Source organism: Megascapheus bottae, chromosome 22 (genome assembly GCF_031878675.1).
Source record: "Megascapheus bottae isolate mThoBot1 chromosome 22, mThoBot2.hap1, whole genome shotgun sequence".
NCBI lineage: Eukaryota > Metazoa > Chordata > Mammalia > Rodentia > Geomyidae > Megascapheus > Megascapheus bottae.
Window position 1 is genome coordinate 6,972,002 of NC_143530.1, and position 239,480 is coordinate 7,211,481.

General features: G+C 50.2%; 10 protein-coding genes, 1 long non-coding RNA gene and 1 pseudogene across 19 annotated transcripts; 5 read left to right on the forward strand and 7 right to left on the reverse strand.

The window, feature by feature from the left end:
• Positions 1-896: 896 nt before the first annotated feature.
• Lrrc73 (leucine rich repeat containing 73) lies at positions 897-4,457 on the forward strand. Its single transcript, XM_090355599.1, has 6 exons — positions 897-1,708; positions 2,036-2,196; positions 2,477-2,599; positions 2,993-3,093; positions 3,233-3,455; positions 3,587-4,457. The coding sequence occupies exons 1-6, from the start codon at positions 1,437-1,439 to the stop codon at positions 3,655-3,657; spliced, it is 951 nt and encodes a 316-aa protein (XP_090211725.1). The 5' UTR covers positions 897-1,436; the 3' UTR covers positions 3,658-4,457.
• Tjap1 (tight junction associated protein 1) lies at positions 4,446-10,406 on the reverse strand. 2 transcript variants are annotated; one of them, XM_090355597.1, is made up of 8 exons: positions 10,300-10,406; positions 8,694-8,722; positions 7,946-8,107; positions 7,722-7,788; positions 7,482-7,511; positions 6,722-6,829; positions 6,537-6,620; positions 4,446-5,978 (listed from the first exon to the last, which is right to left on the reverse strand). In XM_090355597.1, the coding sequence occupies exons 1-8, from the start codon at positions 10,393-10,395 to the stop codon at positions 4,893-4,895; spliced, it is 1,662 nt and encodes a 553-aa protein (XP_090211723.1). In that variant the 5' UTR covers positions 10,396-10,406; the 3' UTR covers positions 4,446-4,892. The 2 variants fall into 2 exon arrangements, with proteins under 2 accessions (XP_090211723.1, XP_090211724.1); XM_090355598.1 differs by lacking the exon at positions 7,482-7,511.
• A 1,225-nt stretch (positions 10,407-11,631) lies between these two features.
• LOC150047651 (uncharacterized) lies at positions 11,632-31,117 on the reverse strand. Of its 2 annotated transcripts, XR_016539282.1 has the most exons (5): positions 31,040-31,117; positions 30,491-30,585; positions 19,318-19,447; positions 11,940-12,020; positions 11,636-11,718 (listed from the first exon to the last, which is right to left on the reverse strand). It is a non-coding gene; the product is annotated as an uncharacterized LOC150047651 (long non-coding RNA). The 2 variants fall into 2 exon arrangements; XR_016539281.1 differs by lacking the exons at positions 11,940-12,020; positions 19,318-19,447 and having other exon boundaries at positions 11,632-11,718.
• Positions 31,118-41,318: 10,201 nt separating this feature from the next.
• Dlk2 (delta like non-canonical Notch ligand 2) lies at positions 41,319-45,766 on the forward strand. Its single transcript, XM_090355602.1, has 6 exons — positions 41,319-41,378; positions 41,745-41,882; positions 42,132-42,195; positions 43,499-43,629; positions 44,332-44,476; positions 44,878-45,766. The coding sequence occupies exons 2-6, from the start codon at positions 41,804-41,806 to the stop codon at positions 45,611-45,613; spliced, it is 1,155 nt and encodes a 384-aa protein (XP_090211728.1). The 5' UTR covers positions 41,319-41,378; positions 41,745-41,803; the 3' UTR covers positions 45,614-45,766.
• Positions 45,694-65,563, reverse strand: Abcc10 (ATP binding cassette subfamily C member 10). 2 transcript variants are annotated; one of them, XM_090355600.1, is made up of 22 exons: positions 65,485-65,563; positions 65,155-65,326; positions 62,001-63,222; positions 61,660-61,887; positions 60,128-60,284; positions 59,833-59,942; positions 57,535-57,614; positions 56,537-56,708; positions 55,634-55,732; positions 55,135-55,324; positions 54,364-54,441; positions 53,707-53,898; positions 52,954-53,107; positions 52,601-52,790; positions 49,711-50,054; positions 49,260-49,429; positions 48,723-48,883; positions 48,288-48,541; positions 46,864-47,009; positions 46,689-46,786; positions 46,406-46,518; positions 45,694-46,160 (listed from the first exon to the last, which is right to left on the reverse strand). In XM_090355600.1, exons 2-22 carry the CDS (start codon positions 65,313-65,315, stop codon positions 46,001-46,003), a joined length of 4,479 nt encoding a protein of 1,492 aa, XP_090211726.1. In that variant the 5' UTR covers positions 65,316-65,326; positions 65,485-65,563; the 3' UTR covers positions 45,694-46,000. The 2 variants fall into 2 exon arrangements, with proteins under 2 accessions (XP_090211726.1, XP_090211727.1); XM_090355601.1 differs by lacking the exons at positions 45,694-46,160; positions 46,406-46,518; positions 46,689-46,786; positions 46,864-47,009; positions 48,288-48,541 and adding an exon at positions 48,550-48,646.
• Positions 65,564-83,172: 17,609 nt separating this feature from the next.
• Positions 83,173-136,647, forward strand: Znf318 (zinc finger protein 318). Of its 3 annotated transcripts, XM_090355603.1 has the most exons (10): positions 83,173-83,750; positions 88,805-88,956; positions 97,780-98,419; positions 100,969-102,411; positions 110,453-110,552; positions 113,794-114,092; positions 120,323-120,526; positions 120,980-121,079; positions 122,046-122,164; positions 122,483-126,657. In XM_090355603.1, the coding sequence occupies exons 1-10, from the start codon at positions 83,298-83,300 to the stop codon at positions 125,693-125,695; spliced, it is 6,723 nt and encodes a 2,240-aa protein (XP_090211729.1). In that variant the 5' UTR covers positions 83,173-83,297; the 3' UTR covers positions 125,696-126,657. The 3 variants fall into 3 exon arrangements, with proteins under 3 accessions (XP_090211729.1, XP_090211732.1, XP_090211730.1); XM_090355606.1 differs by lacking the exons at positions 120,980-121,079; positions 122,046-122,164; positions 122,483-126,657 and adding exons at positions 131,355-131,507; positions 136,558-136,647; XM_090355604.1 differs by lacking the exons at positions 120,980-121,079; positions 122,046-122,164; positions 122,483-126,657 and adding an exon at positions 131,355-131,717.
• Positions 133,899-134,205, reverse strand: LOC150047655 (10 kDa heat shock protein, mitochondrial pseudogene; annotated as a pseudogene).
• A 10-nt stretch (positions 136,648-136,657) lies between the features above and the next one.
• Positions 136,658-139,526, forward strand: Crip3 (cysteine rich protein 3). Its single transcript, XM_090355607.1, has 8 exons — positions 136,658-136,740; positions 136,994-137,088; positions 137,479-137,536; positions 137,642-137,767; positions 138,509-138,580; positions 138,741-138,835; positions 138,931-138,988; positions 139,164-139,526. The coding sequence occupies exons 1-8, from the start codon at positions 136,698-136,700 to the stop codon at positions 139,223-139,225; spliced, it is 609 nt and encodes a 202-aa protein (XP_090211733.1). The 5' UTR covers positions 136,658-136,697; the 3' UTR covers positions 139,226-139,526.
• Slc22a7 (solute carrier family 22 member 7) lies at positions 139,498-145,625 on the reverse strand. Its single transcript, XM_090355608.1, is given in 11 exon segments — positions 139,498-140,220; positions 140,744-140,951; positions 141,366-141,436; positions 141,438-141,459; positions 141,831-142,045; positions 142,144-142,253; positions 142,577-142,700; positions 143,954-144,122; positions 144,249-144,403; positions 144,537-144,640; positions 145,206-145,625. Coding segments are annotated over 11 exon segments (1,644 nt in total). The 5' UTR covers positions 145,596-145,625; the 3' UTR covers positions 139,498-140,144.
• Positions 145,626-153,870: 8,245 nt separating this feature from the next.
• Positions 153,871-189,893, reverse strand: Ttbk1 (tau tubulin kinase 1). Of its 4 annotated transcripts, none has more exons than XM_090355610.1 (15): positions 189,864-189,893; positions 186,262-186,423; positions 182,840-182,987; positions 181,762-181,835; positions 181,413-181,553; positions 179,131-179,235; positions 178,701-178,766; positions 178,018-178,110; positions 177,819-177,944; positions 176,418-176,572; positions 175,058-175,289; positions 174,742-174,920; positions 173,033-173,594; positions 154,696-156,035; positions 153,871-154,396 (listed from the first exon to the last, which is right to left on the reverse strand). In XM_090355610.1, exons 2-15 carry the CDS (start codon positions 186,367-186,369, stop codon positions 154,060-154,062), a joined length of 3,666 nt encoding a protein of 1,221 aa, XP_090211736.1. In that variant the 5' UTR covers positions 186,370-186,423; positions 189,864-189,893; the 3' UTR covers positions 153,871-154,059. The 4 variants fall into 4 exon arrangements, with proteins under 4 accessions (XP_090211736.1, XP_090211735.1, XP_090211738.1 ...); XM_090355609.1 differs by lacking the exon at positions 189,864-189,893 and adding an exon at positions 189,341-189,417; XM_090355612.1 differs by lacking the exons at positions 186,262-186,423; positions 189,864-189,893 and adding an exon at positions 185,513-185,542.
• Positions 189,894-195,265: 5,372 nt separating this feature from the next.
• Positions 195,266-198,146, forward strand: Dnph1 (2'-deoxynucleoside 5'-phosphate N-hydrolase 1). Its single transcript, XM_090355613.1, has 4 exons — positions 195,266-195,468; positions 197,448-197,516; positions 197,641-197,751; positions 197,884-198,146. The coding sequence occupies exons 1-4, from the start codon at positions 195,276-195,278 to the stop codon at positions 198,045-198,047; spliced, it is 537 nt and encodes a 178-aa protein (XP_090211739.1). The 5' UTR covers positions 195,266-195,275; the 3' UTR covers positions 198,048-198,146.
• Positions 198,147-199,248: 1,102 nt separating this feature from the next.
• Cul9 (cullin 9) lies at positions 199,249-237,823 on the reverse strand. The gene is given in 41 exon segments (XM_090355614.1): positions 199,249-199,504; positions 199,585-199,658; positions 200,230-200,363; positions 200,598-200,715; positions 200,806-200,916; positions 201,032-201,106; positions 201,553-201,646; positions 202,194-202,357; positions 202,546-202,710; positions 202,816-202,956; positions 206,148-206,493; positions 207,668-207,918; positions 208,242-208,441; positions 208,599-208,728; positions 208,862-209,007; positions 213,393-213,669; positions 214,228-214,447; positions 214,671-214,831; positions 214,937-215,119; positions 215,905-216,014; positions 216,144-216,323; positions 216,696-216,829; positions 217,077-217,252; positions 217,436-217,531; positions 217,795-217,900; positions 221,090-221,261; positions 221,385-221,475; positions 221,975-222,202; positions 222,639-222,744; positions 222,819-223,065; positions 225,344-225,561; positions 226,239-226,435; positions 228,753-228,960; positions 230,548-230,740; positions 231,089-231,491; positions 231,724-231,947; positions 232,063-232,198; positions 232,739-233,239; positions 233,823-233,977; positions 235,400-236,003; positions 237,738-237,823. Coding segments are annotated over 40 exon segments (7,677 nt in total). The 5' UTR covers positions 235,995-236,003; positions 237,738-237,823; the 3' UTR covers positions 199,249-199,293.
• Positions 237,824-239,480: the final 1,657 nt, after the last annotated feature.

Sequence of the window (239,480 nt, forward strand, 5' to 3'; positions counted from 1 at the left end):
ATTGCAAGGCAAGGGCTCTGGCACTTAGGCCACACCTGCAGCACTTTTGCTTTTTAGGTTCATTGAAATAGGATGTCACTTTTCCACCGGGGCCAGCTGACAGCCCATAGTTGCACCTGTAATCCCACCACTGCCCCAGCTTTCTTGTTAAGATCTTGCTCTTTGCCATGGCTGTCCTGGAACCGCAGTCCTACAGATCTCCACCTTGTAAGGCACCTGCCTAGCTTTTTTATTTTGACAAGGTCTCGGTCGGTAGCTCAGGCTGGCCTTGAATGGGTGATCTGCCTGGGCCTCCTGGATAGTGAGGTAGATCACACGGTGCTGGGCCTCAGGAGACAGGATTCTAACCACCATGTAGTGAGCCACAGATGGCTCGGGTCCCCGGGTCTTAGAGCCCCCCTCACAATCCTAGTCTCAGCCCCGGAGGTGGCGTCCAGGCCTCAGCCGTGCCTACGCCGGCATATCTGTAGGTGGCACCAGGACCTGGGTGTACGAGGGGTTCAGCTGTCCCGGCCTGGGGTCCTGCGGGGCTCTGGGCCCGGCCGGCGCGCCTGCAGCCACGGGTGCGCCACCTGGGCGGGGAAGCCCGGGCGGACGGAATCCCCACGCACGCCGCCAGCGCGTCACAGGCCTGGGGCGGGGCGGGGCGAAGCGGGATTGAAGGGCCCGGCATGGAGGGTCCACGCCCGCTCCTCCGCCCGCTCCTCCGCTCCCCGGCCCTCTACCTGCTGTCCACGGCCGCCCGGCGCGCACCGGGGCGGGCATCTCCAGGATCCGCGGGCCGCGCAGCCGGGCCGGCGGGGCCCGGACTCGCCGGGGGCGGGGCGGGGCGGGGCGGGCGCCGTGACGCCGCCGTTGCCATGGGAACCCGCCGCCCGCTCCGCGCAGGAGCCGAAGCCTGAGCGGCCGCCCGCTTCGGCTCTCCCAGCGAGGCCGCCGCCTCCGTCGCCGCAGCCGCCGCCGCCGCTGGGCCGGGGCGGCCGGGGAGCCGGACCGGGAGAGAAGAAGGGGGCGGGGGCCGCCCGAGCGCGGGCCGGGCCCTAAGCCGACGCCCGCAAGGACGAGGACCCGCGGCGGGCAGCGACGCCCAGCCTCCGGATCGCGCGCCCCCGCCCGCCGCGCAGACACGGACCGCACGGTCCGCCCCCGCCCCAGCGCCGCTCGCTCCCAGCCCGGCCCGCGACCTCCGCGCCTCCGCCGCCGCCGGGGCGGGCCCCGCTCCCGGCCCCGGCCCCGGCCCCGGTCCCGGCGGTCCTCGCCGCCGCCGCCGCCGCCGCCGCTTCCGCCGCCGCCTCCGGCTCCGCCGCAGCCTCTGCCTCTGCCTCCCCCTCCGCTCCGGCCCCGACCCCAGCCCGGGCCCCGACCTCAGCCGCGCCCGCCGCCCCGGCCCGGGCTCCGCCCGCGGCCCCGGCCCCGGCCGCCCAGCCGCGGGCACGATGCTCCCCAGCTCCATTCAGATTTCGGGGGAGCCGCTGTCCGGCGCCGAGGTGCGGGACATCTGCCGCGGCCTGCGCGACAACGCCGTGCGCCTGCTCTCCCTGCGCGGCTGCCGCCTCTGCGACCGCGACTTCGGCCGCATCTGCCGGGCCCTGGCCGGGGCCACGTCCCTGGCCCAGCTCAACCTTAACCTCGGCGTGGTGTCCAGCCCCGGCCGCATCAAGCAGCTGGCGGAGGCGCTGCGGACCAACCGCTCCATCCAGTCCCTGTTGTGAGTGCGCCCGCGCCGTCCTGCCTTTGCGCCCCTCAGCCCCCCAGCGTGTGCTTTCTACCCCTCTCTCCACAGGCAGCCCCAGGCCCCTGGTCGCTGAGCCCACGGGGTACAAGAAATAGAGCAGAGCTCTGGCCCCTTCGACCGTGCCCGCGAGCCGAGCCACCATGCCCCTCTCACTAGTGTCCCAGACCCCCGTTCCTGCTCCGGAAAGACACCACATTCCCCGCCCATCTTTATTCTTTGACACCTAGAAGGTTCATTCTGACTTTCCCGACTAGATTACGCTGATGACCCCCTCCCCCGCTCTCTCCTCTCACCCCTCAGCCTGCATGGAAGCCCGCTGACCGATGCGGGGCTGGCCTTGTTGAACCCAGCCCTTGCTCTCCACCCTGCCCTGGTAGCTCTGGACTTGGGGGACTGCATGCTGGGTGACGAAGCCATCAACCTCATCTGTGGCCTCCTTCCCCCGGATGGGGCCAAGTCTGGTGAGCATGGCCCTGCCAGGGCATGGCTGGTGTGGCCTTGATCGAAGCTGAATGGGGAGGGAAGGGGGGGCGTGGCCCAGGGAGAAGAAGTCTGAGGCGGGGTGAGGGGTGAGCCTGTCTTCTCACCCTTCTTGGGAAGGAGGACTGACTGGGGACTGAGTGGGGCAGAGTTTCCAGGATGGCTCTGGAGCTCTGGCCGGGAGTCAGTAGGGATACCCCAGAAGAGGGCTGAGGAGGGCCTAACCCTTCCTCTCCTGGCTTCTCACACGCCGCTGCCCAGGATTAAAGGAGCTGACGCTGAGCGCCAACCCTGGCATCACCCCTAAGGGCTGGAGCCGCCTTGCCATTGCCGTGGCCCACAGCTCCCAGGTCCGCGTCCTCAATCTGGATTACAACCCCTTGGGTGAGCTTGAGACAATCTCCTTAGCTTTTCACTGCCCCCATCCCCCATTTGAGAACCTCTGGCCATCGAGTGCCATGGTGACCCCCACCCCCAGAGAGGGCATGGCAAGAAGGTTCACACAAGAGCCCCTAGGGCCCAAAGGTGGCAGAAAAGCCACCCTGGCGTGGCCAGCAGGGAGTTGAGAGCATTGAGCAGCACCCCTGGGCCTCAGTGGCTACATCCCTCCACTCACCCATCCCAGTCTCCCCTCTTGGACACCACCAGGAGTCAGGGGTCAGGGGTCAAAGGTCAGGGGCTCCTGGCCAGACTCTTAGGGCATCGGGGAGCTGCCAAGCAAGCCTTATGCATGAACATAGGTGAATGTGTGAGAGTGTGTGTGTGCTGTCCCCACAGGTGACCATGTGGCAGGGATGCTGGCTGTAGCTGTGGCCTCGAGCCGCACCCTAGAGGTCCTAGACTTGGAGGGCACAGGGCTCACCAACCAGTCAGCTCAGGTGAGAAGCCATGGTGGTTTGGAGACAAGCCAGGTGATGGGGTGGAAGTTAGTCAGTGTGTCCAGTGGTCACAGATTGGGTCAGAGAAATCACTAAGGCATGTTCATCCTTTTCTGCACTTCTCATCCCTGCTACCCAGACCCTTCTGGACATGGTAGAGAACTATCCAACAGCTTTACGGAGCCTGGTGTTGGCCGAGAACAGCATTAGTCCAGAGCTGCAGCAGCAGATCTGTGACCTCCTCTCTGAGGGGGAGGAGGAGGAGGAGGTGGCAGGAGGAGCTGGTGACACCCAGGAGTGGGAGAGAGGGCAGGAGCCAGCTGGCCACCAGAGGGGCAACAGCTCCTGGATGTGCCCCAGTGGTAAGAACCCAAGGATGAATGAAAACCAGGTCTGGAAGATTCCAGGCAAGGGAGAGTGGGTGTGGAAAACCTAGGCTGCTTCTCACCTCCTGTTGAGAGTGGAGTCCTCAACAGCCACTTCCTTTCCGCAGGCTCCAACTCTCAGATGGTGCTAATGACTTCAGGACTAGGGGACAGTCTGTTGGCAGAGACTGAGATGTGACCTCCCCTGGGCTTCCGTGCACCCTCACACGTGTCCATGCGTGACACCCAGCACCCTCCTTCAGATGACAGGGAAAGACACTGGGCTTGGGGGGTGGGGGAAGAGGGGAGTGCCCGGGGCTCTGGCAGCTCCTGGCTCTGGGAAGCTCTGGAAGTTGAGAGTAAGCAACTGACTTGGGGGCAGTTGAATCCAGGGCTTGGCCTCTGGACTTGTTGGCAGCTGTGTCTGCAACCCGCTGGCTCGGAAGAGATTTTATGAACTGCACAACCTGGCGTGTAGCTGTGGTCACTGGGGGCTGTCCAAGGGGAGGAACTGGAACTACCACTAAACACCACCAGGGGGCAGCATCACCCCGCCACCTCAGCTCCAGGAGCACACACCCCAATCTCCCCACTAGACCCAACCCAGCTCTAACCTAGGGTTCTGGAATATTACAGCCATGCAGAAATGGCAACTACAGGGGCCAGGAGTTTGGCCTAGTGGTAGAGTGCTTGCCTAGCATGCACAAAGACCCAGGTTCGATTCCTAGGCGGCACCTCATAGAAAAAAGCTGGAAATGGTGCTGAGGCTCAAGTGGTAGAGCTCTAGACTTGAGAAAGTCCAAGGACAGTGCTCAGGCCCTGGTGAAAAAAGAAAAACAGAAAAAAGTGCTGGGCTAAACTGGGAGACTGGAGGTGGCCTGAGGTGGCCTGCATCAGTGGCAAAGACTAGGACAACAGAGGTGCCCAGGAATACTCAACAGGGTGGAAGTGGGAGAGGGATGGCAAAGTAGGTCATATCAGTAAAATAGTTTTATTTGATTTTTCAAGGTCATTATTGTGAAAATTTCCCAAAGCTGGGAGTAACAGTCTAGAGCCAAGGTTAATAAGGAGACCTGGCCTCCCCGAGGGGGGGGGAGGGGTGAAAGAGCTGAGGGGAGCCCTGAGTCTAGTCAGTCACCCATCTTCCCTGAGGCCAGCTGTGCATACAGAGAAAACTCGCAGGTGAAGTTACTACCCACGAGAGCTTCCCAGCAGGCAAAGCTGGGGAGCAAGGGGAGGGCGGGGTGAACACTAAGTAGCCCATTGGCTCCAGCCTGGGTGCCTGCAAGTCACCTTTGGAGGTGAAATGCTCCAGGAGCAAAGGGAGACCTCCCCGATGGGTAGGCACACTCGGAACAGCAGCGTGGGACTGGGGAGGCGGCCACGGCCTGGACATGTGCAGGTCAGGGTGCAGGGACAGGAAGGCAAGGAGGCCTAGCCAAGCAGGGTGCCCTGCTCCTGGGCCTGGGTCAGGCTGTCCTTGCGGTGTAGGTGGTGCACTCCCATCCTCTTGGGGCTGTGCTGGGGGCGACTGGAAGTGGGGAGAGGCCAGGCCCTGGCCTCAGTGTGGGAAGCAGGGGGCCCCTCCTCTGTGGCTCTGTCGCCAGGCAGTAGGCTCTGGCGCTCCTCCTCGGGGTTGATGGGGAGATTCAGCTCCAGCTCCTCCTCCTCCTCTTCCCTGGGAAACCCAGAGTCAGGTTCTGTGGGCAGGAAAAGTCCATGCTTCCCAAGTGGAGAAGGCACTAGGACCACCTCATCTCTGTCTGTGGGGCTGAGGGCAAAATGGCGCTGCAGCTCAGGGAGTGTGTCCCGTCCAAAGGCTGTACGCTGGACCACAGCAGAAGGAGGAGGGGTGCGGTCCACAAAAGCACGCTGCCAGCTGGCCAGCAGGTCTTCTTCAGAGCTGGCAGAGCTGGCTGGGGTACTGAGGGCCTGAGGGCCTGGGCTGGGCTGGTGGTGGGGTGAAGCCTGGGCTGAGGCAGGTCTGCTAGGCACCGGGCTGGGCCGGGCCCGCTCGCTGCCCTCCTCCACCAGGCTCAGGGAGATGGCCTGGCGGGTGGCGTACGTACAGTTGGGCAAGGGGCTGTTACGAGGGATCCGGACCTTATCTTCAGAGAACTCGATGACTCTGCGGCCAGGATACGGAGGTTGTGGTGGAGAGGGAGTAGGGTAGGGACTCAGCTTCTCAAAGGCTGGCAGGGGCAGCTCCTCCTCTGGAGAGCCCCCGGCAGTACCCAGAGCTCGGCACTCCCCGTTGGGCTGGGGAGAGGGGCTGCCTGGGGCTGGCGGACTGGCTGGGTCACCTGGATCCCCACCACTCATGTCCACGTGCACAAACACATCCTCAGCCAAGGGGCGCCCAGCACTGCCTGACTGGGCTGAATTAAGCAGGAGAGACTCTGGCTTCTCCAACACCCGGGCAATGACTGAGGTGGGCACCACAGCCCCGGGAGCCGGGCTGGCAGCCTCTGGACCACTGTGCAGATGTTTTCGAACCATATCCTGGAGCTCACAGGGCAGCTGGGATAAAAGGAGAAAGAAACACAGGAATGATCGCAAAAACACCAGCACCACTATGTGCTCTGCACGTAGTGCTTTCTCCTGAATGACCTCGGGTCACCAACAGGCTCAGTACGGGTAAAATGACAAAGAGTTGGACTACCACTGCTGAGACTGGTTCCCGTCTGTGCTGTTGAGCTCCCAAGCTCTTGCTAACCACAGCACTGGCTTCTGCCCAAACTAGACTTCATTTGGGGAACCTGTACTAACCATTAGTCTAGGAAATGCATCCACTTCTATTCAACCGGAGGCTGTAGGGTCCAGTCTACCCTTTGGGGTGATGGGGTCAGGTGGGCCCGACCCTCCTCCAATTCTCTTAGCCAACAATTCTGGCCACCCAGTCCCTCCTGCACAGATTCCTCCAACTGAGCCCCATTTCTAGTGATGGGCTCCAGATAGCAGGGAACACTAGCAGGGCTGGCCAGCCTGAGGGGTGACAGGGAAGTCAGAGGAAAGCCTTGGAAAGGGGGAGTTGAAGGCAGGAGAACGGCAAAGGCTAGCATGGCGTGCTCCACTCACGTCGGCGAGCTTATGGTTCCGGAAGTGGGACTTGTTGCACTTGAGGAGCTGCACAGCCAGGTTGCAGTCCAGCCGGTATCGCTCCTACATACAAAGCTGTTTCAGAGCCTTGCCCAAGAGAGCAGGACTAGTGAGACGAGGCCAGCCACGGCAGGGGAGGCCGCCAGCCGGGGGCGTGCACGTACATTGAGCTCCTCCAGCCTGTTGATGGTGTTGTTGGCATCTAGCAGCTTGCTGGTCAGCTCCACGATTTCCCAGTCCAGGGTCTTCTTGTCCATCTCAGCCTTCTTAATCTGAGGCACAGACCTGTGGTCAGCCCAGACTCCAGCTGGCCCTTCCTCCCTCCACCTCCTCCTCCCAGCCAGGAGACATGAAGTCACAGGCGCCAGGGCAGCCAAGGCAGACAGAGCAGACAAATGACGGACAGACAGGAGACTGGGCACCTCTCCTCTCCTGGGGCTGCCTGTGAGTGGGGCTTTCTAAACATAACTAGTGTCAGATGGGCCCAAGACAAGGCGGACTAAGAGCTGTCCATCCTTGAGTGAGTATGCAGGGCTTGCGGCACCAGGCCACGCAGCTGGCGCCTCAGAGGGAGGAACTGGAAGCAGGAGCTGAAACCCGTGTGTGCAGCAGTACCCAAGGTCAGGTCAGGATGCCGGGGGACTTGGATCGTCCAGCAGGGAAGGGGCTGATTGTCAGCTCATGGACTGGCGTGAAGCCGGGCTTTCTGCCACTGCAGCCAAGAAGCTGAGACAATGAGCAGTGCCTGCACCAGAGCCAAAAGCAGGAGCCCGAGCAGCCCTCTCCTGCAGACACCCTGGCCTCAAAGGGAGAAGAGGAGGTGTGCTCCAGGGGCAGAGGGAGACAGCCAGGGCCCCACAACTGGGATCTGGGCTGGCCGCGGAGGCCAGGGAAAAGGAGAAATCACACAAACTCAGACGCAACTGCAAAAATCCAGCTGTGGCTAAGAGAGGCCTGAGAGGAGAGTACAGCAGCAACGGTGGCAGCATGAGGGAGATGAGGAGAGAAGAGAAACAGTGTGAGCATCAAGACAGTCCTCACTTGCACAGCACACTGCAGGTCTCCTCCCGCCCTGCCCGCCCCGGCCCCAAGACCAAAGGCTTCCCCTGCAAGTCCTGGCCAGCTGTGCTGTAAGCACAGCCACACTTCGGTCCTACACGTTACCAGTGTGTGCAGCTTGTCCTCCAGCTCCTGGTTGGTCCTCTGGGAAGCAGTGTAGCTGTTCTGCAGCCTACAGAGGGACAGGCAGAGTCCTGCTGGCCCTTCTCCAGGGGGACCTGGCCAAGTCCCTCTCCTCCCAGAACCAGGTGGGATCTGAGGCCCTCCAGCTGCCCGCCTGTGAAGGGGGAGAAGCCGGTGCGTGTGCGTCTGTCCCCTGGCTCCCATACCTGCGGAACTTGTCCTTAAACTTGTCCAGCTCCTCGCGGCTCTGGCCTAGCTCCAGCTCTAGGCAGTCTTGCCCGATCTCCAGCTCCCGCTCCAGGGCCTCAGTGCGTCTGGTGGCTGAGGCCAGGCGCCGTCGAAGCTCTTCATTCTCCTGCTGCAAGAGCCTGGAGGGAGGGGCAGGGGGAAGAGGACAGGACAGAGGGCACCAGAGAAGGGGTCAACTATGAAGTTCCAGGCAGGGCTGGGGAAGGAGGGGGGTGACATGAGGACAGGCAATTGGGGGCAGAGGATTCCTGGCATTTCAACCTGAGCCTAGGATGGCACATGCCACAGGCTGCTGGCCTTCAGCGGAAGCAGGGGACAGTCCCCCTTCTCCCCAACACTGGAGAATAACGAGATGGAATTGGAGCCAGCAGAGCCACAAACCAGTCTCTGGTTACCACCCTAGCTTTCCAGCCACCGAGCTCAGCTCCCGTTTCCCACTCCACAATCAGACTTCTCCATTACCAACAGCCACCACTCGGAAGCTGCGCGTCCCTGATGCCCCGGATGATCACTGCCCCCCCTGGAGCCACGAACAGGACTGCAGCCCTTGGAACAATGAAAAGTCTTCCCCAGAGAGTATCCACACCATGAAGCCATACCTCAGAATCCCTAAAACACCCAGCATGACCTTTCCCTCTACCTAAACCAACGAAAAGCCCCAACCAGGAGCTGAGAGAACACAGCCAAGGTGGAGCCCATACTCACGTCATCCTCTCTGCATCCGTCAGGGGCTCCTGTGCAAAAGAGAACGGGAACTTGAGGCTCGAGCTCCATCCCCCTGGCCGCCTGGCTGACCCACCTCCAAACAGGCCTGTTCTGGCAGCAGGTCCCTCGTAAAGATGGGTGAAATTCTGTAATATCTGGACAAGCCAACCAGGCTCTAGAACCCCTTTCAGCCTTCACCTTTAACCATAAAGCCATTGTCAAATGGGTCCTGATACCCATGCCACCTCTCTCTGGAAACAGACTGCCTCTCAGCTGTCCACTGAGCTCTTCATGGGACCTGTTTCCATACGAGCATGGCACAGACCTTCAGAGAAGTGAAGATGCTAAGCCATGAGCTGCGAGCTTTTTTTTTTTTTTTTTTTTTTTGCCAGTCCTGGGCTTGAGCTCAGGGCCTGAGCACTGTCCTTGCACTTTCTCAAGGCTAGAGCTCTACCACTTGAGCCTCACCACCACTTCCAGCTTTTTTCTATGTATGTGGTACCGAGGAATCGAACCTGGATCTTTGTGCATGCTAGGCAAGTACTTTAACCACTAGGCCAAACTCTGGGCCCTAGCTGTGAGCTTTGACAAAGCCCTCTCACACCCCTGGAAGCAAGCAGATTTAGGGCCCTGGGAGCCAAGGACAAACAAATACATGGCGGAGTCCAGCCTTTGGATCTAATCTAACAGGAGCAAAATGTCCTATCTCCCTTTAAACCTCCTGCTCCATACTCTCCAAACCCCCGTGAGACATGACCAAAGCCAGTGCACAGGTAAGCACGCAGCAGAGCAGGCACCTGCTATGGCAGGAGGAAAATGGAGCTGAATGCGTGAAACCTGCAGGCTTTGTGGAGAATGAGGTCAGTGGCCCAGACCATGGCCTCCAAAGCCAGCGACAATGAGATAGGACCCTACTCTACCACACACTGCTTCTCTCACCTAGAAAACCGGGGGAATGCCCACTGGGTGGCTGGTAGCCAATGGTTCCTGAAGTGAAATGCAAGTTCTGGCATTTCTTCCCTGAATCCGCACACTGGATGGCCAGCATCTGCTTCTGTGTTTCCAGGTCTTTATGTGCTTGGAGCACTTGGCAGGGGAGAGGCATGGAATCAAGGTGGACACCCCCTCTCCTCCTGATGGCTCCATCAGGAGGGAGCACTGAGTGGAGCAGGGCCTGGACCTGACACACTTCCTGGCGGGGCATGTGTAGTCACACCTTGGCCAGACTTCCTAATGAAGAGAAGCTGTTCTGACGGGAGGCCGGTGCAGCATAGCCTCCTTATAGTTCGAAGGGGCTACAGACCGGAGGCCATTCCTCCACCATGAGAACCGCATCCCGGCCTCCCGCGGTATGAGGGCGTCCTCGCTGAGCCGGGAGGACCTGGAGCTCCCGGACATGTGGACATAAACTACAGACGGCTCCACAGGGGCCTTGGCTGCCTCCACTGCAGCTCGGCCACAGCCAGAGACCCCAGACCTATGGCAGCGATCCCACACTCTCAGTCCCGACTTAAAGAGACAGCAGCCCAGGTGGGAGGCGTCGGCTGGACAGCCAGCCTCAGAGGACACGCTCTTCAAGCCAGGGCGAAGGACCAGTTTTGCTGACCTGCTCATGCTGAGACGCAGGAGTTTCCAGCCGCAGCTCCCGATGCTCTGGCGGTGCCTTACGATAGGGTTTCTTAGCAGGGGCTGCAGTGGTCATTCTGGGAGGGTGGCGGGTCCTCCACCTGAAGAAGGAAGTCAGGAATAAGCCCAAAGACATGAGTACGACATCTGCTGACTGAGAAGTAAGAAAGGATGATGACGCCAGGCGCAGCGGCTCACTCCTGTCATCCTAGCTGCTCAGGAGGCTGAGACCTGAGGGTTTCGGTTCAAAGCCAGCCCAGGCACTAAAATCAGTGAGACTTTTATCTCTAATTAACCACCAGATAAACCAGAAGTGGCACTGTGCCTCAAGGGGTAGGGTGGTGGCCTTGAGCTGAAGAGCTCAGGGACAGCACCCAGGCCCAGAATTCAAGTCCCACAACCGACACACACACACACACACACACACACACACACACAAAAGAAGGATGAGGAAAGGGGACAGAGAGAGGAGCCACTATATAGGCACAGAGGCCTAGACCATGGCTGGGACACGAGAAGGACTAGACTTTTATGTGTCTCAGAGGTACTGGAGGATATAGACAGGTGAGAACACCAGGGCACAGGGCACAGCCCTCCCCTAGGAACCCTGCTCCTCAAAAGCAGCCACCACTCTCCACTATGGGGCTAGAGGGCCACAGAAGGAAACATGCGCTGAGCATCCTCAGCTCTTTCTGAGGATGCGGGGCTGCTGGGAAGGTGGCGTGCGGCACGAAGAACAGGGCCCAAGCCAGTAACCCAACACGCAGAGGCTGACGCTAGAAGTTGAAGGCCAACCTGGGCTACACAGCCCATCAAAAAAAAAAAAAAAAAGAAAAAGAACAGGCGCCCAGCACTTAGAAAACGCTCAACCATGTTTCAAAAAAGGATAACCAGGCCTGCACTGGTGGCTCACGCCCTTAATCCCAGCTACTCGGGAGGCTGAAATCTGAGGATCTTGGTTCACAACCAACCTGAGATCCAGTCAATCACCAAAAAGCCAAAAGTAGAGCTATGACTCAAATGGTCGAGCACCAGTTTACATGAAAAAGCAAAGGGACAGTGACCAGGCTCTGAGTTCAAGCCCCAGTAGACACTCAAAAAAGTAACTAAATCTTAAGACTTGAGTCTATATACCAACCCAGGCCCTGGTTCAAGGGTCTCCAAGCTCGGGAGGCTCTCTGGCCACGTCCACGGAAGCCTGCTCTCTCTAGTGCACAGCACACAGACCATCTGCCTGCCCTCAAGACTGCCAGTCTCCTGAAAGAGACGCAAGTGTGTGTGGGGGGATCTCAGGAACATACCGTCTGTTTGTCAGCACCTCTGCCTGGTCCGCTGTCCAGGAGTCAGCGTGAGGCTCTTCGCATCCCACAGCCCCTCCACCTCCTCCAGCCAACAGATCCTGAAACCAGAGAAGGGAAGAAAGAGGAAACCAGGTGTCACCAGCTGTCTATCAGCATCGCAGGCCAGCTGGCCTGTCCAGGACCTGGAAGGCCCCTGGGGGAAAGGCAGGGAGGGAGGTGATGGGACAGGGGTTCTACCGGGCAAAGTGAAGGCAGGCAATAACTCAGGTGATGGGTTCCTGTCTTTCTCCACTCACCACATGCTGCTCCCTGTCCCTACCCCAAATCCTGTCCTGCTCAGCTCCCAGCCTCAGAGTCCTGAACCAGCAAGCATAGGTTGAAAATGACAACAGGAAAAAGCCTAGGAGAGATGCAAGACAGGCAGAGAAGAGGCTGGAAGGTGCTCCTGCAAGAGCTCCACAAGGAGCTCAAAGACCATTTCTATGGACAGAGCAGACAACAGATTTGGCAAGAGGAAAGGAAAGTCCATGAAAGAAAACCAAAGGTGGCAATTTAGAGCAAGGGTTCTCATTTTGCCCTCTTTCCCCTTCTGACAAATGTCTGGAGATTTTTTTTCCCACAGTCATGGGGCTTGAACTCTGGGCCTGGGTGCTGTTACCTGAGCTCCTCAGCTCAACTGTTCTACCACATGAACCACAGCACCGCTCCTCTGGAGGTCTTTTTACCTGACAAAACTTGAGACTGGGGGCCGGTGCCAGTGCCTGGCTACTCAGGAGGCTGAGATTTGAGGATCAAGGTTCAAAGCCAGTTGGGCAATACAAAGCCTAGAGACGCTTACCTCCAGTTAACCTCTAGAAAACAGGAAGTGGGGCTTGGCTCCAGGGTGGGGAGGTAAACTTGAGCTGAAGAGCTCAGGGACAGTGCCCAGGCCCTGAGTTTAAGCCCTAGGACTGGCAAAAAAAACCCAAAAAACAAAAAACCTGAGGGTGGAGGTGAGGAAGGTGGGAGGGAGCTACTGGCATCTATTAATAGAAAGGGATTATGATGATCAGAACAAAGAAGGATCCATGCAAAATGTTAGTAGTGCCAGCCTGGTGTGTCCGTTGTCCCGTGGCTCACACCTGTAATCTGTAATCCTAGGTACTCAGGAGGATCACAGTTCAATGCCAGCGCATGTAGAAAAGTCTAAAGATTCTTACTTCCAAATAACTATCAAAAGAGCAGGAAGCAGAGCTGAGGTTCACGTGTAGAATGCTAGCTTTGTGCATATAAGCTCAGGGACTGTGCCCAGATCCTGAGTTCAAGCCCCAGAAACAGCAACAAAAGTAAGCAGCATCAAGGTTGAGAAACATTGGTTTGGAAAATCCAGACCCCTAGCCCCAGGCTCTGCCACACCGGAACACCTACTTACACACACTCCTGCACAAGCCTGCTCTGCACCCACACAAATGTGGCAGGCAAGTAACCTGAGGTCACTCGAAATTTGTGGGGCTCTGCCACCCCTCTGGGCACCTCCTGCAATAAGCCGGGCAGCAGGACGGGGGCAGCATCACCCTGGCAATAGGGGAAGGAGCAGCCGCAGGCAGCCTTCTGGGCACACCAAACATCCTCCACCCCCAGCAACCCAAACAGAGCTGGGCAGGGAAGCCTGGCAGGCTGGTGCGTGTGCTCCACTGTCAGGACACGCCCAGGCCAGGACTCCTGTCACATTCCAACACGGCCTAGGGCAGGAGTGGGGTGGGAGAAGTAGGAGTGGCCTCCCTCCTCTGGCTGGTCCCTGGCTGTGTGTTTGGGGTGGCTGGGGTGAGCAGCAGGCAGGAGCCCCTAGCCTCCGCCCACTTAAAGAACGTGTCCCCACAGGGCACAGGCAGCATGCTGCTGCTGGGCTGTTCCCTGCACAGGAATTTGGGCAGGCCTGGAAGACCAGCACATTCCTGGCGTGTGGGGGAGCCAACAAGACTCTGGTCCCCAGGGCTGTACCTCCAGGGGGCCCTGGACTGGAGACTCCCACGGCCTAAGGGAGAAACTCAGAGGCGCCCCAAACCAGCCTGACACTTAGGCTCTGGCACTCTGGGAATGGGTGCAGGATGCAGGTGTGACTGCAGGAGCCCCAAAGTGGGACAGCCCAGGGTGGGGAGGGGTCTCTGCTTTCTTCCCCCACGACAGAGAAACCAGGTCCCTGCCACAGCCCCCACTTCCTCCCCGGCACCTGAGTGAGCTCGTGCTCAAGGGCTATCCTCAACCTCCTCCTCCTCCCCACTCCTAAGCCTCGCATGCCCTAGGTCCAGGTGCTTGGGTGAGAGGACAGTGACATGCACAGATAGCTGGCATTCCTGCCTGTGAGTGGAGCTCACCCCACAGTTCGCCGGGCCTTACTCTGAACATGCGCCCTCTCCCGGGCCTCCCCTGACCCCCACAGGGGGTGGCAGAGCCGACTGGGGCCGGGGTGGAGATGACCAGCATGTGAGGCACAGGGAGGGCAGCAGGAGGCCATGTCCACAGGGCAGTAGCTACGGCCAAGTCCACCCAGATCTGTGCTGCTCCTGACCCATGACCAGGAACAGCAGGCATGGCAGGAGGCCCAGGACCTGGCTCCAGCTCCCAAATCCACTAAGTGGCCCACATGCAGCTTGTGAGGGCTCGCAAGTCCCGCAATGACCAGAAACACAGGGGCCTGGCAGCACATCTCCTGACTCGAGAGCCAACCCAGAGGAGAGGGGAAGCACAGAGCACAGGGGCCCCACGCTGAGACACGAGGGGTGCACTGCAGACAGCGCAGCCATGCCAAGAAGACTCAGCTAGCAGGTGTGGCCTCCACTGACCCCATGTTTCACCCAACAGTCGCCCAGCTTGTTCTGTGTTGCGGCCCAAAGCACTCGCAAGCCTGTGCTAAGAAGAGGTGGTTCCCAGAACAGCTCAGAATAGCCCATGGGCCATGCTGAGCGTGCAGCAGCCAAGCCAACCAGCGGGGCCTTCTGGCCTGTGGCTGCTAAGGGCACTCTGGGCACCACTAAGATGGTCTGGACAAAGGCTGGCAATAAATAGGGACAAGCCCACCCCCATCCTCACCCCAACTATTCAAGTCTCAAGGGTCAAAACAGGACTATCGAGGCATGTGCTGGTCTTCACCACAAGACAGTTGTGCCTTGGGAAAAGGGCTGAGACTCCAGAGGAAATCCTGGCTGACCCAGCATGCCTTGTGGCTCCTTGGGCTCTTGCCAGCCCTGTGCCAGGCACCCAGAGTAGCTGCCACCCTTCCCCATTCCTAGAAGGGTGGTGAAAAGGCAGAGACCCATCTCACCCCTGCTGCCCTGCCCCCGCTCTTCCTGTGCTGCATAGCATTCATTCTTGTCTTACTCCAAGTCAGTTTTGAAAACTATCTCCTATCTGCTGTGTGTGTGTGTGTGTGTGCACACGCGTGCTTCCTGACTGCCATGTTGCAATCTGCCCATCCATGTAGGCCGCCTGTTGCCGCCTGCCCTGTATTAAATACCTTCTCCCTGATTACAGCCCATGGGGCATGATTAACTGCCTTTAGAGAACAAAGTCGACTTTCATTAGAATGGGACTCGGCATGCACAGAGAACTCGCACTGTGAACCCACTGAACAGCGGAACAGAACACAGACGGAGATAAGACACAAGGGCCTGGCTCAGCCCTTCCTTGGCTCAAAGGGCAAGCACCACCCTGGCCAGGAGACAGGGCTCACACTTGCCCCCTTCAGTGGGTATGTGAAAGTGGCCAGGGGCTTCCACCATAATCAAGATGTCTGTCACTGGAGATGGAGGGAGAGGAACAAAGAAAGCTCTTACTCCTGAATCCCTACTTCAACTCCCAGCACTCACAGGAGACAACAGCAAGAGTCAAGCGCAAGAGGCCTGGCTGGATGCCCTCCTGCTTCCCTCTGCAGTCCAGCCAGGGTCTGTCCCAAAGTCAAAGATGCAGGAGAGGGAACTGAACGGAATGAAAACTGCATTATTCTTTGGCTTTTCCCACGTTAGCATTCCTCCTCACCCACCTCCCTGACTTCTGCACCAGCCGCCACCGCATGAACCCTCTGACCGGGATCAGCAGCCTGCCCGACACCGACCACCTCTCTACTCTCCACAGAACCAATGCAGCCTGTAATCCTAGCTACTCAGGAGGGCTTAGTGGCCTACACTTACGACCCAGAACACTGGAGGCTAAAGCAACAGGCCTGGGATTTCCAGGCTAGCCTGGGCTGCATATAATTTCCAGGCTAACCTGAGCTATAAAACCAGGCTCCTGTCAAGAAAATAAAAAGAAAGGGAAGGGGAAAAGGGACGGGGAGCGGGGAGGAACTGTTCCAACACTCTGTCAGGGCGTTTGAGCTCGATCATTCCCAAGCCTCCTGATGAAGCCTTTCTGCTCCTATCAAGGACGAAGCGAGGGACTTTGAGGGAATCAGTGAACTCAGAGGGGCCTCCACACCACCAGAAAGCCATTAAAGCTCTTCTTTGTAATGCACCCAAGCAAAGTCCAACCAAAGTTAGTCATCACTGCTGCTTTTAAAATGATAAGAAAACCTGAGCAGCCTATGTCAGAACACACCAGCTGTGCTGTGGGCTACCTTAATTCTCCAGGAACCCAGCAGGATGCAAATAAATAATAAAAACAAATAGCAGAAAGCCCCTCACTGAAACTGAAGTCTGATCACTCAGGGAATGAGGCCTCCTCACTGGGAACTGTCTCGAGCCTCATGCCTTGCATGGAGAATTTCTGATTTCTGCATCTGGCCAGGTACCACCTGGCAAGCCTCAAAAATCCAACTTCTTAGATTCCATGTTCAATGGAGGTTGATAAACAGCATCCCATCCCCTCAAAGGCCACCCCTGGACCGGGTGGCCCAGCAATGGCCCTGGGGATTGCTCAGGAATTTCTCCACCTCCCTACACCACTTCACAACCCTCTCCATGCTGCCTATGAACCTTGGCACTGTCCCACAGCAGAACACACTGATCCTACCCAAGCTTCCTCCAGCCTCCCCCACCATTCCCTCTGGTGCCCCCCCCACCTGCCACCAGCCCCCAGTTTCCGGCATGCAGCTGTTCCTGAGGTACATGAGCAAAGCCCTCAGCAATCCTGGGCGCGTGGCAGGCAGGCAGCCAACAGCTCACAGGGTGGGGCCTGGACACAGGTTCTGCTCTGAGCTGATGACTAGGCTGGAAGATGCCCAGACCAGCCCTGCCCTGCCCCCCTGGGCAGGGCTCTCAGTGCCTGGGCAGGCACCCTCTTAGTATAAGCTGCGGGCAGTCCTGACCTGGGCCAGTCTACTCCAAACAGAACAGGGCTTTGGCAGCCAAGAAGAGCAGGAGTCATCTGCCTACATACAGTGACCCTGGGGACCAGAACTAGTGCTGGAGACTGCAAGAGCTCACCTGACTCCCCACCGGAGCAAACACCATGAATCCACCTGGTCTAACCCAAATACCTGACGAGAACAAAGGAGCTGAAGACTCCTGATAAGAGATCCAAGCACAGGCTCGAGGCTTGGGTCTGTTGGTAGAGAGCCAGCCAAAGAGCAAAAGCAGTCAGGTACTAGAATCCCAATTTTGGACCCCCCCCCCAAAAAAAAAAAACCAAGACAACAACAACAACAACAAAAAGAGATCCAAGCAAACCAACCCCCTCTAATAAAGGAAGGGCCCCAGGGCCAGGAGTTCGGCCTAGTGGTAGAGTGCTTGTCTAGCAGGCACAAAGACCGGGGTTGGATTCCTCGATACCACATACATAGAAAAAGGTGGAAGTGATGCGGTGGCTCAAGTGGTAGAGCTCTAGCCTTGAGAAAGCCCAAGAACAGTGCTCAGGCCCCGAGTTCAAGCCCCAGAACTGACAAAAAAAAAAAGGACCCCAAAATCCTCAAGCTTGCAGCCAATCCTTGACTTAAACCCCATACCCTCTCCTAAGGAGGGGCAAAATGAAAGAGAGGCCTCAACTCTAGACCCCTTTTGCCTAGTTCAGAACTAAGCCCAAACTCCTCCAGCTGCCCAACTCCCTCTCCAGGAGTCTGGAGATCATACAGCACCTACACCCTGTCAAATTCACAAAGACCCATCCTATGCTACTGGTCAGTCAGTTGTCTTCTCCCTCCAAGCCCAGAAGTGCACTAGCTCCACAGCTTGGACAGAGTGGGGGACGCACGACCAGTGTGGACCTCCAGGAAGCACAAGACAAGTTCTCTTCTTCCCATCTGTCTCCAGACTTCCTTTTCTCCCTTCCAAACCTAAAAGAAGAGATCCTCCATGCCAGAAAGCACTCACCAGCGCCCCACTGGGACCAGACGTTCTCTGGGCCTGATGAGTCTAAAACCAGGTCTGGTCCAAGGCATTCTCTCCAGCTCTTCCTGACTAAAGTCCACCAGCTGCACAGGCATGGAGGTGCGTAGAGCCAAACTCCACCCGCCCCACCTCCCAGGGCAATGGTCACCAGTGAGAGCTAAGTGTCAGATAGTCCCCGGCTTGCCTTCTAGTTTACTTCTCTCTTCTGCCCAGTGCCAGGGCTCGGCCAAAGTGTGCCTGAGCTTCCCCATCCCAAAAAGAACGCGGTAGCTGATCCTAAGCTCCTATCCTGGAGGAAAGCAATGGGGGCCCTGTAACGTTTCCCTGGTGACAGGAAGAAAGGATCCGGTCTAAAGTTCCTTCCCAATCAAGCCCCATCAGTATTTGAGGAACGAGAAACAGAAGAGGTAACCAAAAGAAACCTTTTTCCTCTTCCTCTTCTTCTTTGGTGCCTGTCCCAGGGCTTGAACTCAGGACCTGGGAGCTGTGCCTGAGCTTTGAACTCAGAGCCTGAGCACTGTCCTTGGACTTTCTCAAGGCTAGAGCTCTACCACTTCATCCTCTGCACCACTTCCAGCTTTTTTTTTTTTTTTTTTTTTTTTGCCAGTCCTGGGCTTAAGCTCAGGGCCTGAGCACTGTCCTTGGATTTTTCTCAAGGCTAGAGCTCTACCACTTGAGCCTCAGCACCACGTCCGGCTTTTTCTAAGTATGTGGTACCAAGGTATCAAACCCGGGTCTTTGTGCATGCTAGGCAAGCACTCTACCACTAGGCCAAACTCCCGGCCCCTTCCAGCTTTTTTCTATGTATGTGGTACCAAGGAATTGAACCCTGGTCCTCATGCATGCTGGCAAGCATTCTACCATTAGGCCAAACTCCTGACCCTGTGCCTGAGCTTTTTAGTTCAAGCCTAGTATTCGACCACTTGAGCCACAGCTTCACTCTGGCTCTCTGGTGGTTAAGTCTCATGGACTTTTCTGCCCAGGCTTGGCTTTGAACTGTGGCCCTCAGATCTCACTTCCTGAATAGCTATGGATATAGGCATGGGCATCTGGCTGAGATTCCTAAGTTCTGTGATGCTGAAGCACACACTGAGTGGAAAGCCACCAATGCTGTTTTGAGGGCGACTGAGCAGCCATGCTGAGGAGGATGGGTGAGGAACGGTGGAGACCAGCAGTAGCAGCTGGTGGCTGGGCAGCTGAGAGCAGGCCACCTTCCTCTCCTGGCCATGAAGGGGCACATCCCCACCACCCAGTCACAGAGGGAGATCAGGGAAGAAAGGGAGGGCAGTAATGAGGCCAGAGATAAGCTGAGGGGTGGAGGCAGCCAGGCTGGGGAGGAGTGGAGTTCAGAGATGCTGGTGGCATCGGGGCACATTAGCTGATCAGGGTCAGACTCACAGAGTTAGTGACTTCTCCCCAACCAGCCAGCTCTTCTGGTTAGTGTGGTTAGCGACAGACTCGTAGTAGACACCTTCCAGGCACTCCATATAAACACACAGCTCGGTGTGTGAGCAGCCCAGCTCTGGAGCTGCAAAGAGAGAGCAGAAGGCCAAGCTGTAGGCGCCGCTGGCTGCCCACAGTACACACTGCACTCTTCTGCTGGGAAAGCAATGCCACCTCACCATCAGTCCCTCAGGAGCTCCCTGCCACCCAGCTCACACACAGGCAAGGTGGAGTGTTCTGTCTGCCCACCGATGGGCCCAGTTCACTGACCCAAGCAAACGAAGCTCTCTAGTCGGTCAAGAGGAAGAGGGCAGCTATTGTAGCTAGCTGTGGGGGCACAGTTCCCATCTCCCCCAACACTGTTGCGAGGCTGTACTAGGTCTCTGAATGTCTGGCTCTAAAGACAGAGGCCTCATAGCTGTGTTACTATCCGTGCCTACACCAGCAGATCTCATCCCGCCACCTCCCAGAGGCTGCAGGGGGGGCTGTGAGAGACCAGCTGGGGCTCAGAGGCAGTCACAGAGCTGCATCAGAAATCCCAATACAATGAGCCAGTGTGTGACCCAGCCCAGAGCTGGGCTAACCATGGGAAGGGGTGGCACAAAGCCACCTCTGGAGGGATGGCATTTCCCACAAAGCCAGCCCCAGGAGGATGGGGCTCTGTGCAGCTCTCAAGGATGAAGACTTCCTCCACTGTCTCACAGTGAACAATGCCCAGGAAGGCTGGGCGTCCCATCAAAACAAGCCACAGAGCAGCAGCAACTCCTCCCAGAAACCTCGAGAAGCATCTGGGAGAAGTGGCACATGCCAGCTTAGACATGGCACAGCAAAAGCAGCAGGAGAAGTCCACAGGCAGTCCTTTCAGATACAGGTCAGGAAACGCAAAGCACACACATTTGAGGGACAGAAGAACTGAAGGTCTCTCTCTCGAATTCTAGGGAGTTTTTGAAAACTCGGTGATGAGTCACAGGGAGGAAAAGTCACCACTCTGGCAACACCATGTAGGCCAGAGCTTCTCTCAAGCCAAGGGTCAAGATTCACGTACACAGGAAGCCCACTGCCCACACACTGGGCTCCCAGTATTTTTCTATGTCCCAGAGCTCAAAAAGGTCAAGGCCTGGCTGGGAATGTGACCTAGTGGTACAGTGCTTGCCTAGCATGCATTGAAGCCCTGGGTTCGATTCCTCAGTATCACAACAGAAAAAGCCAGAAGTGGTGCTGTGGCTCAAGTGGTAGAGTGTTAACCTGGAGCAAAAGCTCAGGAACAGTGCTCGGGCCCTGAGTTCAAACCCCAGGACTAGCAAAAATAAAGTCAAGGCCTGATGGTGAGGAGAAACCATGGTCCACTAGAGAGAGGACTCTTCATACCAATGGATCTCTAGGGAGAAAACCTGGACAATGACAGAACTCACAAACCAACACTGGGTCTGCTTTGTTTTCAGCACAGTGCCAGGTGATGTGGCATACACTGTGACCCAGCACTTCAGCAGGCTGAGGGAAGAGGATGGAGAGTTCAAAGACAGCTGGATTCTGACTCAGTAAAACAAACACCCCCTTCCTCCCCCCCAAAAAGGCTTCTCCACATTTCCCAGGGGGCAACTCCAACCAAGTTCACCAAAGGCTCTTCAAAGCCCAGAGGGCTGCTGGGAAACGTGTGAAGACAAGAAGTGCATGCACTAGTGTGCAGACACTAGATCTGAACCGTGAAGTTTGTGGAGGAACATCTAAAGTATGCAAAGAAGATCAGCAGGACACATAAGAAATGGGTGGAGTCAGGAGCTAGGAGCAGTGGGAACTGAAAGAAAGTATTTTTTAACTGTATTTTCCTATATAGTTAGCCCACCTTCCTTCCTTCCTTCCTTCCTTCCTTCCTTCCTTCCTTCCTTCCTTCTTTCCTTCCTTCCTTTCCTTCTTTCTTTCTTGTTAGTCATGGGACTTGAACTCTGGGGCCTGGGCACTATTCCTGAGCTCTTCAGCTCAAACTATCACCCTACCCCTTGAGGCACAGCACCACCTCTGGTTTTCTAGTGGTGAATTGAAAAGTCTCATAGACTTTAATGTCCAAGCTGGCTTTGAACCCTGAACCTCCAGATCTCAGCCTCCCGAGTAGCTAGGATTACAGGCTTGAGACAGCATGCCCGGCTTAGTTAGTACTTCTATAGAAGAGACCTTATCTCATCATTCCCTCCACTCTAATCTCCATGCTATCTCCTCCAATCCTCACCATGAGTGAGGCAGAAATACCAAGCAGCACGCTCCATTCTAAGGCTCCAGAGGACACGTAACTGGCCTGTGATGGAGTAGAGTGGCGTGCGGAGCTCACCATCCCATCCTACTGGCTAGCAGAGTGAAAACTTGAAGGTTGGGGGCCCAAATTTCCCAGGAAGCAGACCCCCTCTCCTCAGGCAGTGATGGCAAGTTCCCTGCCATAGTTCACTTGGTGGCAGAGCAGCTCCTCACAGAAGGGGCTGTGTCCTCAATAGACTCGACATGACATCTAGTCACAAAGCTGGTCCTTATAAGACAGCAATGAAGAATGAGGCCCCGTCCTTCTACCCATAGCCAGACTAGGGTCTTCTGAGCCAAAAGAGCACAACACAATCCCACCCAACTGGCTCGTCCAAGCTCATCTATGGTCTGTTTAACATGACTCATCAGCAAGGATATGACATGTATAATGTCCACCTCACACTGAGGGGCCCGGGAGTGACCCCTGGGAAAACCACTGCACTCCAGATTCAGCTACTGGTTGCATCCTTTTGATTCATCTGGGCATCAGTACAGTTGGGAGTTAGCCCTGGCTGACGGCACGGAGCACCCCAGCTGAGACTATCTATAGTACCAGAAAAGCAAGCAAGTGACAGATGGCACGGAAAAGTCTTAAATAACAGAGGATGCCAGCAGCCAAGACTTCTCAGGAGATGCTAATTGAGTAAGAAAAACTCTAAATGTGCTTACTTACCTCCTCTTTTAATCCCTCACTGCTGGCTTAGGGATGTGCTATTAGAACCAAAAAAAGCTACAAACAAGGCCAAGTGGAATGGTAGCTCTTGCCTGTATCCAAGCTACTCAGGAAGCTGAGATCTGTGCATCAGTTTGAAGCCACTCCAGGCAGGAAAACCCATGAGACTCTTACCTCCACTAAACTACAAAAACAGAAGCTGAAATGACTGTGGCTCATATGGCAGAGTGCTAGCTTTAAGCACAAAAGGACAGGGACAGGGCACAGGCAAAGAGTTCAAGCCCCAGGACCAGCCCCCCACCCCTAAAAAAAAAAGGCTCCAAGTAGAGAAACCCAGCACCTGAAAGTCCATTTAAGCACACAAATTCATTGGTGGAAATACGCAATGCTATAGTTAACACCATCATCTCTTGTATATGTAGAACCCTCCTCCCTGAGGGCCGGAAGGCTTCACTGGGAGAGATCTCCACCACTTTAATCTCAGGAAGGACAGGTGGGGTCACACAGTAAGTAGGGTTGCTCAGCAAACACTCACAGGACTTAAATGCTTAGCTTCAGTAAAGACCTTGCCCCTAAGAAGCCAGAGACAGATCTTCCTGGAGCCAAGGGGGGAGGGGAAGAAGGAGAGGGGCGAACAGCAGCTTACACTGAAGTGTGGCCAGGGCTTCAGGAGAAGAGCAGTGCATTCTGGGTTGGAGCACCACATAAGAAGCCCATCCTTGGCTGGACATGTGTCTCAAATGCTAGAGTACCCAGCAAGCATGAAGCTCTAAGCCCTAAATCCTAGTAACACACACCACACACACACACACACACACACACACACACACACACACACACACACACACACACACACACACACACACACACACACACACACACACACACACACACAAACTGCCTTTCAGAAAACTCGGACACATCTTCCTCAATGACTACAAGCTTATATTGGAATGCCACAATTTAAGGGACAACACATGGTATTTCTACGGGCAAAAGGTTTTTGTTGTTCCTGGTTTTTTCTTTTCTTATTTTTTATTTTTTTGTGGGTCATGGGGCTTGAACTGGACGAGCTGTCCCCGAGCTCTTCAGCTCAAGGCTACCACCCTACCCCTGGGCCTGGGCATTGTCCCTGTACCCTTCAGCTCCAAGCTACCACGTTACCCATGAGCTAAGCTCCACTTCTCATTTTCTAGAGGTTAATTGGAGATAAGAGTCTCAGGTCCTTTTGTGCCCAGGCTCGCTTTGAACCTTGATCCTCAGATCTCAGCCTCCTGAATAGCTAGGATTACAGGCATGAGCCACCACGCCTGGCTTACTGTTTTGTTTTTTAAACCAGGGTCTCACTATATAGCTCTGGCTGGCCTTTAACTCTCAATTTTTCTGCCTCAGACTCCTGAGCATTGAGATTATCAGCATATACCATCAAGAGGTCAAAAATTTTAATAGAAAAATAATGTTTGCGGGCTGGGAGTTTGGCCTAGTGGTAGAGTGCTTGCCTAACATGCATGAAGAGCCAGGTTCAATTCCTCAGTACCTCATACATAGGAAAAAAACAGGAGTGGTGCTGTGGCTCTAGCTCTAGCCTTGAGAAAGTCCAAGGACAGTGCTCAGGCTCTGAACCCAAGTCCAGGACTGGCAAAGAAAAAGAAAAATAATTTTTGCAACAGAATGGTGGATAGATCAGAGGGGCAGAGAATGGCCAGCACTTTATTTATTCTACATGCATCACAGCTTTATATCACACATATGAAGGGCCCTGTGCTATTCTGAACACTAGAAATATACTAATAAATGAGACAGTGTGTTTTCAGGGTACTTACAGTCTTAAGAAAGTCAAATAAGGGCTACAATGCAGCACTGGAAGTCAGCAAAGAAGGGTACAAGGGCAACAGGGACTTAAAGCAAAGAATGAACACACACACACACACACACACACACACACTGGGATTTGATCTCAGTCAGGGCCTTGCATTTGCCAAGCAATAGCTATGAGCTATGTCACCAGCCGGAAGGAACATTTAAACTGAGAAGGAAAGGACAAAATGGAAGGAAAAGGGAGAGGGGGTGAGGTCAGGAAATGCACACATAGCAAGCACACGGATATGTAAAGGCCAAGAAGCCAGTAAGAATGACCTAATTCCTGGATCCAAGTGAGAAATGAAGGCTCAGTTTACCCTAAGAGAAAACTGGAAACAAAGCACTGAATCAAATACAATGGCAAGAAGGCAGGGAAGAGACCAGAGAAAAAGACATAGCATGGAGAAAGGGATTCATACAACAAAAAGAACAGTAAAGGGAAGACCTGGCTGAAAACCTACTGGCCTTCACCATATGGTCAGTTATCTGCTAAAATGTGACCATGGCACAAAGGCGTACTCTATGAAGATAACATGCTAAAGCAGGCCGACACAAGTGGAAAGTCAAGCTCAAGTTCTACTATCCTGGGATTCCTAGCTTCTAAGATATTGGTAGAGGGGAGAAAACAGATGTTACCTACTTCTCAAAAATCACAGATGCATGGGGTTGGTAGAGTGCTCACCTAGCATGCAAGAAGCCCTGGGTTCGATTCCTTGAGACTACATACTGAGAAAAGGCCAGCAGTGGAGCTGTGGCTCAAGTGGCAGGGCACTAGCCTTGAGCAAAAAGTGTTCAAGGGCAGTGCCCAGGCCCTGAGTTCAGTCCCCAGGACTGGTAAAAAAAAAAAAAAAGAAAGAAAAAGAAAAAGAAAAAAATCACAGATGCCACAAAGAACAGAGTTTGTCACAGAGCTGAGCCAATGCTCCAGGAGTAGCTCACATTCCTGGGCCCCAGTCTCTCTATAATCTGGTTAGACTTTGGCGCAGGCCTGTTCCAAAGGCTGGCTGGAAGAGAATCTACTACAAAAGAAAAATGCATGCCCTCAGGGTGTGTTAAATAGACAGGACATGACTCAGAAGAGGAGTCTTAAATACAGGGCAAAAGGAAAGCCAGTCAATCAAACCCAGAACACACCTCTGGCCCTGAGCTGCACACAGCCTCCTTCCAACTGAAGGAGGAAGAACTTTACAGGACTGCCAGGACTTCCCAGAAGACATGCCAGCAGAAGCTCATCTATGCTTCATTTTTTTTTGCCAGTCCTGAGACTTGAACTCAGGGTTTTGGCACTGTCCTTGGACACTTTTGCTCAAGGTTAGTGCTCTGCCATTTGAGCGACAGCACCACTTCCAGCCTTTTCTGTGTATGTTGTACGGAGGAATCAAACCCAGGACTTCATGCATGCTAGGTCAGCACTCTACCACTAGGCTATGCTCCCGGCCCTGTGCTACACTTTTACCTGCAACTGAGTACAGAGAGCAATTTAAAATGTCACTGATTTCTTTTTCCTCCCTGTGTATACATTACTTGCCACTTTTAAAAAAGCCTACACCAGGGCTGGGAGTTTGGCCTAGTGGTAGAATGCTTGCCTACCATGCATGAAGACCCAGGTTCAATTCCCCAATATCGCATACATAGAAAAGACAGGAGTGTTGCTGTGTCTCGAATGGTAGAGCTCCAGCCTTGAGGAAAAAGACCATGGACAGTGCTCAGGCCCTGTTTCAAGCCCCAGGACTGGCAAAAAAGAAAAAAAAGCCTACAGCAGGGGGAGGGAAATGGGGAAAAAAACATGAGAAGGGGTATCAATGTGTGAGAAGGAATGCACCTACTATCTGGCAAATGTAACTGTAACCCCTCTATACCTACAATAAAAAAATTAAAAAAAAAAAAGCCTACATCAGACTATCTCACATTTAACACTGTGGCTACTTCAACTGCTCATGTCAGTGATCAAAGTAAGAACTGAGCCTTCTATTTACATCTATATTAGTTCACAGGCACACACATGCCTCTTTTAAGATTAGAGCCTAGTGTCAGCCTGCTCACCCCACCCAACCCCAAGGTTTTACAAAATACAAGTCACCAAGCTGAGTCATGAAGACACAGCCCAGGTCTAGCAACCCAGCAGAACAAGCCTTCTCCACCACCATTCCTACATCATTTAGTACTTCTGGAAGGATGGACAGACTCCAATGAAGAGCTAAAAACAATTTCAAACAACCAAAAAACTTCTCACTGCAATATAGTTATACATCCAGACATCAGGATAAAAAAGGATGGACCAGGATAGTCAAACCAACAAGAGATACAAACAATCAGTAAGCATCTCTAAATATTAACACCACCAGGTGGTATGTCTATAATGCCAAGTTTGGGAAGAAGCAAGAGGTCCCAAGAGTTGGCGACCAGGCTTAGCAATATAGCAAGAGTTCACCCTGTGGAAGGAAAAATAAAGTAAAAACTAACGTCAGGCACTGTAATCCTAACTATTCAGGAGACAGGATATTGGAAAGATCACTATCTGTCCAAAGTCAGCCCAGTCAAGGAAGCTGTGTAAAAGTAGGACACCAGCTGGACTCGGTGGCTCACTCCTGTAATCCTAGCTACTTAGGAGGCTGAGATCTGAGGATGTGGCTCAAAGCCAGCCCTGACTTAATCACATGAAAACAGGAAGTGGTGCTGTGGCTCAGGAATAAGGTGATAGCCTTGAGCTGAAGAGCTCAGGGACAGTGCCCAGGTCCAGAGTTCAAGCCCCACAATCGACGGACCAACCGACCGAAGGAAAAAAAAAAAAAAAGAGTAAGACACCAGTCTCTCACACCTGTAATTCTACCTATTCAGGAGGCTGAGATCGGATGATCTTGGTTCAAAACCAGCGTGGACAAATCTATGAGACTCTTTATCTCCAACTAACCAGCTAAAAGCCCAAAGTGGAAGTGTGGCTCAAGTGGTAGAGACCAGCTTTAGATGAAAAAGCTAAGCAAAAGCATGAGACTCTGAGTTCAAACCCTGATACTATTTAAATACATAAATGACAAAAAAATCCATATCAATCCAAAAAGAAAAAGTTCCACAGCCTCACAATTTCAAATAGGAAGCCACTGGGATTTTGACATCACTTTAAATAGCTACACAAAAACTCTATACTGGGGCTAGGAGTTTGGCCTGGAGGTAGAGTGCTTGCCTAGCACGCACGAAGACCCGGGTTCGATTCCTTGGTGCCACAAACATAGAAAAAAGCCAGAAGTGGTGCTGAGGCTCAAATGGTAGAGCTCTAGCCTTGAGAAAGCCCAAAGACAGTGCTCAGGCCCTGAGCTCAAGCCCAGAACTGGCAAAAAAAACAAAAACAAAAACAAAAACTCTATACTATGTTCTAACTTTGCCTTGTCTCAGCCTAGCAGCGCAAGCTATTAGAGACGCTCATAAAGCAGAAGATAGTGCTAGCATTTCACAAGTTAATACTATATTATCTTATTTAACATTCATTACCCCTACTCCCATTGATCAATAGAAATCTGAGGGCTTGGCCAGGAGTTTGGCCTAGTGGTTAAAGTGCTTGCCAAGCATGCATGAAGACCCGGGTTCGATTCCTCCGTACCACATACATAGAAAAAAGCCGGAAGTGGTGCTGAGGCTCAAGTGGTAGAGCTCTAGCTTTGAGAAAGTCCAAGGACAGTGCTCAGGCCCTGAGCTCAAGCCCAGGACTGGAAAAAAAAAAAAAAAGAAAGAAAGAAAGAAAGAAAGAAAGAAAGAAAGAAAGAAAGAAAAAGAAAGAAAGAAATCTGAGGGCTAGAACTACGCAATTAATGAAGATCACAGGACTACAAATGGCAGTCAGGATTCAATCTTGGCACTCAGGCTCCAGTCAGTTCTCTCAGCTCTCAGCTCCTCACTGCGATTCTACAGGGGCATAATTTTTTTTTTTTTTTTTTTTTTTTTTTGCCAGTCCTGGGCTTGAGCTCAGGGCCTGAGCACTGTCCTTGGACTTTCTCAAGGCTAGAGCTCTACCACTTGAGCCTCAGCACCACTTCTGGCTTTTTTCTATGTATGTGGTACTGAGGAATTGAACCCAGGTCTTTGTGCATGCTAGGCAAGCACTTTACCACTAGACCAAACTCTTGGCAGGGGCATAATTTTTAAATTTTCATCAGAAAAAGAAGGTTTTCAATTTTCTAGAAATCAAGTTACAGCTAAATATGTTCAGTTCTTCACTTTTTTTTTTTTTTTTTTTTTGCCCATCCCAGGCTTGTACTCAGGGCCTGAGCGCTGTCCTTGGGCTTTCTCAAGGCTAGAGCTCTACCACTTGAGCCTCAGCACCACTTCTGGCTTTTTTCTATGTACATGGGGTACCGAGGAATTGAACCCAGGTCTTTGTGTATGCTAGGCAAGCACTCTACCACTAGGCCAAACTCCCTGCCCCAGTTCTTCACTTATTGAAAGCACTAAAGCTAGCCTGATAACAATGACTTGGGGAGGGACTAGAGAAGTAGAAGTATAAGAGAGAATCAGGGAGGAGTTCTAGACAAACAAGACCTTCCAAACCAATCACAAAGTAGATGCAGGTCCTAAACTGGCTTCAGTCTAAGAGCTGGCTGGAGACATGGTTCAATGAGTCATCACTTGCTTAGCAGAAAAAGAGAGAGAGAGGGAGAGAGAGGGAGAGAGAGGGAGAGAGAGGGAGAGAGAGGGAGAGAGAGGGAGAGAGAGGGAGAGAGAGGGAGGGAGGGAGGGAGGGAGGGAGGGAGGGAGGGAGGGAGGGAGAGAGAGAGAGAGAGAGAGAGAGAGAGAGAGAGAGAGAGAGAGAGAGAGAGAGTGTGTATGAGAGAGCGCATGTGAACGTGCAAGCAGACCTTTAAGGAACTGGCTCATATCAACTATCTTGGGCATAAACATTGAGCAACCACGGAGGTGAGGACTCCATTCTGCACTCACTGCACTCTAGCTCTAGTCCCTTTCCCACCCTCCTTCAGATCTGCCAGCTGTCAGGCCACGATTCGTTTAACTTTTTTATTTCTTTTCTTTTTTTAAAATGTTTGTTCCAGTATTGAGGCTTAAACTCAGGGCCTTGTACTCATGCCTTACTCAATTCTGGTGCTCTACCACTTCGAGCCACATCTCTACTCCCAGCTTTTTCCTGGTTATTTGGAGAAAAAAAAAACAACTCTCAGATTTCTCTGCCTGAGCTAACTGAATCAGGATTCTCAGATTTCAACTTCCTCAGTAGCTAGGATTACAGGTATAAGCCACTGATGCCAGGCCTGATTTTTTTTTTTTTTTAATGTGGTTTGGAGAAAATACAAAGAAACTTACCAAAAAGGGTAAGTTTCCGGATGGGAGTTTGGCCTTGTGGTAGAGTGCTTGTCTAACATGCATGAAGACCCAGGTTCAGATTCCTCAGTACCACATATACAAGCAAAAGCTGGAAGTGGTGCTGTGGCTGGAGTCGTAGAGTGTTAACCTTGAGAAAGCCCAAGGACAGTGATCGTGCTCTGAGTTCAAGCACCAGGACTGACAAAAAAGGCCAAGTTTCATAATTTTTTTTCCTTTCATTGCCTCACTGGCCCAACTGTAAAACAACACTTAAAAATTAGGGATCTTGGTGGCTTAGTGGTAGCGTGCTTGCTTAGCATGCATGAAGCCCTGGGTTTGATTCCTCAGTATCACAGAGAAAGCTGGAAATGGTGATGTGGCTAACCTTGAGCAAAAGAAGCTCAAGGACAGTGCCCAGCCCCTGAGTCCAAGCCCCAGGACTGGCAAAACAAACAAACAAAAAATCAGGTACCTCAAGGGGTGACAATGTCCAAATACCACACACCCCAATTCACCCCTGGAGTACACTAACAAACCCCTCTTGCCAAAGGAAAACTGCAAGAGCAGGCATACAGCAAGAATAAATTTAAGAGTTAGTGTCAGAAAGTACATAAGATTTAGTGAAACCATCAGAAATTTGTTTTCTGATGATTCTCCACCATTTGCCACTACACTTCCAGGCAGAAGGTTGAAGAAATTGATGGGCAGATGGAAGAGATAATGGTGTACAGGTAGGAAATGCTTGTAGCCTGATTCCTAGAGTGCTTTCAGCCTGATCTTTAGGTCTTTGCCCAGGGGAAGGTACACAGATTCAGTTTACACCAACTCTCAAAAGGCAGCCAGCACTCGAAGCCAAACACCAACTGAGGGACCCTAGAGAAGTCAATCTCCAGAAGAGCACCGGTTTCCGTTCAAAGGACTCTCAGAATGACTCCAGGGCTACGGCTCCTCTCCCAGGGAGCACGGCAGTGAGAAGCCTGTCACTGGAGGCCACCTTACCCGCTCTGGGGTTGAGCTGGGGCAAGTCTGCTATCCCTTCTTCTTTCCAAGCAGACACTGATTTCTTCCAGTCCCTGGGGCCCTCGAATCTTCGGCTGAAATTGGGGCGGATGATGCTCAGGAGCTGTGGGCAGGCTGATCTAAGCCTGGAAGAGGGTCACTCCTCCCTGGCTTCAACTCACCCCACGCACACCTCCCCCACTCCTCCGCCCCTTCCCCGCTGGTTCTTTTACTTCACAAAAGTCCCTTTTCCTTCCCCTCTCCCGAGGACAGTCAGGCTCTGTGTCCCCGACTTCTCCCCTCTCAGCTCAGAAAGCCTTAGCCAATTTTAACTCCGTCCCAACCACACCTCGCTCGGCTCCCCGCCCCAGGCCCCTCCCCTAGGGCCGCCTCGGGGCTCCGGGCCCCCCTCCGCCTCCACCTCCTCCATCCACCTCCTTCGCTCCATCCCAGAGCCAGCGGCTCCTCTGAGCCCACTCCTCGCCACCATCGCGTGATTCTCCTCAACTCCAACCTCCCCCGCCCGACTACTCCAAGACCACAACAAACTTTCCGCCGCTGCCTGCTGCATTCACGCCGCCATCTTGCCGCGGGGCAGGCCGGGTAGTGGGCTAGGGCCGCGGGAATCCCCACGCACCGGGCGCCACGCGTCATCGGGGGCGGGGACGGGGCGGGGCCTCGGGGGCGGGGGCGGGGCCTCGGGAGGGGGCCGGGGGCGGGGCCTCAGCTTGAGGCTCACCCTGGGATGCTAGGAGGCCGGAAAAGAAATTCAGGAACAGGAAAAAAAAAAAAAGGCAGGAGGTCCGGAGATAGCGGAGGGAAAGAAAACTGGTACTGAAAATAATAATAATAATAATAAGCTTATGAAGCCGAGCGCGGTGGCTCAGGCCTGCAATCCTAGCTACTCAGGGGGCTGAGATCTGAGGATCAAGGTTCGAAGCCAGCCTGGGCACTAAAGTCTGTGAGACTCATCTCCAATTAGCCACCAGAAAACCTGAAGTGATGCTGTGGCTCCAGGGGTGGGGCGGTAGTCTTGAGCTGAAGAGCTCAGCCCCATGATTGACACACACACACATAAAAAGATGAGGCATTACAGTTACATAAGCCAGGTAATGAGGACATTTCTTTTTTTTTTTTTTAAAGAATTTACTAATGTTGATTTTTACATCATATTTTAAATGACAAGTTTAACATACAAGTGTTCAAGGAGGGAATCTCTATTTACAATCACTGGGACTAAGTATTTAGAACTTAATCACAATTAGGCTAAGTGTTTGTATGTCATAGAAACATATTAATTTATGAAATATAACATTATGTCTATAGAGTAATAGGTGTTTTGTTTTGTTTTTTGGCCCGTCCTGGGCTTGAGCTCAGGGCCTGAGCACTGTCCTTGGACTTTCTCAAGGCTAGAGCTCTACCACTTGAGCCTCAGCACCACTTCTGGCTTTTTTTTTTTTCTATGTATGTGGTACCGAGGAATCAAACCCGGGTCCTCGTGCATGCTAGGCAAGCACTTTAACCACTAGGCCAAACTCCCAGCCCCAGAGTCATAGGTTTTTATGTCTATATAGTTATGTTTATATTTCCATTACCATGTCCATAGCTTTGGGTATGCAGTTATTGAGTCCTCACTCTTGTACTCTTTGGATTTAATAGCCACATATTAAGGATACCATGCGCCTTTTGTTCCTTAGGTCTTGACTTGTCTCACTCAACATGATTCGCTCTATATTCATCCACTTCCCTGCGAATGCCATTATTTTATCTTGTCTGTTGGCTATGTAGAATTCCATTGTGTATACCACATTTTCTGTATCCATTCATCTGCAGTAATGAGGACATTTCTTTTTGGACAGGGTCACCCAATCCCTCACTCAGGACTTCAGTGTTCTAAAGAGTCCTGTGTTTTTCAGGTCATCGAGCCTTCAGGTGGGTAACTCTTCCCTCTGCTCAAATGGCATCTATTCCAGAACATTCTCTATGGTTTGCCTATTCTCCCCATCCTACTGGGAAGCTCTAACAATTGCACATAACTTTCTCATGGATAGCAAATGCCATAATTATTAATTTATACATAATGACCTTTTCTCCAGCTGCATCTTGAGAATTCACAATAGTGAATTAAGTCTCACCTTTTCCCCATGCCAGTAGCATATTTACATAGTTGTGTCTCAGAGGTATTTTCTCCCACTTGAGACTGTGCTCAAATATCACCACCTCAAAGAAGTCTTCCCAGACCACTCAATCAAGTTACCATCCCTTGTGCTGCTTTAATGTTTACTTTCTTAGCAATTTGTGTGTGTGTGTGTGTGTGTGTGTGTGTGTGTGTACATATGTGTGCTTGCACCAGCAAGCACTTCAGGACCTCTTACTATCCCCCGGCTTTCTCCCCTCAAGGGTGACATTCCCTCACTTGAGCCACACCTTCATTTCTAGCTTTTTGGTAGAGATTAGTGTTTCTCTGGTCTGCCCAGGCTGGCTTCAGACCATGATTCTCAGATCTCAGCCTCCAGAGTAATTAAGATTACAGGTGTGACCCGCCAGCACCCGCTCATAGCAATTGTCATTATCTGATAGCATATTAAACATTTCTTTGTTTATTGACCCTAAGTCTCACTCCAGTATAAACTCCAGGTATCTAGGGCATTTTCCCATTCTTAACTATATCCTTAGTATTTAAAGCAACACATGGTATATTAGGTACTTATTTTTGGGGGGAGAGGAGGAGGTCATAGGGCTTGAACTCTGGGCCTGGGTACTGTACCTGAGCTTTTCAGCTCAAGGCTACCCTTGAGCCACAGGCCCACTTCCCACTACAGATTAATTGGGCATAAGAGTGTCACAGCTTTGTAGTGCCCGGGCTGGCTTTGAACCTAGATCCTCAAATCTCAAGCTTTCTGAGTAGTTAGGATTATAGGCATGAGCCACTGGGCCTGGCTTCTTTTCTCTTTTTCTTTTTTTTGCCTGTCCTTAGGCTTGAACTCTGGGCTGTCCCTGAGCCTCTCTGTGCTCAGGGCTAGCACTCTACCACTTGAGCCATAGCCCGACTTATAGCTTTTTTGAGTAGTTTGTTGGAGGTAAGAGTCTTATGGACTTTCCTGCCTGGACTGGCTCCAAACTACAATCCACAGTTCTCAGCATTCTGAGTAGCTAGAATTACACTGCTACACAGCTAGTAAATAATTTTGAGTTAGTAAATAAATGACATGGAGATGAAGAATTGAAAGATTTTAGAATCTGGGAAGGAGAAATTGAAAATACTAGAAAATACTATGGAGTAGGAAAAAGCATAGAGAGAAGAGCTAACCCCCCCACACACACACACCACGCACCCACATACACAATGTAGTCCTTGATTACAACAAAAAATGGTAACAAAGACAGGGCCCAAAGTCAAGTGAGATGAAAGTCAGATAGGATTCTGGGTTTGAGTCCTCATGAAGCAGACCCTTTCTGGAAAAGTACCAGAACAGCAAGCAACCAGGGTAGAGGCAATAGAGAAAGCTGATAGCTGAGAAGAAAGTTTTCTGAGACCTAAAGACAACATTCACCCCAAGGCCAGGCCTCTCTTGGCCAGATGGTTCCGGAGATGGCTTAGCATCTGTCCCTCTATAAATTAGCTAGTGCTCCCTCCTGTCTGTCCTCTCTGGTGACAGCCGGAACAATTGTCCAGGAATTCCATCTGTGCCTCCTGTCCCTTTGCCCTCTACAGCTCATCAACATTTTATTACAACAAGCTATCTCATTTCCCTGGGCCTAGGAATGGGAGCAGGGTCTGTCCCTTGGTGGAGCCAGTTTCAAATACCAGTCCCCTGTCAACACACACGAACAAAACCTCAATGGAGGATGCCAGCTCTCCAGAGAAGAGTCCCTCATCTTTACTGCCTAGCCATACAGGCATTGCTGTACCATACATCTTTTGTGTGTGGCGGCGGGGGTGGGGGGTGTTACTCAGGGCTCTGAACTCTTGCTTGGCTATTTTGCTCAAGGCTGCTACTCTACCATATGGTCAAACTTCTACTTCAATATTTTTTTTTTTTTTTTTGCCAGTCCTGGGGATTGAACTCAGGGCCTATGCACTGTCTTTGGGCTTTCTCACGGCTAGAGTTCTGCCATACTACTACCAGCTTTTTTCCCCCTATGTATGTGGTACCAAAGAATCAAACAGGTCTTCATGCATGCTAGGCAAGCACTCTACCATTAGGCCTAACTCCCGGCCCCATTTCAGGCTTTTTAATTGGAGATGAATCTCTCAAAATTTTCTGCTCCAACTTGCCTTGTATCAAGATCCTGAGATCTCAGCCTCCTGAGGAGCTACAGTTACAGACGTGAGCCCCTAGTGAGTGGCTAAGCTTTGATTCATGAAAGGTTCAAAGAGAAGTGCCCTGTGATGAGAGGGAAAGACAGACAAAAACATGAGAAGGGACATCGGTGTGTGAGAAGTAATGCTCCTACCACCTGACAAATGTAACTGTGACCCCTCTATACATTATCCCGACAATTCAAGAGAGAGAGAAGGTCTAGTTCTAGAAGTGTCAAGTAAAGCTCCAGCAATGACCTCTGAGCAGCTACTAAAGGGGCCAGGGCCTGACCACTGCGAGTTTGATGCCTGGGTCACCCCTTCCTCAGCCCTGGGCACTTGAGGGAGAGGCTTCCAGAGGGTGGGAATCCTTACCAGGACAATGGTTAATTCTCATGGTTAACCCTCCAGATCTATGTGTATGTGTCTGTGCATGCACACAGATCCAGCTGGATCTGCTTCCTCTCTTGACATTTCAGAAACTATGTCAGTGTCAGATACCAGTGGCTCACTCTTGTAATCCTAGTAACTCAGGAGGCTGAAGTTGAAGGATTGTGATTCAAAGCCAGCCTGGGCAGGAAAGTCTGGGACACTGTTATCTCCAATTAACCAGGAAAGAAAAGAAGAGGAAAGCGGGTGGGGTGGCTCATGCCTACAATCCTAGCTACTCTGGAGGCCGAGATCTGAGGATCAAGGTCGAATGGCAGCCAGGGCACAAAAGGACCTGAGACTCTTATCTCCAATTAACCTCTAGAAAAATGGGAAGGGGGACTTAGCTCAAGGGTAGCAATAGCCTGGAGCTGAAGAGCTCAGGGACAGAGCCCAGGCCAAGTTCTAGCCCCAAGACCCGCCAAAAAAAAAAAGCAAAGAAGGAAGGAAGAAAGAACCTGTGTCAGTGCAGACTCTCAGGGGGTGTGGCCTGCTCCTCCATCACCTCTAAACTCGAGTCTACTCCTACCCCCCCTCACCCCAACACTCACAGCCTTGTCCAGCTCACTTTCTTTCCCTGAGTAGGTATTACCATGCATCCTAACGTGGCATCCAGGACCTAAGATTGTGTATAATAGCCCCTGAGGCACAAAATAAGCTTTGCTAACACACACACACACACACACACACACATCCAAGAGGTAGGGAACAATGGCTGGACTTGGATTTCAGCTCCTGAGCAGCTGACTAATTCCTGCTGTGAGGTAGGATGGGGGTGGAGGACAGGAAGAGGACATTTGTTTCAGGACCCAGAGGCCCCTTTGCTGGCAGAAAGCTCCCTGAAGGGTGGACTCTGGATATTCCTGACTTCCTCCCAGTGCCATCTCAGCTGCCCCCTGGGGCCTCCACTTGGGCTGGCCAAACCTGGCATGGAGAAGTATTGGCAGCACTGAGAGATGCCAGCTTTCCACTAATGAGGACAAGAGCCAGGGCTGCATGTTCCCAGGTCTCCCGAGACCCACAACCCCCAGATGCAGCTGGTCTCCAGTTTACAAACTGTAAAATGCTAGAGATAGAGATCCCACACATTTTTTTTTAATTTGTGTTGATTTATTTGCTCCTTAAACTCGTTTGTGGGGTGGGTGCAGTTGTGCTATTACTGGGGACTGACCTCAACACGGCCCACTCCCTTAGATTTTTTTTTTTTTGCTCAAGACTGACTCTCTACCTACCCCTGGAGCCACGTCTTGACTTCCTTGCTCACAAATGCTACAGTTCCTCTTCAACATGGCCCTCTACCACTGGGGCCACAGCACCACTGCTGGTTTTTTCTGTTTATGTGCTACTAGGGAATCAAACCCAGGGCTTCATGCACGCTAGGCAGGCACTCTACCACTAAGCCACATTCCCAGCCCCTGGACAACTCTTTTTATTCAGGTTCTCAGGTTGTGTCCAGGCAGCCTCTCCACTGGAGGTAGTTCGGATTTCTTTGTAGAATGGTCACCTTGGGGAGAGTAGACTGACTAGATCTCCAAATACCCCAAGAGAATCAGATAAAACAATCATCAGCTTTTGTTATCTAACCAAAGAATTGGCATAAAGAGGTAGCATTGTTTCTACTACACTGAACAGGCAGGAAGAGAAGGAACTCAGGTTCTATTTCTCCATGGGAGGAGTCCCATTATCAGAAGGCCTTGTGAGAAGGAGATCTGATGGCAGCCATCTTTGGGAAATACCATCTTCTATGCCCTTCCATAATTACCTCCACTGGAGAACAAGATACAGGAGAAAGACAAATGCGGACTTGAATCCAGCATTATCATTGCCTAGCTCTGGGACCTAACATCTAATCCCTGACATCCTCGCCTTCTTTGTCTACAAAGCTGGAAGAAGAATAATGCTTGTCTTGTAAGGTTATGGTGAGGAATAAATAGAAGGATCTGGACCTAAGAAACATAGTTTTTCCCCCTTCCCATTTTTAAGAAAGCAATAAATGAGGGGGAGGAGCACCAAAATGGAGGGACAGAAGGTAAACCACTGCAGCAGTGATACTTACTAGACTAGGTGGAAGATGAACTATACAACTTATGAGCAAGGATAGAGAAAAACAGGGAGAGAGCAAGGGAAGGGGACATTGTCAAAAAGAAATGTACTTTTTACCTGGCTTATGTAACTGTAACCCTTTTGTATATTACTTTAAAATTTTTGTTTAGCCGGGAGCGGTGGCTCAAACCTGTAATCCTAGCTACTCAGGAGGCTGAGATCTGGGGATCAAGGTTCAAAGCCAGGAACCTGAGACTCTTGTCGCCAATTAACCCCTAGAAAATGGGAAGTGAGGTTTGGCTCAAGGGTAGAGTAGTAGCCTTGAGCTGAAGAGCTCAGGGACAATGCCCAAGCCCAGGGATAGGCTGGCAGCCTTGAGCTGAAGAGCTCAGGGACAGCTCCCAGGCCTAGTTCAAGCCCCATGACCCACAAAAAATTCAAGGGGTGAAATTGGCAAGGCCCTGCATTTCCATGGTGAAAAGGGATGGGGACTGATGCCCAGACGGGAGTGTTCTACTCTGTAAGAACACAGGCAGTCCATCTATAGTAACAGGGATGACAGAGTATATAGAGACAGATGCCTGTGGGCAGTCAAAGCGGGTGGAAATGCTCCTCTATCTGCTTCTATTTTCTCTGTGAAGCTGGAAATAAGATCAACAACAAAGTGACCATAAGGGAGGGGAGGCTGGAGGCAGGATGCTGGAGGACAGAGGGGCATAAAATAGTTGGGGTGAATGGAAAAGACTACAGAGCTAAGGAAAAGCAAGGAAGGTCATGAATTCAAGAAAGAATGGACAGCTTTAGGATGCATTATTTCCCATCATGCTCAGTTGTTTAAATGAAGGCTGGAAAGTCACAGTGCTGAGGTTTTGCTAGATGAATACAACTGAAGGAAAGAGTAGCTAGGGGCTGAGGATATATGCAAAGGACTGTAATGACAGAAAATGGAAGATAAGGGATAAGAAAAGCAAAGTAGGATCAATGGATCAGAGCCCTCTTATACATAAGTTGTTTTTTTTTTAATTTTCTCAAAGCTTGAGCTGTACCACTTGAGCTACAGCACCACATATGGCTTTTATCTATGCATGTGGTACCAAGAATCGAACCTGCATCTTGGTGCATGCTGGGCAAGCACTCTACCACTAGGTCAAACTCCCAGCCCCTTAGTCACAGTTTGCCAAGTTCATAACATCTTTTTTTTTCAGTCATAGGGCTTGAACTCTGGGCCTGGGCACAGCCACAGCCCCACTTCCCATTTTTTAGTGGTTATTGAGATAAGTCTCACAGTCTTTAGTGCCCAGGCTGGCTTTGAACTGAGATCTTCAGATCTCTCAGCCTCTTGAGTAGCTAGGATTACAAGCATGAGCCACTGCACCTGGCTTAGCCACGGTTTTTAAGTACAGCCTACAACGTTCTTAGAGGCTTACAAAAAACATTTTTTTTTGTCAGTCCTGGGGCTTGAACTCAGGATCTGGGCACTGTCTTTGAGCACTTTTGCTCAAGGCTAGAGCTCTGCCACTTGAGCCACAGCACCACTTCTGACTTTTTCTGTGTATGTGGTACTGAGGAATCCAACCCAGGGCTTCATGCATGCTAGGCAAGCACTCTACCACTAGGCCACACTCTAGGCCCCAAAATGTTATCATTTACTTATTTATGCACTGTTTTTTGGTTTTGTTTTGTTTTTTTGCCAGTCCTAGGGCATGAACTTGGGGCCTGAGTACTACCCTGAGCTGCTTTTGTTCAAGTCTAGTACTTTAGCATTTGAGTTATAGCACCACTTCTGGTTTTTTGCTGGTCAATTAAATGTGGGCTTTTCTGCCCAGGCTGGCTTTGAACTGCAATCCTTAAGTAGCCAGGACTGCAGGTACGGGTGACTAGCACCCAGCATTTATAGTAACTTTTTTTGTTGTTTGTTATAAAGGTCATGTACAGGGCTGGGGATGTGGCTTAGTGGTGGAGTACTTGCCTAGCATGCGTGAAGCCCTGGGTTTGGTTCCTCAGTACATAAACAGAAAAAGCCAGAAGTGGCACTCTGGCTCAAGTGGTAGAGTAATAGCCTTGAGTACAAAAGCCCAGGGACAGTGCTCAGGCCCTGAGTTCAGACCCCCTTACAGATAAAACATAAAATAAAAAAAAAAATTTAGAACAAAATAAAGGAGGGTTGTCAGGGAGTGTGGCCTAGTGGTAGAGTGCCTTCTAGCATGCACAAAGCACTGGGTTAGATTCCTCAGTACCACATACACAGAAAAAGCCAGAAGTGGCACTATAGCTCATGTGGCAGAATAGTAGCCTTGAGCAAAAAGTGTCCAAGGACAGTGCCTCGGCTCTGAGTTCAAGCCCCAGAACTGGCAAAAACAAAAAGTTGGGCTCAAGCCTGTAATCCTAGCTACTCAGCACACTGAGATCTGAGGATCATAGTTAAAAGCCAGCCCGGGCACTAAAGAACATGAGACTCTTATCTCCAGTTAATCACTAGAAAACAGAAAGTTGGGCTGTGGCTTAGGGGTAGGGCTGACGAGTTCAGAGACAAGGTCCAGACCCAGAGTTCAAGCCCCATCACACACACACACACACACACACACACACACACACACACACACACACACACACACACAAAGAAAAGGAGGACGGCATGTCATTATTTACACGAAATCTCTTTACAGAAAGTGGGACCAGAGTCACAAAAAAAGTCCACTGGTGAGCTGGGTATGATATCCACCACAGATTGTTCTGGATAAAGGTAGCCAGGGGTAGGGGCCGGGAGTTTGGCCTAGTGGTTAAAGTGCTTAGCTAGCATGCACGAGGACCCAGGTTCGATTCCTTGGTACCACATATATAGAAAAAATCCAGGAGTGGTGCTAAGGCTCAAGTGGAAGAGCTCTAGCCTTGAGAAAGTCCAAGGACAGTGCTCAGGCCCTGAGCTCAAGCCCAGGACTGGCAAAAAAAAAAAAAAAAAAGGTAGCCAGGGGCTCTGGCCTAGCAAGGATGTGTGCAAGAAGCGGCTCTGCACTGCCAGGAATTCCTTCTTCTAATATTTTGAACCTAAAGATGGCAAATTAGGGCTCAGTCCAGGACTTGAACTTGGTACCTGATGCTTTTTTTTTCCTCCTCATTTTGCTGCCACTCCACCAACGGAGCCAGAGAGCCAGGATGGCAACATTTTTACCTGATGGTCTAGAGATGGGAGGTAGCCTTCCTGGCCTCTGGATCATCTCCTTGTCCCCATTTCCCTGGGTCGGGACGGTGTATGGTGGCGGAGGCCCGGAGCGGCTGTGGGGGGGTCAGAGGCACTGGGGTTGTCCCTGGCGGTCGGATGTAGTTGGGGGAGGCGTCCCAGAGGTGGTCATGGAGAGGCAGGAGCTGACAAGGGATTGAGCACGGACAGAAGAAAGGCGGGAGGGGTGGGGGACTGGCTGGAGGGCTCTCCGCGGAGGTGAGGAGGGATTGCAGCAGCGGTGGCTCTCAGTGTTGGGGGTGGGGCGTGGGCTGGTGACAGGAGAGGGGAGTGAGCAGATGTGCCGTGTCTGTGGTGTGTATGTATCCATGCACACCCGCACACGCGCGCGTGGACACGAGAGTCGGGATGGGCAGCCGGCCGTAGAGTGGAGGGGGCGTGGGTGTGGGGAACCAGAGAAGCGGGGTGCGAGATGGGAGCCTGGCAGGGCGCACAGCCTAGACTCCCCTGATCTCCCCCTGGCGTGGAAGGAAGCCGCGTTAGGAGGACTCGGCGGCCGCGGCGGAGCCGGGGACGCAGGGCCGGGAGGGGAGCGGCGAGGCGCGGGGTGCGCGGCGGCAGGGCGGGGGTGGGGCGGGTGGGCTCGGCGCGCGGGCGCGGGGCGGGCCGGGCGGCGGGGAGGGGGGAGGCGGGTTCCGCCGCCACACGCCGCCCCTGGCACGGGGCCGAGAGCGAGCGAGGAGTCGCCGCTGCCACCGCCGCTCGGGGTCGCCCGGAGCCCCGGATTCCCGAGCGCGCGGCTGGCATGGCAGCCGCCTCTGCGCCCAGCGCCGGGGCCAGCTAGGGGCCGCCCCGCGCTCTCGCCCGGTCCCCCGGCGGAGCCCGTCGGACCGGCCTGGCCCTGCGGCCCGAGGCGCATCGCTTTCCAGCGGGAGGTGAGGAGCAGGGCAGGGGCGCGGGGCTCGGCGCGCCCGGCGGCGGGGGGACGTGGGAGCCCGGAGCCGTCCTCCCGCGGCCCCGCGCCGCTCCGGGCTGGAGGCCGCCCCTCAGCGCTGGCTCCATCCCCGCGGACCCCGGGCTCCGGCCGCGGTCCCGGCTCTGGCCATTCCCGTGCCGTGTCCACGCGCGGCGCTGCCCATCCCCGGCCTCCTCCCCGGAGATCGGGCCCCGCGCCGGCCCGGCCCGGCCCCGCCCCCCGGTGCCGGCGCCCCTCTGGGCGGCTTGGCTCTCGTCCCTCGGAACCCACATCCCCCGCCGCTCCCGAGCCGTCCGGCCGCCTCCCAGCTCGTGCTGTCCCACAGGTGTCTCCACGTCCGGCTGCCTGTCCATCCGCCCGTCCCTCCCGGGGCCGGAACTGACCATGCCCAGCGGCTGCCGCCGCCGCCTGCACGTCGTGTGCCTGCTGTGCCTCCTGGGGGCCGCACGCCCGCCGGCCCGAGGTGAGCGCGCCCCCGGCTCCGGCCCGGCCCCGGCCGGCCCTCCGGGTCCTCGCTGGCACGGTGACCTCTACCGGCCAGAGGCGGCCCTGCAGCCGCTCCGACCCGCGGGGCCGCAGGACCCCAGCCGTCCTTTCCGCGTGGGGCAGCGCCCCGGCCCACCCAGGCGCAGGAACCCGGAGATCCTTCCCGACTCCTGCATCCCCGGGACCCTCGACCCCGACTCACCGTCTCCACGTCCATCTTTTGCAGCCGATGACTGCAGCCTCCACTGTGACCTGGGCCACGGCTGCTGTGCCCCTGACGGCTCCTGCAGGTACCTGTCCTCAGCACTGTGCTTCCCATTTCCCAGACCTCTACACCTACGACCAGGTCACACCCCAGCCTGAGTGTCCAGAACATCCTGCGCCCTCCTCCCCTACTCTCTTCGGCTTGTCTCCTCTCTTTCTTCTAACGTACACCGCCCAGTGGTTTCCTTCAGTTTGATCTAGGGCTACTCAAGACACCTGGAGAGAAACCTGAAGGTTGAGAGACCACAGACGGAGAGCCAGAAAGAAGATTAAGGCCGCAGGCAGGGAGGCCCTTTCTTGATGAATCTGAGCCAGTGGGGTGGAGGTGGGGGTATATTCTCTGCCTGAAAGAGCTTGGGGACATAAGGAACAAGCAGACAGGGAAGGAAGTATGTTTCACAGCCCGGGAGTTTGAGACTCGGTATTGGAGAGCGTTCTAAAAGTTAGTTCAAGGGTTAGGGGTGTGAATTAAGTGATAGAAAAGTGCCTGCCCAGCAGGCAGCAGAACCTGACTTCAAACCCCAGTATGGCTTAAAAAACAAAACAAAAAACGCCAGGTGTTTTCCTGGAATCAGATGGGAAGACAGTCCTGGTGACCTTTCAAGTTCAGCCTTTTGGTAAGGTGAGAGTATCAGATTTAGTAGGAGTGGTACCAGAGGCATTTTGTGTGGAGAGATAGATAGATAGATAGATAACTGGGACTTGAACCCAGGGCTTAGGCACTGTTCCTTAGCTTTTTCTGCTTAAAGCTCACAATTCTACCACTTGACTCAGAGTTCCACTACCAACTCTTTAGTGGTTAATTGGAGAGGAGTCTCTCAGACTTTCCTACCCAAGCTGGTTTTGAACTTCCATCCTCAGATCTTACTCTCTGGCAGGCATAAGCCACCTGTTACTGGAGGTATTTATAGGCATTCTATTTCCAACAAAACCCTGAAGAAAAATCAAGGGGTCGGTGTAGCCTGGTGGTAGCATTGCTTGCCTAGCATGCAGGAAGCCCTAAGTTTGATTCCTCGGTACCACATACACAGAAAAAGCTAGAAGTGGTGCTATGGCTCATATGGCAGAGTGCTAGCCTTGAGCAAAATGTATGCAAGGACAGTGCCCAGGTTCTGAGTTCATGCCCCAGGAAAAATCAGGGCTCAGAAAGGTTAGCTATAAGACAGATCCAGGACTTGAATGCTGGTATCTGTTTCCTCATTCCATCCTGTTTGCCTGCTTTCCCTTAGAAGCTGTCATATGTCCTTCTGCTCTCTAGAAGCTCTGGCTATTTCTATTTCCTCACCCCCCCCACACAGAGCCTTGACCCTGTGCTTGTATCTTTGTCAGGTGTGACCCAGGCTGGGAGGGGCTGCACTGCGAGCGCTGTGTGAAGATGCCTGGTTGCCAGCACGGAACCTGCCATCAGCCTTGGCAGTGCATCTGTCAGAGTGGCTGGGCAGGCAAGTTCTGTGACAAAGGTAGGGGGCAAGGAGGGGAGTGTGTGTGTCTCAGAATATCCATCTGTATTTATTCAGAACACATACTGTTCTCAGTTTTGTTTTGTTTTGCTAGTCCTGGTCTTGGGCTCAGGGCCTGAGCACTGTCCTTAGGTTTGCTCAAGGCTGGAGCTCTACCACTGGAGCCACAACACCACATCTGGCTTTGTATATATGTGGTACCAAGGAATCGAACTCAGGTCTTCATGCATGCTAGGCAAGTACTCTCCACTAGGCCAGACTCCTGGTCCCCGCAAAGTCAGTTTGAGATACACTTCCTGAGCCAGGGCGAGGCACCTCCGGACTCCAGCTTCAGTGTGCTTTCCCCCAGTATCCTGCCTGGTTGGGACAAGGATGGTAGATGCTCAACACGCCCTGAGCCCTGGCCTGGAAGTCTTGGCCACATGGGACCTGGAAAGATCTGAGGGCCAGGTCTGAGGCACAATCCCAGAGCCTTGTCTCCTTTTGTTATTTTTGTATTTATTTTGCCAGTCATGGGGCTTGAACTCAGGGCCTGGGCAGTGTTCCTGAGCTTCTTTTGCTCAAGGCTAGCACTCTACCACTTGAACCATTATCACCACTTCTGTGTATGTGGTGCTGAGGAATTGAACCTAGAGCTTCATGCATGCTAGGCAAGCACTCTACCGCTAAGCCAACTTCCCAACCCCCTTGACTCCTTTCTAGATGAGCACATCTGTACCTCACAGTCCCCCTGCCAGAATGGGGGCCAGTGTGTGTATGATGGGGGCGGCGAGTACCACTGTGAGTGCCTGCCAGGCTTCCACGGGCATGACTGCGAACGCAAGGCCGGACCCTGTGAGCAGGCAGGGTGAGTGAGGTCCCCATACAGAGGTCAGACTAGAACCTGGCGACAGTGAGGAAAGGGCAGGTAGAGAGGGTGGAGGGCTGAGGACAGCTCTACACAAGGGTACTTCAGTATAAAATCCAGCATACCAGTGTGCCTTTTGAATCATTTAACAACTACAGAGGCCAGAGGTATGACAAGACAGCACGTTGGGGAGGCTTTGTGTGGGGAGGTTCAGGAATGGAGGACCCCTCCTGCTCCCATAAAAGCCCACCTCAGGCTGGACTGTGCGGGTGGTGAAGCGGTTCTGCTTCAGGCCTTAATCCTCATAAGGATAATAGCACACAGGTCTGAGCCCTGACTGGGCAGGACTCTGAGCTGTGTCAGCACGTCTATACCAGTGTCCTTTCTCACCCTCACCACAGCTCCCCATGCCAGAATGGAGGGCAGTGCCAGGACAACCAAGGCTTTGCACTCAACTTCACGTGCCGCTGCTTGGCAGGCTTTGTGGGTGCCCGCTGTGAGGTGAACGTGGATGACTGCCTGATGCGGCCTTGTGCTAATGGTGCCACTTGCCTGGACGGCATAAACCGCTTCTCCTGCCTCTGCCCTGAGGGCTTTGCTGGACGCTTCTGCACCATCAACTTGGATGACTGTGCCAGCCAGCCATGCCAGAGAGGGGCTCGCTGTCGGGACCGCGTCCATGACTTTGACTGCCTCTGCCCCAGTGGCTACGGTGGCAAGACTTGTGAGCTTATCCTACCTGCCCCAGATCCTCCCACCGTGATGGACGCTCCGCCAGGGCCCACATCAGCTCCGGTGGTACCCGCTACGGGGCCAGCCCAGCACAGCGCAGGGGCAGGTCTGCTGCGGATCTCAGTGAAGGAGGTCGTGCGGAGACAAGAGGCTGGGCTGGGCGAGTCTAGCCTGGTAGCCTTGGTGGTGTTTGGGGCCCTCACAGCGGCCCTGGTCCTGGCTACTGTGTTGCTGACCCTAAGGGCCTGGCACCGGGGCATTTGTCCCCTTGAACCCTGTTGCTACCCTGCCCCACACTATGCCCCAGCTCGGCAGGACCAGGAGTGCCAGGTCAGCATGATGCCAGCAGGGTTCGCGCTGCCACCTGACCTGGCCCCCGAACCTGGAAAGACCACCGCACTGTGACGGGGCTGGGGTCTTTCTGGCCCCCTTCCTCACCACCTCCACCTCTCAGCTCGACCTACTGAGGGGACTTCAGCCTCATACCAGAAATATTATTTTTTTAATCCACAGAATGTAAGATAAGAATTTTATCAAATAAAACTATGAAAATGCAAATGGGGCCCAGGCCAAAAAAAAAACTGGCTCAGAATCCTGGGTGAAGAGGACCAGGGCAAGGCTTGGCCTGGGGAAGCCTTGGCCCTCTGCCCACTAATAAACCTAAGGTGTCCTTTCCCCAGAGGGGAAGAAGAGGTAGAGCCACAGGGGAGAATGTAAACACACCACCAGCACGTTGATGCCCCAGCAGGGTCTGGGCAGATGGAGGGGATCTCAGTACCGGGCGGGCTTGGCTCAGCACCCTCCAGCAGAGTGGGATCCCTCCTGGCTGCTCTGTAGAAGCTTCTGGAACAGTGAGTGGGGCTGGCTGAGCAGGGCAGTGGGGGAATCCAGCTCCATGACCCGCCCTGCTTGCAGCACCAGGACCCGATCTGAGTTCAGGATTGTGTTGAGCCTGTGTGGTAGAAGGTGTGGTCAGCATAGATACAGGGACAATGCCATGAAGGAGAAGGCTGCTGCCCGCCCGCCCCCTCCAGACTGCACAGCTCTCTCCCCATAGGCTCCCTGCTGAGGGAGGATCAGAAGAGTCTCCTCATGCAGTATGCAGTAAGGGGCCCAGGGCTGTGCCTGGAGACACAGGAGCTGAGAGCTCCAGGCCCTGGCCCCTGGGCTCGTGATCCACACTCTGGCATTGCACACCTGTGTGCAATGGTGAGCACTGTCTTATGGGCAAAGCGTCTGCGGATGGTCTGCTGGAGTAGCTGCTCTGTCTTCTGGTCCACACTTGCTGTGGCCTCATCGATACACAGGATCTGGAATACATGGAGCGGGAGGAGAAGGGATGGCGGAGCAAAGTTACAGCCCAGCCTACCTTCAACTCCCTTCCACCAGTGCTTTCCTGAAATCTCTTCTAAGCCATCTCCCACCCTGACACAATCCACCTCCTTCCTGGTCCTCTCCACTAGCTCTTCCTCTTGTTTACCTTGGCATCTGTGAGAAGAGCCCTGGCCAGACACAGCAGCTGCCTCTGTCCCAGGGACAAACTCCGCCCCCCTTCGCCCAGCTCCCCATCCAGGCCACCTGAAAGGCAGAGTGTGTTCACTGCAGGCAGCTGCTCCTGCTCCTTCCTGTTCTCCAGATCAGGTCTCCCCACTCACCTATGCAGGCGATCACCTCACTCAGGTGGCACTGTTCCAGGGCCAGCCACAAGGCCCGGTCCTCATATAGGCCCCGGGGGTCCAGGTTGTCCCGAACAGTCCCACTGAACAAAAAAGGCTCCTGGGGGATGATGGCCAGCTGGGATCTAGGAGATAGGGACATGGGGGCCAGGCTGCAGATGTCATCCTACTCGCCACACAGGTTTTAGCTGTGAGCCAAAGATTTGCAGGAAATTCTGCAGATGAGATCCAAATACAGCCCTTCCTGCTTCCTGCCCATCTCCACCAAATCACCAGTTCATCAGCAGGTACCTACATCGTACCAGTACCATGAGCTCCATGGGAGCAGCTGGAGGGGACAGGGACAGGGGATAACCTGAGGGATAAAGTTGACTCATTCTTCCTTCTGCCCCTCCAAAGAGTAACACCAAAGACTCTAGCTTTAAGAAGTTTGAAGCCAGGCATGGTGACTCACGTCTGTAATCCTGGCTACTCAGGAGGCTGAGATCTGAGGATCAGGGTTCAAAGCCAGCCCGGGCACTAAAGAACATGAGACTCTCTAATTAATCTCTAGAAAATAGGAAGTGGGGCTGTGGCTCAGGGGTAAGTCAGTAGCCTTGAGCTGAAGAGCTCAGGGATAGCACCCAGGCCCAGAGTTCAAGCATCATGACCAACCAAAAAACAAAAACAAAAACAACAACAACAGAAAAAAGAAGTTTGAATTCCAAGTTACAGAAAACAGAAAACAGCCAGGCGCCAGTGGCGTGTAACCCTAACTACTCAGGAGGCTGAGATCTGAGGGTCAGTGTGAAGCTAGGCCAGGCAGAAAGGGTACAAGACTCATGTTTCGGGGTCAGGAGTGGGGCCTAGTGGTAGAGTTCTTGCCCAGCATGCACAAAGACCCAGGTTTGATTCCTTGGTACCACATACATAGAAAAAAGCCGGAAGTGGTGCTGAGGCCCAAGTGACAGAGCTCTACCCTTGAGAAAGTCCAAGGACAGTGCTCAGGCCCTGAGCTCAAGCCCAGGACTGGCAAAAAAAAAAAAAAAAAAAATTCTTATCTCCAACAAACCACCAAAGAAACCGAAGTGGAGCTGTGGCTCGAGTGGCAGAGCACCACTCTTGCGCATCAAAGCTAAGGTGCCAGGCCTTGAGTTCAAGTATCCATACTGGCATCTCCCACCCCACCCCCCCAAAAATGAAGCTGGGTCTGGGATTATGTCTCAACTGGTAGAGGGTCTAGGTTCAACCCTCAGTCCTGCAAAAATAAGAAAGGAGGGAAGCAGGGAGAATGGAGAACGAGGCTATGGGGAGCAGGGGTCAGAGTGAGGCCAGCAGCTGTGGTCCTGGCAGTCCTGGCTGGGCCTCCTCCAGGGCTAGCAAGTTCTGTCATCTTCCCTCCTCGTGGCCCTCCCCTCCCAGACCTGAGCTCTGCCAGCTGGAGCTGGCTGGTGTCCACGCCGTCCAGCAGCACGTGTCCTGCGCTGGGCTCCAACAGCCTGAAGAGCACCAGAAACAGGGAGGACTTGCCGGAGCCTGTGCGGCCCACAATGCCCAGTTTCTCTCCAGGCTGCACACAGAAGGTCACCCCGTCCAGGGCATTGGGCAGCCCTGGTCGATACACCAATACCACGTCTTGGAACGCCACACTCCCTTGGGTGAGCCAGCCGACGTCCTGCTGTGGAGCCCATGATACAGGTTGAGGATGCAGTAAGCAATGGTGGCAGTCAAATGGAGAGGCTAAGGGAGCTGAGAAAGGTCATGAGGGGCAAACGGGAAGGAGCTGGGGAGACCGAGCCTTTCAGAAGGGCCCCTCAGGGACCCTGGAGCTCAGGCCTAGGGTGGGGGTGTAGGCCTACCTGCAGCGGCTGCCCTTGGGGCTCCTGGGGAAGGTCACAGGAGTACTCCTCCAGCCGCTCCACACTCACCAGCATGGTCTCTGTCTGCGTGAAGCTGCTTACCAGGCCCGAGAGCAGGCCGGTTAGGGACAGGGCGTAAGACAAGGACAGGCCCACCAGTCCTGGAGAGAGGAAGACCCACTGCTAGGGGGGGGTGTGGGGGAGGTGAGTGGGGAGTAGAACAGCAGAATCCAGACTGTGGATTATGGGGCTCTAGAGGAAGATGGCAGATGACAGAGGTTGGAGTGGGACAGGAGGAAGCCTGAGGTAGACTGGGGACAGAGTGCACGGACCAGGGGCAGAAGTGTGGAAGGGATGAAGATGAGAAGATATGTTCAAGTCCCAGATCCCCTCCTGCACACAAGTCACTCCTCCAAGCTAAGATGACAGGGATGGGATATCCCCACAGGTCCCCTAGAGGGGAGGTGACAATGTGGAGGGCAGTTCAGGGAGAGATTTGAGGCAAAGCCTAAAGGTGAAAGGGCCCAAGGGTAGCACCTGGGTTGGCGAGGCCCTGCTGGTGCTGTACCAGGGCGATGCCTGCAATGGCAGTGACCACCGATGCCCCCATGAGTTGCAACCGAATGTCCAGCCACTGCATCGTGGCATAGGAAGCAAACTGGCACCTCTGGTTTAGCTCCAGGAGTCTCTGGTTCTCCTCCTCAAACCTGGGGGAGGCCAGACAGAGGGGAAACAAAGGCCACACTTGTTGAGGCAGGGGTACACCCAGGTTCCTTCCCCACAGCCCACCTCTCTCTCACCCACAGACCTCACTGGAGGGGATCGGCCTGCCTTGTCTTACTCTCCCTTCTGTCTTTCCCATTCTAGAGTGCCCTGATCTCCCTTCCGAGAAGCCTAAACAATCCCTCCCCAAGGGCTTCTCTCTCTGGAGTCCCTCTTCTTCCCCAGCACCTCACTCCCTGGCTCTGAGTAGAAGAGGCATACACACCTGTAGGTGGCGCCAGCGGACCGGATCACCGGGAGCCCGGCCAAGGTGTCGGCCAGGTGGGTGTAGAGCGGGGACAGGGTGAGGCTGGCCAGTCTCCGCAGCTCCCGGGAGGAGGCCCGGTAGTGGCGCTGGATGCGGTAGTAGATGAGACTGAGGGGCGGCAGGAGCAGCAGAAGCCAGGGCAGGCCATAGGCCAGCACAGCCAGGAGCCCCAGCAGACCCGCCATATTGGCCAGCAGGATGTTGAGGAGGAAGGGCAGACTGTCATCTGCACAGGCCACATCGGAGGAGAAGCGGTTTAGGACCCGGCCCGTGGGCGTGGAGTCGAAGAAAGTCACCGGTGCCTGGAAAAGGGAAGGTGGTTGGCCAAAGCAGAGTCTAGAGCAAAGGGGCTGGCAGGTGCCCTGGGCTAGGGAGGATGGGATGGGTCCGAGGGCATCTTCTCTTCAGAAGAGAATAGGAAGAGCAAAGCAGCCCCAGCGTTTGGAAACAGAGGAGCTGAGTGGGCTTAGAGGACGAATATCCATAGTGGGGTACATTGCAATGCTTTGGGCCAGCAGCATCTCTGCCAGGCTGTCCCAGCCAGTCCTCGATGGGCTAGTCATGCCTCCCACTCTTTTGAGTGAAGGTAGAGAGCTAACATTCCCGGAGGAAGGGTGCTTCTGGTCAGCAAGATTTAGTGAAAAGTCAAGAGCAACATCTTGATTGCTTGACACAGGCTGAGTATAGTCAGGCAAAGCTTAGGCTCTGGAGACAGATTGCAACTCAAATTCCAGCTTGGCCACTGAGGAATGTAAGACCCCAGGCAAAGGACATATTCATCTCTCCACGGCTCCTGTTCCTCATCTTACAAGTGGGGGCATTAATGAAACTACATCTCACAGGGCTGTTAGGATCCAAGTCCTTAACATAGTCTGCCTGACAGATTAAGTATCAGTAAATGGATGTATAGTATTGGATGGACTATTGGTTGTGGGGCTTGAACTCAGGACCTGGGTACTGTCCCTGAGATCTTTTTTGCTCAAGGCTCAAATTCTGCCACTTTGAGCCACAGCTCCACTTCTGGTTTTGTGATTGTTAATTGGAGGTAAGAGTCTCACAGACTTTCCTGCCCAGGCTGGCTTTGAACTATGATCCTCAGAACTCAGTCTCCTGAATAGCTAGGATTACAGGGTGAGCCAACAGTTCTAGGGAGGCATTGTCCTTCCTTGCTTTCCTGTCCCCTGTATTTCTGCGTTTGCTTTTGGAATAGGCTTATTGTAGGGCAGAGCACCAGGTCAGATAATTTTCTGGAGGACTTCCTAAGGCTGAGTTACGAGCAATTCATACCTTCAGTAATGTGTCAGGGAATGAGAGCTGGTGTGTCCTCCTTGGCTCCCAGAGGGGAGACAGAACAGTGGGCAATTGCTCCCCTACAGGCAAGTCACAGTTCACAGACTGGCTCTCCACAGAACTAGCCATTGTCTATGTTGTTGGAATGGTGTGCATCAGTTTCCTCATCTACAAAAGGGGCCATGAGCACCAGCTCACAGGTGCTATGAGACACTAACAACAGATAACAGGAGCTCTGGTAACTGCTGAGTGAACAATTAGAGGGTGAAAGATGTTATCCTAAGCCCTTCCCATGTGCTAATTAATTTAATCCTCATAATAGGTATATGGAGAAAGCAAAAGACTAGATAAATACCCTGCAACAAGGAAGGAACCTAGAAGCAGCCAGAAATAAAAGTTGTAAGAAAGAGAATGTGAGCTCTAACAGTATCATCTACACAAACTAAAAATACATGCACACTAAACAAGCGTTCTGTAAAAAAGATACTCAAAGGATACAAATTAAACCACACTTAGGATGGCAGCTTGTCAGAGAAGGGAGGAGAGATCCAAACAGGGGATGAGAATAAAAGGAGATAAAGAATAAGAAACAATGCCTGGTGCCTGTGGCTCACCCCTATAATCCTAAGTACTTAGGGAGCTGAGAGCTGAGGATCATGGTTCAAAACTAGCCTGCACAGGAACGTCTATGATACTCTTGTCTCTAATTACCTACCAAAAAAGCCAGAAGGGCACCTGTGGCTCAAATGGTAGAGCACTATTGTTGACAAACAAAAAGCTCAGGGATAGCACCTAGTCTCTTGAGTTCAAGTCCTAGGATGGGCACAAAAAAAGAAAAAAAGGGAATAAGAAACAGAGAAGGTCTGGGTGTTAGTGTCTCATGCCTATAAACCTAGCTACTCAGGAGGCTGAGATCTGAGGACCACAGTTCAAAGCCAGCCTGGGCATGAAAGTCCATGAGACTCTTATCTCCAATTAACCACCAGAAAACCAGAAGTGGCACTGTGGCTCAAAGTGGTAATGTGCTATCCTTGAGATGAAGAGCTCAAGGACAGTGCAAAGGCCCAGAATTCAAGTCCCACAACAGAAAAAAAAAAAAAAAAGGAAAAGAAAAAGAAATAGAGAAAGGTACTTTTAGTTCAAAACTGACAGAACTCTGAGAAGGGTTCTCCTATCTGTCTGTTTTATAGATGAGAAAAAGTACACATTTAAATCACTATATTCAGGCTGGGAGTTTGACCTAGTGGTAGAGTGCTTGCCTAGCATGCACAAAGACCTGGATTCGATTCCTTGGTACCCTATAACACAGAAAATGCTGGAAGTGGTGCTGTGGCTCAAGTGGTAGAGCTCTAGCCTTGAGAAAGCCTGAGGACAGTGCTCAGGCCCTGCGTTCAAAGACTGGCAAAAAAAAAAAAAAAAGTTACTACCTTCAAAGGATCAGTGTTCTCTGGGCTTCAAAGCCCATCACACGCTGACGCATCTGTAATGGGCTATGTAATCCGGAGGACTGGGGCCTGTACTGGGAAGGCACAGGATGAAGGATGTCCCTGCCCCTCACCAGAAGGACTTGATGCAGCAGGCGGCGGTGCAGGGTGGCGGCTGCTCGGAGAGTACCTGCTGCAAAAAGCACTGCCCGGAGAAGGGTGCAGATAGAGTTGACGCCAGCAATGGTCGCGTACACGGCGAGGTAGAAACGGGTGTCCGAGGAGCCACTGGGGGCAGCTTTGGGCAGTGGGAACACCGGGGTGCTGGGTGGTAGGGAGGAGGCTGTGGGTAATCAAAAGAAGGGCCACTCAGGGGTCCCTTCCCTCCCCTAGACTACCCACCCCTGGAGACACAGTCCCCAACCCTTCCTCCTTTCCCCAAGGCTGCTCAGAGCACACTGGGCCTGTTCCCAGCCAGGTCACTCACTAGAGGCTTCCAGGTGAGAAGAGAAGCAGCTGTGCTGACAGGAGACTGGTGGAGCTGCGGCTGGCGGAGCCTGGCACTTCCTGGGAGTTATTTCTGGCTCCCTTTAGCTGAGAGATCCAGTGGGAAAGCCACCAGTCAGCAGCGTTGCGCGTGGCTGGGGACAGGAAGGAGGAAGTTGTGAGATGGAGACAAACTTCACCCCTGCCCTTGGCTCTGCTTCCTCCCCTTCTGTATGCCCTGAGCCTTCCCACCCCACCTCATCCCACATCCTCCCTAGTGTGAGATTCTTTCCAAAGCCTATTGCCCTTCACTCTGCAGACAGCATGATTTCAAATGTGCACTAAGGCCCCTCTGGCCACTGGAATGCTCTCAGAACAAAAGGGCAAGCCTAGCTGGGTGCCAAAAGCTTGGCTTGTAATCCTAACTACTCAGGAGGCTGAGATCTGAGGATTGCAGTTCAAAACCAGTCTGGGCACAAAAAGTCCGTGAGACTCTTATCTCCAAATAACCATCAGAAAATCAGAAGTGATGCTTGGCTCAAGTGGCAGAGCGCTAGCTTGATCTGAAGAGCTCAGGGACGGTGCCCAGGCCCAGAGTTCAAACCCCATGACCAACTGGGAAAAAAAAAAAAAAAGGCATGCCTCTTGTCCCAACTGTGGCCCATGCTTGATGAGGCTCTGGGCTGCGTGGGTGATGGACACCTGGATGGCATTGCTGTGGAGGACAGTAAGGGACTCTTGGGGACATGCTCACCTTGCATGAGGAAGAGGGAGAAGAGGATGGCGAGGGCCATGCTCTGGCCCACTGCCCTCCAGTATGCTCGGTACACATGCAAGGCCACGGCCCCCTCCTTCTTGCTCTCGTCCAGCAGCAGGCGGCCTGATGTGCTCTGCTCCACCTCCAGCCCCTCCATTTTCTCTGGGTTCTGTACTGACTGGGCCTTAGCTACGAGAATTGAAAGGTCATGGAGGAACGTAAGCTTGCACAATGGTTGCTAAAACTCAGTGTCTCAGATGACCAGGAGAGATTTTTGTTTATTTCCAATATCTTTGGTGGGCTGGGAATGTGGACTAATGCTAGAGTACTTGCCTAGCATGCACAAAGTCCTGGGTTCAGTTCCTTGGCACCACATACACAGAAAATGCCAGAAGTGGTGCTGTGAAACAAGACCCTAGGGCTAGGGATGAGCTCAATGGTAGATCACATTCCTAGCATAAGAAAGGCTCTGTGTTCAATAACAACACAAGGAAACTTTAGCCAGGTGTAATAGCACACACCTATAATTCCAATGCTTAGCAGGCTGAGGCAGAAGGATTGCGAATGCTAGGCCAGCACACATAATGAATTCAAGGAGAGTCACATTGTCTCTCCCCATTCCCCAAAGCCCTTCCTCCCACTTCTGGGCCACACCTGAGTCAGGTCCTGGTCCATTCTCAGCCCAGGCTTTGGGGGCAGCTTGTACCAATGGCAGAATCTCAGAGGGAGGCCCTGGAAGGTAGAAAGGGAGGTGAGGGAGGGCTGTTGTGGGTCTGTACCAAGCCTTTGTAGATGTGTGTGTGCAATTCCATCTCCTCTTCCTAGGCCTTCCTCCCTAACCTGGGTTTTGCTGAGGCTCCCCCTCACCCAGACTCTAAGCAGGGCCTATCAAGTTCATTCCTCTGCACCTGGAATCAGCAGACAAAGGAGATCCGCGGCCGGGGAGCACCTACCTAGAGCTGCCTCTCACACTGACCCAGAGCTTTGCTCAGTCACTTCCGCCTGCTCCTGGTAATCTGATTGAGCCCATTTCTTCCTGCTTCCCAGAGGATTTGCAGGTGGTCACTTCCTTTCGGGATAATAATCCTAATCCTGAAGGGGTTTTTGTTTTCTTTATAAAAAGGCAACTCTACACCTGACCGTTCTCTCTTCTCTGAGGCCATCAGTTTGTTCTCTGAAATGCTCAATTGTTTCAGTTCTTAAGTGCACCAGTCATAAAGCCCCCAAGTCCCACACCTGGTGGGACTCCTATTCTGTTTCCTCAAACCAGTTATGTGCAGGCGGGAGGAGGTGAGGCCTGGGCCCGCCACACATGGGAGGGGTGGCAGGCTCTGCACCTGACAACCCATCCACCCAGCTTTCTTTCTTGTTACACCCAGGAAGATGGCTCCTCCCTCTTCCAACTGAGCTCCAGGGCCACATTACCAGCACGGACAAGGTGTCCTGCCTCCATGAACAGCACCACATCAGCCCTCTCCAGATATTCGATTCGGTGGGTACAGAGCAGTCGTGTGGTGTGGCCCAGAATTCCCAGAATACACCTGTGTAGCAGGTGCTTGGCCACATCCGCATCCACAGCAGCCAGAGGGTCATCAAGCAGATAAAGTGACTTCTCCTGGGGAGAGAGGAGACATGAAAGTTCCAGGCCCAAGCTTTCTGGCTGGCCTCAGAGTCTTTCTGAGACTCTAATCTAAGGCAGTCAGAGAAGACAAGCAAAAACATCTCTAAAGCAGTAGGCAAGGACGTGAGAGATGAGGATGGACTCGCTTATTTTGTAAGGCCAGAGCCCAAGGCCTAGTGCTCTGCTGGGTCCCAGGCCTTTAATTCTACCTAGAATCTACAAAAGGGGATTCGAAGGAAAGAGCCCCATCTCCTACTTAGGCTCCCAAGACTTCGGACTGCCCCCTCCCCTCCTTTAACGTACTTGGTAGACGGCTCTAGCAAGGGCAATTCGGGCCCGCTGTCCCCCGCTGAGAGTCACACCCTTCTCCCCCACCTCAGTCTGGTCTCCAGCAGGCAGAATCTGATAGAACAGAGACCCCAATGGTCAGAGAGCTCCCCAGCACCTCCTACCCTATTTGCTACTCCTTTGTAGGAAAGAGACGATAAAGTCAAGAGAGCGTGCAAGCTTGAGGCTGGGTTTAAATTTGGGGCAAGTCAGAGAAGATAAGCCATAACTCAACAAGATCTAGCATTTACTATGAACACTTACTGTATGTTTAGCATACTACTGGCATTATCTCATGTGAACCCCACAAAGGCCTTATGAAGTTAGTATTCTTTCTTCCTCACAGAGGAGACTAAAGCTCAGGCAGATTCACTACCTTGCCTGCAGGATGTGGAAACAAATGACAAATGGACACAGGATACCCCATGGCCAAAGCCCAGGGCTTCCTTCCTAGCAGGCTCCCAATTTATCTGGGAGGTGGTGACTAGGGGTCATGGAAGTTAGGAAAAAATCTGAGATTCTCTCTTATGAATTTAGTTCTTGGATTGCCAGGTGCTAATGGACTTGGCACGTGTCCCAAGGAGACTTGGACTCTTTCAAACCTTTCCTGTGGGAACTGGAGCCAGACCCGAGTATTACCGAGCCTCACTGAGAACCCCTGCCTGGCCCTAGGGCTCTTGCAACTGCTGTGGAACATGCAGTCACCGTCACCTCCCATAGGAACCTACAGAGACGGGGAACCAAGCATCTGGACAGCCTGGGAGGACCTGATGGCCAGTCCTAGATAAATGATGCCCCGTCAGTGAGGTAGGGCTCTGGCATGAGGTGCTGGGAACACACAGGAAGCAGCAGCAGAGGGCTTCAGGGCTCCATACTCACACTCAGGTCATCACTGAGGGCACAGGCTTCCAGCACCTCCTTGTACAGCTGAGCATCAAATGTCTTCCCAAAAAGGATGTTGTCTTGGATGGTGGCAAACTGGATCCAGGGTTCCTGGCTAGCCAGGCCAAAGCCCTTGGACAGTTCCCACACTGCCACCTGTCCATGCAGCCTGCAAAAAAGTCAGGCCAGCTGCATGCAGACTGGCTTCTCACTGGGTCTCTCCATGGCCAGCCCTTGCCTCCTGGAAACCTCAGGCAGAGGAGGTCTACATAGGGCTCAGTTCTCATGTCACATGACTGAACTGACAGCCCCTGAGGCCAAGGCTCCAGATGCAGCTGGAGGCTCAATCTGGATGGGGACAGGAACTACTTTCAGTTACAGCCAAGCTCTATGTGCAAACACATACATGTTCTTGTGTGTGTGCTCTAGAGCCCAGGGGTGGCGCCACACTGCTCTTCCTCACTTGAAAACCAGGCCTGCCTCCCTCAAACTTTCACTCCTCTCCACACCCCTTCCTCACATAGCTGGGGCTCTGTGACTTTTTTTCCTCCATTTGTGTGTGTGTGTGTATGCATGCAGTTCTGGGGACTGAATTCAAGACCTGGGCATTGTCCCTAAGCTTCTTTTTGCTCAAAGCTGGGATTCTACCATTTGAATCACTGCTCCAACTCTAACTTTTTGGGTAGTTTAGTGGAGATAGGAGTCTCACAAACTTTCCTGACCAGGCTGGCTTTGAACTGCAATCCTCAGATTCCAGCCCCCGGAGTAGCTAGGGTTACAGGCACGAGCCATTACCAGCTCCATTCCTCTTCTTACTCCATTGCAGAACTATGATATTTGCAGGTGACGATGACTCAACTTTCTTGACCTGTCTTCTCTAAACTGAAAATTCGCCCAAGAAAGCATAATTTCTCCTGGTTATACTTGGATCCCCCAAAAGATGTCCTCTGCTTGGGTTTACTCAAGGGCAGAACTGGGGATGGGTGGTTCATTACCTGTGGAGCTCTCCGGTGATGGCGGCTAACAAAGAACTCTTCCCACTGCCAACCTTCCCCACGATTCCCACCAGCATACCCTGAAAGAAGCCGGAGAGTATGCACTCATTGTATGTAGGGGAAGGCAGGGCAGGCAGTGATCACCCTCCGAGATTCTGGACTGAGGCTTCACTCTGGGACCTAGCTAGTCTACCAGGGAGGTCACCTCCCAGGCAATGGGGCCTCAGTGAGTGACTCCATGTCTGGTGCTCAAGGATGCAATTATTTCCACTGTGTCAAGGTCCTGGGGCTTAGCCTGGTGAGCAGGTTGTCAAGAGAAAAGCAAAAGAAACTGCCTAGGAACTTCCAAAGTATGCTCTGAGGTAGGCAGCTAGAAGAGAGAAGCCGGGAAAGAGGGTTCCAGGCTTTGGGGACCTCCTGTTACTGTAAGCTAGAAAGCAAAGTATAGGTGTTCATTTCTGTGATTTGCAATTTAAAATGCCCTGTTCTCCCTTAATTCATGAAGCCATTTGCATGTTCTAAAAGAAAAGTCTTTAACTCCTGTTTCCTGTATAGGGAGCAGGAAATGTTCTCTCTCCACTTTAATGGTATACTTTCCTCCCTCCTTTGGCTCTTTTTTTTGGGGGGGGCGGGGGCCCAATTGGAACTCAAACTCAGTACCTGACATTTTTGCTCCTTGGCTAGCACTCTATCAACTGAGCCATGTTTCCATGGCTGTTCCTTCTTGAACCCTGTTACACTGGCTCCTTGCTAAAACTTAAACAACAACAAAAATTCTAGAAATGAGCTGGAGATTCAGAAATTTTATGTGTGTGCTGCCCTTGTCTCGCCTGCCAGGGTTGACCCATGTGTGAGTGGGCACCAACGGATCTGTGACTCTCCCTGGTCATGTGGGATCAGGTCCCACAGGCAGTGTTTCTCTTTTTGTTGGCTGCAACCTGCCAGTGGGAGGGTTCTCGGAAGTTCTCAGTGGAGTGTGTAGGTCCAGAATGAATGAGGTAACTGTGCAGGAGAAAACACAGAGAAGAGCGCTCTGCAAGTTGAGGCCTGGTTCTGTCCTGTTTCTAAGATCTGGCTGAATTCTTGACTTTGGGTTCAGTAATTCAGCTCTGCATCCTTATTACAAATTCTTGTTTGCTTAAGCTAGCTCCAGTGGGTTTCTATGACATATCAAAATAAACCCCAACACATTAGTAAATTCCTTTGAGAAATTCCAGCCTTGTCTTGCCTCAACTAAGAGGAAAAAACAATGCAGAGCTTAAACCAGGAACGTGAGCCAAAGGTTGGTAGAGGCAAATCAGTTCCCTTTGGAGAACTCTGGGTTGAGCTCTGGGGTAAGGGGTTGGAAAAAGGTCAGGAGAGGCTGAACGCTGTACAGGCTCATCCTGTAACACTAGCTACTTGGGAAGCTGAGATCTGAGGATCAAGGTTCAAAGCCAGCCAGGGCAAAAAAAGTCCATGAAGGGGCTGGGAGTTTGGCCTAGTGGTTAAAGTACTTGCCTAGCATGCACAAAGACCGGGTTCGATTCCTTGGTACCACATACATACAAAAAAGCCGGAAGTGGTGCTGAGGCTCAAGTGGTAGAGCTCTAGCCTTGATAAAGTCCAAGGACAGTGCTCAGGCCCTGAGCTCAAGCCCAGGACTGGCAAAAAAAAAAAAAAAAAAGTCCATGAAATTCTTATCTCCAATGAAACTGGAAGTGGGGCTGTAGCTCAAGAGTTAGAGTGGTGACCTTGAGCAAAAGAGCTCAGATATAGCACTCAGGCCCTACAGGTGACGAAAAACAAGTCAGGAGAGTAGAAACTGGGGTGAAGAGGAGATGCCTTCCTTTTGTCATTCTCTGTGTATGCCACATCCTGACTCACAAGGAGATTGCTTTGTATCAGGCTGAACAGAGTTTCATTAGCACTATTTACACAATCTCTTGGAAGCGGTGGCCAGGCCTCTCCCCCAAGTACTCAGGTGGGGTGTGTGTGTGAGGGGTTCTGGATAATCTGGATAATAGTCTGTTCTGAACTCTGTAGCCAGTTTGGGACACTGGAAAAAGAGATGGGGATCTTCTGTTGGTCGGGCCTGGATTCAGATGGGAGCTGCCTTAAAGACCAGAGAGAAGTGGGATTATTCTGAAAAAGTAGGAAGAAGGAAGGAGATTCAGAGATAAGGTGTGATCTCCTCTCAAACTAGAACCTATTCTCCAAACCCTTCCTCTCCTTCCAAATATGCTTGCTACAGCCCTGGTTTATCTGCCATGGGACCCCATCTCCCTTGCTATTGGGGGATCCTCCTGGCGTGGGAACCTTTTTCACTTCAAGGTGACCGATGAATGTCTTCTGGCTGGTTCCTACAGGGTCCCAGGAAAACAGGGCTTCCTGCAGCTCCAATACTATGGATGGATCTGTGGGGGGATCTAAGCAGAGAAAACAAAACAAAACACGATCACTTAGGGCTCCTAATTTACCAAGAATCTGCTGTCATTCATTCACCTGCCCTTCTCTAACTGATCAGAACCAGTTGGGCCCTGCTCCCCAGGCATCATCTATACACAGTGCCCAGGGAACCACATCCCCTCCCGAACCTGGGCTAGGCTCTTACCTGAGCTATAATAAGCCTGAGGGTTGTAGTTTGGAAGGTCAAGGAAATGCTGGATCCGGTCCAAGGACACTCTGGCCTCCAAGAGACTGTTAATCACCCAGGGGAAATTGTTGAGGGGAAGAATGAGCATGTGCACCAGTGCTAGCGCTGTGAAAACCTAAGCAGAGGGGACAGGTGGGTGAGGTGCCACTCAAAGCCCAGGGGCTACCTGAGGACTCATGATGCTATGGATGGTGCTGTGGACCGGACCGAGGAGGAGATACTGTTGGGCCAGCAGCAGGCCTGAGGGATTAATTGGACAATCCTAGGTTAGACAGGGCAAAGGTGGCCACTCCAGAAATCCTAGAAATTCCAGATGGTTCACCAAATTACTATTTTTTAAAATTATTTATTGTATTTTTATTTTACTATTTAATTCTTTTTACGATGGTCTTGGGTCTTGAACTCTGGGTGCTGTTCCTGAGCGTTTGTGCTCAAGGCTAGCATTCTACCATTTGAGCCACAGCTCCACTTTGGGGGCTTTTTTGGTAGGTAATTGGAAATAAGAATCTTGTGGGCTTTACTACCCAGATTGGCTTCAAACCACAGTCCTCAGATCTCAGTCTCCCAAGTAGTAAGGATTATGGGTGTGAGCCACTGGTGCCTGGCTCTATTTTTTTCTTTTTTGTTTAGTTTTTGGTGATAAGGATGGAATCTAGAGATTCAAATGTGCTAAGCACTCTTTCTACCAAGAAACTACACCTCAGCTCCCTGACTGCAATCGCACAATCCTAGCTCACTTTGAGATTCTGTGTGTGTGTGTGTGTGTGTGTGTGTGTGTGTGTGTGTCCCATTACTGGGACTTGAACTCAGGTCCTCAAGCACTTTCTTGGCTATTTTGCTCTGATGCTCCACCACTTGAACCATGCCTTCAGGTTTGGCTTCTAACTGACTAATTGGAGAAAAGAGTTTTGCAAATTTGTCTGTCCAGGCTGGCTTCAAACTGTGATCCTTAGATCTCAGCCTTCCGAGCAGCTAGGATTATAGGCAGAAGCCATCAGCACCCAGCTCCACACCAGTTCTGCGTGGCGATATCACCTGGCCCCAGATGTTGTGCTAGATCATGCACTTTCCCCCCAAGGCCATTAGAATGAGGGGACCAAACATTAGTTCAAGGCTAGCTTGGGCTATATCACAAAGCTCTATCTCAAAAAAAAAAAACAACAAAAAAAGGGTGGTGGTGGTGGTGAAGGAATCTACCCACAAATCTGGGTCTACTGATGGGAAGCTAGAGTGGAAGGCAGAGGAAGAAAACTAGTCGCTGCACAGAGCAGAGGGTTATATTTAACTAAGGCCCCCCAAAAAGGTCCTTTCAGAATATTTTTCCCCTTGGCTGGGAGAGAGTGAGGCAGCCGGGGTCCTCCCGCCCTCCCTCCTCCAGCACTGAGGGCCTGAGCCCTGCCCTTCCCTTCCCTCCCCTCCGCGGCAGTCTCCTTGCTGCTGCCTCCCTCCCACAATGTCTGAGCGCTCTTCTCTCCCTTCCCAGTGCTCACCTTGGTGGCAGTCAGCTGGTGGCCCATGAGGACATAGGTGATGAAGATGACTATGGAGATGACGACTGGCAGGGCAGCCCACAGGTACACACAGGCTGCATCCAAGTACTTGATGACACGGAGTCGTCTCAATTCCCGAGCCCGGTGGGCCTCTACTTGGGCCTCCAGCGCCGGCTCCCATCCAAAGAACTTGATGACTCGAATGCCACTCAGCAGCTCTGTCATGAGCTGGACACAGGAGAGAAGGGAGACTGTGAAGTGCAGCCGCTGCTCAGGCATCTCCTCTGCCTGGATGCTGGGTGGGATCTTCAGCTGGCTGCGGGACCCCAGTCGCCCCTCACCTTCACCCGGGCATCCTTGTGCTGGAGCATCTCCTGATTGCTGGCCATGATGCGGGTGGCGATCACTTTGTTGACAGGTACCAGCAGCAGTGCTAAGACCAGACCAGACACAAAGGCCAAGCCCACCTGCTGATACAGCAGGAAGAGGGTGACGGCCAGCTGCAGGGGCAGGCCCCAGGCCTCGTGGAAGCTGCTGGCAAAGTTAAGCAACCGCTCTGAGTCTGTGCCAAGTCGGTTCAAGGCCTCGCCAACAAGAGGGCGTTTTGGCCCCAGCTGCAAGGCCTTGCGGTACAGAGTGTTCAGCACGGCGCCCCGTGCCTGAAGTGTCACCTTCCGTACCTCATACCCATACTGATTCTGTACAACAGCGCTCAGCACAGCTCCACTGGTGAGGCCCAAGGCATAGAGCAGGCCATGGCTTAGGGGTTGGTGCCCTTCCTCCAGGAAGTCCACCAACAGGGAGAGCAGCAGAGGCCCTGAGAAGGCCAGCATGGTCCCTACCAGCTTCAGCAGTCCAAGGGCCAGGTAGCGCTGTCCAAAGGCCCCATACAGGGCTCTCCACAGCCGCACCCCCTCCTGCCAGTGGGCCTGGAAGGCACGGGCCAGGTAGGCAGGATGCAGCTTTCGGGGAAGACGGCAAGTGTCCTGGGGCCGCCGGAGTTCCCCTCGGGCCCCACGGGCAAGCAAGGGTGCCAGCCAAGCATAGGAAAAGCGTGACAGCCAACTCTCCCCATCTTCAGCCACCTCTGATTCTTGACCCTCAGAGGACAGGAAGGGTTCCTGACTCCAGGGTTCCCGTGACCCCCCAGGGGCTGCCCAGCCCAATCCATAGGCCAAGACTGCTGCCAGCTGCAAAATGAGAAGACACAGGCGGGCCAGGGACCCTGGGAGAAGTGGCAGCAGAAACTTATCTTGCTGGCAATGCCACAGCAAAGTCAGCACGAGGGCTGGAGTTGGCAGGACAGCTGCCAGAGCTAGAGCCAAGGGCCCCCGGAAACGGCTGTGTGGGGAATGAGCCAACACCCACAGGGCCAGGCTGTGAGTGATCCAGGCCACAGTTGCCACACAGTCTGCCAGCACCTCTAGCCATAGGGGCCCTGGGTCTGCCCCTGGTGGCAGAGCAACTGGAAGGAGGTCCAGCAGGGGGAAGATGGAGAGCAGGAAGGAAGCTGTGAGTCTGAGGCGCCAGCCAGAACTGCAAGGTACCACGTAATCTGGAGACCTGCGAACCAAAGGGAAGAGGCACACCCTGGGGGATGGAGACTCAGACACAGCCCTCCAACAATGTGCTTAGCCACACTACGTACTCTCTCTCCTGTCTCATCCCTTATATCCCAACTCTCTTTCCCTTGAGACTTCAGGCTTTTCTTTCTGAAAAGCCCAACAGACCTTCTCAAGATTGTCCAATCCACCTTCTCATCTACCCATTCCTTTCTGATTTCACCACGGGCATTAACAATTTGAAATCTAGGCTGTGCCTATCATGAAAAATTCTTAGAAAATAAGAAGTTGAGCCAGGCACGGTGGCTCACGCCTGTAATTCTAGCTATTCTGGAGGCTGAGACCTGAGGATCAAGGTTCAAAGCCAGCTTGGCACAAAAGGACCCAAAACTCTTAACTCCAATTAACCTCTAGAAAATGGGGAAGTGGGGCTTGGCTCAAGGGTAGGATGGCAGCCTTGAGCTGAAGAGCTCAGGGACAGCACCCAGGCCAAGTACAAGCCCCATGACCCCCCCCCCCCCACACACACACACAAAAAAAAAAAAAAAAGAAAAGAAAAGAAAGAAAGAAAAAGAAAATAAGAAGTTGGCTAGTGGTAGTGCTTGCCTAGTATGCATGAAGGCCCAGGTTTGATTCCTCAGTACCACATACATAGAAAAAAAAAAAGCTGGAAACGGTGCTATGGCTCAAGTGGTAGAGCTCTAGCCTTGAAAAAGTCCAAGGACAGTACGTAGGCCCTGAGTTCAAGCCCAGGACTATCAAAAAAAGAAAAGAAAAGAAAAGAAGTCATCTAGCACAACATGATGGAATATGCATGTAATTCCACTACATAGGTAACTAAGGCAGAGGGAGATGGTGGGATGCAAGCCTAGGCCACACTGTGGGATCTAGTTGAGTCTGAGCTACATAGTGAGGCCTTGCTTGAAGAAGGAAGAGGAGGAGAATCTGAGTCCAATACCAAAAGATAGCTTTTGGTCTCATTTTTTGTAGCAGTCAGAATTCCACCAAGACCAAGCAAGTCTGTTGCTTATCCCATTCAAGGAAAGATTAATGAACTCCATAATTCCCCAGCCCCCTAAGCCAGCGATCAGATTGGCCTCTTACCACCTCAGCAGCGAGACTATGGCCATCTATAGCCATCCAAGAATGAACTACACAAGGTGAATATGGTACCTACATTTTACAGTCATAAACCCAGCAGGTCTTAAGGTTTTTTGTTTTTTGTGGGTCATGGGGCTTGGACTGGGCTTAGATGTTGTCCCTGAGCTCTTCAGCTCAAGGCTACTGCCCTACCCTTGAGCCGAGCCCCACTTTCTATTTTCTAGAGGTTAACTGGAGATGAGTCTCAGGTCCTTTTGTGCCCAGGCTGGCTTTGAACCACAATCCTCAGTCTCCTGAGTAAGTAGTATTAAAGGCAAGAGCCACCACGCGCAGTAGACCTTAAGATTTTGATTCTGCTAGTCTTCCACCTTCTGCTTTAAACTCTGGCTCTACAGCATGAGTTGTGTGTGTGTGTGTGTGGCTTGAACTCGGGGTCTGGGCATTATCTTTAGCTTTTTTGCTCAATAGAGCCCCAGCTCGATGTCTGTTTTGGTCGTTGTTTTTTGCATAGTGGAGCTAAGAATCTAATGGCCTTTCCTGCCTGGGCTGGCTTCCACACTCCGCTTCCCGAGTAGCTAGGAGGTCAGGCTTGAGCCATCAAGGCTGCCACTACTTCGTGGCGGCTGAGGATCTGAGGATCTACAATAGTGATGACGCACTTCTCCCACGCACTGGGCTGTGAAACTCAACATGTCCACCCCACGCTCATTCTGCTCTGTCCTCCAGGGGCCAGGCGACTGTGGCGACACGAGGGGGTGGCAGAGGAGCTCCGCAGGCGCGGCGCGGGCAGAGGCCGCGCGGCCGTCGCTACCCACCTCGGGGTGCTACCCACCTCGGGGTGCCCAGGTGGCAGGCGCTGAGCACGGCGAGGAGCGCGTGGGGCAGGGCGCTGAGCCCCAGCTGGGTGAAGCAGTGGCCCGGGGCGCCCCCCTCCCACGGCGGGAGCGGCCGCGCGGCGTCGGTGCCACACAGCTGGGCCAGGATCCGCTCCATGGACGCCGCGCCTGAGCGGAAGCCGGGGGAGGAGTGGGAAGAGGCGGTGGGGGAGGGCGCGGCCGCCAGCGCGGCCCGGGCGGGTCTCCGCCCCGCCCCTCCCCCTCCCCGGCGCCCCCCTCCCCCGATCCCGCCCCCCCCCCGGACACCCCGCCCAATCTCGCGGTACCTCGGAGACGAGGACTGGATGAGGGTCCCTAGAGCACCTGCCTGGCCGCCTCTCTGTCCTCTCTCCTGGCTTCCCGTTCCTGGAGATCCGGAAGCGCAAGAGGCGGACTTGCGCCCAACTTCGGTATCCCAGGTACCTGTGGGTATTAAAAAAAAACCCACAAAAAACAGAAATCGCGAGGCCAGATCCCGCGCCGGGCCGACTCCTCGGCGCCCCCTCGAGGCGGGAGGACCCGCCGGACGCCGCGCGCGTGCGCACTCGTCTCCGTTCCGGATGCCTCCGCGCGCAGGCGCGCAGGGGTCTGGCGGCTGTTCGGGCACCGAGGTGTCGTCTGGCTGCTCCGTGCTCCCGCCTGTCCTCATGCGGGTTGTGGTTGTTGTTTTTTCAACGCTGTCTTTCGTGGTGCCCTCGTCTGTTCACTAGTTACTAGCTCTGGCACAAGCACTGCACTCTTGGAGGCACTGAAGAAGTCAGATGGGCCCTTTCACACGGAGGAGGAATAAAGCCACTGGAGGGTCCTGGCAAACCGTTTCCTAACCACAAGGTTTTCCACTTTGGGGAAGTGCTCTAATTTCTTTGTACCTGTTCATCCGTACTGCTGAGAGTCCTGTAAGCCACGTAGACTGCTCTCACTTCAAATGCCAAGCCAAAGGACAGGGCTTCAAGGGTGGTCTTCTGCCTACAAGAGGCCTGGCCACGAAACTGAGGATTCGCAAGATTCCCCATCCCTGCTGTTCGGTTCTGTCACTCACTAGAAGACCCACAGCAATAACTGTTTTGACTTCACTATTATGGGTTTAGTAGAGAGGAATAGTTAAAGGGAAGAGACGCTGAGGGCCAGCTATGCAGGAGGGTGGAACCAAGAGCCTTGACGGGTTTATCAGTCTGGAAACTCATCAAAGGCCCTGGTTTAAAAGGTTGATGTGTGAGGCTAAAAGTTCCAACACTAATCACATATTGAGTCTCTCTGGATGTAACTCTATGTTTAGACCTAATTGCAACTGCTAAAACTATTTTCTAAAGTGCAGCACCATTTTATAATCCCACCAGCAGTGTGTAAAAGCTTCTAATTATGCCCCCATTTTGGCCAATACTTGTTACTGTCTTTTTAAAAAATTTTAGCCATTGCCAGTCACCAGTGGCTCATGCCTGTAATCCTAGTTACTCAAGATGCTGAGATTGGAGAATCATGGTTTGAGGCCAGCCCTGGCAGGAAAGTCTATGAGAGTCTTATCTCTAAATAATCAGCCAAGAGCTGCAAATGGAGCTGTGGCTCAAGTAATAGAACATCAGCCTGAAGCATAAAAGCTCAGGGGCAGCACCCAGGCTGTGAAAGCCCTAGTACTCGGATGCCATAATCTTTTTCCATATAGCATAGTATTTTGGTTTGTATTAGTTGCACCAAGGGATTTCAATATAGTATTTCGGATATGTATATCTCATGTTTTGCTCAAAATAACCTCTTTTGAGTTCTCTTCTCCACTCTCCTCACATCTCTACTCATCAGCAACCTTCGCTGAAGTTCTGTATACCATTTTCGTACATAGTTGCAGTATATTTTAAAATTATTCACCCTCCATGTTTTTTTCCCTCTCCCATTATCTTCCTTTCTCTCATACACCCATATCTCTCTCTTTGTTCCAGTCCTAGGCTTTGAACTCAGGGCATGAGCACTGTCCTTCAGGATTTTTGCTCAAGGCCAGTGCTCTGCCACTTGAGCCACACTCCACTTAACAGCTTTTTGGTAGTCAGTTAGAGATAAGAGTCTCTGGGACTTTTCTTCCCAGGCTGGCTTTGAACCACCATCCTCAAATTTCAGCCTACTGGGGAGCTAGGATTATAGGTATGAACCACTGGTGCCCATTTCTTCCTTTTTTTGTTAGTCCTGGGCTTTGAGCTCAGGGCCTAAGCACTAGCCTTGGGCTTTTTCAAGGCTAGAGCTCTACCACTTGAGCCACAGCATTATTTCTGGATTTTTTTCTATGTGTGTGGTACTGAAGAATCGAACCTGGGTCTTCGTGCATGCTAGCAAGTACTCTACCACTAGGCAAAACTCCTGGTCCATCTTCCTTTTCTTTTTTTTTTTAATGATCACTTACTGATTTAGTCTTCTAATAAATGTAGGTTAATGAGAAATTCTATATTCCTAAGCTCCTAACTGCAGTTTTTTAATTTTCACAATGAGATTTAGTATAGTCTCATTTCATACCACAGAATGGGAATAACTGTGATGAAGCTCCCCCCAGAGGTAAGAAAGTATAATAATAATTTAGATTTATAATAGTATGGTTACAAAATTATATAATCATAAGTGCCAAGAAAATGTTTTGTTTTTGTTTTTTATAATTGATGGATCTTCTGCCCAACCCCAACCCCACACTTGGGTGGTAACTTAAAATTGCCAACTAGTAGAATCTCCATTATGTTGGTTTAAACAGACTGTTCTTGGCAAAACAATTCCTTCAGGCATGTTCTCCAGTCACTAGTTGGTCTCCACTACCTCTTGCTCCTATATAATTTGTCTTGTGGGAATGTGCAATGGTTATGTAACCTCCTGGTTCATGGAAGCAAGATCCTCACACCTGCTCCCTCAAGTTCTCTAGTCCCTCTTGTTTCTTTTCCTTTTTTTTTTTTTTTTTGTGGTTTTGAATTCAAGGCCTCCCACTTGGTAAGCAGATACTCTTACCCTTGAATCACACCTTCAACCCCAGTCCTGGGGCTTGAACTTAGGGCCTGGGTACTATCCCTGAGCTTCTTTTGCTCAAGGCTAGCATTCTACCACTTGAACCACAAGCCACTTTTGCCTTTTTCTGTTTATGTGGTACTGAGGTATCAAACCTAGGGCTTCATGCATGCTAGGCAAGGACTCTACCACTAAGCCACTTTCCTAACCCAAGACAGCATTTTTTTTTTTTTTTGTGGGTCACGGGGCTTGAACTGGGCCTGGGCACTGTCCCTGAACTATTCAGCTCAAAGCTACTGCCCTACACCTGGGCCTGGGTGGTGTCCCTGAGCTCTTCAGCTCAAGGCTCCCATCTTACCCTGGAGCCAAATCCCACTTCCCACTTTCTAGAGAATAATTGGAGATAAGAGTCTCAAGTTCTTTTGTGCCCGGCTGGCTGTGAACCATGATCCTCAGATCTCAGCCTCCTGAGTAGCTAAGATTACAGGCATGAGCCACTGCCTGGCCAAAATAGCCATTTTTAAGTACAAAAGTTGATCGATACATCAAAAAATACCATTAAGGGCTGAAGATATAGCTTAAGTGCTTGGGTGCTTACTTAGTAAGCTTATGGTATTGGATTCAATCCCCAGTATCAAGAAAAAAGAGCCTGGCACAAATGCTAGCTCACACCTGTAATCTAATTACTCACAAGACTGAGATCTGGGGATCCAGTTTAAAACCAGCCTGTGCAGAAAAGTCTATAAGACTCTTAACTCTAATTAACCAACAAAAACCCAGAAGCAGAGGTGTGGCTCAAGTGGTAGAGTATCACTCTAGAGAGAAAAAGCCAAATGAGGGCTGGGAGCGTGGCCTAGTAGTAGCATGCTTGTGTAGCATGCACGAAGCCCTGGGTTCAATTCCCCAGAACCACAGAAAAAGCCAGAAGTGATGCTGTGGCTCAAGTGGCAGAGTGCTAGCCTTGAGCAAAAAGTGTCCAAGGACAGTGCCATAACCCTGAGTTCAAGCCCCAGGACTGTCAAAAAGAAAAAGACAAATGAGAGTGGAAGGCCCTGAGTTCAAGCCATAGTACTAGCACAAAAAGAAAAGGGAAGAAGGAAGGAAGGAAGAGAGGGAAGGTGGGAAGGAGTAAGGGAGGAAGGAAGAAAAGAAGAAAGGACTTCTCAAAATCAGTGAGAAAAAGAACAATACAAATTAGGTGAAACAGCCAATAAAAAAAAAATAAGATAGTAGGAAGTGGTGCTGTGGTTCAAGGGGTAGGGTGGTAGCCTTGAGCTAAAGAACTCAGGGATAGCACGCAGGCCCAGAGTTCAAGCTCTATGACAAAAAAAAAAAAATCTGATAATAAAATGATCAATGCATCAAGCTCATTTGTCTTTCAGGACATGAGAATTAAACCACAGTAAGATAAGTGGTATTATCCTCATGGGGTTTGAATTTATAGATATGACTGAGTGATGACACAAAGGAATACCATTTTATTTTATTTATTTTTTATTGTAATGTATAGAGGGGTTACAGTTCGCCAGATAGAGGTGCATTACTTCTCACACATGGATACCCCTTTTCATGTTTTTGTCCTCATTTCCCTCCCCCCACCCTCTCCCAATCATCTTGTTTTCCCATCTCCATTTTATTTTATTTATTGCCAGTCCTATGGCTTGAAGTCAGGGTTTGAGCATTGTCCCTGAGCTACTTAAGCCATAGCACCACTTCTGGCTTTTTCTGTTTATGTGATACTGAGGAAACAAACCCACAGCTTCATGCATGCTAGGCAAGCACTCTACCATTAAGCCACATACCCAGACCCTAATTCCATTTTTATTGTTGTTGTTTTTTAACTATATATTTTTTTGTCTTTTCTTTTTTGGTACTGGGGATTGAACCCAGGATGTTGCACTTGCTTGGCAAGTGCTTTGCCAGTGAGCTACATCCTAGCCCATAATTCCATTTTTAAAAAGAATGTTTTTACTTAAAGTTTCCAAGTGGGCAAACTACAGCTACACAGAGAAGCACTAAATCTAATGAGAATTAACAGGAAAGCATGGGCCACAGCCTTTTGGGGTTCCTACAGGAAAGACAAGGCAGCTCAGTAAATAGCTAAGGATGGGCTTATTTGAATAATGTTGAGGGATTCCAACTGTAAGGGTGTCCTCTAGTCTAGGTATATATGTTTAGATTAGGAGGTGCTTGGTGGTTGGAGATTTTTTTTTCCCAGTTGTGGGGCTTCAATGTAGGGCCTGGGTGCTGTCCCTGAGCTATTTTGCTCAATCCTAGGCTCTATCAATTGGAGCCATAGCACCACGTCTGTTGTCTTTGGTTTTGGGTCTTTAATTCAGGGCTTGGGCTCTGTCCCTGAGTGTCTTTATTCTCAAGGCTAGCACTCTACCACTTGAGTCACAGTACCACTTCTGCCTTTTTCTGAATAGTTTATTGGAGGTAAGAGTCTCATGGCTTTCCTGCCCAGCCTGGCTTCAAGCAGCAATTCTCAGATCTCAGCCTCATGAATAGCACAGGTACTCCTGTGCCTGGCTTGGTTGGAGAATTTATAGTATGATTTTTTTTTTTTTGCCAGTCCTGGGCTTGAGCTCAGGGCCTGAGCACTGTCCTTGGTCTTTCTCAAGGCTAGAGCTCTACCACTTGAGCCTCAGCACCACTTCCAGAGTTTTCTATGTATGTGGTACCAAGGAATTGAACCCGGGTCTTCATGCATGCTAGGCAAGCACTCTACCACTAGGCCAAACTCCCGGCCTTATAGTATGATTTTTGCAAAGCTGGATCCAAGGAAGATGTAATCAGTTTGCCTCTGTGATTAAATTATGCAAATAGATAAACAGAGAGCCTAAGACAACCTAGAACAATATTACATCTATGAGAAAGACTTAAGGTTAGAGAGAAAAGGTGACAGGGCGGGTGCAGTGGCTCACGCCTGTAATCCTAGCTACTCAGAAGGCTGAGATCTGAGGATCAAGGTTCAAAGCCAGCCCGGGCACAAAAGAACCTGAGACTCTGATCTCCAATTAATCTCTAGAAAGTGGGAAGTGGGGCTTGGCTTAAGGGTAGGGCAGTAGCCTTGAGCTGAAGAGCTCAGGGACAGTGCCCAGGTCAAGTTCAAGCACCATGACCCACAGAGAGAGAGAGAGGGAGAAGGTGACAAAAGAAATACATGGCCAGGATATGGAGCAACTATAATGCTTAGACACTGTTGTTATGTGAAGTTCAGGAGTAGGGCAATGGACTGGGAGGGGGATTAGCTCAGTGGAGTCTATAGCATATTCAAGGCCTAGGGTTTTTTTCTCAGTACTGCAAAAAATAAAAATAAAAACACTAGCTGAGCATTGGTAGCTTTTGCCCACAACCCTAACTTCTCAGTAGGCTGAGATCTGAGTATTGTGGTTTGAACGTAGCCCTGTCAGGAAAGTCTGAGACTCCTATCTTCATAAATTACCCCCCAAAAGCCAGAATTAGAGCTGTGGCTCAAGTGGAAGAGCCCTAGCCTTGAAGAAGCTCAGTCTTCAGGCCCTGAGTTCAAGCCCCAGGACCAGTACAAAGCATGTGTGAGCACGCACGGGCGCTCGAGAGGCGCGCGCGCGCACATACACACACACGCCCCACAAAAAGTAATGAAAGGATATTAGAAGTCAAAATAGTGATTATATTCATGTTGTGTTATAGAAAAGAAAGAGGAGCAAAGACAGAGTCTTTTCTTTAGTCAACAGAAAATAGTGTAGGTAATTATGTACATTTATGATTCTGTCTCAAGGTTACATGAATTTTCTGATTCTACTACAATTTAACACATAATAGTTTTTCACTGTTTACTGTACTGCTTGCTGGTCCAGTGAACTGATAGGACACATGGAAGTATAAAACATCATGTCCCCTGCATGCTTCAGAAAACACACGTACCAGAGAGTGCAGGGACTTAAGTACAAAGTCCTTTTCCTTTCTTTTCTGTTTCTTGGTGTTCCGTGACCTTGCCTAGCAGTGCCTCCTCCAAGATGGACAAGTTGTTTTACTTGTGTTGTCTTCCCTTGCGTGAAGAAGTCACACTGCACTGAATGAGAAGCAGTGTTTTCTATGTTAGATTTACTGTTCCAACCTATTTTTCTTGTCATCTGAAATATAGCTGCCTTGAGTGAGATTCATACAAAAGAAGGTTTTCCAGGTGGTCCAGTCTGCAGGGCAGCTTAGTCTTTTTTCTTTTGGTCCTGGGACTGGGACTTGAACCCAGAATCTTGCACTCTCCCATGGTGGTTTCCCTCCAGGCTGGTTTTTACCAATTGAGCCATACTTCTACTTTCAGCTTTTTGCTAGTTAATTGGAGATAAGAGTCTCATGGACTTTTCTGTCCAGGCTAGCTTCAAGCTAGGATCTTCAGATCTCAGCCTTCTGAGTAGCCAGGATTACAGGCACGAGTCACTAGGGGTTCAAAGTGTCTGTGACAGATTGTGGTGCTACATGGAACCAGAGGCCACTCCTAAAGAGATAGTCATAGTAGATTGTGCTCCTTTTCTTATTCCTCTTCCTCATTCTTCTCCTCCTCTTCTTTCTCCTTCTCTCCCCCCCCCCCTTTTTTTGTGAGACAGAATCTTGCTATGTAGCTGAGGCAGGCCTTGAACTTGTGATCTTCGTACCTCAACCTCCTGAGTGCTGGGGTCACAGGTAAGTACTTGGGTAGTAGAAGTACTTGGACTATGACTTTTGGCAAATAAATATTTTCCTATTTGAGACTCAATTCTCAATTTGCTGCAAGGTCTTTAACACAGTAGCATAGACCTCTGGACTGGGAGGTATCTCGGTGGCAGTCATTTGGTATTCACATGTATGCCTCCATCGGTAAGCAGCAAAGTGTGGCTGGAGCAGATGGTAAAGACACAGCTAGCTCTCAGTCTCACATTGCCACTTCTGCTGAGTGTCTGTCTTTTCTATTGCTGAGAGCTAATGAGATACACTCCGTTACAGATTGACTGGGAGTGGGAGAAAGACAAGATTATTTTGTTTGTTTTTGTTGGTCATGGGGCTTGAACTCAGGGTCTGGGCACTGTCTTTGAGTTCTTTTGCTCATAGCTAGCGTTCTACCATTTAGAACCACAGAGCCACTTGTAGCCTTTTCTGTTTATGTGGTAATGAGAAATCAAACCCCAGGACTTCATGAATAGTAGGCAAGCAATCTACCACTAAGCCACTTTCCCAGCCCAAGACAAATTATTTTACACTTTATACTATGTGTTCAACAGAGAGAGATTTCTGGAGGACAGGACTTCTTGAAATACACTCTTATAGTTTTCTTAGAGAGAGAAAGGGCTCCTAAGCGAGAATCCACACTGACTTTTTTTTTTTTTTTTTTTTTTTGCCAGTTGAGGGCTTGAACTTTGGGCTTAGGTGCTATCCCTGAACTTCTTTTGCTCAAGCCTTGCGAGTAGCTCAGGCTCCTGAGTAGCTGGGATTACAGGCAGAGCCACTGGTACCAGGCTCTACACTGACTTTTTCTTTTCTTTTTCCATTCCTGTGACTTGAACTCAGGGCCTGGTCTCTGTTCCTGACCTGGCCTGTCTGTGCTCAAGGTCAGTGCCCCACTACTCGAGCAACAGTGTCACTTTCAGCTTTTTCTGTTTACATAGTACTGAGGAATTGAACCCAAGGATTCATGAATACTAGGCAAGTACTCTACCATTAAGTCACATTCCCAGCCTATCCACACTGACCTTTTTGTTTTTGCCGGTGGTAGGGCTTGAACTCTGGGCCTGGCTGCTGTCCCTGAGCTCCTCAGCTCAAGGCTACCACCCTACCCCTTGAGCCACAGTGCCTCTTCTGGTTTCCTGGTGGCTAACTGGAGATTAAAGTTTCAAGGACTTTCGTGCCTGGGCTGGCTTTGAACCATGATCCTCAGATCTCAGCCTCCTGAGTAGCTAGGATTACAGGCGTGAGCCACTAGTGCCCAGCCACACTGACTTTTAATCAGAGATGAATGTGTGGTAGATGATTAGGGAGTTAGAAGTAATATCAAAACCACATTTGGGGGGCTGGGAGTTTGGCCTACTGGTAGAGTGCTTGCCTAGCATGCATGAAGATCTGGGTTCAATTCCTCAGTACCACATACACAGAAAAAAGCCAGAAGTGGTGCTGAGGCTCAAGTGGTAGAGCTCTAGCCATGAGAAAGTCCAAGGACAGTGCTCAGGCCCTGAGCTCAAGCCCAGGATTGGCAAAAAAAAAAAAAAAAAAAAAAAAACCCACATTTGGAAGAGCACATACCATGAACGCACTTCTTTTTTTATGGTTAGTCATGGGACTTGAATTTGGGGTCCATGTGTTAACTTTGAGCTCTTTTGCTCAAAGCCAGTGCTCTATCAATTTGAACCACAAAGCTACTTCCTCTTTTTTGGTGGTTAATTTGAGATGTGAATCTCATAGGCTTTTCTACCAATGCTGGCTTTGAACTATGATCCTCAGCACTCAGCTGCTTGAGTAGCTGGGATTACGGGTGTCAACCACCAGTGCCAGGCCACACTGCTTGTAATGGATCCCAAATATGACAATACCTGTCATAATTCACCTTCCAGCCACAGATACATCTATCTAAGAGCAAAGTTCATTATTGCCAGGGATTAGGTAATTTGTACAATATTTGGGAAGGCCAGAGGAGTAAGATTATGCTTGTAGGTAGGAGCTCCCTCTGCCCACAGAATTTCAGATTCTTTAGTGGTTGGTCAGCTGTAACTGTCACCACAGGAAAAAAGCAAACCAGCAACCACAAAACCATATTACCTCATGAACTACAGCGATCTGAGAACTTCACACCATGCAAACCCTCCACACTTTACCCGATTCGTTCAGTTGCCTATGCATTCTCACGTAAATGTCCCTGAGCAGCAAAATCTTTACTTTGTTTTCTGTTTTTTTTCTCCTTCCATGATTTTTTATTATTTTATTTTAAAATTGTTACTATAAACATGTGCAGAGGGGTTAGTTATATGTCAGGTAATGAACACATTTCTTTTTGAAATGTTACCCCTTCCCTCCCTCTCCCTGGTTTTCCCTCCTGCTCCCACTCACAAGTTGTATGGTTCATTTTCAACATTGTGTCTAGGGAATACCCCTACTGCCTTTGTTTATCCTTTGAGCCTCCATTTCTGTGGCTTCCTTGCCCTCTCAAAGACAGAAATGAACAAATAAGACAATAAAAGAAAACAAAATCAACAAACCTGTTTGTTTCCACTTCCTAGAGTTTAGTTGATGTGTTACTTTGTATGCTCAGAGGCACGTAGGCATTGTGCCTCTGTGTTCCTCACCTAAGAGTAGTCTTCTTTGGCCTCACGTGTGTGAATGCTTAGAGTACTGTATAATTGATATCTCAGTGATGCTTTTTTGTGGTGCTGGGGATTGAGCCCAGCGTCTCAAAGCTATGGCCTTGTACATAGTACAAGCACTCTATCACGGAGCTACATTCCTTAGCTCCTTTTTGGCCAAAATCTTAATCCCCTCTGGAATTCCAGTTGCAAAAGGACCTGAGAGGTATAGTTTTTAACTTACTCCACTCTGAGTATAGAAGGACATGCTAGAAGGTGTTCCCAATATGTATTGAGCACATTAGTGTGTTATAGTGAGAATACTGATGCCCCAGGAATAGAAGACTCAGCAAGCAGCTGTGCTCTGCAGTGTGTGAGGCCTCCACACTCTAGCATTTGCTGTAGGAACTTGTGAATGAGGATGGAGCAGGGCAAGGCTCAATGAGGTGGACTTTCTCATTCTAAGACTGACCTTCGTGACGGCTGCCAACTTGGACTCCTATTATGGAGCCGGCAGCGATTTGTCCTCACTGTAGAAGAAGCTGGTTTTCCTTTTCTATGTTCCCTGTTCACCATATTTTTACCAGCACCACAATCTAGAGACATTAAATGCCTTGTAAGACATTCCAGGTTATATCCTTTACTACATTACTTTTGATCAAGGGATTTTTTTGGAGGGCAAGGGGGATGGAGGTGGTATTAAGGTTTGAATTCATGGCTGTGTGCTTGCTAGGACAGGAACTTTACCACTTGAGCCACACCCCTAGCCTTTTTTTTAGACTTTAGTTATTTTTCTCCTCCTCTCCTTCTTCTTCTTGTTATTTTTCTAACAGGCTCTCACATTTACAGTTGGATGATCTGGTTTCCTCTTTATGCTTCCTGTGTCACAGGAATGACATGCTCAATACTGCATCTGGCTTCATCTTTTTATGTGTGTTCTGTCCTTGGGCCTTGAACTTAGGACCTGGCATTGTCCCTGAGCCTCTTTTTGCTCAAAGCTAGCACTCTACCACTTCAGCCACAGCTCCATTTCCAGCTTTTTAAAGTAGTTTATTGGAGATAAATCTTAGGGACTTTCCTGCCCAGACTGGCTTCCAATCTTGATTTTCAGATTCCAATCATGAGCTTCAGCCTCCTGAGCAGCTAGGATTACATGTGTGAGTCACCAGTGTCCAGTATTTTAATTGAGATGAGGTCTCAATGACTTTTACCTGAGTTTTCCTTGAACTATAATCCAATGCCATCTTTTTGCACTGAAAAAAGCAAGGTAATTGGTATATACAATTCAACACTTACTGGATTCTTCAGTCTTCTGTACATTCCAACTCATATTATGGAGTAGGGCTATTGGGGTTTTAGTTGTTTTACTACCAGAGATACTGTCTGGTAAGATTATAGTACTCTCTGTCTTACAAGGTATGACATGTGCTCTGAGCCAATGACTGACCATATGGAGCTATTCTTTCATTTCCAGTACACTTGCCTGATGGCCTAAGAGGGAGGTCTTATTAATTTTTTGCCCTAACTGGTTCAAACTCCAATACTCCCAATCTCTGCTTCTCGAGGAGCTGGCATTACAGGCATGAGCTCCTTCAATATGCTTCCTGACCTCCTAAATAATTTGACAAAGCGGGCCAGGAGTATGGCCAGGTAGCATGCTCGCTTAGCATGCATGAAGCCCTGGGTTCCATTCCTGAGTACCACATACACAGGAAACACAGGAAGTGGTGCTGTGGCTCAAGTGGCAGAATGCTAGCCTTGAGCAAAAAGTGTCCAAGAACAGTGCCCAGGTCCTGAGTTTAAGCCCCAGGATTGGCAAAAAAAATTTTTGATGAAACTGAGCATCAATGGCTCATGCTGAAATCCTAGCTACTCAAGAGGCTGAGATCTGAGGATCCTGGTTTGAAGCCAGCTCAGGCAGAAAAGTCTGTGAAACTCTTATCTCCAATAAATGACTCAGAAAAAGTTGAAAGTGGTGCTGTGGCTCAAGGCTGGTAGCCTTGAGTGCAAAGCTCAATGACAGCATCTAGTCCCTGAGTTCAAGCCTTACTACTGACAAAAAAAACAAAAAAACAAAAAGCCAGTGCTGGTGGCATATGCCTGTAATCTTAGCTATTCAAAAGGCTGAAATCTGAGGATCATGGTTCCAAGCCAATTCAGGCAGGTAAGTCCATGAGACATCCAATTATGTACCAAAACCAGCTAGAAATGGTGTTGTGGCTCATGTCATTGAGTGCTAGCCTTGAGTAAAAATGCTGAAAGACAATGCCCATGCCCTGAGTTCAAGCCCCAGGATTGGCACACACAAAAATAATTAACAAATTAATTATGCAATCTGTGTCTAGAATAGTGTTGTGAGCTAGCTTAGGTCTTTCATTGGAAAGTATAGGAAGTGAATTTCTTGTGTCAACTTGGCTGGTCAAAATGTCCAGATATTTGGCCAGACATTATTTTAGATATTTCTACAAAGATGGCTTTTTTTTCTTTTTGCTAGTCTTGGGGCTTAAACTCAGGGCCTGGGCACTTTTCTTGGACTTTCTCAAGGCTACTGCTCAACCACTTAAGCCACAGTACCACTTCTGGCTTTTTCTGTGTATGAGGTACCAAGGAATTGAACCCAGGGCTTCATGCATGTTAGGCAAGCACTCTGCCACTAGGCCATATTCAGGACCCAAAGGTGGGTTTTTTTTTTGATGATATTAGCATTTAATTTGTTTCATAATAGAGCAAATACTGACCTCTTCCAAATACGAAAGAATTTTTCAGTAGACTGTCTCTAGGCTGGAATAGTGCAGATATGAGCCAATTCCTTAAAAGTCTTCTTGCGTGCGCTCTGTGCGCTTGCGCGCGCGCTCTCTCTCTCTCTCTCTCTCTCTCTCTCTCTCTCTCTCTCTCTCTCTCTCTCTCTCTTTCTTTCTCTCTCTCTGTAGACCTTAAAACATGAACCTTCTGGGAACATTTCAACATCCAGACTATAACATAAGAACTGCCTATGGTCAATTCTCCACAGTTTTTACTGGCAGAGATTTTATCTTTGTACTCACTTGGCACATGACTTCCCATGCAACTATAGCTCCAAGCAGCTTGGCAACTGCTTTGTTCAGATTACATATGGAGGCAGGGGTGCCCTTCGCATTCTGAAAATCTAGCCCAAATCCCTTTCCTGGGAGACACTTTACCCGATACCTCACAGGAACCAAGTCTCTGTTTTCTAGACTCATTTTAAAGCCCAGGAGATCTGTGGCCCCAGGATATTAATTGGAGAGATACAGAAGAATCTAGTTCTGGAGTATATCATTCAGCTAAAGTTATGTATTAGTCACAACTTTTGTTGCTGTAACAAAATACTTGACATAAACAACTTATTGGAAGCATGGCACTGGTGGCTCACACCTGTAATTCTAGCTACTCAGGAGACTAAGATCTGAGGATTGTGGCTTAAAGCCAGCATAGACAGGAATGTTTATGAAACTTACCTCCAATTAGTCACCAAAAATCCAGAGGCAGAACCATGGCTCAAGTGGTAGAGTGCTACTGAGCAAAAAAAAGTTCAGGGACAATGACCAGGCCCCTGGTTCAAGCCCCAGAACTGGCATGTGTGCATGTATACGCACACATACACACACACTACCAACAACCCCCAAAACAGCTGCGCTGGTGGCTCATACCTGTAATCCTAGCTATGCAGGAGCCTGAGATCTGAGGACTGTGGTTTGAAGCCAGTCCTTGCAGGAAAGTCTGTGAGATTCTTTCTTGTTAAAACTACTCAGAAAAAGCTGGAAGTAGTACTGTGGCTCAAGTACTAGAGAGCTAGACTTGAGAAAAAGCAGCTCAGAAATACAATGTCCAGGCCCCAGAGTTCAGGCCCCAGAACCTGCACAAAAACAAAAAACAAACTTAATGGAGGATTGGTTTATTTGGCTTCTTCTAGTTTCAGAGATTTCAATCCAGGGTCCTTGTCACCATTGATTCTGGGCCCACAGTGAATCAGAGCATCATTGAAGCAGAAAGAGGTGGCAGAGGCTGTTTACCTCATGGCAGACAGGAAATAGACCAAGAGGAAGGGACTAGAAAGCAGGTAGAACCTTCAAAGGCACATTCCCAGTGACTTACTTCCTTCAGTGAGGACTTTAGCTTCTACAGTTTTCACCATCTCCAAAAATAGCCATCAACAGCTGGGGACCAAGCTTTCAGTATATCAGCTTATGTTTTGAATTCCAGAGTCAAACCATAATATTCTACCACCCAAAGCTCATGGTCATCTCCTAATGAAAACTGCAGTTAGTCCATCTGCAAAAGTCCTCAAACCCTTAACAGTTCCAATATTGTTGAAAAAAATCCATGCTCAAAGTCTCCTCTGAGACACAAGGCAAGCTCTTAGCTATGAGCTGCAATAAAATAAAGACATTTTCATACTTCCAAACACATTGAGTCAGAGTAAATATTCCTGTTTCAAAAGGGAAGAATAAGAGAAGAACAAGGAAGGACTCAACCAAAGTGAGATTGAAACCCAGTTGGACAAATGTTAAATCCTATAGGTCTGTCCAACATCCAGGCAGGTGGTCTCAGGACATGATTCCCAAGGACCTGAGCTCACCGCAGTGGCCTTGACATTTTTAGACTCCATGGCTTGCCTTAAGATTATACCACTTGCTGCCTGCTTTCTACATTTATCCTGGGGGGTCTCCATTGCAGCTGAGACTTCATCCATTGCCCTGGGAAGAGCTGTCTTCAGGCACTGAAGAAGCAATACACAACAGTCTAGTTATTTCTGTTGCATATGGCATTTTAGGATAATCATTTTGATCCTCAACATTATATGGATACCATTATGTTCTTGTTACAATTAGCAACACATGGATGCAAGGCTACAAATGGTTTTATTTATTTAGTGTGTGTGTGTGTGTGTGTGTGTTTCTATTTTGTTTTTGTGCTGAGCCTGAGGCTTGAATTCAGAGCCTGGGCACTGTCCCTGAGCTCTATTTTGCTCAAGGCTAGTGGTCTACTACTTTAACCACAGCTTCACTTCCAGCTTTTTGGTGGTGAAGTGGAGCTAACTGTCTCATGGACTTTCTTGTCCAGGCTAGCTTTGAACTGTATTCTCAGATCTCAGCTTCCCGGGTAGCCAGGATTACAGATGTGAACCACTGATGCCTGGCAGCATATATATTTTTAGCTCTGCAAATCCTTATACAACGTTTAAATAAAGTTCAGGCATACAGCTCTATATACTTCTAGTTACCAACATATAGAATGTTGTGTTAGAATTACTTAAACCACAATTACTATAATTGTAGTGTGTTTAACCACCGCAGTCATAAGGTAGTCATTGAAAAGACTTTTATGAATAGATACTTAAATGAACTGGCAAAGCTATAGAAATGAAGTTGACAATGACTTTGACAGATTTTTTTTAACTCTAGTTGGTTTCCCACTGAGATTCTCAGATCTCAGGTTCCTAAGTAACTAGGACTACAAGTATGAGCACTGGTACTTGGCAGAAATGTGATTCTTCATTAGTCTCAGATTTTGTATGTCTAGTTGATATATGAAAAGTATTAAACTGTTGTTATGGTCAACATTTTCCCATGTTTTAACTGTTGTAATTTATATGTTGTCTTTTTTTTTTTTTTTTGCCAGTCCTGGGCTTGAGCTCAGGGCCTGAGCACTGTCCTCGGACTTTCTCAAGGCTAGAGCTCTACCACTTAGGCCTTAGCACCACTTCTGGCTTTTTCTTGGAATTGAACCGCGGTCTTTGTGCTTGCTAAGCAGGCACTCTATTACTAGGCCAAACTCCCAGCCCCCATATGTTGTTTTTTTACAACTTGTGTGTATGCTCACACATATACATGCACCTGTTTTCAATTTTTGTTTTTAGGGTACAGGATGGCATCTAGGAAGTTCTAGTTATGGAATTAGGGGCATGGGTGGAGGTGTCTGATCCACAAAAGGTTTTGAGTCTCCTCTTGTCTTTCATAACGTGGATCTCCTGTAGCCTCCATTATGACCACAGTGTTTGGTCAACCTGTACCATGTACTTCATGTGTTTGCTGAAAAGCACTTATTTCCTGCGTGGCCCACAAATTAACTAAAAGGAGGATAAAAGCCAAGCATCTCAGCCCCCTCTGTTTGGTGGTTGTGTCTTTTGCGCTGAGCCACTTTGCTCGAGTCACTTTAGAACCATTTGGGAAGGCAAGACGGAGGGGAAACTGTACCACCTGCTACGTGTCAAAGATGCTTATTACAATACGACCCACCTGACCAATCCCGAGGTAATGGACTCGACACACCTGCGGCTGGTTTGTTTCTATTTTCTCTTCCTGCCCCAGCTCGTAAGAATGCTAATTCTTGCCTGTACCCTGAAGATGGCTGAAGATGAAATAGCATTGCCTTTTGCCTCTGTCTTGTATGCTCTCAAGAAGCGACATGAACCCAAGGATGCAAGCCTGCAAAATGTTGTTTTTGTTGTTTGATTTTGATTTTGTGCTGGGCCTAGGGCTCACGCCTACAATCCTAGCTACTCAGGAGGCTGAGATCTGAGGATTGGGGTTCAAAGCCAGCCTCCGCACCAAAGTCCGAGAGACTCTTATCTCCAATTAACCTCTAGAAAACCGGAAGTGGTGCGGTGGCTCAAGTGGTAGCATGCTAGCTATGAGCTGAGGAGCCCAGGCCCAGAGTTCAAGCCCCACTACTGACCAAAAAAATAAAAGTGAGATGATGGCTACGCAATAAAGACTCAAACATCAGATGCCTTTCAGCAATGTATGGAAACAATTCAAATGAACATTCCAACAAGCAGCAACCACTCACACACACTAACAGCAGAGGGAACTAGAGCCATGGGATTGGCCCACCAGTGCCAGAGGGAGGCTGGCAGGAAAGGTTCCTGCAGGCTAGAGGAGCTCAAAGCTTGGGTCCAGGAGAAACCAGACCCTGGTTTTGAGCATCCTCAGCTGGAATTTTTAAGGGCCGTTTTTCCAGGGTCTTGGTCATCCCAGGCAGGGTTAGTTTACTAGCCACCTTTTCACCTGTTTAAGGTGGGGTGCGGGAGGAGGTTGCTGGACGCGCCCCCCGTTTTCTGGCCCTCGGGTGCGCAGGCCGTCGGACCTGGGTGCTCGGGCGCTTGCCTGGCTTGCACTCCCGACGCGCACGACCACCGGCTCCCTGGCTGTGCGCAACACAGCTTCCTTTCTCCGTGCTTCGAGCCGTGTCTGTTTCTGTGGCACGAAGACCTAACCTGGGGAGGCCGGGAACTGGGGCCTGAAAAAGGGATGGGATCCCGCACTTCTCCAGCGGGTTCTCGCCCCTTTCCCCACCCTCAAATTAAACCTCTGCCGATGAGGACCAGCGGGTGAACTCGGGCGCACAGCCCGCTGGCGGTGCCTACCCTCAGGTGGTGCTCGGGATCCCCGTCCATCCGCAGGGTTGGGGGGGCAGCGCCCTCCCACAGCGCCACCAGACGCGCGCACGGCTCCGGGCACCCCTCGGTCCCCCGCCAGCCCGGCGTCACGTGGTCTGGGGGCGGGGCGGGGCGGGGCGCGGGTGGTTTGGCGGCCGCCATCTTGGGGGCGGGGCGTGCGGGGCGCCGGGCGCGCGCTTCAGCTTCGCTCTGAGAGGCTGGAGAGCCTGGGCGCGCGGGCGCGTCCCCGCGCGGCGCCTCCTCGGGAGCGCGCTTGGCCGGGCCTCGGAGCTGGCGCGCGGCGGAGGGGAGGAGAAGGGGCTGTTCCCGCGGCGGGGGCGGCGCGCGACGGCCGTGGTGGCGACGGCCGTGGCGCGCTCGGGGCCCGAGTCTGGGGCGTCCCCGGGTCGGAGCTGCCGCTGTGGCGGCCGCTGCCACGGCCATGTACCGCAGCGGCGCCCACTCTTCGGTCTCGTCACACCGGCCTAAAGACGGCGGCGGAGGCGGTCCGCGCTCCGGCCGCAGCTCCGGCGCCTCCTCAGGCCCGGCGCGCCGCCCCTCGCCGCCGCCGCCGCCGCCGCCGCCCTCCAGCTCCTCTTCGTCGCGGCCCCCGACTCGCCGGCCCCGCTCGCCCTCGGGGCACCGCAGCCGCCGGGCCTCGCCTTCGCCGCCACCGTCGCGGGGTCGCCGCGGGTCCCCGTCCCCGTCCCGCAGCCGCCGGGCCTCTCCGTCCCCGCCGCGGGGTCGTCGCGTCTCCCCTTCCCCGCCGCCACCGCGGGGCCGACGACTCTTCCCGCCTGGCCCGGCCAGCTTCCGAGGGAGCGGCCGAGGCGAGTCGCGCTCCGACTTCGCCCGGGACGGCCGCGGAGACCATCCAGGCGACAGCGGCAGCCGGGTAATGGCACCCCTCGCCCGGGACGCCCTCCCTTACCTCCGTCCCCTCGCCCCCGCCGGAGTTCCCGCCTCCAGGAACGCGGGCGGGCGCCCCGCAGCCTGCGGCCGGCCCGAGTCCCCGAGCGGAGACCTCCCAGCTCCCGGGGGCCCCGGGGCGGGGGGCGCGTCCTGCACGCGGTAACGGCCTGGGGACCCTCGGGCGCCGGGTCCCCGCCCGGGTCCGGGTCCGGGTCGGGAGGGAGCCCTGGGGATAGGGCCGATCGTTGCTGGAGAGGACGTGTCTGGCTCCCTGCTGGGAGACGTGGGGAAGTTGGCCAGGGCCAGGGGAATTTCTCCCAGTCCTTGTGCCGCCTGGGACTTGGCGAGTTGACGTTTCCTCGGGTTTCCTTCCCTCCCACCCCAGCCCAGAAAAACAGCTTGAAAAAGCTGTCTTTGTGGCGGCCTCTGTCTCACGCCGGGACGCCTAAGCTGATAGCAGATCCAACTGGGGCACATAGCAGGTCTGATGGGTGGATTGCTGCCACCTGGACCCGGGCTGAGCCCTTCCCTCGCCACCTCATCGGGGTCTTCCCAGCTCCCTGAGGTGGAGCAGACGATGTTGCCAAGTATAAGTAACCTGGTCGTGGTGACTCTGTTTAATGGACTGTAATTCAACTCACATCTCTCTGGTTCCCACTGCCGAGATTTTAAAGCGGTATGTTTTCCTGATAGAAGAACTGCAGTAACCAAGAAGTTTAATGTATGGTTGAGGACTTGTTTAATGTGAAAAAACCCTGGGTTCCATTCCTAGCATCGCATTTAAAAAAAAAAAAATAGTCGCTAGTTGCTCAACCCTGTATAATCCACTCAACAGATTGGGATCCGTGGATCTCAATTCAAAACCCGCTAGGGCAGGGAAGTCTATGTGACTGTGATCTCCAATTAACCACCCAAAAGCTGAAAGTGGAGCTGTGGCTTAATTGGTAGAGCGCTAGCCTTGAACAGAAAAGCTCAGGGACAGCACCCAGGCCTGGAGTTAAAGCCTCAGGATCACATGCATACACACATACACATATGTACATTGACTTCTTTACCCCACTCTCAGAACTCCTACACAGAGTCTGTTTTGGGGATTTGTTTTTATTTTAGTTCAATCTTTTTATTGTTTCTGCTTTTTTTTTTTTGCCAGTCCTGGGCTTGAAGCTCAGGGCCTGAGCACTGTCCTTGGACTTTCTCAAGGCTAGAGCTCTACCACTTGAGCCTCAGCACCACTTCCAGCTTTTTCTATGTACGTGGTACCGAGGAATCAAACCTGGGTCTTCGTGCATCCTAGGCAAGCATTCTACCACTAGGCCAAACTCCCAACCTCTGTTTTTGTTTTCTGTATTAGGGTGTTCTACCACTTAAGTCACATCTTCAACCTGGCCTTTGCCAATTACTTTTGGAAATGGAATCTCTATTACTTTTCTGCCTCTACCTTTCAGACCTCAGCTTTCTGAAGAGCTCAGATTATAGGATTGAACCACTGGTTCCCAGATTATTTCTGTCTTCTTGAGTATCTCACTTGGATTTAAGTACTCTGATCCTAGGTAAACTAACATACTACTCTGTCAAATCTTAAAGCCCTGTTAGTCTTAGTGCCAGTCACTAAAGAGGAATCAAGAACAGAATACTGGTTTACATGATCTCTGTTCTTTCTAGTGTATAATTTGCTCCAGACTTCTCTGTCTCAGCAAATAGTATTATCCAGTGTTTCAAATCAGAAGTTGCCAATCTGCCTTCTCTTACCTGTCAGATTAAACTCTTCTGTTAGCTGTACTCCAGAATTATGTCCCTGAAACTATCCTGTGGTCACACAAATGTAAGCTGTTACCTGCTCCCTAGATTGTTGCATTTCACTCTATTTTTCTTTCTTGTGCCAGACTTAAACTCAAGCCCTTGGCACTGTTCCTGAGCTTTGTGGCTCAAGTGGAAGAGCACTAGCCTCGAGCCACAGCTTTTTTGGTGATTGAAGGTAATAGTTTCATGGACTTTACTACTTGGGCTGGCTTTGAACCACAATACTGAGATCTCAGCCTCCTGAGTAGCTGTGATTACAAGCATGAGGTACCAGTGTCCAGCTTATATTTCACTCTTACTACTCTCCAGTTTTTTTTTCTGTATACTATAATCAAAATAGTTTTTAAAACTTTATAAAATTATATTTTTACTGTGTATCTATCATGTTTTAGCCACAACTGAGCAAGTCAGACAAAATGCTCTACCCTCATAGAGCCTAAATTCTAGCAAAGTGGTTCCTATAATTGTTGGCTCAGAAAGAGTTTTGAAGCCAGCATTTAAACACTGAGAAACTTTTTTTTTTTTTTTTTTTTGGTTTATCATAGGGCTTGAACTCAGGGCTTGAACATTATCTCAGCTCTTTTTTTTCCTCAAGGCTAGCATTCAACCACTTTGAGTTATAGCTCCACTTTCTGTTTTTTGGTGGTTAACTGGAGATGAGTCTCATGGACTTCCTGCCTGGGCAGGCTTTGAACCATGATCCTCAGATCTCAGCCACCTGAGTAGTGAGGATTACAGGTGTGAGCCACTGGTACCCAGCTCTGAAAAGCTCTTTTCTCCAGTTAACTAGCAAAATACTAGAAGTGGAGAGATGGTTCAAGTGGTAGAGTACCAGCCTTAAGTGAAAAAAGTAAAAGCTTGAGGTCCTGAAGTCAAGCCCAGGACTGGTACACACAAAAATTCTATCAAGGTGTTTGATAATAAATTAGATGGAGAAATGAGAACCTCTATGGTAGGTTAAATGAGATTATTTGCTAACAATAAGCACAGAAGGGAGTTTTTAATAGGAGAGCTGAGAAAGTAACCCTATAATAAAGACCTGAAGAGAGTGAGAGTGTGAGTAGTACAAACATTTGGAAGAAAAATGTAATCAGATTATACCACTTTCTTGCTTAATACTCTCGTGTACGTCTTAATAAAATACAAATTACCTAGCCATGGTTTCTGCCTATTCTGCCACTTTACTGCAGTCATACTGGCCTCTCTTTTTGTTACCCAGAACATAACATTTATTACTCAGGTTACTCTTCCTTCTGCCCGAAACAGCCTTCTATACTTTATAAGACTGACATCCTCCCATTCCACCTCTGGTTAAAATTACAGTTTCAGAAAAGTATTCTCTCCAGTCTGAAGTAACTCCTTTTCCCCAGTGTTTCATAGTATCACATTTGTATAATGACTATAGCATTTATCACTTAAAAAAAAATCTCTTTGGATTTACTTCCTTCACTAGAATTGTATGGATTCTGAGACAGGGTTTAATTCACTTCTCTTTTTTCCATGCCCAGCCAGAAAGAGAGGTCTGTATGTTAGAAGATGGGAGATAAGGGCTTTTCTTTCTTTTTATTTTATTTTATTTTTGGGCGGGGATGTTGATTCTGGGGCTGGAACTCAGGGCTTGAATGCTGTCCTTGAGCTGCTGCTGCTTCTGCTTTTGAAAAAAAATTATTGATAGGGCCGGGAGTTTGGCCTAGTGGTAGAGTGCTTACCTAGCATGCACGAAGACCCAGGTTCAATTCCTTGGTACCATATACATAGAAAAAAGCTGGAAGTGGTACTGAAGCTTAAGTGGTAGAGCTCTAGCCTTGAGAAAGTCCAAGGACAGTGCTCAGGCCCAGAGCTCAAGCCCAGGACTGGCAAAAAAAAATTATTGTTATTATAAAGGTGATATACAGAGGGATTACATTTACATGCATCGGGTAATAAGTATATTTCCTGTCATACAGTGTCTTCCCTCCTTCTCTCCCATATCCTCTCTCCCATCTTCACCTACCAGTTTTTTTTGTTTTTTGTTTTGCCAGTCCTGTACTTAAGCTCAGGGCCTGAGCACTGTCCTTGGACTTTCTCAAGGCTAGAGCTCTACCACTTGAGCCACAGCACCACTTCCGGCTTTTTTCTATGTATGTGGTACTGAGGAATCGAACCTGCATCTTCATGCATGCTAGGCAAGCACTCTACCACTAGGCCAAACTCCCGGCACCTTCACCCATCAATGTCCAGTATGCTCCACTGCTGCACTTTTTTACCCTTTTCCCTCGGATTTTGTACACTTTTCTTCCCCCCATAGATGTGATTGTGAATACACCATATATAAGATAAGGAATACAGAGTCATCAGAAAAAGAAAAGACAAATGGAAAAAACCTATTTCCATTGCTTTGAAGTTTGTTTCAGTATGTATTTTATCTAACTATGAAGAGGCTCTTAGGCATTGCACCTTTGTTATTCTCTCCTAAGACTACCCTCTTTTGTTCTCACTGTATGTGAGAATCTAGAATCCTGTGCATTTTAGGTCTGACTTCTGCATATCAGAACATGCACCATTTGTTTCTCTGATCTTGGCTTACCTCATGTAACATGATTTATTCTAGTTCCATCCATTTCTCTGCAAATGACTATTCTTCCTAATAGCTGTAAAATTTGTGTATAGGTACTACATTTTTTGGATTCACTCATCTATTGTGGGACATCTGGGTTGTTTCCATATCTTGGCTATTGTGAATAGTGGAGCAATAGACATAGATATGCAGGTGTCCTTATGCTGTTTTATGATGCTCAGCCTGAGCTTCTTTTGATTAAGACTAGCACTCTATCACTTGAGCCACAACACCAATTCCAGTTGTTTCTGTGTAGTTTGTTGGAAATAAGAGTCTCATGGGGGGCTGAGAATGTGGCTTAATGGTAGAGTTACCTAGCATACATAAGGCCCTAGGTGCAATTCCTTGGTACCACAGGAAGAAAATGTAAAATTAAAAAAAAAGTCTCATGGACTTTCCTGCCCAGGCTGCCTTTCTACTGTGATCTTCAGATCCCAGCCTTCTGAAGAGTAGGAATTGCAGGCACAAGCTACCAACATCGAACTCAGATTGTTATTTTTAATTGCTTTATTTTCTTTGGAACAGTTTCTTGTAACTGTTTTCACATTGTGAGACCATAGTGCTACAAATAAGAACATTTTGGATATGTGGTTGTCTTGACTGTAATGACTACAATATGATATCTTTTTTAATCTTTGTAGAGACGTTCTCCTAGTCTTCGTTCTGACTCTTCTTTGGAACAGAGCTTAAGGATCACTGTTGGAAATGACCATTTCTGTGTTAGCACACCAGAACGACGACGGCTTACTGATCGGCTGGGCTCACCAGTGGATAATCCGGAAGACATGGACAGGTAGGCTTCCGTGAGGGCTGGCCATACTACAATGGTATCTGGGAAGGCAGAAATGTTTTAGATGTCTAAATAATGTACTGGAAAGGATGTCTCTACTATTGAAAGTTATTGAGTGCATCCATGTGTCCTGTACAAAGTTAACATTGGAAAAGGCTTTCTAATATAAACAAATATTGATATAAACAAACTTTTCCTTTTTTTGGTGCTGGTCCTGGGGATTGATCTCAGGACTTGGGTACTGTTCCTTAACTGTTTTGCTAAAAGCTAGTGCTCTACAACTTGAGCCACAGCTTTAGTAACAGCTTTTTTGGTGGGAGGTAAGAGTCTTATGGACTTTCTTGCTCAGGCAGCTTTGAATCACAGTCCTCAGATTTCAGCCTCTTCATTAGTTAGGATTACAGGATGAGCCATCAGCCTGGCTACCAAACAATTTGTTATTGAAGTATGGAATGAATGATTGGAAGAATTGGAGGAAAAGACTTTAAAAAGGCCAATTAGTACAAATAGAGGCCAAAAGGACATAAGCAACAGCCTCCAAATGAAATATAGCTTAAACAGCATGAAGCTGGACTGGGAAGGATCCTTTATGTAAAGAAAAGTTCTGGACAAAATAGGAATTAGTAGAGGGAATTGAAGGCATAGCTCAAGTATTTGCCTAGAGAGTGTCAGGTCCTGAGTTCAGACTATATTACCAAAAAAAAAAGATTTAAAAAATTATCACAAGGTCTAAGGATTGGACCTATGGCCTGTGCTCATTAGAAAAGCACTTAAGCTACAACCCTCTAGTCCTTTTATTTATTTACTTTTATTTAATTTTTAATTTTTTTTTGTTGGTCATAGGGCTTGAACTTAGGGCCTAGGCACTATCTCTGAGCTTTTTCCAGTCAAGTCTAGCCCTCTACCACTTTGAGCTACAATGCCACTTAATAGTTTTCTGGTAGTTAATTGGAGATAAGTGTTTCATGAACTTTCCTGCCCAGACTGTCTTTGAACCATAGTCCTCAGATCTCAGCCTCCAGAGCAGCTAGGATTATAGGTATGAGCCGCTGGCACCTGGCTTTTTATTTTGTTTTTGAGATAGAATCTTACTAGATTTATCTTAGCTGATCTCTACTCTTTATCTTCTTGCCTTACCTCCCAGGTGGCTGAGATTACAAGCATGGGTAGTCACTATACCTGGTCAATTTTTTTTTTTTTTTGCCAGTCCTGGGCCTTCAACTCAGGGCCTGAGCACTGTCCCTGGCCTTTCTCAAGGCTAGAGCTCTACCACTTGAGCCACAGCACCACTTCCAGCTTTTTTATATGTATGTGGTACTGAGGAATCGAACCCTGGTCTTTGTGCATGTTAGGCAAGCACTCTACCACTAGGCCAAACTCCCAGCCCCTAACTCTGGGTCTTTTAAAGAAGATTTTAGTTGTTATTATATAAATGATGTGCAAATGATGTGCAAAGGGGTTACATGAGTCAGTCAGGTAAAGAGTACCTTTTTTTTTGGACAGTGTTACCCTTTCCTTTGAGCATCTCTTCCAATTTTTCCTTCCCATCTCCATCCATAAGTTGTATAGTTCATTTTCAACACAGTGTCCAGTGAGTACCATTGCTGCATTTGTTCACCCTTTTACCCTCCATTTCTCTGCCTCCTACTACACTCCCAAAGACATATAAATGAACAAATAGAACAAAGGAAGGAAAATAAAAACGACAAAAAAGAAAAACCCTTTTCATTTCCTGGAATTCATTTCAATAAATAGTGTTTTGTAAGATCAGATGCACATAGGCATTGTGCCTTTCTGTTCCTTTTCTAAGAGTATCCTTCAGTCTCACTGTGTGTGAATCCTAGAGTACTGTATAATTTATCATGTCCTGGTATTTTGGATCCAGCTTCTGCTGTTTGTCTGAGTTTGTCTGAGTTTGACTTACCTTACTTAACATGATTTTTTCTAAACCATCCATTATTCTTTCTAATGGCTGTATAAAATAACATTACAGGTATCACATTTTTTTTGATCTACTCATCTATTATATGCCATCTGGGCTGTTTCCACAACTTAGCAATGGTGAATAGTGCAGCAGTGAACATGTAGAAAAGATCTATATTTAATTTTTTTTTTTTTGCCAGTCCTGGGGCTTGAACTCAAGGCCTGAGTGTCCTTGGACACTTTTTGCTCAAGGCTAGCACTCTGCCACTTGAGCCACAGCACTACTTCACACAGCACTAGGTTTTTCTGTGTGTGTGGTATTGAGGAATCGAATCCAGGGTTTCATGCATGCTAGACAAGCACCTACCACTAGGCTATGCTCCCTGCAAAAATTTCTGCCTATACTTATGAGTTCTAGTGTTTCTCCTACACCCTTTTGCAGTGATCTCTAAGTTTCAGGCCTGACATTGAGGTCTTTGATCTACTTTGAGTTGGTATTTATGCATGGTAACAAACTGGGATCTCCTTTTAGCTTTCTGCATAAGGATGCACAATTTTCCTCACACCAGTTTAAGAGGCTATCTTTTTTACCACTGTTTGTCTTTTGCTCCTTTATCAAATATCAGATAACTGTAAGTATATGGTTTTATTTCCGGGTCTTCTAGTCTGTTCCATTCATCTTTGGGTCTTTTTTTTTAAGCTGTTTTTGTTATTATAACTCTATAGTAGAGCTTGAGGTTTGGGATCATGATACCACCAACATTACTTTTTTTTGCCTAGAATTGCTTTGGCTATTTGTGGTCTTTTGTTGTTCCATATGAATTTTTGAATTTTCTTTATCTTGGTAAATAACTTATTGGGATTTTGATGGAGATTACATTAAATTTGTAAATCATTTTTGGCAGTATGGCTATTATTTGAACTTAAGGTCTTTTATGTACTCAGTTTGCTTACTCAGTGGTTGCTCTATGACTTGAGCCATGCCTCCAGCCTGGCTTTTTGCTAGTTATTTTATTTTTTTTTTTTTTGCCAGTCCTGAGCCTTTAACTCAGGGCCTTAACACTGTCCTTGGGCTTTTTCAAGGCTTGAGCTCTGCTGCTTGAGCCACAGCACCACTTTTGCCTTTTTCTATGTATGTGGTACCAAGGAATTGAATCCAGGTCTTCATGCATGCTAAGCAAACACTCTACCACTAGGCTAAACTCCTGGCCCTTTGCTAGTTATTTTGGAGACAGTATCTCTTAGACTTTTCTACCCAGGATGGCTTCAAATGGCACTCTTGTGGATGTAGCCTCTTGAGTGGCTAGGGTTACATGTGTGACTGATTTTTTTTTGAGCCAAAATATTGTATGAATTTTTTAAAAGTTAGCTTATAGTAAGGCACCAGTGGCTCACACCTGAAATTCCATGCACTGTAATCCCAGCTACTCAGGAGGCTGAGACCTTTTGAATCCAGCCCAGGCAGGCGTATCAACGGTTTTATTTTTATTTTTGTTTATTTTTATTTTTGGCAGGAGGGTGGGAGTCATGGGACTTGAATTCAGGGTCTGGGCACTGTCCCTGAGCTTTTTTGCTCAAAGCTAGCACTCTACCACTTCCAGCCACAGCACTACTTTCCGTTTTCTTGTGATTATTGGAGATACACTCTCTTGGACTTTCCTGCCCAGCTGGCTCTGAACAGCAGTCTTCACCTCTCAGTGCCTGAGTAGCTAGGATTATAGGCATGAACCACCAGTACCCAGCTCTTATGAGACTCTTATCTCAACCACCAAGGAGCCAGAAGTGGAGCTGTGGTTCAAGTGGCACGGCTCTAGTCTTGAGTAAAAAAGATCAGGGACAGCACTAAGTTTAAATCCCAAGATAGGCACCAAAAAGATAAATAAATTAGCTTATATTGGTTAGATAGGGAAGAATTTCATTGTTATATTCCCATACAGGTTTTTACAAATGAAATATTGTAATACTTTAATTTTTAAAATTTTAATCAAAGTATATTTTTAATTTTTCTAGACAAGAATATAGACTCAAAAGTAGTTTGGATAAATTTGTGTTTCATATATATATATATATATTATATATATATTTTTTTGCCAGTCCTGGGCTTTTGGCTCAGGGCCTGAGCACTGTCCTTGAACTTTCTCAAGGCTAGAGCTCTAGCTCTTGAGCCTCAGCACCACTTCCGGCTTTTTTCTATGTATGTGGTACCAAGGAATCGAACCCGGGTCTTTGTGCATGCTAGGCAAGCACTTTAACCACTAGGCCAAACTCCCAGCCCTATATACATATTATTATATAAGGCAGTAATAGAAAGAGGTTCTGTTTCTGGCATTTGGTAGTTTATTGGAGATGAGTCTCCCAGACTTCCTGCCTGGGCTGACTTTGAATCAAGATCTTTGTATTTTAGCTTCCTGATTAGCTAGGATTACAGGATTGAGCCACCAGCACCTAGTAAAAGTTAGAGATCTTGAAAAGTGTTTAAGTTCAGTTATTACTTTACAACTATTGAGTACTAAGGAGGGACAAATGCGCAAGAGTGTTGAATATAGACCTCAGGTACAGCCATGGTGGTGGCTGATGCCTGTAATCCTAGCTACTCAGGAGACTGAGATCTGAGGATCACAGGTCAAAGCCAGCCCAGGCACTAAAGAACATGAAACTCTTATTTCCAATTCCAATTATCCCCTAGAAAATGGGAAGTAGAGCCATGGCTCAAGGGGTAGGATGGTAGCCTTGAGCTGAAGAGCTCAGGGACAACTCCCAAGTCCAGGGGTAGGGCAATACCTTGAGCTGAAGAGCTCAGGGACAGTGCCCAGGCCCAGAGTCCAAACCCTATGATGCACAAAAAACAAAACCAAACAAAAAAACCCCTCAGGTACTAGAAAGTTATAAGTGAAAATTAAATAATTATGCCTTTTTTGTGTCACAAAAATGAAAAGGTAGGGCAGGGGGTTTGGCCTACTGCTAGAGTGCATGAAGACCCTGGTTCAATTCCTTGGTTCTGCATGTGTAGAAAAAGCCGGAAGTGGTGCTATTGCTCAAATAGTAGAGCTCTAGCCTTGAGAAACCCAAGGACAGAGCTCAGGCCCTGAGTTCAAGCCCCAGGACTGGCAAAAAAAAAAAAAAAAAAAGGCAAAGGTTAATTATGAGCATGTTGGACAGCTCTACAGCTCTTTCTAGCACTAAGAGTGTGTGTTATAGTCTCTTTACCATCTTGGGAGTTTTCTTAAATGATTAGCAGTCGCAATAAACCAAGGCAGTATTTAGCATAGGGAGGCATGTGAGAACAGGACAGCTGGGCAAGGAGTCTGAGGACAGTGCTGCTATTTTTGATATTTACTTCAAAGCTCCAGTGGCTGTGGATGCAGTGAAGCAAGGCAAGGTAGTATTATGTTATAAACCACCAAAGCTTCACTGTATGTGACTCTATTACAAATTGAGGAAATAGCTCTTGCCCTTCCGTCTCTTTCTATTTTGAGAGATGGTTAAGTAGGCGGTCTGGGTAGGTAGCACATGGTTTGATTTTCATTTTGCTAACGTTTTGAAAAAATGTCACCATTTCCTCATTAGACTTAGGATGTTACCTTCTCTTTGAATAACCTCTATTAAATACATGTGCTTCAGATCCCCAGTTTAATAAAAATTAAACTTTCCTTTTAGGCTGTTAGATTTTTTTTTTTTCAAATCGTGTGTTTCAGAGAGACAAATCTACAGAAAGTGAGATTCAAGTTCTAAATGGAAGTTGGTTTTATTATTTTTTTAACCACTTGTACATTGATGTGCCTTTTCTCTTGTGTAATATGATTTGGAGGATCATTATTGTCACTAAACCCAAGCCATAGGGCTATTGGCATAGTTAGGATGTCTCCTGAGAGTTAATCTACTTTTTTTTTTGGGGGGGGGGGAGCGGGGGATGGTCCTGAGGCTTGAACTCTGGGCTAGGATTACAGGCCTGAGCCACTGTGCCCAGCTGAATCCACTCTTTAGGTAATTAAATAGGCTATTTACAATAGGCCCTGTTTATTTTTTTTTCCCTGAGACACTAATATTTTTCCTCTTCCTTTATTGGATATGTCAGTCAGTATCTGTCTGTCTGCCTGTCTGTCTATCTATCTTATCTATCTATCTATCTATCTATCTATCTATCTATCTATCTGTAGGTCCTCGGGCTTGAATTTAGGGTCTAGGCACTGTTTCTGAGCTTCTTTTGCTCAAGACTAGCACCACAACACTTAAGTCACAGCTCTACTTTCTGGCTTTTCTGGTAATTTATTGGAGATAAGAGTCTCACGGACTTACCCACCTGGGCTGGTTTTGAACCACAGTCTTCAGATTTCAGCCTCCTGAGTAGCTAGGATTACAAGTGTGGGCTACTGTTAAGTCTTTAAACAATTATTTAGGGGATAGAAATGTCGCTTAGTGGTAGAGTGCTTGCCTACTAGCATGCATGAAGCCACGGGTTTAATTCCCTAGTAACACATAAACAGGAAAAGCCAGAAGTAGCACTGTGGTTCAAATGGTAGAGTACTGGCCTTGAACAAAAGCAGCTCAAGGATAGTGCCCAGGCCCTGAGTTAAAACCCCCGGACTTTTTATTCCTCCCCCTCTCTTGTCCCTAAACACAAGAATTTATTAAGTTTTAGTCAGGTTTTGTTAATAGCCAAATTGCCAGAGTCATAGCCTTACTTTAGCCCTGTAACAGACTAATTCATGTGTTCTGAAAAGAAAGAATGAACAGGTTTTGTGAAACATTCTTTTTTTTTCTGGGTTGGTTGTGGGACTTGAACACTGGGCCTGGGTGTTGCTCTGAGCTCTTCAGCTCAAGGCTGGTGGCCTACCCCATGAGCCACAGCACCACTTCCAGTTTCCTAGTAGTTAATTGGAGATAAGAGTCTCAAGGACTTTATTGCCTGGTCTGGCTTTGAACTGCGATCCTCAGATCTCAGCCTCCTGTTTAGCTATGATTATAGGTGTGAGCCACCACTCCTGGCTACTTGTGAAACATCTGTAAGACATTTGTCTACTATTGTCTTTTACTTTTAATATTTAACTAGTGGAATTCTTATCTCCTAAATACTGGCTGTAACCTGATAGAGGTTGATCAAGTATGATATTTATTCCCCCTTTGATTTATTTAGGGGAAATACAGAGGCAAAGAGCTTTCTCAAGGAACTCTGAGGAGTGGGCAAAAGAAAAGATTGGGTGGTTTAGGCTTCAGAAGATTTGTGTATGTGTGTGAGAGTGTGCACATGTGCATTTGCATGCCAGTATGCAAGCTTGAACTCAACGTCGGCACTGTCCCTTAGCTTTTTTCCTCATAGCTGGCACCCTTATCACAGAGCCAGGGCTTCACTTCAGACTTTTTGTTGGTTAATTGGAGATAAGAGTTTCACAGACTTTGCTGTTCAATCTGGCTTCAAACTACAGTCCTTAGATCTTAGCCTCCTGGGTAGCTAGGTATGAGCCACTGGGCACCTGGCCTTGTGGCTTGTTTTGTTTGTGGTTTGGAAGCTTGAACTTATACTACTAGGCAGGCACTCTAAGACTGGAGTCATGTCCTCAGTCCTTTTTTCCCTTAGTTGTTTTTCAGATTGTCTTGGTTCATTCATTCATTCATTCATTCAGCCTGGACTATGAATTTTCTGTACCTGTCCTTTTTTTTTTTTTTTTTTGGTCAGTCATGGAGCTTGAACTCTGGGCCTGGGCACTATCCATGAGCTTTTCAGATCAAGGGTAGCACTCTACCACTTAAGCCACAGTGCCACTTCCAGTTTTCTGATGGTTAATTAGAGATAATTAACCTGGTGCCCAGGCTGGTCTGAGCTGTGATCCTCAGACCTTAGCCTCCTGTGTATTATAGGAGTGAGCAGGATCATAGGAGTAAGCCACTGGTGCTGCATACATTTTTTTTATTTTTTTTGCCAGTCCTGGGCTTGAGCTCAGGGCCTGAGCACTGTCCTTGGACTTTCTCAAGGCTAGAGCTCTACCACTTGAGTCTCAGCACCACTTCTGGCTTTTTTCTATGTATGTGGCACCAAGGAATTGAACCCAGGTCTTCATGCATGCAAGGCAAGCAATCTACAACTAGGCCAAACTCCCAGCCCTGCGTAATTTTTTAATCTTTTTTTTTTTTTTGCCAGTCCTGGGGCTCAGGGTCTGAGCACTGTCCTTGGGCTTTCTCAAGGCTAGGGCTCTACCATTTGAGCCACAGCACCACTTCCAGCGTTTTCTATGTATGTGGAACCGAGGAATCAAACCCGGGGTCTTGTGCATGCTAGGCAAGCAATTTTCTCACTAGGCAAACTCCCGGCCCAGCTACATAATTTTATAGGCATGCATAGTATGTAATTAATGTCTGGCTTCTTTATGGAGCTACAGGTCTAATTTTTTTTTTTTTGTCCAGGTTGGTCTTGAACTTTGATCTTCCCAATATCTACTTCTTAAGTAGCCGGGATTATAGGTGTGTGCCACCATTCCTAGCCCCAAAAACCCATTTTTTTTGTTTTGCTTTGTCAGCTGTAGGGCTTGAACTCAGGGCCTGGGTGCTGTCCCTGAGCCTCTTTGTGCTCAAGACTAGTGTTCAACCACTTGGGCCACAGCCCCACTTCCGGTTTTTGAGTGGTTTCTTGGAGATGAGTCTCACAGGGACTTTTCTGCCAAGGATCTCAGCCTCCTGAGCAGCTAGGATTACAGGTATGAGCCACCAGTGCCTGGAACTTTGTCAAGACTGAAGCTGCTTGTATCTCTGGGGAAAGGAAGGTATATGTTCCATGTATTATATAGATAAACTGTTGAACTTTATGAATATTGTCTTTTCTCCTAAGCATTCTATAAACCCTTTGTCAAGTATTCTGGTCTTGCTCTTTCTTAGTTATTATATTTAGTGATGGCTTTTGTCTTTCCTTAGGGATGATCTGGCTGATGATTCTGTCTTCACTCGAAGTTCTCAAGGCTCTCGGGGTCTTGAGAGATATATCTCCCGGGAAGAACGGCCTCTTAGTCCCTTCTTAGGACAACATGATGAGGACTACAGAGCAAGAGAAACTTTCCTGCATCGATCTGATTACAGTCCCCACATGAGTTGTCATGATGAACTGTTGCGGGGAACAGAACGAAACAGAGACAAACTCAAAGGCTCCTATTCTATACGCTCTGAAGAAAGGAGCCGGGATATCAAAAGGCCTCGTTTTGATGACACGGAGAAGATACACAGCATGGGAGGGGATCACCCAAGTTTTATATCAGGGACTCGAAACTATCGACAGCGTAGACGAAGTCCAAGTCCTAGGTTTCTAGATCCTGAGTTTCGAGAACTGGATCTTGCAAGACGAAAGCGAGAGGAAGAGGAGGAACAAAGTAGGAGCTTGAGTCAGGAGTTAGTGGGAGTCGATAGTGGTGGCACTAGCTGTTCCATCCCTGGATTATCAGGTGTCTTAATAGCATCAGAGCCAGGTTATTCTTTGCATCGGCCTGAGGAGGTATCTATTATGCCCAAGAAGTCCATTCTGAAGAAACGGATTGAGGTGGACATGGAGCCTTCTGCACAGGTCTCTGTTGCATTTCTTTTTTTTTTTTTTTTTTTTTTTGCCGGTCCTGGGCTTTAGCTCAGGGCCTGAGCACTGTCCTTGGATTTTCTCAAAGTTAGAGCTCTACCACTTGAGCCTCAGCACCACTTCCAGCCTTTTTCTATGCATGTGGTACCAAGGAATCGAACCTGGGTCCTTGTGCATGCTAGGCAAGCTCTCTACCACTAGGCCAAACTCCCGGCCCCTCTATTGCATTTCTTATAGGGTCTCTTTCTAGTCCTATTAAAAGAAAACACACACACACACACATCCACACACATGTACACATTTACATGTACATGCACATATGTACAAACGTGCATACATAAATATGCACACACCTGCACACATGGGGGAGGGGCTTGATGCAGGGCCTAGGTGTTTGTTATACCTTAGCTTTATTCACTCAAGGCTAGTGTTCTACTACTCAAGTTTGACTTTTGGGGTAGTTCATTGGAAATAAGGTTTTTATGGACTTTCCTGCCCTTCAAACTGCAGTCTTCAGGTTTCAGCCTCCTGAGTAACTAGGAATAACCTACATGTGGTTTCCTATAATATTTTAAACCCTGGTTACTTTCCTGGAGGCTGTGTTTTTAATGGATATCTTAGTCGTACATGATGAACCTAATGGTGTTATACCTGTGAGCGATACTTTTAGGGTTTTCCAAATAAAAGGCCCTGTGGTATGTCAGTAGGGGGCTTCTGTTGCCCCTATTCGGCTTTTTTTTGGGAAGATTTTATTTTTACATCATATTTCATATATCATGTTTAACAAGCATTTAAGAAGGGAAGGGAATCTATGTATCTTAGCTTTTTTTTTTTTTGCCAGTCCTGGGCTTGAGCTCAGGGCCTGAGCACTGTCCTTGGATTTTCTCAAGGCTAGAGCTCTACCACGTGAGCCTTAGTACCACTTCCGGCTTTTTTCTTTTTTTTTTTTTTCATATATTTTTTATTGTAATTAATAGAAGGGTTACATGATATTTGCCAGATAGAAGGTGCATTAATTCACATACATTGATACCCTTTCACATATCTTGGTCCCCATTCCCCTCCCCCCCACTCCCACAGCCCGCTTTTTTTTTTTTTTTGGCGGTCGTAGGGCTTGAACTCTGGGCCTGGGTGCTGTCCCTGAGCTCTTCAGCTCAAGGCTACTTACCGCCCTACTCCTTGAACCACAGGGCCACTTCCAGTTTCCTAGTGGTTAATTGGAAATTAGAGTCTAGGACTTTCCTTCTTGGGCTGGCTTTGAATTGGATTCTCAGATCTCAGCCTCCTGAGTAGCTAAGATTACAGGTGTGGGCCACTGTACCCGTCTCCTATTTTGGCACTTTTTTTTCTTTTTTCTTTTTCTTTTTTTTTTTTTTTTACCAGTCCTGGGGCTTGAACTCAGGGCCTGAGCATTGTCCTTGGGTTTCTCAAGGCTAGAGCTCTACCACTTAAGCCTCAGCACCACTTTTGGCTTTTTCTATGTATGTGGTACCGAGGAATCGAATCCCGGTCTTTGTGCGTGCTAGGCAAGCACTGTATCACTAAGCTCAACTCCTGGCCCCTGAATTTTATTTTTTAATTTTTTTGTCTTGTCGGGCGTGGGACTTGAACTGTGGGGCCTGGGCGCTGACCCTGAGCATTTCAGCTCAAGGCTACTGCCCTACCCCTGGAGCCACAGCACCGTTTCTGGTTTTCTGGTGGTTAATTGGATATAAGTGTCTCACAGATTTTAATGCTGGCTTTGAACCATCATCCTCAGATCTCAGCCTGTTGAGTAGCTAGGATTATAGGTGTGAGCTACCGTGCCTGGCTACTTTTTTTTTTTTTTTTTGGTGGGTCATGGGGCTTAAACTCTGGGCACTGTCCCTGAGCCCTTCATCTCAGGGCTTACCACCCTGTCCCTGGGCCTGGGCATTGTCCCTGAGCTCTTCAGCTCAAGGCTACTGCCCTACCCTTGAGCCAAGCCCCACTTCCATTTTCTAGTGGTTAATTGAAGATAAGTCTCGGGTTCTTTAGTGCTTGGGCTGGCTTTAAACCTCGATCCTCAGATCTCAGCCTCCTGAGTAGCTAGGATTACAGGCGTGAGCAGCTCCCATTTCCTCCCCCCCCATTCCCCGAGAGACTCTATCTCAATTAACTACCAGATAATCGGAGGTGGCACTGTGGCTTAAAGTGGTAGAGCATAGCCTTGAGTTGAATAGCTCAGGGACAGTGCTCAGGCCCAGAGTTCAAGCCTTACAACCACTCAAAAAAAGAAAAAAATCCTTTCGATTTCACATTCCCTGAAAATGACTAAAACAAAGCAAAGGTGAGGGTTTCATCCAGTTTGTTTAAATTCCCATTCTGAGACATCAGAGACATCTGGAGATATAGGACTCATATCTTGACTTTCACTGAGAATACTGTATGATTTATTTATATTTTTATCTCCTTTCTTAATTCAGAAAGAACAGGTTTTTGTTTTGTTTTAAAACAGTTTATCTCAATTGTTAGTGTTCTGATCTTTTACACAGGGACTAAGTCAGTTGTATTTGTCTTTTCAGCCTGAGAAATTTTCCAGCAGTACTAACATCAGCCAGGATCACCCTCTCTACTCTGGACACTCATCTCTCCCACTAAGTGGTGCTATTGCTGCTTTTTCTTCAGAAATTGAAAACAAGGGGACTACAGTAGAAACTGCCCTGAAGGAACCTCAGGCCAACCTCTTCCAGTGGGGTCCCCTCCCTGGAATACCCAAAGAGAACAGTCCTCTCAGAGAAAAAATTGGAAGTTTTCTGTGCCACAAGGAAAAGTTAGATTTGAAGGCTGAAGGACCTGAGAGACACATAGACTTTTTACTACCACATGAACGAGCTAGTCAAGATGGCAGCGGTTTTTCCCGTATCCTGAGCATGCTGGTTGACTCTACCAGTACACAGGAAAAAAGGCAGTGTAGCTTCCCTGACATTGAAGATGAGGAAAAATTTCTCTATGGGGACGAAGAAGAGGATTTAAAGGCAGAATCCCCATCAAAGTCTTTTGGAAGCTCTGAGACTAAAGTTACAAGGCAAAAGACAAACTCCCTTTCCTCTTCGGGTCCAGCTATAAAGTTAGAATCATTAGAAGAGACAAATCCAGAATATGCCAAGATTTATGACTTGCTTAAGACCATAGGGCTGGATATTGGAGTGGCAGAGATTAGTAAACTAGCTGCTCGCACCCAAGAACGACTTCATGGGAAGAAACCATCATCACGTTCCTCAACTGACCGCCGTTCTTCTATTGACCAACACTTCTCAGGTGACCACTGTTCCTCAGTTGAGCACCGTTTGTCAACTGATCACTCCTCAGATCACCATAGACTGGAAAGCAGGGAGTCACACCATAGTAATACTCACTCCCCAGAGGTGTCCCAACCACACCCAGCCTCCCCTGTGGACCCATACCTGCTTCCAAAAAATAGCCCTCCATTCTTAAAGTCTGACCATCCAGTGGGTCATATTTCAGGACCAGAGGCTGTTGGCAGTGGGTTTCAGTCATCTGTTGCAGTCAGGTGTATGTTACCATCAGCCCCATCTACCCCAATTAGACTTCCACACTCTGCTTCTTTATCTCAATTTCATATGCCAAGGACTTCTCAGTTTGTTGCAGCTCGGATACCCCCAAACTATCAGGGAGTTGCCATTCCTGCTTCCTCTTTTGACACATATAGGCATTATATGGCATATGCAGCCTCAAGGTGGCCTATGTATCCTGCCTCTCAACCACCAAACCATCCTCTGCCTGAACCACACAGAATAATGCCAGTAGCCAAACAAGCTGCTCGCAGCCGTCCCAATCTTCGAGTGATCCCCACTGTGACTCCTAATGAACCCAAACAGAAGAAATCAGTTCGAGGCTCACTTCCTGCTAACCAAGTTCCTGTCCAAGTTTCTATCCCATCACTCATAAGATATAATCCAGAAAAGATCTCTGATGAGAAGAATCGTGCTTCCCAGAAGCAGAAGGTGAATATTAGCTTTGCTTATCCATGCCTGAATTTTCTGTTTTAACATAGAAATTTGTGATTATCCTTATAGAGGGGCTGACAAGGTTAAAGCTCTCCTATTTAAGTGGAAACCTTTGGAAGTTGCCAACATAACTTTAGGTAATATTTATAAACCATTTTTTTTTGCCTGTCCTAGAGACAGGGCCTGAGCTCAGGGCCTGGGCACTGTCCTTGTACTTTCTCAAGGCTAGCGTACTACCACTTGAGCCACAGCTCTACTTCCGGCCTTTTTCTGTGTATGTGGTACTGAGGAATTGAACCCAGGGCTTCATGCATGCTAGGCAAGCGCTCTACCACTAGTCTATGATCTTGGCCCTGTATAAGCCAGCCTTTTTGACATTTAAAAAAAAAAAAATTGCTAAATGGTTATTTTTTTCTTTTAATTTGTGTATCTTTAAGTAGTTGCCATTTACAAAGCAGTTATGAATACAATGTATCAGTCATCCCTTTCAACAAGTATCTTAAATATCTATAACTTACTAAATCTACAAGAATATAGCTAGATACACAATTTCTGTAAAATTTGTAATGTCAAATAGTATCAAGTTTCATGCAAAGTGGAATATTTAATTTTAATGGTCAACTAATGAAAATACCTATATATTATTAGGTTGGCACACAGTTCAATATCAATTAATTTTGTTACCCTGAAAGAAGCTAAGTGAAACAAGGTTAAATTGCATTTATAAAATAGTTATGATTCTGAATCGACTTTTTATTGAGCATCCCCTATTCTCCAGGTCCCCCAAAATGTTTGTTATTTTATCATATTCCACCCCCCCCCAAAAAAAAGAGGCGAAAGTATCTTAACAGGCTCGAAGAACTTGGCTCAACACTGCCGGGGCCTACCGGCAGCAAATTGGGGTTCCTGAAATAGGGGGCAGGGACTGGAAAAAATAGAAGAGAGACAAACACGTCGGGTCCGGGAGGTCTGCAGCCCAGGCAAAAACTGCAGCCCCGTTTATTATCAACTCAAAGCTTATATCCCTTCTTGAGACCAGGGTACTGCCAGGTGTTACATCCAGATGGTTAATCAGGGAACTGTTGGGGGTTACATTCATATGGTAAATCTCAGATCAATTGAACAGGAGAAGGCCAAAAAACAATAAGACAATCAAGCAATTATCTGATGCAAATCAAAGTACAGTTTGATTCCACTCTGGCTCCCAACACAACACCATAGGCAATCCAATTATACTGTACTTTGCAATTTATGTACTTTGCAATTTTTTTTGTTAATACAGTTTGCTTTTACATTTATTTTTCTAAAATTCAGTACGGATATAGTGGTTTTTTTTGTTGTTTGTTTTGTTTTTTTGCTTGTCCTGGACTTGAGCTCAGGGCCTGAGCACTGTCCTTGGACTTTCTCAAGGCTAGAGCTCTACCACTTGAGCCTCAGCACCACTTCCACCTTTTTTCTGTGTATGTGGTACCAAGGAATTGAACCCGGGTATTCGTGCATGCTAGGCAAGCACTCTACCACTAGGCCAAACTCCCGGCCCCAGTGTTTTTATTTATAGTACAACCTCTTTCCTAAGAGAACAACTTCTTCCTAAGGTCATCATTACTTATTTATGAATTTCTGCAAAATATACAGAAGTGGACTTTTTTTTTTTTTCCAATCCTGGGGCTTGAACGCAGGGCCTGAGCACTGTCCTTATAGCACTCTACCACTTGAGCCACAACACCATTTCCAGCTTTTTCTGTGTATGTGGTACTGGGGAATGGAACCTAGGACTTTGTGCATTCTAGGCAAGCACTCTACCACTACACCCAACCTCCTGGCCTGGGCATGTATAATATTAAGTGTAAACTATTATTTTGGATTTAAGAAATGAGCTGAGTGCGATGGCTCATAGCTACTCAGGAGGCTGAGATCTGAGGATCACAGTTGAAAGCCAGCCTGGGCACCGAAGTCTGTGACACTCTTATCTCCAGTTAACCACCAGAAAACCAGAAGTGGGGCTGTGGCTCAAGGGATAGAGCAGTAGACTTGAGCTGAAGAGCTCAAGGACAGCGCCCAGGCCCAGAGTTCAAGTCCCACAGCTGACAAAAAAAAAAGGAAAAGAAAAAGAAGTGACACGCACACACTTTAAAAAAAAAATACCTACTATGAAATATATACAAACTATGATATCTAAAATAGACATTTAAAATTGGTACAAATACTACTTTATGAATGCAAAATTCCGAAAAACTTAAATTACTATACTCTAATGTAAAGTACTGAAATATCTGCCAGGCGTGGTGGCTCACGGCTGTAATCGTAGCTACTCAGGAAGCTGAGATCTGAGGATTGTGGTTTAAAGTCAGCCCAGTACTAAAGTCCAAGAGACTCTTACCTCCAATTAACCACTAGAAAACCGAAAGTGGCATTGTGATTCCAGGGGTAGGGCAGTATCCTTGAGCTGAAGAGCTCAGGGACAGCACCCAGACCCCAGAGTTCAAGCCACACAACCAACAACAACAACAACAACAAAAATCGTATCTATAGGAATAAGCTCACTTTATGTGGTTTATCTAGAAAAAGCTTCTATAGCCTTAAAACTTTTTTTAACTCTCTATCACAGTAACTTCATTTGTGGGGAAGCTTTTCTGTAATCTTGATATTTAATTCAGATAGTCAGTTTTCCTGTTTTAGTTGGCTTCTAAGAGCTTCCAAAGACCAGTCTTCCTAGAGTCTGTTGCTATTGTAGCTCAAGAAGAGTTATCTTTAATTAAATGCAGTTGAGATACTTTTTGTCAAAGAATCCTTATTTATGTCTTGCCTGCAGTGTTCCGTTTGTAAAATGTCTTCAATGTATATGTCTTCCATTCCTATGGTTACATTTTGGGATAGGATAGAAGAATTAACTGTGGGTTTAAAATTTTCTGTGGGGGATTGGGAATGTGACTTAGTGGTAGAGTGCTTGCCTAGCATGCATAAAGCCCTGAGTTTGATTCCTCAGTACCACATAAACAGAAAGAGTCAGAAATGATGCTGTGGCTCAAGCGGTAGAGTGCTAGCCTTGAGCAAAAAAGCAGCTCAGGGACAGTGCCCAGGCCCTGAGTTCAAGTCCTAGGATTGGAAAAAAAAAAACTTAAAAAAATTCTGTGAGTATAAAAATGGCAATAACATATTCTTTATTCGTATTTAGTTATTCAACTATCAACTGTGCTTATTAAGAATTGGTTTTCTGCTGGGCACAGTGGCTCACACCTGTAATCCTAGCTACTCAGGAGACTGAGAATCAAGGTTCAATGCCAGCCTGGGCACTAACGTCCATGAGACTCTTATGTCCAAATAACCATCAGAAAACCAGAAGTGGCGCTGTGGCTCAAGGGGTAGGGCAGCAGCTGAAGAGCTCAGGGCACAGTGCCCAGGGCCAGAGAGGTAGTCCCACAACTAACCAAAAAAAAAAAAAAGAATTGGTTTTCTTATACTGACTTAATTTCAATGGAATTAGGATTAGCAAAATGACTGGTAGTTATTTCATGCACTTCTTGGATTTCCAGAGAATGGTGAATACCTTCTGAATCTGAGTTGTTAAAACTGTACTTATAGAATTTAGATTCTGATAATATGTGTGAAAATCACTTACAACTAAATCTTGGTTAATGAATGTTTCCAAGAGAGAATTTGTTTTTCTGTATCTTGTTTAACCAGATTAAGAATTAATGTTAGTTTGCATACTTGCTATTTTAGTAACTGGTGGTTTCAGTATGGCAGGCAATTCAAGTAAGTCAGTGTGTTCAAGGAATGTTTTTTTGTTGTTTTTTGCCAGTCCTGGGCTTGAGCTCAGGGCCTGAGCACTGTCCTTGGACTTTCTCAAGGCTAGAGCTCTACCACTTGAGCCTCAGCACCACTTCCGGCTTTTTTCTATATATGTGGTACCAAGGAATTGAACCCAGGTCTTCGTGCATGCTAGGCAAGCACTTTAACCACTAGGCCAAACTCCCAGCCTTCAAGGAATGTTTTAACTGTAGTTTTCTTCACTTGATGTGAATGATTCTTTGGACTTGGCTTTTAGATACATTTCTTTTTTTTTTTTTTGCCAGTCCTGGGCTTAAGCTCAGGGCCTGAGCACTGTCCTTGGATTTTTCTCAAGGCTAGAACTCTACCACTTGAGCCTCAGCACCACTTCTGGCATTTTTTTAAGTATGTGGTACCAAGGAATCGAACCCGGGTCTTCGTGCATGCTAGGCAAGCACTCTACCACTAGGCCAAACTCCCAGCCCTAGATACATTTCTTATCTCCCAACTTTCTCTACTGAGATTAAAAAAACAAAAACAAATTTCTTTTCCATGGGGTTGGGAATGTAACTTAGAGGTACAGTGCTTGCCTAGGATGCATGAAGCCCTGGGTTCAATTCCTCAGTGCCACATAAACTGAAAAAGTCAGAAGTGGTGCTATGGCTCAAGTGGTAGAGTGCTAGCTTTGAACAAAAGAAGCTTAGGAACAATGCCCTGGGCCTGTGTTGGCCCCAGGATTAGGAAAAAAAAAATTCTTTGCCCTAATAGTCATCAGGCAAAGAAAATATTGTTGGAATTGCAGTTTTTTTTTTGTTTTGTTTTTAAATAACAGATACCCCATCTGATGTCAGGAGACTCAGGAGTAAAATGGTTACTACACAGGAAGTATTTACTTGGAACCCAAGAATCTCATTTCATATGCTTTAACCATTTTTCAAGTTTTTCTTTGTCATGAAGAGGAAACCTATAATCTTGGCAACTAGGTAGGTTGAGGCAGCAGGATTAAGAGTTGGAGGGTCACCTTATACTACACAGTAAAAGCTCAACTTCCTGTCTTTATTGTTCCATCCCCTAAAATTCTTATAGCATATTGAAGCACAACAGTGGAACATCATTTGCGTAAAGTCCTGGAGTGACCTCAGTTGGCAAAGGGTGCAGACCAGCCCTCCTCATTTAGGCGGGTCCACAAATCCAGTCTGACTGCCACCACTGCACCTGCACCCTTTTCTTTTATTTTTTTAAAATTAATTTTATATATTGTTTATGTGGTACCTGGAATCAAACTCAGGGCCTCATACATGCTAGGCAAGCACTCTACCACATTCCCAAGCTCTCTTCGAGCTTTTCACACATTTAATCTTTATTATAGTTAAACAAAGTTTGTCTTGGGTCCCATTGTTGTTATCAGGCTTATTTCCCCTTTTTAAAAAAAAAATCTTATCTCCATTTTAATGTAGAACAATGAGGGTAGAAGCTAGGAGCCTTGAAGGCTTCCTTATTCTCATTTTTTTTTCCCAGTTTTTAAAAAAATGTCACTGAGTGTGGTGGTAGATATCCATAATCCCAACTGAGAGGCAGAAGTGAGGGGATCACAAGTTAAAGGTCAGTCTGAGCTACATAGTGAGACTGTGTCCAAAGGTCAAATAAAGCTAGTGCTGGGAGTTTGGCCTAGTGGTAGAGTGCTTGCCTTGCATGCATGAAGACCCCGGTTCGATTCCTCAGTACCAAATACATAGAAAAAGCCAGAAGTGCTGCTGTGGCTCAAGTGGTAGAGCTCTGGTCTTGAGAAAGCCCAAGGACAATGCCCAGGCCCTGAGCTCAAGCCCCAGGATTGGCAAAAAAAAAAAGCTATCAAAGCAAATGACTAAATTTAGCTAATGTGTGTGTGTGTGTGTGAGTGAGTGATGCTAGTACTGGTGCTTGAACTCAGCACCTGGGGACTGTCACTGAGCTTTTTTGCTCTAGCTAGCAATCTACCACTTGACACAACCACATGCTTGGCTTTTTGCTGGCTAGTTGGAGATAAAACTCTCAAGGACTTTACTGCTTGGGATGGCTGTAAACTTGAAAACCTTAGATGTCTGCCTCCTTAGTAGCAAAGATTACAGGCATAAGCCACCAAGCACTGTGGCTTTAGCTAATACTTTGAAGACAAAAAATACTTCCTCTTAATTTTCTGTTGTATTCCGATACCCTGAATTTTAGTTTTAATTTTATTCAAGTATTTTGGGAAAGTGAATGAATAGGTTCAATGAAGACACTTTACTTTCCCTTTAAGACTCAAGGCACATAACGAGTTTTTCTCACTGATCTATTAAGCCATATTTACATTTTTTTCCCATTAGGTGGTAGTAGCATGATTGAAAGATAATAGGATTTAGGATAGTTATATCTGTATCTTAAATGTACTTGTTGTATGACTTTGGTTAATTTTGCATGATTTCAGCTTATTGTAAAGAAGAGAAAATGTGAGGATTAAATAACATAAAATATGTCATAGAACACCTGTTACTCTCTGTGCTTATTATTATTTTTTTTTTTTTTTGGTTGGTCATGGGGCTTGAACTCTGGGCTTGGGCACTGTCCATGAGCTCTTTAGCTCAAGGCTACCGGTCCTACCTCTTGAGCCACAAGTCCACTTCAGTTTTCTAGTGGTTAATTGGAGATAATAGTCTTGCTAAGAGTGCCCTGGCTGGCTTTGAACCGCAATTCTCAGATCTCAGCCTCCTGAGTAGCTAGGATTACAGGCCTGAGCCACTGCTCCTGGCTTGTGCTTACTTTTGAATTTATAACTACTGTCTGATAAATGGCATCAGTGGCTTCAGATGCTTCCTACATAAAACAATACTTTCTTGATAGTATAGTTCTGAAAAGAAGGATGGAATTGAATATTCAAACTTGATCAGAATGGAATGTCCCTTTGCTAAACCAGAGCCTCTGTGGTTAAGATATACAGTATGTATTTTCTCTGATATGTGGAAATTAGATCTAAAATACATGGCTGAGAGTTTGGCTTAGTGGTAGAGTGCTTGCCTAGCATGCACAAAAACCCAGGTTCAATTCCTCAGTAACACATACATAGAAAAAAGCCAGAAGTGGTGCTGAGGCTCAAGTGGTAGAGCTCTAGCCTTGAGAAAGCCCAAGGACAGTGCTCAGGCCCTGAGCTCAAGCCCAGGACTGGCAAAAAAAAAAAAAAAAAAAAAAAAAAACAACCACTGTGATTTGATAAATTGTACAGGATTCTAGATACAGTGAGACTAAAAGAGAATACAGAAAGAAACACAAGAGACCTCTTTTTTTAAAGTTTTTATTTTTTTGATGAGTCTGTCATCTGTGCCTTATGTATGGTGTATTCACATGTATAACTTCGGAAGGACTGGGGGAGGGCACAGAACTTGAGGGGAAAAGGGTGAAAAAAGTGCAGCAGTGGAGCTCATTGGATAATAATGAAAGTGAATTATACAACTCAAGGGTGGAGAATGAGGGGAGAGCCTGGGAGAGAATGAGGGATCAGAAAACACTGCAAAAGGAAATATACTTATTACCTGACTCATGGAATTGTAATCCCTTTGTATATCACCTCTATAATGACAATTTTAATAATAAAAAAGATATCCAGGGGCTGGGAGTTTGGCCTACTGGTTAAAGTGCTTGCCTAGCATGCATGAAGACCCAGGTTCGATTCCTCGGTACCACATACATAGAAAAAAGCCGGAAGTGGTGCTGAGGCTCAAGCGGTAGAGCTCTAGCCTTGAGAAAGTCCAAGGACAGTGCTCAGGCCCTGAGCTCAAGCCCAGGACTGGCAAAAAAAATAAAAAATATACCAGTATGAGAGCTTCTGGAAGAGAGTAGTAGTAGTAAAGGGAGGAATCCAGGTGTAACTCATGCTCATGTCCCAAGCACCGGAAAGGATCAAAGTTCAAAGGAATTCAAACAAGAGGATCAAAGTTCAAGGCCAGCTGCTCTACATTGCAAAAGTTTATTTTTGCCAGTCCTGGGTCTTGAACTCAGGGCCTGTACACTGTCCCTGGGCTTCTTTTGCTCAAGGCTAGCGCTCTACCATTTGAACTATAGTACCACTCTGGCTTTTTTTTTTTTTTTAATGTGGTACTGAGGAATCAAACCCAGGGCTTCATGCATGCTAGGGAAGCAAGCATTCTACCACTAAGCCACATTCCAAATTGTCCTCCCCGCTTTATTAAAAGGAAAATAAAAGGGGAATATTGGAAGTTGAGAGGCTCTCTTACCATATTGTACTCTATTTCAGGTTATTGAAGAGAGAGAAAAACTAAAGACTGACCGGGAAGCCCGCCAGAAGAAAATGTACTATCTGAGGACTGAGTTGGAGCGGCTTCATAAACAACAAGGTATTAGACAAATCTTTCTTTTCTTTTTTGCCAGTCTTGGGGCTTAAACGCAGGGCCTGAGCACTGTCTGTCTTAAACTTTCTCAAGGCTAGCACTCTACCAACTTGAGACACAGCACCCTTTCCAGTTTCTTCAATGTATGTGATACTGAGGAATCAAAACCCCATCTTTGTGCATGCTAGGCAAGCACTCTACCACCCAGACAAACTCTTGGCCCCTAGACAGCTCTTGATACAACTCCTGGCTACCTTTTCTTTCGTCAGTCCTGGGGCTGAACTCAGGGGCTGGGCACTGTCCTTGGGCACATTTTGTCAAGGTAGGCTAGAGCTCTACCACTTGAGCCACAGCATCACTTTTGGCTTTTTCTGTGTATGTGGTACTAAGGAATTGAACCCAGGGCTTTGTGCATGCTAGGCAAGCACTCTACTACTAGGCAATGCTCCCCCTTCCTTCTTCCCCTTCCCCCACCCCCAGCTTTTTATTTGTTTGTCGTGGGACTTGAACTCTGGGCTTAGGTGCTGTCCCTGAGCTCTTTGGCTCAAGGCTATTGCCCTACTCATTGAGTTGCAATGCCACTTCTGGTTTTCTGGTGATTAATTGGAGATTAGCATCTCAGGGACTTTTGTGCCTGGGCTGGCTTTGAACCTTGATCCTCAGATCTTAGCCTCCTGAGTAGGTAGGATTACCAGTGTGAGCCACTACACCCAGCAACTTCTGGCTTTTTCAATGTATGTGGTACCAACAAATCGAACTGGGGTCTTCGTGCATGCTAGTCAAACACTCTACCAGTAGGCCATGGTCCCAGACCCTCCTGGCTACCTTTTGTAGTAACTTGAGTAGAAGACCAAAGTGGAGAAATGTTGGTATGTTCAAACAAGTAAGTGAGGGCCGGGAGTTTGGCCTAGTGGTAGAGTGCTTGCCTAGCATGCACCCGGGTTTGATTCCTCAGTACCACATACATAGAAAAAAAAAAATGCCAGAAGTGGTGCTGCGGCTCAAGTGGTAGAGCTCTAGCCTTGAGAAAGTCCAAGGACAGTGCTCAGGCCCTGAGCTCAAGCCCAGGACTGGCAAAAGAAAAAAAAAAAGAAAAAGAAAAATTTTGACATAGACCTAGAGAAAAGTTACAGTAAGAGTCCTTTAAGTTTTCTGCCAGATCAACATTTTACTACATTCTGCTTTCTCTCAATCTGTGTATGTTTGTTTAATTTTGTACAATTTTTTTTTGTGTGTGTGGGTCTTGGGGCTTAAACTAGGCCTGGGCACTGTCCCTGAGCTCTTCAGCTCAAGGCTACTGCCCTATCCTTGAGCCAAGCCCCACTTCCATTTTCAAAGGGTTAATTGGAGCTAAGAATCTTAAGTCCTTTTATGCCTGGGCTGGCTTTGAACCTTGATCCTTGCCTCCTGAGTAGCTAGGATTACAAGGTGTGAGCCATCATTTGAGTCATAACTCTATGTCTAACCTTTTTTAAGTTTATGTGGTACTGGGTGTTGAACTCACCGCCTTGCACTTACTAGTCAGGTGCTCTACCACTTGGGTCATATCTGCAGGTCACATCTGGCTTTTTGCTAGTTAACTAGAGATAGTCTTGCTTTATCTGGCTTCAAACTAGAATCCTCATATCTCAGCCTTCTAAGTAGCTAGTATTTCAGGCATGAGTCATCTGTGACTGGCAGTTACAGCTCTCAGTCTCTCTCTCTCTCTCCCTTCTCGTCTCTCCCTCCCCTCTCCCTCCCTCTCTCCCCCCTCTCTCTTTCTCTCTTTCCCCCTCTCCGCCTCCCCCCTCCTTCTCCCTCCCTCTCCCTCTCTCCATCCCTCTCCCTCTTCATCCCTCTTCCTCTCCATTTCCCTCCCTTCTCCCTCCCTCTCTGTCCTCCTCTCCCCCTCCCTCCCTCTGTCCCCCCTCCCCCCCTCCCCCCTCCCCCCTCTCCCCCTCTCCCCTTCTCCCCTTCTCCCCTTCTCCCTTTCTCCCCTTCTCCCCTTCTCCCCTTCTCCCCTTCTCCCCTTCTCCTCTTCTCCTCTTCTCCTCCTCTCTCCCTCTCCACTATTACTGAGCTCTTTTGCTCAAGCTAGCATTCTACTACTTTAGCCACTTTCAGTTTTCTGGTGATTAATTGGAGATAAGCATCTCATGGACTTTCAGCTTAGGCTGACTTTGAACCAAACTTGAGTAGCTAAGATTACAGTCATGAGCCACCAGCGCCCTGCTTATGGCAGTTATATCTTTTTAAAATATTTTTCTTTTTGGTGGTACTAGGCTTTGAGCTTACCAATCTTCATTTGAGCCACAACCCAGCCCTTCTAGTGTCCCTTTGATATCCTCTCATCATTTTTTGTGTATTTCCATTTTACCCCAAGATGTCCTATGATATTTTACTTTTCCCTCCTGTCTTTTTATCTGTTGCTTTTAGGAATTCACATACATAATGAGGAAAGATAATAACAAGGCCTCTAAATACTGCAGCTTGGTGACAGTATGAAAATAGAAAATGAGAAAAGATATCATTGTTTACATTATTTGGGGATGAGAAATTTTGTTACTTATCCTTGAAAATTCATCCTTGAGGACCTGTAGTTTGGAGTAGGAAAAACTAGATAAATCTGAGGCAAAACCCAAACTCAGTATAAAAGGTTGGTACAGTATCTTTAAATTAGAGCAAGTCAAATGTGTGAATTTTTTTTTGTCTTCAAGTAAATTGTTTTGGCTTCCTAAAGAGAGGACAGCTGCTCTATTCATAATTACAAGATTTGTTCATCTTTTTTTTTTTTTTTGCCAGTCCTGGCCTTGAGCTCAGTGTCTGTCAGGGTCTGAGCACTGTCCTTAGGCTTTCCTCAAGGCTAGTGTTCTACCCTGAGCCATTGCAACACTTCTGGCTTTTTCTATGTATGTGGTACTGAGGAATCGAACCCAGGCCTTTGTGCGTGCTAAGCAGGCACTCTACCACTAGGCCAAACTCCCAGCCCAATTTATTCATCTTTTTAGGAGCTATTTTCATTCAAACTTGTATATACTATATGAGGAAGGCCTGGGAACTCCTAAAGCCCATCTATCCTTAGCGATTACTCCTATACAAACAAAAATCCCTTGGTAGAATTTTCACGAAGCAAGGGCAGTTTCACTTGCAGTTAGAAACTTGTTTGTAAAATAATATTTTAAGTATATTGCCCTAATAGATAACTATTTATAAAAAAAAACCTAACAGGTTTTTCTGTGTCTCTTTTTGTTAACATTTGACTGCTTAGGAGAGATGCTGCGCAAGAAACGAAGGGAAAAGGATGGTCATAAAGACCCACTCCTAGTGGAGGTGAGTCGGCTTCAGGATAACATTATGAAGGACATTGCAGAGCTACGACAAGAGGCAGAAGAAGCAGAAAAGAAACAATCTGAACTGGACAAAGTGGCCCAGATCTTGGGAATTAATATCTTTGATAAATCTCAGAAATCTTCAAATGACAATAAAGAGTTGACAGAGAAGCCCGAAAAAGCAGAAAAATCTAAGAGCCCAGAAAAAGTGTTGGCATCCTCTAACTCTTCCTCTAAGGTAAAAATTTAACTTTCCATTTCATATTTTCCCCTATGGATACTACAGAAACTTGACATTTTCTTTTTCTTTCTATTATATGTTTGTTTGTTTGGTTTTTTTTTTTTTGCTAGTCCTGGGCTTGAGCTCAGGGCCCGAGCACTGTCCTTGGACTTTCTCAAGGCTAGAGCTCTACCACTTGAGCTTCAGGAGCACTTCCAGCTTTTTTCTATGCATGTGGCACTGAGGAATTGAATCTGGGTCTTTGTGCATGCTAGGCAAACACTCTACCACTAGGCCAAACTCCCGGCCCTTGCTATATTATTTGTGTGTGTTTGTACTGGGACTTAAACTCAGTACCTGGATGGTGCATGTTAGCTTTTTTCCCCTCAAGATTGGCACTCTACCACTTGAGCCACAGCTCCACTTCTGACTCTGTGTGTGTGTGTGTGTGTGTGTGTGTGTGTGTGTGTGTGTGTGTGTGTGTGTGTGTGTCTGTATATGTTAGTCTTGGGGCTGGAACTCAGGGCCTGGGTAACTCCCTGGATAACTCTTTTGGTCAAGGTTAGCACTCTACCACTTGAGCTGTAGTACCATTTCTGGCTTTTTCTGTGATAAGACTCACAAACTTTTCTGCCCAGGTTGGCTTTGAACCATGATCCTCATATCTTGGTCTTCTGAGTAGCTAGGATTACAAGTAGGAGCCACCAGTGCCTGGCTTCTGTGAGATTCTTATTTCTGGTAAGAATTGTGGTGCTAGTCAGGTTCTGGTAGCTACTCAGGAGACAGATCTGAGAATGGAGGTTCAAAGCCAGCTTGGACAAGAAAGTCAGCAGGACTTTTTTTTTTTTTTTGGCCAGGGCCTTAAACTTTTGCTCAAGACTAACACTCTACCACTTGAGCCACAGCGCCCCCTCTGGCTTTTTTCTGTGTATGTGATACTGAGGAATTAAACCCAGGGCTTCATGCATACTAGGCAAGCACGCTACCACTAAGCCACATTCCCAGCCCACTCTGCACTCTAATCTCCAATTAACAAAACTGGAAGTAGAGCTGTAGCTCAAAATGATAAAGCACAATAGCACCTTGAGCAAAAGAGCTCTGGGACAATGCCCAGGTCCTGAGTTCAAGTCCCCACAACAATGACAAAAAAAAAAGTCAGTTTCCTTCCTGAATTGGCTTTGAACCACAATCCTTAGATCTTAAGACTCCTAAGTAACTAGGATTCAGGCATGAGCCACCAGTGCCTATCTACTTCTGGCTTCTTGATGGATAACTGGAGCTAAGAGTTTCATGGGCTTTCCTTGCCTGAGCTAGCTTTGAGTTTCGATCCTCAGGAGGAAAAAAAAAAAAGAAAAAGGAAGAAAGTAAAGGGAAGGGGTGGGAAGGAGAGATGAAGGAAGGCATGGAAGGCTCTTGATCTTCAGCTCTCAGGCTTGGAACCAGCTAGGATTATGGGCATGAGCCACTGGGCCATTCTTAATCCTTTCTTCACATACAGTGATTGCGATGCTCCCTTACCTGTTGAGTTTTATTCATGCCTCTTTTCCCTCCCTGCAGTTGGTGTGTGTGCACACATGTGTGTATATCCATGTGTGTATGTTGGTCCTGAGGTTTGCATGCAGGGCCTGGGAGCCGTTCTAATTTTTTTTTTTTTGGTTGGTCATGGGGCTTGAACTCTGGGCCTGGGCACTGTCCCTGAGCTCTTCAGCTCAAGGCTACCACCCTACCCCTTGAGCCACAGTGCCACTTCCCGATTTTTGGTGGTTAATTGGAGATAAGCATCTCATGGACTTTAGTGCCCCGGCTGGCTTTGAACCAGGATCTGCAGATCTCTGTCTTCTGAGTAGCTAGGATTATAGGATTGAGCCACCGCACCCAGCTCACTGTAATTTCCTTACTTGCCTTTTTATTGCACCAGTATGTTATCCCCTTAAGGTCTTCACAGCTTTGCTTTTCTTTATTATGCAGTTATACTCTCTTCTCATTCTTCTAACTCATAATAACAGCCTACATTTCTTCTTTTCAATTATCCTTAAGTTGTGCAAAGGAGTTGCCAGTCAACAAAGTAGTTACAAATTTCTTCTTTGACTCTTATTCATGATTCCTTGCACTGTTAAAATTTTCCAGGGGGCTTAGAGTGTGACCGAGTGGTAGAGTGCTTGCCTAGTATGCACAAAGCCCTGGGTTCAATTCCTCAGTACCACATACACAGTTAAAAGCCAGAAGTGGTGCTGTGGCTCAAGTGGTAGAGTACTAGCCTTGAGAAAGCTCAAGGACAGTGCCCAGGCCCTGAGTTCAAGCGGCCAGGACTGGCAAGAAAAAAGAAAAAAATATTTTCCAGTATTCCATTGTAATTGTTAACTTCGATTTTAAAGATTTAACATTTTTTCCCCATCTCAATTTTAAAGGCAAAGGATTAGTAGCTGTATCTGTCATTCTCCAGCATAACTTACTGCTCTTAACATATTACCACATATACTCTTACCTCCTCAGAAAGCTCATATATATATATATATTTTTTGACAGACCTGGGGCTAGAACTCAGGGCCTGGGCACTGTTCCTGCACTTCTTTTGCTCAAGGCTAGTACTCTACCATTTGAGCCACAGCATCACTCCAGCTTTTTCTATGTATGTGGTACTGAGGAATTGAACCCAGGACTTCCTACATGCTAGGCAAGCACTCTGCAACTAGCCACATTCCCAGTCTCTCATAGTTTGTTTTTTAATCTCTATTATACAAATAGTCTACATATCTCATTAATAATTCATTTGCCTGGAATGATCTTCCTTCTAATCTTGCTCATCCATTGAAGTCTATTCTTATGTTTCTTTCCTCTACTTAGGGCTTCTTGAGAATGAATGAATATTACTTACAGCTATGTTTTACCCAGCAACCAAGATGTCTAATATGTAGTAGATGCTCAGTTAATGTTGAGGGTTAGAGAGAGAGATTCTGTATTGTCTATCAACCAAACTCTAATTGCTGTCTCTTGAGAGTTCTTTTTATCAACCAGCAATACTATAGTCTATTTTATATCTGGATCTTGAGTCTGGACCTTTGATAATAGAAAATTTTAAAAAGTTCTATCAATTTGTTGACTTACATCAAGCTTCTGTTTATACAGTGATTCCATTATATTATCTTACTGTACATATTTTTATGTACTCTGAAGCTAAGAGGGATATGTGAGAATTCTGTTTTCATTTTAATACTATGTGATGTTTTGACTATGGACTTTATTTCCTACATCTTCTCAGTCTTCTTTGCTTCTCCATTTCTCTTCTCCTCTTTTTTTTTTTTTTTTTTTTTTTTGCCAGTCCTGGGATTTGAACTCAGGGCCTTAACACCATCCTTGGGCTTTCCTCAAGGACAGTGCTCTACCACTTGAGCCATGGCACCACTTCTGGGTTTTTCCAGTGTTTGCAGTACCAAGGAATCGAACCCAGAGTGTCGTGCATGCTAGGCAAGCACTCTACAACTAGGCCAAACTCCTGGCCCCTTTGCCTCTTTTTTTTCAGTGTTAGGGATTGAACTGTGACCTGACAGATGCTATGCCGATGCTCTGCCACTGAGCTGTGTCCCCAGTCTTAGGCTTCTTTTCAAAATGTATACAAGAGCCAGGTGCCCGTGGCTCATGCCTCAGATCTCAGGAGTCCCTATGAGAGTCTTATCTCCAATTAACCACTGAAAAACTGGAAGTGATGCTGTGACCCAAGTGGTAGAGAACTGTTCTTGAGCACAAAGAGGCTCAGGGACAGTGTTCAGGTCCTGAGTTCAAGCCCTGCAATTGACAAAAAAAAAAAAGTATAGGTGAATAGAACAACCTGCATAACAATCATGAGGCCCTGAGTTCAAACTCTAGTACTGAAATAACAACAACAAAAAACATAACTCTAAAGTATATAGTTAGTTTTGAAGGGTTTTTTTCTCTTTGTTTTAGAAAAATACACAAACCCACAATTTTTTTTTTTGGTCCAGTCCTGGGCTTTGAGATTTTTTTCCACGTATGTGAAATCGAGGAATTGAACCTGGGTCTTCATGCATGCTAGGCAAACATGCTACCACTAAGCCAAACTCCCAGCCTCACAAACCCACAATTTTGTTTTCCTAGGTAACTATATTTTGTTTTTGTCATATAGATGGAAAAATCTGTCTGAGCAGTTGAATCACCTTTGTTTGGTATAACGATTTTCTTAGGATAGATAAATGTCATACAATAAAATTGCCAGGTCAAAAGGTATTCAGAATTTTGGGATATGTAGTATATATTCCTAGATCATCATCCAGAAGATCCAGTTAATACTTCCATTAACAGTAAGGAAGTCTCCCTTTCCTGATCTGCTAAGTATATCTTTGTGACTCTTTTTTTTTTTTCTTTTGCCAGTCTCCGGGCTTGATCTCAGGGTGTCTGACGGCCCTAACCTTGGACACAGTGTCACTTCCGGCTTTTTCTGTGTATATGGTTCTGAGGAATTGAATCCAGGGCTTCATGCATGCTAGACAAGCACTCTACCACTAGGCCAAACTATTGGCCCATCTTTATGACTCTTGAATAGGACTTTGTTAGGAAAGAATATCCTTGAAATCTTTTTTTTTTTCCTTCTATGTCCCTTATCTTCTTCCCACTAGCCAATATTTTAGTTCCCTTATCTTGTCTACTGTAGACATCTTGTCTCTTGAGTTGCAAAATTATCTTTTTCTGTACCTTGTGTCTCAACATTAACCAAAGCCTCGTTTCTTAAATTCCTAGTTCTCACTTTGGTGAATAATTCAAACTAAAATACTTACTGTTGGGGAGTCATGTTTTAAAAGAGAATTCATGTTAACTCAAAAGTGTTGAATCCTGCCGGGCACAGTGGCTCACGCCTGTAATCCTAGCTACTGAGAAGGCTGAGATATGAGGATCAAGGTTCAAAGCCAGCCCAAGCACAAAAGGACCTGAGACTCTTCAATTAACCTCAAAAAAATTGGCAAGTGGGCTTGGCACAAGGGTTGGGCTGTAGCCTTGAGCTGAAGAGCTCAGGGACATCGCCCAGGCCAAGTTCAAGGCCCAACCCCCTGCCCCCCACCCCCCCAAAAAGTGTTGGATTCTGTTAGGGACCTTTGAGGCAGTTAGGAATATTCCTTTAGGTTTATCCCACATAGATTGCTGTCTGTTTTACCCATGCACAGCACCAATCCTACTCTCATCCTTTCCATACCAATAATAATATTAGTAATAGGGAGGTCACTGTTACATGTTATCTTCATTTATTTAGCCTGAATAACTACTTTTCCTTTGTTTTTTTTTGGTCAGTTGTGGGGCTTGAACTCTGGTCCTGGCCGCTGTCCCTGAGCTCTTCAGCTCAAGGTTACTGCCCTACCCCTTGAGCCATAGTGCCACTTCCCCGTTTTCTGGTGGTTAATTGGAGATAAGCATCTCATGGACTTTAGTGCCCCAGCTGGCTTTGAACCAGGATCCGCAGATCTCTGCCTTCTGAGTAGCTAGGATTACAGCCTGAGCCACTGCGCCCAGCTACTTTTTCCATTTTTGTTTTTTTTCTCTACTGTATCTCCCCCCCCCCCCCCCCCCCCCCCCGGTTGTGTGGCTTGGACTCTAGGCCTGGGCACTGTCCCTGAGGTCTTCAGCTCAAGGCTACTGCCCTACCCCAGGGCCTGGGCATTGTCCCTGAGCTTTTCAACTCAAAGTTACCGCCCTACCCCTGGAGCCACAGTCCCACTTCCCGTTTTTTTTTTCTAGTGGTTAATTGGAGATAAGAGTCTCTCAGTTTTTAGTGCAGGGGCTGGCTTTGAACCAAGATCCTCAGATCTCAGCCTTCTGAGTAGCTAGGATTACAGGCATGAGCCACCACACCCAGCTATAATGTGATTTTTTTCAAATTTAATGAACGTAATTGATTTCCTAGGTAACACATTCAACATTTACTGAAGTGTATACAGTGAAAAGACCCCTACCTCTCCTTGTGTGCCAGTTCCTCTCCATTCAGAGGCAGGCAGTTTCCACAATCTTGAACATCCTCCTAGAGATTATAGAGTACATGAACATATTCCTAATGTTTGGGTCATTCCCTTTAACCCTTGGGTACAGGTTTCTTTTAAGGTTCTGCCAACTTTACAGCTTGGGCATTAGAAATATGGTCTTATAACTGTATTTGTATCATTTTTGACTCCCACTACCATTCTTTGTTAAGACAAATTTAGACTTCTTTGAATTCTTTTTCTAAGTGTAGGTTTTTTCCCCTCCAGGAATTAATAGTAAACATTGAGAAGTCCCAAATTAAGAGCCCTCAACCTGCGGAAAGCTCCCAACCAACCACCGAGAAGTCTGATCAGCTCACTCCTGCTTATGAGTATTATGATGCTGGCAGTCACTGGTGCAAAGACTGCAATACTATTTGTGGGACCATGTTTGACTTTTTCACCCATATGCACAATAAGAAGCATACACAGGTAAGTAGTTTAACCTCAGTTGTTTCACTTCCCTTCCAACTTCTGTATTCCCATCTACATTATAAAACTGGAAATGAAACATTCTTGAATGGGCAGGAGCCCCAGTCTGAAGAGCCAAGAGATATCAACAAAGGAGGCACCATCCCCAGGGTTCAGTCCAGGGGGTCTACTTGTAAACACCATAATGAGTGTAAGTGAGGCTTCTGCCTCTTTTGATTCCTTGTGTTCCTGATTTTTTTGTTTCATTTATGTTGCTAGTATTTATTCTAACATGTGTTTACCTCTTCCACAGGTGATTTCCGTTTAAACAATTGGCAGAATGGGTGGGTCGGGCGGGTAGCCAGGGACTTCTGGTTCCGTAGTCTTATGTGTGAGGGGAAAAAAAAAGAGAGAGACAATTGGGTCATTGAGTTTTTAGTGCTGTGTGTGAGCACCTCTGCCTCTTGCAAATAGACACTGGATCCCTACAACAGACCTTGGGCTTCAAAGACCCAGAGTGAGGCCAAGCAAGATACTATAAAGCGCACTGACAAGATAACTGTTCCTGCAAAAGGTATGTGTCCTATTACCTCTTTTGTGGTCTCCCTACATTTATCTGAGTAAGAGGAGTTTCTGAACTAAAGTGTTGAGAACCAGTATAGCATAACATAGCTGTTCTTTTTAATAAAGTGTAAGAATGTCCTAAAAATAAGGGATATATAAGACTAATATATATATATATTATATATATAATATGTATATATACACACACATATGAATTGTCATAGATATCTACACACATATATATTTCTATCTATACATACTTTGTGATAAATATGTATTATAGATACATACTTTAAGTAATATATATTACTTAAAATGATATATAAAGTAAGATATATAAATGATTTATATACTGTAAGTGATATATATAAAATATGTGTGATTTATATATCATATATGTGGCTTAAAATATAGAACAACTGTCTTTGTCATTAGTTTATACATCAACATCCTATTACTTGAAATCCAAACATAAAAGAAAGACAGTAATTTAATTAATTCTTCAATTAAGAACTATAAAATACTTCATATAGTATTATTAAGGAGTAAGTTGATAAGAAAAAATTGTGTTTAGACTTTTCAAATGTTTGTAGATAGTCAATGCTATTAATTTATCCTTCAAATATAGATTCCTAAGTACTTACTACTGATACAGAGATCCTCATACAAATGATAATAGGATAACTACCTGGGATAATAGTTTTTAAATTGTCTAAGATGATGCTTAGTGCTATTTTGAGTTCAGGAGAATCAGCAACAGGAGTGGGTCTGGCAAAGGAAACTACAGAATTTACTAGATAAGTGTTCCCAAGAAATAGAGGAATTGAGGTCTAGAATTCAAGTCTTAGGTTAGAAAGATTGTGGGTTCATCCAAATGATTCTTCTGACTCTAAATATACTGCAAAAGAGTGGTTACTATCATTCTTGGTAAAAAAAAAAAATAAGACTTGTTTCCTAAACCTTCTATTTCTTTCAGGTTCTGAGTTTCTAATTCCCATCACTGGATTTTACTGCCAGCTCTGTGAGGAATTTTTGGGTGATCCAATTTCTGGAGAGCAACATGTAAAGGGTCACCAACATAATGAGAAATACAAGGTTAGTCTTCATAGTACCATGTGGGATTTTCCACTCTGCAGTAATTTTTTTGATATCACTCAAAGCCAGAAAAAGCCATTGACACTTCAAATTCATATAACAACTAGGGGAATTTTCAATCCTGAGCTAATAATCCTGTCCTAACAAACTCAGATATACTAAGCTAGCAGAACCATCTTTAATCCTTAAAAAGAAATCTACAAATTTCTTAAAAATCTAGAGATTTTTTTAAATGAATCCTAACAGTTTCAGGAGCCAAGGTTTTCTTTTTTATAATGGTTTAACCAGTTGTTGAGTCTTTATCTTTTCTTTTCCCAGAAATATGTAGAGGAAAACCCATTGTATGAGGAACGACGGAATCTGGACCGCCAAGCTGGCTTGGCTATAGTCCTAGAGACAGAACGGCGACGACAGAATGAGCTTAAGCGCAAATTAAGCGAGAAACCAAAGGAAGAGAAGAAAGAAAAAAAGGCAAAGGTTGTGAAAGAAGGAAATGAAGATGACCAAGTCTCTACAGAATTGGAGGACCAGCTCTCTGAAGGTGGGAATTCCCCTGAAAAAGCTGAAAATAAAAGGAACATTAGCATCAAACTCCATGTAAAAGAAGAGGTGAAAAAGGAACCACCAATATCATCATCTTTTGGGAAATTCAGCTGGAAGAAGACAGAAAAAGATGAGGAGAAGAGTTCAGTGGTGGCCCCAAGCATCCTTAAGGAAGAGGTTATAGAAAATAGTAAGGACAAGGAAGATGTCAAAGCTGAGCCTGGAAAGACAAAGCCCATCAAAATCAAGCTTTCTGGGAAAACTGTTGTTGCACACACCAGCCCCTGGATGCCTGTTACAACTTCAACGCAGACTAAAATTCGACCCAACCTGCCTATCCCATCTACAGTACTCCGTAAATCAGGTTCATCCACAGTGAGCAAGCCTGCTCCTCTTAATACCTTTCTATCTATCAAATCCCCTGGAACCACTGCTAAACCTCTGCCAGTGGTTAAAGAGTCTTCACCTGATCTCCTCTTGCCTCCAGATATCATCTCCAAAGCTTTTGGAGGGGAAGAGGTGATTCTGAAAGGATCTCCAGAGGAAAAAATGGTGCTGGCTGAAAAGACTGAGCCATTGCATAAACCTGAGCTGATGTTGCCACCTCCTCCACCTCCCCCACCCCCACCCCCTCCACCCCCCCCAGTTATACCTCATCCAGTTGCTCCATCTCCTACTCAAGTAAATGCTGCCTTGGTTCCTGTAAAATCTAACTCAGTTGTATCTCAGACTCTTAGTCCTGGTTTTCTGGGTTCAAACAGTTTGAAACCAGAGATGCCTGTAACCTCGGCACAGCCAGCTGCCGTTCCTTCTGATGAAACGGCTCCTGGGGTGAGTGAGAGTGATCAGGACCAGACTCTTTTCTCTGTGTTAATACGTCCTCCACCACCCCTCTCAAGTGTATTCACCAAACAAGCCAAAAAATTGGAGAAGCGAAATCCATGCTTAGCTACAGCCAATGCTAAGGATCTGTATGACATCTTCTACAGTAGTGGTGGAAAAGGAGCCCCTGAGACTAAGCTGGGTTGTGGCTCATTGGCCAATGGGGAAAATAGCAATCTCTCTAAAACAGTAAGTTCAGATACCTCTTCTACCTTGAACAGCAGCGCATCATCCCAAGAGGAGTTACCTCAAGATAGCGATTCAGTCACTACACTGGTAGCCAGCAACTCTGAAAATCCTATTGCAGAAACTCTGGTATCCATAGAAAAATGGTCAGTTGTAGAGCATGTAGACTCAAAAGGCAGAGACAGCAGCAATGGTTTCTTACCACCTTCGGCAAAGTTGTGCCAAAACAGGCCTTATGAAACTGTTACCTCCAAAACAGACACTTTGGCCTCATGGACTTCCAGTTCCCTCCAGACTGACACTGATAGAGATATGCTTTCACAAGGGAAAGTTGAATTTGACCTGAGAGAGCCAGTACCACCTGGTACAGACTCACCTCTTCAGCTAGAGAAAGATACACAGTGTCATACCAAGGACTCTCAGAAGTTGGTAAAAGTTCCTCTTACAGATTCTGATAACCAAGACAAAGAGAGCCAAGAGCTCCACCAATCTGAGAATTGTGGAGAAAGTGAGATAGAGACAAATACTGAAACAAAGGGAAGGGTGGAAGTTAAAGAGGGAGTAGGTGCTAGCATTGTGCCCCATACCCACAGCTTAGCAGATTCTAATTTAAATAATAAAAACAGATGGGAAGAAGTAGAACAGCCAAAGTTGATTGATAAAGAAGCAGAACAATCTAAGAAATTAATGACAGGGCATGAAACCCTAAGTAAAGTGGTAATTGAATTGAGTAGTGCACAGGCATTCTCCACAAAAGCAAAAATAGACTCATTTCCATCAGAAACAAGATCTTTACTCCATAATCCACAAGATATACCTAGAGTTTCTGCCCCAGCATTGCTGCTTGAGTCCCTAGACAGATCAGATGTGTGTTTAACAGACAGTCCCCAGAAGAAAGGAGTTACCATTGATAATCAAGAGTGGCTTAAAAATTCAGCTTCCAGAACTTACAGAACCTTCAAATTCAAGAAAGAAACATCAAAAGATTTTCAAGGTAAGATGATATACAAGCCGTCTGTTTATAACAAGAACGAGAAGCCAGAGCAACCAGAAGTCGAGATTGTGGAGCCACAAGATGTCTGTCTAGAACCAACAGCTACAGTAGAAACTCAGGCTAAGGAGCTTCCTGTCCAAGGGAATCTGGGAGATATGCATGTTGATTTCTGCAGTACTCAGGTAGCACATGGATTCCCAAGTACCCTATCTCAGAAAGTATCTGAAGAAAATTCTATAACACCTATAAGATGTAATCCCTCTATCCCCAATGACTTTGAACCAATCTCGTCTTTCTCTGGGTTTCCTTTAGATTCTCCTAAACCCTTGGTGCTTAACTTTGAAACAGAGGATGAACTCGATTCATCTAATGCCACAAATGGGAGGATCACTTCTAACTATTTGAAAACTGGACTTTCTGTAGAAAATGTTGAGTGTGGCTTGGGGAACCTAGAAGGAACACACCAGGCCCTTGACCTTTTGGCAGGGGGAATGTTGCCTGAGGAAGTCAAAGAAACTTCACAACTAAAGAAGCAAGATTCACTTATATTGGAATCCAAAACAGTTAGTCCTACAGGCCTTGGGCCATCTCCTTGCCTTCCAGACCTTGTTGACTTTGTCACACGGACATCAGGCGTTCCAAAGGAGAAACTATGTTCTCTCTCTGAGCCAGATGATCCTCTTAAGTGTAGTTCCCTGGAGATGAGACCGCTGCAGCTAGAAATGTTGGGTGCACCCATTCCAGAAGTAGCAGTTGGTCAAGTAGATGAGGACGGTGGCAATGCTTTAAATTTTGTAAAAACTCCAACTTCACAGTCCCTTTTAAAGGAACAGATAGTTGGAGGCAATACAGTCCCTCAAGTAACTGAACAAGAAGCTGTCATTGATGCCACCAAGGACCACACGCAATCCAGTGTTCATAAATAATAATGATACCCAGGACTACTTGTGGATCAATCAAATTGGCTTCTAGAAACCAGATACCTAGATGGTCCAGGACAAGATGGCAATTTCATCTGGTACCAACACCAAGACATAACATTCATGGAATTTATGAAAAGTTACCTCTCTAAAAAACTTTAAAATATCAGACAAACTCATAACTTCTATATATGTATTTGTTAAAAATATTCTGTTATCTGTTTCTTAATTTTTCCTACTTTGTCATTAAAGTCAAATGTCTATCTGGCTCACCACATAGTGTGCTTTGGTTGTATTTTGGGCTTGACTCGCTGCAATTTCTGGATCTTAGAGACAGCTGACTTCTCAACTGCTGTTATATTCCTATCCAATTTCCTGGGCTGCTGATGGCACCTCTGGGGGAAAACGAAGAGGCATGCTGAAAAAGGAAGAATTGTTCTTTTAGGTTTCCATTTGGATGGGCCTGCCTTAATTGTTTGAAATGTCACGTGAGTAGCCCCTTTATTTAGTGTCTCCTTCCCTATTGGCATGTCGGCTCCCTAATATGCCTTTTATTCCGTTGCCTTTGCTTTGAAATGATCTTGTTTGGAAATGGCCTCAAACAGAAGAATATCTGACAGGCTCACTGTTTATTTGTAGGGGGATATGTTTTTGAGGTCTCTTGTATTTTTGGAATGGCCTTTGCTCATTGTATTGTGAACTAGTAACAATTTATTAAATTGTTTAGCAGCTATTTCTGTTCAGAAATAGAAGATAAGAATCTGGTCATGTAATTGGACTCATTCTATGTTCCATAAACCTATATGTATCCCATCTTCTACCTCTCCCTTTACCATTATTTCCACCATAGTGTGATGTTTGGGTTGTACATTTTGTTAAAAAGATTAAAGAATTTATGACTTGACTTGAACAATCTTAACTTTATTATTAATGTGTTACTTTTTTGGAATAAATGTATTTATCTTGTGTTTCTGGATTTTTTTGTTTTGAAAGTACTGGAGTTTGAACTCAGGACTTTGTGCTTGCTAGGCAAGGAACTCACACACATTTGAACTTCAAAGGATAACTAGAATAGTGAACACCTGCTTCCTTACTGCTCCTCAACCATTCTCTCCCCCAGAGCTACTTTCTTCTTTGCCAGAATATAGTTATATAGGATGCATGTATGTGTATATTTATAAATCATATAGTCCATGTCCCAGTGATATCCTAAATCAATAATAATGTCTTCCTCCTGTGAAGTTTTCTCTCCCTTCCTCTCCCTTCCCACCCATCTCTCCCTTACTTCCCCCCCACCCCCAAAGTCTGAGGAATTCAAAATTCAGTACCTGCTGCTTTTGCTCATTGGCTAGTGCTCTACCAACTGAGCCATCCCTCCAACTCCATCTTGTGAGGTTCTTTATTTACTCTGTGTTTTCTCTCTTTAGGCTCTTTTGGGACCTGAAGGACAATCAGGAATTCTTACTGGGATTTCCTCAGTAATAAGAACAGATTGTCAGGCACTGGTGGCTTATGCCTTTAAACTCAGGAGGCTGAGATCTAAAGATCACAGTACCAGGCCAGCCTATTCGGGAAAGCACATGAAACTCTGATCACCAAAATTACCAAAAATCTAGACATGGAACTATGGCTCAAGATGGTAAGAGCACTAGCCTTGAGCACAAAATTTCAGGGACAGTCCTAGGTCCTGAGTTGAAGCCCCAGGACCAACGTACACACACATTATCAGCAGTTAGGTTTGAATGTAGGCAAATACTTCTGTCTAAATTGCATAAATAATTCCTTAAAATGCCTCTTGGCTTTATGAATGGAAGTTCTTGTCTTACAGCCTATTCAAAGGGCATGTGAATATTTTTCGTCATTTTTCTACTACTACTACTACAAAATACTAAAGTCTTCCCACTTTACCTCGTGTCATTTTTCTAAAAAGTCAAAAAGTTAACAATCATTGTCAGGCTCATGCCTATAATCCTAGCTACTCAGGAGGCTTTTTTTTTTTTTTTGGCCAGTAGTGGCACTTGAACTCGGGGCCTGGGCTCTGTCTTTGAACACGTTTTGCTCAAGGCTAGTGCTTTACCACTTGAGCCACAGCACCACGTCTGGCTTTTTCTGTGTATGTGGTACCGAGGAATCGAACTCAGGGCTTCATGAATGCTAGGCAAGGACTCTACAACTAGGCCACGCTCCTGGCCCCCATGATACTCTTACCTCCAGTTAACCACCAGAAAACTGGAAGTAGTGCTGTGGCTCCAAGTGGTAGAGCACTAGCCTTGAGTGAAAAGCTCAGGAATTTCACTGAAGCCCTGAGTTCAAGTCCTACAACTGACCAAAAATATCAGTTAATGTTTTGACAGCAGACTATGTTAGAAATGTATGTATGTATGTATATATGTAATACTCACTGCCAGGTTCAGGCACAAGAAGAATGGGGAGTGGGATAGAAATTGGACATACAGGATATAACTATCACTAGGAACAGTGTATATGTACTTTAAGTGGAGAAAAGTTCAGAGAGGAGATAACAAAACTAAGATGGTTTGTGTTTTGTTATTATTTTTGTGCTGGTACTAGTAGGGCTTGAACTCGAGGCCTGGTCATTGTCCCATATTTGCTCAATGCTGGTACTTTACCACTTTAGCTACACATCCATTTTTGGCTTTTTGGTGGTTAATTGAAGAGTCTCATGGACTTGCTGGCTTCAAACTAATCTTCAGATCTCAGCCTCCTGAGTAGTTAGGCATGAGCCACTGACACCTGGCTGATTTTGTTTGTTGAGTTGGTTTTAGTCATGGAGCTTAAACTAGGAGCCTGGGCACTGTCCCTGAGCTCTTTTGCTCAAGGCTGACGCTCTACCACTTTGAGCCATACCACTTCTGGTTTTCTGGTGGTCAACTGGAGGGGAGTTTCATGGACTTTCCTGCCCTGGATGGCTTCTAATCATGATCCTCATATCTCAGCCTCTTGAGTAGCTAGGATTATAGGCATGAGCCACTGGTACCTGACTGTTTTTAATATGCTTCTAAGCACTGGTTCTTTCCTTCACAAAGTTTGCCTGCCAAGTACAGAAGGAAAACCTAACCAAAGTCTCAATGTTTTCTCTGGGCCGGGAGTTTGGCCTAGTGGTAGAGTGCCTACCTAGCATGCACGAAGACCCCAGGTTCGATTCCTCAGTATCACATACATAGAGAAAAGCCGGAAGTAGGTCCTAAGGCTCAAGTGGTAGAGCTCTAGCCTTGAGAAAGTCTAAGGATGGTGCTCAGGCCCTGAGCTCAAGGCCAGGACTGGCAAAATAATAATTATATTTTCTTTATAGAGTTTACTTTTTCAATTGTTTATGCATACAATTCATTATAAGCAAGATAAAATAAAAATCTCTTAAATATAACCACTATCTGATTTGCTTTAAATTCATACACACTTAGAGTTATAGTATTTAACATAGTTTGTTATAGTACTTAAATGGTTATAATTGTTTTCCTGACTGCATCATAAATTTCAAAGAGGAAGTCATCTTTGTTTATTGGTTTTTTGACTTTTGAATTCACAGCACATAGTTACTTGACATAGAAGGTACTCAAAAAATTATTGAAAGAATCAAGGTGGTAATAAGTAGCTGATTTTATTATCTGATAATACTTAGCAATGTATAAGTATTAAAATCTATAAGTTGCTGATTGTACTTACTGAAGACTTAGCACTCTAGAAGCAACTGTTCTTTTCTGTTCTAGTTTGTGCAGAGAACACTGTAGTTGTGTTTTTCAAGGATGCCAGTGGTTCCCTCATTTCAGTGGCATTCTGAAGTAGCATGCCTGCCTAAGAGGCAGATGCTGCCTCGGTAGCCCCTACATGTGACACCAACGGTGAGAAGGTGGTGAAGTTATCCTCGAGTTAGCATACATACACACACATACACACACACACACACACACACACACACACACACACACACACACACACACACAAAACTTTTTCTCTCCAGCCAGATAAGTATATTGAAGTCAGATAACCAAATCCAAAATCTCTGAGTTGGTGGAACTTTACATTTTCCAGCCCATCTAACATCTTGTCATCTTATCAAAATGAATTTTATTACTATATGGAAACAAAAAAAAACTGAAAAAAGTTCAATTTGCAAAAGGAAAAAGGATGCATTTATTTTTTTCCATTTTCTGTTGTGTTTTAGTCTTATGACAGTGAGGATACATTTTACATAAAATTTTCCACATATGTAAACAATACACATAAAGACATATGCAAAGAAGACATCAGTAATGGTTAGATGATGCTGTAGAACTATACAGCAGTTTGGGGGTGTTCTATATACTGCATATTAGTATTTTTTTCTTAGAACTATTTCTCTCCAACTCAGTGAATGCCTGTCTTCTTCATCTGTATTCTGTCCTTCACAAAAAGGTCCTGCTATTTTTTTCCTCAAGACTCCCTAAATTACTCCCATTGGTGCAGAGGTAGCATATCTTTTTCAAGAAATCTCCAACGGTTTTTCCTTTCTCCATCTTTTCTCTTCTTCTCTTGACCTTCTCTCTGTTGAGCTGATTGTGAATATCTACTAATATTGTACACACATACACTGATTCCAGTCAAGGTACTAGTATTTATCACAAAGTCTTTGTAGTATGCAATAGGATGGGAAGATGGAACCTGTCTAATTATAACCATTTAAATAAAGTTTTACAGGTTTCTACCCCAATCATAGGAGATCAGGCAAGAAAGAAAAAAAATTTTGTAGAAAATAAGGGAAATTAATACGTTTAAGGAAAGTGAAAGCTGGGCACCAGTGAGTCACACGTGTAATCCCAGCTACTCAGGAGGCTGATTGAGAGGATTGCAGGAAAGTCCATCAAACTCTCTGTCCAATGAACTACTCAGAAAAATCCAGAAGTAGTGCTGTGGCTCAAGTGGTAGAGTGCTAGCCTGGAGCACAAAGTGGCTCAGAGATGGCACCCAGGCCCTGAGTTAAAACCCCAGGACTGACAAAAAAAAATGAGTGAATGTTCAGGATAGTAAAAATAGAAATGTAAAATGGAAGAATAAAAGAAGAAAGTGGCTAGGAGTGTGTCCTAGTGGTAGAGTGCTTGCCTAGCATACATAAAGCCCTGGGTTCAATTCCTTAGTACCACATATGCAAAAAAGCTGGAAGTGATACTATGGCTTAAGTGGTAGAGCACTAGCCTTGAGAAAGCTCAAGGATAGTGTCCAGGTCCTGAGTTCAAGCCCCAGGACTGTCAAAAAAAAAAAAAGATGAAGAAAGATAGCAACAAAGGCTGGACAAGGTGGCTCACACCTGTAATCCTAGCTACTCAGGAGACTGAGATCTGAGGATCACGGGCACTAAAGTCCTTGAGACTCTTATCTCCAATTAACCACGGAAAACCCGAAGTGGTGCTTTGGCTTCACAGGTAGGGCAGTAGCTTTAAGCTCAAGAGCTCAAGAACAACACCCAGGCCCAGAGTTCAAGCTCCATGACAGACAAAAAAAAAAGTGAAAAATAAAAGCTACCATATTTATGTGTTATTTAATTTCATTTTTGCTCATACTCTCTTAAGGTTCCATCCAGCCTTCTTACAGAATCACATATGCTTACCTATGTAAGAATGATTATGACTACATTGTTATTGACTATACATTTATCTTCCTTTCTTCTTAGGAACAATCCCAGAATTCTTCAAATTCCCAACAGGAAGATCTGCGGCAGTCATTTCTGCTCCCGGAGGCAGGGCTAGAAGCCACTGAAACCCTGAAAATGATGAGCACCTTTGTGACCAATAGGCAATCACCTCTAGGATCTGACTTAGAGAAGGTGGGTAGGGCTGCTTTGGGGCAAGCATGGGTTGGAGAGAATGCTGGTCATTTTAGCTGCCAGAAAATGGTGAGCTGGGTGAATGAATGTGTTGTATGTACATATGTATGTATGTACATATGTATATATGGTATATATGTATCTCTGTGCCAGTAGAGGAGGAACAAGATGAGAATGAACAGAGTATATATTTTAGACTTGCCACTTCACTTAGCATTGAATAAATAAACTTTCGTCCCTCATTTAAGCTGTGATCGTTTTTTTGGTTTTGTTTTTTTTGCCAGTCCTGCGCCTTGAACTCAGTGCTTTAGGACTGTCCTTGGTCTTTTTCCTCAAGGCTAGCACTCTGCCCTTTGAGCCACACCACCACTCCTGGCTTTTCTATGTATGTGGTACCAAGGACTCGAGCCTGGTCTTTGTGCATGCTAGGCAAGCACTCTACCACTAGGCCAAACTCCTGGCCCTGTGCTGTGATACTTACGCTAAAGCAGGAGACTTTAAATTTTCCCATTCTTTCTGGGCCCTGTGCTCTAATATCCCTAGCAAGTAGACCATTTACCTTGGTTCAAGACTATTTTACTGCTCCATGCAAGAATCAAAGAACAGCTGGGTATGTCCTTAGAGGACTGGAGTACAAGGAAGAAAGAAGTTCAATGAAGGAGGAGCAATCACAAAGAAAATGTTTGAAAAATCCTGGGAAATCAGACTTTAGGACACAGAAGCAGGCAAATACAATTCCTTACTCTCTGTTCACCTAAAATGGCAGTAGACACTTCTTTTAATTCACTGTGTACTTGAAGCTGTAGACTCAGCAACTCAATGAAAATGAGAATAAGAACTGAATAGACCACTAACCTTGAGCAAAAGGAGTTCAAGGATGATTCCCAGGCCCTGAGTTTAAGCCTAGTGGCAACAAACAAGCAAAAAACTGCTTCAACTTGCTGCTTTATTTCATTTTTTATTTTTTGCCAATCCTGAGGCTTGAACTCAGGGCCTGACAAGGTCCTTGGGCATTCCCAAGGCTAGTGCTCTGCCACTTGAGACACAGCACCACCTCTGGCTTTTTTTGTGTGTATGTGATACTGAGGAATCAAACCCAGGGCTTCATGCTTGTTGGGCAAACACTGTTAATGCTAGGCCACACTCTTGGCTCTTCTACTTGCTTCTTTAAACTTAGATTCATTTAAACCTCATATACTCTAGAACAAGATTAAACCAGAAAATCTTAGGTTACTTTTTTTTTTTTTTGGTGGGTTGTGGGGCTTGAACTTGGCCTGGGCGCTGTCCCTGAGCTCTTCTTCTCAAGGCTGCTGCCCTACCTTTGAGCCAAGCCCCACTTCCCATTTTCTAGAGGTTCATTGGAGATAAGATTCTCAGGTCCTTTTGTGCCTGGGCTGGCTTTGAACCTTGATCCTCAGCCTCCTGAGTAGCTAGGATTACAGGTGTGAGCCACCGTGCCTGCCTGGCTCCTGTTTATTTATTTATTTATTTTTGATCAGTCCTGGGGCTTGAATTCAGGGTCTGGGCACTGTCCTTGAGCTTTTTTTTTTTTTTTTTTTTGGTAAGCTGTGGGTCTTAAGCCCTGGCTACTATTCCCTGAGTCCCTGAGCTGTTCAGCTCTACCACTTTGAGCCATATCACCACTTTCGGTTTTCTGGTCATTTATCGGAGATAAGAGTCTCATGGACTTTTCAGCCTCCCGAGTACCTAGGATTACAGGCAAGAGCCATCTGTACCAAGCTTGGGTAACTGTTAGACACATTGATGGACAATTAAAAAAAATACAATGTATAACTAAAGCCATCAGTAGATGGTTTTAAAGTACAGGGTAAAAAGTATCTCAGGGCCTTCAGTTACTGAGATTGTATCAATTAAATACTACTCAGACCTAAGCATTACCCTGTGGATGAAGCAATGGAAAGCAACCTGGTGCCAGAGCTGCCAACACTTTGTCACCACCACTTTCTTTCCAGCCCAAGATCTGTTTCTCATCAGCTTTCACATTCTTCTGCCCAGGGACAATCAAGATGTTAGTCACGACCTTACATTTCTAACTGATTCACAGTTATAGTCCAGCCTCTGTTTTGCTGCTTAGACCTTAGTTCTCCAGTGGTGTCTGAAGTCCATGTCTAAGGCAGAATGTTTTCCCCTTTGCATATCTTCTATTTGATATGCTAGAATGTGTATGTATTATATCCAATATCTTTTTTGGGTGTCCTAGTCCAGGGGCTTGGATTCAGGCTTTGAACTTTTGCTTGGCTTTCTTGCTCCACAGCCAGTACTCTATCATTGGAGCTATAAACAGGAGATGTGGAAATTATTTACATGATGAAAGAGCTTAAAACTTGCATGGAATGGGCAGCTTCACATGATGTCATTTCAGTGATGTATTCACTCTACATATTTTCCAAGATTGTCACCATCCCTAAATAAGAAATAATTCTCATCATCTAGAACTACTTTGGTGCCTCCATATTCTGGGAGAAGAGCTTTATCCTCACTTTCACACTCACTGGCTGAGTCTCTCTACCCTTTCCTTTAGAGCCCGATCCCACAGCCACTACTGTGGCTTGCATATTTTTCCTTGAGACTTTTCTGGAAGCATAATGCCTCCTTTAGTTACTGTTTCATCTGTACTCCTTTCAACCAGAACTTGGTCAAACAGAGGAAGATACTTCCTAAAGGCTTGTTTAGCCATTACTCCTACAGTCGCTCCTCTGCTTTTAGACTGATGCTGCAAGGAGAGAGCTGCAAAGAGAGACCCGCACTCAGGCATGGGGACACGTGAAAAGGCAGCCCACTACACAGGCACTTCATTGTATTTATTAAGTAATATTCCATTGTAGGGAATCGGGTCTTATTAGTTGATAGACATCTGATTATTTCTACTTTATGTCTATTTAAATAATGCTGCTTTTTAAAAAAATTGGACGTATGTAGTATCACTTCCAGTTTTCTGGTGGTTATTTGGAGATATGAGTCTTATGGACTTTCCTGACTGGGCTTAGTTTAAAGAATCCTCAAATCTCAGCCTCCTGAGTAGCTAGGATTGCAGGCATGCTCTACCAGTAAGCACTTCTGTTTAGCTGAGGAACTGCTGGACTGTTTTCCAAAGTAGTTGCTTTACTTTATATTGGCACCAACAATGTATGAGGGATCCAGTTTTGTCATATCCTTGCCAGCACTTGATACCTGTTTTTATTTCAATATCAGTCTGGAGGCTTGAACTCAGAGCCTGGATACTTTCCCTAAGCTTTAGTGATATCAAGCATAATACTATGTTTCATTTTTTTTTGTCAGTCATGGGGCTTGAACTCTGGACCTGGGTGCTGTCCCTGAGCTCTTCAGCTCAAGGCTACTACCCTACCCCTTGAGCTACAGCGCCACTTCTGGCTTTCTAGTGGTTAATTGAAGATAAGAGTTTCTCAGTCTTTAGTGCCTGGGCTGACTTTGAACTGTGATCCTCAGTCTCCTGAGTAGCTAGGATTATAAGCATGAGCCACTGTGCCCAGCATGATACTCTGTTTCTTGAGCCACAGCTCTTCTTCCAGCTTTTTTTTTTTTGGTCGATTATGGAGCTTGAACTCAAGGCCCGGGCACTGTCCCTGAGCTTTTCAGCTCAAGGCTAGTACGCTACCGCTTTGAGCCACAACACCACTTCCAGTTTTCTGGTGGTTAATTGAAGACAAGAGTCTTATGGACTTAGGTACCTGGACTGGCTTTGATCTTGGATCTCAGCTACCTGGGTATCTAGAATTATACGGTTTTTGTTTTGTTTTGCCTGGGCACTAGAACTTAAACTCTGGGCCTTACATTCTTCCTTAGCTTTTCCAATCAAGGTAGCTGCTCAAACACTTGAGCCACATCTCCAGTTCTGGCTGGTTAGTTGGCAGAGTCTCATGGATTTGTCTGCCCAGACTGTCTTTGAACCTTGATCCGCAAATCTTAGCCTCTTGAGTAGCTAAGGATTACATGCCTAAACCACAGCACCTGCCTAAATAATCCCTAATTTTTTTTTTTTTTGTGATACTGGGGTTTGAACTAAGGACCTCAGCCTTGCTAGGCCAGGTACTCTTTTGCTTGAGCCCTACCTCTCAACCCAAACTATACATTTAAATATAATAAGAAATCCGATTGTATGCAGAACACATTTTGAGGCTTCCAAACAAGGAGTTTGTGTTCATTAAGACACCTAAAACTGAGAGCTATCGGTTATACAGCATTTTGTGTGTTAGATGCCATTTGGAGCTCTCCATGTATTAACCCACCTAATTTCTGTAAGCTACAGTCTTGTGTGCTACTCATTGTACAGATAAGGAAATTCAGGAAATGGAAACAAGAGGGTTCCCCGTTGTTTTTTGTTTTTTTGTCTTGTTTGTTCATTTATCTGTCGTAGGGAGGATAAGGGAAAACACAGAAATGGAGAAGAAAAGTGAACAAATGCAGCCGTGGTACTCAGTCGACACTTAAAAATGAACTCTGCAACTTGTGGCTAGGAAGGGAAAACTGGGAGAGAGCAAGGAAAGAGATGACATTATCCAAAAGGAACGTACTCTTTACCTGACTTACGTAAATGTAACCCCTCTCTGTACATCATCTTTATAATAATACAAATATTTACAAAATAAAAATTTTTTAGGCCTGGGAATGTGGCTTCATGGCAGAGTGTTTGCCTAGCATGCACGAAGCCCTGGTTCAATTCTTCAGTACCACCTACCCAGGAAAAGTCAGAAGTAGCCCTGTGGCTCCAGTGGCAGAGCGCTAGCTTTGAGCAAAATGTGTCTGAGGACAGTGCCCAAGTCCTGAGTTCAAGCCCCAGGACTAGCAATAAAATAAATAAATAAATAAATAACTACCTTTTGACTTGGCGGGTAAGAAGAGTGTTTTCCTGGCGTCTGCACTATGGACCAACCCAGGAAAACTAAACACCCCCCACCTCCAGCCCCATCCCCATACACACATCCCAGCATTCTCATTGAGTCTCTGTGCTCTCAGCCCCAAGCCTTTCGGCTTCAATGTGCTTTGAAGTAACTGAGAAATTGTCTTCCAGGTGGGATAGTTCCGAATTTCTGTGCCCAATGAGCGCTCACAATCCAGTGGGCTCAAACACTGTGGTGGGCGGAGCCGGCCGAGGGGCGGAAGGATCCCTGCAGCCAGGCCTGCGAGTGAGCAAACAGCGCTCGTGGAGCCATGAGCTGGACCTGCCCGCGTTGCCAGCAGCCCGTTTTCTTTGGTGAGGACCGGGGTGAGGAGGGGGAGAGATAGGGGCAAATGTGAGCTGCTGGGTTCCCTGGGAACCCAGCAACCTTTTCTACCTGTACCAATGCTTCGGTGCCTGATCCCCTGTTCTCTGCCAGCAAGCCCCATAGGGCATGGGGCGCCTGGGTTGGATGGACTCCCAGGAGCGCAGGTGGGCTGTTCCTCCAGGGGCACTAAAGGGGTAAAAGGAGGCTGTGTTGTGCTCTAGTCTACTTTGCCCCCCACAGCCGAGAAAGTGAGCTCCCTGGGCAAGAACTGGCACCGCTTCTGCCTGAAATGTGAACGCTGCCACAGCGTCTTGTCCCCTGGTGGACATGCAGAGGTGAGGCCTGGCCAGGGTACACAGCGAGGTTGTCACTGCTCCTCCCAACTGGCCCCCAATTTCAGCTTGGAAGCCTGCCAAGGGCAGACTCACCAGCTGAGCTCAGGGTCACCCACTCCAGTGGGCCTCACACCCACCAGGATTTGTGCTATGATGACACAGCTTGGGAGCTGGTACACACTGTCCCCTCTCCTTTTACCCCTACCTGCTTTTGCGCTGTCCCTGGACTACAGTGACAATTCTGGCATGCCAGCCTATCACCCACCTCTTCTAGCCCCCCTAGAACTAACCAGTGGACACATTCCTGGCAGCCTATCTTGGAGAAGGCCTGCCAGGCAGGGCCCCCTAGCCCTGAGTGACCCCCTTGCCTCTGGTTGTGCTTGTGCCCAGCACAATGGGAGGCCATATTGCCACAAGCCGTGCTATGGAGCTCTCTTTGGACCCAGAGGTAAGTACTAGCCTAGAAGGGACAGGGGCCAGAGAACCCTGCCTGTAGCTGCTAACTAGGGCTTCAAACCTGACACCCCTCCCCCAACTGGGTGATTCTCTGCAGGAGTGAACATTGGTGGTGTGGGCTGCTATATCTACAACCTCCCTACTCCTGCTAACAGCACTCCCCTCAGCCCTAGCAATTTCAGTCCCCCAAGGCCAAGGACAGGCCTCCCCCAAGACAAGAAAAGTAAGTAAAGCTCCTTCTCCCGCTCTTCTAGATGCAGCTAAGCTGGCTCTGTCTTCTACCAGTCCTCTGCCACAACTTAATTCTTAGCAAAGTCCACAGGCGCCCCCCCCCCAATTTTTTTGATACTCCCTCATATCAGTTGCTGGAAGCTTAACTGGATAGATGGCCTTATTGCCTTCATTTTATGTGAAGGTAACTTAGGTCCAGAGAGGACAAGGGACCTTGTGTAATCACAGAGCTAATCAGAGGCAAGGCTAGCCTGGAACTTTGGCTCTTCCCCAGGCAGGCCAGCACCATGGAAGGAAAAGGTATGAGTGAGGTGTTATTAAGGTGGATCCAGGCCCTCAGATTTTTCTACTTCTCTGGCCCATGTTCTTCCTACTCCCTGGAGTGGGCAATGATAACCTGACACCTCTGCCCTGGCCAGCTCCTATATCGGCTAAGGTTTCCTGAAGATTGAGTTGCCGACAGGGCAGAGCTGTGGGCACCTGAGCTCCTGGGGTGGGGGGGAGGTGACAAGAAAATAGTCCCTATTGCAGAAAAGAATGGGGCAGGAGGTAGGGTGCAAGGGAGCTTTGCTCTAGGATCAAAGAAGGCAGATTCATGGCTGTCAGGGGATGGTTCAGGCAGGGAGAGATGGGTGGAGTATAGATTTTGGAAGGGGATAGTGCCTTATATAGATAGGTGCTGTTAGGCCCTGGACCTCACCATAGCCAAACCCAGGGCCTCTTCTCCATAAAGGCCCTCCCCACATGAAGACATTTACTGGGGAGACCTCACTGTGTCCAGGCTGTAAGGAACCCGTCTATTTTGGTAAGTGACAATGGAATGCTTGTGAAGGGAAACACTGGAGTGACCCTGGGAGAGCCCAGGCAGGTGGGCTGCCCTGCCCTGCCCTGCCCTGTCCTGTCCCGTCCTGCCCCCACCCTGCCCTGCCCTTAAGGTGAAGAATACCACATCTCTCCACCATCAGCTGAGAAGGTGATGTCTTTGGGCAGAAATTGGCACCGACCCTGCCTGAGGTGCCAGCGTTGCCGGAAAACCCTGACTGCTGGGAGACACGCTGAGGTGAGCGGGGTAGGAATGGGGCTTTGTTGGGGTGGTGGGGGAGATTACACATGGAAAGAGAATGAGGCTGAGATGATTTTTTCTCTATGTTGCAGCATGATGGCATCCCCTATTGCCACATCCCCTGCTATGGCTACCTGTTTGGCCCCAAAGGTAGGTGGTCCCACCCCAGACCCAGGCCTAAAGGGTGGCATGTCCTTGGTCTTGCAGGAATGTGTGATCAACTTATTTTAAGATCAAAACCCCATAGGTTCTTCCCAACTCCCCCAGCACTCATCCCAGCACCCTCATTTCCTACTACCCTTGGTAATGGGGCTTTCTCCTTCAGGTGTGAACATTGGCGATGTGGGCTGCTACATCTATGACCCAGTGGACATACGATCCAAATGACGTGCTCACAGCAGCGGTCATCCTGCCTAAGGCTTCTCATCATCGCCATTCTGGCCAATGGGATCTACATGATTCATCATTTTCTTAGGATGAGGGAAGGCACAATCCTAAAGGCTTGGACCCAGGTTTCTTGATAGATCAGTTCACTTTCCCTCAAATTCTCCTGTTTCTTTATTCTAATTTAAATGGTGGCCTACCGACCTTCCCATTTCCTTTCCTGGAAAATTCTGGAGCTTCAAGGTATTTCATCAAACTTGTTTATTGAGCTTCAGTGTCTTCAGCTTCCCTAATAAAACATTGGCTCCCATTCAATTCTTTTTTGGGTGAGAGGTCTGAATTGTGTCCAAGGGGTCCTGAGAATGCCTGGAGAGTACCTCAAGGTAGCAACATGAGTCACGGCACACAAAGCTCTGCACTCCTGGCACTGCTTCTGGGCAGCCTCTAGCACAGCTCGGCAAATGGAGAGCAGTTTGCTAGCCTCGTTGCTACTGTTAGTCATCATAGGACTGTCCCTTCTTTAGTACCATCTCTAGAATAAGTACTTTATTTGGTTTGAAAATGATCATGTGATCTGTGGGAAGGTCTGCTAAGAGGCTGTCTCATCCATCTGAGAAATGAACAGAGACTAGAGAGGAAAAACCACATATCCAGGGCTCTTTCCAAAACCCTCACTGCTGCCCCAACCCAAAAAGCACTTTTATTTATAGGAAGGTGCTTTACCGAAAAGATACATAGAATCCTCCCCAGCCAAGAGAGGGGTGCCCAGAATCTCCAAAAGCCTAGTGCATTCTGGGAGGTTGTCATGTTGTTGGAGGCCAAATAATCAATGCTGGATGAACACAGGCAGAGGACATAGGCAGAGAGGTTCTGTGGTCCACCCCAGTCACAAGAGCCTGCCTCTGCTCTCTCAGCTCCAGCTTCAGAGCCTCTGTGAACAGATCTCAGTTCCTTTCAATCCACACTGCATCTCTTCCTCCTGATGGCTGGGGGAGTTACTGGGGAGGAAGAAGTTGGGACCAATAGTGTTTAGTCCTTGGAGCCTGCTGTCCCATTAGGTCCGGCCCAGGGCCCTTCCTAGCTCATGGACTGGAAACACAGTTGTTTGTGATCATTCCTGATGAGCAGGAACAGTGCCTTTTCTGGAATATCCTTGAGTATTGATGTACATACACATATATGGACTTGGATGCTTTTTTTTTTTTCCCCAGTCCTGGCCCTGGCTTGAACTCAGGGCCTGAGCACTATCCTTGGACTTTTCTTAGGGCTAGAGCTCTACAACTTGAGCCACAGCATCACTTTCAGCTTTTTTCTATGTATGTGATACCAAGGAATTGAACCCAGGTCTTTGTGCATGCTACACCCAGACTCCTGGCCTCTAGGCTTGGATACTTTTATGCACACAGCGTACCCAAGGGCATCACTCATGTACATGCACCCCTACATTTGTGCAGTTATGTCTTCCATTCTGCATCCTCAGGTGTGAGGGACCTGAAAACATGCCCCCAGGAGACTCCATACCTCACTTCCTCCACATCCCAGATGGTCTCTGGCAGTTGGGCTTTCCTTGTCTCTGGCAGCAGGAGGGCAACACCACCAGCCAGCAGGGCAATGCCCCCATAGGTCAGCTTGGGCAGCCACAGCCATACTTCGTCCAGCAGTGCTGCCAGTGGGGCCAGAGAGCCCCCCAGCCTGCCCACCAGTGCAGTCAGCCCCAACCCTGTCTGTCCAGAAGAGAGGATGACAGAGGCATTGGCTTGGCATCATGTCTCAAAAGCCCCCTTCCTGGGCTGGCAGGTCTTGCTATCCCCTTCTAAAAAGCTAAGAAATCTAGCCTGCACTGAGCTCGCGCCCGGCAGAGGATCTGACAACATGCCGGTCAGTTACAACTACAGAGTGAGCGGGAGGAGAGGAAAGAGGAAGGTGTCAAGAGGACAGCAGCCCGCAGGGCCCAGATGCCCAGTGGCCGGCGGGAAGGCCCTGGCTTTCGGCTCTGGGTGAGCGGTGGGCGCGTGGGGCTTCTTAGGACTATTTCTTCTAAGGGAGGTGGAGCCGGTGTGCTGGTGAGCAGGCTTGGCTCTGTGCTCTGGGGTGAGGGGCAGGGGACTGACATCCCGCCGCCAGGCCCCTTGGGGCTCTCACCTGAGCACAGTGGGGTACAGCTCCGACGTGAAGAGGTAGGCGGTGGTGAAGGCAGCTTCAGAAAACGCTTTGGACGGTGGTCCAGGCCCTGGTCTCTGTGGGAGGGCGTACCGCAGTGAGGAGGGGGCGGAGGGGAAGAGGGGCGGGCCTGGGGCGGGGCCTGGGGCGGGCCTCGGGGGGGGCCTGGGGGGCCTGGGGGGGCCTGGGGGGGTCCTGGGGGACCTGGGGGGGCCTGGGGCGGGCCCGGGGGGGCCTGGGGCGGGACCTGGGGCCTGGGGCGGGGCCGGGGGCGGGCCTGGGGGGGCTGGGGGGCGGGCCTGGGGCGGGCCTGGGGCGGGGCCTGGAGCGGTCCTGGGGGGGGCCTGGGCGGGGCTGGGGCGGGGCTGGGGCGGGGCTGGGGCGGGGCCTGGGCGGCCCTGGGGCGGGGTCTGAGGCGGGCCTGGGGCGGAGCCTGCGCCCAGCTCACCCGAGGGCACCAGCAGGCTCACGCCGAAGGTGAGCGCGGAGCCCGCCAGCACGCCGGCCTGCGTCAGGCGGCGCCCAGCGTGGCGCACGCACAGGTAGACCAGGAGCTTGGAAGGCAGCTCCACAGCCCCGAACAGCAGCTGCGTCTGGTACACGTCCAGCCCCAGCCCTGACAGGTCCAGAGTCAGACCGTAGTAGGAGAAGTTCACTGCGAACCTGCGCGGGCACAGCGCTGCTCCAGGCTCTCCCCGCCGCAAGGACACGGTCTTGGATGACCCTCCACGCCCACTCCAGACCCAGCCCACCCTCCCTACCACACCGCCATGCAGCAGAGCGAGATGTGCCGGAGCCGAGGCGTTCGCAGCAGGTCTAGGTATGAGGGTCTCTGGACCGCCCGTTCCCTGTTGGCCACTTTGCTCAGGGCCTGGTGGAGGAAGAGATGGGATGGTGACACCAGAGTTGGGATACATCAGAGCAGGGACAGCTGGGGGCATAGATCCCCTCCTCCTCTCCTTCTCTCTTCTCTTTTCTCTTCCCTTCCTCCCTCCCTCCCTCCCTCCCTCCTCCTCTTCCTCCTCCTCCTTGTCTGTCTGTCTCTCTGTCTCTCTCTCTCTCTCTGTGTCTCTGTCTCTGTCTCCCCTCCCCCGCCCCTTTCTTCTCTTCCTCTCAGCCATGGGAATGGAGGTGCTCATGAGAGACAAGAAGATGGTGCCCCTCCCAGACATGCTCACACACATTCACCCTCACCTCCTGGCTCAAGCTGTCCTCACCCAGTGATCTGCCATTCAGCCTGGCACAGCGGAGCAAGTACCCTCGGGCCTCCTCCACACGGCCCTGGGTGAGAAGCCAGCGTGCAGACTCAGGTACCCACCTAGGAGAGAAGCAGAAGGCCCTTCAGCCAGAAAGTCAGCAGCATAACCCTTCCCTCTCCTGCCACATCCAGTCTGTCAACCTCTAGGTTCTTGCTGCAGTTCCCATCCAATGAACTGGTAGAAGCCTTTTAATGGTCAATTGAATTAGGCTGTGTAGGTGTGTGTCTTGTAGTCACTACTCAAGTGCCCTACCACTTGAATCATAGCTCTTTTTTGCTCTGGATTTTTCTCAGATAGACTCTTACATCCTTTGTCCCAGGCTAGCCTCAAATCACAACCCTCATCCTCCTATGGCTTCCTGTGTGTCTGGGATGACAGGTGTGATTAACACACCCAGCTTATTTATTGAGGTTGGGTCTCACCTTTTGCCCATCCTGGCCTTGAGCCATGCCTACTCTTCTAAGACCATTTTTTTTGTCTGTTGTGGGCTTGAATTCAGGGCCTGGGCACTGTCCCTGAGCCTTTTTGTGTTCAAGTGGCATGAGCCACTGGCCCCTGACCTAAGAACAAATTTAAAAAACACTCCTTCCCATATTTCCTTGCCCAGGCCTGAATCACCTATATCTGGAATCCCTTCCTTACACAACTCAATTAATCTTCAAAACTTCAGCTCTTAGCACCAAATACTTCCCCGAGGAAGGAGAGACCAAAGTACTGATGCACAGCAGTCAGCTGATACAAGGGTCATCCATTGCATGACATGGCCACGAGATACCCAACCCTGCAGATCCTGCCCCAGTCCCACCTCTCTGAGCCCCAGTTTCAGTCTCTGCTTGCTCTGTCTTTTATCTGTCATTCTTTTTGTCTCACCTATTCTGGTTTTCCCTCACTTTTTTTTTTTTTTTTTTTACTGGTTTAAGCTCTGCCTCTCTATTTCTTTTTTTTTCTTTTTTGCCGGTCCTGGGCTTGAGCTCAGGGCATGAGCCCTGTCCTTGAATTTTCTCAAGGCTAGAGCTCTACCACTTGAGCCTCAGCACCACTTCCAGCTTTTTTCTATGTATGTGGTACCAAGGAATCGAACTCGTGTCTTCGTGCATGCTAGGCAAGCACTCTACCACTAGGCCAAATTCCCGGGCCCTCTGCCTCTCCATTTCTGCTTCTCATAGTTCTGTATCATCTTCTTTCTATTAGTGTCTGGCTCTCTGGCTGTTTTTGTCTCTTGGTTCCTGTTCTCTATCCCTTATTCTTTCAGTCTCTCTCACTGAACCTCAGTCTCTGCTAATCTTCCACCCTAGCTGTCTGCAGCCCTCACCAGATGCTGAGGATGCCTGGGACACAAGGCAGGGTGGCTGCCAGCAGAAGCCATCGCCAGGCCCGGATCAGGTACCCAACCAGAGCCAGCAGCAGCACTCCTCCTGTCCAGAAGAGGGTGCTCAGAACACCCGCCACTATTCGGTGTTCCACATCCAGCCACTCCAACTCTAGGGCCGGGACCAGGCCAGAGACAGGAAGAAAGGAAGTGAGGCTTAGATGCACCATAGCATCCAAACAACAGCCCCCTCAGCCCGCTTGGCCTCTGACCTCTGCCTGTCCTTTGCCAGCCTTACCAAGTGGCAGCACAATAATGGTAAACCCGGCCAGGGCTAAGCCAGTGAGCAGGCGGGCGATGACAAACATGACATAGCTCACGGATGCTGCAGACGCCAGGCTCAGCACCAGCGAGCTCACATAGGCCACCAGTAGCAGCCGGCGCCGCCCGAATCTGCCAGAAAATGATCACCCAGAATCAGCTCCAGAATCAGCTTCCTGTGGAGCCCCCCTCCCCCAGCCCCGGCCCCGGCTGGCAGGGGACAGTCCCCCAGCCTATCCCCTTATTCACCCCGTGTACACTCCACCTGTCAGACAGATATCCGAAGAGCACAGCCCCCACCAGCACACCCACGAAGAAGAAGGTGGACGTCACTTTGCTGAGGCCTTTCTGCTCACAGACCAGATCCCACTTCAAGAACAGATGGTAAGGGACTCCAGTGGGGTGAGCCCCTGTCCAACTGGCACAGCCCCTCCTCTCCGGACCCTGGGCTCTTCTGCAGCCTTGCCTGTCTCCTTCCTCCCATGGAGGGTTTTGACCTGATAGCAGAAATTCTGTCCCCCCCACCCACCCAGGAAATTCTGCCCCCACTCACACTGGATGGGGACATAAATCCGGATGGATTGCATAAATCACAGAGCTAGTTCCAAGAAAGAGGGAGAAGGGAGGCCTCTGGAGGTCCTCTACCTCTCACTGCAGAAATATCCTTCTCAACTCTTTGTCCCAACTTCCTGGAAATCCCTTCACCCTCCTCCACCTTCCCACCTCCCAGTGATGCTAATAACCTTGGAGATTACTACAGGCCACAAACTAAATTCAGTGCTTTATCTCATAGACCCCATGCCCAGATGGGTAAGCCAGGACTCTAAGGGGTACAGAAATGTATCTAATGGCCACACAGTGTTTACCTCAGGTGATGGCAGGCCCATGCTGCTCACATGTCCACCCCTCCCCGCCGCCCCCTGTACGTGGGTACCTCGGTTGCAATAGTGGAAGAGAATTCTGAGTGGTCATATGCCCAGCCCTGGGAGCAGGGTACTGTAGAGGGCCGGTGCTCCAGCTCCCCAGGACTCTGCTTCACTCTCCCTGGAGTGGTGTTGGGGAAAACCCAAGGGGAGGCAAATTGAAGACAGGAGCTAAATGTGCCATCGGACTCCTTGGGCAGGTGGGCTTCCAGCCATTCATCCTGGTGGCTGAAGTTGGCAGGGGTGTCAGGCAGAGCACAGTGATGGGCAGGTGTGGCCAGAAAGACGGGCAGTAGAAAATGCATGGGTAGCAGCACTCGTGGCAGAGCCAGTAGGATCAGATTCCGAAGCTGGAAGGGACCGAAGCCACCCACCTTATCCAACAGCTCTTCAAAGCTCATGCTGCCTGCCCACCCGCCAGCTGCCCTTGCCCCAGTGCTCAGCCTGCTTGTCACACGGACCCTTGGACTCTGGAGGTAAGAGTCTATAGACAGATGGGAACCCATAGCCAGAACCAGCCCTTGGAGGTTGGCCCAGGCCCAGACCCTCCCCAGGCACCACCATTTACAGGAATTCTGCCTGCCTAGTTGAACACCCGAGGGGAGGGACTGCCACCCATTCAAGGGTCACTGACACCAAGGTCAGTCACCCTTCCACATTGGTGCCCAGACAGTAAGAAGTCCTGGTAAGGTAGCTGTGTGTGAAGGAGGAGAGCACCTAGCCCAATGGTAAACAGAGCTCCAAGTGTTTCTAGGAAAGAGGGTCCAGGACCAACAGTACCAGCTCTGTTGGAGGCCCTTTGTCCAGTGCAGTTGGAAGTCAATCTGGGTTTTTGTTGTTGTTGTTGGTGGTGGTGGGTTTTTTTTGCCAGTCCTGGGCTTGAGCTCAGGGACTGAGCACTGTCCTTGGGCTTTCTCAAGGCTAGAGCTCTACCACTTGAGCCTCAGCACCACTTCTGGCTTTTTCTATATATGTGGTACCAAGGAATTGAACTCGGGTCTTCATGCATGCTAGACAAGCACTCTACCACTAGGCCAAACTCCCAGCCTGTCAATCTGGTTTATTTGTAGTCACAGCCAGTCTGGCCTACTGCCCAGGGTTCAGGGCTGAGGACTGTGTCCTCATGAGTGAAGGGCTCTTGTGACTGACAAGGTTTCCCTGGACCCCTTGTCTGCCTAGAGTTGAACCCCTGGCTTGTGTACCTCTAGTGCATGCATGCATCGGCCTGGTTAGGGAATCCTGCACTCATCCACTCCCCATCACTCAGGACCCTTTGCCACCTGGCTGACTTGACTTCATCCCTTTCTAGATGAGCCCCTGCAGCAAGAGCAGGATTGAAGCCAGCGAAGTCAAATTTATTCTGAGTTGATTTTCCCAGATACCAGGCTGGGGGGTTGCCCAGTTGTACCCCAAGATTTTCTTCAGAAGCTAAAAAGTCTAAGCAAAAACAACAAAAACACTGTTGGAAACCACTACTTCAATCTAACTCCCACACTGAACAGATAACAAAACTGTTAGGGCTGCCTGGGAGAACAGCCCCGCCCCTTTCCTCTTCACCTGTGAAGCCAGTAATCACCTGGCTGTCAATCACTGCAATCACTTCCACACATGGTCCCTGCGCCCGCCTTTCCCTGTGTAATCCAGTTCAACAGTAAGTCCCTTGATCTTTTTCTCCCTTCCTTTTTTTCCTTCCCCTCTGTCTCTGCACACCTCCATTTTGTGCAAGCCTGCAGTGTGCTCTTTCTCCCCAGTAAATTCTTTTCTGCCTGAACCATCTGACAGATTTCCTCTCCAGCAAACCTGATATTTGGTGCCAAGAACCTGGGAGGGGTCAGAGTCAGGGGTCAGTGGATCCCCTCTCCCTCTTCTCTTTCTGAGGGTTAATCCATCTCCTTGACCACCCCTCCTCCGAACAAACGACTGGAAGCTGTGAGCAACCCCACCTCAGACTTCTCACCTTTACCATTGCTGATTTATGCATCCACCCCCCATCCCCTCTCCACATCTGGTGAGTGACTACGAGCCTTCTGCTCCCTATCTAGCCAGACGTGGCACCACCAGAGGGTTCCTATGGCCTCCTTGGCCAGTTATTTCCTATTTGGGGGATGCCTAAATTGGGGAATCTGACCCTACCTCTGGAAAAGGAACTTGGGGTACATAAGAATGCCTTCCGTCCAAACCCTGTAAACACTCACCAGACTCCTCCTCTTGTACATCTTTCGGGACTATGCTTTTCTACTTTCCACCGAACTCCCACCCTCCACATCCAGACCAGACTCCCTGCTGAGCTCTTTGGACATTCTCCTACTTAAGCCAAAATACCTTATAGGCTACAAAATGAGTCTCAATGGCCCAATCTTTAGGCTTGTGCACTGGAGAGTGGAATACAGGCTGAGTCCTGGACACCCCCCCTCTAAGTTTCCTCTCAAAACTTCCTTGTCTTATGGTTGAATCTCTCTCTCTCTCTCTCTCTCTCTCTCTCTCTCTCTCTCTCTCTCTCTCTCTCTCTCTCTCTCATGGTTGAATCTCTCTCTCTCTCTCTCTCTCTCTCTCTCTCTCTCTCTCTCTCTCTCTCTCTCTCTGTGTCTCTGTGTCTCTCTCTGTCTCTCTCTCTCTCTGTCTCTCTCTGTCTCTCTCTCTCTGTCTCTCTCTGTCTCTCTCTTTCTCGCTCTCTCTCTTCTTCCCCCCCCCCCCCCCAGATCAACACTCACCCTTCTACCCGGCTTACTACTCCACTCATTTACTCTTCCCTGGAAACTGAGGCCCGACCATCTAATTAATGTTCTTTGTTAACAAATATATCTAAACACATTGTTGTGAAAAATTTTAGATCTTGAGTTTTTCCTTGTTTTTTTGTTTGGTATTGCCTGTTTTTCTAGCATTGTCCATGTGGTTCCATCATAAAAGGGGCAAAAATCTATTTTTTTTTTTGCCAGTCCTGGGCTTGAGCTCAGGGCCTGAGCACTGTCCTTGGACTTTCTCAAGGCTAGAGCTCTACCACTTGAGCCTCAGCACCACTTCCAGCTTTTTTCTATGTATGTGGTACCGAGGAATCGAACCCGGGTCTTCGTGCATGCTAGGCAAGCACTTTAACCACTAGGCCAAACTCCCGGCCCCACAAAAATCTATTTTGCCATTGGAATTCCAGAAAATATTCTCATTTTTTAAATCTGAATGCACCTTATAATGTATATGTGTGCATAATGTTCAAAAGTAACACAAAGAAACTGTCACTACATCTGTAATCCTAGCTACTCAAGAGGTTGAGATCTGAGGATCGTGGTTCAAAGCCAGCTCAGGCACAAATGTCTGTGAGACTCCATTCACCACCAGAAAACTGGAAATGGTGCTGGAGTGTCGCTGTGGCTGAAGTGGTAGAGCAATAGCCTTGAGCTGAAAAGCCTAGGGACAGTGTCTTGGCCCAGAGTTCAAGCCCCATGACTAATACCCCACCAAAAAAAAGAAAAAAAGGAAATCATTTTAAGAAGGAGGGAGGAGGACAGGATAAGTGGCAGAGAGGGAGGACCCCAATGGGGTACTAGTGTGTATTTATGCAAATGTCGCTCTGAGGCCCTTCCCACTTATACAACTAATGTATGCTAATAAAATATCCTTTTAGAAAACCCACCAGGATCCTCGTCATTGCTGATAGGAATGCTAAAATGTTGTACTCACTTCAGAACAGTTTGGGGATTTCTCAAAATGTTAAACAGACTTTCTTCATGATCTAACAATTCCACTCATAAGTACTTGCCCCAGAAAAATGAGTTCCATAATTTAAATTTAATCGTATGGTATGTAAATCTTTTGTTGTGGTTGGTTGTGGGACTTGAACTCTGGGCCTAGGTGTTATCCCTGAACTCTTCAGCTCAAGGCTACCCCTCTACAATATAAATATAAGTCAATTTATCAGTTTAATTTGTGGTACAGGGATGGAACTCAGGCCACTGAATTCAGTGAGCCAAAGTCACTCTAAAAATTGGTAAGAATTGTATTTTAAGACACAATCATGGGCATAAAAATCATCACATTACATTTCAGAATGGTAGGTATAATATGCTCCCCTTTTTATGTATAAGACCTAGATATATGTGGCTTAGAGAGATTATAATAAACAGAAACATTTTAAAAAGTTTTGTTGATGAACCACACTGTGACATTGACAAATATTATTTCTCAGTGGTCATGTTCATGGATGGAGGGGTTTTCATGGTTTATTTTTAGTGTCTAGTACTGACAAGTGGGTCCTGCTTTGAGCTGGGCTTCCACCCTGGGCCTGTTTGTCCCCATATCAGGTGCCATTAGCATCAGACTTGGGACAAAGATTGCTTATGAGTTGGTGGAAGATGCACTCCCGGCGACCTTAGGGTCGAAATGCAAAAGGTTCTCCCTCCTGCCATGCACTCAGCCCATCAGGCCTCTGCTCCCAGAGGTGCACAGGCTTGGAAACTGGCTGCTTCGTTCTAGAGTCTCCCAGCACCTCACAGTATGGCCCTCATTTATGGTTGGTCATGTTCCACTAACCACACTCCAAACTACGGCCATTTAGATCACTTCCAACGTCTTCATTTTTATCTTTGTTCCTGCTGATCCTGGGGATTCAATTTAGGGCCTGGGCACTGTCTCACTCGAGGTTGGCACTCTATCACTTTGAACCACAGCTCCACTCCTGGCTTTTTTTGTGGTTAATTGAAGGTAAGAGTCCCATGAGGGGCCAAGAGTGTGGCCTTGTGGTAGAGTGCTAGCCTAGCATGCATCAAGCACCAGGTTCAATTCCTCGATACCACATATACAGAAAAAGCTGAAAGTGGTGCTGTGGCTCAAGTGGTATGGCACTAGCCTTGTGGAAGCCCAAGGACAGTGCTCAGGCTCTGAGTTCAAGCTCCAAGACTTGCAAAAAATAAATAAAAGTCTTATGTACTTTCCTGTCTGGGTTGGCTTCAAACCATGATCCTCAGATCTATTCCTCCTGAGCACCCAGGGTATGATCCACCAGTGCCCAGCATGGCTCCTTGATTTTACAGGCCACAGTCTCTTGTCCAAACTACTGAGGTCGTAGATGATAAAGAGATGCATAGAAACAGAGGGCAATTTTTTTAAAAATAATTCAGTAATATTCCATACAATGTAAAATACCCTAATAGGAGCCAAACAATAGCTAAGTACCAGTTACTCAGTAATCCCAGTTACTCAGAAGGTTAAAAATTACGTTTAAAGTCAGCCCAGCCAAAAATAGTCTGTGATACTTTATCTCCAATTAACCAACAAAATGAAGTGTGGTTTAAGTGGTAGAATGCTGGTTGTGAGCAAGAAAGACTAGTATGAGCCCAAGGCGCAATACTGGCACAAAACAAAAACCCAAAACCTGTCTTAATAGGATCTAGCATAGAGCCCCATAATGAAAGACATTAATATTTCCACCGAACTGGCATGGTAACACCCAACTATAATCCTAGAGCTTAGAAGGCTAAGAAAAGATGGTAATTTGATACCCACGTGGATAATCTACATAGCCAGACTGTCTCAAACAAACAAACAAACAAAATGCTGGGCTAGGAGTTTGGCCTAGTGGTAGAGTGCTTGCCTAGCATGCATGAAGACCCAGCTTCGATGCCTCAGTACCACATACATAGAAAAAGCTGGAAGTGGTGTTGTGGCTCAAGAGGTAGAGCTCTAGCCTTGAGAAAGCCCAAAGACAGTGCTCAGGCCCTGAGCTCAAGCTCCAGGACTGGCAAAAAAAAAAATGCTTTCACTAAAAACACGTGTAAGTTAAGATTGTAAACTAGTTTTTAATATCAAGTGAATTTAAATCAATTCTCTCTCTCTCTCTCTCTCTCTCTCTCTCTCTCTCTCTCTCTCTCTCTCTCTCTCTCACTTCTGGGCCAGGTCTGTAGGCTTGAACTCTGGATCTAGGCACTAAGCTTTTTGCCCAAGGCTAACAATCTACCATATGAGCTACAGCTCCACTTTCAGTTTTTCATTTTAGTTTGGTTTCTGGTGGTTCACTGGAGATGAGGCTCACTGACTTTCCCACCTGGGCTGGCCTTGGTCTGTGGTCCTCAGATCTCAGCCTCCTGAGTAGCTAGGATGACAGGTGTGAGCCACTTGTGCCCTGATGAGTTTGAACCAAACTAATGAAAAAGATTCCAGTGTTCAGAACTTCCAGGGTTCCGGCTTTACAAAGAAGCTTGGTGGAGCAATGCAAAGCAACGTGTCACAAGTGATCTTGACACACATCCCTTTGTATGTGCACAAGGATATTCACAGGGTAAAGTCTGTCTGCAGTGTCACCTGCTGCCTTTAGGGCAATGCAGATTCTCTCCCTCCTGCTCTGCATCCTGCCAGAACACAGCTGGCCCTCAGCAGAGGCCGCCAGGGGCCTGAGAATACCAGCTTTCCTGTCAGGAGGATAACAAGATCGCCTCCTTTGCCCGTGTAAGTGGCCCTGATCAAGTTTCCTCTACCACGCCTGAGCTCCCATCTCCTCTGTACTCCAAAATAGCCCCTGCCCCTTTGCCTACCAACTAGTACTCCTGGCTCCCTGCCCAGGCTGCGGGTGGGAGGGGTGCTGCCCTGCCCTCCTGAAAGGGGAGAATAATCCAGGCCAAAAGAAACAAAGGTCCACAGGCTTTTTAATGGTGTAATGGCTACTTCCCTTCCAAGACCCGCTCTAATCATGACAGCAGCTTCCAGGGAATGGGGGGGGGAGTGAGAAGGGGCAGGAGCGGACAGAGGCCATGCAATGACTGGGAAAGGTGGGGAGGGCTGTTACATTCTGTTTGGCATGTAAACATTCTTGGTGGCTTCCCAGGAAGGGGGGAGCCTCCCTAACTCCCTCCCCGTGCCCAAGGGCTGAGAAGGCTGAGCAAGGCAGGCCCCTGCCAGGAGCTGGGAGAAAGCAGGGTGCCCTGTGCCTGGGATGTGGCCCTTCTCCTGTGCCCCTCTGACATGGGGCAGCTAGGGAGGGAGGGCAAGTTTGGAGGAGCAAATCCTACATCTGAGGGGACACTGGAGAGGCCGAGGGGTTCAGTGACACTCTCTCATAGAGGAGGGGCTTAGGACCTGGGAGGGGGGGTCTGGTGCAGCTGCAGGTAGGGACACTGGGTTATGTGGGCCCCTCTGCCCTGGGGAGAGGAGCAGACTCAGGCCCCTAGCTGCCCCTCCAGGGGCCTTCCTCCTCCCCACTCCCCTGGTGACATTCAGTGACTCAGAGGCCTGAGGTCAGTTGAGAGCCCTAGCAAGGTATGGGATCCCAGGGGTGGAAGGGTTTTACGTCTCTGCCAGCTCCAGCACTGAAGGAAGCTGGGCATGGGGACAGTCCCCTCCCCAAGCCAGGGTAGGGTAGTGGTGTTGGTCCTAGGGCAGAGGTGAGGTTGGGTCCCTACATTCACGGTTAGATTGGTGGCAAGGACCTGGGCACCAGGGGTTATGCCCTGGCCCCACCTGGCATGAGTTGATTGTCGTTCAGAGAAGCTCTAGGTGGAGTGGCAGGGAGCAGCCTTCTTCCAGCTCCGCAGCTCCGCGGGACCCAGAGGGCAGTAGAGGGCCTTGGAGGGGCTCTGGCTGGCAAGGAGGGCTGCGTGTGAAGAGGTTTCCTGAGTGTTCTGGGAGCTTCTGCATCTGCACGGGATGGACCAAGAAGGCCGTCCACCCTTGTGTCCTTCCCTGGGCTGCTCTGCAGAAAGGCTGCCCTCTTGGCATGGAAGCAGCTGCCCAAGCCTGCTAACTCTTACTGAGCAGTTGGGCTGGTAGCACCAAACTGCTTGTGGGCATCCTTCTGGTGATGGCGGACAAGCGTGGCCAGGCCATAGGAACAGGCCCAGGCCGGCCTGCCTTCTCCCTGGATGTCTTTGCTTACTCTCTGTGGCCAGGAGACAGGCTGTGGGGAGCTGAGGATGGAGGAGATGGGAGGGGGCTGCTCCAGGTGTGTGTGGGGAGGAAGGTGGGGTCTGGGTGTCCCTTCTGCAGCCAGAGTGCTGCCTGCTCCAGATGCAGGCAGGAGGGACTCATGGTGAGGTGGGATGGGCCGCCAGCCTATCCAGGCTGAAGGGAGAGCAGAAGGGGGGTGGGGAAGGGGTGTGTGGACTGGAGACCAATCACATGGCACAGCACACAATCTGGAAGGGACACGGGCCTTTCTGCCTCTGGGGGACTGCTGTGAGTCAGGCCACCTGTTTCTGCTCTTCTCTCCCCTGCTCAGATCTCTTCCAAAGCAGGGAGGAGGACAGGCTAGAACCAAGTCCTCAGATCTCCCCAGGGCAAGCACAGAAGGTGACCGCCAACCACTTGTCTTGTGTGACACATTCAGGAGAGAAGAGTATTGGCTGAAACTGCAGCAGGCTGGCTTGAGGTTAGAAGGCAGGAATAATTCCTCGTGGGAAGGGATCCTGCGCACTGGACTGGGCCATGAGCAGGAGTGGAACCTTCTCAAAGCCTCCTTCCAGGCTCAAGAGCCTTCAGAAGAAGGGGGTCCCTGCCCCCCAGAGAGCCAAGAATCGCCGGCCCGCTGCCCTCCGCCGTGTCCAGGACAGAGCTGCGCCCCCCCACACACACACCTGAGTAGACCTGTGGCCTCTGAACCCCACCTTCCCAGCCCGGCATCTGAGAGGCTGCCCTTCCACCAGGGGTCCCGGGAAGCGAGCTCCACTTCGGGAATCGGGAGCGGCGGTGGAGCAGGGTGTGGAGGAGGGCGGGCGCGGCAGGAGGGGACTAGCAGAGGCCGTGGAGGCCTGGTGGGTGCAGGGGGAGGTGGGGCCGCGGTGGCGCGCACGGGCGGGCGCGTAAGGCTGTGCTGGGAGCTATTCCAGAGTGGCCGGCTGCGAGGGGGGGCCCGGGCGAGGGCTGGGGCCCAGCGGGCGGCGGGCGTCAGGATCTGGCCCCGGCCCGGCTTTCGGAGACCCCTGCCCGGCCTTTGGTTGCTGTGCGCTGAGTCTGGAGTTTCCCTTTGGGTCCTTTCTTGGGGCCCGCGGGCCCGGGGGCGCTGTCGGGCGGGGCGCGGGCCGAGGGGGCCCCCCGGGCCGAGGGGGCGGGGCTCTCCTGGCGGGGCGGGGCTTGGCGCGGGGCGGCGTGGGGGAGGCCCGGGCTGCGCGGCGCGGGGGCCCGGGCGCGCGGCGCTTTCCCGCCGGGGCTGCGGCCGGGGGGCTGTTTGGGGCGAAGGTCGGCTGCCGTGGTGGACCCCGGGGGCTTCTGCAGCTGGAGCCTGCTGAGGGGCAGAGGGAGGGAAAGAAAAGGGAGAGGTGTTTTCAGAACCCCCGAGGAGACGAGGCTCGGGGGGGTAAACCGAGGCCCGGGGGCCCGCGACCGGGCGTCCCGACGCCTCTCGAGGGTGTGCGTCCGGACGTGAGGACGCGGTCCCCACGCCGGGCCGGCTCCCGCCCCCGAGCCGGGTGAGGGTCTTGCGGAGCCCCTGACCCGGGCCCCGCGGGGATCCGGGGGTTCCCTCCCCCCATCTTGGGGATCCGGGGTTCCCGCCCATCTTCCGGGCCCCGCGGGGCTTCTCACCTGCCGGGGGCGGCGGCGTCGGGCGCCGGGGCCGCGCCGCGGGGTCTGCCCGGGGGCGGCGGGGCCGCGGGCGGGGCCGCGCGGACGCCGACGGGGCGGGGGATGCGGCTGCGGGCGGCGCCCCGGGGCTCCGAGGCGGGGCCGTCCTCCTCCGAGCCGGTGCCGGACAGCGTCTCCGAGGCGCGCCGCGGGCCCTCGCTGGAGGACGAGGAGGCCCCGGCCGAGGCCAGCCGCGGCAGCGGGCGCCCCCGCCGCTTCTCCATCGCCAGCCTCGCCAGGTCCGGCGGCGGCCGCGCCCGTTTGCTCCGCCACTCTCTGGCCGACAGCGAGCCCGACGGCTCGGAGCCCGTGTCCTCCTCGGACAGCAGGACCGGGATGCGGCTGCGGGGCCGGGGGCCCGGCCCGGCGCCGGGGCCTCTCTGGGGACCTGGCTCCCGGGGGCAGGCGGGGGCCGCTGCCTCGGCCGGGGCCGCGCCGTGCTCCCCGGGGCCCCGCTCGCCCTCGGCGCGCTCCTCCTCGGGCCGGGCCGCCTGTCCCCCGGAGGACATGACGTTCAGGTGGGTCTTCTCGGCGATGTGCACGAAGGTCCTCTCAACTTTGGTGAAGGGCGAGGAGGCCCCGGCCCCCGCCCCGGCCCCCGGGGCCCCGGCCCCCGCCCCGGCCGCCGGCCCCGGCCCGGCGGGCTTGGGCTCCGACTTGAGCACGGACGACAGGGTGCCGGGCTCCGACACGTCCAGCTGGCTGCCGGCGGGCTGCGGCCGCTCGTGCTGCGGGGTCAGGGCGGCCAGGGTGCCCAGATCCGGGTCCGGAGCCAGCTCGGCAGTGACCGGCGACTTCTTCATGTCGCCGGGGGAGACCAGCACCAGCGTTTTGGAGCCTTCTTCAGGCTCCAGGTCCCCGTCCGCCACGGAGGCGCGGCCCCTGCTTTCCCTGTGGTCCTCGGCCAGCAGCGTGGACGGGGCGCCCTCCTGGCTCCGGTCCGTGCTCCTCTCACTCCCGTCACTGCTGGAGCCGCTTCGAGGCCCCAGCACCTCCCCCAAAACCCCTGCATCCTCCTCTTCCTCCTCCTCCTCTTCCTCCTCCTCCTCCTCTTCTTCCTCCTCCTCCTCTTCCTCCTCTTCCTCCTCCTCCTCTCCCTCCTCCTCGTCCTCCTTCCCGTTAGCCTGAGGGTACGCGGGGGCCGTGAGCAGCACGCGGGAGAACCCCACTCGGCGGACCCTGCTGAGCAGCCGCGCCCGCTCGTGGTCGGAGAGATCCCGCTGGAAGGGCTGGCGGGGCAGGCTGAGCGGGAGCGCCGGCGGGAGGCCGTTCACCTCGGCGGGGGGCGCCGCCGCCGACACCTGCAGGGGCACAGAGGGGTCCTCAGTCACGGCCGGCCGGGTCTGCAGCCAGGCCATGCCCTGCCCGGGACCCCGGGCCTGGGATGGAGCCCCCCCCCCCCCCCCCCCCCCGCCTGCCCTGGGGCGCCTGGAAGCCAGGGCTCTGCAGGCCCCAGGACCAGAGCCTGGATTCCAGTCTGGCTTGTCCGTCTCCTTGCCCTCTATTTCACCTGCCCCTCTCTTTACCTCGCGTATCCTGACCCCTCAACCAATTACAGAACAAGGCGGCCGTGAAGATCACCCTCCCCAGCTGGGCGCTGGCGGCTCGCACCTGTCATCCCAGCCGCTCGGGAGGCTGAGATCCCAGGTAGAAAAGTCCTCTGAGACGCCTATCTCCAGTTAACCCTAAGAGGCTGGAAATGGAGCTGTGGCTCAAGGGGTAGCCTGGAGGGTGAAAGCTCAGGGACAGTGCTCAGGCCCACAATTCAAGCCAAAGAAGAAGAAGAAGAATGAGAAGGAGGAGGAGGAAGAGAGGAGGTAGATCACTCCAGGCAAGGGGTCTGTATCACTTTTTGAGAGCCTCTTCCCTGTGGTCCCGGCGTCACCTGTCAACCAGGATGTGGTCAGGTCCACTATGGCATGCAGACCACACGCAATTCACGTCTTCTCTGGGGAGCCTTGTGCAGAACCCCTGACAAGGTGACGATGGATGAAAGAACGTAAACCACATCGTCCATTTGCTTCCTTCCTTCCGTACAAGAAGGGCACTGTCTCCTGCACCTTGGCGTCTTGTCTGGCTCTGCCCTGTCCATCCCACAATGCACCAGGCCTGCGAGGGCTGACACAGCTTCACTGGGCAGCGGGATGGTACTGACAGTGCCGGGCACTTCGCTAGCCTTTTAACACACACTGGGCCTCTGTCTTCCCGAGCCGACAGCGCAGTGCATCCCATGAGGGCCCAGGGACACTGATACCTCATCACCACCACGTCTGTGCCTGCTCCTCCAGCCTCAGCCCACCCGGTGCTTCCTCCTCTCCACCCTCCCCTGCCATCCATCCTTCGTACAGGCCTTTCTAGAACTCACATCTGCCTCCATCTCTCTCTGGCCCCTACAGTTCTCAGGTGACACATTCTAGCCTTGGTACAGGAGCAAGTTCCACCCCGCAGCACGTGGCTCTCTTCTGCCTCAGCTTTACCATGGCACCGCCCTCTCCACCCCCCCCCCCCCCCCCCCCCCCCCCCCGGTGTCCCAGACTTTCTAGGGCTTCCAGTACTTCTCAGGGTGCAGTTTGTGCCTCACACTTGGCCCAGAACGTTACTTTGCCCAGGCCCCTCATGGGAAATTCCTACCTGACTGCAACAGATGCTCTCCCATAAACTACCTGTCCACCACCAAGCAAACATCACAAATTTCTGCCTTCTACTTGTTTGCCTTCACCCTTCTATTGTCTCTGTAGCCTTCTATTCTCTCTATGTGGATTTATACAGTTTTCTTTCCTGTGAAGAGCACATCTGAAGGATTTCATTCATTCTTTCATTTATTCATTCTTTTTTTTTTTTGCCAGTCCTGGGCTTGAGCTCAGGGCCTGAGCACTGTCCTTGGACTTTCTCAAGGCTAGAACTCTACCACTTGAGCCTCAGCACCACTTCTGGCTTTTTCTATATATGTGGTACCAAGGAATCGAACCCGGGTCTTCGTGCATGCTAGGCAAGCACTTTAACCACTAGGCCAAACTCCTGGCCCTATTCATTTTTTTAATTCACTCATTCATCTGGTATCTGCTGTCCCTATCATCTGTGGTTTAAGTGTTGAACAAGATACACAAAGCCTTTCTTTTCACAGAGTGTGCTATGTCTGTTACACAAAAACAAATAGAGATATGGAGATAAAGTCAGGTGCTGGAGGCTCATGCCCTGTAATCATAATGACTGAAGAAGCTGAGATCATTCTGGTTTTTGCAGCCAGCCCAGGCTTGACAAATCGAAGACATACTTATTTCCAATAAACCACCAAAAAGCTAGCAGAGGAAGTGTGGCTTAAGTGATAAAGTGCCAGCCAGGAGCAAAAAAGTTAAAGAAGGCTGGGAGGATAGCCTAGTGTTAGAGTGCTCGCCTAGCAGGCATGAAGCCCTGGATTCGATTCCACAGTACCACATACACAGAAAAATTTGGAAGTGGTGCTGTGGCTCAAGTGGCAGAGCTCTAGCCTTGAGCAAAAAGTGTCCAAGGACAGTGCCCAGGCTCTGAGTTCAAGCCCCAGGACTGGCAAAAAAAAAAAAAAAAAGCTAAAGAAGAGCATGAGGCCTTGAGTTCAAGCTCTAGCATCAGCAAGAAACAAACCAATGAACACATGTCGTGGAAGCAAATAGGCTCAACAAATGTTAGCTCCCTGTCGGGTCTCTGCCTGCCTTCCCACTCCTCTTATCCTGGTCTAGAGGTCACTGTGTCCTTGCCTTCATAGGGCCTGCACATCACACCTATAGCAGCAGGCGAAGGAGCCATTCTGCTGGCTGAGGTTCAGTATAAAGCTTGGCTGCCGAGGCTGGTGGAGGCCAAGGCAGGAATCTCCAAGGCCTAGCGCCTAGCATGGGCTAAGGCTGTGACTCCCCCGCCCCACCTGCCACCATTTTCCCTATAACCTGCCTCATGTGAGGACTTGGTGGGGGCAGGGGAGTAACACAAAGAGGGCAGACTGGGACCCTGGATAGAAGCCCCACACAAATGCTTTCTTCTTTTTCCATATCATTCATTCACTCTTATTCTCCCATTCACACACTATGTGCCCAGCTAGAGTGCTTTGCTATGCTCATTTAGCAATGTGCCCGTCAGGGAGAATGGCTGGTAGAAGGTAGCAGAGGCTCTCTGAAGCTTTTTGTGAGTGGGGACCACGAGGGCCAGGCGGACAACACACAGCTCTGAACATTCTTCTCTCCTGCCGGCACCATCTACCCTGTCAGCAGGGAGGCTCCATGGCCCTGCCAGGCCTGCCTTCCTCCACAGGACTCTGCCCCATCTTTGACATCCTGAACGTTTCTGTTGGGATCACCCTTCATCCAGAAATCTCTCAGCAAAATTCCCATCCAGAGGCGGCATTCCCTCCCCACAACACACACAGTGCCCACTTTGTACAACCATGCTCACAACTCTCTCTCCTTCCATCCTTGCCTCCTCTGACTCCAGGAGAGAGGAAGAATAACCACCAAAATCAACCCTCAGTGGTCACCAAGGTCTGCTGGGCCACAAAGATCTGAGCGTGGACTGATGTGGGATTGGTCCAGATTAAGCGGGTCAGCCAGGGAGGTCCGGGATTCGAGCTCTAGCCAGTGCCTCCCCGGCCTCCATCCTGATCCCACGCAGCGGGTTCGGGAGGAAGGGCTGTGAGTCTGAGTGGGGACAGTTCTGTCTGCAGGATGGGGGCCCGCTTACACATGCTGTGCCCCTGCCCTGCCCCTCTCACATCCGGCTCCCTGCTCTTCAGCCTGGGCTCAGTTCCTGCCTCCCCTGTGGCCCAGTGGGTCTTCATTTATAGAAAACCACCTCAGGACACGTTTGTACTTTGTTCTAGAGGCCTGTGGACACTGGGGGGAGGAGGAGAAGCAGCAGTCGTGCCACCCTGCCCCCAGCTGGCAGGGAAGATTGTGCCAGGTGCCAACAAATTGCAGCGAGAGCTGGCAGAGCTCACACCTTCAGGCTGTCCTCCAGGGCAGTGGAACTTTATGATTCTGATTTGCTTTCGTCTCCCAGGCCTCCGTGGCGATTCAGACAGAGTTTGGCAAAATGCAGAGGTAAGAGTGGGATCTTGGGGGGAGAGGCGAGGAATCCTCAGCCCTCCCTTCCACCCGGAGCTGAGGGCAGCGCTCCCAGCCAGAGCCCAGCTTATCCCAGTCAACAGAGTCTACGTCGATTCCAGTCCACAGCAAAAGTGAAAGGAGGGGGCTGGCAAGACTCACACCCATGCGGTGCTCCGGGACACTGATGCTGGGGACAGGCTCCTGACTCTTGGGGCAGCCGGCAGAGGAAGTATACATGGGAGACTCCCTATCTAGAACTCAGGCCAAACTCAGAGACTGGGAACTTAAACCTCAGTTCAAACTCCCAAGGTGCAGAGGGGTCAGGGGCTGGGATAGGATGAGTCGAGCAATAAAAGCAGAAGCGGAGGTCTGGGAGTTTGGCCTAGTGGTAGAGTGCTTGCCTAGCATGCATGAAGACCTGGGTTCGATTCCTTGGTACCACATACATAGAAAAAAGCCGGAAATGGTGCTGAGGCTCAAGTGGTAGAGCTCTAGCCTTGAGAAAGTCCAAGGACAGTGCTCAGGCCCTGAGCTCAAGCCCAGGACTGGCAAAAAAAAAAAAAAAAAGGAGTGGAGCCAACACCCCCAGGCCCTGTTGGCCTGGAGGAGGGCTTTGTCCTTCTCCCTCCTCCCCTCAGTGAACCCCCTCAACCTCACCCCAGTGCCCCTGAGACGAAGCGCCCTCCACCCCATGCCCCCAAACCTGCCTGAGTAGATGAGGATGTGGATCCAGTGCCTCCACCACTCTGCAACCACAAAGCTGCCTCTCCTGGAGGCCTCCAGTCTGCCTGCCCTCCCCTCAGCACATCTCGGCCAAGCCAGAGTCCTCCCTCTCCCCTAAGAGGGCATCTAGATGGTGGGGGCTGTGATCATGGAGCAGGTAGCCAGAAAGCTCCACCAGCCTCATACACTTGCCCTGCCCTGCCTCCCAGTCTCCTTCCCCACCAGGGCGGGGCTGGGGTGGGGGATGTCCTAGGTGTGTGTGTGTCGGGAGACTCCTCCATGTCCTGAGGATGACACACACTGGCTTGGGCCCAGCCGGGAGCAGTGGGGTGTCGGCAGGGTGCCTCCTCAGGTCCTGGCACCCCACCCCACAAACCCAGCCTTCGGCTTGGCTCTCTTCCTCCCTCCCCAGCTAGGTGGCAGAGACCAGAGTCCACACCGCCTCTCCCCATGAACAGCCAGCTGGGGAGGGAAGCGCAGCGGACCAGGCGCGAAAGCCCTCGGGTGGGCCTGCAGCACGCCAGCCCGGCCCTGCCCGGCGCCCGTGCCCCAGCCGAGGTCTGCGCCAGGGCTGCGGGGGGAAAGAAAGCAGGCGAGGCACAGGCTCCTGGAAGGCGTCTTTAATCAGGATTTGGTAGTACAGAAGCTCTCCGGATTGTCTGCATGAACATACAGGGACTTCAAAAGGCACAAGATCCCTCGCACAGCCTCGTCGGCGGGGCCGCGCCCGGTCGCCCGCCGGCCCGCGGTGCGTGACGGTTTCAAGTGTTGGTTGTACAGTACTCGCCGTCTAGGGCGGGGCTCAGCGCATGCTCGTCTGCCCGGCCGGGCCGCCGCGTGTACACGGGGGGACGCTCGGGGTGGGGGCGCCCGCCTGGAGGGCTGTTTCCGCGCATGCTTCGGGCGGGCGGGCGGCACAGCAAGCGTATAATACAGTTATTGCAGTGCGGAGGGGCGGGAAGGGCTTGCGGTGGGAGCGAGGGGTGGACTGGGCGGCCCCGAGCCCCCCGCCCCCGGCCGGGGCGCCTCGCCTGGAGGGGGCCGGCGGGGAACCGGGGCGCTCGGCGGGCCTGGGGCTGAACTCCCCAGTCGCACCCGTCCCGGGCTGGGGCCGGGGGTCGAGGGGCGGGGCCGGGGTTCGGGGGCGGGGCCTGGACCCAGCCCCGCCCGCCCCGTGCAGTCCGTCCGCTCGGGCCCCGGGCCGGGCCCGCCCTCCCCCACGGGCCCGCCCTCCCCCACGGGCCCCTCGGCCGCGAGGAGTCGGCGGAGCAAGTGCAAAGGAAGCGGATGTTGGTCCCTGAGTTTTATTTTCGGGAGTGGGGCGGGGGAAGAGCCGGAAGTGGAGCAGGAGGTGCGGGGACCCCCAGGGCCCTTCGTGTGGGACGGGGTGAGGCGCGGGCGCGGGGCGAAGGGGCGGGCGGCTCCCTCCACTCTGGGCTCTTTGGCATCCAACTGCCAGGCGGGGTGTGGGGGCGCCCGCCCCAGCCCAGGGGGCTGGAGGGAAGAGGGAGGGCGAGGGGGGCTCGGGTCCCAGCAGGCCTGCCCGGCCTCGAGCCCTGTCGCCTGCAGGCCGGGCCGGCGCCGTGGCAGCTGGTTTCGACGGCTACATTCGCGGTGTGAGGCCGGGCGGGCAGGGTCCAGTGACAGTTAGAAACTTGGAGCTGCGAGCACGGGAACGCCGTGGACGACCAAGTGCGTGCACGCGTGGGTGCACGAGGTGTCGGGGCCAGGCGAACCCCGCATCCTCCCCGTGCACGCGGCGTGACGGCGGAGCCGGGGGCGGGGCTTCCTACCCACCCCCTCCGCCGGAGGCCCCCCGGCGGCCGCCCTCGGGCTGGGCGTGTCCCGGATCTAACGGAGTTCAGCGTACCATGGGGGGGGAGGGCGTCAGGCCCTCCGCCCAGCAAACCCAATACACCACTGTCTGTGCCCCGCCCAGACGGCGCCCCCGACCTGCCACCCCGCTCAGTCCTGACGCGGGGCTGTGATGGCAGCTCCCACACCCACCCTGCGCCAGCAGACAGCACCAACCCTCCCCAGAAAAAGGGACCTGTCAGGGCAGAGGAGGGGGCCGAGCCCAGCCTGGCTCAGAGGCGCCCACCCAGGGCAGGGCCGGGTCTGTTTGCCTCCCAGACTTGGGCGCGCAGCGGGAGACTGCTGGGCTCGGGGGTCTGTGGATGGCTGAGTACTTATTGCTGTGGCTCAAGCTGTGTGAGGATGTGCCTTTGTTACTGAGAATTTAACAGAACCCGCTGAGAAAAACGAAACAAAACACCGTCCTAACACTCCACTCGCCAAGAACAAGTCCACTGTGCCACACACTCAGGCATGTGCGTCCACACGACACGCACACGCACACGCCATGCCGCCCCTAAGACGCCCCTGTGGGAGGGGCGAGTGCCCCTGCACAGCTCTGCTCAGGCTCCCGGGGTCCCCGCCTCCCGAGGCTGCCTGTGCTGGGCTCACACATGCATCTTTCCTTTAAAACAACAAAAAACCTGCTTTGGATTTGTTTCTTAAAATTAGATGCCAGCTATCTAAATTTTTAGTGCCCACCATTAAAAATTGGGAGACTTCACATAAAAATGAGACAGTGGCAACCACCAGTTGAGCTAAGGAAAGTGACTGGGGTGGCCTGTGACCCCAATTTCCCACCGTCCCCAAACTGCCAGTTCCTGACAGGGCTTGGTTGCATGCTTGTTCAGAGTCTCCTCGTCAGGGCTCAGGGAAGCCAGAATCTGCGCTGTGAGCCTGCCCAGACTGTCAAGGTCAAGGGTTCAAGCACCTGCCTTCTCACACCCTTATCCCCAGAGATGCTACGGGATGTGTGAGATCATTTGGGACTTGCAAGGGGTGGGGGGCTCATGGGATGGAATCCAGCAATTTCAGCTGATCCGTGGCAACATGGGGTTAGAAAGGAAAGGATGGCTGAGAGACAACTCTTCTCTAGACTGCATGAGAGGATGCCAACAAGGAAGGACCATGAGAAAAGCAATACACAGACCAAATGTATATGGATGCCTGTGGAACCAGACCTGTTATTCAGCATCAGTAGCTTCTCTAAATGTCTTTGATTAACTGTTAAGTGCAGTAACACTAGGATCTACCTTACAGGGTAGACTGAGGTTTTAAATGAGTTAATATTGTAAAGTGCTCACATCCTGGCCTGACACATGATGAAGCCCTGTGCGCCAGTGACTTAAATAGAAAATAAATAACTGGAGGACACCACTCTGTGCGGGGTATGGGTACAAATTACAAAAACATCACCTTTAAAGTACAACAGAGTGCTGTCTGTTTTCAAAGCTGACTTTGGGCAGGAGAGGGGGAAGGGGAGGGCCTTCCCCAGCCTCAGCACCATTTCTCCACACATTCTGGCCTGCACTTTAGAAAAATCCTATAGCGAAAACCAGTCTACCTTACCTAGCAGCCAGGCTGTGTAGTCCTAAACCTCCCCTGATCTAACACAGATAGCTCAGATGACCTTAGCAGTTCCCCAAAGTCAAAACAACCCTGAAAAGACAGTCCTTAGTGAGGTTCCCTTCTTGCTCACTCTGAGCTTTATGGCTTACAAAGCACTGCTCCACTCCAAAGAAGATGCAAACAGGTGTCCCAGAAAGGACAAATGTTTTGAATCATGCTTTCTGCTTTGAAGGAGACTCTGTCCCCCAGGCAGGCCGAGGGTCACACTGAGAATGCTTAGCCGGCCCCATCCAGAGGGCTTCTGAATCAGTCATTGTAATGCTTTTAAAACGAGGCTCAAGCCAGTGCCATTGCTTTTGGTAAGTCTTAAGGCACTTTGGGGGGTCTTAGAGTACCTCTAGAGGGTTCTGGTCACAGGATGGAGTTCTGCTCAAGGGTGGTTAGGGGAACTCTCCAGAAAGGATGTTAGATAGCGGGGTGCGGCTAGGCTATGGAGTGGATGGCAAGCACAACCCCCTCAACTCATCCCTGCCCCCACCTGAAGGCTGGGAAGAGGCCAGAGGACAAGGGGGTCAGGCCAGGAGCAGGGGAATGGGGTTCCTGTATACCCTAGGCCTCACCATTGTGCTTTGTTTTCTGTTCTTTCCCAAAGGGTCTTCCAGCCCCTCCCCAATCGGTAGCCTGGGTGGGAAGGGACACAGGGATTAGAGAACCTGTGATGGCTGAATATTAGTGGCTCACATCTGTAATCCTAGCTACTCAGGAGGCTGAGATCTGAGGGCCAGCTGGGGCATTTGAGTCCATGGGACTCTTATCTCCACTAAACTACCAAAAAGCTGTATGTGGAGCTGTGGCTCAAGTGGTAGAGAGCCAGCCTTGAGGAAAAAAAAGCTAAGAGACAGTGTTAAAGTTCTGAGCTCAAGCCCCAGTACCAACACACACACACACACACACACACACACACACACACACACACACGAATATGTGATGGATGGAAAAGGTGCCCTCATTAAAAAAGGTGTGGGAAAATGGGAAAAAGTAGGGGCGGGGGTTGGCAAAGCAACTGGTTTATGAGAGTAGCTTGTGCAAATGAGGCATTCACCATATTTCCATGCTGGCCATTTGCAAGACAGCTGAGCTCGGGCACTGCATACCATACTCACAGCCCCTTTCCCCTGCAAGGCTGGCGGGGACCTCAGCACAGGACCTAACCATAGGCATCCTGGAGTAGAGAGGGAAGCTGACAGCACAGGACTGAGAGTGGAACACGGGAAACTACCAAGGACTGCATAGACATATTTCTGGCTCCCTAACGACGCATGCGTGCGTCTGCCCACACACGTGAGGCCGCACACATGCAGCCTCCATGAGTACCAGTCACCTGGAGATGATGTAAATCTGCAGCCTGAGCATTCCTCCCTGGCAGCTCCAACACATGTGCAAAAACTCGTGCATGAGCTTACTCGAGCACACACACACACACACACACACTCACTCACTGCACGGTCACACAGAACCCACCGCTTTGCACATCATCAGGTCTCCTCTCCTCCCACACCCTCTCTGACACCGTCACAGGGGGCAGGGAATGGAGGTGCTGGCTGGCATGGGAAAGGGAAATTTGGTGTCCCTGAAGTAATTGGGGCGGGGGGGGGGAAAGAAATGGGTAGAGAGGGCAGGGGACAGACATCTGGACCTCCTTCCACCTGCCTACCCACTACCATGGTTTCACCACCGCCCTTGGGCACCAATCAGGGGCCAGGGATCCCTAGGGGTACAGAGGCAAGCTGCTCCTGTCTGGACTTGTCCTGAGATGCTCTGCTGCCACTGAACTCGCGGCCCCGCGGGGATCCCCCTCTACACATGCATTTTAATCTAGGTCTCCTCACAGATGGGGTCTAGCTTGCCTTTAGGGGCAGGTCCTGAACCCCTCCCATCTGTCCCCCAAACCTGAGGAGCTGGGCCAGACTGGGGAGCTCAGGAGTGCTTGTGTCTACGTGTGTGCAGACGTGTGTGTGTGTGTGTGTGTGTGTGTGCGCGTGCGCACACAGTGGACTGAATCCTGATCTTCTAGGGTTAGATATGGCAGGGAGGGACTCAAACCTCTGTGGCTATGGCATAGGGAAGGCTAACCAGGGCACTGGTGACTGCCCACGCCCCGTTACTGAGCATAAAGACGTCGTCCTATGGCACACACCCAGGCTGGCCAGGCCTCTCTATCCCATTCCCTGGCCACCAGACGGATGTGCCAAAGACACAGCCACAGGCTTGCGGGCAGCACCCACAACCAGCCTGGGGGGGAGTAGGGTTCAGACCTGGCCATGCCAAGAAACCGCAGATCAACCACAAGCCCGGTGCCAGAGCGGCGGCCCACCTCCACCTGCATCTGCACCTCCCCTCCCAGACACGGCGTCCCCTGGGGCTCCAGCCCGGCGCCCCACCCGCCCTGCACCATCGGGAGAGGCCCGAGCCTCTGGGGGCGGGGCCCGAGCCTCTGGGGGCGGGGCCCGAGCCTCTGGGGGGCGGGGCCCGAGCCTCTGGGGGCGGGGCCCGAGCCTCGGGGGCGGGGCTACGGCGTGGGGGCCGCCGCTTTGGGGTACTGCGAGGGGCGGGGGGAGCGGCGTGTCTGTGCCTCGGTCTCGGCGTCCCCGGGACGGACCCGCCTCCGCTGCCCCCCGCCCGCCCCCGGGGCCCGGCCTAGGTCTTGTGGGTGAACCGGGCCCACACCTGCTGCAGCTGGGACCGCGAGATGCGGAGCACCGAGGGCACGAGTCTGTGGTTGCCGGCGGCCAGGGGCGCGTGGCGCCGGTGCGGCGCCCGCACGGGGCTGCTCTCGGCCGAGCGGCTGCGCTGAATGAGGGACCCGGAGGAGCCGCCGCCGCCGGGATGCGGGTAATGCTCGGTCTCCAGCGTGGAGGAGGAGAACACGGAGGACGCCAGTCGTCGCAGGGGGCTGTACCGCGGGAGGGAGTGCCCCGAGAGTCTGTCCTCCTCCGACTGAAAGAGACCAAGAGAGTGGAGGGAAGAGAGGCGTCAGCGCAGACTGGACAGCTCGTCTCGGGCCCCCGCCGCGCACAGCCCCCCGGCGCCGCCTCCGGCCCGGCTCCCGCTCCTCCAGCGCGCGGCTCCCCCGCGCAGCCCCCGACGAGCCTCCCCTCCGCAGCCGCGGTCCTGGCCCACGCTGGCAGGGGAGGCTGCCCTCGGCCCCGCCGGCTCTACGCTCCGTGGGACACCCAGGGAGGTTCTCAGACGCCCTCTGCTCCACTTCCAACGGGTGTGGTCGTTTCGTGGAGATGAGAGTCCCGTGGACTCTCCTTCCTCCCCAGGCTGGCTTCCAACCTCCATCTCACATCTGAGGAACTAGGATTACAGGCCTGAGCCACCCACACCCAGCTCAGCTTCCTCCTTAACGCAGCGTCCGGGGGAGTTTTCCGTCACAAGGTGTGAGCACAGAAGTCTCCGAGCCGGCCTGGCAGGGGTGCTGTGCCCTGTCTGTCACAGGACCCACAGGCAGGTGGAGGGATCAAGTCACAGCTTCTAAGCGCCCTCCCTGCCCTCCAAAGGTAGCCTGGCTGGCCCACCATGCCCTACCATCCTCCCTGGGCTCACCATCCTACCCCTCAGCTCTCTCGGGGACAGGGGGGGGGGCACTTGAACTAACAGTGATGTGGCAGTGACATCACACTCAGCTCCCATGTTCCCTGCTACTGATGTCAAGTGGGGACAAGGGACTTGGCATGAAGACCCTCCTGTGGGCCGGGAATAAGAACATTCCAACAGAACCCTCTGCTGCATCTTTTAGAACCCTTCCAGGCTAACCCTGTCCTAGCAAGGATGAGGGGAGCCCAGGACAAGGAACCATGGTGCCCCAAGTCTCAGCACATATGGGCGTCTTATCCAGTCAGGAGAGACTGTCAGCCATGGCGGCTTTTCCAGGCTGACAGAGGATCCCTGTAGGCTCCTGTCTTCTGGGACAGGCCACTTGTGGCCACCTCCTTGTCCTCAAGGTGCAGCCAGAAAGCCACCTCCATATAAACACCCCAGCTTCAGCTGGGCCCAGTGGCTGGGGCCTGTAATCCTAGCTACTCAGGAGGCTGAGATCTGAGGATCTCAGTTCAAAGCCAGCCCAGGCACAAAAGGATCTGAGTCTTACCTCCAATCAACCTCTAGAAAAGGGAAAGTGGGGCTATGGTTCCAGGAATAGAGTAGTAGCCTTGAGCTGAAGAGCTCAGGGACAGCACCCAGACCTAGAGTTTGAGCCCCTTGACCCACAAAAAACAACAACAAAACCAGCAACCCTGTAATCCTAGCGCACAGACTTCCCTATTCTCCTGAAAGCCCAGACTGTAATCAGCCGTACCTAGTTCTTTGCATCCCCTCCGCTGGCCTGTGAAGTCTGAATGCAAAGGAAGTGAATGAAGCCTCTTTCAGCTTTGTACCCAGCCCCTTGCAGACTGCCTAGCTCGTGACGTGGGAATATTTGGTGGCTTTGCAGCAAATGTCTGTGTACTCAGGGCATGTCAGCCAGAGACACCTGGCACTCAGCACACAGCCATCCCCCAAGTTACACACTGGCTGGCCCTGCCCTCTTTCCAGGTGGCCCAGCACCTTCTTGTCTGTACCTAAACTGCCCTGAAGCAGAGCCCAGGGTGTCCATACATGTATACCCCAGATGTGTACCCCTGCCTGGCTGACATTGTCCTCCATGTACCCCATGACATAGCCACCCTGTTCACACATCAGACACGGAGAAGACCATACCAGGTCCCTCTCAGAGGGGTTCACCAAGGACAGGTGGCAGGATGGTGGTTGGTATCCCTAGAGACATCTAGGCACCCAGGATGGAGAGTCACAAATACAGTGTGAGCAAGATGGAGGGAGAGCCCCCACTCACCCCTCATGCCAGCCCAAGCAGAGACGAAAACACATTCCCATTCAAATCCTGACCTCCTCTGCCCTTGAAGAACAAAGGTCATGCCTATCTGCCCCATCCCTGCAGGCATGCACCACACACACACCAATACCCATAAATATGCCTGCCAGCACGGGCCTCCCAACTGGCATGCACAGGTGCGAGCGTGTGTGAGCATTGTCTCTGTGTCTGTCTCTCTCTGCAGCTCTGTGTCTCTAGGTATCTCTCTTGCCCTCTCATTTTGTGTTTTTTTGTTTGTTTGTTTTGTCGGTCATTGGACTTGAACTCTGGGCCCGGGCACTGTTCCTAAGCTCGTCAGCTCAAGGCTATCTCCCCACCTCTTGAGCCACAATACCACTTCCAGGTTTTTTTTAATTTTTAATATTTTATATATTTTATGTATTTTTTTGCCAGTCCTGGGGCTTGAACTCAGGGCCTGAGCACTATCCTTGGGTTTTCTCAAGGATACAGCTCTACCACTTGAACCACAGCACCACTTCCAGCTTTTTCTATGTGGCAAGTACTCTACCACTAGGCCAAACTCCCAGCCCCACTTCCAGTATTCTGGTGATTGGAGATAGGAGTCTCTTGGACTTTTTAGTGTCTAGGCTGGCTTTGAACTACGATCCTCAGATCTCAGCCTCTTGAGTAGCTAGAATTACAGATGTGAGTCACTGCATCCAGCTCTCATGGACTTTTTTTTTTTTTTGCCAGTCCTGGGCTTGAGCTCAAGACCTGAGCACTGTCCTTGGACTTTCTCAGGGCTAGAGCTCTACCACTTGAGCCTCAGCACCAGTTCCAGCTTTTTTTTTTTTTTTTTTAATTGTGTGGTATCAAATAATCGAACCCTGGTCTTCGTGCATGCTAGGTAAGCACTCTACAACTAGGCCAAACTCCTGGCCTCTCATGGACTTTTTATTTTTTATTTTTTTGTGTGGGTTATGGGGCTTGATCTCTGGGCCTGGACGCTGTCCCTGAGCTCTTCAGCTCAAGGCTAACTCCTTTCCCCTTGAGCCACAGACCCACTTCCGTTTTCTAGTGATTAATTGGAGATAAGAGTCTCTCGTTCTTCAGTGCCCCAGCTGGCTTTGAACTGGGATCCCCAGATCTCAGCCTCCTGAGTAGCTAGAATTACAGGTGTGAGCCAGTTTCTTGCCCTCTCTGTCTCTCTGTGACTCCATCTCTCTTGGTCTGTCTCTCTCTAGGCACTCTCTGACCCTGTATACCCCCCTCAGCTGTTTCTGTGACCCATGTTTGCCTCTCTGCTTGTTCAACACACAGGCCTCAGCCTGAGAGGTTCAGAGTAGAGACACTGGGTTCAGCTGCCTGGATTCAAGCCCTGGCTCTGCCATGTACTAACTGATGACCCTGAGCTAGACACTTAGCCTTTCTGAATCTCCATTTGTTTGCCTTGTGAATCAGGGCTGCTTGTTCAGAGTGAGGACCACAGATACGACACCCAAACACTCTGGCCAGTGGAATGAGTGCTGGCATGGGGGCTGTTCTTTTGTTCTGATGTGGGACCCAGGTTCTCTGCATACTCACAGACCCACATATACTACATCCATGTACTATGTACACTCATGTATACCTCACTCATACACACATGCACACCAATACTCAGCTGACACAGAAATGCATACATATTCTCCTAGAGTGCTAACACATGATGGGGAAAACTGACCCCCACAAACACCTCACCCCACAGATACACACAGCTCATCATCCCCTTCTGTGGCATGCATGGGGCAAGAACCCAAGACCGACTGCACAACAGGCCTGTCTGCTCCCCCAAAGTTCTCTCCCTCTGGCCCAGAATTCCCCAGGTGAGGCCTCGCAGGACAGATAGAAACAGAGGCAGAGGACAAAGTCAGAGACAGCTCTGCTCCCTCTGGGACTCAGAAGGGACACTGACCACACTGCCAGGAGGGAGCAGCAGACCCAGGGTCAGAACCCAGGCCTCTGGCTTCCTCCTGCTTTGCCACACTAGCACTGGGTGCGTTCTAGCCTGCATGGCCTGAGGTTGCACGTGGTGGGCCTGCGCAATGTTGCTTTTGGCAGGTGGAGGCGAGGAATGACGGTAGAGTGAAGATTCCAAGCAGACTTTGCTCCTTCTGCTGCCCCAGTGCCAGCTGAAGTGGGAACAACGACCTCATCACACAGCCACCCCACTACACCCTGCCAGGACCAAGCTCCAATGCCAGCCTGCTAAGATTTCCCTGAGCGAAGACTCATGGGGCCCACTTTTTAAATCCCCAATTTCCCATGTTCAGGACAAGATGAGAATATGTAACCCAAGATCATGGATCCAAGGTTCTCTTCTAGAAAGGATCTCTCAAGAGTATGGAACCAGTGGACTCCTGCTCAGAGATGCCCTTCCCAGGATAGGCATGTGACCCCAGGCCAGTCTCCCAATCTAAGCAAGTGACCCCAGCTCTGTGCTGAGCACCTCCAGAATCACCTGGGTGTACACTGTTACAGGGTGAACTCCCAAGGAGCTCGGGGCACAGCCTGAGCTCCTTCCAGACCCAGGCCTCTGAAGGACCACAGGCTCCATTTGGTACACAATACAAGAGTTCACTTCCTAGGTCAGAGGTCAGCCTCTGCCTCATACACAGAAGACTGGCTAAGCCAATGGCAGCACTCTGCCGATTCTCATATTCTGTCCTTGTCAGCAGTAGATCATCACAAATACCATGAGACATACCCTGGATGTTCAGTTCTGCATTTGTGATTCAGACACCAGCTGACCCAGCCCTAGCCTGTGGTCTTGTCTCTCAATCTTCTCATATAAGAAGTGCCACAAAGCTGGATGCTCATGGCTCACACCTGAAATCCTCGCTCTTCAGGAAGCTGAGAGCTGACGACTGAGGCTCAAAGCCAACCCAGGGCAGGGAAGTCTGTGAGACTCTTATCTCCAATTATCCAGCAAAAAGCCAAAAAGTGCAGTTGTGGCTCAAGTGATGGAGCACCAGCCTTGAGTGATAAAGCTAAGGGGCAACCCTTAGGCCCTGAGTTGAAGCCTAGGGCCAGCACAAAAAGAGAAAAAAAGCATTGCCACTAAGCCCAGCAGAGGGGGCACAGTGTGAGGCTAGCTATGAAGGAGGCACGAGGACTGGGAGTCTGAGGCCAGCCTGGGCTCTATAAAGACCCTGTGCCACCAGACTCTTGTCCCTATGTGGCCTGCTCTGTGTCCAGCCAGGAGTCCCGCCTGCACCGGCACATGCTTCCGCACTGCCCCATCTGCCCCTCAGGCCTCTTCCCCCATGGACTCTGCCCCTATGTTACCCAGAAGGCCTCTCTCTCCTGATTCCCAGGGCCTCTCCCCTGGGGCTCTCCTGTCCTCACCATTAGCGTCTCTTTCCTCTTACTGCTCTGGACACCAGCATTTCTCATCCTCGGGCCTCCCACTCGCAGTCCTTTAGGGTGACCCCCAAATGCAAGAAGTCTCTCCTGTGCTCTTGTACATGGAAGAACACGGGCACTGGGGCCTCCCATGCCCCACTCCAAAGCCACGTTTCACTCAGTGATAATGTCACTCAGACCCAGGACCCTGGGCAACAGGGTCCTCCACCTGCCATCCAAGCCAGCCCTCCTGTCCTCTCCCCAACATTTCGTGGCTATATTGACCCAGTCCAGTGTCCACAGCCCCCACCCTGGTCCAGGACCCCACAACTGCCTTCCATGTGGCCTTCCTCCACAGAAGCCTAAGGGGTCATTTAGAAGCACCAGTGTCGCCATGGCATCCTCCTGTTTCAAAGCCTCTGGTGGCTCACCGGGCCTTCAGGAACAAGCCTGTCCCCTGGGGATGGTCCTAAGGACAGACCCGAGGCCTTCCCAAAGCCTCATCAGCACTGACTGCTGTCAGATACTGCACTGTTGGCTGCCACCTCTGGGCTTTGCACACACTGGGCCCGAGCCCAGGGGGTCTCTCTCTTGCTTTGTCACCTGGCTGCCCTGTTCACAACACAAGATTCAACTCGGAATTTGGAAATCCTTCCCAGCCCCCGCAAGAATGGTTTCCAGCTTTTAATCCTGTCTGACTCCACCACAGCCCCATGAGTACAGGATTCCTAGGTGCCAGGGGCCGTGTGTGTGTGGCACTCCAGGCCTGTGCACAGGACTCTGGGCACCTGGGGACAGAGATGGGTGCAAAGCCCAGTCTTACCTGTCTCTGAGGGCCTGTGGGATCCGACTCTCTCCGTCGAGGGCGAGGTCCCGAGTGCAGGGGTGAGTGGGAAGGACTGCCAGGTGTGGGGGGCTGCGATGTTTCTGACCGGCCTTCAGCCTGGCTCTGCTGGGGTGGCAGGGGCTGAGGCGGCACCTGCCGCAGGTCCTCCTCGGCCAGGGTCTGCATGCCTCGGCCTCGGGGCCGCACAGTGGGCTCTGTCCCCGGCCGCCGCCGCTCCTCGCCCTCCTCGGGCAGCGGCCGCAGCTCCTCGGGCTCCTCGTCCGTGGTGCCTGATGTGCTGGGCTCTGCCCCTGGAGGAAAGTCCTTGAGCTCTGTCTCCTTGTCGATGATGACCCACTCCTTGCTGTCAAAGTCCTCCTCCTCGGCCAGCGGCACGGAGCGAAAGGCGTTGCTCAGGGCCTCCTGCTCCACAGAGGCAGACACGTCCATCCGGCCGCTGGCCTGCCGGTCCACGTGGCCCGTGTCCACTGACAGCATCTGCGCAGGCTGTGAGGAGCAGGCCTGGCGGGAGGGGGAGCCGGGAAGATCCATCCGCGACCTGTAAAGCCATCCACATGGGACTCAGTGCCCAGCCACTCTGCAGCCCTAGCAACCCCCAGAGCGGGACAGAGTAGAACCCAGATCCGAACCTCTTGACCACAGCACCTTTCTCACCCTGGGCCAGACTCAAGGACTCCTTAGTCCAGCCATCCATCCACCCACCATGCACTCAATGAATATTTCCAGGTCTTACCTTGTTTCTGGAATGTAAACCTGCAGAAAATAAGACACTGTCCTTGGACAATTTTTGCTCAAGGCTAGCACTCTGCCACTTGAGCACAGCACCACTTCTGACTTTTCCTGTGTATGTGGTACTGAGGAACCGAACCCAGTGCTTTGTGCGTGCTAGGTGAGCACTCTACCACTACACTCTGCTCCGGGCCCCAAGCCAGAGGCATCCTTGCCCTTCTGGCGCATACCCTGTCTGGGTTGCCCTCCACAGCAAACACGCCAGCTGCCTCCTGAGTTTACAGATGGCTTTCTGGGTTCCCTACAGGCCTCCTCGGGGCTGCCTGGCTCACCACCTCCTGCATGGTCTTGTCACCCCCAGCTGCACACCTGCTCCAGACCCAAGAACCACGTGTGCATTCCTTAGCTGGCACTCAGCCCTCCCCCAATCTAAGCCTCAGTTTTGCCACTTCCCAGGCCACCCCCCACTCACCCACTTTTATCAGACTGCTCTCATTTGAATTCCTTTGGCTTATGATACACATTGTAGCTCCCATAGCTCACCCAGCCCCAAGACCAACCCCCCCTTCCTCCCACCACACTCTCCAATCTTCTCCGTCACCAGCCAGTTCCCACTAGGCCCCTCTCTCTCCCACTTCAGGCTGTGTGGCCTGTCCTTTCCTCCAGCAGGCCCCTGCACCCCTCGGCTAGACCTCCTGGCCCAAGCCAGGCCTCCAGTTACCAGGGAAAGAATTCTAGAAGGGGGTCCACCCGGGAAATCACCCCCAATCCGGGACAAGTTCTGCCTCCAAGCCCCACCCTTCCTGTCCCCAGTTGAGGATCTCCTTAGATGCCTTGCCCGGCTCCCAGGCTGTCTACCACCCCGACCAGCCCTGCCCAGACTGAGCCACACCTGTCTCACCCTGGGCCTTTCTGCAGACAACCCTGTGAAGGCAGAGGGGAGTCCGCAGACCCACCTCCTCTCGGGCAGCTCCACCCGGCCATCTGCTGCAGTGGAAAGCCGGTCCGACTCTGGGCTGTTGACCCTGCGGTAGCGCAGAGAACGCACCGGGGTTGTTGGAGAATCTGGAGGAGCTCGCACTGGGGAGCTGGGGATCCCCACACCTCGGTTCTGCTCCTCCTCCACACCGGGGGGCTGCAGGGAAAGGGGGTCTGATGAGCAGGGTGCCAGGCAGAGGCCGTCTAGGGTGATGGGCACAGATGGGTAAAGGCAGGGCAAGTGGCAGGGGAGCAGAGTGGCAAGGACTGGGCACACACACACACTGCCATTACTTTGCCGATGTTGATCCGGAGTTTGTTGCGGTTGACATCTGTCTCCTCCCAGACCTCGGCCTCAGGACCCCCAGGGTGGGGGACGAGGTGGGGCCCAGAGCCCAGCCCCTCAGTGGGCCTTCCAGACAGGATAGGGGGTGCGTTCTCCTGGTCACTCAGGTGCTCGCCCTGGAGCACGTCTTCCGTATTCTCTCGGAGCAGGTCCCCGGGCACGGGCGTCACATTGACCACTCTGGAGGGGTCAGGAGGAACCACGGATGAAGCCTGCAGGGGTGCTCTCCTCCCAAGGTTCCCCCTGCCAGTCCAGGCCCCAGAGGCCTCCCCTGGGATGGCACACGCGACAGTGCCCATCACCATCCCTGCCACAAGGCCTGTGGACCAGACCCCGGCGGAGCTGGCAGGGACTGCACACGCCCTTGCTCATTTACTCAGGAAGCCGTGGGGTTTTCAAGATCCTGCTCAATGGTGACGGGCTGCAGTGACAACCACCGGATGGCCTGGCTTCCTTTAACCCACAGGCGGGTCTGAAAAGAAGCACTTGGGAAGTTCTCAAGCAATGGCCTTTTTCTGTTGGTTTGTTTTCTTGTGCCAATCCTGGGGCTTGAACTCAGAGCCTGAGTGCTGTCTCTGAGGTTTTGGTCTCAAGGCTAATGTTCTACCACCTGAACCACAGCTCCACTTCTACCTTTTCTTTTTTTTTTTTTTTTTGCTGGTTAATTGTAGATAAGTCTCACAGACTCCCCCCCCGCCCCCGCAGGGTGGCTTTGAACCTTGATCCTCAGCTCTCAGCCTCCTGAGTAGCTAGGAATGCAGGCGTGAGCCATTGCCCCCGGCTTTGTACAATGTCTACTGAACTTGCCCCAATACAGCAAATCCTGTGAAATGTCCTTTCTTTAATGTGACCCCAGGTTGGGACAGGAGGCCCCCTAACTCCAGCCCTCAGAAGTGACCTTGGTCTTGGGTCCTGTCAAATGATTCTGACATTGCTGACCCATTCCACACACATCCCAGACCCAGCCAAAGCACTACGAGACCGGGAGTGCCTCTCCCTCCACCCTGTGGTGTCTCATAAATGGCTCCAAGACAGGCTCAATCAGAAGCCATGAGAAATTGGGGGGCTCTGACATGTCTCTTAGGGTTTCTGGCTCTCCAGGAGATCCATTATGAGCGATCCTACAAAGGATGCCCCATCTGTACTGTGGCAGGATCTCCCCAAGTTCCAGATTCCTCTGCCAAATATCAAAAACAGGAGGATAGCCAAGCATGTCTAGGTAGCGGGGGGGGGGGGGTTTGGAGGGTGACAGCTCCAAGCCGGGGTCACTGGTTGCCCCCCTGCACCCTGGGCCCTGCTCAGACTCACCCAAACATGGCTGCTGTCTGTCGGGTGTTCTGCTGGGGTGGGGTGGAGGTGCTGGTGGACAGGAGGGCGTCGGTGCCCGCCTTCTCCCAGTCAAAGGCCTCATTCTCAGCAATGCCCCGCTCCTTCATGCTGTTCTCAAACACTGACATGATCAACTGCAGGGGTGGGGTGGGGGAGGACAGAAAGGTGATCCTGGGGCTAGCCAGGTAGGAGCAGGGTAGCCAGGTAGAAGGAACAATTGCACAGATGGCAGGGAGATGAGGAAGAGAGGAACATTCCAGGGCAGGGATGGGTCTAGAGGGAGCATTGGGAGGAGAAGGGCATATTGATTTGAAATAAAACATGCACAATGTATGCAAATCAGCATGCAAATTTTCTAAGCCCCATCAATTGGTCACAAATCCTGTGAGATCTGAGGGCCATCCCTCAGGTTCTCTGCCATTGAGCCCTTTGGCCCAGGACTGCTGAGCTTTCTGCATGGCTCATGACTACCGTTTGCCTGTCCACTGTGATGCCCGACTTTCACACCATGGTGCCCCATGAGGCGCCCATCTGCACTACTCACTCAGTCATCTTCTGACTCCACATCCCTGGCAGCTCTGGGTGAGTGTCCAGAGCTGTGTGGTTTTGGGAAGTCCACAAGGCCCCTAAGCAGGCCGCTGGGCTGGGTTCAGGAGGGAGCTGGCACCTACAGAACTGCTAGGTTGCCCAGATCATTCTTTCAGCTTGGTTGTGTGCAGAACACAGGTGCTTTCTGCTGATAGGACTCACCTGTGGGCCCACTCTGTGCCCCTCACTGTGTAAGCCCTGTGTCTAGCTCACACAGGTCTCCCAGTGGGTGGAGATAGTGAAAAGGATGGATGAGGAGACGGGGCATGGAGTCATGTACCGCACAGATCTCAGTCACCCAGGCTTTGGATACAGAGAATGGCTAGCCTGAACCTGGACCCATCGAGTCATGATGGAGTTAGAAATTTCCTATCAGCCATCTTGATGGTAGCTTGTGTTAATGCTAGTATATGCAAACATGCCACTCGGTCATGCAGAAATATGATGCAGTCACTAAAGTGGGACTATGGTGGCTCCTGCCTGTAGCCTCAGCTACTCAGAGGTGAAGATTGGGAGGGTTGTGGTTCAAGGTTGAGATCCTATCTCAACTAATGAGCTGAGCATGAGGCAGCGTCTGTGATCCCAGCTATTACAAAAGGCCTTGCCCATAGGTCTGAGATTGTAGGTCCAAGGCTGGCCCTGGAGGAAAAAGTGAAACTCTACCTGGGGGATGGGGGCATGGCTCAAGTGGTACCAGCCGAACAAGTGTGAGGCTATGAATTCAAACCCCAGTAACTGCAAGGAAAAACAATTTCTATGTAATGATTCTGTGAGTGAGTGGACAGCGCCCACCTGGTAATCAGGCTTGGTGAAGTAATCCAGGCTGGCGATGTGGTCCAGGAAGAGGTGGAACTCTGAGGGCATGTGTTTCAGCAGCATCCGGTGCTCATACTTCTCCTTGATCATCCCCACTTGCTCCTGAAAGCAGGAGGGCACGGGCCATGAAGCCTGCTTCCCCTCCCCTAACCCCCGCCAGTCATGCCAACCTCACCTTGTCCTTGATCTTCCTCCAGGGCAGCTGGCCCACTGCAAACTCCACCAGCATGTAGAAGAGGGACCACAGGTCATCATGGCGGCCCATCTCCTAGAGGAGAGAAGGAGTCCCCTCAGTCACTCCCTGGGAACAGACATCTCACCCTTCCCCAAGGAACAGGCCCTGATGGACAGATCTGAGGTAACAGTGCCATCAGCTGACCCTCAGGCACCACACGGAATCTCAGCCAAAACTTTGGTCTGAGCCAGACACGGTGGCTTATGCCTGCAAGCTTAGCTACTCAGGAGGCTGAGATCTGAGGATCACAGTTCAGGAAGACAAATCTATGAGACTCATATCTCTAATTAGCCAAGCATAAAAACAAAATGAGGGCCTGAAATCCTGAATTTAGGCCCCTATACTAGTATACATTCACACACACGTACATACATACACAGGTACACACGTACATACATATATACATATCACTTGTCTGTGCTTGGTGGCCCCGCAGGGCTGCGTGATGAGTATGGAGAGGAGGCAGCTAATGGCACCTCCTTCAATCCAGGGCCTCTCAGAGGCCGACTGCATGCAGCCCCTGCCCCGTCCTCCACACCACCTCAACACAGCTCTTTTCCCAGCAGCGCCCTCTACTCCTGACCTGGCCTTTCTGCCCCATCCCTTGGGTCCTGGCCACTCACCCGGTTCTTGTGGGCGTTGACCGAGGCATAGCGAACAGTCCCTCGAAAGCCGGCTACATTCCGAGGCTGTGGGAGAAGAGACCACAGCAGGAGCTTTACCTGTTGTCCCCTGACCTCTGCTGTGTTCCATGCCTGCCTCCAAGCCAGTCTGCCTGCTTCTGTCCTGACCTCGGCTCCTGCATCCCGCTCCTGGGCACCCAGTCAGGAGTAGCCTCTGACTCCAGGCTGACACCTGCATCCTGACCCTGCTGTCCACCCAGAATGTCCATCCATGAGCTCAGGATGAAACTGAACACAGGTGGAGTCTGCTTCCGCAGCTACAGGGAAGCAGGTAGGAGGCTCCCAAGGGCTGTGGGGAGCCCTGTGCAGTCCTAACAGATGGGGGACAGGCCCAGGATGGGGTGGGGGGGGCGGTGGGAAGGGTACTCACAGGCCTCACATCTCCCGTGGTGTTGGTGTACTGCCGGGCCAGCCCAAAGTCCAGCATATAGCACTTCCGGTAGGTGGAGGGCAGCCGGCCCATGGCAAAGTTTGACTGGAAGAAAATGGCAGCTGTGAGTTCAGGGGCCAGGTGCCAAGGACTCATGCCTGTAATGCTAGCTACTAAGGAGGCTGAGATCCAGAGGATTGTGGCTCAAAGCCAGTCCAGGAAGAAAGTAGCTACCAAAAAAGCAGGACTAGAGGCCTGGTTCAAATGGAAGAGCACAGCCATGAGCAGCCATGGCAAAAAAGAAAGAGAAAGCCAGACAAAGTGGCTCACACCTGTAATCCTAGCTACTCAGGAGGATGAGATCTGAGGATTGTTGCTCAAAGCCAGCCCAGACACTGAAGTCTTGAAGTCTGTGAAACTCTTATCTCCAATTAACCACCAGAAAACCAGAAGTGGTACTATGGCTCAAGGGGTAGGGCAGTAACCTTGAGCTGAAGAGCTCAGGGACAGCACCCAGGCCCAGAGTTCAAGTATCATAACCAACAACAACAACAAAGACGAAAGAGCGGCTGAGTGCTGATGGTTCATGCCTGTAATCCTAGCTACTCAGGAAGCTAAGATCTGAGGATCCTGGTCAAAGCCAGCCAGGCAGAGAATCCGAAGTGGCACTGTATGGTTCAGTCATAGAGCACTGGCCTTGGGCAAAAGAGTTTAGGAGGAGGAGGAGGGAAGAGGAGAAAAAGGAGAGAGGGGGGAGGGAGAGAGAACACATTCTGCAGGTAGGGAAGGCTCTCAGTCCCCCGCAATGGCCTCAGTTCTGCTTCTGGATTTTTTGCTGGTCCATTGGAGGAAGGAGCTCATGGATACTTGTGCCAGGCCTTTTTTTTTTTTTTTTTTTTTTTTTAAACCACTGTTTCTGGGCACCAGAGGCTCACGCCTGTAATCCTAGTTATTCAGGACACTGAGATCTGAAGATCATGGTTCCATGTGAGCCCAGGGAGGGAAATCCAGGCGACTTCTACGGTGCATTAGCTACCAAAAAGCCAGAAGCAGGGATGTGGCTCAAGAGGTAGAGTGCTAGCCTTGAGCAAAAGAAGCTCAAAGACAGCATCCAGACCCTGAGTTCAGGCTCCAGAAGTGGCACAAAAAAAAACTATTATTGTGGGCCGGGAGTTTGGCCTAGTGGTTAAAGTGCTTGCCTAGCATGCACAAAGACCCGGGTTCGATTCCATGGTACCACATACATAGAAAAAAGCCAGAAGTGGTGCTGAGGCTCAAGTGGTAGAGCTCTAGCCTTGAGAAAGTCCAAGGACAGTGCTCAAGCCCTGAGCTCAAGCCCAAGACTGGCAAAAAAAAAAAACAAAAAAAACTATTATTGTGGGCTGGGAGTGTGGCCTAGAGGTAGAGTGCTTGCCTAGCATGCACAAAGTCCTGGGTTCAATTCCTTGGTACCACATACACAGAAAAAGCCAGAAGTTGTGGTGCTGTGGCTCAAGTGGTAGAGCTCTAGCCTTGGAAAGCCCAAGGACAGTGCCCAAGCCCTGAGTTCAAGCCCCAGGACTGGCAAAAAAAAACCCAAAAAACAAAAAATCTATCATTGTAATTTTGTATTTTTCCAATACAATTAACTGGTTATTATAATCTCTTTTTTTTGCCATACATGAATTGCACCAGGACCTTATGTAGGTGAGGCAAGTTCTATATCACTTGAGCCATTCCCCTAGCCTTAGGGGTTTGGTTTTTTTTCCAATCCTGGGCCTTGAACTCAGGGCCTGAGCACTGTCCTTGGCCTTTTCTCCAGGCTAGATCTCTGCCACTTGAGCCACAGCATCGCTTCCAGCTTTGTTCTATGTATGTAATACCTAGGAATTGAACCTGGGTCTTTGTGCATGTTAGGCAAGCACTCCACCCACTAGGTCAAACTCCTGGTCTCCCAGTCCAGTTTTTAACCCTTTCATCCCTTTAAATGGGAGGGGTTTTTGGATTGTTTCTTTCTTTTCCATAATACCAAGGTCCAAAATGATACCACAAGAATCAACTACCCAGAATTCCCGCTCTCCTCCGCCTGCCCTTCCTCAGCCTTTCCAGCTTTCTAGCTTCCAGGAATGCTCAGGATGACAGCGAAGCTCAGAGAACAAGGTCAGGCCTAGGTCTGGTGTGGCCCCACTTGTGGTGACAGGAGAAGAGATGGGGGCTTGAGGTGGAGTGGACCAGGGTGTCCTGGCCTGTCACTGCTGTGGAGGGACCCAGAGAGAGGGGAGGCCCGGGCGGGCCGTGCTCACCGGCTTGATGTCCCGGTGCAGGAAGCCCACCGAGTGGATGGCCTCGATCGACTCCAGAATCTGCTTGCCCAGCCGTAGCGTCGTGCTCAGCGTAAACGTGCCCCGTGGCTGGCTGCGGCGCAGGTCTGCCAGGTTCCGGCCCTGGTGGGGTGGGGACAAAAACCTCCTCAGCTGAGCCCCTACAGCCCCCATTGGAGTGCTCTCTGCCCAGTGCTCCCCAAAGCATGTGTGGGCCTCACACATCTGGTTCTGCCACCAGGCCCCTTCTTCCTTGCCTCCCTGCCTCCCACCAGGGTCAGGCATAGCCTCCGCCCCTGGGGAAGAGTGGAGACCGGCCACGCAGACCCACCTGTAGCTGCATCACCACGTAGTTAAATTTCTCATTCCTGCCACAGCCAATGAACCTGCACACGTGGTCCTTCCCTGGGGGCAGACAGGGGCCTTCCAGTTCAGCTCTCACTCCATAGCCCCCGCCCCGTGTGTGCCCGGCCACCAGCTCTTCAACTGACACGCATCCAACACGCCCTGAGGCACAGCTGGCACCCACTCATGCTCTCACCTCAGCACTTGCTTACACTCGGGTCCCACATCTCATCTCATAGTCCTTTAGTCCCTCTACCACCCCGCTCCTCTGCCACACTGCAATTTGTCCCCCAGATTGTTTCGTTGGCACTAGGGCTTGAACTCAGGGCCTGGGCACTGACCCTTAGCCTTTTTTCCTGCCCAGGCTGGCTTGGAACAGTGATCCTCATATCTCAGTGTCCTGAGTAGCGAGGATTACAGGCGGGAGCCACTGGTACCCCGTTTCCACCAGCTTTTTCTTAACTTATGTATTATTTGGGGCAGTACTGAGAATTGAACTCGGGGCTTCATGCTTGCTAGGCAGGGCTCTACCATTTGAACCATACTTCCTGACCCTATTTGCCTCCATTACTATTTTTTTTGCCAGTCCTGGGCTTGAGCTCAGGGCCTGAGCACTGTCCTTGGACTTTCTCAAGGCTAGAGCTCTACCACTTGAGCCTCAGCACCACTTCTGGCTTTTCTTCCTATGTATGTGGTACTGAGGAATTAAACCCAGGTCTTTGTGCATGCTGGGCAAGCACTCTACCACGAGGCCAAATTCCCGGCCCCTCCATTATTTTCAAGGTAACATCTCCCCTTCTGCCAGGGCCAGGCTGGGCTGTGTCCTTTGGGATGTTGTTGGGGAAGGCTGCGCCCTGGCTGCATCCAGCTGCTGTGCCTGGAAGGCCACCACCACGCCTAGCCGCTGGCAGAGACTGAATCTCCCCAGCTGCTGAGATCCTCCCATCTCTGCCTCACAAAGCAGCTAGGACGAATGCTTGTGCCACTGTGCCCTGGCTCTGCCCCCAGTTCCTGATCCCTCCCCCGCCCCCTGCCCAGTCCACAGCCCCTGACAGCCGCCTCACCTTGAAGCTTTTTGAGCACCGCCACCTCCATCTTGAGGACCTGCTTGGGCTGCTGCGCAGACTCCACCTTGAGGGCCACGTTCTCCTTGGTCAGCAGGTCCATGGCCTCGTAGATCTCACCAAAGCCCCCTCCCCCGATCTTTTTCAGCTGTGTGTGTGTGGGGGGGAGTTGTTAGGATCAGCATGATCTCACCCCTCCCCTTGCTAAGTAGGTACAACTTCCATAGAGGGCCTGGGCAGCACCTGGGAGCGAGGAAGCTCATGTCTACACCAGAGCAATGCCTCCATTTCCTTTCCAACACCTCAGAGAAGACAGACAGCTCACCCCTAGGCACACACACACACACACACACACACACACACACACACACTCAAACACCAGGACCCCATGTCTGAGCAGTAGACAAGACCTGAGGTCTGTGACTCCAGGCAGACCCTGAGAAAGCCTGCTTGGGTAGGATTTCAAAGAGATCAGGAACCATCCTGAATCTTCTGTTTCCAGAACAATGGATATCAAGTTCCCTGAGCCACTGCCCAGACTGAGCAAACCCTACCCAGAGAGAAAGAAACCTGTTCCAGAACCTCTCAGCCCTGGGAGCAGGGAGCTGGGGTTTCCACCATGGGGTGGGCCTATAGTCTTCTGAAAGATGTCATTGGAGGGAGACAGAATTTGGGGGGCAGGATTCAGCAAAGGATATCCACTGCCCATGCCCATTTCAGAAGGCCCTGGTCTGGCACCCCAAACAAGCTCCTTCTCAGTACAGGGGGCCTTGTTGGAGCAGGGTAGGAAGGAGCTTGGAAAAGAACTCCTGAAAGGAGAGCAGAGGAGCCAGGACGGAAATCAGCAAACTTAAGAGAAGATTACAAATCAGTTCAGCTCAGAGGTCGCAGGGCTCTGAGAGGGTGCTGTGACAGAGGAGCAAGGAAAAAGTGCTATGTTGTAGTTTAGTTTAAGATGTACAGAGAAGGTGTCCTGCAGTGAGCCTGACCTCATATGTCCTATCTTCCTGAAACCTCATCAATGCCCCCATGGGCATGATGGCACAGCAACTTGTGTTAGGCAAAAATGCAAACCTTAACTCTGGGCCTGGGCACTGTTCCTGAATGCTTCAGCTCAAGGCTAGCACTCTACCACTTTGAACTACAGCACCACTTCTGGTTTTCTGGTGATTAATTAAAGATAAGACTTTTATGCCTCAGATCTCAGTCTCCTGAGTAGCTAGGATTACAGGTGTGAGCCACTGGTGCCTAGCTGCAAACCTGTTTTTAAAAGCAGCTATTGCTGATGCCAGTGGTTTACAGGCCTGTAATTCTAGTTATCTAGTAGACTAAATAAGATCTGGATCTTGAAGCCAGTCTAGATAGACAAATCTAAGAGACATTTGTTTCTAATTAACTAGCAAAAAGCAAGAAGTGGAAGAGTGGCTCAAATGGCAGAGCACCAGCTTTGAGAAGAAAAAGCCACGTGATGGTGCTAAGGCCTTGAATTTAAGCCCCAGTTCTTGAAAAATAAAGAAAAAGTAACTACAACAAACAACAAAAAAAAGGAATACGGGGCTGGGAGTTTGGCCTAGTGGTAGAGTGCTTGCCTAGCATGCATGTAGACCCGGGTTCGATTCTTTGGTACCACATACATAGAAAAAAAAGCCAGAAGTGGTGCCGAGGCTCAAGTGGTAGAGCTCTAGCCTTGAGAAAGTTCAAGGACACTGCCTAGGCCCTGAGTTCAAGACCAGGACTGGCAAAAAAAAAGGAGGAGTAGGGACATGGCTCAAATAATAGAGCCTGAATTCAAGTTCCAGTATGACCACAGAAATAAAGATCTAGGCAGAGTTGGAGCTGCACACCAAGCCCTGATGTGCTCGCTGAAAGGTAAGAAGGAAGGCTCAGGACACTTAAGACATGTCTAACATCCACTCCCCTCCCAGGCACCCCAGGGTATTTTTCTACTCATTGCCCCCCTTTAAAGCAGGGCTTGGGGTGTCTGCACACAACCATTCCAACTACACCCTCTTTACTCTGTGCTGTACCTACACTCACTTTTCTACTGGGCGCAGTGACTTTGGAGGACCCATGAAATGTTTTCATTTGCTTCGAAGTTGGAAGACTTGAAAAATGAACTTTAAGGTCCATTTTTCCACCTGTGAATATCTCATGCACGAATTGCTGAGGGAACCCTGTGAGGCATTTGGCTGGCCACAGGAAGGGTACAAAACAAGTACTACAGTTTTTGCTGTAACTGTGCTCTTCAGTCTCTGAAGCACCCTTCAAGGATGTTACTCTTTGTCTTTCCTGGCCACAGCCCGTGGCTGGCAGTCTGCTCTTGGTTGCGGACTGTCTCCCAGCTCCATCCCCTCGCAGCTCCACCCCCTCTCCTACTCCCGGGGGCCGAGGCGGGAGGTGGGGCGAGGAGGTGAGGCGTCCTGGCGAGGACGCACACTTGCCTTCCTCCAGCTTCCCCCTGCGGTTTCTCTCCTTCCACCGCCATCTCCAGCCTCAACTCGCGTGAACACCGACTGTCTTCTGCCTCCCACCCGCCGTCCGGCCGGGACCGGGGGTCTCGGCGGGGGATGGCTCAGTGCCCCTCCCAGGAGGGGAGCCCCTCCAGGCCGCCGCCCTGCGGGTCTCTCCCACGTCCCCCGCCAGCTCCCCCGTCTTCCCGGACCCCTAGGGGACCTGCGTGGCCGGTGACTGTTGCCATGGAGACCCGCCTGCACCCAAGCCCCGCCCTCCTCCCCGAGCCCGCACCCCAGGGCCCAGGGCCTCCCCTCATCAAAGCGGGCGGGCGCGCGCGCGCACACACACACGCGCACACCGGTGGGACCTGACTTCCGTCCGTCTCCCGCCTCCCTCCCGACTCACAATCTCTCACCAGGTTTCCCCCAACCCCTCTCCACCCCGCCCCCACAGTGCCGGAGGCTCCGGGGAGCTCCGGAGCGGCCGGAGGGAAGGGGTGGGGGTGGGATCGGGGGTGACTGGCGATGGATCTAGCGCCTCACATGCGGGCTAGGACTACAACTCCCAGCAGGCCGAGCGGCCTCGAGCCCCGGGCCGGAGGGGCAAAGCACGCTGGGAGATGTAGTCTCGGCGCGCTGCACCTGCCGCAGGACCCGGCAAGGGGAGGGGCGGATGGAGAAGACGGAGCGTGGACGGCGGGGGCCGCCTGCGGAGCCTCCCTCCCCAGACCCCGGCTTTTCCATCCGCTGCGGAAGGGAAGCGGAGGAACCCAGGCTCGCCCCTGCCCCTCCCCAGGTGCGGCGCAGGGCCCTCCCCCCGCACTGGGCTCTGCGGCTCCGGCCCCAGCATCCAGGTGGGGGCGGGAGGGGGCGGAGCGGGAGCGGAAGCGATGTGCGCACGTGGGGGCTGCGGAGGACCCGGGGTGAGGGCGGCACCCTTCCCCCGCCCCCCGCCCGCCGGCCACTCACCACCTTCCAGCGATCCTTGACCACGTAGTTGGCCGGCAGAATGTCGGCCTGCTCCCCTCCCCCGCTCATGTTGGTTTCGTCCTTCAGAGCGGCCGCTAGGCACTGCATCCGCCAGCCGGAGGGCGGGGTGTCCGCGGGGCCTGGCCTGGGGGGGCCATCTACCTGCGGGAGGAGGCCGGAGGGCTGTGAGAGCGGGGCTGAGGGGCTGCGGGGCAGCTCCACGCAGCGGGCAGGCCCCTTCCGAGGCCCCGGAGCGGATGGATGCGCGTGGAGGTCAGGGGCCGGAGGTGGGGACATCAGCAACAGATGAACCAACACGTAAAAATAAATAAATAAAGGAGGGGACAGTGATGTACGAACAAACCACAGGGTTAAGAACTCACCAAAGAAGACATGTGCTAAGGAATGTAAGACTCACCAGGGGGACTCGAACTGTGCACAGGAGACCTATGCACAAGGAACACTCAGTGACTCCATCTGAGGTCCACAGTACCTGTGCTTTTCCTGTGCCACAGAAGACCCGTGGAGCTGAGCCCTGGAGGCCTGGTGAACAGGGAAGACCTGCTAACCAAGGGTGACCCATGGGAGACACAGATGACACCCACAGATTGTGATTCCCCAAGAGAATGAGATGCATGGCCGCCTCTTAAGGATGGGGAGGGGTCTGCAGCTGCTGTGGGGCTCAGGCCATTGTCACACTGGGAGCTAATCCCACTGAGAGCCTTAGGGCGGAGGAGCTAGGATGTGAGTCAGGCAAGATTTCAGAAAAGCCGCCGTCCTGTGGCCACTCCAGAGATGGAGGTGGAATGAATTGGCGATCACAGGACACTGGCAGCAATCTAACAGAAAGTAGGGGGGATAGCAACTCTGGGTGAGCTCTAAGTGAGCCTCTATACCTTTCTGGGTCTGTTTAAGAGTCAACCAGAAGGAACCCAATTTCTGCTGTATTAGGATACTAGAAGTTGGATACCAGAGAAAATATCTCAATTGTGAGAGATAGGAAAGCTAGACACACATTACCCCAGGGAAATGTGTGTGTGTGTGTACATCCATGTGTGCCCCTGTGCAAGGATCCCTCTGTGTCTTTGTGTGTCTTGTCTGTGTGTCTGTGAGGGTGTCTGTGCATTGTGTGTCTGGGCATTGGTCTGCATGTATTTTTCATTGGTATTATTATAAAGGTGGTGTACAGAGGGGTTAGAGTTGTGTAAGTCAGATAATGAGTACATTTCTTTTTGGACATTGAACCCTCTGTGTTTTCTATGTGCTTGGTTTCTGTCTGCCTGTGCTATTGCACACATGGCAGCAGGGGGGCTTTTAGAGGTCTTTGTCAACCCAGCATAGGATTTATAACAGGATCTTTGCATCTTCTCTTCTTCCCAGACTTTTTGCATGCATGCTGCTGTTCTGTCACTATGACCCTGAAGAGTCCCACAGAAGGTAAATGAGAGGCCCTTAGGATGGGGACTGGGATGAAAGAAGAGGGAAGTAGCTAAGACTGCCTACAGATGGGGTGGCAACTGTACAAACCTGACTTCCTTTAGGATGGATTCATTTCCTACGGCTCCACGTCTAGAAATCTTGATAAGGGCAGGATGGATGTGATGGCTTGGAGACATCCTTAAACAGGTCATGTTTGAATATATGGAGAAGAAATAACTCTCTCTTGAAATGACTAAATGGAGCTGCTTCCTCTAGTCCATTCTCCCCCTCTTGCCTACGTGGGATATGGGGTGCCAGGAATTTGGAGGGCAAGTGAGGACAACAAGCTCAAGACCCTGGGTTCAACCCACAGAACCACCAAAGCTGTTTGTAAAACAGCTGAACATAAAAAGAAGTTGAACTGGGTGACCTCTGCTGAGCCTTCCAGAGGTTGGATTGTGTAGGCTGATGAAGAAATTCTGTGAGCAAATCTAACAGGCGAGGTGGGAAAAGGGAGACGCACCCTCCTCTGTCCATGTGTGCCTCAGAGGACTACACCAGACCAGGCTGGGAAACAAAGAGAAACCTTGTCCCACACTGCATCTCAGGCTCCTTGGATGCACAGAGTCATGGCTGTGCAGTGACAAAGGGCTGCAGAGGGGTTTGTGGCTGTCTCCTAAAGACTACATGAATGAAGCCCGCCTGTAATCCTAGTGACTCAGGAGGCTGAGATCTGAGGACCATGGTTCAAGGCCAGCGCAGTCAGAAAAAGTCTGTGTGTTTCTTATTTCCAGTTAATCACTGAAGAACTAGAAGTGGAACGGTGGCTAAAGTGGTAGAGCACCAGCCTTGAGTGAGAAAGCTAAGGGATAGTGCCAGACACTGAGTGTGAGCCCCAGTACCAGTTAAAAAGAGGAAGGAGAAGGAAAAGGAGAAAGAAGAAAGAAGAAGAAGATGATGATGAAGAAGAAGAAGAAGAAGAAGAAGAAGAAGAAGAAGAAGAAGAAGAAGAAGAAGGAGGAGAAGGAGAAGGAGAAGGAGAAGGAGAAGGAGAAGAAGAAGAAGAAGAAGAAGAAGAAGAAGAAGAAGAAGAAGAGGAAGAGGAAGAAGAAGAAGGAGAGAAGAAAGGAAGGAAGATAAAAAAGAAGGGCTAAGCTGTGTGAGAGTTTGGGGCGGGAGTGGTGGGGTGCAGGCCCAGGGCTGGAGGATGCTGGATTGCCGCCTCCGGTGTGAGCACGTGTGTGTGCGGATGGGAGTTCAGTCAGGGAGGATGAAGCAGACCAGGTGAGAGGGAGGCGGAGGGGCCGCGGGGGAGACAGGGGAGGAGAGGCCGGAGGGAGACGACGGTGACAGGTGACCCGCCCCGGGACCCCGGCCGCCGCCCCGGGCAGGGAGGACGGGGTGGAGGGGGGGATGACTTGTCAGCGGCCGAGGCCCGCCGCGGGGACCGGGACGCAGGGGAGCGGGGTCCGCCCTGGGGCGCCCGGAGGGGCCGGGGCCGGTGGTCCGGGCCTCGGGCCGCGGCCCAGGCCGTGCAGGCCGGCGTCCTGCTCCGGCGGCCGCGGCAGGCGAGCGGCGGCAGGCGGGGACCCGCCGAGTCCCCCCTCCCCCGGAGGAGGAGCCCCCGCCCGGCCGCCCGCCGGCCCCCCGCCCGCCTCACCTGCTCAGGGCCCGCTGCGGCTGCGGCTGCGGCGGCGGCCCGGGGCGGCGCATCCCCCGGGCCCCGGGCGGGGCGGGGGCGGCTCAGTGCGGCGCGGCGCGGCCCGCTCCGTGCGGCGGCGGCGGCGGCGGCGGCGGCGGCGGCGGCCTCCCGACCCGGACCATCCCGGCCCGGCCCGGCCCGGATCCTCCTCGGGCGACGGCCGCGGCGGCGGCGGCGGCGGCGGCGGCGCGGGGAGCTGCCCACAATGCACCGCGCCGCCAGCATCAGCACCAGCCCTGACATCACCAGCCCCGCCGCCCGCCGCCGCCGCCGCCGCTCTGACATCACGGCCGCCCCGCCCGGGGACCCGCACACCGCACCCGACCCCATCACGCGTCTCCTTCCCCGCCCCGGGAACCCCGCCGCCCCGGCTCTCCACCTGTCAGCGTGCGGCCACTCCCCTCACCTGGGACCAAGACGACCCCACCCACACCACCCTCCCCGCGAACCCACCGGCCTCGGCCCCCCCCCCCCCGCTCACCCGACTTAACCTCTCTTTGGGGGGCTCTGTCGCCCACTGTCCACATGCGATGCGGTTGGTTGTCCCTCCGTCCCTCCCTCCCTCCCCTCCCCCCCCCCCCCCCCCCCGTCAGTCATGGGTCTTGAACTCGGGGCCTGGACGCTGTCCCCGAGCCGTTCCGCTCAAGGCCACGTCCGGTTTTCTGGTGGTTCATTGGGGGTCAGAGAGTCTCACGGTCCTTCCAGCCCAGGTTGCCTTTGAACTGCCATCCTCAGATGTCAGACTCCTGAGTAGCTAGCATTTCCGGGGTGAGCCACCAGCCCCCGCTCTGCGGTTGTTCCTTATTGGATACTAAATCAGCAGCACTCTATTGTGACATGAAAAGCCTCCCCAGCATGTGTCCAGAAGGCCATCCCTCCCCTTCTGACAGAAGTCTGGGAGTGCTCTACACCCTTCCCCAGCTCCTCCTTCTTTCCGCTGTCTGTGCCGTCCACAAGTGCATTCGGAGTATTTTCACAGTGGGGCGTGGTGGCTCATGCCCCAGAACCCTAACTACTTGGGAGGTCATGATCTTCAGCCTGCGGTTCAAAGCCAGCCCACACAGGAAAGTCCAGGAGACTCATCTCCAATTAACCACCAAAACGCCAGAAATGGACCTTTTGCTCTCATGGTAGGGTGCTAGTCTTGAACAACAAGAACAACAAAAAGCTCAGGAATAGCACTCAAACGCTGAGCTCCTGAGCTCTGGCCCCAGGACTGGCACACACACACACACACACACACACACACACACACACAGTAACTCTTCAAGTAACAGCGCTATTTATTCCTATTCCTACCAGTTTTAACTTTATATGTATGAGTTCATTTAATCTTTATAACTGTCCCATGAGGTAAGAATACTATTGTTATCTATTAGTAGACCAGAGAATTAAGCTACAGAGAGGCTAAATAATTTGCATTAGATTACACAGGAAATAGTAGAGCTGAGATTCAAACTCTGGCTCCAAAGTCTAGGACCCTGATTCCCCGACCCAGGTGGGAATCAGCCAGGTGCTGAGATCTCAGGATCTCAGTTCAAAGCCAGCCTGGACAGGAGAGTCCATGAGACCTATCTCCAATTAACTACTAGAAAACTGGAAGTGGAGCTATGGCTCAAAGTGTTAGAATGTTAGCCTTGAGCAGAAAAGTTCAAGGCCAGCACCCAGGCCAAGCCTATGACTGATGGTGGAGGGGGGGAGGGGAAGAAGGGAAGAGGGAGAGAGGGAGAGAGGGAAAGAATATTCTGGACCCAGACCAGTCCCAGGTAAAAACCTCAAGACTTTATCTGAAAACAAGTGCCAGGCACTTGGGCTCATGTCTGTACTCTGCTACACAAAAGGCTGAGCTCTGAGAATCGAGGTTTAAAACTACCTAGGCAGAAAGTCCACGAGACTCTTCTCCCAAATTAATGAGCAAAAAGCTGAAAATGGAGGTGAAGAGCATGCCAACCTTGAGCAAAAAAGCTAAGCAGGAGTGTGAGTTATTGGTCAGGCATTGGTGGTTCAAGTCTATAATCTTAGCTACTCAGAAGACTGGGATCTGAGGATTGAGATTGGGCTTTACTATATTCAAAAGGCTCTGATAGAATGACTTGTTTTTCTGAGAACTTTTGGATAGCATTTTATTTCCGTGTCTTGAATATTGGGATGTACGTGGGGTGCATACATCATTTGGAAATTTTGGGTTCAATTATTTTGGATCAATATCAAGAGGTGGGATTGCCTTCCAATAGTGTTTAAGGGTTCAAATTCTTCCACAATCTCACTGACACTTTTTTTTTGGCCAGTCCCGGGGCTTGAACTCACACCTGGGCACTGTCTCTGACCTTTTGCTCAAGGCTAGCACTCTACCACTTGAGCCACAGCTTCACTTCCAGTTTTTTGGTGGCCAATAGGAGGTGAGAGTCTCATGAACTTTTCTGCTTGGCTGGCTTTGAACCAAGATCCTAAGATCTCAGCCTCCTGAGTAGCTAGGATTACAGATGTGAGCTACTCATGCCCAGCTGGAATTTTTGTGTGTCTGATTGATATGTGTACCTTATATAATTTGGAAATAACATATGATTTGCAAATATTTTTTCTCTTCTACAAAATTAACTTTTCATTCTATGGGATTTTGTTTGTTTGTTTGTTTTTGCAATTTGAAACTTTTACATAATCCCACTGTTGTATTTTCTATGTTTTTGGAATCATATCTGAAGATAGTCACCAAAATCAATGTCAAAGAGGTTTCTGCTATGTTTTCTTCCGTGAGTTTTACAGTTCTAGGCCTTACGTTTAAGTCTTCAGTCCATTTTGCCTGGATATTTGTGTAAGGAAGGAAGGAATCCAATTTCATTCTTCTACGATTTACTTATAGGTACCCAATTTCCCTACCATCCTTTTTGAAAAGCCTACCCTTTCCCCATAATTTATTCCTCTTGTCAGTGATCAGTCTGGCCAGGTGCCAGTGGTTTATGCCTGTAATCCCTGCCACTCAGGAGGGTAAGATCTGAGGATTCAAAGCCAGCCTGGACAGGAAAGTTCATGAGACTCTTATCTTCATAACCACCAGAAAACCAGAAGTGGTACGATGGCTCTCAATGGTAGAGCAATAGCCTTGAGCCAAGAGAGTTCAAGGACAGTGTCCAGGCCCTAAATTCAGCCACACCCAAAACAACAGCAACAACAAAAGGCAGTTGGCCTTATTTCTTAGCTTTCCATTCTGCTCCTTTGGACTATATATCTATATTTACTCTAATATCATACTGAGTTCTACAATATATTACCAGAGTTCTATAATATATTTTGAATCTGGAAATGTACAATAGGGATGATCCCAAAAGACTATGTTAAATAAGCCAGTCACAGAATGACAGATATTCAAGTTAAGGGCTGGGAATGTGGCTTAGTGGTAGAGAGCTTGCCTAGCATGTATAAAACCATGGGTTCGTTTCCTCAGCAGCACATAAACAAGAAAAGCTGGAAGCGGCACTGTGGCTCAAGTGGTAGAGTGCTAGCCTTGAGCACAGAGAGGCTCTGCAGCAGAGCCCAGGCTCTGAGTTCAAGCCCTAGGACAAGAAGAAAAAGATTTCAAGTTATAGGAAGCATCTGTAGTAGTTAGACTTACAGTAGCAGAGGATAGTGGCTTTCAACAGGGCACAGGGGACTAGGAGTTGCTGTAGGAGTGAATGTAATATATCACTTAAGCTACATTCTACAAACCCACTGTACAGTGCACTCTCTATACTGAACAGTAAGATACTGTGTACCTCAAAATTTGTTAAGAGCTGGACTCAGGTGGCTCCTGCTTGTAATCCTTGCTAATCAGGAGGCTAAAATCTGAGGATCAGGATTTGAAGCCAGCCTAGGCAGAAAAATTCTCAAGAATCTTATGTCTAATTAAGAAGCAAAAAGCTAGAAGTGGGGGTCTGGGTCAAGTGAACAAAAAAGCTAAGTAAAAGCTCAAAGCCTAGAGTTAAAACCCCAGAACTGGCATATAGAGAAGGGGAAAAAGAAAGGTGTGGTGGGTAGGGTAGATCATACGTGTTAAGTGTGCTTACCATGAAAACAAAAACTTTGGGAGGTGTTGGATATATTATTAGTGTCACTACTGTCCTGTAGCCACATGTATACCAATTCATCAGTCATATACATTAAATATATACAGACCTTTATGCCTCAGTAAAGCTCTCTAAAAACAGCAGCAGTGAGTGGAAATACCCTGAAATGTCTCTGCCTCTCCTTTGTATTTAGCACTTAAAAGTTATTACTGTGGACCAGGAGTTTGGCCTAGTGGTAGCGTGCTTGCCTTGCATGCACGAAGACCTGGGTTTGATTCCTCGGTACCACACACATAGAAAAAAAGCTGTAGGTGGTGCTGAGGCTCAAGTGGTAGAACGCTAGCCTTGAGAAAGTCCAAGGACAGTGTTCAGGTCCTGAGTTCAAGCCCAGGACTGGCCAAAAAACAAAGTTATTACTGTAAAGCTGGGCACTGATGACTCACACCTGTAATCCTAGCTGCTCAGGAGGCTGAGGTCTGAGGACAAAGATTTGAAACCAACCAGACTCAAAAGCTCAGGGACTGAGTTCAAGCCCCTGGACACACTCTCTCTCTCTCTCTCTCTCTCTCTCTCTCTCTCTCTCTCTCTCTCTCTCTCTCTCTCTCTCTCACACACACACACACACACACACAATTACTGTAGTTGGGCACGGGTGGCTCATGCCTATAATTTTACCTATTCTTGCCTAAGATCTTGAGGAGTGAGGTTTGAAACCATCATAGAAAAGTCCAAGAAATTACATGTCCAATTAGCTTAAAAAATGCTGAAGGCATGGCTGAAATGGTAAAGCATCAGCTGTGCTTAAAGCACTGAATTAAAGCACATGAAACAAAGTCATATCATCACACTTTTTGTCTGTAACCTCATATTTTGGTATTTTAGTCTTTATGTCAAGAAGAGTGCAGAATAGATGGCCCTTTCCTCTGGAGAATGGGGGACTGAGTGTCTCAGGACTCTGTTACATACCTTCTTGTTTCGTTTGAATTTTTTCTTTCGTATTTATGCTGCTGTCATAATAAAATGAGGGTAAAGTTAGTATCATTTTTTGATTATCCAATATTTTTGTTATTATAAAAGCGATCTAGAGCTGGGCACGGTGGCTCCCGCCTGTAATCCTAGCTACTCCAGAGGCTGAGATCTGAGGATCAAGGTTCAAAGCCAGCCAGGGCACAAAAGACCAATGAGTGACTCTTATCTCCAATTAATCTCTAGAAAGCTGGAAGTGGGGCTGTGGCTCCAGGGGTAGGGCGGTAGCCTTGAGCTGAAGAGCTGGGGACAGCGCCCAGGCAGAGCTCCAGCCCCAGGACCCACAAAAAAGAAAAGAAAGCGACCTGCAGCGGGGTGGCGGCTCCGTAGGTCAGGTGAAGAATACATTTCTTTTTTGGACCTCACCCCTCCCTTCCCTCTGTCATTGTGTGTGAGTCCATGAAGAACCTGCTTGTGCGGCCTGGCTGCAGGGCTCTGTTGGAAGCGGTGGCGGGCTGGGGCGCGGGCTCGCGGGCTCGCGGACGGGGCCCGCGCCGCTGGGCGTCTGGGGTTGTCCCTGGGCGGACGCGGGTGTCGGGAGCGGATCCTGGGACCGCGGGGCGCGGGCGGGGACCCCGGCTCCGCCCCCTCCCAGGCCCCGCCCTCCCGGGCCCCGCCCCTCACCTCCCAGGCCCGGCCCCGCCCCTCCCAGGCCCCGCCCCCTCACCTCCCAGTCCCGGCCCCGCCCTCCCAGACCCCGCCCCATCGCCTCCCAGGCTCGGCCCCGCCCCTCCCAGGCCCCGCCCCCGTCACCTCCCAGGCCCGGCCCCGCCCCTTCCCAGGCTCCGCACTGCGGAGCGGGGCCGGGCGCTCACGGGAGCGCGATGGCGGCGGCCGGGGCGCGGGAGGCGGGCCCGCGGGGCGGTGCGGAGCGGCGGGGCCTGCGTCTGTACTTCTGCGGGAGCATCCGCGGCGGGCGGGAGGACCGGGCGCTATACGCGCGCATCGTGCGGCGGCTGCGGCGCTTCGGGGTGGTGCTCACCGAGCACGTGGCGGCCGCCGAGCTGGACGCGCGCGGTGAGGGGGCCGGGCCGCAGGGGGGGGGGGCCCCGGGCGGACCCCACTCTCTCCGCCCGGCCTGCCTCGACGCGGGAGCACCGGCCCGTCCCCGGCCGCCGCCGTTTCTTTACTTTCAGGGCTTTTGTTTCGCTTCGTTCTGGCCGGCGCCCGGGCTTGACCTCCAGGCCCCGCGGCGCCGTGGCTCGCTGGCCAGCGTGGACCTCGGCCTCCCGCGGCCCCTTCCCAGAGCCCGGGCCTCGTGTGCGCCGACCCCGACCCTTCCACCTCACCTGGAAATTGTGCCTAGAACTCTTGCAGTTCCCAGAAAATGTTTGCATGGTTCCCCTGCTCTACCTTAAAGGGCAGAACGTCCAGGAGACTCATCTCCAAGTGAACCACCAGAACGCTGGAGGAGGGGCTGAGGTTCAGGGGTGGTAGACCACCAGCCTTGGGACAGGCTGTTCACGCAGCACGGGGCTGGGGAGAAGAAAAGCCCAGGATGAAGGCTTTGCATCTTTCTTTTTTGGAGATGGGTTTCCCTATGTTGTCCAGGCTGGTCTCAAACCTCCCAACCTCAGGCATCCTCCCCTCCCAACCTCCCCTGTGAGCGTTTCTCTTTCTATTCTTTCCTTTTTTTTTTTTTTTTTTTGCCAGTCCTGGTGACTGAACTCAGGGACCTGAGCACTGTCCTTGGGTTTTTCTCTCAAGGCTAGAGCTCCACCACTTGAACCACAGCACCACTTCCAGCTTTTTTCTGTACATGTGTTACGGAGGAATCGAACCTGGGTCTGTGTGAGTGCTAGGCAAGCCTTCTACCTCCAGGCCCTTTTCTCTTTTTTTCTTGTTCTCAGTTCTGGGGTTGAACTCAGGGCCTGGGCACTGTCTCTGAGCTTTTTCAGCATGAAGCCAGTAGCGCTCTACCACTTGAACTATAGTTCCAATTCTGGATTTGCGTGCACACCTGTGTGTGTGTGTGTGTGTGTGTGTGATTAAGTGGAGATACAATCTCATAGACTTCTCTGCCAGGGCTGGCTTTGAACCTCCATCTTTAGATCTCAGCCTCCTGAGTAGCTTGGATTAGAGGTGCGAGCCACTAGTTCCCAACTCCATGTGAGCTTTTTTTTTTTTTAAGTCTGTCATGGGCTTGAACACGGCCTGGGCACTGAACCTGAACTCTTCAGCTCGAAACTACCATTCTACTGCTTGAACATGGGCCTGCACACTGAACCTGAACTCTTCAGCTCAAAACTACCATTCTACTGCTTGAACATGGGCCTGTGCACTGAACCTGAACTCTTCAGCTCAAGGCTACCATTCTACTCCTTGAGTCATAGCCCCACTTCCCATTTTCTAGTCATTAATTGGAGATGACTCTCACAGACTTTAGTGCCCGTGCTGGCTTTGAGCCGTGATCCTCAGATCTGAGTCTCCTGAGTAGCTGGGATTATAGACGTGAGCCACTGCGCCCAGCTTCCATGTGAGCTTTTTGGGTTTTTTTTTTTTTGTTTTTTTTTTTTTGCCAGTCCTGGGCTTGAGCTCAGGGCCTGAGCCCTGTCCTTGGACTTTCTCAAGGCTAGAGCTCTACCACTTGAGCCTCAGCACCACTGCTGGCTTCTTTTCTATGTATGTGGTACTGAGGAATCGAACCTGGGTCTTCATGCATGCTAGGCAAGCACTCTACCACTACACCAAACTCCCGGCCCCTCCATGTGAGCTTTTACACAAACCCTTTCCTTGCCCTCTGGCCCATGTACATCCCTTACTTTGTCCTGTACCTTTCCCCAGTCGCCTGGACCCACTTGCACAGGGTAGAGTTTCCTCACATCCTTCCTGTTCCTCGTCCTTTTTGAAGGGCTCACATTGAGTTGGCCCCCAGGGGTCACCCAGCACAAGCCTCCGTGAAGGTGGATATGGAGGGTGGATGTGGAGGCGGGCAGGACACAGGAGCTGCTGAGCTGGGGCAGGAAGCATCCCTGACTGGCTTCCTTGACCCACAGGAGAAGAGGATGCTGAGGGTGACAGGCGCATTCACGAGCGGGACCTGGCCTGGCTGCAGGGGGCAGATGGTGAGCAACTCTCTTCTCTGTGATTGGTGGATTCCTGGGCCTCCCTGACTCCACACCTGTAGAGTTCCCTTTGCACACGCCCCCGGACCCCAGGTACAGGGCTGAGCTCTCATCTTTCTTCCAGTGGTTGTGGCAGAAGTGACACAGCCCTCCTTGGGTGTCGGCTACGAGCTTGGCCGGGCTGTGGCCCTCAATAAGGAAATCCTGTGTCTGTTCCGCCCACAGTGTGGCCGAGGTGAGCGACCTTGTCTTCCTCTAGGGTGTTTGTGAACCCTGCTGCTCCTTCCTTGGTGGCTGGGGCAGCTGTGAAGTTGGGGCAGGTGAAAGGGAGCAGCTTCACTCCCTATCACGCCCTGCTCCCCACCAGTGCTTTCTGCCATGATCCGGGGAGCAGCAGACGGCTCAAGGTTCCAGGTGTGGGACTACGAAGAGGCAGAGGTGGAGGCCATGCTGGACCGGTACTTCGAGGCTGACTCTCCTGCGTCAGTGGCCATCCCCAGTGACCCAGCTGCCAGACTTAACCCCGATTAAATCCTTCTGGCCACTGACATCCCTGGCACGGTCCCAGTTTGTTGAACTAGTCTGTTGTAGTAAGAGCAGCAGAACTCAGTAACAACCTTTCCTACCCTACTCCATTCGTTTGTTGTGGGTTTTTTTATTTTTCTATTTTCTTTTTTTGCAGAACTTGGGCCTCAGACTTACTTGGTTTGTTTGCTTGGTGCTCTGCCACTTGAGCCATGCCTTCCAAGTAGGCTAATGTTGATTATTTTGGAGACAGAGTCTCTGACTTCTCTGCTCAGGCTAGCCTCCTGATTAGCTAGCATACATCAGCCACTGGCTCATTTTAGGGTGCAGACAGATTCTAAACATCTTTAAGCCCCCAATGTATGGTTACTTCCTCAGGGGCACAGAGAAATTGGAGAGGGCAGGTGTGTAGCTGGGTGCTCGTCTTTCTCCTCTCAAGCCAGGCTGGGTCTGAACCTGGCCTGGACCACACAAACCTTCACCTCATGTCATCAGAGGTCAAATGGGTCTGCTGTGGGCTGTTTGTGAGGATAGAAGAATCTGGAAGGCTAAATAAAACAGTAAATGAGGGCTGGGAGTTTGGCCTAGTGGCAGAGTACTTGCCTAGCATGCACAAAACCCAGGTTCGATTCCTTAGTACCACATACACAGAAAAAAGCTAGAAATGGTGCTGTGGCTCAAGTGGTAGTAGCGCTAGCCTTGAGAAAGCCCAAGGACAGTGCTCAGGCTTGGAGCTCAAGCCCAGGACTGGCAAAAAAACAAAAACAAAAACAAAAAACAGTAAATGAGCTGTGCACTTATGGATCATGCCTGTAATCCTAGCTACTCAGAAGGTTGAGAGCTGAGGATCATGGTTCGAAGCTAGCCCAAGCAGGAAAGGCCCTGAGACTTAATCTCCAATTAACCACCAGAAAAATCTGAAAGTAGCACTGTGACACAAGTTGTAGAGTGCTAGCCTTGAGCAAAAAGGAGCTCAGAGACAGTACCCAGGACCAGAGTTCAAGCCCCAGGGCTGACAAATGAGGGCGGGTAGCTAGAAAAGAAGGGGCCAGGGAGCGGAAGTGACTGGCCCCTGAGGCCGCTGTCCAGCTTGCTTCCAGAAAAATGTGTGAAAAAAAGGAAGTTTATTCAGTAAACAGAAGAAGGTGCTATGGACTCTGGGAACCCCCTCCCCTGCCCGTGAAATGCTCAACACCCCACCCCCGCCCCACAATTGTCAGGGTTGCCCCTGTGCTTCCTGCGCCTTGCCCCCTCAGTCATAGGCCTCGTCGTCTTCATCCTCATCGCCAAAGAAAAACGTCTCTCTGTCCAGGTTTTCCGACTCCTCGTCATAGGAGAAGCTGTCGTTGTCCAACTCCTCATCAAACTCCTGCTGCCACTCAGGCACATCATCCTCATCGTCCTCCTCCTCCTCCTCCTCCTCTTCCTCCTCCTCTGCTTCCAGCCCTGAGGAGCCCTGGGGCCTGGGGAGGCGCAGCACACTCAGTGAAGGTCCACCCCCACCCCCTGCTGCACGTTCTGGCGCCTTCCCAGCTCTACTCACTGGCTGTTGGGCACGTTGGATCCCTTTGGCTCCCGGACATCGGCCGATGGGCTCTGGAGACCAACCCGGAAGTCCTAAGAGGAGATGGGGGGACTTGGAGCAGGTGCACAGAGGACACTGAGCCTTCAGTTTGGCATTTCCTGTGGGCTAGACTCCCTCCTACCCAGCCCTTCCCATGCTGCCTTTGTGCACTTGTCCTCCCTGAGGCTCTCCAGGTGGGCACACCTGTGCTAAAGGCACTTGGCATATGTTTGTGTCTTTTCTGTCCACAGTACCCCACAGCTAGCACCTGTGAACTAGGTCTGGGAGGAACTGGGGAGTCCCTCATTCCAGTGGTTGCCCCCGGGATTTTGAACCCACATGTGGAAAGTGTCATTAGAAACAGTCCTCTGATTAGTTGTGATGGGCACACCTGGGCAACAGTCGTCCACATGAGAAAACCAGCCCCTCTGCCTCTAGGGCCCGCCTGCAGCATCCCACGGGCTGGCCAGGAGCTGGGACGAGCACCTACGCTCCTACCATCCACCCTCACCGGTTGCTCCCTTTCCCTCCAGGCTTGGCGCAGGCAGGGCTGTGCAGGCCCAGGGCCTGAGCGGGTGCAGGGCTAGCGTACCTGGGTGTGGGCGTACCTGGGTGTGGGCGTACCTGGGTGGAATGCTGTAGGATGGCCAGCAGCCTCTCCTGGATCCGCCGGAGCAGCTCCATGCCTGTGTTGAGGCAGTCGGGCCGCAGGAGGCGCAGGGAGGAGGCCAGGTCCCCACAGCGCAGCAGGGTCTCCTCTGCAGAGAGTGGGCACAGGGCTGGCTCCCTCTCCCATTCCCATCTAGCCATCCTCCCTCCAAGTGCCAGGGACAGTTCTCTGCACAGAGGGCGAGACTAGTAGCAAAGACGTGAGCATCTGTGGCCTCTGAGCCCTTCAGCACGCACTGTGGACTTGGGGGCGGGGGCCTGCGTGACCTGACTGGTTGGGCAGTGGATGCTAGTGGTGGGTGGAGGAGCAGGGCCGGGCTCACCGAGGAGGATCTGCAGGGCATTCGTGTGCAGCTCCAGGTTCTCGGTCTGCTGCTCTACCACGTCCATGTACTCTGTGTCCTGGCTGTAGAAGCTGTAGACGCAGGCATAGGCCAGCACCTAGGGGAGCCCCTGTCAGTTGTCCCTGCCTGAGGCTGGGCACCAGTGCCCCACCCACCCTGTCCCCACTTCCCCCCCACCACACACAACCTTTCGAGCCTGTTCCAGGCCACGGCAGGCATCGTTGAGGAAGGTAAAGGATCTGGGCGGGGGCACCTCATGAATGGCAGAGGCCCGGTTCCGCAAGTTCACAGCAAACTCCTGAGCAAAGAAGGCACTGGGCATAGCCCCATGCAGCTGCAGCCTGGCCCTCCCCAGGTAGCTACCCCACCCTCTGCCTACCCACCCACCTACCCCACACAGGGCCACTGCTCACCCGGGCCTGGTGATGGAAAGTGCACCGCTCGTTATAGTCCTGGAACCGCTTCTCCTGGCGAGCTGCTTTGCTCACCTGTATGGGCATGTGGGGAGCGGCTAGGTAATTTGTTTGGACAGGTGCAGTTAAGAATTAGAACAGCACTGTTCACAAGGCTCTAGTCCATTTCACCCAGATGATTTCCATTTAACCCTCCTGCCTGAGCAGGCCACGTCCTGTGAGCACTTTCAGGGGTGGAGATGAGATGTCGGGCTTGCCCAGAATGACCCACTGAGTGGTGGAGCAGGCTCACCCCAGGATCCTTGCTCCGCCCAGGCGCCTGCCTCTCTACGGCCCCTCAGGAGCAGCTCTGAAGAGGAAGACTCCTGGGAAGGCCCCTCAGTCCAGACCCAAGGGGTTTGGGTCCTCTGCCCGTTGAGCCTTTGTCCCACAGCAGTGGACACACCACCCTCATGCCCGGGGCCCAACAGCAGAGGCCTGTCCTGAGGCACCTTAGTCTCCCCAGATGCCCAGCCCCGTACCATGGCAGAGCAATTGTAGTAGTCCTTGTGATTTGGCTTCCAGGACTTGAGGCAGCGCCAGCAGAAACCATGGTTACACTTGGCACAAGTCATGCTGTGAAGGAAGCGCACCAGTGAGACGGCGCCGAGCCCTGGGCAAGGCTGACCAGAACACCAGAGGTCTGGCTGCAACTGATCCAGGCCCCTGGCCTCCAATCTCAGCCTAATTAATCTGCCCAAGCCATGCTGTGTGCACTTCCCCATGTGGTATAGACCTAAACGCAAGGGAAGAGCTTGAGCCAGTGTCATGGCTCAAGTCTGTAACCCTAGTGACTCAGGAGATGAGATTTGAGGACTGTGGTTTGAAGCCAACACAGGCAGATAAATCTGAGAGACCAGCAAAAGTGGAGGTATGGTCCAAGTGGTAAAGTGCCAGTCTTGAGTAAAAATGCCAAACAAGATAGTTCTTAAGAGTCCTGAGTTCAATCCCCAGTCCTGTGGATGGTGTGCACACACACACATACAGAGTAGGGGAACAAACATCAAGATAAAGGAAGAGGCCACTGAAGGGCGACTGATTTCATGAGCTTCGCTGTCTCTCACTGCCAGCCGCCCCCACTTCTCCCTTGCCCTCTGATGCCCCCCCAGCACCCTCTTCTTACTGCAGACACCCCTCGTTCTTCTCGATGGGAGCCTGGCAGCTGGGACAGCGTTTAGAGATGAGCTTGGCCAGGTGCTTGCTCTGGGCCTCCACACTCATGCCATCGTAATAGCCACCATCATCCACCCACTGAGACATGTGGCCACAGCTGGCAGGGTAGTGTGCCTGGAGCGGGAAGGAGGCAAGGACACAGCTAAGCCCTGGCAGGGCAGGTGACATGTGAGGACCTATGGGGGGGTTGGGGGTCGGGGGGAGGAAGAGCAGTGGGAGAGAATGAAGAAAGACTAGTCCCAGGGAGGGGCTGAGCAGGGGAGGAGCCTAAGTCTCTCCAGGCAGGGCTGGGGAGCACTCGCCTCAGGGAAGCTGCAGTTGAAGCAGGAAGCCCAGCCGCACTTGGAGCAGGTGGTCCCGCAGCCCAGGCCCTGGCGGCACAGGACTCGGTCGCAGCCCTGGGGGTTGGTGCACCAAGTCAGGTTGGAGCAGCTTTCCACGTAGCCTCGCAGGAGGGCCTTCTCGTACTGTGGGCCACACATGCCACAGCATGAGGACGTGGCTTGCCACAAGGCACGATTCCAGGCCAGCTATCCCCTAGGCTTGCCCCCGGGCTCAGTGGGAGGGGATACCTTGGAGATGACCTCTGGAGAAGAGACAATGGCACGGATGAAGGCTCCAGTGGGCTGGGCGGGGCAGTCGGCAATGGGGCAAGTACAATTCAGCACAAGGTTCTGTTCAATCCGAGTGGTCAGATACTCATTCCAGCAAGACTGGGAGGGCACAAAGAGAGGCTGCTTAGAGAAAGGGGCACTGTGCCTCACCTCGCACCTCTCCTCCCAGCCCCTGGCCACTTGGGAAGCCAGAGCAAGCCTGTTCCTGCGTCTGCCTCAGCAGATCACTGTGGGATGACCATGGATGGAGGAAGAGGGTGACAAGAACCAAGAAAGATGGGCTGGGAGTTTGGCCTAGTGGTAGAGTGCTTGCCTAGCTTACACAAAGACCCAGGCTCAATTCCTCAGTACCACATACATAGAAAAAAGCCAGAAGTGGTGCTGAGGCTCAAGTGGTAGAGCTCTAGCCTTGAGAAAGTCCAAGGACAATGCTCAGGCCCTGAGCTCAAGCCCAGGACTGGCAAAAAAAAAAAAAAGGAAGAAAGAAAGAAAACTATGGCTAGATCAGTGTTGTGTTTGGCTCACGGATGAGGATTCACAGTGCTCACGGGTGGGTCTTCTGACGAGTAGGTCATGAGGCCTTGTCCGTGAGCTAGCCACCGATGCACTTGAACTCCAAACAGACTTGGGCACAGGCCTTGGGTTCAATCTCCAAAGCCAAAACTGAATAAATTGCGGGGAGACTATGGAAGGTGGGGTTTTGTTGGAGAAAGCAAGTCACAGAGGACTTGCTTTTGAAGGGAATCTTGTCCCTGCCCACTTCCTGCCCACTCTGAGGGGAATAGGTCTGTTCTGGCATGCCCTTCTGCCCTCATATTTCTGCCTTGCCACAGGCATAAAGCAATGGATCCAGCTGACCCTTAAATATCTGAAACTATAAGCCAAAAGAAATCTTTTCTAGATTGTTTCTTTCAGGTATTCATCACAGTAACAAAAGATCTGGTGAAGGACAGAAAGGAGGCCTGCAAACGTGGGTGGCTTTTTCTCATTAAGTTCTGGTCTCTTGTGCAGCAGCAGGGCTCTGGTCAGATCTCCAGGTCTCTATCCTGATGTCCCCGCCTCCTTACCAATGCTGACCAGTGCACCACCATCCCCTCAAGTCACCAGCATCAGAACAACCTTGTCACTCCAACTCTTCTCTCGCTCCCGGTCCCGCTCTAAATCAGGCCAATATGCCATCCCAACCCACTGCAAGAGCCTCTGCTAAATGGCCTTTCCCCCAGACCTCTGCTCATGCAGTCCACTATGTGCACAGCTAGAAATCTGATATCCTGAAATACTCCATTAACAACTCCTGTCAATTCCTCCAAAGTTTCCTGAGTTTTCCAAAATGACCGGTCATGCAGCCATGGCATCGGGCTACAGCACATAGGCGAAGCAGGTGACTAGATCATTTCTCTGCCAAAACAATACCAAGACAATAACCAAACTAAACCTTTTGGGGTGGGGGTGGGGGTGGGGGGTGAGAGGAAATACCAATTGGAGAGTTGACTGCAAACTTCTTGCATTTTTTAAAGATAAAACAAAATCAACACCTACACACAGTGCCTCAGGCTCTCCACAGTCTTGGGGGACAGACGTGCAGTATCACAGGCCGGCAGTCCCCTGCTCCCCAAAGGGGCCTCTTGATTTATGCGGTTGGCACTGCCAGCCCAAGTGGAAGCCCAGTGCTGTCACCGATCCTCTGCTTATCGTCCCTTCTGGCAAAGCTCACACCGGAAGCCTTCCTCCACTGCCCTGGACTCTGGACTGTTTTCCTGACTCCTCGGGCCTTACTCTTTATGCCACTGGCACATGCTTGCTTACTTTGCTGGGACTTTTGGGTCAGGCTGTTTTTCTCAGTCATATTTTCAGGCTTCCTGTTTCTGCATTTCCATGAGGGAAGGAGGAGGGAGGGGCAGGAAGATGCTCCAGGCTCAGCTTGCTGGTTTCTTCCTGGGTGATGTCAGCTAGGCCCCTTCTATCTCAATCCAAATTCAAAATCTACTGCCTATCCCACAGTGTCTAAGAAGCAGCTCAACCCTCACCTAGCCACAACAGAGAAAATAACTAAGAAGAAGGCAGCCTAAGGAACCAGGTGAGAAGCATCTAAAGCACAGCAAAGGGGGCAGAGAGAAGGCAAGCACACAAGTGCAGAGGCACCTGTCTCACCACCCACCACTGGGGGCTGCTGGGAGAGGCAGCTAGAGTTCGAGACAGCAAGGAGCTATCCTGTTAAGGTGCTGCCCTGGGCAGGTGTGATGTGAGTTCTGAAGGGCTGGGAGGCAGGGATTTCAGACTCAGCACTCTGGGTCCCAGCTCTCAGTCCCCTGTTCCTGCCTCTGAAGCTGGACATTTCCTGTCTACTGCTTATTCTGTATCCCTTTCTAGCAGCGGGCCTGACTTCCCTCAGTGCCCTCCCTCTCTTTGCACTGTTTTCCCATCTATAGCATTTCTTTTTTGTGAAGTAAATGAGAATACATGATAAACAAAGTGGTGTTCTGAGATAAGGTGTTGAGTGGTGATAAGAAAATATTTAACCTCTAGTCACTAATAATGTTTCCTCATTTACAAACTGACTTAACACATAGTTTGCATTATACATGCATATTCAAATGTATATGTGTATGTACACACATATTTACATATACATTCTCTGACTTGGCTGATAACTGGAATCACTTCAGGGACTTTTCAACCTCTAGGTGCCTGATTTTCCTCTCAGAGGTTGGGATTTAATTGGTTTGAGGTACATTCTAAGGCTGAGGACCTCTACGAATAGCTAGTGATTATAACCGGCAGTGGAGTTAGTTAGAAAACCATATTGTCCTCACAGACTCTTCAAACTGTCAAGGCTGAGATCTAAGGCTTCTGCTGGAGCAGAAAAGTCCCTGAGATTCTAATCTCCAATTAACCACCAAACAGCCAGAAGTGAACCTGTGGCTCAAGTAATAGAACACTAGTCTTGAGTAAGAAAAAAATCTCAGAGACTGTAGCTGGGCCCTGAGTTCAAGCCCCAGGACAGAAAGGAAGAAAGAGAGGCGGGCGGGGGGGGGGGGAAGAGAAGAAAGAATGAATGAAAGAAAGAGAGAGAGGGAAAAGGGAAGGAAGGAAGGGGAAAATGGAGGGGGGAGAGGAAAGAGGAGAGGGGAAGAAGGGGAGTGGGAATCCAGAGCTTGGTGTGTAGCTCTGGTATGTCATGTGTATAGAGGAAAATAGGGAAAGAGGTGTACCCAACACGGCCCAGGTTAAAATGGCAGGAAGAGACTTCAAGGCAGAGACAGGGCAGGGAGAGGGAGGGGGAGCCTCACCTCACAGCAGTAGTGCATGCAGCAGAGGGAGGGCAAGTCGTCGTCAGGGCCCAGGGGGCTGACACAGACAGGGCAGTGGTCTGGGCGGGTGGGCACAGCCTGGGCTTGGGGTACACGCAGCCCAGCTGCCAGCAGTAGCGGCTCGGGGTCATCACTGAAGCTCTGCAGCAGCTGTTCAGCACCCCAGTGGGAATGAGCCAAAAGGTGCTGCGCCACATCTGGTTCTATATTCAGTGTCTCTTGTACCTGCCGCACAGTCTGCTCCATCAACCCTTCTACTTCCTGGGGGCTCATGGTGCGGCCTGCAGGCAGCTGCAGAGATGCAAGGGCCACCACAGCTTCTGGGCTTGGAGGGAGATGAGAGATAGTTCTTAGTATCCCTGCCCTGCGTATCCACCTACGGACTGAACTCTACCAAGCCCCAGCTCCCCACCTGCTGCAGCAGTGGGGAGAATAATCACTCCAACCATCCGTGCAGAACCCTCTACAGAGTGCCGTGGCTGGCAGCAGCAGTGATGGGGGCACTGCAAGGATGGGGTGCAAAGTGAAGGAGAGTGAATGGCACAGTTTACTGCAGGCCCCCACCCAGAAGCAAGGCAGCAGTGCCCCTAGCGTTCAACAGGGGTGTCTGGCCTTGCTTCAGGGTCATGTTACACTAATGACCCGGGATCTACAGTAAACCCTTCCAGGTCATAGGTCTACATTTAATAACCTCTCAGAAAGATTCTTCTGGATAACTTACTTTGTATACTATGCAAACAGCAGGCATGAAAAGCAGTGCCATGATGGCTTTGAGTTGGATCTAATGCCGGAAGCTTAAAGGGTGCCAGTTAATTGGGGAAAGTCCATAACAAATGCTGGGCAGAATGAACGTCTTGAAAGTTGGCATATTTCAAGGAACAGAGTGCTAAGTTAACGCTCCACATATATTTACCAAGTATTTCCTTAGAACGAGAGACAACTATTAAGTGAGTCTGTGTGCCTGGGTCCTTTACCTAAGAGCTGGCTCTTGCATGGGGAAAGCAAGGCCCCTGCTTGGCAAGGAAGCAGGTGATGGTGCTGGGAGAATGAAGAATTGGGAAGTAGAAGAAATAACAGAGATATAAGAATTTTTAAAAATTGGATCAGAAGTGTGGCCTGGTGGTAGAGTGCTTGCCTCGCGTTGAGAAAGCCCAAAGACAGTGCTCAGGCCTGAGTGCCCAGGACTGACAAAATAGCAACAACAATGGCAATAATAATAACACAGCTGAGCACTGGTGGCTCACATCTGTAATCCTAGCTACTCAGGAGGCGGAGAACTAAGGATCATGGTTCAAAGCCATGCCAGGCAGAAAAGTCTATGAGACTCTTATCTCCAATTAACCATCAGAAAACTGAAAGTGGAGATGTGGCTCAGAGTGGTAGAGCTCAGGGACTGTGCCCAGGCCCTGAGTTCAAGCTCCACAAGTGACCCAAGGAAAAAGACAAAGTGAGCTCTGGAGGTTTTGGCTCATGAAGGGGACAGAGGTGAAGATGGCTACCTGGGCTTGATGGTCTTGGTGCTCTTGTTGCCACAGAAGGGGACATCTGCCTGACCCCGGCAGGGCCCCATGGGCTCTGGGGTCGCATACATCAGGATCTGGGGCCGGTCATCACGCCGTTCCACATAGCCCTGGCCCAGGAGGTGCAGGATGCAGGAGAGTACATCTGTGCTGGTGCAGGCCACGCCCCCAGCAACAGCGTGACCCAGGCTCCCAGGGGGATTCGGACCCTTCTGCCAGGCCTCCAGCACCTAGACAGGAGCAAAGAAACAAGGAGTCTCCTCCTACCTACACCTGGGTTCAGCGAGTCATGAGACTCTCGGTAAGTCATTAGCTGTCTTGCGCCTCAGTTTTCTTCAAACGGGATAAAATGGTACCCATTTTGTAGGATTATTACAAGGACTAAAAGACTTAATCATGCATGTGATCAACACTTATGTCTTACCTCTACTTTTTGCCTATTGCCCTGTCAGGAATGGCAAATCTAGATGCAGATGTCAGCTAACAGAGGCCATAGCCCCCCCCCCCCCCATGTACGACATTTCTATCCTGAACACAGTCACGCCATGCCTACCAGACAAACCAGCTGGTCAATGTGGAGGCCTTTCTCCCCATGGGCTTTGAGAATACGGACAAGAAGGCAGCTCAAGAGGTTCCTCTTCTGTTCCAGGGTGCGGCCCTCATCCTTCTCTACATTCAGGTATGTCTGTGGTGGTATCAACCACAGGGCCTCCTCACTGGATGGAGTCCTGGGCTCACGGAGTCGCAGTACCCCTGGAATCCAGTCCCAAGACAGAGACCCAAGGACAAGGAAGGATATCTAAATGAGGACTGTGAGACCCTACAACATTCGGATCTTTAGTACAGTCTCCCCAACCCTCAGAGTCCCCCACTCTGCAGCAGAGGCTCAGTCCAGCTCCCGTTGACCTACCCCCATGTGGAACGCTCTGAGCCTCTTGCAAGGTCAAAGGGCCAGACTCAGAGGTGAGAGGCAGGAGTGCCTGATGCAGCAGCTCAGGGGAGAGGTCGGAATCCTTTAGCAAGGTCTCTACTGACACCTCCTGGTAAGGAGAGACAGGGCCAGCTAGGAGTGAGGAAGAGGAAGGGACAATGGAGAGGAGGGTAGAAGGAGGACCTGAGTTCCAGAGAACAGAGTCAAAGAGATGACTGGGAATGGCTGTGGGGCTGAGGTACCTCAGAGTAATTGAAATTCAACAGCAGCCACATCTGTACAGTAGACACATGCAGTGTCTGCTTCCCAAACTTCAGCTCAGCCCGGCCCAGCCATGTCCACTGCAGCCGTCGATGTGGTCCCATGTCCAGAATTGGGTGATTCTGACCTAACAAAGTACAAAGGAGAAGGATGGTGACAAAGAGAAATGGGGGTCTGGGCAGGGGGAGGGAGTCAAAGTGTTAACCACACAATTTTTTTTTTTTTTTTGTGGGTCATGGGACTTAAACTCAGCCAGGGCACTGTCCCTGAGCTCTTCAGCTCCAGGCTACCACCCTACCCTTGAGCCAAGCCCCAGTGTTCTAGAGGTTAATTGAAGATAAGAGTCTCAGGTCCTTTTGTGCTCGGGCTGGCTTTGAACCTTTATCCTCAGATCTCAGCCTCCTGAGTAGCTAGGATTACAGGTGTGAGCCACCACACCTGGCTCACACAAAAATTTAAGAGCTATAGTGATGGATTTTATAATGATCTATGTTTTCAAAAACCTCATTAGTCATCTTTGAAGGAAACTAAAGAAAATATTTTTTTTCCAGTCCTAGGGCTTGAGGTCAGAGCTTGAGCACTGTCCTTGGGCTTTCTCAAGGCTAGAGCTCTACCACTTGAGCCACAACACCACTTCTCGCTTTTTCTATGTATTTGGTACTAAGGAATTGAACCCAGGTCTTCATGCATGCTAGGCAAGCACTCTACCACTAGGCCAAACTCCCAGCCCAGAACATATTATTTAAAAAAATGAATGGGAAAATTCCAGCTTTTTCATATAAACTGTATTTCAGGGAAAACCAAATAGTTGATGAGACAAAGTTTCTCTTTATAGAGAAGACATTTCAGCCAACTCATGAAGAAGCACTGACACAACTACAGAATATTAGCACTGTTTTTTTTTTTCTTTAGACCTGGGTCTTGAACTGAGAACCTGGGCACTGACTCTGAGATTCTTTTTTGCTCAAGGCTACCATGTGAACCAGAGCACCACTTCTAGCTTTTGCTGTTCATTGAAGACTTGAACCCAAGGGCTTCATGTATGCTAGGCAAGCACTCTACTACTAAGCCACATTCCCTACCCAGTATCAGTACTTTGTAACCCCTAATGAAATGAGGTGTGAAAAGTTTATGGAAAAGTATGTGTAATATACAGATGAGACTGAACACAAAACTCCACGGTCCATCTTAGCATCATAAAGAGAGCCAGGCAGCCAGGCATGGTGACTCTCACTCTCAGAGGCTAACTTCTGAAGATGATTTCTTAAGGATGAAAAGTCTAACATCTGCCAGTCTGGGCAGAAAAGTCCTGAGCCTCTTATCTCTAATTAACTACAAAAAGACAGAAGGAGAAGTATAGCTCAAGTAGCAGAGCACCTGCCTGGCAAGTATAAATCCCTGAGGCTTAATGAACAGTATCACACACACACAAAAAAGATTTTTGTGCATCTGGCCATTAGAAACTCATATCTGTAATTCTAGGCACTAAAGCTAAGATCTGAGGATCACAGTCCAAAGCCAGCCAGGCAGGGCCATGAAACTCTTATTTTCAAATAACTACCAGAAAACTGGAAGTAGCATTGTGACTCAATGTTGTACAGTGCTAGTCTTGAACTAAAAGAAAGAGAGCACAAAGACAGCATCCAGGCCCTGAGTTCAAGCCCCATGACCACCAACAACAACAAAAAAGTTGGTTTTTAGCCAGTTGTGTTAGCTCATGCTTATAATCCTATTACTGAGGGGAGAAAGGTTCTAAGGCAGAAGGATGGAAAATTGAGGCCAACTTTGACTACAAAGCAAGACCCTTTCTCAAAAAAAAAATGGGGGAAGTTGGGGATTTACCTCACTTGAAGAGCAGTTGCCTGGCAAGTACAAGGCCCTGAGTTCAGTCCTCAGCTCTGGGGGAAAAATTGTGCTGGTACAGGGTCTGAAGGCAGTGCTGAGCTTTTGTGTTCAAGGCTAGTCCCCCTTGAGTCAAAGCTCCACTTCAGGCTTTTATAGCTTTTTTTTTTCTGGTGGTTAATTGAAGATAAAGAGTCTCATGGATTTTTCTGCCCCAGTTGGCTTCCAATCACAAACCTCAGATTTCAGCCTGCTGAGTAGCTAGGATTACAGATTTGAATCACTAGTGTCTGGCCAAAAAAAATTAATGAAGAATATATATATATATATATATATATATATATATTCAATCCATATATATGTGATCTATCTATCTATCTGAGAGTTATTTCCAAGAAATATTCCCTCAAGGAAGAAATGTCTAACAAATGTACTTTAAGAAGACGTAAACTAGCCAGATGCTAGTGACCCATGCTATTCAAGAGGCTGAGATCTGAGGATTAAAGTTCAAATCCTGCCTGGGCCTGAAAGTCCATGAGACTCTTGCCTCCAATTAATAAACAAAAAGATCAAAGTGGAGCTACAGCTCAAGTGGTAAAGCACTAACCTTGAGCAAAAAAGTTCAGGAACAAGCCAGGTGTGGTAGCTCACGCCTGTAATCCTAGCTACTCAGGAGGCTGAGATCTGAGGACCACGGTTCAAAGCCAACTTGGACACTAAAGTCCATGAGACTCTTATCGCCAATTAACCACCAGAAAACAAAAAAAGGTGCTGTGGCTCAAGGGGTAGGGTGGTAGCCTTGAGCTGAAGACATCAGGGAAAACGCAGACCCAGAGTTCAAGTTCCATGACTGATCAAAAAAAAAAAAAAAAAAGTTCAGGGCTAGTACCAAGGCCCTGAGTATAAGGTTCAGGGCCTGCATGCACGCATGTGCGCGTGCACACACGCACACACACACACACACACACACACACACGCACACAGTTAACTTTGTGGGGGCCGGTTTTGACCTCTGGATCCTCCTGCCTCCACTTCCTGTGTAGCTGGGATATGTGTCACCATACTGGTCGTATTTACTTACTCACACCTGGAAAGCTTATAAAATTTAGCCATTTGCTAGTTTACAAAAGAAGTCTCAATAAATGCAGAGATCCAGAAACCAGAAACTATGTTCTCCAGTGACAATGGAGGGAATGTAGAAATCTAAAATAAAAAGATAAACTAATTCTGGAGAATTAAAAATATATTTCTTAAAAACTGACAAGTCAGAGAAGAAATAATAATGGAAATTAGGAACGTCTTAGAATTGAGCAATAATAAAACTACAACATAAGCTGGGTTCTAGTGGCTCACACATTTAATCTTAGCTTTTCAGGAAGCTGAAATCTAAGGATAACAGTTAGAAGCCAGCTACATCAGGAAAGTCTGTGAGACTCTTATTTCCAATTAGCCACCAAAAATCCAGAAGTGGAGGTGTTTCATGTATAGAGCACCAGCCTTGAGAGGAAAAAAAAAAACTCAAGGATTGTTTCCAGATCTTAAATTCAAGGCCCAAAATGGGCACAAAAAATACAATAATAATAATAATAATAATAACAATAAAAATATATTCATACAATGGAATAAGACTCAGCAATACAAAATAATAAACTAATGATACAACACATATCAAAAATTCCCACAGACATTATGCCAGAAATCAGATGCACAATTCAAACTCTATATGACATACAAATATAGGCATGTGTCTATGCTGATAAAGGGAAGAATAATGGTGTCTTTTGGAGGAAGATTCTGGCTGAAAAGGTACATGAAGAAGGAAGCCTTCTTGGGTTCCAAGAATGTTCTATGACTTGGTCTGGGAGATGAGTATGTGTGGATGATTGTGACTGAGATTTGTGCATTCTACTGAATACTAGTTGTGCCCATTTTTTTTAATCTTATGGGGAAAAAAGCCCTACAGTATGAAGCTAAAATAGTGCTAAGTGGAAAAAATTAGTCTTTTTATTCCCCCCTTTTTTGTCTGTGGAGGGCCTGGGCGCTGTCCCCGAGCAGTTCAGCTCAGGCTAGTGCTCTACCACTTGGAGCCGTATCACCACTTCTGGTTTTCTGGTGGTTAATTGGAGATAAGAATCTCACAGACTTCTGTGCCAGGGCTGGCTTTGAACTGAGATCCTCAGAGCTCAACCTCCTGAGTAGTTAGGATGACAGGTGTGTAAGCTTCCTGCGCACAGCAAGAAATAGTCTTAAATAGACATTTTGGGAGGGGGGGCTTGAAATCGGCCTGGGCGCTGTCCCTGAGCTCTTCAGCTCAAGGCCACCACCCTTCCCTTGAGCCAAGCCCCACTTCCGTTTTCTAGAGGTTAATTGGAGATGAGTCTAAGGTCCTTTTGTGCTGAGGCTGGTTTTGATCCCTCAGATCTCAGCCCCTGAGTAGCTAGGATTACAGGTGTGAGCCCCTGCACCCAGCTTTAAATACTTTTTATTTGGAAAGAAGTTCCAAGAGACTGAAGTTAAGTATGCATGCAACTGAGGTAGTAAAATACAGTCAGATTTATAGGAAGTTGATGGAACTGAGGAAGGCAGAAATGATGAGGCTGCACTACATTTGTGCACTCTTCCCTAGGGCTCTACAGAATCCAGAAACTCCCACTTCATTCACACCTACACATTCCTGCCCAACGGTCTCTCCCTTTCCTCTCTTTCCACCCCAAATATCATCCCAATTTCAGTTTCCTCTCCCTAACTCCTTACTCTGGCTGTAAAAACTGGAGAATTGGTCAAGGGCATCACAGAATTCTGGAGGAAGGCATTGCCTGGGATGGTATAAGTAGCAGAATGCAGAGACGGGCCAGCAGCGTGGTGACAGGACCAGTATAGAAACAACTGGACTCAGATCTTCTGTAAACAGTTCTTTCTCATCAGCCTCCACGTCCTCCTCTTCCTCCTGAGGAGAAGGGTGTCAAGGGTTCAGGGATGCTCAGTTGAGCTCCTGTGCTTGCACGTATGCTCTCTCTCTCTCCCTCCCTCTCTCTCTCTCTCCCCCCCCCCTCTCTCTCTCTCTCTCTCACGCTCCCTCCCTCTTATTTTATTCAATTATTTTATTTTTAATTTTTTGCCACTCCTAGCTAGCCCTGAACTCAGGGCCTGAGCACTGTCCTTGGACTTTCTCAAGGCTAAAACTCTACCACTTGAGCCTCAGCACCACTTCCGTTTTTTTTCTATGTATGTGGTACCGAGGAATTGAACTGGGGTCTTCATGCATGCTAGGCAAGCACTCTACCACCAGGCCAAACTCCCGACCCCTTATTTTATTTCTTATTTGCCAGCCCCGGGACTTGAGCTCCGGGCCTGGGCACTGTCCCTGAGTATCTTTTAGCTCAAGGCCAGCGCTCTACCATTTGAGCCATGGCAACACTTGTGAGCCACATTCCCAGTCCTGGGCTCTCTTTTTGAGTCCAGTCTCCCTCTCCTGCTCCCGTTTCCCCCTTCTTACCTCCTCCACCAGCAGCCCCTGTTCTTCCTTATCTTCCTGCTCCAGGAGTAACCTGTCGAGCTGCTGGAGCTGGAAGAGGTGGAACTGGCGCTGCAGCTCCTCCGAGGTGCTCAGGCTCTGCAGCATCAGCTGGGGGAGGCGATTGGGGAAGCAGAGGCCGATCTGCTCCAGCACGGCCCCCTCCAGCCAGCTGGAGCCCAAGCTCAGGAGCCGGTCTGCCATGTAGTGCCTGCAGCACACATAGCCAGGGGCCAGGTCTCAGTGGAACTGTCAACACAGCCTAGGCCCATCCCTCCAAAAAGGTAGGTCCCTGTGTTGCAGACTGCCTGAGTCCCAGGCCCCACCTCACTGTTTCACACTGCACTCCCCTCAGCCTACCTCTCCCTCCACCTCCCTTTAAAGCTCAACTCTTTCCCCCTCTAGATTCCAGGCCTTGCCAGACCTGCACTCACTGATAGAAGTGCTCGAAAGTGGTGGCCAGCTCCAGGCCAGAAAGGACCATGATGGGTTCCAGGTGTCGCTGAAGCTGGCCCAGGGTTTCTACTCCAGGAGCACCGCCCAGCAGACCTCCCTGGATCTGCTGGTCAATGTGCCTGGCAAACTGCTCGCTCATCTGGGGAAATGGAAAGGACACTGACCCCCCTGGATGAGGGAGTGGGGTAGGAGAGTGAGGAGGGATTGAGGAGAAGGGCAGGCAGGAGGAGGTGGCAGGACTCACGTGAGCAGCCGTGAGGAAAGACTGCTGTAGTAGGGCTCCTGAGAAGCCACTGCGCAGAGCCAGTGTGAAGGCTGCCCGGGGCCCGAACAGCTCTGAGCCTGCCCTCTGCAAGTGTTCATAGAGTTTACAGTAACGAGTCACAAAGTCTGGGGCCCTCCAGGCTGCAGCCAGGAATCTGCTGACCTGAGAAGAAAGACCAAGAAATGACCAAAGGAAGCTGGGCACTGGTGACCCACACTGAGAACCAAGGCATCATAGTTTGAAGCAGGCCCGGGCAGAAAAGTTCATGAGCCCCCTTCTCAACCCACATCTGGACACAGTGGCACATGCCTGCTCTCCTAACGACAACAGGAAGCCTACAGTAGGTGAATGGTAAACCAGATGGCCTGCCTGGGCAGAAAGTGAGATTCCATCTAAAAAATTATCAGGGTAGGCCAGGGGTTAGGCCTAGTGGTACAGTGCTTGCCTAGCATACACGAAGACCTGGGTTCAATTCCTTGGTACCACATACATAGAAAAAAATCAGAATTGGTGCTGTGGCTCAAGTAGTAGAGCTCTAGCCTTGAGAAAGCCCCAGGACAGTGCTCAGGCTCTGAGCCCAAGCCCAAGACTGGCAAAAAAAAAAAAAAAATTCCGGTGTATGGCTCATTCCTGAAATCCTAGCTACTCAGGAGACTGAGATCTGAGGATCAAGGTTCAAAGCTGGCTGGAGCAGGAGGGCCTGTGAAACCCTTAGTTCCAATTAATCAGCAAAAAGCCAGAAGAGGAGCTATGGTTCAAGTGGTAGAGTACTAGCCTTGGGCACAAAAGGCTAAGGCACACCATTTAGGCTTTGAGCTCAAGACCAAAAGAGCTGGAGGTATTGCTCAGTGGTAGAATACCTGCCTAGCAAGAACCTCAAACCTCAGCACTAAAAAGAAAAAGCAAATCCTCACTGCCCTGCCCAGTTTCAGCTTGCATCTGCCTACCTGCTCTTGTACCACGCTGAGCCAGCACTGGGTGATGTTCCTCAGACTGCTGCTTGGAAGAACTGGTGAAGGCACAGGGCTCCGATCCCGACCCTTATTATTCTTGCCAACTGTGGAGACACACGAAGAATTTCATCTCTGCCTCCATGGGAGTCCAGGGGTCGTGAGTGCTGATCCCCTGAGAAGTCCAGGAGGCAAAGGACAGGAGCCAGTATCCCACAGGGCCATGCTGGACTCACGGGGCTGAGAAGATGGCTCAGGAGAAGGCCCAGGGGGGAGCTCCACATGAACCAGCAAGTGGCAAAGGCGGCGAACTCGAGAGGCAAAGGCTGCTGCTCGACTCTGGGGAATCCGTGAGCTGTCCCTCTGCTCCAAGTACTGATCTAGCAGCCAGCCCAGGGAGCTCACGCCCTCCACATCTGAAAGAAGACCGTCAGGAGCAGATAGCCACAGCAAGCCGGGAACAGATAGCCAGGGGAAGAGGAGAGGGAAGGAGAAACTATACAAAAAGGCTGTGGGGTACAAGGCTGTGGGGTGCAAGGGTCCTCGTCCTCCTCTCACCAAGGTCTGCTCTACCTGGAGCCTGGGGACATAGTAACTGGGTGGGGGGGTAGCATGGAAGGGAAGAGTCAAATACCAGAGTCTCAGGGAGCAGTCCCTGGGGTGGGAAGGAGAGAGGAGCACTGAGGTGACAGGCCTCACAAGCCAAGAGAACCAAGTGCATTGACTCAGGTGACCCCTGGGAATAAGGACAAGGCGCTGGTCAGAGGGGCCAGGTGGCAGGTGGTTACCAGGAGAGGTGACGTTCTGCACCAGGGGGCTGACCAGGGCCTCCCAGCACGTCTTGCCCAGTGCTTGGGCGGCCTCGTCATCGGGGAGGAAGCGATCAGCAAAGTTTTGCTCATGACGCAAAACTCTGTTCAGTCTGGAAACAAGAGTACAGCCAAAGATTAAAGCCAGCTTTCCCTAAGGCAGCCATCAAGTGCAAAGCAACTCCGTTCCCAGTTGACCAGCGCTTGGATCTTCCCCCCAGCTTCCCACCGCCCCCCACGCACTGAGTTCAACTCCCCTCACGTACTAGCTGCAGATTCCCATAGTTGCCTCTCTCAGGCCCTTTACTTCACGCAGTGCCCTGTTCCCCCAGCTGTACCCTCTCCTTGTGCCCCACCCACCTGGGGCAGAGCTGGAGGAGGCGTTTGCGGTCCTCTGCTATGTCCCGGCTCCAGGCCTGCGCCCGAATTGTGTAGAAGAGACATGTACGGCGACACAGCTGCTCCCGGAACAGAGGCCAGAAAGTGGGCTTAGGGCCCAGGACCTCCAAACCCCGAACTCGAGTGTCAATGCCACCCTGAAACACACAGATTCATTTGTCACCGAAGCCACTACTTGCTAACAGAGCCAGGCTCTGTGCCTGGAGATGCTCATGACACCCCAAGAGGAGAAGCCTGACTGAAGTCCCAGCCTCCAGTGGTCACCACAGAGATGGGTGTCTACTCCCTGTCCTCAGCTCCCAGCCTCTTTCCGGCCCCACCTGCTGGCAGCGCTTTATGCGGATCTGGATGATGGGCCAGAAGCGGTTCAGGTTCTCTAGAAGGGTCACCCGGCTGGCAGAAGGCATCACGTTCACCTAGCAGGGCAGGAGAGAAGAGGTGGGGAGAGCTAGCACCCAAAGAGGAGCTTGTTGACAGCAAGCAAACCAGGCGTGCTATGTGCCATTACTCCTGCACCAAGCCCAGGGACCTACGAGGTTCCAGAATTCCACCACCACTGCTGCAATCAGGCCTCCCCACGAGGGAGGGAATAGCAATTCCCCAGCATCTTGCCCCTCTCACAACCCTGGGACAAACAGAAGGCTGGGGAGTATGGACAAGGGGGTACAAGGGTCCCCACCGTGTTGAGCTCCGTGCTGATACAGCTGATACTGTCACCCCCAAACACCACAACTCTGGCTGGCATGTAACTGGAATCCTCACTGGCCACCAGGAGAGTCAGCTGCCTGAGAGAGGACAAAGGTGTCAAATCAAAGCTAGGGCTCCAGTCTTAGTTCAAAAGTACTTCATCCTGGGCTGGGAGTTTGGCCTAGTGGTAGAGTGCTTGCCTAGCACGCACGAAGACCTGGCTCTGATTCCACAGTACCACATACATAGAAAAAAGCTGGAAGTGGTGCTGTGGCTCAAGTGGTAGAATGCTAACCTTGAGGAAAGACCAAGGACAGTGCTCAGGGCCTAAGTTCAAATCCCAGGACTGGCCAAAAAATATTACTTTGGGGACAGGAACATGGCCTGGTGGTAGATTGCTCGTCTAGAATGCACAAAGCCCTAGGTTTAACTCCTCGGTACCACATACATAGAAAAAGCCAGAAGTGGTACTGTGGCTCAAGTGGTAGAGCTCTAGCCTTGAGGATGCCCAAGGACAGTGCTCAGGCCCTGAGTCTAAGCTCCAGGACTGGCACACAAAAAGAAGTGCTTCATCCCACCACATTCTTCATCCAAAATCAATGGCAAGTGTATTACTACTCAATATCTGCTACCATCACTTCCTAGGTCACCAGTCCTTTCTCAACTTTCTGACTTCTTTTCCTTAAGTCTCTAACTTAAACTTTCATAATTACTGTTCTTCTAAATTTAAAAAAATCTAATGTTTCTTCCTTTCTTAAAATCCTCCACTGGAGCCAGGCGTCGTGGCTCAGATTTCAAATTGGGAGATCACAGGTCAAGGCCATCCTCTTGGAAAAACATTTAAGAAATCCTCTCTCCATAGAAAAAGCTGGGTTCAGTGTTGTGTATCCATCATCCCAGCTTCCACAGCAAGTGAAAAGCCAGACTTATCTACAAGCCACCAAAGCTAAAAGGGCTAAAGACATGGGTCAAGTGGTAGTGCCAAGTCCACACAAGGTCCTGACTTTAAACCCAATACTACCACTCAAATAAAATCCTTCAGTATTTTCCCATTTCAGAAACAAAAACAAATAGCTGGCTCTTCTTAGCTGCTGAGTCTCTGTGATGAGTCTCTGCTACTGTGACCCACACACCCTTCATTCCAAACAAACATTTTTTAAAAGTTCTCCAACACAGCATCCTGCTTCTTCCTTCCAGTGTGCACATGTGGTCACTCTTCCTGCAATGTCCACTGGGCCCTCTTGCTCTAGCAAGGTACTTATGGCTGGGTACTTATGGCTGTAATCCTGGCTAATCAGGAAGCCAAGATCTAAGGACTGTGGTTCAAACCTAGCCTGATCAAGAGAGCCTGTAAGACTTTATCTCTTAATTAAAAGCTGGAAGTGAGTGCTGGGAGTTTGGCCTAGTGGTAGAATGCTTGCCTAGCATGCATAAAGACCCAGGTTTGATTCCTTGGTACCACATACATAGAAAAAGCTGGATGTGGGGTCGGGGGTTTGGCTCAGTGGAAGAGCCCTTGCCTGGCAAGTGCAAGGCCCTGAGTTCGGTCCCTGGCTCTGGAGAAAAAAAAAAAAAAAAAGAAAGAAAGAAAAAGAAAAAGCTGGATGTGGTGATGTGGCTCAAGTGGTAAAGTGCTAGCCTGGAGAAAGCCCAAGGACAGTGCTCAGACCCTGAGATCAAGCCACAGGACTGGCAAAAGAAAGAAAAAAAAAAGCTGAGGGCCGGGAGTTTGGCCTAGTGGTAGAGTGCTTGCCTAGCATGCACGAAGACCCGGGTTTGATTCCTCGGTACCCACATACATAGCAAAAAGCCGGAAGTGGTGCTGAGGCTCAAGTGGTAGAGTGCTAGCCTTGAGAAAGTCCAAGGACAGTGCTCAAGCCCAGGACTGGCAAAAAAAAAAAAAAAAAAAAGAAAAGAAAAAAAAAGCTGAGTGGCACTGTGGCTCCAAGTGGTAGAGCACTATCTTTGAGCTGAAGAGCTCAGGGACAGCACCCAGGCCCAGAGTTCATGCCTTATAACCAAACCAGAAAAAAAAAAAAAAAAAAAAAAATATATATATATATATATATATATATATATATATATATATAGAGAGAGAGAGAGAGAGAGAGAGAGAGAGAGAGAGAGTCAGGCACTGTAGCTCACACTTGTGATCCTAGCTACTCAGGAGGCTGAGATCTGAGAATCGAAGTTCAAAGTCTGCCCAGGCACTAAAGAACATGAGACTCCAACTAATCACTAGAAAATGGGAAGAGGGGCTGTGGCACAAGGGGTAGCCTTGAGCTGAAGAGCTTGGAGACAATGCCCAGCCCAGGGGGTAGGGTGGTGACCTTGAGTTGAAGAGCCCAGGCCTAGAGTTCAAGCACCATGACCCACCAAAAAAAAAAAAAGCTAGAAGTGGAACTGTGGCTCAAGTGGTACAGCACTAGTCTTGAGCATAAAAGCTCAGGGACAGTTCAAGCACCAGGACCGGCACCAAAAAAAGGAGGAGGAGGCAGAAGAGAAGGAGGAGGAAGAGGAGGAGGGGGAGGAGGAAGAACATTCTGGAATGGAGCCTCTCCGAGCCCTCACCTTAGGATCCAGCTTGTGTGTTGACCTTGATGCTCTCCCTTGCCTGCCTTCCCTTCTTCTTTTTTTTTTCTGTTTATCTAAAATGACTCCCCCAGAATAGCAAGCTAGCTTTAGAGAAAAAGTTCATGACATCATTCAGCAACTCTAAAGAGCTCTTGGCCAGAGCCAGGTGCCAGCTTTCCCCCCAATACTGAGGTTGACACTTGCTAGACAGACACTCTACCACTTAAGCTATGTTCCAGTCCTTTTTGTTTTGTTTTCTTAAGAGTATCATTATGTAGTCTAGGCTGGCCTCAAACACCGAATTCTTCCGCCACAATCTCCTGAGTGCTAAGATCACAGGTATGCAACACAACACCCAGCCTTCTGATTCTCTAGCCACAGAAACTGTACTTTGGTGTCTTTGTATTTCCTTATACAGTACCAGGAACAAATGACTAGCATTAAAAGATACTCATGGAAAAGTAGATAATAGATTTCTAAGCATGGGCCAGTGATATCTGCAGCTGTGGTGCACCAGGTGCCAGGCTCAAGGATGGCATGTCTACATGAGCTCAGCGAACATAGGTAGATGGGTTTAGTCTGGTCACTGCACAGACTGGTTTAATCACGTGCATCAAGAATAGAGGTGAGAGACTGAATTGTGTGAGAAAGTGCTTCAGGGACGTAGTCAGAATATCTGCATGCGCATGCATGCACATGAGTGGAAGTCACACCTAATGAGGACACCACGGTGCATGTGCAGGGTGATGTAGTGGGAGCCAGTGCTGCCATTGGACTCCCAGTATGTCTTAGGGTTGCGGTCCATCAGCTTGCTGGCCCGGTGCGGGTTGGAAGACACTTCCACCTTCTCCCAGCACTTGTCCTCCTTCACTTCCACACTGGAGCCTGGGGGCAAGTGGGAAGAGGGGAAGGTTACAGCCTGGTTAGCTGAGGTAGAAATAAGGGGCTGGGCATCAGGAAGAGGAGGTGCTGGGTGGGATCCAGGAGAAGGTAGAGGAAGGAACTAACCCTGGCAGAGATGCCTGAGGAACACGTCGAAGAAGGGAATGTTGATAGGTTGGTGGGTTCGTCTGTGGTCTTCAATCTGGCCCAGCACCATCTGCAGCCAGAACACACAGTGTGGGCCAGGGAGAGAGGAAGAGGAAGGAATAGAGTGAAATGCAGAAACATGTAGAAGGAAAAGATGGTCAGGAAGCAACAGAACTTTAAACCTGATTTTTTTCTAACATTTCTTTTGCCGGTCCTGGGGTTTGAACCCAGGACTGGGTGCTGTCCCTGAGCTTCTTTTGCTCAAGGATAGCACTCTCTCATTTGAGACACTGCTCTAATTCTGGCTTTTTTGTGATTAACTGGAAAGAAGAGTCTCACAGACTTTCTCACCTGAGCTAGCTTTGAATCAAGATTCTCAGATCTCAGACTCCTGAGTAGCTAGGATTACAGGCATGAGCCTGCTAGGATCCCGTGAGATAAAGATTAGGGAACAACTGTCCAGATTTGCTGCCACTTCTGCCAAACAGGGATTCTGAAGAGGGACTCATGGAGTCTCTTTCCCTTATGTCTCTGGCTTACGTGCTCAATTCTACCCACAAGTGTCTCACCTGGATGCAACCAGCCAGGATGCTGGAGGTGAGGTTGCTATAGAGCTGGGCGTATTTTTCACACTCTGTCACCAGGTCCCGAAGCTCTGAAGCCAGCCGCAGCTGAGTGGAGTGCTTGTCCAGGACTTTGGAGAGGGCTTCTTGGGCTCCCAAGCAGCAGAGCACCACTGCATAGTCCTTGTGCATGGAAGCCAGGCGGTGTAGGAAGCGAGTCAGCTCCTGAACAATCTGAGCCCAGAGCCACATGGATTAGTTTGTGGGAAACAGGGGTAATGGCAGGGTCTAGTGAAAGAAAGGTGGTAGTGGAGATTTTGAAGAAATTGGAAAGTCCAGGGAAAGGAGACCATCAAGAACAAAATAGAACAGAATCCTGGAGTGCAGGGACTCCCATGGGAGTTGACAGGGGCAGAGTTCAGGCAATTTCCTAGGTTTCTTCCTGGCACAGCCATGCTATCCCCAGAGCCAACTCTATGCCTGAGCCTCACTCCATGATCACAGATCACAGCTCATAGAGTGTTTCCAGAGACTCTATAGTGACGTTAACCTGTCTCTTCTTACCCTCTGTCCCAATGTCCCCAGACCCAATCAGAAGGGCTCTGTCATGCACCCAGAGCCTCGTAAGGCAGGTGGGGCCCCAGCTACTGCCTTCCTAGGGCTCTGGTACCTCAGGGTCGCTGCTGGGGCCACTCAGGCAGTTGAGGCAAGGCTCCAAGACCTCATGCCAGGGGAGAACCATTGTCTCAGGGTAATCCAGCAGTCGGATCATGACCCTGTGAGGGGCAGAAACAAGTGATGTCCCTCAGTCCCTCACTCCCAAAGCAAGGTCCCTGAACAGGCCCCTCACCTGAGCACAGTCAGCAGCAGAATTTTGTTGGGCCCAGGGGCATCCAGAGTCCGCAGCAACAGGAGGAAGGGCTGAGTCTCCTGCTGGAGGCGCTTGAGGAGGGGCTTCACAGCCCCTCCTGGGCTGCCTTCCCGGCACAGCATGCGTTCCAAGTCCAGGAGGAGTTCTGCAGATGGGCCCCCCACCAGGGATCTAATCAGTAGTTCGGGGGACCCATCCTGACCCTGGGTGCTTGTGGTCTCCAGTGCTGCAGGCCGGACACACCAGAGGAAAAAATGTGCATGAAGAGGAAACTTTACAAGTCAGTCAAACTGAGAAAAGGGAAGGTCCAGAACGTTTCTTCCCATATTCAAGTTGTTTATAGGGTTTTTGTTTTTGGCAGGACTGGGGTTTGAACTCAATATCTCATTCTACCACTTGAGTCATTCCACCAGTTCCTTTTTGAGTTGGTTATTTTCAAGATAGGGTCTTATTTTATGCCCAGGCTAGCCTGGACTTCAATCTTCTTATTTTTGTTTCCCTCTGTTACTGAGATAACAGGCACACAATGCTGTGCCCAGTCACTGGTTGAGATGGGATCCTGAGAATTTTTATGCCTGAGCTGGCCTCAAACCAGATTCCCCAATTTTTGTAGCTAAGGTTACAGCTTCAGCCACTGCACCTGGCAAGGATGTCTAGAGTCTTAATCAAACTATGAGAGATTTTCTTTTCTGGTCCCAAATACATAACTAGTTACATTTGGGGGGAAAATCTAGTATAACAAAATATTGTTAAGTTAAATACGTGTGTGTGTGTGTGTGTGTGTGTGTGTGTGTGTGTGTGTGTGTGTGTGTGTGTGTCTCCTGTTTTTGGACTTGAACTGGGGGCCTTTTTGTGTAAGGCTGAACTTCAAGGCTAGTGCTCTACCACCACAATGCCATTAATTAACTTTTTTGAAGTTCATTAGAAATAAGTCCCTTTTTTTTGGGTCAGTCATGAGGGGCTTGAACTTGGGTCTGGGTGCTGTTCCTGAGCTCTTTTGCTCACTTTGAGCTACAACACCACTCCCAGGAGATAAAGAGACTTATGGACTTTACTGCCTGGATTGACTTTGAACCTTGATCTTCAGATCCTCCGATCTCAGCCTCTTTAGTAGGCATAAGCCACCTAGTTTACATCACATTTTTAATCTCAATTACCCATTATTTTTAAATGGTAGCTATAATAAATACAGCTGTTATAATTACATCCCTAAACTGCCTAGCATGGTGGTTTTAAATTTATAGATTAAAAGATACAGATTACTAATTTTGATATGTCTATACTTGTTTTTCACTTGTTTGTTTTTGTTGGTTGTGGGGCTTAAACTCTGGGCCTGAGCACTGTCCCTGAGCAATTCAGCTCAAGGCTACTACCCTATCCCTGGAGCCTCAGCTCCACTTCCAGTTTCCTGATAGTTAATTGGAGAAAAGAGTCTCACAGACATTAGTATCCGGGTTGGCTTTGAACCTCAATCCTCAGATCTCAGCTTCCTGGGTAGCTAGGATTACATGTATGAGCCACCATTTCTAGCTTCACTTGTTTTTTTTTTTTTTTTTTTTTTTTGGGCCAGTCCTGGGGCTTGCACTCAAGGCCTGGGCTCTGTCCTTGGGCTTTCTCAAGACTAGAGCTCTACCACTTGGGCCACAGTACCACTTCCGGCTTTTTCTGTGCCTGTGGTACTGAGGAATCCAGGGCTTTGTGCATACTAGGCAAGCACTCTACCATTAGGTCACACTCCCAGCTTTGTTTGTTTTTAAACAAAGTTTCTTCCCTGTAACATCCATATTCTATGTTTCTATTGGAAAACCTTATTTTTTTCACCTTTTTCAACATTTTTTTCACTGTTGGAGCTAAAGCCAAGGATCCTGCAAGTGCTAGGCACATGCTTCACCACTGTGTAAGACCTCAGCTCCTAATCACAAATTTTCTTTTTTTTTTATTTTCTGTTATTTCCTTTTCTTTCTTTCTTTCTTTCTTTCTTTTTTTTTGCCACTCCTGGGGCTTGAACTCAGGGCCTGAGCACTGTCCTTGGGCTTTCTCAAAGCTAGAGCTCTATCACTTGAGCCACAGCTCCACTTCCAGCTTTTTTTTCTATGTATGTGGTACTGAGGAATCCAACCTGGGTCTTCTTGTATCCTAGGCAAGCACTCTACCACTAGGCCAAACTCCTAGCCCCCTAATCACAAACTTTCTGTACCATACTTTGCAGAAGCCCTCCCTACATGTAATTTCAACCAGTTTCCTACTGTTCAGTAAGACCAGACCAAACCTAGCCACTAATGAGAGGGTTCCACAAATGTTTAGAGCCTTTCAGAGAAGATAACTTCCTGGCATCTGAGTCTCCTCATCTTGCTCAAGTTCTACCTTGAGCAATAAACATCTTGCTCATTTCCTGAAGATTTCTTGTGTCTTTCCAGTGAGAGGTTAGTATATAAACCTCAGCTTTCCTGACTACAGGCTGCACCGCATGATTCCTCAGCAGTCCACCCCCTCCACGATGGTACCTGAATGTTCAAGCCTGCTTGGCGACTCTGAGTAGCGGCTGAGGAGCATCGTGAGGATGGTACGGGTGGTAGGCATGGGTTCTGTCCCCGGTGCTATCCCTGAGTGCCTAAGCAACGTGTCTCTCAGCTCCTGGGTTAGAATCTGGTCTCCCAGAGTATGGTGGTTGCACAAAAGCAGGTTGAGCAGGAGCAGGCCATTTCTCACTGCAGAAGAGCACCTGGGAAGAGAGGTGACCGGGAAGAAATTGGCAGAAATTGATCTTTAGATATAAGCAGGTAGGGAAACAAAGGCAGAAGGCTCCACAGTTTGAGGGACTTCTGTGTTCTCTTAGAGGCAGGACCTCCCAACATTAACCTCAGGTCACTCCTTCCAGCACCTGGAAAGATTAGGGTCTCTTTGCTTTCTCTGGGGATCTCTCTATCTGCCACCACTTGACTTCTCTTCCAGTGACTGACTTGAAGAAGAGCCCACCAGAGTTTAATTAAGAAGTGACAATAAAGGGAAATTCTTTTTTACTATTGTTTGTTTTGGCTGCTATTGGGGCTTGAATCAGGGCCCAGGTGCTGTCCCTTAGCTTTTTCTGTTCAGGGCTGGTGCTCTACCACTTGAGCCACAGTGCCACTTCCATCTTTTTCTGTTTATGTAGTACTAAGGAATCAAACCCAGGGCTTTATGCATGCTAGGCAAGCACTCTACCACTAAACCACCTTCCCAGCCCCTCAGGGACTTTTTTCCTCAGGCTGGCCTCAGATCTCAGCCTCCTAAGTAGTTAGGATCAAAGGTATGAGCCAGGGGCATCCGATCATAAAGGGAATTTCTGTGGAACCCATGAACCTTAGTTAGAGACTGGTGGGGGGTAGGACTTAGTAGGAGTCTTGAGGGTTATGTCCTGACCCCTCCGTGTTCAGCATCAGGATCACAGCTGCAGGGACACTGAGGAGCAAGCTCTCAGAGCCTGGGCGTGTGGCTGAGTCGATGCTAGCGAAGATCTCTCTGGTCATCTGCGCATCAAACAAAGGTTGGGTGGAATCTCGGCCAGTAGTAAAAGTAGGGACCTCCGAGGAGCTGGCAATGGCTAGCATCTTCAGAGCCTGAAAGGGGGACGTGGAAGCAGTTAGGGGTGGACTAAGGCACCGTGGAAGGAAGGCACTGCTGTCAGCATTCTACATCTCAAATGTTGGGCAGTAGAATTGCTTGCAGATTGGGGCCGGGAGTTTGGCCTAGTGGTTAAAGTGCTTGCCTAGCATGCATGAAGACCCGGGTTCGATTCCTCGGTACCACATACACTGGAAAAGCCGAAAGTGGTGCTGTGACTCAAGTGGCAGAGCATGAGCCTTGAGAAAGCCCAAAGACAACACCCAGGCCCTGAGTTCAAGGCCCAGGACTGGCAAATAAATAAATAAATAAATAAATAAATAAATAAATGGGACATGAGGTATGGGTTATCAGATGCTGAAGAGGAAAGGAAGAAAAAATAGGAAGAAAAGAAAAGAGAAAGGCAAGCAAGGAAAGAAAGACATGAACGAATGGTTAAATCCACCAGTTACTTCTCTCTACTTCTTCCCAGGTGGGTGGGCTTCCTGGCCCAATTTTCCTTTATAGCCACCTGCCTTGGTGCAAAGCTTCCTATTTCAGGTACACACTGTCCTTTATAAACCTTTCTTCCCTGAGTCCCATGTCTTCACATTTTCCTGCTTTCCTCTTACCTCTGTGGTTCTTTTGCCTTTGGACACTGAAGTTCCTTATCCCCTCTCTTTTACCCTGTGCTGATTCCATAGGCAATCTCATCCACCTTCACAGCTTCAATTACCACCTGCATCCTAACTCTTTCAACCCTAGGTCCCCTGTCCTTAGCGGACAGATCAGTATGCAGATTTCAACAAGGATACTCAGCTGTCTCACGGAAGAATGGCTGGAATTATAGGAAAAGTTCTTGAAACTTATTTACTGGTAGTACAGAGAAAAATTAAGTTAAAATGAACACTATCTTCGCGTGGAGAAGGTCTCTCCACTAGAAGACAGCTACTAGGGATGGGCTGGTCTAGAACTAATCTTATGATGGTTCCCTGTGTAAGCTAGGCCTTCTGAGGAAGTGCTGTCTGGTAATGAAGCCTTCTCCTTTGCTTACCACACTTTCTGCCCCAAAGAGCTAAGTACTGTAGCCCTCCCGTTGTAAACAAGATAATGTGATTTTATTTGGGGCGAGAATTTGATGTGGGGGGTAAATGTTGTGGTTTGGTCATGCGATTTGAGAGGACCTGAGAGGTCAGCGCCTGGCTGCCTGGCTGCTCCTGGAACAGGACCTTGTTGACTCTGGAGAGCCTACTCTGAGCGCAGGCATGCTCCCAGGCTTGTGTCTACTCACTCCTATTATAACACTGGAATCCATTCTCAGAACTGCTGCGGCTGAGGCCCATCTGTGCTCATCAGGAGCCAGCAGACTAGACAGAGCCACCCTGCCAGCAGCTCGCACTCTGTCTAGGGTAGTTAGGAAGCCAGCCTTCTGGACCAGGGCCTCCCTTCCCAGTCTCTGCTCAAGGTGGCAAGGCAATGGAAATGCTGTCTTTGTTTTACTCAATCATGTGTATTAGTATGTAAGGGTACCACTCAGATAAAAGGGTAAAAAAAAAAAAAACTCTTTAGTGTGTCGGATCTTGAACAGCAGTCTTTAATCAGATGCATAATTATAACTAAAAAGGCATGAGATAAAACTCAACATACCTACAAACTTGAATTAATTCACTCATTTATTTATTGCCAGTCCGGGGATTGAACTCAGGGCCTGGGCTCTGTCCCTGAGCCTCTCTATACTCAAGGATAGCACTCTACCACTTGAGCCACAGTGCTACTTCTGACTTTTTCTGTTTATGTACTGTGGAATCGAACCCAGGGCAAGCCATATTCCCAGGCCCAACAAATTTATTTATTTATTTTTGCCAGTCCTGGGCTTGAGCTCCAAGACTGAGCACTGTCCTTGGACTTTCTCAAGGCTACAGTTCTACCGCTTGAGCCTCAGCACCATTTCCAGCTTTTCTCTATATATGTGGTACCTAGGAATCGAACCCAGGTCTTCGTGCATGCTAGGCAAGCACTCTACCACTAGGCCAAACTCCTGACCCTACAAATTTAGTTCTTAATTTCCCTGAACCTCTTCTTTCTGTAAAATTCTTCCAATGGCCACTTCATGTGTCCTGCTGTTCAATTTTAAACCTGAGAATCTTTTTAATAACTCCTACTTTTCTGCAAACATTTACTCAATCTCCAACACTCTTAAATCCATCTTTGCCTTTCCGTTCCAGCATCTACTACACCCTAACTCCTCACAGTGCCTGCTCCAGGTAATGTCAATAGCCCACCAATCTGCCCGTCTCATCCACTACTCGCTCCCAACAAGCTTAGCACACTCACCGCCAGCCCTGCCTGTTGCACCAAGATGGAAGTCTTATATTCTTGCATGCAAACCAGCACAGCATAGATGCCACCCTCTCTGGCAAAGAGTGGACGCCACTCATGCTTGGTCATGAGCAGGTAAAGGAGGCGCAGAGCTAGGACCACAACCATCTTCTCTCCCACCTGGTTGGTCAGCAACTCCACCAGTGTCTTCACTAGCTTCTCCCTGAGAAAAGAAGAGACACTGGGGCTCCTCATTCTGAGGAGTCTGCACTGATTTCCCAGCCTTGACATCATCTCATGCCCTGCTTAACCCTTCCCATCAAGAACTAGTCTTCTGTCTCTTCCTCCTTCCCCTGCTTTCTTCCTCCTTCCCCCTTTCTTCCTTGTCAGTCTCCCTACCAGTCTTCTCCCGTCTGCAGTCCAACTGCCCCTGTCCCCTTAACTCCTAAAGGGGGCAAAAGAACAAAGTGATTATAAACTCGAATTATCTTTTAACTATGGAGCTGTAGATTCAATGCAGTCCCTGGTTGTGGTGCCTAAAACCTATCATGCTAGCTACTTGGAGGATCCTGCTCTGAGGCCAGCCTGGGCAAAAAGAAATTCACAAGCTGGGCGGTGGTGGCTCATACCTGCAACCCTAGGAGATCTCAGGAGGCTGAGAGCTGAGGATACCAGCCTGGGCAGAAAAGTCCCCAGGATACTCTCATCTCCAATTAGCCACTCAAAAACCAGAAGTGGCGCTGTAGCTCAGGTGGTAGGGCACCCAGGCCCGGAGTTCAAGCCCCACAACCGATGAAAAGAAAAGAACTCACAAAACTCCATCTCAACTAATGGGTGGGTACTTATTCCAGCTATAGGGGAGGCACCATGTCTAGGCACAGTGGCATGTGCCTGTCATCCCTAGGGACATAGGAAAGTCCCTAGGAGAATCAGAGCCCAGGCTTGCTCTACTTAAAAATAACTGATATAGGGCTGGGAGTTTGGCCTAGTGGTAGAGTGCTTGCCTAGCATGCACGAAGACCCGGGTTCGATTCCTTGGTACCACATACTTAGAAAAAGCCAGAAGTGATGCTGAGGCTCAAGTGGTAGAGCTCTAACCTTGAGAAAAATCCAAGGACAGTCCTCAGGCCCTGAGCTTAAGCCCAGGACTGGCAAAACACAAAAACAAAAACAAAAACTGATGTAAAAATGGGCTGGAGGTGTAATGGTAAAGCACCTGCCTAGCAAGTATGAGGCCCTGAGTTCAATCCCCAGTACTGCCAAAAAAAAAAAAAAAGGCAGATTCAAGTAGATGAAAAAAAAAAACATGCAAGAATAATCAGGAGAAAAAGAATACTGGTAGATTTGCCTACATTCATCTAAATATAACTATAAAGATACAATAATCAAAATTCTGGAATTGATACAGGGCAACAAAGAGATTAATAGATAACAAGAGCTGGCTACTGGTGACTTATGTCTATAATCCTATTTACACTGAAGGCTGAGATCTGAGGAGCACAGCTCAAAGCCAGCATGGCAAGAAAATCCATGAGACTTCTATTTCAATTTACTATTAAAAATTCAGATAATAATACTAGATAGTAATAACAAAAAGAATAATGCTATCAATACAGATTTAATGAGAGAATAAAACATAAAACGCTAAGAAGTGCTCCAAAAATACTAACAACCTCCCTTCCACCCCACTGCTGTTCTTCAGGCCTTCCTTCATCACCCCTTAACTTTTTGACTCTTTGATGTCTTTGTTCTTTCCCTCCTCCACCACTGTCCAGACTGTCCAAACCACTTCCCGTGGCAACATGCTAACCTCAGCCACCTGTCAGGACGAACCAGCGGGTGGTCCTGCTCTGTCAGCTCCTCCACAGCCTGAGAGAGGGCTGAGAGCCCTGAAAGCTGCAGATTTGTATCCAGGCTGGATATGTGCACTGTGGCCACGACAGCTGCCACACGCTGATCCAGGGAGCTGCGTGGACCAGGACCCCGCAAGGCTCTAGCCATTTCTGAAATTGAAGGGGAAGAAGCAGTGGCTAAGAGAATTGTGGCACGTCTAAACTGGAAAGTCAAGGCCAGTTATCCTACCCACAATTGAACACATTGTTACTGTATCTGGAGCTTTTCCAGTTCTGTGTGTAGGACAGAGTCTAGCAGAGAAGATGGAAATACCTGTAGAATGACCATCCTTTTCCAGACACTGAAGAGAAGGAGTAGTGACCGATACAATCAAGACCAAAAAGGAAGATTCCTGCAAAGGGGCCTTCCTCCATGGCTTTCTAGCTCCATCTCCTTTACCTGGGCCAACAAAGAACTTGTCTTTGCCCTCACCCTTGCCTCCCAGAATCGCGACTCACCACTGGCTTCCTCCTTAGTTTCAGGGGACAGAGTCATGCCCTCAGTCGCCAGAAGCTGGTTAAAGAGATGTGAGTCACTCTGTGCAGTAGGGGACTCAGGCTTTGCCTTGGCAGGCTCTGCCTCTGCCTTAAGGGGCTCAGGCTTTGCCTTGGGGGACTCAGTCTCTTCCTCCAAGGATTTGGCTGCTGACGTGGACTCCTCCTCTGGATCTGGGGTACAGGAGTGACTTCGTGAAGATAAATTGTTTAGTTCATCAGGTAGCAACCCATACTTGGTGTAGATCTGAGAGTTGAGCAGGTCACAGAGGGTGCTGCCCTCAAACCGATTACTGAGAACCTGCAGCAGACCCTCAGCCATCTCTATGGGCACGGAGAGCTCACCTAGGGCCTTTTCACTCAGGGCCTGCCAACACAAAGGATACGCACGTCATGGACAAGCACACACAGGTCCTAGGGATAGCAAAGGGAAAGGCGGCCACCCCTGCCCGCCAGCATACCACCCGACTAGACCCTCACAGCATGTCTTCTCCTCAAGTAGGACCCCCATGCTCTTGAACCTTTAGTTCCAGCCTCGCCCCTAATGGTACCCCAAAACTGTATCCCTCCCTGTCTTAAGTATCACAGAGCAGTCAAACCTTATCCAGCTTCTCCTGAAGATTCTGGAATATTGGCTGCTGTTCACATAAATCCAACTTCTTGATGAAGAAAAGCAGTTCCCACCACTCAGCCTGAGTCAAGAACCCTGATTCTTCATTCTTCTGAGGCTCAGGCTGGAGGTATGGCAAAGAGTAGAGGCCGTCTGCGGGCTTCCAGTACCAGGGGGGAAAGGTTGAGGGTGCAGGCGTGGGGGTATCAGCACCTAGCAAGGGGGAATCCACTTCTGAAGCTCCCAGGCAGCTCCGTCAGAAGCAGTTTCATGTCAGACACACTCCCCTGGCCAGAGACACGCTGCCCAGGTCCTCCTTTCTGCTCACCTGCACCTAATGCAGTAGCCCCTGCCCCCTTCTCCACAGCAGAGGACGTGGAATCCCCAGGAGCTTCCTCAGGGCCGAGGATCTCCAGCATGTGCCAGTGCACCCAGTATGTGCGGCCTGTGGACTGCCAGAAGACCTGGAGGGAGGCAAGGGAGAGGGCTCAGGCCTCTGAGCTCTGGGCTGGAAGGCCTCAGAGGACATGCGGAGCCCCGGGCCTGGGATACACCCTCACATACACACCCAGTGGAAACAAAAGGCTTTTTTCCCTTCCGAGGAGAGAGCCATCTCTTCCCAAACTAGATGGCCACCCCCTGCCACACCACCATGCCTTCTGCATACTAGACCCTCACTGCATGTCTTCTCAAGGAGGAGTCCCCAGACTCCACCCTCCTTCTCAGCCTCCCTCCTTCACTAGTGGGAGTGATGGGTGGCATATGAACAGACTGCTTCTGCTTCTGGGTCATGAGTCTCTCCGTGACCTCACAGCTCACTTACCTCTACGGAAGCCTCGCGGCCTTGCAAATGACACCCCCTCATTTGGTGACTCCCTTTCACCACTCCAGTATCCCTGAGGGGTTTCTCCTTAGGTGGCATGCAGAGCCTCTGACGTGGAAACCCCAGCGATGCTCCACCTAGCACAAATCCCCAACAGAGCCTCACCTCTCAAGCCCCTCACCTGCACCGGGGGCACGCCATTGTTGCTCTGCCGGAACTCGCCCTCATCCCCAGCGTTGATCTCTTCATAATCATCCAGAATCCGCACTCGCATGCCTGGCTGCAGTGTCTGCTGCACATACTCACCATAGCCACTCCGGCTCGAAAACTCACAGCGCTGGCGGAAGGCTCTCCCTTGCCTTCTGGGGGGTGTGACAATGGTGGGCAGTAAAAGGGGGGGCCCAGATATGCACGGCTGGAAGATGGACCGGGGAGGCCGGGGTGGTAATGTGCCTTGGTCACTAAGGTTCCGAGCCCAGCCCATGCTCCGCACCAGCTCTGAAATAAGGTTGCCCACTGCCATGCTGAACTCCAGCTCCCGCTGTGCCCGGCTTTTCTCCTTCGTCGGGCATGAAGGGCTTTGGTCTCCAGCTCCTGCTTCTGGGCTGTTATTCAGCTGGTCCAGCAGGGAAGTGACACACAGGTAGCGCTTCACCAGGGAGAAGAGCAGCTTTCCTGGGATCTACAGGACACAATGTTTGGGTGAAATCCATCTCCTTACTTCAGCCTTGGCCTTGACCCTTCCCCTCAGTATCCTCCCTAGACATAAGCAAAGGCCCCCTCCCCTGTAGTTCCCAAGACATCCAGGTGTATAAGAAACACACGGGAAGTATAGTAAACATGGATGCCAACTGGGCACTAGTAGCTCACACCTGTAATTCTAGCTACTAAGGAGACTAAGATCTGAGGATCAAGGTTCAAAGCCAACCTGGGCAGGAAAATCTATAATACTTAACCAGCAAAAAGCTGGCAGTAGAAGTATGGCTCAAGCGGCAGACTTTAGTTCTGTCCCAGTCCTGAATCACAGTCTCAGAAATATTGCCTTATGCCAGATACTGGTGGCTCATGGAAATTTCAAGCTAGTAGTCCAGGAAGAAAAGTCCATGATACAAATAGACAGACAGATAGATAGATATTTAGATAGACAGTCAGACAGATAGATGTTATTTAGATGTTTTTATATATGTGTCTGTATCATACATATTCACACATACACATGTACACCTAACCTTGTACCCAGCATTCCTGCAGCCCTGGCAGAGTACCTGAGGCAGATGCATGCCCTCAAAGGCCATGCAGTGTTCTTCAGAGGATGTGGTCTCTGCAAACAACTCCAGCAGAGTGTAGCGGCTGTCAAAATCCATGTGTTGCTCGATGCCATCTTGCTGGCTCAGTGACAGAAGGACGTGAGCCCGACTTCCTGAAAACAACACCCAATCCATATCTTCTCTTCAATCCCCAATTCTTCCTGCCTTTCCTAGATGTTCTCCATCCCTAGAGCCTTTCAAAAAGCTTTGTGACTGAGATCCACAGCAAGAAATATATTTTACATATAATCTGGAACAAATATACCTATGTATAACTGAACTACATGTCATACTACAAAGCTTACAATTACTGATATTTTAAGGCTTTAAAAATGTTGGTTATGACAGGCACTAGTGACTCACACCTGTCATGTTAGCTACTCAGGAGGGTGGGATGTGAGAATAAGAAATATGAAGCCAGTCCAGCCAGTCCATGAGACACCTCCAATTAACAAGCAAAATGTCAGAAGTAGAAGTATAGCTTAGGTGGCAGAGTGATAGAATTAAGCAAAAAAAAAAAAGCCAAATGAGATTGCAAGACCCCGAGTCTAAGCCCTGTACTGGCATGCACGTGTGTGTGTGTGTGTGTGTGTGTGTGTGTGTGCGTGTGCACACGCACGTGCAATCCCCCCCCCCAAAAAAAGTGTTTATGGCTGATGGCTCACGCCTGTAATCCTAGCTATGGAGAAAGCTGAGATGTGAAGATTGCTGTTCAAAGCTAGCTTGGGCAGAAGAGTCTGTGAGACTCTTATCTAACCACAAAAAGCAGGAAGTGGAGCTGTGGCTCAAGAAGTAGAGTGCTAGTCTTGAGCACAGAAGCTCAGGATAATACCGAGGACCAGAGTTCAAGCCACAGGATTGGCCAAAAGAAAGTTACATCCCATTAAACTGATTTCACCATCAACTAGTAACTCTCAATCCACAATTTAAAAAATAAGAATCTTGGGGGTGGGGGAGGGAAAGGGGGACAAAAACATGAGAAGGGGTATCAATGTTTAAGAAGTAATACACCCACTACCTTATGAATGTAATTGTGACCCCTCTATAAATTACCCTGGCAATACAAAAAAAAAAAAAAATAGAAGCCAGGGGCAGTGACTCACACCTGTAATCCTAGCTACTCAGGAGGCTGAGATCTGAGGATCAAGGTTCAAAGCCAGCCAGGCACAAAAGGACCTGAGGCTCTTATCTCCAGTTAACCTCTAGAAAACGGGAAGTGGGGCTTGGCTCAAGAGTAAGGTGGTAGTCTTGAGCTGCATAGCTCAGGGACACTGCCCAGGCCAAGTTCAAGCTCCATGACCCACAAAAAAAAACCAAAGACACAAACTACACCCCACTCTTTATCTCTAATAATGACTAAATAAACCAGGTGCTAATATTTACACCGTTTATGCAGTTGTTACCTATTCATCTTTCCTTTGCACTGGAATGCTATTTTTAAAATACTAGCTGGGAAATCTCTCCTCTCTCTGTTCTTAACTCCCTGTGGCCCCATTCTCTCCAATGATTTCCTTCTTTTCCTTTCTGTATCTTACCAGCATCATGGGCTGCCAGAGCCTGCAACATCTTGCCTGCACTCCGACGGATCTGAGGCTCAGGATTACACAACATGTGCATCAGAAGGTCCAGGGCTCCTGTCTCCCTGAAAACGCCCGTGAGGGGCCCAATGCTGGCATAGGCACTGAGAACATGAATAGTGTGAAGCACAGCAGCTGTAAGGCTGGAGGTCCCACCTTCTGCCAGCTGCCTGGCAGCCCTGCGTACCAGTGCCCGCACATCAGTCTCCATCTCTCCCACTGCCACTTCATCCAGGGTTCCTGGGTCTCGGGGAAAGCTTCCTGAGGCCCCAGATGGTTCATACTGAGGCCCCTTAGATAGTGTCCGTTCACCCAATAGCATGGGGCAGTTGGCATAGACCTCCGGGGCTGACAGCCACATGAGGAGGTGCTCTGCCCTGCCTTCCTCCACACTCGCTCTGCCCACTTCCCCACACTTCAAGACACTCCATCGGATCAGGTATTCGGGATGCCCATCATGTCCAGGCCTCTGCCGAATGAGTTCTTCAGGATATGCCTGCAGCTGGGGCCCCAAGGGCACCATAAGGTCTCCAGTACGTCGTTCCACTACCATTCTGACCTCCTGGAGTACACAGGAAAGAATCAAGCTGTATGGGGCAAAAAAAAAAGATTCCACAGCCTGGGACAGAATCTTGGAACACAGGTACAGAGGGTGGTGATTGGTGAGGTGCAGAGTTTACAAGCCAAACAGAAAAGGCAAATAATACGAAGGAATAGTTGAACACACTTTGGGATTTGTAAGAGATGGAGTGAAAACACTGAACAGGCAAAATGAAGAGGTTTAAGAAATGGAAGAAGAGGGTGAGGTGTACAACTCAGGAGGAGCACTTACCTAGCATTTATAAGGTCTTGGGTTAGGTCTCTAGCACCACACACACACACACACACACACACACACTCATAAAGAAGTGGCAACAGTTACAAAGAATGAGAGGAGTGATCACAAGGTTACAGTTAACAGAGAGTTAACAGTTTGACAGGACCATCTGGGTAGACTAGCTGGATGGGTATGAGAGTACAGGATACTGAGCAAGACTTAGAAGGATGACATGTTTCCACAGGAAAGACAGGAGATAGTGGGGCCAGAATGTGAAAAAGGAAGATGGAGGAGGGGCAGGACAAGGAGTACAAAAGACAGGACTGAGTCTTGGAATATGAATCTAAAGAGGTGGACCATGCAGATAAAGAGAAAAGAGATGAGACAGGGATGTGGGGGCCGATGGCTGGACAGGAAAAGTATGTAAGTCTTGTGAAAAGGGAGCAGCCTAGGGACCAGACAGCATTGGAGGAGAAAAATACCAGGTCACTCTGCACTTAGGCAAGATGAGAGGTAAAGGTATAGATCAGAAAGATACAGATGGATATGGAATTTATGGAGTTGAGGGTAGGGAATGAGGTAAGGAGAGAAGCAATTTAGGACAGATTTCAGGGTCAGATAAGTGTGACTCTGATATCCCTTTTCACTTACTATCTACATAGCTTTGAACAGGATGCCTCATGTTTGAGCCTTTTCCTCCTCATGATATCCGCAACCACCCCATTTAGTCGCCGTAAAAACTTCGTACCATGTAATGTACTGAATTTATGACAGCATTTAGCACATACCACTAAATGTAATCGAATATGTCTCTGCTTTGGAGAAGGTGTGGAGATGATGGATGGGAAATAGAGAGAGGTATGTAGACATGCAGCCATGTAATCATGGGTGTGAGAATGGAAGGTCAGCCCAGAGGTGGGTGAGCTGGGTGATCAGGACCAGGGTCATGTCAGGGCACAGAGAAGGAAGACAAGCAGAAGAGTGAAGACTCATAAAATGCGGGGGGCCCCTGGGGAAGGCGTCCAGGCTGGGAGGTAACCAGGGAGCCAGGAGTGGGCAACTGCTCAGGCGGGGCTTGGCGGGGGGGGGGGGGGGGGGGGCGGGGAGAAGGGGAAGCGGGGCCGGGAGGCGAGGACGGCCCCGGGACCGCCGCAGGGATGAACGACGGGGTGGAGGTGAGGTGTGGGCGCGCTCGGTGAGTCCCCCACGCACGCACGCAGGCGCGCAGGCGCGCACGCAGGTAGCCAAGCCAGGCCCACGCACGGGACCGGCGGGCGGGGCGGGGCGGGGCGATGGAGGCAGCCTGCTCGGCCGCGGGAATGGGGGGCGGGGCGAGGAAGGGGGGGTCGCGGCCCACAGGGTGACAGGACGCGGCGGACGTCCCTTCGTCAGCCCCACCGAGGGGCGGGGAGGCTAAGGGCCCGGACAGGGGTGGGGTGGGGGGAAGACCAGGTCTGCAGCGCCCAGCTCTCCTCTCACCTCCCACCGCCCGGCTGGGCCCTCGCTGATACCCAGCGACCGGTCTGCCGCCGTCCCAGTCCCGCCTCCTCAGCAGCCCCCTTCCGGGTCACACGGCGACTGCACGCACGGCCGGGCAGCTACGGGTCCCACCGCGGACCACGCCGAGCGAGCGTGGCGGAACGGCGTGCGCGGCGCGCATGCGCGGCGGCCGCGGGCGGCTGCACTCCCCTGCCGGGAGGGGAGTGCACTGCCCGAGGGTCCCGGGGCCTGCGCTTTCCAGCCGCAGGGCACGAAGCCCCCTGCTCTTCACTGCGTCTTCCCCCATCTCTAACCCGCATTCCCACCCTAGGGCTGCCCGGACTTTTCAGTTAAGTTACATGGCCCCGTAGGTTTCCCAAATACTTTGGCTGTTGTGCCACTTAGACTATTAATTTAAACCGTTCAACGGTGTGTGTCCTAAGCATTGAGCAGAGCCATGCACGGGGAAAAATAACTCCTCCCCCCTCCAACTTCTTAAAGGAATTCAACAGCCTCAAAGCACCCCTGAAGGGGTAAAGTCAAGTTCTGGAGGCTCCTGTAATCCTAACTAGAGATTTGAGGATCACAATTCCAAGCCAGCCAGGCAAGAGAGTCTACGAGACTCTTACCTCCAGTTAACCAGCAAACAAAAGAAGTGGAGATGTGGCTCCAATGGTAATAGTACCAGCCTTGAGTGAAAAAGGTTAAGGGAGAGCACTCTGATCCTGAGTTCAAGCCCCAGTACTGGTTTTCAGGGGCTGGGAGTCTGGCCTAGTAGAGTGCTTGTTTAGCATGCACGAAGACCCAGGTTCGATTTCGCAGTACCACATACATAGAAAAAGCTGGAAGTGGTGCTGTGGCTCAAGTGGTAGAGCTCTAGCACTGTCTAGGACAGTGCTCAGGCCCTGAGTTCGAGGCTCGTAACTTGCAAAATAAATAATGGTTTTCAGCAAGCAGCCAGGCATACTTCTTGGAGCAGTTTTGGGGGTTATTCCACGTTCACACTTAAGTGTTGAAAAGACCCCAAAGACAAAGCCAAAGACCGAAGTCTGTGCACAAAAATGATACATTTATTGAAAGAGTATTTTTTTTTAATACAAAAGAAAGCTCTGTACATAGGGCTGTGACTATGTCCACTATTCCTGGGACAGCATCCCAGGGGAAGTAGAAACCACTGATACACACATCCCACACTCACACAAACACACTCACTCAGGCACGCCCACACGCACACGTGTGCACGTGAGCGCGCGTACACACACACACACACACACACACACACACACACCAGAGCCACCGAGGAAGGGAAACAACAAGGGTCGCTGCACATGTAAATGCCACCTCATCCCTGACACCCGTTCTTCCCAAGGCCACGCTCATACAACACACATTAATAAGCACTTTGCCTGATTCACTCACTGGGTCTGTCTTTTGTGAGGAGAAAAGGAAACCAACATCTCCTTCCATGGGTAGGAGGGTGGGGGATGGGGTGGGGGGGTGAGTGGTTATGGAGAAGGACAAGAACAGAGAAGGGGGGCTGGGCAGTTATAGACCTGAGTCCCAAGCTCCCCCACTCCGGGCTCTGATTTGCCATGCCCCACCCTTGAAAGCCACCCATAAGCCCTAGCTATCTTCAAAAGAAAGCCAAGAGGGGACTTACATCTTGGCGCCCCCAATTGGGGCAAGACAGCAATGGGGACTAGAGGTTAAGGAGTTCTCAACCGTATTGGTAAATCATCCTGG

Coding starts and splice junctions, on each gene's coding strand:
- Lrrc73 (XM_090355599.1), top strand. CDS start 1,437: ATGCTCCCCAGCTCCATTCAGATTTCGGGGGAGCCGCTGTCCGGCGCC. Junction 1,709..2,035: donor CGCTCCATCCAGTCCCTGTT/GTGAGTGCGCCC, acceptor CTCACCCCTCAG/CCTGCATGGAAGCCCGCTGA. Junction 2,197..2,476: donor CCCGGATGGGGCCAAGTCTG/GTGAGCATGGCC, acceptor GCCGCTGCCCAG/GATTAAAGGAGCTGACGCTG.
- Tjap1 (XM_090355597.1), bottom strand. CDS start 10,395: ATGACCACTGCAGCCCCTGCTAAGAAACCCTATCGTAAGGCACCGCCA. Junction 8,723..10,299: donor CTGCGTCTCAGCATGAGCAG/GTCAGCAAAACT, acceptor TCTTTTGCACAG/GAGCCCCTGACGGATGCAGA. Junction 7,789..7,945: donor TTTAAGGACAAGTTCCGCAG/GTATGGGAGCCA, acceptor GTCCCTCTGTAG/GCTGCAGAACAGCTACACTG.
- Dlk2 (XM_090355602.1), top strand. CDS start 41,804: ATGCCCAGCGGCTGCCGCCGCCGCCTGCACGTCGTGTGCCTGCTGTGC. Junction 43,630..44,331: donor AGGCAAGTTCTGTGACAAAG/GTAGGGGGCAAG, acceptor ACTCCTTTCTAG/ATGAGCACATCTGTACCTCA. Junction 44,477..44,877: donor GGACCCTGTGAGCAGGCAGG/GTGAGTGAGGTC, acceptor CCCTCACCACAG/CTCCCCATGCCAGAATGGAG.
- Abcc10 (XM_090355600.1), bottom strand. CDS start 65,315: ATGGAGCGGATCCTGGCCCAGCTGTGTGGCACCGACGCCGCGCGGCCG. Junction 61,888..62,000: donor ACAAGGATGCCCGGGTGAAG/GTGAGGGGCGAC, acceptor TCCTGTGTCCAG/CTCATGACAGAGCTGCTGAG. Junction 53,899..54,363: donor TGGACCAGGACCTGACTCAG/GTGTGGCCCAGA, acceptor CAATTCTCGTAG/CTAAGGCCCAGTCAGTACAG.
- Znf318 (XM_090355603.1), top strand. CDS start 83,298: ATGTACCGCAGCGGCGCCCACTCTTCGGTCTCGTCACACCGGCCTAAA. Junction 110,553..113,793: donor GCGGCTTCATAAACAACAAG/GTATTAGACAAA, acceptor TTGACTGCTTAG/GAGAGATGCTGCGCAAGAAA. Junction 122,165..122,482: donor AACATAATGAGAAATACAAG/GTTAGTCTTCAT, acceptor TTCTTTTCCCAG/AAATATGTAGAGGAAAACCC.
- Crip3 (XM_090355607.1), top strand. CDS start 136,698: ATGAGCTGGACCTGCCCGCGTTGCCAGCAGCCCGTTTTCTTTG. Junction 137,768..138,508: donor CCTCCCCCAAGACAAGAAAA/GTAAGTAAAGCT, acceptor TTCTCCATAAAG/GCCCTCCCCACATGAAGACA. Junction 138,989..139,163: donor CTACCTGTTTGGCCCCAAAG/GTAGGTGGTCCC, acceptor TTTCTCCTTCAG/GTGTGAACATTGGCGATGTG.
- Ttbk1 (XM_090355610.1), bottom strand. CDS start 186,369: ATGCAGTGCCTAGCGGCCGCTCTGAAGGACGAAACCAACATGAGCGGG. Junction 182,988..186,261: donor TCAAGGATCGCTGGAAGGTG/GTGAGTGGCCGG, acceptor ACACACACACAG/CTGAAAAAGATCGGGGGAGG. Junction 181,554..181,761: donor ACGTGGTGATGCAGCTACAG/GTGGGTCTGCGT, acceptor CCACCCCACCAG/GGCCGGAACCTGGCAGACCT.
- Dnph1 (XM_090355613.1), top strand. CDS start 195,276: ATGGCGGCGGCCGGGGCGCGGGAGGCGGGCCCGCGGGGCGGTGCGGAG. Junction 195,469..197,447: donor CGCCGAGCTGGACGCGCGCG/GTGAGGGGGCCG, acceptor CTTGACCCACAG/GAGAAGAGGATGCTGAGGGT. Junction 197,517..197,640: donor CTGGCTGCAGGGGGCAGATG/GTGAGCAACTCT, acceptor TCTTTCTTCCAG/TGGTTGTGGCAGAAGTGACA.